Raw genomic sequence first — 288,358 nt, 5'->3', positions numbered from 1 at the left:
GGAATCCCTGTTTTATCCACTACACATGCATTCAGGGCATTGCTAATTCGCGGCCCTATTCTACTGGCATCACAAAAAGTCAAGTCGTTCTCACTATACACCCCAGTTTTTGGTCATATAACGTATGCCTTTTCCATTTCTGTTTAAATATATCATAATTGGGGCTAATTGGAAGAACCCAAATAATCAACGTTGGCAAAATTTCAGAGGGTGCAGAATCTAATCATTTTTAAACTGAGTTGCGCTCATTAAGTTGCGTTCCAACATAAATCCTAGTTCACCCTAAGAAGTTCTTCTGGGCAAGCACCCACGTGGGCAATAAGTCACTGGGGTCGCCATAATCTTCATGTTCTAACATATATTTATTGATTAATTGCTCGTCCAATATTCCAAGTAGTGTTAAGCACACAGTCCAAAGTTGATTTTTCTGAGCGTACGGCGTTTTCAATTTTTCAAGTTAACTGTTTCTGCATGCGATCCGTGCTGCTTGAAGTCATTTCGAAGTCCTGACTAAACATCTCGTTAAAACACACAAGTGGACGTTACAAAATGTCAAACGTCGGCAGTGCCACAGGTCCAAAAGTTGGTGTATATATATGGCCGGAAGTCAATTTTCATTAACTTTCAGCATTCTAAAGTATACAAGTTGCGTATTTTAAACATAACCGACTAAACGTCGGAAGAATTGCTCTTGAACGACTAGTGGGAGCTCTAATCAATTGCAGCCTGCTTCAGTCGGGGGGGGGGGGGGAGGGGTAGCCTAAATGGGACTAAGAAGTTCTATAGTGGGCTTCAAATAACCATATTAGAGGTTAACATATACCACTATTAAGATTTAAAGTAAAAAAATGACTTCGGCGCACTTTTTATTTGACTTTTAGTATTAAATTGCCGCCAATTGAGTTCAGCTGCTTCAAATTGTGATTGAGAGAGAATTTTAGATCACGCGAAATGCAAAAAGTCAAGGGCGTAAAAGTCACTCGAAAAGTCAAAACCGTCAAGCGAAAATTTTGCATAAAAAAAAGACACACACGTTTACAATAATTGCTATGAACTGCGTTCAAGAGCAATTAAACAGGGTTACGTGACTCTACATAAGTCAATGCGAAATTCCGGCTAAAGATCCCGAACCGCTACGTGGTCCTCGGGAAACGGTATACAAGTCTCCGTGACTTCAAGCATTTTGACCTACATCCTAAAAACAGTTTGCGGCAACAAGCAACTGCTTTCTGACCATTTTTGTTCCTATTTCAGCAAAAGTCTGAAATCTTCACCGGTTAATCTTCAAACTAATAAAATGCACACTCGTGCAAGCATCTTATTCGCTTTCGCTTCGATCTCGCAATGGATATTGGTGCATCCCCTAAACAATGGATAAGACTTAAGTTCATAAATGCCGAAATATACCCAAATGCACAAAGTATGATTACTTTTAGTACCTTTTTTTGTCTAGTGGGAACGCAGAGACAAAACATGCAATCAAATATTTTAATTAGAACTGATGGTTGACAATAAGCACAAAATTCAGCACCTATTTATAAACCTTAAGAACCGCACCTTTACATTCATAGTGATCACCTTTTAAAACTTCTTTGAGTTCTCGTGACAATTGTGATAATTTACATCACTCAGAGATCAAGGATAAACTTTTCATACACACCTAAAATGAAAAGTTGGGGATAAAAACTGATATAAAAAGCAAGTTTAGTTCCTTGTTACATTCACTCAATTCATTAACAGCAAAGACGTTGATCAGCACGTGGATCGATGTACGTATGACTTTTTGAATCTTTTCCAGCTGTGCCCCCAGTACTAGAGTAAATCCTTATGTAAAAATATGTATCGGGGGGTGCGAATATTATGCAACCACTAAGTTGGGGGGGCTACAAACGGAAAAGATTCCAAATTCTTTAAATACAAACAATTAACACTTTATTTTGGATCTTTTTGGTTTGTGCACCTCCCCGTTTCATATTATTTGCAACTCCAAGACGTTGTAACGGGGGGGGGCATAACGAACTGCTGCATCTATTCTGCCCAACAGCCTAGTGGGTTTGCAACATTAACGCCAGTAGTAGGGCTCATGCTTTGTCACGGGAAGACGTCCGCGGGTTACGATGCGTGAGGTATATTTTTCGTGTATAAATTTTTCATCCTCATTTTGCTGGAGGGACAAAAAGTTTCTAAAATTTACCGGAGAGAAAAAATCTTGAGAAAATGGTAGGGGAGAAAATTTTAAATTTCTCAAAATTGTAAGTATGGGTCAAAATTTTTAATTTTTTCTCAATTTTTGCAGATGACAGATATTTCTGTTATTTGGAATAATATTGTGCGGGGTGTATGAAACTTGTGAATTTCTTCGGACGAACAACTTGCAAAGATATATGCGACGGAAATAATTTTCAAGTTTCGTAAAAATCATTTAGAGAAATGGGATCTAATATTCTCCATTCGCAACCTAATATTAAAGATATCAAATCTTTTCCATAAAGGAATTTAGTTTGGCTCTTTAAGTTTAAAAAGGGCTTGCAGTTTAAAAAGTGAGCCAATGAAGGCAAATCAGCAGTGATCCTCAACAAAGTAGTTTTAATTTGTTTCGCTTTCTTTCATAGTTTCTAATAATGTTCTGAAATTTAAACGAGTGCTTTGCGCGTGTTTCAGCAAAATTCGGTCTACTTTTTGCTAATGCTTTTTCTCTGTGCGCGTTTTCAATAACATGCAAATTCAACAAGAATTCTTTCAAGATCTTAACGTGCTATATTGCTACAATCTTTTTCTGTGAAATGACAATCTAATAAATGGGGAGTAGTTCGGGAGTGAAACCGCTAAATATCCAGACTTTAATTTCTAAGTTGTTTATAGTTTATTGAATACAAAATCATAGTCGCTATTATAATATGTGTTGATATCAATTGCTGCATCTATTCTGCTCAACAGCCTATTGGGCTTGTAACATTAACGCCAGTAGTAGGGCTCACGATTTGTCACAGGACGTCGTCCCCCTGTTGCGATCCGTAAGATACAATTTTCTGTTGTAGAAAAGTTAAGCTCCACTCTGCTGGAGAGACAGAAAGTTCTCCAAAAATATTGGGGGGTAAGAATATTGTAGGGGAAAATCTTAATAAATTTTTCAAAATTGTAGGAGTGGATCAAAACTTGTAATTATCTCTCAATTTTTGCAGATGACAGATATTTCTATTTTTTGTTAAAATTTTCGTGAATAATATAGTGTGGGGTATAAGAACTTTGTCAATTTCTTTGAAAGAACAACTTCCAAAAACATATGCAATGGAAAGAGGTTTCGAAAGTTTTGAAATTTTAAGATAGAATTAATAAATTTTTCTTAGTTTAAGGGACACTATAACATTATGAGAGTATGTTTAACCAGTATGTTTGCCCGCCCAGTTTCTAAGGTTACATGTTTTCGTATTGGATATTGATTGGCACAGAGAAGTTGGACTAAAAAGCACAAAAGAAAACGTGAATCCAAGTAAGAGATTTTAATACATCAATTGAAATTCTCAACTGTCTTGTCGGTCCAAATTAGTAAATAACCTATACGGATTGAAGTAGCAGAAACAATCAAAAAGAAACAATCTTTGATTGTTCAAAAACCAAGCAAGGATGAAAAAGACATTTTTTGAGCGGTTTTCTATGCAACAAACCTATTAGTTTTAATTTAGCTTCATGGACCGCCTGCTAACATAAAAAAAATTTGAAAAATGTTACGGACAAAAAAGTTTTCTGAGATTTGAGATTTAATACACTGTTGCGATTATTACGCTAAGCACCCAAGGTACACAGACAATTCAGTACGTACCAAATCATAGTAGAGTCATTATGCGTGTGAGAATAAGAAGTAAATCATAAGAAGTCCAAAATCTGCATAAAAGTCAACCTTTCCAAAAATATCACTTAGAAGTTGTGCATGAAAAATGTATGCATGTTAAGAAACATGTCTAAGAAGTTGTGAATTCGGACCAGAGATTGTGTGCAGTTTTGACTGTGATCTGAGGGTGTACGACACTTTGGTTTTGATTTATGTAAAACTCTGCGTAGAATTTTTAAAAATATTAATTTATTGTAGAAAATAGGCAGTTAGCGACGGATTTGTAAGGTGTGGATCAATACGAGAGTTTTTTTAAAAAAACCGTCTTTTTTTATATATTTCTTTGCCCATGGAAGAGCTGTTGCTCTGTGTGAGCGTAAATTCAATGTGATAGTTATGATTTTTGTGCACAGGTATTGTTGTTTCTGAATTTTGTTGCAGAATTTTAAAAAAGATTAATCTAACGCTTTCTTTTTTTCACCACTTGAGACAAATCTTCGGTAATTGGCTGCCGCATTTGAGAAAGAAAGGTTTTGTCTGGTAAATTTTCCATCGAAATTTTTTTGTCTTTTTGTTTCTAGCTAGGACACAATTAAGATCTTAAATTTGATCCTATTTCTAAAGAGAAATTTTGGAGAGATTATACAAGAACCTATAAAACGCATAAACTATTCAAAAAAGGGAACGGTGACAACAAATTTCGTTTCTACCAAAAAATTTACTATCCATGCAAAACTTGGAGCACGTGGTGGGACACTTTGATGCAATCACCAAAAACTCGAGAGGTGAGGAGCAAAATATCTCCAGCAAATGGAAGCACCTACCAGGATTCAGCCCGGATAAAAAGTCCTCAAAATTGAATTAGCAGGTTCAAGCAATCGAAAAAAAATCAAGTAGTGATAGCGACAGCTAAACAAGAGAAAAAAGAGACGAAGAATGTCCAAAGCAATGTTTGAACGTACACATGGATAAGTTTGCAACTCCTCTATTTTTTTTGTTACTATTTTTGCAATATTCAGGCTCAGTACTTACTTCATTGTAAAACATTGAAAGACGGCTGTATACAAAGCACTGCAAGTCCGTTTTTAGAAGATCAGCAAGTTAAATGTTTTTCTGGTTATTGCATATGAGTAACCAGATTAATCCAGAGAATGCTGAAGCTGTTGGCAGTTCTAAACGATTAGGTTCAATTTTTGAAAAAAGTATTCGCGGCAATAACTCCGTAAAAATTATACATGCGAAATTAATTAATCAATATTTAAAAGTTTTCCCAGTTATCTATTGACTGGGTAAGTAATATTGCTTTTGATAAACTGTGTAACCCTGCACAAACAAAATGATTGGTGTTAACAGAATTTCACTCACAGCTACTCCCTCGTTGCCTCCATATTTTTTTGGATTAGAGGTGTTCATTAGTTTTCAGAAGAAACTCTGAAGCATTGAGAATGTTATGGTGGAAGCGTCGATTAGTACTTGTAGACATGGGTTTTCTGTCATTTAGCGAGTCGTTTTTATTTGCAATAATTTCAATCAAAATGATAATTCGCAATTGGAAAGGACTACATCGTTTTGTTCCCAAGTGTTTCTGGTTCCATGCCGTTTCCGCAATTATTCTTGGAACAAGTTCTTTAGCTTAGTGAAAACTTTTTTCTAAATCCAGCTTTTTATTTCAGTTATTGTCAGAAAAAAACACTTTCACGTATCTGAAAACTGCAAGGGATTTGAGATGCAATTTTTCGATTGCGGATAGCGCATAATCTGCCATCGTCTTTTTCTCATATATTAAGTGCTTCAACAAAGTTTTACGTTGTAAGGCTTGTTCAATTCTAATGGAACAGGGAAAAAGGAACAAAATAGGAAGAGTGACAGCACTGAGTTTTTGTCACAAATAGGTATTCAACAGGCCCGTTGTCCAAGAAAATAACTCTCTTGATTGTTCTACAGAGGTTATCCTGCCAGCCAAATCCATTGACCTGTTTTCTGTGCCATCAATTTGTGCCAGCTCCTCGGCCAGTCATTATGCGTGTGAGAATTAGAAGTAAATCATAAGAAGTCCAAAATCTGCATAAAAGTCAACCTTTCCAAAAATATCACTTAGAAGTTGTGCATGAAAAAAGTATGCATGTTATGAAACATGTCTAAGAAGTTGTGAATTCGGACCAGAGATTGTGTGCAGTTTTGATTGTGATCTGAGGGTGTACGACGCTTTGATTTTGATGTATGTAAAACTCTACGTAGAATTTTTAATAAAAATATTAATTTATTGTAGAAAATAGGCAGTTAGCGACGGATATGTAAGGTGTGGATCAATAAGAGAGTTTTTTTAAAAAAAAACCGTCTTTTTTAGTTATTTCTTTGCCCATGGAAGAGCTGTTGCTCTGTGTGAGCGTAAATTCAATGTGATAGTTAAGATTTTTGTGCACAGGTATTGTCGTTTCTGAATTTTGTTGCAGAATTTTAAAAAAGATTAATCTAACGCTTTCTTTTTTTCACCACTTGAGACAAATCTTCGATAATTGGCTGCCGCATTTCAGAAAAAAAGATTTTGTCTGGTAAGTTAAAGAGAAATTTTGGAGAGATTATACATGAACCTATAAAACGCATAAACTATTCAAAAAAGGGAACGGTGACAACAAATTTCGTTTCTACCAAAAAAATCACTATCCATGCAAAACTTGGAGCACGTGGTGGGACACTTTGATGCAAACACCAAGAACTCGAGAGGTGAGGAGCAAAATATCTCCAGCAAATGGAAGCACCTACCAGGATTCAGCCCGGATAAAAAGTCCTCAAAATTAAATTAGCAGGTACAAGCAATCGAAAAAAACATCAAGTAGTGATAGTGACAACTAAACAAGAGAAAAAAGAGACGAAGAATGTCCAAAGCAATGTTTGAACGTACACATGGATAAGTTTGCAACTCCTCTATTTTTTGTTACTATTTTTGCAATATTCAGGCTCAGTAGGTACTTCATTGTAAAACATTGAAAGACGGCTGTATACAAAGCACTGCAAGTCCGTTTTTAGAAGAGCAGCAAGTTAAATGTTTTTCTGGTTATTGCATGTGAGTAACCAGATTAATCCAGAGAATGCTGAAGCTGTTGGCAGTTCTAAACGATTAGGTTCAATTTTTGAAAAAAGTATTAGCGGCAATAACTCCGTAAAAATTGTACATGCGAAATTAATTAATCAATATTTAAAGGTTTTCCCAGCTATCTATTGACTGGATAAGTAATATTGCTTTTGATAAACTGTGTAACCCTGCATAAACAAAATGATTGGTGTTAACAAAATTTCACTCACAGCTACTCCCTCGTTGCCTCCATATTTTTTTTTCGATTAGAGGTGTTCCTTAATTTTCAGAAGAAACTCTGAAGCATTGAGAATGTTATGGTGGAAGCGTCGATTCGGGTTTTGTATCATTTAGCGAGTCGTTTCTATATGTAATAATTTCAATCAAAATGATAATTCGCAATTGGAAAGGACTACATCGTTTTGCTCCCAAGTGTTTCTGGTTCCATGCCGTTTCCGCAATTATTCTTGTGAAAACTTTTTTTATAAATCCAGCTTTTTCTTCCAGTTGTTGTCAGAAAAAACACTTTCACGTATCTGAAAACTGCAAGGGATTTGAGATGCAATTTCTCGATTGCAGATAGCGCATAATCTGCCACCGTCTTTTTCTCATATATTAAGTGCTTCAACAAAGTTTTACGTTGTAAGGCTTGTTCAATTCTAATGGAACAGGGAAAAAGGAACAAAATAGGAAGTGACAGCACTGAGTTTTTGTCACAAATAGGTATTCAACAGGCCCGTTGTCCAAGAAAATCACTAATAACTCTTGATTTTTCTACAGAGGTTATCCTGCCAGCAAAATCCATTGACCTGTTTTCTGTGCCATCAATGTGTGCCAGTTCCTCGGCATTATTTTATCTCTATGATACTAACCACGTTATCGTGGCTTATTTTCCATATGAGACCTCTATCCCCAGTAATGCGCAAAGTTACTGTTCGGGTTCAAAATCCCCCGATTGAATCCACAGAAGTGTGTTGTTGCTGAAATTTGGCAAACCCGTTTAGTTATAAAATCCTTCATGATTTTACAGATCAGCATTGTTATTCAATGTAGTTTTTCATTTCATAGTGAGTAAAAAAATGGAGATCAACGATTTTATTTCTGTTTTTAATCGATTTAATCTCTAGTTTTGATCATCTGGTGAGTTTGCGTACCCAATTTTTTGCGTACCCAAAGTTTGGTACTCCAGATTGCTGCGAGTTTCTTCCGCTAGTGCAAAATAGCCAATCAGTACTTTTGAAAAAAGAGCTTGAGTAACTTCCTTTCACTGAACTTTTCTTTTGAAAGACTTGTCGAAATCGTAGGAAACCGTTTTTTTTTTCGGAAAACAGCAGTTGTACCGTCAATTTTTTCCAGACATTTTTTAAGTGTCTAAGATTTGTTTCTAGATTTGAGTGCCTTTTTGACAACTTTTTCATTGGGCTCACTTCAGCTACCTCGGGAGCTACTTGAAAATTTAAGTTTTTCATTTTGTTTCAACTGGTTCAAAAAATTTTCGGCTCTGCATAATTTCTTCCGCTTCTGTTCTGTCCGGTTAAGCCAGTAACTGCGCCACAAACGGCAAAAATGCCTGAATCAAGATGCAAGCACCTCAAATCCCGTGTTGAGAAAGGCCGACAAAAGCGACAAAAACGAAGTACGATCAAGCTTCGTTTTTTGTCAATTTTTCTCGGTTTCATTTTACTTGTAAGAAGTGTTCGTTTTTGACGGTGTCTGTTGGTTCTCGTACTTGTCGGTTTTGCTGGTAAGAAGCGTCGGCTTTTGTCGGTTTCTTATCAATCGTCAGTATCGCTATAATACGTAATTTTATTGCAGTGAACTCAAAAACAACGAAAAATTTTTCTGACACTGTTTCGGCCTTTGCAGCTTAGTGGGTATGTATCGCTTGTCAAAGACGCAGGTGTAAATGCTTTATACTCTATTGTTAAATGACAACTCATAAACTTTAACTTGCGACATAAGGAACACTGGAGAAGGAGAAGAGATCTTTAATCTAAAAAATTAATTCTTTTTGACCTGTGTTTCACAGCTTAAAATATCTTAACAGAGTTCTTACATTGTTCAGAATAATAATTCAGATTGCTGAACTAGGTGCTGTTTTTAGAGAAGGCTTACAACCCCTGATCTTTTGCTCCTCAATCGCCAGGTAAAAAAAACAGTGACTAGCTGCTGCGCCAACAAAAAACAAGTTTCCGAAACGCTTCAAACTTTTATATTGGTTGATCTGAGTTGGTGTGATGAGCTCACTTTGAGCGTCTGCTTCTTGCTTTATAGTGCGTTTCCAGTTCAATAACCTCCAAAAATCTCCGGGTACGCCAGTAACTGCGCCAGGACCAGCAAGCGTCATGAATCTATTAGTTGAAGTCTAATAATTTCTGCTTTTTGTGAAAGCTAACAGTAGCGTCGAAAGGGCCAAAATGGGCTTTTCCCGTGATATATTCCATTCAAAAATCTGCTTCTTGTCTTATTCTCAGGGATGAACACCTCAACCATCGTCAATGCATTTTGTTTAACTCCCTGTATTTTATCCGCATTTGCTTGGAATTGCTCCATCTCGATCAGCACTCAGACAAATCCAGCGAAACCAAAAATGACATCTGCTTCTTAACTTGATGACCCGTCACGGGGGAGCTCCATAAAAAAGAGTGAATTTTCTGCAATTACTGGCAATAGTCTTATAAAGCCACTAGGCTGGATGCAGAAGAGACACAGGAATTTAAAACAACAAATAAATTTTAACTGGTGGCGTAAGAAACACGAGGTGACGAATAGATCCAAAAAACTTTAAAATCAACCGTTAGGAATCAACAAGTTACTGAACTAGGTTTGGTGCCAGGAAAAGATTTTATTACCGCTGATTGTCACTCCTCGATTATGAGAGCAAAAACACGGCGATAACTGGTGTACTAACAAAAAACTCCGATACGCCCAATCACGTTTAGGTTGGTTGATTTGATTATAGGTGTTATATTCATTCCATTTGTTTTATTGTGCTCATGCCTTTACCACAACCCAAACAGAAAGCGTGTCCGGGTACGACTGTGACTACGTTTAGGAAAGCAATCGTGATACGTCTACTAAATTTAATCTGAAGAAATTGTTTTTCGTGGAAGCTAATAGTGAGTAGTCCCGAAGATAGACAAAAACAGGTCTTTTCCAGTTACAAACTTATTTCAGAGGACTGTTGCCTGTATTATTATTATCAGGAATGAACACTTCAGTCACCATTATTGTATTCTCCTCAGCCTCTTTTAGTTTACCCGCAGATGCTCCGAATAGCTCGCTCACCACCATCACCCAGACAAATCCAGCAAACGCAAAATTGATGTCTTCCTTTTTTGATTTAATGACCACCTTCAGCTAGACCACACAATATATAAAGCTAATATTAGCACCACAAATAAAAAATGGATTGTATGTTTCCAAGAGATTGATCAACAATAGATTAACAGATTGCCGCAAGCACGATGAAGGAGTAAAATAATGCGATTGGTGTAAAATAAATTTGATTAAACTTTAGTTTAAGCATTTTTATTTTTGGAGCACGTGTGAAAATACATCATGTGAATATTTTTTGGATCGGTGACAATTAAACAGGTTTTAGTTTCGGACAATTTTCATCTCTTTTTTCAATCAAAAATTTCAATAAAAATGAGTATTTTCAAAATGGCCGAGAATTTCCACCAAAATTGGGTTTTTCCCCATATATATTCAATTTACAAGTACAGTGACCAAAGATAATCACTTCAGTCACCGTCAATAGATCTTCTTCAGCCCCCTATTTGTTATCCGCATATGACTTGTATAGCTCGGTCTCAAGCAGCACCTAGGCAATTCCAGCAAACGCAAAAGTGATATCTTCTTCTTTTAACTTGATGACCACCTTCAGCTAGTCCGCACAAAAAATAAAGCTAACACTAGCGCAAAAATTAACCAAACGGAATTCTCTGGTCCCAAGAGATTGATCAAAACAATAGGGCAATCACGATGAATGTGTAAGAATGTATGGTTGGCGTAAAACTATTTCGATTAAACTTTATTTTATGCAACTTTATTTTTATAGCTTGTGTGGAAATACATTATGTGAAAACCCTTTCGAAACGGAACTATAAAAAACGTTTTAATTAATGAAATTCCCTATCTTTCTTTTCCAACTATATTTTTGATAAAAATTCAAAAGTCAATCTCCCTACATTTTTCCAACCTAAATGTTACAAAAATAATTATTGTTCTACAACTCTGAATCTCTTTTTTATTGAGAAAAACATACCTGTACAAGTTCTTGTCCTGATAAAGATTGAGTTTTCAAAAAGTTTTTTCCTCCAGCAAAATGCGGGAAAATTTTTACTCAACAAACTACCTCACTATCGGTCACGGGGAGCGTCCCCCGTCACAAAGATGAATTTTGAGCTACTATTGACATTATTGTCATAAACCAACAAGGCTGTCTGCAGAAGAGACAGAGGAATTTAAAACAACAAATAAATTTTAATTATATTTTCGGCATAAAATATATGAGGTGAAGAACCGATCCAAAATCTTTGTTAAAAAATGAAACTTTCGGATTAAAAAAATTATTGAACTACGTATTGCGCCTTGAAAAAAATTATAATTCCTGATCCTCACTCTTAAATCGTGAGAGCAACATCACAGCAATAACTGGTGTGCCAACAAAGAACTTGAAGAAATTTTCGTTACGCCTAAACATTTTAAGTTGGTTGATTTGAATGTGAGCGATAAATTCATTTCATTTGTTTTTTTGTCCTATTGGTTTTTCCTCCTCCTAAACTGAGGTTAGTTATGTCCGGGTACAACTGTGTTTTCAGTAAAACAAGCGAACGCAATAAATCTAATAATTTCAATCTAAAAAATTTTTGCTTTAAATGGAAGCTAACAGTAGTGCCAAAAAAAGAAACAGGTATTTTAAGTAACAATATTATTTTTAAGGTTTTCTTCCTGAATTATCATCAGGAATAACAGTTCAGTCACCACCTATGCATACTCTCCAGCCCCGTCAATTACCGCATATGTTTCGAATAGCTCCTCCACCACCAGCACCCCGTCAAATCTACCAAAACCACATTTGACTACTTCTGCTAACCTGATGACCAACGTCAGCAAGCCCGCTATTATGATCCAGCAGACAATAGCACCAAAAATGGACCAAAACGGGTTCTATGTCTCAAAGCGACAGATAAGAATTAAGGGAAAGGAATGCAGCAAGCACGATAAAATTTATTGGCCGTATTTTTTGGTCAAATATTTTTTATTATGTATTTTTCATTCAATTTTAGGTTTTCCCCTATATTTTTTTGGAAACTAAATTTTACCAAAATAATTATTATCTAACAACAATGACGCTGTTTTTATGGAGAAAAACATACTTCTACAATTTTTTGTCCTGCTAAAGGTTGAGAGTTTTTTTTCCTCCAGCAAAAAGTGGGAAAGCTTTTACTCAACAAACTACCTCACTACCGGTCACGGGGAGCGTCACCCGTTACAAAGATGAATTTTGAGATAATACTGACATGGTTGTCATAAACCAACGAGGCTGGCTGCAGAAGAGACAGAGGAATATAAAACAACAAATAAAAATTAACTGGAGGCATAAAAAAAATGATGTAAAAAACCGATCCAAAATATTTTTTTTTCAAATACGAGGACGTTCGGATTAAAAAAATTACTGAACTACGTATTGCGCCTGGAAAAAATTTGTAACTCCTGATCCTCACTCTTCAATCGTGAGAGCAATATCACAGCAATAACTGGTGTGCCAACAAAGAACTCTGAAGAAATTTCCGTTATGCCTAAACACTTTTAATTTGTTTGATTTGAATGCGAGTATTAAATTCATTTCATTTTTTTGTTCTAATGGTTTTTCATCCCCCTAAACTGAGGGCATCTGCGGGTACAACTGTGTCTACGTTAAAACAAGCCAACGTAGTAAATCTAATAAATTCAATCTAAAGAAATTTTGTTTTAAATGGAAGCTAACAATAGTTCCAATTTTAGACAAAACAAGTGTTTTCCAGTAAAAAAATTATTTTGAAAGTCTGCTTCCTGTATTATCTCCAGGAATAAAATTTCAGTCACCACATATATATACTCTCCAGCCCACCCGAATATGTTTCGAATAGCTCCTCCAACAACAGCACCCCGTCAAATCCACCAAACCCACACTTGACGTCTTCTGCTATCTTGATGTCCAACGTCAGTAAAGGTGACGAAAAGTTTTCACTCTTTCGAATGTTAATTCATCATAATATCGATAAGGCAACTGTATTCAACTACGCATTAAGTCAAAAGGGGGCCTTTAAATGGCCCGGCAAATCTAGCTATATTTGCTGGCAGGTATTTTGTCTGAGCTCAGATTGGTCACCGATACTACGTTTTCAAAACATAAAAATATTAAGCCTAAAAAGAGCGCAATCGATTTAGTATATTAGTAGGCTTAGCGATAATTATGTTACACGGACTTTTTCTGAGCTTTCTATGCATATTAGATGTTAAATGGTTAAGAAATTACGTAATCTTTTGTTCATTTCTCGCTCTATTTAAATAGCGCTTTAAATAGATTGTTAATTTCCCGCTTTAAATAGCTTGCTCATTTACGCGGTAACATCCTCCGGCCCGGAAGAAAATGTTGGGAGAATCGGTACAAGCTTAACGAGTGGGCGGACAAGCGATCCGGATGGCGTGCGTAAGACGGCGGAGCGGGCGACGCTGTCGGAGCCGTACCGAAGTTCTTCAATCCGAGCAGTTGGATAGTAGCCTCTAGGGTTGCTTTCTTCAACGATCCAAACCAAATCACCAACCTTGAGATGGTGCTCGGCAGGCGTCTGCCACTTAGATCTACGGTTCAGCGCTGGTACATACTCCTTAATCCAACGTGACCAGATTGCATTGGCGTGAACAGACTGTGCGCGGGCGTACCGCTGACGGTGATCGAACTCGTCCACGCCAACGATAGACGGAATTCCGGTTGCTTGGTTACCGAGTAGAAATTGGTTAGGTGTTATTGGCTAGGTCGGACGGGTCGGCGCTTACGGGTGTTAAGGGACGTGAGTTTAATGCGTGTTCGACCAGACAAGAAGTAGTGTTCAAAACATCATCTGTGAGGCGACGCGTACCGAGGATAGTGTACAGTACTCTTTTAAAACTTCGAACTAACCACTGCCAGATGCCACCTTGGTGTGGCGCACTGGGTGGATTGAACCTCCACTTAATGCCCTTATGTGCAAGTTCGGCAGCAATGTTGAGCGTATTCCATTTTTCCACACATTCACGGAGCTCTTTTTCCGCTCCAATGAAGTTCGTACCATTATCCGACCAAATCATAGCAGGAGTACCCCGACGGGAGACGAACCGCTCCACTCCCATTACACAGGAACTAGTGTCCATGGACGCGACAACTTCAACATGGACAGCACGAGTAGTGAGACAAGTGAAGAGAAATCCCTACCTCTTCTCAGTAGTGCGACGAACTGTGACGTAGAATGGGCCGAAGTAATCAACCCCGGTGTTGGTAAAGTGAGGAGACTGGTATGCGAGTCTCTCCTTTGGGAGGTCTGCCATGATAGGTTGAATGGTTGCTGCACGGAACTTTCTACATAAGACGCAGTTTGATTTGACGGAACGCAGTGTGGAACGTAGTTTTAGGATGGCATAACGTTCTTGTACCTTTGACCTTAAGTAATCGATGCCCTGATGATGGTTCTTCAAATGAGTATGCCGCGGAAACAGTTTAACAAAAGTATGACGCGCATCCAGAACGATAGGATGCTTAGTGTCAAAGTCAATTTGCACTAGCCGTTGGAGTCGACAAGAAGAACGGATGAGACCATGAGGCCCAATAAACGGAGTAAACTGAGCAGTGCGGCTGCTCTTCTTAACGGATTTGTTGTCAAGAAGATCCTTTCTTTCAGTATTAAAGGACTCTCTTTGAACCAAGTACTGGAGATGACGTTCGGCTTCGTCAAGCTCAACAGGGTCGGCTATGCTGCCGTCTACGGTACGGTAACTTTCATGAGATGGTAAAAGACGGATAACATATGCGGTGACACGAAGTAATTTTTGATAAGAGCTGAACTTATCAAACGGGATTAGATTAATGCTTTGTTTCTTAGGGGGCTTGGTTACAGATGCGACTAGAGATGAGATGGAGTCATCATCTTGTTCTTTAGTTACAACGCCGAGCTTGATGTTATCAACGACGTCAGTATTTGGCAGAAAAGGGAATTGCTTAGTTCTCAAGAAGTCATGACCCCTCACCCAGCTACTTGATTGCAAAACTTCAGCGGACATACCACGCGTGCCAGCATCTGCCGGATTATCACAAGTGGCGACGTGGTTCCATTTGTCAACGCTGGTGTTCTCCAGGATTTCACTAACACGATTTGCAATGAAGATGGGGTGTTTGTTTGTTGAGTTTATCCACTGCAAGACGACGGTACTATCTGTCCACATAGAGACTTTGTCCACAGTAACCGTTAGTGCTCGACAGATTTCCCTTTTTAAACGGGCAGCGAGGAGAGCGGCTTGTAATTCCAACTTAGGAACTGTCATTACCTTCATAGGTGCAACACGGGCCTTGCCCAAGACAAACGCCAGCTCTGTTATAATCTCCCCGGAGGTGCAAGTTACTTGAGCCCTAAGAAAACCTACTGCACTGAATACGTCTTGCGAGCTATCACCAAACATGTGGAGTTCAAGATGTTGGAATGGTCCTGAAAAGTAACTTCTCGGTATAGTGATCTCAGCTAACCGCGGCAGTTCAATACACCAGGCAAGGAATCTGTCAACTGTGTCCTTAGGTAACTCGTCATCCCAACTTTGTCCATTGACACGCCAAATGTCTTTCAAGATTAACCGAGCACCAACAGTGAAAGGTGCGACAAGACCAATTGGGTCGTAGACCTTTGACACAAGACTTAAGACCAAGCGCTGTATTAAACTTTTCGTGATGGTGCTGTTAGTACCCCTACTCACAACCAGAGTATCGTTGTTGTGATCCCACTTAAGCCCAAGCACGTGCATTGATTCCTCCTTTGATGAAACGATGACCTTCGGTTCAGTGGATTGAGCAGACTCATCAATTCGGTCAGCCAGATCTGGTACATTGCTTACAAACTTAGTGAGCTTGAACCCACCTAGATGGAGAAGATGTACCAATTCCTTCGACCTAATGAGGGCCCTCTCGGGGGATTCCACTGAGTCCAAGTAATCGTCCATGTAGAAGTTCTCAAGGACGGCTTTCGCAGCTTCTGGGTACTCCTTAGCTTTATCGCGTGCCGTGCGCTGAAGTGCGTAATTGGCGCAGGTGGGCGAATCTTTTGCCCCAAAGATGTGGCGCGTATACTGGTGTACCACAACATTTGATGTGGGGTCCTCCCGCCACAAAAAGCGCAATGATGGTTGATCACATGGTAACACTCCAACTTGGAGGAACATTCCCTCGATGTCGGCGGATACGGCAAATGGATGTTGTCTGAACCGTAGGAGTACATAGATTAGGTTTTGCAGTAGGTCAGGTCCGGTGAGTAATGACTTATTAAGAGATGCGCCATGGAATTTAACTGCTCCGTTTAGTACCCTACGGACCTTGCCCGGCTTGTTCGGGTTAACAACCGGATGGTGTGGTAGGTACCCCTCTCGTTGAGAGCGACTTTCCACCTTATGAGCATCTTTGACCCTTACTACGTAGCTTTTGTCTAAGTCCTCTTTGATGGTATTCGAGTACTTTTCCCTTAAAGTCTGGTCCTTCGCAAGCCACTTTTCCAAAGATTTTAGTTGAACAAGCGCTGAGAAATAATTGTTGGGCAGTTCGATGTTATCTTCAGCCCATAGCATTCCGACATCGTACCTTTTTCCATTATGCACGGTGGTGTTTTCAAGAATTTCATGCGCACGTGCATCCGAGGCGGATCGTGGGTCTCTTTGCTTAAGTGCGCCGTACGACTCCATGTCGTACCAAGATTTTACCTGACTAACGAGTTCAAAATCCTGCTCCATATTAGCTTTGAAACAAGTCGAGACTAAACCTGAAGACGACGGTAGAGGGCCGCTTAGAACCTAACCTATGGGTAAGCGAACAGCGAAGGGCGAGCACTTCTCGTCGGCAGCGATGTACTCTAACGGGCGGATGGCATGATACACATCCTGTCCAAGTATCATCTCAATGCTTCCGTAGCAATATGTAACTGGGTCTAGAACTGCTAGGTGCGGGTATGTTTCCTGAAGTGCTTTAACGTTGATGACATCGGCGCCTACATTCAAATCTTCATTTACGTAAGGGCTGACTTTAAAGGGTTCAAATGCTTGGTTGTCGCGTGGTGTTACAATTAGTTCAACTAACTTAGTGTCTACAACCTCCTCGGTATTTATACCCTTGACTGTTAATTTCAATGCTGTACCGTGCAAACCAAGTCTCTTTGCAAGATCATTGGACACCCAAGAGTTACTGCAAGCCGTATCACACAAAACTAAAGCCGTGGTATCTTTACCGGAGGAGCTCATCAACTGTAATTCAGTCACCTGAAGGAGGCCTTTCACATTACTCACAGATGACAAAGTAGTGGTCTTACTCGATGATTGGACACTAGGAAGTTTACTTTGATTTGCGCCAGCATTAGAATTACTGTTGTTGTTGTTTGAAGGGGATTTTGATGGATAAACCCTCTCAGCTCCATGGAGAAGTGTATTATGGGAGCTGTTACATCCGTCTTTCCTGCATTTCCTGGGATTTGGGCATTGCCTAACCATATGTTTTTCTCTCAAACATGAGAAACAGTTTTGCTTCCGCCACTACCCTTGCTCGCTGAGTGGGAGACTTTTTTTTAAATACTCTACACTCCCAGGTGCGATGGTTATCTTTACACACAATGCAGCGAGGGGTTGCAGGCGTTGCCGATGTTGAGGCTGGTCTCTGAGTGCCCTTAGTCTGTGTATTAGCAGCAAAAGTTCTTGAGGCAACTTTGGTCTTTACTACTGAGTTGGTGTTATCCTCAGTTCTTGTCTTCGATGAAGTTTGTTTCATTAAATCATGTGTCTCGGCCTTCTCCTTCAACCAATCTTTGAAGTCAAGGAGTGTTAGCTTTACCCAATGTTTCTTCACTGTGAAGAGTGACCAAGACTCTTTCAGATTGGGCGGCAATTTTTGCACAGCCGTGTTGAGAAGTGAGGCGCTCTTAAGGTCTGAGTCATATGAAAGTGATTTAAAGACCCCAACAAGACTTGAAATTGTTGCAGAATAGTTTATGATGTTATCACTATTGTGCATCTTTCATGGAGGAAAAGAGCTGAGTTTGTCTTAATGTGCACTGACTACTGCCTGTGGTTGGCCAAATTTACGTTCGAGTGTCTTAAGTGCGTCCTTATACATTAAACCACAGTATGCGAACTCAGCGATGGCGGTTTTAGCTTTTCCAGTTACAAGCGTTTTTAAGTTTGTTAACTTGACATCATCAGTCAAGGACTGTGCGTCTATGGCGCTTTTAAATTGTCCGAACCATTCGTGCCACTGCAGTGGATCACCATTGTATTCTGACAATTTCCACTCGCGCAGTGGATCGTTCTTTTTACAAGTAATTGCCTCCGCCAACTGCTTTATCAAATCCGCAGAGTCAAAGAAGGAGCCGAAGGTGTGGTATAGGGCGGGCCACCCCAACACAACGGGTTCGGAACGGTAGCTCCATACGTTGGCGGAATGATCGGAGTGACAAAGGTGGGGGCGATACCTGTGGAAGAACTAAATGGATTCGCTTGCATGAAGTCTGATGTTACGTAATTTTGAGCGCCTGCTGCTGCTTGTACATGAGAGGAGCGGAGCGATGTAGTGATATGAGGGTTGATTAATGGGGCAGGTTGTGCGGTGTATAAGTTTGCAGATGTACGTACAAGTGGTACTGCATTAGATGGAACTGCTGCCGGAAAACGCCAGACATTTGGATCCGGAGGAGCAGGAGGTGCGTGGGTTATAGGGACAAAATTTTGGGGCTGAAAACTCTTTTGTGGGGGTGGTGGATGAATTAATTGAGGTACAAAAACGTTTGCGGAGGAAATGATTGGTGCAGGCGGAGAATGGGGTAACCGATTGACATTATTCGCCACGGGGTTAGTGGCGTGTAGTGGGAGTGCTTGTGGCGGCGAAGGAGGAAAACGGAATGCTGGTGGGATTAACGGGAAATGCGGTGGTGCGGGGTTTAGAACGGGGGATGGGGGGGCTGGTACATTTATGTGTGCTTGTTGCGGATTAAGTGCTAGCGGAGCATTAACGAGTGTATTTAAAGGTGGTGAACGCGGAGGACTGACTGAATTCAACTGTCCCGGCATACTCGATCTACGAGGGAATTGATGATCTAACTGTAAACCATCGAAGTGCATTGTTGCTTGAGACAGTTGTCGGGCTGTGTTTGGGGCGTTTAGTTGAGTTGGCATACCAAAGTTTATTGGTGATGGAGGCGTATATTGAGGCTGTTTCTGTTCTTGCATGATGTTGTTTGCATTATGTGCTTCATTGGTTACATTGTTTCTACTACTTGGTTCTTGCGGCTCATGGACAGAGAGGTTCATGTTGGCCTCAACTTGACCATGTGTATTGAAATTGGAGTGTGTGTTTGAAAGTTGAGTTGAAGAAGGTCGTTGGACATTTGCTTGGTTGGATTGGGCGATGGAAACAGAAAAGTGCAAACTCGGTTTGTTTGCAACATCTGCCATGTTCCCGGCCGGTGACGAATTAACCCAATCTTGAACAAGTTTCTTGCTCTTGAATGAACTTCTTTCCGTAAAGAGCCCACTCATTTTGCCTGTACCAGACCCGTCTGCTGATGACTTTGTCATCAACTCAATCTCCTCTAGGGCTGCAGCAGCTACTTCCTTGCGATGATCCTCCTCAAACTGCTCAATTTCCAATTCCCGCAATTTTGTTTGTTTTTCAATTTCAAGACGCTGTCTAGCAATGCGAAGCTTTGCCTCATGTTGTTTCTCAAGTTCCTCCATTTTGAGTCTTGATAGTTCTAAGTCTCGTTGACGCTGACTTGATCTTTTTGATGACCCTGATGTGAACCTGATCTTGATTGGTGAGAGGTATACAGCTCTGTTGTCTCTTTGTCATGGACCGAATTGATATACCCTCGAGCAACAGCAATGAACTCATCAGTTTTCTTTGTTACAGTCTCTAACCATTTTTCAAGGTTCTTACAGGCAGCATCTGGATCTTCAGTCCTTTGTGCCAGATCAAAGAGCTCTTCATTCTTATCAACTACTCTAGTAAAAGCTTCTTTGCACTTCACAATCAGACGTTCGATCTTAACTTTCCTGTCTTGCTTATCCACAGCAATGTTAATTTCACCATAAATGTTATGTAGTTCAGCCTCTAATTTTGCCCTCGCACTAAAAAGTTTGTTAAATTTGTCCTGCAAAGTTGTCATGATCTTAAGAAAAACAAGAACCACAAGTTTCAATTGGTACTAATATAAAGTACACACACATGCAACAACACAACACAAATGGGTTAAACCGAACCCTAGTGTGACGGTTTGCCCAGCAAACCCCCAAAGAGCAAAGATGTTCGTCGAGTACAATAGTACCCGGCGAGAGAAAGAAAGAACGGTGCGCAGGAAGCGCGAAAAGGGGCAGAACGGGAGACGGGACGGACGGGAAGAAACGCCGAACGAGTAACGCACGACGCAACGGGAAACCGGACAGACAAACGGGAGCGTCGGGCGAAAAGCGCGCGACGAAGCAATGGCACGGGCGGGGCGGAAACGTCGGGCGGATGGCGCGCGACGAAACGGGAAAACGGCACGGGCGGGGCGGAAACGTCGGGCGGATGGCGCGCGACGAAACGGGAAAACGGCACGGGCGGGGCGGAAACGTCTGGCGGATGGCGCGCGACGAAACGGGAAAACGGTACGGAGGAGAAGGGAGCGTCGAGCGGGCAGCGCGCTACGGGACGGGAAGCCGGGATAGCACGGGAGGGAGACGGTAAACCACAAGCGAGGAGGCGGGAAGATCGATGCTAGCAGACCACAGCAACAAACTCAACCAAACAAGCTAGCTGTAACTCCAGAATAAACTTAAGTCACACCCTAGAAATAAGGAGAGGAGCTACTGCCAGGTAAACTAGCATAAACATTATGGGGCTTTATCAACGGCATCAAAACATCAAACATGAAACAATCTACGGCAACGATGTAGTATAACCAAAAGTCGAAAAGGTCAGAAAACTTACTAGCCGTAACTCCAGAACAAACTTAAGTCACACCCTAGCAAACCACCATACCCAGACAACAAAAGTGCATACTACAAAAATTAATAAAGCTACAACAAATTGCTAGTAAACAAGTGTGGTGAATGTCACGAAACAAACCAGCCGTAACTCCAGAATGAACTTAAGTCACACCCTAGCAAGGAACGAGACTAAAAAACAAACCAGCATACTAGCAGAAAGAAATTATACTACAGCAAAACTCAACAAACTACATCATACAACAAATAAACGGATAAACGGGGGATAGAAAGAAACAAAGTGACACGGAAACAAAAGGACGGAAGCGGAAATTGAAACCAGATAACCTGCGGAAAACGGACGGTAGTGAAAAACTCGAAGAATGGGGAGAGCGAAACGTTTAGTAAAACGCTATCGGAGAGAGCCACCCACAAACTAACCCGTAACTCGTGAGTTAACTAAGTCACACCGCCAGTCAGCGGGTAGACTCCCACAACAGCGCAAGACTAAGTGACATTCAGGTTATCAAAGGCTTGTGTGAGTTCCGCCTCCTCGAACGCATGACGGGTGCGAAGCGTTTTACGACGGCGCTTTGAAAGTTTCTTCGGTCGGGAGCGTGTTATCAAGGACCGGAGGTTGTTCTTATGAGCTTAGACTATAGTGAGTGTTTTCAGCTCAAGCGCAGGCCTTTGGTGTAATGCTCTGTACTCTTTAAACAAACTAAGATCTTTCTGTTTACGTTTAGACACAATGTCTTTCACTAAATGGATGGTAACTCGAGTACTACGCTTGAGCTGATTGTAAATATCAGGAGTTCCCTCTCTGGGGCAAAACACTATAGCTTCTATGCGCTCCTGATACTTTTCAAGCACTTCAATAAGCTGCGAAGGTGTTAAAGGCTTATTGTTGTTACTGCGATGACGGGACAATGAATTTTTCACCACATCATGCCATATAACTAGCCTCTTTTTATCACGGAAGAAGTGACTCAATTGAAATTGCGTGGTTTTTCGGACTTTCAAAGCGTTAGGATTAAAACTCAGACCCGGTAATGCGTAAATACCTTTTTTATAATGGTCTTGTAACGCTTGAGGCAAGGTTTTTATGGCATGATGCAGTGAACTTGCAGCTAATATAAAAACCATATAATGTTTTTTACAACATAATTGACTTGAGCTTTGCTCAAACTCCGAACCTTGATGTTAAAGGCACGATTTTCACGAGTTACCAAGAATAAGCGCTTATTTGTAAAAAAAACCTGAGTTTTTTTTCAAATTTGAAAAACTTGACCAAAATGTTCTTCTTTTTCTTTCAAATTGACAACTTTATGCAATTATTGCATCCCGGATTAACAACCTTTTCTATAAAACTCTAAGGAATTTTTTCACAATTGGTCAAATTTTTTCAAACTTTTTTTTGCTTCGCTTTTATGCCAAGAACTGTAAAAAACACCGCAATTTGATTATTTTGGATTTTGACAACAAATTCGTCAAAATTATTGTTTTTCAAAAAAAGTGTAAGGTAGGTTAGGTAATCGGTGACCGAGGAATTTTGAAAAAATTTGTTATATAGGATAGAAAATGGGATTTGGGGCCTAGATTTGCCGGATACAAATATGGAGCAACAACACGTGAAGTACTAAAGTTTTAGTTTGGATAGTTCTTACAGTTTTCTGTAACTTCTTTTTGTGGAGATTGTCTGCTTGGTTGACACCCGTGCGCATCAGCTGCAAAAGACTGTGAAGTAGGTCCGTGAGCAGATGATCTGGATCTCTGTTTGAGTCGGGACAGTCCGTAGAACAGAGTGTGGATACACTTCAAATTGCCATCTAGGGTATCTTGTGGTTGTACCCCATGCACGTTGACTCCTTTGGAAGCTGAATAGGGGAGACAGGCAGCGTTGTTTTCCAACGCTTCTCCTGCGTGTGCTGTGCTGGTTGTTACTCCACGGATAGTCTCTCCAGAGACACTCTGAATGACTTCAGCTAGAAGGAGTCCACTTCTGACATCTCTCTGCCGATCTACCAAAGCGTGTCCATTGCCTGCCTTGGATAGATAGTGTCTGGCCCAGTCTGTGTAGATCTTTTCTATCTTCGAGTTGGGTTCCAGAATTTGTCTGTGGCAGACGTCCGCACTTGTAGTGTCTCTGTTAGAAAGCTAACTAACAACGCGGCACCAGAAATAAAGGTGACGAAAAGTATTCACTCTTTCGAATGTTAATTCATCATAATATCAATAAGGCAACTGTATTCAACTACGCATTAAGGCAAAAGGGGGCCTTTAAATGGCCCGGCAAATCTAGCTATATTTGCTGGCAGGTATTTTGTCTGAGCTCAGATTGGTCACCGATACTACGTTTTCAAAACATAAAAATATTAAGCCTAAAAAGAGCGTAATCGATTTAGTATATTAGTAGGCTTAGCGAAAATTATGTTACACGGACTTTTTCTTGAGCTTTCTATGCATATTAGCTGTTAAATGGTTAAGAACTTACGTAATCTTTTGTTCATTTCTCGCTCTAAATAGCGCTTTAAATAGATTGTTCATTTCCCGCTTTAAATAGCTTGCTCATTTACGCGGTAACAGTTAGCAATCCCACTATTATGGCCAAGTTAACAATAGCAGCAAAAAAAGAACCAAAATGAGTTCTATGTCCCCAAGCGACAGATCAAAGTTAGGGGAAGGGAATGCAGCAAGCAAGATTAAATGGCTGTATTTTTAATGGCTGCATAATTTTTTGGCTGTATTTTTAGGTCAAACACTTTTAATATGAATTTTTCATTCAATTTAGGTTTGAAGCACGCATGGAAAAACTTTGTGAAAACGATTGCAAAATGGGACAGCAAAACAACGTTGTAAATGCTGAAAAATTCCATCTATTTTTCCCCTTATTTTGTTGAAAAATTTTTTCAACCACGTTTCTGAGAACACTTTGTGTCCGAGTGTAATTTTTTGAAAAATCTTAATATTTAAGTTTTTGTTCCTCTATGTTATTGAGCAAACATTCTTGCAAGGCCTTGTTCTGCTATAAATTTTAAAAGGACACGGAAGTCTCACAACCTATCACGGTGAAACGTCTTCCCGTGACAAAACTGTAATTTTGCGCTACTAGTGACAATAATATTATATACCCATTAGATTGGTAGCGGAAGGGACACAGGAATTTAAAAAAAAGCAAATAAATTATTATTGGTGGCATAAAAACAAACGAGGTGAAGATACGATGCAAAATTTTTAAAATGATGCAACGTTCAGAATTAAAAAAATATTGAATTATGTATTATGCCTGGATATGATCTATTACCCCTGAACCTAACTCCCCACATAAGAAAAACAAACACAGTGATAAAGGATGTGCCAACAAAGAACTCTGAGGGTGTTATATTGGCTGTGGGTGTTAAATTGGCTTCGTTTGTTTTACTGTCCTCGTGGCTTTCCCACAGTCTAAACTGAAACCGTGTCCGGGTACGATTGTTACTACTTTAAAGCAAGCAAACGCAATAATTCTACTAAAATTAATGTAAAGAAAATTGTTTTTCATGGCAGATAACCAGATCGTTTCCTGTTCGAAATTTATTTCGAAATACTTCTATCTGCGTTATGCTTTGATATAAACACCTGAGTAACCATCAATGATCCTGTTTAGCCCCCTCTTGCTCATCCACACATGCGCCGAAAAGCTTCTTCTCAACCACCACCCAGACAAATCAAGCAAATCCAATTTCGATGAACGTTGTCAGCTGGCACGCTGTAATTACCCAGCTAACAATAACAACAAAATTGACCAGTATGGATTGTATGTGCCTAACCGTCTGATAGAATAGCAAAGGAATGCCAAAAGCACGTAGAGGTATTAAAGGCAGTATTTGGATTAAACCACTTTCAATTATTTGTTATTTTATTCAATTTCAGTATCAGAATACATATGTAAAAATTTTATAGTTGCAAAATAGGACAGCAAAAGCAACGTTGTTTGCCCAAAAATTGCTTCTATATTCTCTTTTTTTATTGGACAATTTTTTTAGAGTTTCCCAGTCACTTTTCTGAGAAGTCTCGAATTTTACAAATTTGCGTCCGACAACAATTTTCGTTAAATTATAATTTTCCCTTTATTTTAGTGTAAAAGTCTATCGGTTTTTGTCCTTCTATGTCATGTTTTGCAGGGCATGTAAACGAACAATTAATTTTTAACTGATGAAATAGGAAACACGAGTTGAGGAATGGATGCAACATTTTTTAAAAAAATGAGACGTTCAGTATCAAAAAATACTGACCAAGGCATTGTACCTGGAAATATTTAAATTCCCTTGATCCTCACTTCTCCATTGTGAGAGCGAAACCACAGCGATAAATGGTGGGCCAATGAAGATCTCTGGTGACATTTATGAAACGCTTAGACTTTCTTGTATTGGTGGCTTTGAAAGTGGTGGGTATATACGCTTTATTTGTTTTATTATTGTCCTCATGGCTTTCGCACAACCTTAAATTACCAAGCCAACAAAAGCAACAAAATTGACCAAAAAAATACCGCAAGCACAATAAATGTTTAAGGGCAGTAGTTCGCTAAAACAATTTCAATTAATTGTTACTTTATACAATTTTTGTTTCAGAATTCGTAATTTAAAACATCATGTGAAAAGGGTTGCAGAATAGGACAGCAAAAACAAGGTTGTGTTTGCTCAAAAAGTGCTTCTATATTTCCCCTTTCTTATTGGACAAATTTTTCTAGAATTTTCGCAATCCCTTTTCTGAAGACTCAAATTTTACAAATTTGTGTCTGACTACAATTTTTGTTAATTTTTAATTTTAATTTTGTAAGTTTATTGGTTTTTGTCCCTCTATTTCATGTTTTGCAGGGCAGGTAAGAAAACAAATAATTTTTACTGATGCCATAAGAAACAAGAGGTGAAGAATGGAGCCAAGGTTTTTAAAAGAATGAAACGTTCAGCATCAAAAATACTGAACTAGGTATTGTGCCTGGAAATATTTCAATACCCCTGATCTTCACTTCTCCATTGTAAGAGAAAAACCACAGCGATAAATTGTGTGCCAAGGATGATCTCTGACGACATTTCTGAAACGTTTAGCCACTTATATTGTCCTCATGGCCTTCGCACAACATTAAATTACCAAATCAACAAAAGCACCAAAATTGACCACAATGGGATCTACTTGCCTAAACGAGAGAGAGAAGAGAAAGGAATGCCGCAAGCACAATAAATGTTTACGGGCAGTAGTTGGCTAAATCACTTTCAATTTATTGTTATTTTATACAACTTTTGTTTCCGAGTTCGTATTTAAAAACATTATGTGAAAGGGGTTGCAAAATGGGACTTAAAAAAAGTTTTATATGCTCAAAAACAAAATTTTACAATCAATTTTCTGAGAAGAGTCCAAGGTTAAAAAATTGTGTCCCGCAATATTTTGAAATTATAGATTTTAATAGCTTTTTTCTTTCTATGTTATTGAGAAAAAACATGTTTTTGCGATGCCGTGTCCTGCTATAGACTTAAGAAAATAATCTCACAAAACCCATCAACAAAACGTCACCTCTTTACAAAGGGTAAACTTCGAGCTACTACTGACGACAAGGTTATGAAACCACTCCACTGGTTGCGAAAGAGACACAGGAATTAAAAACATCAAAAAATTTTTAGCTGGTGGCATAAAAAGGACGAGCTGAAGAATAGTCAAAAATTTTTTAAAAAATGAAACGTTCAAAGCCTAAAAAAATACTGAAGTATGTTTTATGTCTGGAAGCGATGTTTTACTCCTGATACTCAATCCTCAATTGTCATAGCAAAAACACCAGGATAAATGGTGCGCCAACAAAAGAAATCTAATGAAATTTCCGATACGCGTAAACAATTTTTTATTGGTTGGTTTTAATGTGGGAGATATATTTGTTTCTATTGTTTTTTTTCCTCATGGCTTTTCCAATACCTCAACTGAACGTGTGTCCGGGTATAACTGTGACTACTTTAAGGCAGGCAAACGTAATTTCTCTACTAATTTCAATCTAAGGAAGAACTATTTTTCATGGCAGCTAACAGTCGTGCCAGGATTAGACGAAAACAGGTCTTTTCCCGTTAGAAACTTATTTCGAAATTCTGTTTTCTGTATTATGCTTAGGGACGAACACTTCAGTCATCATCAGTGATTCTATTCAGCCCCTCTAGTTCATCTACATATGCTCTGTAAAACTCCTTCTCAAGCACCACCCAGACAAATCAAGCAAATACAAAAATTTCATCTGCTCCTAAGAACATGATAACCATCGTCAGCTAGCCCGCTATAATAACCAAGCTAACAAAAGCACCAAACATTGACAATAATGGATTCTAGGCGCTTAACCATCTGATAGATTGCCGCCGGGCAAAGGGATGCAGGAAGCACTATGCATGTTTAACGGCAGTATTTGACCTAAAACTATTTCAAATAATTGTAATTTTGTTCAACTTTATTATCATAATTCTTATGTAAAAACATTATGTGGAAAGGGATGCCAATTGGGACAGTAAAATAACGTTGTATAAGTTGAAAAACTCATTCTATTTTCCCCTATTCACCACCCTTTACAAATTTATTTCCAATCAAATTTTTTCAAAATTTATAATTTTAAAGTTATTGTCTCTCTATGTTACTGAGAAAACATGTTTTTGCATGATTTTGTCCTGCTATAAATTTAAGAAGGACAAGAAATTTCAAAACCCATCACAGAGAAACGTCTCCCCGTGACAAATCGTAAATTTTGCGCTACTAACGATGATAATTCTGCGCTACTACCCACCTGACTAGTTGCGGAAGAGACACAGGAAATTAAAACAACCATAGAATTTTAATTGGTGCCAGCTGAAGGAAGACGAGCTGAAGAATGGATCCAAAATTTTTAATGTAATGCAAAGCTCAGTATTAAAAAATACGGAACTAAGTATTATGACTGGAAACGATTTATTACCTCTGATACTCATTCCTCAAATGTGAAGGAAAAACACCGATAAATGGTGTGCCAGCAATGAAAACTGATGAATTTTTTGATAAGGTTTATCAATTTTTTAATGGTTGAAATTAATGTTGAATGTATTTCCGTTTCATTTGTTTTTTTGTCTTTATGGCTGTCACACAACTTGAACTGAAGGCGTGTCTGCGTACGACTGTGACTACTTTCAACCAAGCAAACGTAATACCTCTACTTTGTTTCAATCTAAAGAAAAATTGTTTTTCGTGGCAGCTGACGGTATTTCCAAGAATAGACAAAAACCGGTGTTTTCCCGTTAGAAACTTTTTTGAGATTCTGCTTCTGTTTTATGCTCAGGGATGAACACTTAAGTCAACATCAATGATTTTCTTCAGCGCCCTCTATTTCATTGGCAAATGCTCCGAAAAACTCCTTTTCAACCACTACCCAGACAAAAAAGGCAATTCTACATACTGACGATAATGTTATAAACTTACTAGGCTATTTGAAAAAGAGACACAGGAATTTCTAACAACAATTAAAATTTAGTTGGTGGCATAAGAAAAACGAAAAAAAAGAATGGATCAAACATAATGAAAAAATTAGAATAAAAAATTACTGAACTAGGTATTGTGTCTTGAAACGATTTATTACCCCTGATCCTCAGCATTTAATTGTAAGAGCAAAAATTCAGCGATAAGCGATCTGCCAACGAAGAACTCTAAGTAGAATTTTCCAATATGCGTAATCAATTCTGTATTGGTTGGTTGAATGTGGGTGGTATGTTCGTTTAATTTGTTTTATTGTCCTCATATTCTACCCGCACACTGATCTGACTGCTTTAAAGGAAGTGAACAAAAATATTCTATTAAATTCAATGCAGAAAAACTGTTTTTCATGGCAGCCAACAGTAATGTCAAAAACAGAGAAACTGGTCTTTTCCCGTAAGAAATTTATTCCGAAATTCTGCTTACTGTATTATGGTCAGGGATGAACACTTCACACACCATCAATTCCTTCTTTTCAGTACCGACTAGTTCATCAGCAAATGCTCCGAAAAACTCCTTTTCAACCAGCACCCGGAAAAATCAACCAAATCAAAATTTTAAGTCTCCTAAGAACGTGATGAACACCGTCAGCTAGTCTGCAATAAAAACCAAGCTAACAAAAGCAACAAAATTAACCAAAATGGGTTCTAGGTGTCTAATCAGCTGATAGAATACCGGGAAAAAGAATGCTCTAAGCACCTTCAAGGTTAAAGGGCAGTATTTGGCCTAATATACTTTCAATTAGGTGTTAATTTATTCTTCTTTGGGAACAGAAATTGTATGCGAAAACATTATGTGAAAAAGTTTGAAAAATGGGACAGCGTTACATAAAAACATTGTACTTGCTTAAAAATTCCTTCTATCTTTCTTCGCTTTTCTTTGACAAACTTTTACAGAATTTTCGAATCACTCTTCTGAGATGACTAATTTTACATATTTGAGTCCAATTACAATTTTTTGAAATTATAATTTCTAAAGTATTTGTCCGTCTGTGTTATTGAGAACAACAGGTTTTTGCAAGGCCTTGTCCTGCCATAAAATTGAAGGGGGCAAGGAAACCTCACAAACCATCAAGAAGAAATTTCACTCTGCGACCGAGCTCAAACTTTGCGCTAATACTATCGATAATGTTATAAACCCACTAAACTGGTTGCCGAAGAGACACAGGAGTTTAAAACAACAATTAAATTTTAGTTGGTGGCATAAAAAACGCGAGGTGAAGAAGGAATCCAAAAAGTTTTAAAAGGAAACGTTGAGAATCGAGGAATTACTGAACTAGGTTTTCTGCCTGGAAACGATTTATTACCCTTGATCCTCACTCCTTAATTATGAGAGGAAAAACACAGCGATAAATGATGTACCAACATGGAATTCTAATGAAATTTGCAAAATGCGTAATCAATTTTGTATTGGTTGGTTTGAAGGCGGGTGCTCTGTTCATTTCAATTGTTTTATTGTCCTCATATTTTGCCCGCAGACTGAACTGAACTGTATAAGCGAACGTAATAATTGGCTAACTTCAATGAAAAGAAAAATTGTTTTTTATGGCAGCCAACATTAATGCCAAAAATAGACAAAGCTGGTCTTTTCCCGTAGGGAACATATTTCGAAACTCTTTCTGTATTATGCTAAGGGACAACAATTCAGTCTACATCGATTCATTTTTTCAGCCCCCTGTAGTTCACACGCATATGCTCCGAAAGCTCATTTTCAACCAGCACCTAAACGGTTCAAGCAAAACCAAACTTCAGTCTTCTTCTAAGAACGTGATGACCACCGTCAGCAAGCCAGCAATAAATACTAAGCACCAAAAGTGACCAAAATGAGCTCTAGGTGTCTAACGGGAACACAGGGCAAAGGAATACCGAAAGCATGTAAAAGTTTTAAAGGCAGTATTTGGCCTATAAAATTTTTAATTGTTGTTTTCAATTTTAGAATCAGAATTCGTATGTAAAAATTTTATGTGAAACGGTTGCAAAACAGGATAGCAAAAAGAACGTTGTGGTTGCCCAAAAACTCCTTTTTTCCCCGTTTTACTTGACAAAATTTTCCAATCACTCTGAGAAAACTGTTTTTACATATTAGAATGTTTTTACATATATAAAATCAATTATAAATTTTACATAGAGGGAAAAGTTTTTTTCCCTCTATTTTATTGAGAAAAACATGTTTTTGCAAGGCCTCGTCCTGCTATAAAACTTGGGAAGAACAAAAAAAATCACAACTTTAACCCGTGACAAAGGGTAACTTTTGCGCCACTACTAACGATAAGGTTATAAACCTACTTGGTTGGTTGCGGATGAGACAAGAATTTAAAGTAACAAATAAACCGGTGGCATAAAAAACACGAGCTGAGGAATACCCCATTTAACGTTTAAAATTAAAAAATGACTGGACTAGATATTATGCGTGGAAACGATTGTTTTCCCCTGGTACTCTCTCTCTCTAACTGTGAGAGCAAAACACAGCGATAAATGGTGTGTCAAAAATTAACTCTGATGAAATTACCGATATGCTTGATCAATTTTTTTTGGTTGGTTTTAACGTTGAAATCAACGCTGAATCTCCTCATGGCATTCTCACAACATAATTTAAAATTTTGTCCAGGCACGACTACGACTACTTTAAAGAAAGCAAAAGTAATAAAAATTATAGTTTCAATGTAAAGAAAAACAAATTCTTCATGATAGCTAAGAGTAGTACCAAGAATACACAAAAATAGGTCTTTTCTTGTTTGAAATTTTCAATATTCTGCATCATGTATTATACTCTGGCATGAAAACTTCATCCAACATTAATGCGTTCTCTTCAGCCCCTCTATTTCATCCATATATGCTCCGAAAAGCTCCTTTTCAACTAGCAACCAGACAAATCAAGCAAATCCAAAATTTACATCTCCTAATAAGAACATGACGGACACAATCAGCTAAACCGCAATAATTACTTAGCTAACAAAAGCACCAAAGTTGTTTCTTTGTGCCTAACCGTCTGACTAAATAAAGGGCCAAGGGCTGTAGAAATCACTATGAAGGTTCAAGGGCAATATTTGACCTAAAAACTTTCAATTAATTGTTATTTTCAGCTTTATTATCAGAGTTCGTATGTAAAAACATTATGTGGAAAAGGTTGCAAAATGGAAAAGTTAAACTAAGTTGTGTTTTTACAAAACGTCTCATATCTATCCCCGTTTTAAGTTGACAAGTTTTTATATAATTTTCCAATCACTCTTCTGAGAAGGCTCCAACTTAACAATTCTGTGTCCGACTACAATTTTTTGAAATTTTTGTTTTTGTCCTCTATGTTATTGGTGCGAAAAACAAGTTTCTGCAAAGCCTTTTACTGCTAGGAGTTTAAGAAAGACAAGGAAATATCACAACCCATCACAAAGGAACGTCACCACGTGTCAAAGCATAAATTTTGCGCTTCTACTTAAGATAATGATATCAAATCACTAGGCTGATGGCAGAATGGACACAGGATTTTAAAACAAAAAACAAATTTTAGTTGGTAGCATAAGAAACATCAGGTGAAGATTGAATCCAAAAATTTTTAAAAGGAAACGTTCAGAATCGAAAAATTACTGAACTAGGCTTTGTGCATGGAAAGGACTTAATACACCTGATCCTCACTCCTTAACTGTAAGAACAAAAACACAGCAATATATGGTGTGCCAGCAATGAAATCTGATGAGTTTTCTGATATGCTTAATCAATTTTTTATTGGTTGGTTTTAACGTGGAATGTAATTTTTTTTCTTTTGTTTTTTCTCCCCATGGTTTTCCCACAACTGAAGGCGTGTCCTTGTACCACTGTGACTACTTTAAAGCAATCAAACGCAATAATTCTACTAATTTCAATTTAATGAAAAACTGTTTTTCATGGCAGCTAACAGTAGTGTCAAGAAGAGGCGAAAGAGGTCTTTTCCCGTTTTAAGCTTATTTCGAAATTCTGCTTTCTGTATTATGCTCAGGGATAAACACTTCAGTCACCATCAATGATTCTCTTCAGCCCCTCTAGTTTATTCGCATATGCTCCAAAAAGCTCCTTCTCATCCACCACACCGACAAATCAAGCGAATCTAAATACTGAAGATAATGTTATCAACCCATTAGGCTGGTTGCGGCAGAAACACAGGAATTTAAAACAATTAAATTTTAGTTGGTGGCATAAGAAAAACCGAGAAAAAGAATAGATTCATTTTTTTAATATGATGGAGCGTTAAGAATAAAAATTACTGAACTAGGTGTTGTACCCGGAAACGATTTATTTCCCATTATGCTTATACCTTAATTGTGAGAACAAAAACACAGCAATGAATGATGTGTCAACATGGAACTCGATGAAATTTCTGACATGCTTATTCATTTTTATATTGATTGGTTCGAAGGTGGGTGTTGTGTTTGCGTCGTTTGTCCTCATGGCTTTCCCACAACTTGATCTGAAGGCGTGTCCGAGTACGAATCTGACTAATTCAAAAAAAGAAACGTAACAATTCCACTAATTTCAATATGAAGAAAAAGTTTTTTCATGGCAGCCTATTGTTTCACCAAGAATAAACGGAAACTGGTCTTTTCCTCTTTGATACTTATTTCAAAATTCTGCATCCTGTATTATGCTCAGGCATGAACACTTCAGTCACCATCAATGCATTCTCCTAAGCCCCCTCTAATTCATCCGCATATGCTCCAAAAAGCTCCTTCCCAAACAGCGACCACCCAGACAATCAAGCCGATCCGAATTTAACATCTACTACTATGAACCGTAAGCTAGCCCGCAATAATCATCAAGCTAGAAAAAGAACCAAAATGATTTCTACGTGCCTAACTGTCTGATAGAAAACCGATTATACGCGCAAAGGAATGCCAAAAGCATGTTAAAATTTTAAGCGCAGTATTTGGCCGAAAACACTTTCAATTGATTATCTATTTAATTGAAAACCTGTTCTCTTTTCAAAATTGAGAAGGGTTGCAAAACGTGACACTAAAAACGTTGTCTATGCTCAGATAATCCTTCTATCTTTCCCCTTTTCTCTTTAACAATATTTTAAAGAATTTTCCATTCACTCTTCTGAGAGTACTCAAATATTATATATTTGTTTGGACAAAAAATTTTTTGAAATTATAATTTTTAAAATTTTGTCCCTCTATGTTAATGAAAAAAACATGTTTTAAGGTGGCCTGTTCCTGCTAAAAATTTGAGAAGTACAAGGAAACTTCATAACCCATCAGAGGGAAACGTCACCCCGTGAGAAAGCCAAAATTGTGCTCCACTACTGACGATAATATTATAAACCCAATTGGCTGGTTTCCAAAGAGAACGATGAATTTTAAAAAGCAAACAAAATTTAGTTGGTGACATAAGATACACGAGGTGAAGAATGGATCCAAAATTTTTCAAAATGAAACGTTCACAATCAAAAAATTACTGAACTAAGAATTCTGACTGGAAATTATTTGTAATCCCTGATCCTCACTGTGAGAGGAAAAACCCGGCGATAGATGATGTGACAACATGGATTTCTAAGGATTTCTGCAATATGTGTAATCAATTGTGTATCGGTCGGCTTGAATGTTGGTTGTTTGTTCATTTCATTTGCTTTACTGTCCTCATATTCTGCCCGCAAACTGAACTGAACCCGTGTCCGGGTACGACTGTGTCTACATTTAAGCAAGCAAACGTAATAATTCTAATAAATTCATTGTAAAGAAAAACAGTTTCTCGTGGCAGCTACCAGTAGTGCCAAGAACAAACAGAAACAAGACTTTTCCTATTATAAACGTATTTTGAAAATCTCCTTCCCGTATTATGCTCAGGGATGAAGACTCCAGTCGTCATCAATGCTTTTTCCTAGCCCACTCTAATTCATCCGCGTATGCTCCCAAAAGCTCCTTCTCAACCAGCACCCAGTTACATCAAGAAAATTCAAATTTTACATCTTCTTGTAAGAACGTTTTCACTACCGCCAGCTAGCTCGCATTAACTAACCAGCTAACAAAAGCACCAAAATTGATCAAATTGGATTCTACGTGCCTATCCGTTTGACAGAAAACAGAGCAAAAAATGAGGAAAGAAAGTTAAATTTTTGAGTCAGTTTTTGGCCTAAACACGTTCAATTAGTTGTTATTTCATTCAGTTTTAGTATAAGATGTGTTATGTCAAACCAATATGTGAAACAACGTTGTGTATGCTCAAGAAATCCTTCTCTTTTTCTCTATTTTTGTCTGACAAAATTTTGTCCGAACACTCTTCTGAGAAGACTCAAAATTTACAAATTTGAGTCCGACTACAATTTTTTTAATTCATAATTTTTAAATTTAGTTCCTGAAAAACCCATTTTTGGAAGGCCTTGCTATATCTTTGAGAAGGATTGGGAAATCTCACAGCCCATAACTGGAGAACGTCACTCCGTGACAAAGCAAAATTTTTGCTTCATTACTGAAGATAATGTTATGAACCCACTAGGAGGCTTGCGGAGGAGTCATGAGAATTCAAAACAACAAATTAATTTTAGTTAGTGGCATAAGAAACACGTGGTGAAGAATGGATCCAAAATTTTTCAAAATGAAACGTTCACAATCAAAAAATTACTGAACTAAGTATTCTGACTGGAAAATATTTTTAATCCCTGATTCTCACTCCTTAATTGTGAGAGGAAAAACTCGGCGATAGATGATGTGCCAACATGGATTTCTAAGGAATTTTGCATTATGTGTAATCAATTGTGTATTGGTTGGCTTGAATGTTGGTTGTTTTTTCATTTTGTTTGTTTTACTGCCCTCATGTTCTGCCCGCAAACTGAACTGAACCCGTGTCCGGGTACGACTGTGACTACATTTAAGCAAGCAAAGGTAATAATTCTAGTAAATTCATTGTAAAGAAAAAAGTTTCTCCTGGCAGCTAACAGTAGTGCCAAGAACAAACAGAAACGAGTGTTTTCCCATTATAAACGTATTTCGAAAATCTCCTTCCCGTATTATGCTTGGGGATGAAGACTCCAGTCGTCATCAATGCTTTTTGTTAGCCCACTCTAATTCATCCGCGCATGCTCCCAAAAGCTTCTTCTCAACCAGCACCCAGTAACATCAAGAAAATTCAAATTTTACATCTTCGTGTAAGAACGTTTTCACTACCGCCAGCTGGCTCGCATTAATTAACCAGCTAACAAAAGCACCAAAATTGATCAAAATGAATTCTACGTGCCTAACCATTTGACAGAATACAGAGCAAAAAAATGCCAAAAGAAAGTTAAAGGTTTAGGTCAGTTTTTGGCCTAAACACGTTAAATTCGTTTTTTTTTCATTCAGTTTTAGTACAAGATGTGGTATGTCAAACCAATATGTGAAACAACGTTGTGTATGTTCAAGAAATCCTTCTTTTTCTCTATTTTTATCTGACAAAATTTTGTCCGAACACTCTTCTGAGAAGCCTCCAAATTTACAAATTTGAGTCCGACTAAATTTTTTTTAATTCTTAATTTTTGAGTTTTAGTTCCTGGAAAATTCATTTTTGCAAGGCCTTGTCTTGCTATATCTTTGAGAAGGATTGGGAAATCTCACAGCCTTTAAATGGAGAGCGTCACTCCGTGACAAAGCATAATTTTTGCTTCATTACTGAAGATAAGATTATGAGCCCACTAGGATGCTTGCGGAGGAGACATGAGAATTCAAAATAACAAAAAAAATTTAGTTTGTGGCATAAGAAACACGAGGTGAAGAATGAATCAAAAATTTATAAACTAATGGAACGTTGAGAATAAAAACTACCGAACCATATATTGAGCCTGGAATTGGTTTATTACACCTGATCATTACTCCTTATGTGTGAGAGCAAAAAACACAGCGATAAATGATGTGCCAACAAATTACTCTGAAGAAATTTCTTATATGCTAAATCAGGTTTTTGTTGGCTGGTTTGATTGTGGATGGTATGTTTATTTCATTTGTTTTATTGTCTTCATGTTTTTCCTACAACCTGAACTGATAATGTGTCCAGGTATGACTGTGATTACTTCTGAGCAAGCAAACGTAATATTTCTACAAATTTCAAGTTAGGAAGCACTGTTTTTGATGGCTGCTAACAGTAGCGCCAAAAATAGACAAAAACAGGTATGTTCCCGTTGGAAACCTATTTCGAAAATCTGCTTCCTGTATTAAGGGATGAACAATTCAGTCACTATCAATGAACTCTCTTCGGCCCCCTCTATTTCATCTGCATAGGCTCTCAAAAACTACTTCTCAAGCAGCACCCAGACACATCAAGCAAACGCTAATTTTAACTCTCCTTCTAAAAACGTGTTTACCATTGTCAGCTAGCCTGCATTATTTACCAAAATAATAAAAAGCACAACAATTGACCAAAATGTATTCTACGTGCCTATCCTTCTGATAGAATACCGGGCCAGGGAAATCCGAAAGCACGTGTTTGCGTCGTTTGTCCTCATGGCTTTCCCACAACTTGAACTGAAGGCGTGTCCGAATACGAATCTGACTAATTCAAAGCAAGCAACGTAACAATCTACTAATTTTAATCTAAATGATGTTTTTCATGGCAGCTAATTGTTTTTACCAAGAATAGACAGAAACTGGTCTTTTCCGGTTTGAAACTTAATTTTAAATTCTGCATCCTGTATTTTGCTCAGGCCTGAACACTTCAGTCACCATCAATGAATCTCTTCAGGCTCTTATAGTCCATCCCCATATGTTCCGAAAAGCTCTTTCTTCTAAAAATTTGATGACCATCATAAGCTAGCCCGCAAAAATTACCGAGCTAACAACAGCACCAAAGTTGTCCAAAATGTATTCTACTTGCCTAAACGTCTGATAAAATACAAAGAAACGGAATATCGAAAGCGCAATAAAGGTTTAGGGACAGTATTTGGCCTGAAATACTTCCAATTATTTGCTTTATTCAACTTTAGTATCAAAATTCGTGTATAAAAAGATAACGTTGACAGTTTTGCAAAATGGGACAGAAAAAACACGTTGTGTATATTCAAAAGTTTCTGCTATCTTCTCTTCTATCATACTCTTTTTTTCTTTGAAAAAATTTTATAGAATTTTCCAATCGCTCTTCTTGAGTCCGACTACAATTTTTCTTAGTTCATAATTTTTGTTCTGCTATAAATTTGAAAATAGCTAGGCAATTCTTCACGAGGGAAGGTCACACCTCGACAAAGCATAAAACTTGAACTACTACTAACGATAATGTAATCAAACCAATAAGCTGGTTGCGCAGGAGACACAGGAATTTAAAACAACAAAGGGTTTTTAGTTACTAGAATTAGAATTAGGGGTGAAGAATGCATCCAAAAAACTTAAAGTGAAGCAACGTTCAGAATTGAAAAAAAGACTGAAATAAGTATTGTGCCTGGAAATGATTTATTACCGCGGATCATCACTGCTTAATTGTGAGAGCAAAATGCAGCCCGAAGTTGCGTGCCAACCTCTGACAAAATTACCGATATACCTAGTTAGTTTTTATTGTTTGCTTTTAATTACTGTTACTACTTTAATGGAAGCAAACGTAATCATGAATTATGCTCGGGCGTCAATTTTTTAGTCATCATCACTGCATTCTCCTCAGTTCCTCTAGTTAATCAAAATATGGTCCGCAAAAAACTCCTTCTCAACCAGCACCCAGAAAAATCGAGCATATTCAAAATTTACATATTCCTAAAAAGAACGTGACGGACACCGTCAGCTAGCCCGCAATGATTACATAGCTATCAAAACCACCAAAAATGATCAAAATGGATTCTACGTGCCTATCCGTTTGACAGAATACAGAGCAAAAAAATGAGGAAAGAAAGTTAAAGGTTTAGGTCAGTTTTTGGCCTAAACACGTTCAATTAGTTGTTGTTTCATTCAGGTTTAGTATAGGATGTGGTATGTCAAACCAATATGTGAAACAACGTTGTGTATGCTCAAGAAATCCTTCTCTTTTTCTCTGTTTTTATCTGACAAAATTTTGTCCGAACACTCTTCTGAGAAGACTCCAAATTTACAAATTTGAGTCCAACTACAAAGCATAATTTTTGCTTCATTACTAAAGATAATGTTATGAACCCTCTAGGAGGCTTGCGGAGGAGTCATGAGAATTCAAAACAACAAATTAATTTTAGTTAGTGGCATAAGAAACACGAGGTGGAGAATGGATCCAAAATTTTTCCAAATGAAACATTCACAATCAAAAAATTACTGAACTAAGTATTCTGACTGGAAATTATTTGTAATCCCTGATCCTCACTCCTTAATTGTGAGAGGAAAAACCCGGCGATAGATGATGTGACAACATGGATTTCTAAGGAATTTTGCATTATGTGTAATCAATTGTGTATTGGTTGGCTTGAATGTTGGTTGTTTTTTCATTTTGTTTGTTTTACTGCCCTCATGTTCTGCCCGCAAACTGAACTGAACACGTGTCCGGGTACGACTGTGACTACATTTAAGCAAGCAAACGTAATAATTCTATTAATTTCATTGTAAAGAAAAACAGTTTCTCGTGTCAGCTAACAGTAGTGCCAAGAACAAACAGAAACAAGTCTTTTCCTTTTATAAACGTATTTCGAAAATCTCCTTCCCGTATTATGCTCAGGGATGAAGACTCCAGTCGTCATCAATGCTTTTTCCTAGCCCACTCTAATTCATCCGCGTATGCTCCCAAAAGCTCCTTCTCAACCAGCACCCAGTAACATCAAGAAAATTCAAATTTTACATCTTCTTGCAAGAACGTTTTCACTACCGCCAGCTAGCTCGCATTAATTAACCAGCTAACAAAAGCACCAAAATTGATCAAAATGGATTCTAAGTGCGTAACCGTTTGACAGAATACAGAGCAAAAAAATGACAAAAGAAAGTTAAAGCTTTAGGTCAGTTTTTGGCCTAAACACGTTCAATTAGTTGTTATTTCATTCAGTTTTAGTATAAGATGTGGTATGTCAAATCAGTATGTGAAACAACGTTGTGTATGCTCAAGAAATCTTTCTCACTTTCTCTATTTTTATCTGACAAAATTTTGTCCGAACACTCTTCTGAGAAGACTCCAAATTTACAAATTTGAGTTCGACTACATTTTTTTTAATTCATACTTTTTGAGTTTTAGTTCCTGAAAAACCCATTTCTGGAAGGCCTTGTATTGCTATATCTTTGAGAAGGATTGGGAAATCTCACAGTCTATAAGTGGAGAACATCACTCCGTGACAAAACATAATTTTTGCGTCATTACTGAAGATAAGGTTATGAACCCACTAGGATGCTTGCGAAGCAGACATGAGAATTCAAAACAACAAAAAAATTTTAGTTAGTGGCATAAGAAACACGAGGTGAAAAATGGATCCAAAATTTTTCAAAATAAACGTTCACAATCAAAAAATTACTGAACTAAGTATGCTGACTGGAAAATAATTGTAATCCCTGATCCTCACTCCTTAATTGTCAGAGGAAAAACCCGGCAATAGATGATGTGCCAACATGGATTTCTAAGGAATTTTGCAATATGTGTAATCAATTGTGTATTAGTTGGCTTGAATGTTGGTTGTTTGTTCATTTCATTTATTTTACTGCCCTCATGTTCTGCCCGCAAATTGAACTGAACCCGTGTCCGGGTACGACTGTGACTACATTTAAGCAAGCAAACGTAATAATTCTAGTAAATTCATTGTAAAGAAAAAAAGTTTCTCGTGGCAGCTAACAGTAGTGCCAAGAACAAACAGAAAGAAGTCTTTTCCCATTATAAACTTATTTCGAAAATCTCCTTCCCGTATTATGCTCAGGGATGAAGACTCCAGTCGTCATTAATGCTTTTTCTTAGCCCACTCTAATTCATCCACGTATGCTCCCAAAAGCTCCTTCTCAACCAGCACCCAGTAACATCAAGAAATATCAATTTTTACATCTTCTTGTAAGAACGTTTTCACTACCGCCAGCTAGTTCGCATTAATTAACCAGCTAACAAAAGCACCAAAATTGATCAAAATGGATTCTAATTGCGTAACCGTTTGACAGAATACAGAGCAAAAAAAAATGACAAAAGAAAGTTAAAAGTTTGTCAGTTTTTGGCCTAAACACGTTCAATTAGTTGTTTTTTCATTCAGCTTCAGGCTTCAGTATAAGATGCGGTATGTCAAACTAATATGTGAAACAACGTTGTGTATGCTCAAGAAATCCTTCTCCTTTTCTCTATTTTTATCTGTCAAAATTTTGTCCGAACACTCTTCTGAGAAGACTCCAAATTTACAAATTTGAGTCCGACTAAAATTTTTTTTAATTCAAAATTTTTGAGTTTTAGTTCCTGAAAAACCCATTTTTGGAAGGGCTTATCTTACTGTATCTTTGAGAAGGATTGCGAAATCTCACAGCCTTTAAATGGAGAACGTCACTCCGTGACAAAGCATAATTTTTGCTTCATTACTGAAGATAAGGTTATGAGCCCACTAGGATGTATGTGGAGGAGACATGAGAATTCAAAACATTAAAAAAATTTTAGTTAGTGGCATAAGAAACACGAGGTGAAGAATGAATCCAAAATTTTTAAACTAATGAAACGTTGAGAATAAAAACTACCGAACCATGTATTGAGCCTAGAAATGATTTATTTTACCTGATCATTACTCCTTAAGTGTGAGAGCGAAAACACAGCGATAAATGATGTGCCAACAAATTACTCTGAAGAAATTTTTTTATGCTGTTTTTTATGCTATCATTTTTTTGTTGGCTGGTTTGATTATGGATGGTATGTTTGTTTCATTTGTTTTTTTGTCCTCATGGTTTTTCTACAACCTGAACTGATAATGTGTCCGGGCATGACTGTGGTTAATTATGAGCAAGCAAACGTTATATTTCTACGAACTTCAATTTAGGAAGCACTGTTTTTGATGGCCGCTATCAGTAGTGCCAAAAATAGACAAAAACAGGTATGTTCCCGTTGGAAACTTTTTTCGAAAATCTGCTTCCTGTATTAAGGGATGAACACTTCAGTCACTATCAATGAACTCTCTTCGGCACCCTCTATTTCATCTGCATATGCTCACAAAAACTGCTTTTCAAACAGCACCCAGACACATCAAGCAAACCCTAATTTTAAATCTCCTTCTAAAAAAGTGTTTACCATTGTCAGCTAGCCTGCAATATTTACCAAAATAATAAAAAGCACATCAATTGACCAAAATGTATTCTACGTGCCTATCCGTCTGATAGAATACCGGGCCAGGGAAATCCGAAAGCATGTGTTTGCGTCGTTTGTCCTCATGGCTTTCCCACAACTTGAACTGAAGGCGTGTCCAAGTACTAATCTGACTAATTCAAATTAAGCAACGTAACAATTCCACTAATTTCAATATAAAGAAAAAGTGTTTTTCATGGCAGCTAATTGTTTTTTCAAGAATAGACAGAAACTGGTCTTTTCTGGTTTGAAAATTCATTCTAAATTCTGCATCCTGTATTATGCTCAGGCATGAACACTTCAGTCACCATCAATGCATCTCTTCAGGCTCTTATAGTCCATCCCCAAATGTTCCGAAAAGCTCCTTCTTCTAAAAATTTGATGACCATCATAAGCTAGCCCGCAAAAAATACCAAGCTAACAACAGCACCAATTTTGTCCAAAATGTATTCTACTTGACTAAACGTCTGATAGAATACAAAGCAACGGAATATCGAAAGCGCAATAAAGGTTTAGGGACATTATTTGGCTTGAAATACGACCAATTAATTGTTGTTTTATTCAACTTTAGTATCTGAATTCGTGTATAAAAACATAACGCTGACAGTTTTGCAAAATGGGACAGTAAAAACACGTTGTGTATATTCAAAAGTTTCTGCTATCTTCTCTTCTATCATACTCCTTTTTTCTTTGAAAAAATTTTATAGAATTTTCCAATCGCTCTTCTTGAGTCCGACTACAATTTTTCTTAGTTCATAATTTTTGTTCTGCTATAAATTTGAAAATAGCTAGGCAATTCTTCACGAGGGAAGGTCACACCTCGACAAAGCATAAAACTTGAACTACTACTAACGATAATGTAATCAAACCAATAAGCTGGTTTCGCAGGAGACACAGAAATTTAAAAGAACAAAAAATTTTTAGTTAGTGGAATTAGAATTAGAGGTGAAGAATGCATCCAAAAAACCTAAAGTGAAGCACGTTAAGAATTGAAAAATAGAAGACTGAAATAGTTATTATGCCTGGAAATGATTTATTACCGCTGGTCATCACTGCTTAATTGTGAGAGCAAAATGCAGCCCGAAGTTGCGTGCCAACCTCTGACAAAATTACCGATATACCTAGTTAGTTTTTATTGTTTGCTTTTAATTACTGTTACTACTTTAATGGAAGCAAACGTAATCATGAATTATGCTCGGGCTCAATTTTTTAGTCATCATCACTGCATTCTCCTCAGTTCCTCTAGTTAATCAAAATATGCTCCGAAAAACTCCTTCTCAACCAGCACCCAAAAAAATCGAGCATATTCAAAATTACCATCTCCTAATAAGAACGTAACGGACACCGTCAGCTGGCCCGCAATGATTACCCAGCTAAGAAAAGCACAAAAATTGTTTCTGCGTGCCTAACCGTCTTATTAAATACAGAGCAAAAGGTTGTCGAAATAACTAAAAATGTTTAAGGACAATATTTGACCTAAAGCACTTTCAATTAATTGATGCTTTGTTTAAATTTATTATCAGGATTCGTATGTATAAACATTATGTGGAACGTGTTGCAAATTGACAGTAAAACGACGTTGTGTTTTCTCAAAAAATCCTTCTATCTTTCCCTCTTTTAATTGAACAAACTTTTATAGATTTTTCCGATCATTCTTTTGAGAAGACTCCAATTTAACAATTTTGTGTCCAACTACATTTTTCACTACTTTATGTTATTGAGAAAAACGTGTTTTTGCAAGGCCTTCTACTGCTATGAAGGTAAGAAGGACAAGGAAATCTTACAAACCAGTGCGGGGGAACATCACCACGTGACAAAGCATAAATTTTGCGCTACAACTGACGATAATGATATAAACTCACAACGCTGGTGGCGGAAGGGACACGGGGGTTTAAAACAACAAATAAATTTTAGTTGGCAGCATAAAAACGGGAGCTGAGGAATGAATGCAAAAAGTTTTAAGAGGAAACGTTCTTAATCAAGAAATTACAGAACTAGGTTTTGTGCCTGGAAACGGTTTATTACCCCTGATCCTCACTCTTTAAATGGAGAGCCGCAAAACACAGCGATAAATGGTGGGCCAACAATGAACTCTGATGAAATTACCCATATGCTTAATTAGTTTTTATTGGTTGGTTTTAACGTGTGGGGTATGTTTGTTTCCATTGTTCATTCACTACATGGAATTCCCACATCCTAACCCAAAGGCTTGTCTGGGTACGACTAAGACTACTTTAAAGGAGCAAACGTAATAAAAATTCTACTTTCAATGTAAAGAAAAACTGTTCTTCAAGATAGCTAAGAGTAGTACCAAGAATACACAAAAACAGATCTTTCCCTGTTAATAACTTATTTTGAAATTCTGCATACTGTATTTTGCTCAGGCATGAACGCTTCAGTCACCATCAATGCATTCTCCTCAGTCCCTCTAGTTCATCCAATTATTCTCCGAGAAGCTACTTCTCAACCAGCACCCAGACAAATCAAGCAAATCAAAAATTTACCCCTCCTAATAAAAACGTGACGGACACCGTCAGCTAGCCCTCAATGATTACCTAGATAACAGAAGCACCAAAATTGTTTCTGCGTGCCGAACCGTCTGATTAAATACAGAGCGAAGGGCTGTCGAAATCACTAATAAATTTTAAGGGCAGTATTTTATCTAAACCACTTTCAGTTAATTAATATTTTGTTCAATTTTATTATCAGAATTCGTATGTAAAAACATTATGTGGAAAGTGTTGCCAATTGACAAAAAAAACGACGTTGTGTTTACTCAAAAAATCTTTTTATCTTTCCAACTCTTAATTTGGCAATTTTTTATAAATCTTTCCGATCACTCTTCTGAGAAGACTCCAATTTAACAATTTTGTGTCCAACTACATTTTTCACTATTCTATGTTATTGAGAAAAACATGCTTTCGCAAGGCCTTCTACTGCCATGAAAGTAAGAAGAACAAGGAAATCTCACAACACAATGCGGGGGAACATCACCACGTGACACAGCATAAATTTTGCGCTACAACTGACGATAATGAAATGAACTCACAACGCTGGTGGCGGAAGGGACACAGGGGTTTAAAACAACAAATAAATTTTAGTTGGTAGCATAAAACACGCGAGGTGAAGAAGGAATCCAAAAAGCTTTAAAAGGAAACGTTCTTAATCGAGAAATTACTGAACTAGGTTTTGTGCCTGAAAACGGTTTATTACCCCTGATCCTCAATCCTTATATGGAGAGCAAAAACACACCGATAAATGGTGTGCCAACAATGAATTCTGATGAAATTACCGATATGCTTAATAAATTTTTAATTGGTTCTAACGTCGGTGGTATGTTCGTTTCTTTTGTTCATTCCCACAACCTAAACTAAGGCTTGTCCGGGTACGACTATGACTACTTTAAAGAAAGCAAACGTAATAAAAATTCTAATTTCAAAGTATTTCAATGTAAAGAAGAACTGTTTTCATGATAGCTAAGAGTAGTACCAAGAATACACAAAAACAGATCTTTTCCTGTTGGAAACTTGTTTCGAAATTTTTGAATTCTGTATTATTCTCAGGAATGAACACTTCAGTCACCATCAATGCATTTTCCTCAGCCCCTCTAGTTCATCCACATGTGCTCCGAGAAGCTCCTTCTCAACCAGCACCCAGACAAATAAAGCAAATCAAAAATTTACACCTAATAAGAACGTGACGGACACCGTCCGCTAGCGCGCAATGATTACCTAGATAACAAAAGCACCAAAATTACTTCTGCGTGCCTAGCCGTCTGATTAAATATAGAGCAAAGGGCTGTCGAAATCACTAAACAAATTTATGGGCCGTATTTTATCTAAAACACTTTCAATTAATTGTTATTTTGTTCAATTTTATTATCAGAATTCGTATGTATAAACATTATGTGGAAAATGCTAAGACGTGTTCTGAGCTTAACTTTTTATAGGTTACTTCTGAAACTGTCTTATGGTTGTCTCAAGAATATAAAATACTCTTAAGGCTTACCTGATCAACTAAAGTTCTAGATCTCTAGTGGATTTTACAACCCAATGCGGGGGAACATCACCACGTGACAAAACATATATTTTGCGCTACAACTGACGATACTGATATGAAGTCACAACGCTGGCGGCGGAAGGGACACGGGGGTTTAAAACAACAAATAAATTTTAGTTGGTAGCATAAAAAACGCGAGGTGAAGAAGGAATCCAAAAAGTTTTAAAAGGAAACGTTCTTAATCGAGAAACTACTGAACTAGGTTTTGTGCCTGAAAACGGTTTTTTACCCCTGATCCTCACTCCTTAATTGGAGAGCAAAAACACACCGATAAATGGTGTGCCAACAATGAACTCTGATGAAGTTACCGATATGCTCAATAAATTTTTATTTGGTTCTAACATCGGTGGTATGTTTGTTTCATTTGTTCATTCCCACCACCTAACCTAAAGGCTTGTCCGGGTACGACTATGTCTACTTTAAAGAAAGCAAACGTAATAAAAAATCTGACTTCAAAGTATTTCAATGTAAAGAAAAACATTGAAATATATTGAAATGTAATTTCAATGTATTTCAATGTAGCTAAGAGTAGTACCAAGAATACACAAAAACAGATCTTTTCCTGTTGGAAACTTGTTTCGAAATTTTTGCATTCTGTATTATGCTCAGGAATGAACACTTCAGTCACCATCAATGCATTGTCCTCAGCCCCTCTAGTTCATCCACATGTGCTCCGAGAAGCTCCTTCTCAACCAGCACCCAGAAAAATCAAGCAAATCAAAAAATTACACCTCCTAAAAAGAACGTGACGGACACCGTCAGCTAGCCCTCAATGATTACCTAGATAACAAAAGCACCAAAATTACTTCTGCGTGCCTAGCCGTCTGATTAAATATAGAGCAAAGGGCTGTCGAAATCACTAAACAAATTTATGGGCCGTATTTTATCTAAAACACTTTCAATTAATTGTTATTTTGTTCAATTTTATTATCAGAATTCGTATGTATAAACATTATGTGGAAAATGCTAAGACGTGTTCTGAGCTTAACTTTTTATAGGTTACTTCTGAAACTGTCTTATGGTTGTCTCAAGAATATAAAATACTCTTAAGGCTTACCTGATCAACTAAGGTTCTAGATCTCTAGTGGATTTTACAACCCAATGCGGGGGAACATCACCACGTGACAAAACATATATTTTGCGCTACAACTGACGATACTGATATGAACTCACAACGCTGGCGGCGGAAGGGACACGGGGGTTTAAAACAACAAATAAATTTTAGTTGGTAGCATAAAAAACGCGAGGTGAAGAAGGAATCCAAAAAGTTTTAAAAGGAAACGTTCTTAATCGAGAAACTACTGAACTAGGTTTTGTGCCTGAAAACGGTTTTTTACCCCTGATCCTCACTCCTTAATTGGAGAGCAAAAACACACCGATAAATGGTGTGCCAACAATGAACTCTGATGAAGTTACCGATATGCTCAATAAATTTTTATTTGGTTCTAACATCGGTGGTATGTTTGTTTCATTTGTTCATTCCCACCACCTAACCTAAAGGCTTGTCCGGGTACGACTATGTCTACTTTAAAGAAAGCAAACGTAATAAAAAATCTGACTTCAAAGTATTTCAATGTAAAGAAAAACATTGAAATATATTGAAATGTAATTTCAATGTATTTCAATGTAGCTAAGAGTAGTACCAAGAATACACAAAAACAGATCTTTTCCTGTTGGAAACTTGTTTCGAAATTTTTGCATTCTGTATTATGCTCAGGAATGAACACTTCAGTCACCATCAATGCATTGTCCTCAGCCCCTCTAGTTCATCCACATGAGCTCCGAGAAGCTCCTTCTCAACCAGCACCCAGAAAAATCAAGCAAATCAAAAAATTACACCTCCTAAAAAGAACGTGACGGACACCGTCAGCTAGCCCTCAATGATTACCTAGATAACAAAAGCACCAAAATTACTTCTGCGTGCCTAGCCGTCTGATTAAATATAGAGCAAAGGGCTGTCGAAATCACTAAACAAATTTATGGGCCGTATTTTATCTAAAACACTTTCAATTAATTGTTATTTTGTTCAATTTTATTATCAGAATTCGTATGTATAAACATTATGTGGAAAATGCTAAGACGTGTTCTGAGCTTAACTTTTTATAGGTTACTTCTGAAACTGTCTTATGGTTGTCTCAAGAATATAAAATACTCTTAAGGCTTACCTGATCAACTAAGGTTCTAGATCTCTAGTGGATTTTACAACCCAATGCGGGGGAACATCACCACGTGACAAAACATATATTTTGCGCTACAACTGACGATACTGATATGAACTCACAACGCTGGCGGCGGAAGGGACACGGGGGTTTAAAACAACAAATAAATTTTAGTTGGTAGCATAAAAAACGCGAGGTGAAGAAGGAATCCAAAAAGTTTTAAAAGGAAACGTTCTTAATCGAGAAACTACTGAACTAGGTTTTGTGCCTGAAAACGGTTTTTTACCCCTGATCCTCACTCCTTAATTGGAGAGCAAAAACACACCGATAAATGGTGTGCCAACAATGAACTCTGATGAAGTTACCGATATGCTCAATAAATTTTTATTTGGTTCTAACATCGGTGGTATGTTTGTTTCATTTGTTCATTCCCACCACCTAACCTAAAGGCTTGTCCGGGTACGACTATGTCTACTTTAAAGAAAGCAAACGTAATAAAAAATCTGACTTCAAAGTATTTCAATGTAAAGAAAAACATTGAAATATATTGAAATGTAATTTCAATGTATTTCAATGTAGCTAAGAGTAGTACCAAGAATACACAAAAACAGATCTTTTCCTGTTGGAAACTTGTTTCGAAATTTTTGCATTCTGTATTATGCTCAGGAATGAACACTTCAGTCACCATCAATGCATTGTCCTCAGCCCCTCTAGTTCATCCACATGAGCTCCGAGAAGCTCCTTCTCAACCAGCACCCAGAAAAATCAAGCAAATCAAAAAATTACACCTCCTAAAAAGAACGTGACGGACACCGTCAGCTAGCCCTCAATGATTACCTAGATAACAAAAGCACCAAAATTGTTTCTGCGTGCCGAACCGTCTGATTAAATACAGAGCAAAAGGCTTTCGAAATCACTAATAATTTTTAAGGGCAGTATTTTATCTAAAACACTTTCAATTAATTAATATTTTGTTCAATTTTATTATCAGAAATCGTATATATAAACATTATGTGGAAAGTGTTGCAAATTTACAGTAAAACGACGTTGTGTTTACTCAAAAAATCCTTCCATTTTTCCCTCTTTTAATTTGACAAATTTTTTATAAATTTTTGCGATCACTCTTCTGAGAAGACTCCAATTTAACAATTTTGTGTCCAACTACAATTTTCACTATTCGTAAAGGCCTTCTACTGCTATGAAAGTAAGAAGGACAAGGAAATATTACAACCCAATGCGGGGGAACATCACCACGTGACAAAGCATAAATTTTGCACTACAACTGACGAAAACGATATAAACTCACAAGGCTTGTAGCGGAAGGGACACGGTGGTTTAAAACAACAAAGAAATTTTAGTTGGTAGCATAAAAAACGCGAGGTGAAGAAGGAATCCAAAATGTTTTAAAAGGAAACTTTCAGAATCAAGAAATTACTGAACTAGATTTTTTGCCTGGAAACGGTTTATTACCCATGATCCTCACTCCTTAAATGGAGAGAAAAAACAGCGATAAATGGTGGGCCAACAATGAACTCTGATGAAATTACCCATATGCTTAATCAATTTTTATTGGTTGGTTTTAACGTGTGTGGTATGTTTGTTTCTTTTGTTCATTTTCTACATGGCATTCCACATCCTAAACTAAAGGCTTGTCTGGGTACGACTATGAATACTTTAAAGAAAGAAAACGTAACAAAAATTCTACTTTCAATGTAAAGAAAATTTGTTCTTCAAGATAGCTAAGAGTAGTACCAAGAAGACACATAAACCGGTCTTTCCCTGTTAATTATTTTGAAATTCTGCATACTGTATTGTGCTCAGGCGTGAACGCTTCAGTCATCAACAATGCATTCTCCTCAGCCCCTCCAGTTCATCCGCATATGCTTCGAGAAGCTCCTTCTCAACCAGCACCCAGACAAATCAAGCAAATCAAAAAAATACACCTAATAAGAACGTGACGGACACCGTCAGCTAGCCCGCAATGATTACCTAGATAACAAAAGCACCAAAATTGTTTCTGAGTGCCCAACCGTCTGATTAAATACAGAGCAAAGGGCTGTCGAAATCACTAATAATTTTTAAGGGCAGTATTTTATCTAAAACACTTTCAATTAATTAATATTTTGTTCAATTTTATTATCAGAAATCGTATATATAAACATTATGTGGAAAGTGTTGCAAATTGACAGTAAAACGACGTTGTGTTTACTCAAAAAATCCTTCTAATTTTCCCTCTTTTAATTTGACAAATTTTTATAAATTTTTGCGATCACTCTTCTGAGAAGACTCCAATTTAACAATTTTGTGTCCAACTACATTTTTCACTATTCTTAAAGGCTTTCTACTGCTATGAAAGTAAGAAGGACAAGGAAATCTTACAACCCAATGCGGGGTAACATCACCACGGGACAAAGCATAAAATTTGCACTACAACTGACGAAAACGATATAAACTCACAAGGCTTGCAGCGGAAGGGACACGGCAGCTTAAAACAACAAAGAAATTTTAGTTGAAAGCATAAAAAACGCGAGGTGAAGAAGGAATCCAAAAAGCTCAAAAAAGAAAGTGTTCAGAATCGAGAAATTAATGAGCTAGGTTTTGTGCCTGGAAACAGTTTGATACCCCTGATCCTCGCTCCTTAATTGGAGAGCAAAAACACAGCGATAGATAGTGTGCCGACAAATAACTGTGGAGAAATTTCTTCTATGCTTAATCATTTTTTTGTTGGCTGGTTTGATTGTGGATGGTATGTTTGTTTCATTTGTTTTATTGTCTTCGTGGTTTTCCCACAACCTGAACTGATGACGTGTCCGGGTATGACTGCGATTACTTCTGAGCAAGCAAACGTAATACTTCTACCATTTTAAATTTAGCAAGCACTGTTTTTAATGGCCGCTAACAGTAGTGCCAAAACAGACAAAAACAAGTCTGCTCCTTGTCCCGTTGGAAACTTTTTTTCGAATATCTGCTTCCTGTATTAAGGAATGAACACTTCAGTCATCATCAATGAACTCTTTGGCCCCCTCTAATTCATCTGTATATGCTCCCAAAAACTACTTCTCAAACAGCACCCAGACACATCAGTATTATGCTCAGGCATGAACACTTCAGTCACCATCAATGCATTCTCCTCAGCGCCTTTAGTTCATCCACATATGCTCCGGAAAGCTCCTTCTCAACCAGCACCCAGACAAATCAAGCAGATCAATAAATTACACCTTATAAGAAACTGACGGACAACGTCAGCTAGTTTGCAATGATTACCTAGCTAACAAAAGCACCAAAATTATTTCTGCTTGCCTAACCATCTTATTGAACACAGAGCAAGCGCCTGCAGAAAGCACTATAAAAGTTTAAGCGCATTACTTGACCTAAAACTTTTCAATTAATTGATATTTTGTTTAATTTTATTATCAGAATTTGTATGCATAAACATTATATGGAAAGTGTTGCAAAATGACAGTAAAACGACGTTGTGTTTACTCAAAAAATCTTTCTATTTTTCCCTCTTTTAATTTGAAAAGTTTTTATAAATTTTTCCAATCACTCTTCTGAGAAGACTCCAATATAACAATTTTGTGTCCAATTACATTTTTCACTGTTCGTAAAGGTCTTCCACTGCTATGAAAGTAGGAAGGACAAGGAAATCTTACAACCCAATGCGGGGGAACATCACCACGTGACAAAGCATAAATTTTGCGCTACAACTGACGATAATGATATAAACTCACAAGGCTGGTAGCGGAAGGGACACGGGGATTTAAAACAACAAATAAATTTTAGTTGGTAGCATAAAAAACGCGAGGTGAAGAAGGAATCAAAAAAAGTTTTCAAAGAAAACGTTCAGAATCGAGAAATTACTGAACTAGAATTTCTGCCTGGAAACAATTCATTACCCCGGACCCTCACTCCTTAAATGGAGAGCAAAAACACAGCGATAAATGGTGGGCCAACATTGAACTCTGATGAAATTACCCATATGCTTAATCAATTTTTATTGGTTGGTTTTAACGTGTGTGGTATGTTTGTTTCTTTTGTTCATTTTCTACATGGCATTCCACATCCTAAACTAAAGGCTTGTCTGGGTTCGACTATGACTACTTTAAAGGAAGCAAACTTAAAAAAATTCTACTTTCAATGTAAAGAAAAACGGTTCATGATAGCTAAGAGTAGTACCAAGAATACAAAAAAAACGGGTCTTTTCCAGTTAATAACTTATGTCGAAATTCTGCAACCTGTATTATGCTCAGGCATGAACACTTCAGTCTCCAGCAATGCATTCTCCTCAGTCCCTCTAGTTCATCCAATTATGCTCCGAGAAGCTAAATGCTCCAACCAGCACCCAGACAAATCAAGCCCCCAATGATTACCTAGCTAACAAAAGCACCAAAATTGTTTCTGCATGCCTAACCGTCTTATTAAATACAGAGCAAAAGGCTGTTGAAATCACTAAAAAGGTTTAAGGACAATATTTGACCTAAAACACTTCAATTGTTGTTTTGTTCATTTTTATTATCAGAATTCCAATGTATAAACATTATGTGGAAAGGCTTGCAAATTGACAGTAAAATGACGTTGAGTTTCCTCAAAAAATCTTTCTATCTTTTCCTTTTTAGTTTGACAAATTTTTATAAATTTTTCGCATCAATCTTCTGAGAAGACTCCAATTTAACAATTTTTTGTCCGACTACATTTTCACTATTTAAGTTTTTCCCTTCAATGTTAATGAGAAAAACATTTTTTCGCAAGGCCTTCTACTGCTCTGAAAGTAAGAAGGACAGGAAATCTCACAACACATTGCGGTTGGACATCACCACGTGACAAAGCATAAATTTTGCGCTACAACTGACGATAATGATAAAAACTCACTAGGCTAGTGGCAGAAGTGACACAAGAGTCTAAAACAACAAATAATTTTTAGTTGGTAGCATAAAAAACGAGAGGTGAAGAAGGAATCCAAAAAGTTTTAAAAGGAAACGTTGAGAATCGAGAAATTACTGAACTATGTTTTGTGCATGGAAGCGATTTTTACCCCTGATCCTCACTCTATAAATGGAGAGCAAAAACACAGCGATAAATTGTGTGCCAACAATGAACTCTGATGAAATTACCGATATGCTTAATCAATTTCATTGGTTGTCTTTAACGTGGGTGGTATGTTCGTTTCATTTGTTCATTCTCCACATGGCATTCCCACAACCTAACCTAACGGCTTGTCCGGGTACGACTATGACTACTTTAAAGAAAGCAAACGTAATTTAAGTTCTAACTTCAAAGTATTTCAATGTAAAGAAAAATTTTTTTCATGATAGCTAAGAGTAGTACCAAGAATACACAAAAACAGTTCCTTTCCTGTTGGAAACTTGTTTCGAAATTTTTGCATCCTGTATTATGCTCAGGCATGAACACTTCAGTCACCATCAATGCATTATCCTCAGCCCCTCTATTTCATCCACATGTGCTCCGAGAAGCTCCCAGACAAATCAAGCAAATGAAAAATTTACACCTCCTATTAAGAACGTGACGGACACCGTCAGCTAGCCCCCAATGATTACCTAGCTAACAAAAGCACCAAAATTGTTTCTGCATGCCTAACCGTCTTATTAAATACAGAGCAAAAGGCTGTTGAAATCACTAAAAAGGTTTAAGGACAATATTTGACCTAAAACACTTCAATTGTTGTTTTGTTCATTTTTATTATCAGAATTCCAATGTATAAACATTATGTGGAAAGGCTTGCAAATTGACAGTAAAATGACGTTGTGTTTCCTCAAAAAATCCTTCTATCTTTTCCTCTTTTAAAAAAAATTGATAAAAATTTTTGATCACTTCTGAGAAGACTCCAATTTAACAATTTTGTGTCCGACTGCATTCTTCCTTATTCTATGTTATTGATAAAAACATGTTTTCGCAAGGCCCTCTACTGCTATGGAAGTAAGAAGGACAAGGATATCTCACAACCCATCGCGGTGGAACATCGCCACGTGACAAATCATAAATTTTGCGCTACAAGTGACGATAATGAAATAAACTTACTAGGCTGGTGGCGGAAGGGACACAGGGGTTTAAAACAACAAATAAATTTTAGTTGGTAGCATAAAAAACGCGAGGTGAAGAAGGAATCCAAAAAAAGGAAACGTTCAGAATCGAGAAATTAGTGAGCTAGGTTTTGTACCTGGTTTCGCTCCTTAATTGGAGAGCAAAAACCCAGCGATAGATAGTGTGCCAACAAATAACTGTGAAGAAATTTCTTCTATGCTTAATCATTTTTTTGTTGGCTGGTTTGATTGTGGATGGTATGTTTCTTTCATTTGTTTTATTGTCTTCGTGGTTTTCCACAACCTGAACTGATGACGTGTCCGGGTATGACTGCGATAACTTCTGAGCAAGGAAAGGTAATATTTCTACCTTTTTCAATTTAGCAAGCACTGTTTTTAATGGCCGCTAACAGTAGTGCCAAAACCGACAAAAACAAATCTGTTCCCGTTTGAAACTTTTTTCAAATATCTGCTTCCTGTATTAAGGGATGAACACTTCAGTCACCATCAATGAACTCTTTGGCCCCCTCTAATTCATCTGTATATGCTCCCAAAAGCTAATTCTCAAACAGCACCCAGACACATCAAGCAAAGCCTAATTTTAACTCTCCTTCTAAAAACGTGTTTACCATTGTCAGCTAGCCCGCAATATTCAACAAAATAATAAAAAGCACCAAAATTGACCAAAATGTACTTTACCTGCCTATCCGTCTGATAGAATACCGGGCCAGGGAAAGCCGAAAGCACGTGTACGCGTCTTTTGTCCTCATGGCTTTCCCACAACCTGAACTGAAGGCGTGTCCCAGTACAAATCTGACTAATTCAAAGCAAGCAACGTAATAATTCCACTAATTTCGATGCAAACAGAAAGTGTTTTTCATGGCAGCTATTTGCTTCACCAAAAATAGACAGAAACTGGTCTTTTCCTGTTTGGAAGTTATTTCGAAATTCTGCATCCTGTATTATGCTCAGGCATGAACACTTCAGTCACCATCAATGCATCTCTTCAGCCCCTTATAGTCCATCCCCATATGTTCCGAAAAGCTCCTTCTTCTGAGAACGTGATGACCATCATCAGCTAGCGCACAAAAATTATCAAGCTAACAACAGCACCAAAATTGCCAAAAATGTATTCTACGTGCATAACCGTCTGATAGAATACAAAGCAACGGAATATCGAAAGCGCAATAAAGGTATAATGACAGTATTTGGCCTGAAACACTTCCAATTAATGTTGTTTTATTCAACTTCAGTATCAGCATTCGTGTAAAAAACATAACGTTGAAAGTTTTGCAAAATGGGACAAAAAAACACGTTGTGTATGCTTAAAAATTTCTGCTATCTTCTCTTCCATCATACTGCTTTTTTCTTTGAAAAAATTTTATAGAAATTTCCAATTGCTCTTCTGGAGTCCGACTACGATTTTTCTTAGTTTATAATTTTTATGTTTTTGTCCCTCTATGATATTGAAAAAACATGTTTTTGCAAGGCCTTATTCTCCTATAAATTTGAGAATAGCTAGGCAATTCATCACGAGGGAAAATCATTCCTTAACAAAGCAACAATTTTGAGCTACTACTGACGATAATGTTATCAAAGCAATCAGCTGGTTACGCAGGAGACACAGAAATTTAAAAGAACAAAAAATTTTTAGTTAGTGGAATTAGAATTAGAGGTGAAGAATGCATCCAAAAAAATTAAAACGAAGCAAAGTTCAGAATTGAAAAAAAAACACTGAAATAGGTATTATGCCTGGAAATGATTTATTACCCCTGATCATCACTACTTAATTGTGAGAGCAGAAAGGCAGTTAGAAGTGGTTTGCCAACAATGACTTCTGATGAAATTACCGATATACCTAGTCAATTTTTTTTGGTTGGTTTTGATTACAATTACTACATTAAAGGAAGCAAAGGTAATAATACTACTAAATTCAATGTAAAGGAAAACTGTTCTTCATCTTAGCTAAGAGTAGTACCAAGAGTACACAAAAACAGATCTTTCCCTGTTAATAACTTATTTTGAAATTCTGCATACTGTATTTTGCTCAGGCATGAACGCTTCAGTCACCATCAATGCATTCTCCTCAGTCCCTCTAGTTCATCCAATTATTCTCCGAGATGCTACTTCTCAACCAGCACCCAGACAAATCAAGCAAATCAAAAATTTACTCCTCCTAATAAAAACGTGACGGACACCGTCAGCTAGCCCTCAATGATTACCTAGATAACAAAAGCACCAAAATTGTTTCTGCGTGCCGAACCGTCTGATTAAATACAGAGCGAAGGGCTGTTGAAATCACTAATAAATTTTAAGGGCAGTATTTTATCTAAACCACTTTCAGTTAATTAATATTTTGTTCAATTTTATTATCAGAATTCGTATGTAAAAACATTATGTGGAAAGTGTTGCCAATTGACAAAAAAAACGACGTTGTGTTTACTCAAAAAATCTTTTTATCTTTCCAACTCTTAATTTGGCAATTTTTTATAAATTTTTCCGATCACTCTTCTGAGAAGACTCCAATTTAACAATTTTGTGTCCAACTACATTTTTCACTATTCTACGTTATTGAGAAAAACATGCTTTCGCAAGGCCTTCTACTGCCATGAAAGTAAGAAGAACAAGGAAATCTCACAACACAATGCGGGGGAACATCACCACGTGACACAGCATAAATTTTGCGCTACAACTGACGATAATGAAATGAACTCACAACGCTGGTGGCGGAAGGGACACAGGGGTTTAAAACAGCAAATAAATTTTAGTTGGTAGCATAAAACACGCGAGGTTCTTTTCCTGTTAGAAACTTATTTCTAAATTCTGCATCTTTTATTACGCTCAGGCATGAACTCTTGAGTCACCATCAATCCATTCTCCTAAGCCACTCTAGGTCATCCACATATGCTCCGAAAAACTCCTTCTCAACCAGCACCCAGAAAAATCAAGCAAATCCAAAATTTACATCTCCTACAAAGAACGTGACGGACACCGTCAGTTGGCCCGCAATGATTACCTAGCTAACAAAAGCACCAAAACTGCTTCCGCGTGCCTAACCGTCCTATTAAATACAGAGCAAAGGGCTGCAGAAAGCACTATAAAATTTTAAGGGCATTACTTGACCTAAAACTCTTTCAGTTAATTGTTACTTTGTTTAACTTTATTATCAGAATTCGTATGCATAAACATTATGTGGAAAGGGTTGCAAATTGACAGTAAAACGACGTTGCGTTTCCGCAAAAACCCCTCCTATCTTTCCCGCTTTTAATTAAAAAAAATCGTAAATATTTCCCATCACTCTTTTGAGAAGACACCAATTTAACAATTTTGTGTCCGACTAAAATTTTTTTTGTGTTTTTTACAGTTTTTCCCCTCTATGTTATTGAGAAAAACAAGTTTTCGCAAGGCCTTCAACGGCTATGAAAGCAAGAAAGGCAAGGAAATCTGACAACCCATCACGAGGAAACGTCATCGGGTGACAGAGCATAAATTTTGCGCTACTACTGACAATAATGATATAAACTCACTCAGCTGGTGGCGGAAGGGACACAGGAAATTAAAAAAGAACAATTTTATTTGGCAGCGTAATAAACAAGAGGTGAAGAATGAATCCAAAAATTTTAAAAGAATAAGGAAACGATCGGAATCGAAAAATTACTGAACTAGGTTTTGTGCCTTGAAACGAGTTAAAACCCCTAAAACTCACTTTTTAACTGTTAGAGCAAAAACAAAGCAATAAATGGTGTGCCAAAAAAGAAATCTGATGAAATTACCGATATTCTTAATCAATTTTATTGGTTGGTTTTAACGTGGTTGGTATGTTCGTTTAATTTGTTCATTCTCCACATAACATTCCCAGAACCTAATCTAAAGGCTTTTCCGGGTACGACTATGACTACTTTAAAGCAATCAAACGTAATAATTTTACTAATTTCAATCTACTGAAAAACTGTTTTTCATGGCAGCTAACAGTAGTGTCAAGAAGAGGCGAAAGAGGTCTTTTCCCGTTTAAATCTTATTTCGAATTTCTGCTTTCTGTATTATGCTCAGGGGTAAACACTTCAGTCACCATCAATGATTCTCTTCAGCCCCTCTAGTTCATTCGCATATGCTCCGAAAAGCTCCTTCTCAACCAGCACCCAGGCAAATCAAGCAAATCTAAAAACTGAAGATAATGTTATAAAGCCATTAGGCTGGTTGCGGCAGAGACACAGGAAATTAAAACAACAATTAAATTTTAGTTGGTGGCATTTTAGTTGGTGGCATAAGAAAAACCGAGATAAAGAATGGATTCAACTTTTTTAATATGATGGAGCGTTTAGAATAATAAAATTACTGAACTAGGTGTTGTACCCGGAAACGATTTTTTTCCCATCATGCTGATATCTTATTTGTGAGAGCAAAAACACAGCAATGAATGATGTGTCAACAAGGAACTCGATGAAATTTCTGATATGCCTAATCACTTTTATATTGCTTGGTTAGAAGGTGGGTGTTGTTTTCGCGTCATTTGTCCTCATGGCTTTCCCAAAACTTGAACTGAAGGCGTGTCCGAGTACGAATCTGACTAATTCAAAACAAGAAACGTAACAATTCCACTAATTTCAATATAAAGAAAAAGTGTTTTTCATGGCAGCTAATTCTTTCACCAAGAATAGAAGGAAACTGGTCTTTTCCTGTTAGAAACTTATTTGGAAATTCTGCATCCTGTATTATCCTCAGGCATGAACACTTCAGTCACCATCAATGCATCTCTTCAGCCCCTTATAGTCCATCCCCATATGTTCCGAAAAGCCCCTTCTTCTAAGAACGTGATGACCATCATCAGCTAGCCCGCAAAAATTACCGAGCTAACAAAATCACCAAAATTGTCCAAAATGTATTCCACGTGCATAACCGTGTGATAGAACACAAAGCAACGAAATATCGAAAGCGGAATAAATGTTTAAGGACAGTAGTTGGCCTGAAATACTACCAATTAATTGTTGTTTTATTCAACTTTAGTATCAGAATTCGTGTATAAAAACCTAACTTTGAAAGTTTTGCAAAATTGGACAGAAAAAACACGTTTTGTATGCTTAAAAATTTCTGCTATCTTCTCTTCTATCATACTCTTTTTTCTGTGAAAAAATATTTTAGAATTTTCCAATCGCTCTTCTTGACTCCGACTACAATTTTTCTAAATTTATAATTTTAAGGTCTTTGTTCCTCTATGATATTGAGAAAACATATTTTTGCAAAGCCTTGTTCTGCTATAAATTTGAGAATGGCTAAGCAATTCATCACGAGGGAAGGTCACACCTCGCCAAAGCATAAATTTTGAGCTACTTTTGACGACAATGTTATCAAACCACTATGCTGGTTGAGCAAGAGACACACGAAATTGAAACAACAAAGGATTTTTAGTTAGTGAATTTAGAAACACAAGATGAAGAATGCATCCAAAGAAAAGCAACGTTCAGAATTGAATAAAAACACTGAAATAGGTATTATGCCTGGAAATGATTTATTACCCCTGATCATCACTACTCAATTGTGAGAGCAAAATTATGCGAAGTACTAGCGCATCCTGATGAGAGAAAAAACTACAAAAACCAATGCTTAAATTCGTTTCTCCAAATCGACAAAGAGACAAAACTAGACCCATTAAACATATCAAAAATGAAAGACAAAATTTAATGTTTTTAACACGCATGCCAGAAAGGCCGGTCCAGATCGTCTAGTGATTAGGACATTGCGTTGTGGCCGCAATATCCCAAGTTCGAATCCTGGTCTAGACAAATCATTGAATAAAAACACTGAAATAGGTATTATGCCTGGAAATGATTTATTACCCCTGATCATCAGTACTCAATTGTGAGAGCAAAAAGGCAGCCAGAATTGGTGTGCCAACAATGACCTTTTTTGAAATTACCGATATACATAGTCAGTTTTTATTGGTTGGTTTTAATTACTATTACTACTTTAAAGGAAGCAAACGTAATAATACTACTAAATTCAATGTAAAGAAAAACTGTTCTTCATGATAGCTAAGAGTAGTACCAAGAATACACAAAATATGTCTTTTCCTGTTCAATACTTTTTTAGAAATTCTGCATCCTGTATTATTCTGGGGCATGAACATTTCGGTCACCATCAATGCATTCTCCTCAGCCCCTCTTGTTCATCCACATAGGCTCCGAAAAACTCCTTCTCAACCAGCACCCAGACAAATCAAGCAAATCCAAAATTTACATCTACTAAGAACCTGACGGACACCGTCAGCTAGCCCTCAATGATTATCTAGCTAACAAAAGCACCAAAATAGTTTCTTCGTGCCTAGCCATCTTATTAAATACAGAAAAACTGTCGAAATCACTAAAAGATTTAGGGCAATATTTGACCTAAAACACTTTCAATTAATTGTTATTTTGTTCAATTTTATTATCAGAATTTGTATGTATAACCATTATGTTGAAAGGGTTGCAAAATGGGACAGTGAAACAACGTTGCCTTTCCTCAAAAGCTCCTCCTATCTTTACCGCTCTTAATTCAAAAAATTTTTCATAATTTTTTTTTCGATCACTCCAATTTAACAAATTTGTGTCCGACTACAATTTTTTACTTATGTTTTTTGAAGTTTTTCCCCTCTATGTTATTGAGAAAAACATGTTTTTGCAAGGCCATGTACTGCTATGAAATTAAGAAGGACAAGGAAATCTCACAACCAATCACGGGGGAACGTCACCACGTGAAAAAGCATAAATTTGCGCTGGTACTGACGATAATGATATAAACTCTCTTAGCTGGTGGCGGAATGGACACAAGAACTTAAAATAACAAATGAATTTTAGTTGGTAGCATAAAAAACACGAGGTGAAGAGTGAATCCAAAAATTTTAAAAACGTTCGGAATCGAAAGAATACTGAACTAGGTTTCGAGCCTGGAAACGATTTAATACTCCTGATACCCAGTCTTTAATTGTGAGAGCTATCAAAAACACAGCGATAAACGGTGTGCCAACAAGGAACTCTGATGAAATTACCGATATGCTTAATCAATTTTTTTTGATTGGTTTTAACGTGTGTGGTATGTTCGTTTCTTTTGTTCATTCTCCATATGGCATTCCCGCATTCTAACCTAAGGGCTTGTCTGGGTAAGACTATGACTACTTTAAAGAAAGCAAACAAATTAAAAATTCTAATTTCAATGTAAAGAAGAAACTGTTCTTCATGATAGCTAAGAGTAGTACCAAGAATACACAAAAACATGTCTTTCCTGTTAGAAACTTACTTCGAAATTTTGCATCCTGTATTGTGCTCAGGCATGAAGAGTTCAGTCACCATCAATGCAGTCTACTCAGACCCTCCAGTTCCTCTACATATGCTCCGAGAAGCTCCTTCTCAACCAGCAACCAGGCAAATCAAGCAGATTCAAAGTTCACATCTTCTACTAAGAACGTGACGGACACCGTCAGCTGGCCCACAATGATGACCTAGCTAACAAAAGCACCAAAATTGTTTCTGCGTGCCTAACCGACTTATTAAAAACAGAGCAAAGGGCTGTCGAAATCACTAATAAAGTTTAAGGGCAATATTTGAACTAAAACACTTTCAATTAATTGTTATTTTATTCATTTTTATTATCAGAATTTGTATGTATGACCATTATGTCGAAAGACTTGCAAAATGGGACAGTGAAACAACGTTGCCTTTCCTCAAAAACTCCTCCTATCCTTAACGCTTTTAATTAACATATTTTTTCATGAATTGTTTTCGATCACTCCAACAAATTTGTGTCCGACTACAATTTTTTACTTATGTTTTTTCAAATTTTTCCCCTCTATGTTATTGAGAAAAACATGTTTTTGCAAGGCCATGTACTGCTATGAAATTCAGAAGGACAAGCAAATCTCTCAACCAATCACGGAGGAACGTCACCACGTGAAAAAGCATAAATTATGCGCTGATACTGACGATAATGATATAAACTCTCTTAGCTGGTGGCGGAAAGGACACAGGAATTTAAAATAACAAATGAATTTTAGTTGGTAGCATAAAAAAAACGAGGTGAAGAATGAATCCAAAAATTTTAAAACGTTAAGAATCGAAAAAATACTGAACTAGGTTTCGAGCCTGGAAACGATTTAATACTCCTGATATCCAGTCTTTAATTGTGAGAGCAATCAAAAACAGAACGATAAATGGTGTGCCAACAAGGAACTCTGATGAAATTACCGATATGCTTAATCAATTTTTTTGGTTGGTTTTAACGTGTGTGGTATGTTCGTTTCTTTTGTTCATTCTCCATATGGCATTCCCGCATTCTAACCTAAGGGCTTGTCTGGGTAAGACTATGACTACTTTAAAGAAAGCAAACGTAATAAAAATTCTAATTTCAATGTAAAGGAGAAACTGTTCTTCATTATAGCTAAGAGTAGTACCAAGAATACACAAAAACATGTCTTTCCTGTTAGAAACTTACTTCGAAATTTTGCATCCTGTAATATGCTCAGGCATGAAGAATTCAGTCACCATCAATGCATTCTCCTCAGACCCTCTAGTTCATCTACATATGCTCCGAGAAGCTCCTTCTCAACCAGCAACCAGGCAAATAAAGCAGATTCAAAGTATTCATCTCCTACTAAGAACGTGACGGACACCGTCAGCTGGCCCGCAATGATGACCTAGCTAACAAAAGCACCAAAACTGTTTCTGCGTGCTTAACCGTCTTATTAAATACAGAGCAAAGGGCTGTCGAAATCCCTAATAGGGTTTAAGGGCAATATTTGACTTAAAACACTTTCATTTAATTGTTGTTTTGCTCAAGTTTTTTATCAGAATTTGTATGTCTAAACATTATAAGGAAAGGGATGCAAAATGGGATAATAAAACGACGTTGTGTTTCCTCAAAAACTCCTTCTATCTTTCCCTTTTTAACTTGAGTAATTTTTATAAATTTTTCCGATCAGTCTACTGAGAAGACTCCAGTTTAACATTTTTGTGTCCGACTACATTTTTCTTTAGTTATGTTTTTTCCTTCTATGTTATTGAGGAAAACATGTTTTCGCAAGACCTTCTAATGCTATGAAAGTAAGAAGGACAAGGAAATCTCACAACTCATTACGTGGGAAATTCACCACGTGACAAAACATAAATTTTGCCCTACTACTGTCGATAATGGTTTAATATTAATAAGCTGGTGTCGGAGGGTACACAGGAGTTTAAAACAACAAATCAATTTCAGTTGTTAGAATAAAAAACACGAGTGAAGAATGAATCCAAAAAGCTCGAAAAGGAAACGTTCAGAATCGAGAAATTAATGAGCTAGGTTTTGTGCCTGGAAACAATTTAATACCCCTGATCCTCGCTCCTTAATTGGAGAGCAAAAACACAGCGATAAATAGTGTGCCAACAAATAACTCTGAAGAAATTTCTTATATGCTAAATCATAGTTTTGTTGGCCGGTTTGATTGTGGATGGTATGTTTGTTAATTTGTTTTATTGTCTTCGTGGTTTTCCCACAACCTGAACTGATGACGTGTCCGGGTATGACTGCGATTACTTCTGAGCAAGCAAACGTAATACTTCTACCATTTTCTATTTAGCAAGCACTGTTTTTAATGGCCGCTAACAGTAGTGCCAAAACAGACAAAAACAATTCTGTTCCCGTTGGAAACTTTTTTCGAATATCTGCTTCCTGTATTAAGGCATGAACACTTCAGTCACCATCAACGCATTCTCCTCAGCGCCTTCAGTTCATCCACATATGCTCCGGAAAGCTCCTTCTCAACCAGCACCCAGACAAATCAAGGAAATCCAAACTTTACGTTTCCTACTAAGAACGTGACGGACACCGTCAGCTAGTCCGCAATGATTACCTAGCTAACAAAAGCACCAAAATTGTCCAAAATGTATTCTACGTTTATAACCGTCTGATAGAACACAAAGCAGCGGAATATCGAAAGCGCAATAAATGTTTAAGGACAATATTTGGCCTGAAATATTTCCAATTAATTGTAGTTTTATTCAAATTTAGTATCAGAATTAGTGTTTAAAAACATAACGTTGAAAATTTTGCAAAATGTGACAGAAAAAAAAATTGTGCATGCTTAAAAATTTCTGCTACCTTCTCTTCTATCAAACTCCTTTCTTCGAAAAAACTTTATAGAAATTTCCAATCGCTCTTCTTGACTCCAACTACAATTTTTCTTAGTTTATAATTTTTAATGTTTTTGTCCCTCTATTATATTTAGAAAACATGTTTTTGCAAGGCCTTATTCTCCTATAAATTTGAGAATAGCTAGGCAATTCATCACGAGGGAAGGTCGTTCCTCGACAAAGCATAAATTTTGAGCTACTACTGACGATAATGTTATCAAACCAGTAGGCTGGTTGCGCAAGAGACACAGGAATTTGAAACAACAATGGATTTTTAGTTAGTGGAATTAGAAACACAAGGTGAAGAATGCATGCAAAGTAAAGCAACGTTCAGAGTTGAAAAAAAAACACTTCTAAGAACGTGATGACCACCGTCAGCTAGCTCACTATAAATACCAAGCTAATATAAGCACTAAAATTGATCAAAATGGTTTCTGCGTGCCTAACCATCTGATTAAATACAGGACAAAGGGCTGCAGAAGGCACTATAAAGGTTTAAAGGCAATACTTGACCTAAAACTCTTTTCAATTAATTGTTACTTTGTTTAATTTTATTATCAGAATTCGTATGTATAAACAATATGTGGAATGGGTTGCAAAATGTGACAGTAAAACAACGTTGTCTTTCCTCAAAAACTCCTCCTATCTTTCCCGCTTCTTAATTAAAAAGTTTATAAAATTTTTTGTTCTTTTCTGAGAAGAGTCCAATTTATCAAAATTGTGTCCGACTACGGTTTTTTTACTTATGTTTTTTGAAGTTTTTCCCTCTATGTTATTGAAAAAAAATGTTTTTGCAAGGCCTCCTGCTGCTATAAAGTAAGAAGGTCAAGGAAATCTTACAACCCACCAGGGTGGAACGTCACAACGTGACAAAGCATAACTTTTGGTGCGCTACTACTGACGATAATGATATAAACTCACTAGGCTGGTGGCGGAAGGGACACAGGAAGTTTAAACAACAAATAATTTTCAGTTGGTAGCATAAGAAACACGAGGTGAAGAATGAATCCCAAAAATTCTAAAAAGGAAACGTTCAAAATATAAAAATTACTGAACTGAGTTCTGTGCCTGGAATCAATTTAATACACCTGATCTTCACTCCTTGATTGTGAGCGCAAGCAAAAACACAGCGATAAATGGTGTGCCAACAATGAACTCTGATGAAAGTACCGATATCCTTAATCAATTTTTGTTTGTTCGTTTTAACGTGTGTGGTATGTTCGTTTCATTTGTTCATTCTCCACATGGCATTCCGACAACCTAACCTAATGTCTTTTCGGGGTACGATTATGACTACTTTAAAGGAAGCAAACGTAATAATAATTCTAAATTAAATGTAAAGGAAAACTGTTCTTCATGATAGCTCAGAGTAGTACGAAGAAAACAAAAAAAGAGGTCTTTTCTTGTTTGAAATTTTGCAAATTCTGCATCCTGTATTATGCTCAGGCATGAACACTTCAGTCGCCATCAATGCCTTCCCCACAGCCCATCTAGATGATCCACTTATACTCCGAAAAATGTCTTCTCAACCATCACCCAGACAAATCAAGCAAATCCAAAATTTACATCTCCTACCAAGAACGTGACGGACACCGTCATGTAGCCCGCAATGATTACCTAGGTAACAAAAGCACCAAAGTTGTTTCTGCGTGCCCAACCGTCTGATTAAATACACGATAAAGGACTGCAGAAAGCAATATAAAAGATTAAGAGCAATACTTGATCTAAAACTCTTTCAATTATTTGTTACTTTGTTTAATTTTATTATCAGAATTCGAATGTCTAAACAATATGTGGAAAGGATTGCAAGTTGACAGTAAAACGACGTTGCGTTTCCGCAAAAACTCCTCCTATCTTTCCCGCTTTTAATAAAAAAAATTTATAAATATTTCCCATCACTCTTCTGAGAAGACTCCAATTTAACAATTTTTTGTCCGACTACAATTTTCTCTTTTTATGTTTTTTGAAGTTCTTCCCCTCTATGTTTTTGAGAAAAACATGTTTTCGCGAGGCCTCCTTCTGCTATGAAAGTAAGAAGGGCAAGGAAATCTCACAACCCCTCACGAGGTAACGTCACCACGTGACAAAGCATAAATTTTGCGCTACTACTGATGATAATAATATACACTCACTCAGCTGGTGGCAGAAGGGACACAGGAATTTATAAAAAAAAACAAACAAATTTTATTTGGCAGCATAAGAAACAAGAGGTGAAAAATGAATTCAAAAATTTTAAAAGAACAATGAAACCTTCGGAATCGAAAAATTACTGAACTAGGTTTTGTGCCTGGAAACGAGTTAATACCCCTGAAACTCACTTCTTAACTGTGAGAGCAAAAACACAGCGATAAGTTGTGTGCCAACAATGAACTCTGATGAAATTACCGATATGATTAATCAATTTTTATTGGTTGTTTTTAACGTGGGTGGTATGTTTAATTCATGTTCATTCTCCACATCACATTCCCACAACCTATTCTAAAGTCTTATCCGGGTATGATTATGACTATCTTAAAGGAAGCAAACGTAATAAAAATTCTAATTTAAATGTAAAGAAAAACTGTTCTTCATGATAGCTAAGAGTAGTACCAAGAATACACAAAAATAGGTCTTTTCTTGTTAGAAATTTCGAAAATTCTTCATCCTGTATTATACTCAGGCATGAACACTTCAGTCACCACCAATGCATTTTCCGCAGCCCCTCTATATCATCCACATATGTTCCGAAAAACCCCTTCTCAAGCAGCACCCAGACAAATCAAGCAAATCCAAAATTTACATCTACTAAGAACGTGACGGACACCGTCATGTAGTCCGCAATGATTACCTAGCTAGCAAAGCATCAAAGCTGTTTCTGCGTACCTAACCGTCTGATCAAATACAGGACAAAGGGTTGCAGAAAGCACTTTAAAAGTTTATGGGCAATACTTGAACTAAAATTTTTTCAATTAATTGTTATTTTGTATAACTTTATTATCAGAATTCGTATGTATAAACATTATGTGGAAAGGGTTGCAAATTGACAGTAAAACGACGTTGCGTTTCCGCAAAAACTCCTCCTATCTTTCCCGCTTTCAATTAAAAAAAAATTTATGAAAATTTCCCATCACTCTTCTGAGAAGACTCCAATTTAACAATTTTGTGTCCGACTACAATTTTCTCTTTTCATGTTTTTTAAAGTTTTTCCCCTCTATGTTATAGAGAAAAACCTGTTTTCGCAAGGTCTTCTAATGCTATGAAAGTAAGAAGGGCAAGGAATTCTTATAACCCATCACGAGGGAACGTCACTACGTGACAAAGCATAAATTTTGCGCTACTACTGACGATAATGATATAAACTCACTCAGCTGGTGGCGGAAGGGACACAAGAATTTAAAAAAACTTTTTTGGCAGCGTAAGAACCAAGAGTTGAAGATTGAATCGAAATTTTTTAAAAGAATGAGGAAACGTCCGGAATCGAAAAATTACTGAACTAGATTTTGTGCCTGGAAACGAGTTAATACCCCTGAAACTCACCTCTTAACTGTGAGAGCAAAAACACAGCGATAAATGGTGTGCCAACAATGAACTCTCTTGAAATTACCGATATGCTTAATCAATTTTATTGGTTGTCTTTAACGTGGGTGGTATGTTCGTTTCATTTGTTCATTCTCCACATGACATTCCCACAACCTAATCTAAAGGCTTGTCCGGGTACGACTATGACTCTTTTAAAGGAAGCAAACGTAATAATAATTCTAATTTCAATGTAAATTAAAACTGTTCTTCATGAGTAGTACCAAGAATACACAAAAACAGCGCTTTTCCTGTTAGAAACTTATTTCGTAATTCTGCATATTTTATTACGCTCAGGCATGAACACTTCAGTCACCATCAATTCATTCTCCTCAGCCGCTCTAGATCATCCACGTATGCTCCAAAAACTCCTTCTCAACCAGCAACCAAAAAAATCAAGCAAATCCAAAAATTACATCTCCTACTAAGAACGTGACGGACACCGTCAGCTGGCCCGCAATGATTACCTAGCTAACAAAAGCATGAAAATTGTTCCTGCATGCCTAACCGTCTTATTAAATACAGAGCGAAGGGCTGCAGAAAGCACTATCAGAGGTTAAGCGCAATACTTGACCTAAAACTCTTTCAATTAATTTTTACTTTGATTAACTTTATTATCAGAAATCGTATGTATAAACATTAGGTGGAAAGGGTTGCAAATTGACAGTGAAACGACGTTGCGTTTCCGCAAAAACTCCTCCTATCTTTCCCGCTTTTAATTAAAAAAATTTTTATGAATATTTCCCATCACTCTTCTGAGAAGACTCCAATTTAACAATTTTGTGTCCGACTACAATTTTCTCTTTTTATGTTTTTTAAAGGTTTTCCTCTCTATGTTATAGAGAAAAACCTGTTTTTGCAAGGTATTCTAATGCTATGAAAGTAAGAAGGGCAAGGAATTCTTACAACTCATCACGAGGGAACGTCACTACGTGACAAAGCATAAATTTTGCGCTACTACTGACGATAATGATATAAACTCACTCAGCTGGTGGCGGAAGGGACACAAGAATTTAAAAACTTTTTTGGCAGCGTAAGAACCAAGAGGTGAAGAATGAATCCAAATATTTTAAAAGAATAAGGAAACGTCCGGAATCGAAAAGTTACTGAACTAGGTTTTGTGCCTGGAAACGAGTTAAAACCCCTGAAACGCACTTCTTAACTGTGAGAGCAAAAACACAGCGATAAATGGTGTGCCAACAATGAACTCTCTTGAAATTACCGATATGCTTAATAATTTTATTGGTTGTCTTTAACGTGGGTGGTATGTTCGTTTCATTTGTTCATTCTCCACATGACATTCCCACAACCTAATCTAAAGGCTTGTCCGGGTACGACTATGACTCTTTTGAAGGAAGCAAACGTAATAATAATTCTAATTTCAATGTAAAGGAAAACTGTTCTCCATGAGTAGTACCAAGAATACACAAAAACAGGGCTTTTCCTGTTAGAAACTTATTTCGAAATTCTGCATGTTTTATTACGCTCAGGCATGAACACTTCAGTCACCATCAATTCATTCTCCTCAGCCGCTCTAGATCATCCACGAATGCTCCGAAAAACTCCTTCTCAACCAGCAACCAAAAAAATCAAGCAAATCCAAAAATTACATCTCCTACTAAGAACGTGACGGACACCGTCAGCTGGCCCGCAATGATTACCTAGCTAACAAAAGCATCAAAATTGTTCCTGCGTGCCTAACCGTCTTATCAAATACAGAGCGCAGGGTTGCAGAAAGCACTATGAAAGGTTAAGCGCAATACTTGACCTAAAACTCTTTCACTTAATTGTTACTTTGATTAACTTTATTATCAGAAGTCGTATGTATAAACATTATGTGGAAAGATGCAAATTGACAGTAAAACGACGTTCCGTTTCCGCAAAAATTCCTCCTATCTTTCCCGCTTTTAATTAAAAAAAAGTTATAATTATTTCCCATCACTCTTTTGAGAAGACTCCAATTTAACAATTTTGTGTCAGACTAAAAATTTATTTTTTTTATGTTTTTTGAAGTTTTTCCCCTCTATGTTATTGAGAAAAACATGTTTTCGCATAGCCTTCTACTGCTATGAAAGCAAGAAGGGCAAGGGACTCTGACAACCCATCACGAGGGAACGTCATCGCGTGACAAAGCATAAATTTTGCGCTGCTACTGACGATAATGATATAAACTCACTCAGCTGGTGGCGGAAGGGACACAGGAATTTTTTTAAAAAAAAACAATTTTTTTGGCAGCGTAAGAACCAAGAGGTGAAGAATGAATCCAAATATTTTAAAAGAATAAGGAAACGTCCGGAATCGAAAAATTACTGAACTAAGTTTTGTGCCTCGAAACGAGTTAATACCCCTGAAACTCACTTCCTAACTGTGAGAGCAAAAACACAGCGATAAATGGTGTGCCAACAATGAACTCTCTTGAAATTACCGATATGCTTAATCAATTTTATTTGTTGGCTTTAACGTGGGTGGTATGTTCGTTTCATTTGTTCATTCTCCACATGACATTCCCACAACCTAATCTAAAGGCTTGTCTGGTACGACTATTACTATTTTAAAGGAAGCAAACGTAATAGTAATTCTATTTTCAATGTAAAGGAAAACTGTTCTTCATGAGTAGTACCCAGAATACACAACCACAGGTCTTTTCCTGATAGAAACTTATTTCGAAATTCTGCATCTTTTATTACGCTCAGGCTTGAACACTTCAGTCACCATCAATCCATTCTCCTCAGCCGCTCTAGATCATCCACGTATGCTCCTGAAAACTCCTTCTCAACCAGCAACCAAAAAAATCAAGCAAATCCAAAAATTACATCTCCTACTAAGAACGTGACGGACACCGTCAGCTGGCCCGCAATGATCAAATACAGAGCGAAGGGTTGCAGAAAGCACTATCAAAGGTTAAGCGCAATACTTGACCTAAAACTCTTTCAATTAATTGTTACTTTGATTATCTTTATTATCAGAAGTCGTATGTATAAACATTATGTGGAAAAGGTTGCAAATTGACAGTAAAACGACGTTGCGTTTCCGCAAAAACTCCTCCTATCTTTCCCGCTTTTAATTAAAAAAAAGTTATAATTATTTCTCATCACTCTTTTGAGAAGACTCCAATTTAACAATTTTGTGTCAGACTAAAATTTTATTTTTTTTATGTTTTTTGAAGTTTTTCCCCTCTATGTTATTGAGAAAAACATGTTTTCGCATAGCCTTCTACTGCTATGAAAGCAAGAAGGGCAAGGGACTCTGACAACCCATCACGAGGGAACGTCATCGCGTGACAAAGCATAAATTTTGCGCTGCTACTGACGATAATGATATAAACTCACTCAGCTGGTGGCGGAAGGGACACAGGAATTTTAAAAAAAAACAATTTTTTTGGCAGCGTAAGAACCAAGAGGTGAAGAATTAATCCAAATATTTTAAAAGAAGAAGGAAACGTCCGGAATCGAAAAATTACTGAACTAGGTTTTGTGCCTGGAAACGAGTTAATACCCCTGAAACTCACTTCCTAACTGTGAGACCAAAAACACAGCGATAAGTGGTGTGCCAACAAGGAACTCTCTTGAAATTACCGATATGCTTAATCAATTTTATTGGTTGGTTTTAACGTGAGTGGTCTGTTCGTTTCATTTGTTCATTCTCCACATGACATTCCCACAACCTAATCCCAAGGCTTGTCTGGTACGACTATGACTATTTTAAAGGAAGCAAACGTAATAGTAATTCTAATTTCAATGTAAAGAAAACTGTTCTTCATGAGTAGTACCAAGAATACACAAACACAGGTCTTTTCCTGTTAGAAACTTATTTCGAAATTCTGCATCCTTTATTACGCTCAGGCTTGAACACTTCAGTCACCATCAATCCATTCTCCTCAGCCGCTCTAGATCATCCACGTATGCTCCTAAAAACTCCTTCTCAACCAGCAACCAAAAAAATCAAGCAAATCCAAAAATTACATCTCCTACTAAGAACGTGACGGACACCGTCAGCTGGCCCGCAATGATTACCTAGCTAACAAAAGCATCAAAATTGTTCCTGCGTGCCTAACCGTCTTATCAAATACAGAGCGAAGGGTTGCAGAAAGCACTATCAAAGGTTAAGCGCAATACTTGACCTAAAACTCTTTCAATTAATTGTTATTTTGATTAACTTTATTATCAGAAGTCGTATGTATAAACATTATGTGGAAAAGGTTGCAAATTGACAGTAAAACGACGTTGCGTTTCCGCAAAAACTCCTCCTATCTTTCCCGCTTTTAATTAAAAAAAAAGTTATAATTATTTCCCATCACTCTTTTGAGAAGACTCCAATTTAACAATTTTGTGTCAGACTAAAATTTTATTTTTTTTATGTTTTTTGAAGTTTTTCCCCTCTATGTTATTGAGAAAAACATGTTTTCGCATAGCCTTCTACTGCTATGAAAGCAAGAAGGGCAAGGGACTCTGACAACCCATCACGAGGGAACGTCATCGCGTGACAAAGCATAAATTTTGCGCTGCTACTGACGATAATGATATAAACTCACTCAGCTGGTGGCGGAAGGGACACAGGAATTTAAAAAAAAAACAATTTTTTTGGCAGCGTAAGAACCAAGAGGTGAAGAATGAATCCAAATATTTTAAAAGAATAAGGAAACGTCCGGAATCGAAAAATTACTGAACTAGGTTTTGTGCCTGGAAACGAGTTAATACCCCTGAAACTCACTTCCTAACTGTGAGACCAAAAACACAGCGATAAGTGGTGTGCCAACAATGAACTCTCTTGAAATTACCGATATGCTTAATCAATTTTATTGGTTGGTTTTAAAGTGAGTGGTCTGTCCGTTTCATTTGTTCATTCTCCACGACATTCCCACAACCTAATCTAAAGGCTTGTCTGGTACGACTATGACTATTTTAAAGGAAGCAAACGTAATAGTAATTCTAATTTCAATGTAAAGGAAAACTGTTCTTCATGAGTAGTACCCAGAATACACAAACACAGGTCTTTTCCTGTTAGAAACTTATTTCGAAATTCTGCAGCTTTTATTACGCTCAGGCTTGAACACTTCAGTCACCATCAATCCATTCTCCTCAGCCGCTCTAGATCATCCACGTATGCTCCTAAAAACTCCTTCTCAACCAGCAACCAAAAAAATCAAGCAAATCCAAAAATTACATCTCCTACTAAGAATGTGACGGACACCGTCAGCTGGCCCGCAATGATTACCTAGCTAACAAAAGCATCAAAATTGTTCCTGCGTGCCTAACCGTCTTATCAAATACAGAGCGAAGGGTTGCAGAAAGCACTATCAAAGGTTAAGCGCAATACTTGACCTAAAACTCTTTCAATTAATTGTTATTTTGATTAACTTTATTATCAGAAGTCGTATGTATAAACATTATGTGGAAAAGGTTGCAAATTGACAGTAAAACGACGTTGCGTTTCCGCAAAAACTCCTCCTATCTTTCCCGCTTTTAATTAAAAAAAAGTTATAATTATTTCCCATCACTCTTTTGAGAAGACTCCAATTTAAACATTTTGTGTCAGACTAAAATTTTATTTTTTTTGTTTTTTGAAGTTTTTCTCCTCTATGTTATTGAGAAAAACATGTTTTCGCATAGCCTTCTACTGCTATGAAAGCAAGAAGGGCAAGGGACTCTGACAACCCATCACGAGGGAACGTCATCGCGTGACAAAGCATAAATTTTGCGCTGCTACTGACGATAATGATATAAACTCACTCAGCTGGTGGCGGAAGGGACACAGGAATTAAAAAAAAAACAATTTTTTTGGCAGCGTAAGAACCAAGAGGTGAAGAATGAATCCAAATATTTTAAAAGAATAAGGAAACGTCCGGAATCGAAAAATTACTGAACTAGGTTTTGTGCCTGGAAACGAGTTAATACCCCTGAAACTCACTTCCTAACTGTGAGACCAAAAACACAGCGATAAGTGGTGTGCCAACAATGAAATCTCTTGAAATTACCGATTTGCTTAATCAATTTTATTGGTTGGTTTTAACGTGAGTGGTCTGTTCGTTTCATTTGTTCATTCTCCACATGACATTCCCACAACCTAATCTAAAGGCTTGTCTGGTACGACTATGACTATTTTAAAGGAAGCAAACGTAATAGTAATTCTAATTTCAATGTAAATGAAAGCTGTTCTTCAAGAGTAGTACCCAGAATACACAAACACAGGTCTTTTCCTGTTAGAAACTTATTTCGAAATTCTGCATCTTTCATTACGCTCAGTCTTGAACACTTCAGTCACCATCAATCCATTCTCCTCAGCCGCTCTAGATTATCCACGTATGCTCCTAAAAACTCCTTCTCAACCAGCACCCAGAAAATTCAAGCAAGTCCAAAAATTACATCTCCTAGTAAGAACGTGACGGACACCGTCATTCGGCCGGCAATGATTACCTAGCTAACAAAAGCATCAAAATTGTTCCTGCATGCCTAACCGTCTTATTAAATACAGAGCGAAGGGCTGCAGAAAGCACTATAAAAGGTTAAGCGCAATACTTTACCTAAAACTATTTCAATTAATTGTTACTTTGTTTAACTTTATTATCAGAATTCGTTTGTATAAACATTATGTGGAAAGGGTTGCAAATTGACAGTAATACGACGTTGCGTTTCCGCAAAAACTCTTCTTATCTTTCCCGCTTTTAATTTAAAAAAAATTTATAAATATTTCTCATCACTCTTTCGAGAAGACTCCAATTTAACAATTTTGTGTCCGAATACAATTTTTTTTTATCTTTTTTGAAGTTTTTTCCCTCTATGTTATTGAGAAAAACATGTTTTCGCAAGGCCTTCTACTGCTATGAAAGCAAGAAGGGCAAGGGAATCTGGCAACCCATCACCAGGGAACGTCATCGCGTGACAAAGCATAAATTTTGCGCTACTACTGACGATAATGATATTAACTCACTCAGCTGGTGGTGGAAGGGACACAAGAATTTAAAAAAAACTTTTTTGGCAGCGTAAGAACCAAGAGGTGAAGAATGAATCCAAATATTTTAAAAGAATAAGGAAACGTCCGGAATCGAAAAATTACTGAACTCAGTTTTGTGCCTCGAAACGAGTTAATACCCCTGAAACTCACTTCCTAACTGTGAGAGCAAAAACACAGCGATAAATGGTGTGCCAACAATGAACTCTCTTGAAATTACCGATATGCTTAATCAATTTTATTTGTTGGCTTTAACGTGGGTGGTATGTTCGTTTCATTTGTTCATTCTCCACATGACATTCCCACAACCTAATCTAAAGACTTGTCCGGGTACGACTATGACTATTTTAAAGGAAGCAAACGTAATAATAATTCTAATTTCAATGTAAAGGAAAACTGTTCTTCATGAGTAGTACCCAGAATACACAAACACAGGTCTTTTCCTGTTAGAAACTTATTTCGAAATTCTGCATCTTTTATTACGCTCAGGCTTGAACACTTCAGTCACCATCAATCCATTCTCCTCAGCCCCTCTAGATCATCCACGTATGCTCCAAAAAAATCCTTCTCAACCAGCACCCAGAAAAAACAAGCAAATCCAAAAATTACATCTCCTACTAAGAACGTGATGGACACCGTCAGCTGGCCCGCAATGATTACCTAGCTAACAAAAGCATCAAAATTGTTCCTGCATGCCTAACCGTCGTATTAAATACAGAGCGAAGGGCTGCAGAAAGCACTATGAAAGGTTAAGCGCAATACTTGACCTAAAACTCTTTCAATTAATTGTTACTTTGTTTAACTTTATTATCAGAATTCGTATGTATAAACATTATGTGGAAAAGGTTGCAAATTGACAGTAAAACGACGTTGCGTTTCCGCAAAATCTCCTCCTATCTTTCCCGCTTTTAATTAAAAAAAATTTTATAAAAATTTCCCATCATTCTTTTGAGAAGACTCCAATTTAACAATTTTGTGTCCGACTACAATTTTCTTTTTTTTATATTTTTTGAAGTTTTTCCCCTCTATGTTTTTGAGAAAAACATGTTTTCGCAAGGCCTTCTACTGCTATGAAAGCAAGAAGGGCAAGAAAATCTGATAACCCATCACGAGGGAACGTCATCGCGTGACAAAGCATAAATTTTGCGCTGCTACTGACGATAATGATATAAACTCACTCAGCTGGTGGCGGAAGTGACACAGGAATTTAAAAAAAAACAATTTTTTTTGGCAGCGTAAGAACCAAGAGGTGAAGAATGAATCCAAATATTTTAAAAGAATAAGGAAACGTCCGGAATCGAAAAATTACTGAACTAGGTTTTGTGCCTGGAAACGAGTTAATACCCCTGAAACTCACTTCCTAACTGTGAGACCAAAAACACAGCGATAAATATTGTGCCAACAATGAACTCTCTTGAAATTACCGATATGCTTAATCAATTTTATTGGTTGGTTTTAACGTGGGTGGTCTGTTGTTCATTCTCCACATGACATTCCCACAACCTAATCTAAAGGCTTGTCTGGGTACCACTATTACTATTTTAAAGGAAGCAAACGTAATAGTAATTCTAATTTCAATGTAAAGGAAAACTGTTCTTCATGAGTAGTACCCAGAATACACAAACACAGGTCTTTTCCTGTTAGAAACTTATTTCGAAATTCTGCAGCTTTTATTACGCTCAGGCTTGAACACTTCAGTCACCATCAATCCATTCTCCTCAGCCGCTCTAGATCATCCACGTATGCTCCTAAAAACCCCTTCTCAACCAGCAACCAAAAAAATAAAGCAAAACCAAAACATACATCTCCTACTAAGATCGTGACGGACACCGTAAGCTGGCCCACAACGATTACCTAGCTAACAAAATCACCAAAATTGTTTCTGCGTGCCTAACCGTCTTATTAAATACAGAGCAAAGGGCTACAGAAAGCACTATAAAAGTTTAAGGGCAATACTTGAAGTAAAACTCTTTCAATTAATTGTTACTTTGTTTAATTTTATTATCAGAAATCGTATGTATCAACCTTATGTGGAAAGGGTTGCAAATTGACAGTAAGACGACGTTGGGTTTCCGCAAAAACTCCTCCTATCTTTCCCGATTTTAACCAAAAATAAAAATTTATAAAAATATTTCCCATCACTCTTTTGAGAAGACTCCAATTTAACAATTTTGTGTCCGACTATGATTTTCTTTTTTAATGTTCTTTGAAGTTTTTCCCCTCTAAGTTATTGAGAAAAACATGTTTTCGCAAGGCCTTCTACTGCTATGAAAGCAAGAAGGGCAAGGAAATCTGACAACTCATCACGAGGGAACGTCATCGATTGACAGAGCAAAAATTTTGCGCTACTACTGACGATAATGATATAAACTCACTCAGCTGGTAGCGGAAGCGACACAGAAATTTAAAAAAAACAAATAGTTTTTTTTTGGCAGCGTAAGAACCAAGAGGTGAAGAATGAATCCAAATATTTTAAAAGAACAAGGAAACGTCCGGAATCGAAAAAATACTGAACTAGGTTTTGTGCCTGGAAACGAATTAATACCCCTGAAACTCACTTCCTAACTGTGAGACCAAAAACACAGCGATAAATGGTGTGCCAACAATGAACTCTCTTGAAATTACCGATATGCTTAATCAATTTTATTGGTTGGTTTTAACGTGGGTGGTCTGTTCGTTTCATTTGTTCATTCTCCACATGACATTCCCACAACCTAATCTAAAGGCTTGTCTGGGTACAACTATGACTATTTTAAAGGAAGCAAACGTAATAATAATTCTTATTTCAATGTAAAGGAAAACTGTTCTACATGATAGCTAAGAGTAGTACCAAGAATACACAAAAACAGGTCTTTTCCCGTCAGAAACTTATTTTTAAATTCTGCATCTTTTATTACGCTCAGGCATGAACACTTCAGTCACCATCAATACATCCTCCTCAGCCGTTCTAATTCACCCACATATGCTCCGAAAAGCTCCTTGTCAACCAGCACCCCGACAAATCAAGCAAATCCAAAATTTACATCTCCTACTAAGAACGTGACGGACACCGTGAGCTAGCCGGCAATGATTACCTAGCTAACAAAAGCACCAAAATTGTTTCTGCGTGCCTAACCGTCTGATTAAATAAAGGGCAAAGGGCTGCAGAAAGCACTATAAACGTTTAAGGGCATTACTTGACCTAAAGCTCTTTCAATTGATTGTTATCTTGTTTTAATTTATAAGCAAAATTTGTATGTATAAACATTACGTGGAATGGGTTGAAAAATGGGACAATAAAACAACGTTGTGTGTCGTCAAAAACTCCTCCTATCTTTCCCGATTTAAATTTTAAAAATTTTATAAATATTTCCCATCACTCTTCTGAGAAGACTCCAATTTAACAATTTTGTGTCCGACTACAACTTACTTTTTTTTGTTTTTTGAAGTTTTTCCCCTCTACGTTATTGAGAAAAACATGTTTTTGGAAGGCCTTGTGCTGCTATGAAATTAAGAAGGACAAGGAAACCTCAAAACTCATCACGAGGGAACGTCACCACATGACAAAACATAAATTTTGCGCTACTACTGGCAATAATGATATAAACTCACTCAGCTGGTGGCGGAAGGGACACAGGGATTTGACAAAAAAAACAAATAAATTTTAGTAGGCAGCATATGAAACACGAAGTGAAGAATGAAATCAAAAATTTTGAGAAAAGAAACTTTCAGAATTGAAAAATTACTGAGCTAGGTTTTGTGCCTGGAGAGCAGTTAATACCCCTGTGATCCTCACTTTTTAACCGTGAAAGCAAAAACACAGCGATAAATGGTGTGTCAACAATGAACTCCGATGAAATTACCGATATGCTTAATAAATTTTTATTGGTTGGTTTTAAGGTGGGTGGTATCTTCGTTTCATTTGTTCATTCTCCACATGACATTCTCAGAACCTAATTTAAAGCTTTGTCCAGGTACGACTACGACTACTTTAAAGGAAGCAAAAGTAATAAAAATTATAACTTTAATGTAAAGAAAAACTGTTCTTCATGATAGCTAAGAGTAGTACCAAGAATACATCAAAATAGGTCTTTTCTTGTTAGAAATTTTCAAAATTCTGCATCATGTATTATGCTCTGGCTTGAACACTTCAGTCACCATTAATGCATTCTCCTCAGCCCCTCTATTTCATCCACATATGCTCCGAAAAGCTCCTTCTCAACCAGCACTCAGACAAACATAGCAAATTTAAGATTTGCATCTCATACTAAGAACGTGACGGACACCGTCAGACGGCCCACAATGATCACCTAGCTAACAAAAGCACCAAAGTTGCTTCTGCGCGCCTAACCGTCTGATTAAATACAGGGCAAAGGGCTGTAGAAATCACTAAAAAGTTTTAAGGGCAACATTTGACCCAAAACACTTTCAATTAATTGTTATTTTGTTCAACTCTATTATCAAAAATCGTATGTATAAAGTTATGTGGAAATAAAGTTAAAAATTCTTATAAATTTTCCCCATTACTCTTCCGAGAAGACTCCAATTTAACAATTTTGTGTCCGACTACAATTTTCTTTATTTATGTTTTTTGAAGTTTTTCCCCTCTGTGTTATTGAGAAAAACATTTTGCAAGGCCTTGTACTGCTATGAAAGAAATCTTACAACCCATCATGAGGGAACGTCACCACGTGACAACGCATAAATTTTGCGCTACTACTGACGATAATGACATAAACTCACTAGGCTGGTAGCGGAAGGGACACAGGTGTTTAAAACAACAAATAAATTTTAGTTGGTATCATAAGAAACGCGAGGTGAAAAATGAATTCAAAAATTTTACAAAGGAAATGTTCAGAATCGAAAAATTACTGAACTAATTATTGTGCCAGGAAGGGATTTAATAACCCTGATTTTCACTCCTTAACAGTGAGAGCAAAAACACAGCGATAAATCGTGTTCCAGCAATGAACTCCGATGAAATTACCGACATGCTTAATCACTTTTTATTGGTTGGTTTTAACGTGGGTGGTATGTTTGTTTCAATTTTTCATTCTCCACATGGCATTCACATAACCTAACCTAAAGGCTTGTCCGGGTACGACTATGACTACTTTAAAGGAAGCAAGCGTAATAATAATTCTAATTTCAATGTAAAGATAAAGTGTTCTTCAAGATAGCTGAGAGTAGTACCAGGAATACACAAAAACAGGTCTTTTGTTCTTGGAAACTTATTTCGAAATTCTGCATCTTTTATTACGCTCAGGCATGAACACTTCAGTCACCATCAATACATCCTCCTCAGCCGTTCTAGTCGATCCACATATGCTCCGAAAAGCTCCTTGTCAAACAGAACCCAGACAAATAAAAAAAATCCAAAATTTACATCTCTTACTAAGAACGTGACGGACACCGTCATGTAGCCCGCAAGGATTTTCTAGCTAACAAAAGCACCAAAATTGTTTCTGCGTGCCTAACCGTCTGATAAAGGGCAAAGGGCTGCAGAAAGCACTATGAAGGTTTAAGGGCATTAATTGACCTAAAGCTCTTTCAATTAATTGTTATCTTGTTTAAATTTATAAGCAATATTTGTGTGTAAAAACATTACGTGGAATGGGTTGAAAAATGGGACAGTAAAACAACGTTGTGTGTCGTCAAAAACTCCTCCTATCTTTTCCGATTTAAATTGTAAAAATTTTATAAATATTTCCCATCACTCTTCTGAGAAGACTCCAATTTAACAATTTTGTGTCCGACTACAACTTACTTTTTTTTGTTTTTTGAAGTTTTTCCCCTCTACGTTATTGAGAAAAACATGTTTTTGGATAGCCTTGTGCTGCTATGAAATTAAGAAGGACAAGGAAATCTCACAACTCATCACAAGGGAACGTCACCACGTGACAAAACATAAATTTTGCGCTACTACTGGCAATAATGATATAAACTCACTCAGCTGGTGGCGGAAGGGACACAGGGATTTGAAAAAAAAAACAAATTTTAGTAGGCAGCATAAGAAACAGGAAGTTAAGAATGAATTCAAAAATTTTGAGAAAGGAAACGTTCAGAATTGAAAAATTACTGAGCTAGGTTTTGTGCCTGGAGAGCAGTTAATACCCCTGTGATCCTCACTTTTTAACCGTGAAAGCAAAAACACAGCGATAAATGGTGTGCCAACAATGAACTCCGATGAAATTACCGATATGCTTAATAAATTTTTATTGGTTGACTTTAACGTGGGTGCGTGGGTGGTATCTTCGTTTCATTTGTTCATTCTCCACATGACATCCTCACAACCTAATTTAAAGCTTTGTCCAGGTACGACTATGACTACTTTAATGGAAGCAAAAGTAATAAAAATTATAACTTCAATGTAAACAAAAACTGTTCTTCATGATAGCTAAGAGTAGTACCAAGAATACACCAAAATAGGTCTTTTCTTGTTAGAAATTTTCAGAATTCTGCATCATGTATTATGCTATGGCTTAAACACTTCAGTCACCATTATTGCATTCTCCTCAGCCCCTCTATTTCATCCACATATGCTCCGAAAAGCTCCTTCTCAACCAGCGCTAAATATAGCAAATTCAAGATTTGCATCTCCTACTAAGAACGTGACGGACACCGTCAGCTAGCCGGCAATGATTACCTAGCTAACAAAAGCACCAAAGTTGCTTCTGCGCTCCTAACCGTCTGATTAAATACAGGGCAAAGGGCTGTATAAATCACTAAAAAGTTTTAAGGGCAATATTTGACCCAAAACACTTTCAATTAATTGTTATTTTGTTGAACTCTATTATCATAAATCGTATGTATAAAATTATGTGGAAAGGGTTGCAAAATGGGACAGTAAAACCACGTTGTGTTTCCTCAAAAACGCCTCCTATCTTTGACGCTTTTAATTTAAAAATTATTATAAATTTTCCCCATTACTCTTCCGAGAAGACTCCAATTTAACAATTTTGTGTCCGACTACAATTTTCTTTATTTATGTTTTTTGAAGTTTTTCCCCTCTATGTTATTGAGAAAAACATGTTTTTGCAAGGCCTTGTACTGCTATGAAAGAAATCTTACAACCCATCATGAGGGAACGTCACCACGTGACAAAGCATAAATTTTGCACTACTACTGACGATAATGATATAAACTCACTAGGCTGGTAGCGGAAGGGACACAGGAAATTAAAACAACAAATAAATTTTAGTTGGTATCATAAGAAACGCGAGGTGAAAAATGAATTCAAAAGTTTTACAAAGGAAATGTTCAGAATCGAAAAATTACTGAACCAATATTGTGCCAGGAAGGGATTTATTAACCCTGATTTTCACTCCTTAACAGCGAGAGCAAAAACACATCGATAAATGGTGTGCCACCAATGACCATCGATGAAATTACAGACATGCTTAATCAATTTTTATTGGTTGGGTTTAACATGGGTGGTATGTTCGTTTCATTTTTTCATTCTCCACATGGCATTCACATAACCTAACCTAAAGTCTTGTCTGGGTACGACTATGACTACTTTAAATGAAGCAAACGTAATAATAAATCTAATTTCAATGTAAAGATGAAGTGTTCTTCAGGATAGCTGAGAGTAGTACCAGGAATACACAAAACAGGTCTTTCCTTCTTAGAAACTTATTTCAAATTCTGCATCCTGTATTATGCTCAGGCATGAACATTTCAATCACCATCAATGCATTCTCCTCAGCACCTCTAGTTCATCCACATATGCTCCGAAAAAATCCTTCTCAACCAGCACCCAGACAAATCAAGCAACTCCAAAATTTACATCTCCTACTAAGAACGTTACGGACACTATTAGCTAGCCCGCAATGATTACCTAGCTAACAAAAGCACTTAAATGTTTCTTTGTGCCTAACCGTCTGATTAAATAAAGGGCAAAGGGCTGTAGAAATCACTATGAAGAATTAACGGCAATATTCGACATAAAACACTTTTAATTAATTGGTATTTTGTTCAATTTTAATATCAGAATTCGTATGTATAAAATTTTGGAAAGGGTTGCAAAATGGGACAGTAAAACGACGTTGTGTGTCCTCAAAAAGTCCTCCTATCTTTCCCCTTTTTAATTTGACAAATTCTTAAAAAACTTTCGGATCGCTTTTCTGAGAAGACTCCAATTTAACAGAGTTTTTTTTGTCCGACTACATTTTTCGTTATTTTTTTTTGAAGTTTTTCCCCTCTATGTTATTGAGAAAAAAATTTTTTTGCAAGGCCTTCTACTGCTATGAAAATAAGAAGGACAAGGAAATCTCACAACCCATCACGGGGAAACGTCACCACGGGACAAACCATAAATTTTGCGGTACTTCTGATGGTAATGTTATAAACTCACTAGGCTGCTCATGGAAGTGACGCAGGAATTTAAAACAACAAAATAGTTTTAGTTGGTGGCATAAGAAACACGAGGTGAAGAATGAATCCCCAAATTCTTAAAAAAAAACTTTCAGAATAGAACAAATACTGAACTAGGTGTTGTGCCTGGAAAAGATTTCTTTCCCCTGGTCCTCAATCTTATAACTGTGAGAGCAAAAACACAGCGATAAATCGTGAGCCAACAATGAACTCTGATGCAATTTCCGATATGCTTAATCAATTTCATATTGGTTGGTTTTAAGGTGGTTGGTATGCTCTTTCCATTTGTCTTCATGGCTTTTCCACAACTTGAACTGAAGGCGTTTCCGAGTACAAATGTGACTGCTTCAAAGCAAGCAACGTAACAATTCCACGAATTTTAATATATAAAAAGTGTTCTTCATGACAGCTAATTGTTTCACCAAGAATAGATAAAAACGGGACTTTTCCTGTAAGAAACTTTTCATTCGAAAATCTTTATCCTGTATTATGCTCAGGCATGAACATTTCAGTCATCAAAGATACATTCATTTAAGCCCTATCTTATTCATTCGCACATGCTCCGAAAAGCTCCTTCTCAACGAGATACCAGACCAATCAAGCAAATCCAAATTTTACATCTCCTACTAAGAACGTGACGACCACCTTCAGCTATCCCGCAACGATTACTTAGCTAACAAAACCACCAAAGTTGACCAAAACTGTTTCTTCTTGCGTAACCGGCTGATTAAATACAGGGCAAAGGGATGCAGAAAGCACTATAAAGGTTTAAGGGCAGTATTTGACCTAAAGCACTTTCAATTGTAATTTTATTCAACTTTATTATCAGAATTCGTATGTATAAATTTTATGCAGAGAGGGTTGCTAAATGGGACAGTAGAACAATGCTGTGTTTCCTCAACAATTTCTGCTACTTCTAATCTTCCTACTTTTAATTTGAAGAATTAAAAAAAATTACCAATCACTCTTCTGAGAAGACTCCAATTTAACCAATATTCTTGAATTTTTGTTTTCTATGATATTGAAAAAACCATGTTTTAGCAAGTCCTTGTGCTGCTAAAAATTTAAGAGGATCAAGTAAATCTCACGATCAATGTGGGAACGTCACCCCGATAAACCAAAAATGGATCCAAAATTTTTAAAAAAGAAATGTTCAGAATCGAAAAACTGCTGAACTAGGTATTGTGCCTGGAAGTGATTCATTTTTTGCCCTGGTCCTCACTCCTTAGCTGTGAGAGCAAGTAAAAATACAGAGATAAATCCTGAGCCAACAACGAACTCCGATGAAATTTTCGATATGCTTAATCAATTTTATATTGGTTGGTTTTATTGTGGGTGGTATGATCGTTTCACTTGTCCTCAAGACTTTCCAACAAATTGAACTGCAGGCGTCTCCGAGTACGAATCTGAATACTTCAAATCAAGCAATGTAACAATTGCACTAATTTCAATATTAAAAAAATTTTCATGGCAGCTAATTGTTTCACCAAGAATAGACAAAAACTGGTCTGTTAAAAAATTATTTCGAAATTCTGCATCCCGTATTATGCTCAGGCATAAACACTTCAGTCATTATCAAAGCATTCTCCTCAGCCCCCTCTAACTAATCCGCATATGCTCCGAGAAACTCAACGTTTCAACCAGCACCCTGACATGTCAAGCAAATCCATACTTTCAGTCTTCTTCTTCTAAGAACTTGATGACCACCGTCAGCTATCCCGCAAAATTACCAAGCTAACAAAAGCAAAAAAAAACTTACCAAAACGGTTTCCACGTGCCTCGTCGTTTGCTAGAATACAGTGCAAAGGAATACCGAAGTCACGTTAAAGGTTCAAGGGCAGTTTTTAGCCCAAAACACTTTCAACAAATTGTTATTTTATTCAATTTTAGTAACAGACTACGTATGTAAAAAGATTATGTCAAAAGTGTTGCAAAATGTCCCTGGAAATGATTTACTATCCCTGATTCTCACTCCTTAACTGTGAGAGCAAAATCACGTCGATAAATGGACTTCCAACAATGAACTCTGATGAAATTTCCGATAAGCTTAATCAGTTTTACATTGGTTGGTTTTTATATGGGTTGTATGTTGCTTTCATTTGTCTAATTGCTATCCCACAACTTGAACTAAAGGCGTGCCCGAATACAAATTCACCACTTTAAAGCAAGCAAACGTAATAATTTTACGAATTTTAATCAAAAGAAAAACTGTTTTTCATGGCAGCTAACAGTAGTACCAAGAATAGACAAAAACTGTTCTTTTCCTGTTAGGAATCTATTCCTTTGCTGGAACACAGTGCAAAGGAATAAAGGAGGTACGTTAAAGGTTTGAAGGCAGTGTTAGGCCTAAAACACTTTCAATTAATTGTTAATTTACTCAACTTTGGTAACAGGCTTCGTATGTAAAACCATTGTGGAAAGGGTTGCAAAATGGACAGGAAAAAACTCTGCGTTCGCTCGAAAACTCTTTCTATCTTTCACTCTTTATTTTTTACAAATTTCAAAAAAAATTTTCCAATCACTATTTTGAGAAGAGTGACAAGCTTACATTTTACGCTACTAATGACGATAATGTTATAAAACCATTCGGCGGGTTGTGGAAGATACACAAAAGTTTAAAACCACAAACTTTTTAGATGGTAGCATACGAAACAAGAGGTGAAGATTGCAATCAAAATTTTTATAATGAAACGTTCAGAATCAAAAAAATTACTGAACTAGATATAGTGCATAGAAATGGTTGATTAACTCTGATACTAACTCCCTAATTGTGAGAGCAAAAACAGAGCCAAAACGGAGGTGTCAAAAATGAACTCTGAGGAAACTGGCGATGTGTTGAATCTCTTTTATATTGGTTGGTATGAAGGTGGGTAGTATGTTCGTTTCATTTGTTGTATTGTCCTCATGACTTTTCCACAATCAAAACTGAAGGCTTGTGCGAGTACGAATGTTAACACTTTAAAGCAAGCAAACGTATAAGTCTACTAATTTCAAAGTAAAGAAAAAAGCTCTTTTTTGTTAAAATCTCCTTTCAAAATTTTGCTTCCTGTATAATGCTCAGTCATGAACACTTCAGTCACCATCAATGCATCTCTTCAGCCCCCTCTAGTTCATCCTCAAATGCTCTGAAAAACTCCTCCTCAACGAGCACCCAGACAAATCAAGCAAATCCTAGCTATACATCTTCTACTAAGCACGTGATGACTATCGCCAGCTAGCCCTCAATGATTACCAAGCTATGAAACGCACCGAAGTTGCCCAAAATGATTTCTACGTGCTTGACGGTCTGATAGAAATAAAGGATAATTTTAAGGGCAGTACTTAGCATAAAACTTTTTCATTTAGTTTTTGTTTTTTTTTTCATTTTTAGTTTCAAAATTCTTAGGTGATAATATTGTGCGAAAAGAGTTGCATAATGTTATCACAACGTTATCACAACGCATAATGTTATCACAACGTTATGTATGCTCAAAACCACCCTCTATCTTTCCTCCTATTTATTTGACAAAGATTTATAAAACTTTTCAAAAAATTTTCCGAGAAGACTCTAGTTTTACAAATTTCTGTCTGACTAAATTTTTTTTAAATTAAAATATTTAAAAATTCTGTCCCTCTATTTTATTGAGAAACAAAAAGTTTTTACAACGTCTTGCTATAAGTTTGAGAAATTTTGCAGGTTTTACCTCCACAAAAAATGAATACATTTGTACCCAAACAATACCTCTGAACCCATCACGGGGAAACTTTACCCCTTGACACAACGTAAATTTTACTCTAATATTAGAGGAAAAATCATTAAGCCACTAATTAAGTACTAATTCCAATTTAAAGAAAAACTGTTCTTCGTGATAGCTAACAGTAGTTCCAAGAATAAAGAAAAACAGGTCTTTTCCTGTAAGAAACTTAATTCAAAGTTCTGCAAACTGTATTATGCCCAGGCATGAAGACTTCAGTCAACATCAATTCATTCTCCTCAACCCCGCCTAGTTCATGCGCATGTGCTCTGAAAAGCTCCTTCGAAACCAGCACACAGACAAATCAAGCAAATCCAAACTTTGTATCTTCTTTATGAACGTGATGACCACCGTCAGCTAGCCCACAATAATTATTAAATTAACAAAAAGCGCAAAAATTAATCAAAATGCTTTCTACGTGCCTAAACGATTGCTAGAATACAGTGCAAAGGAACGCCGAAGGCACGTTGAAGGTTTGAGGGCAGTATTTGGCCTAAAACATTTTCAATTTTTTTTTATTTTATTCATTTTTAGTAACAGTTTACGTATGTTGAAACATTATGTCGAAAGTGTTGCAAAATGGGACAGTAAAGCAACGTTGTGTTTGCGCAAAAACTCCTTCTATCTTTCCCAGTCTTTATTTGACAAATCTTTTTCAAATTTTTCAATCACTCTTCCGAAAAGATTCCAATTGAACAATTTTGTGTACGGCAAAAATTTTTTTTAAAATTTATGTTTAAATACGCATGAATCAAAAAGTTTTTAGAAAAGGAAACGTTCAGAATCAAAAAATTACCGATCTAAATATTGTACCTAGAAATGATTTTTTCACCTGATCCTCATTCCTTTACTGTGAGAGCGAAAACACAGCGATGAAGGATGAGCCAACAAAGAAATCTGATGGAATTTCCGATATGCTTTATCTCGTTTATATTGGTTGATTTGAATGTGGGTGGTTTTTTCGTTCCATTTGTTTTATTGTCTTCATGGCTTTCTCAAAATCAAAACCGAGGGCTTGTTCGGACACGACTGTGGCTACTTTAATGCAAGCAAACGCAATATTTCCAATAATTTCATTCTAAAGAAAATCTTTTCATGGCAGCTAACAGTGGTGCCAAGAATAGAAGAAAACAGGTCTTTTCCCCGTTAAACAATTATTCCAAAATTCTGTTTCTTGTATTATGCTCAGGGACGAACACTTAAGTTATCATCAAGGCATTCTTTTCAGCACTCTAATTCATCCGCATAAGCTCGGGAAAGCTCATTCTCAAACAGCACATAGACAAATCAAGCAAATCCAAATTTTACATTGCCTTCTAAAAACGTGATGACCACCGCAATCTAGACCGCAATAATTACCAAGCGAACAAAAGCACCAAAATAAAACAAAATGTAGTCTACATGCCTAATTGTCTGATAGAATACCGGGCAAGGGAATGCCGAAAGCACTTTAAAGGTTTAAGGCCAGTATTTGGCCCAAAACACTTTCAATTAATTGTTATTTTATTCAAATTTATTATCAGAATTCGTATGTAAAAAAACATTATGTGGATCGGACTGCAAAATGGGAGAGTAAACACCATTGTGTTTGTTCAAAGGCTCTTTCTATTTTTCCTCATTTATAATTCCCAATATTTTAAAAAATTTTCAGAAGTTTTTCTGAAAAAATCCATTTCAACAAATTTTTGTAAGATTAAAATTTCTTAAACATATTACTTTTAAAATTTTTGTCCCTCTATGTTATTGAGAAAAACGTGTTTTTGCAAGGCCTTGTTTTGCTATGAATTTGAGAAGGACAAAGAATTCTCACAACCAATCAAGGAGGTGACAAAAAATAAATTTTGCGCTATTACTGACAATAATGTTATAGAACAAGTAAGCTTGTTGCGGAAGACACACAGAAATTTAAAACAAATAAATTTTAGTTGGTGGCATAAAAACCACGATTTGAGGAAAGGATACAAAAATGAAACGCTCATTCAGAATGGAAAAACTACTGAGCTAAGTATTGTCCCTGGAAATGATATACTACCCCAGTAGTAATAGGGTGAGCAAGGCTCCCGGGGGGGTGTAGACCCCATGTATTAAGATAGGGTATAGGAGTAATTTTTGAGAGAGGGTCTACACTAATGTATTAAGATAGGGTATAGGCGGCGTACATGTATTAAGATAGCGGCGCCACGTATTAAGATTAGCGGGCGCCACGTATTAAGATTAGCGGGCGCCACGTAGTAAGATTAGTTATAGCGGCCACCACGTATTAAGATTAGTTATGGCGGCCGCCACGTATTAAGATTAGGAATATCCTCCGCAATTTATTAAGATTGGGGATAAATCTAGGGGTGTTCCAGGGGGTGAGTAGTAAGGCAGGAGCAGACCAGGGTGATTTTCCGGAGCCACTTGTCACGTGATTTTAGAGGTCATGTAGGGATTAGCAGGGAATTATACATGCAGCGCGGAGGAAATTGTACAGTCAGCGCGTACGTACAGGCGGGGAATTGTACAGGCAGCGCGCATTAACGGATAATTTCCCTCGCAGTAAATTTCAACATTTTTTGGTTTAACCACAGCAATGTATTAAGATTAAGTATAGCCTTCGCAATGTATTAAGATTAGGTATAGCCTTCGCAATGTATTAAGATTAGGTATAGCCGCCGCAATGTATTGAGATTAGGTATAGCCGCCGCAATGTATTAAGATTAGGTATAGCCGCCGCAATGTATTAAGATTAGGTATAGCCGCCGCAATGTATTAAGATTAGGTATAGCCGCCGCAATGTATTAAGATTAGGTATAGCCGCCGCAATGTATTAAGATTAGGTATAGCCGCTGCAATGTATTAAGGTCAGTTATATCCACTAAAATTGAGAAAATTGAAAATTTTTAAAAGAATGAATTATGAAGGTACAAAAAGACAGACACAGTATTAATCAAGTACATTATAAGTGATTTTAAACACAACAGAGAGCGCTCACAATACGAAAATTGATTCAATAAATTACAAGTTCAGGGGTACAGTATGAATTCCATCAGATAACACTTTTCGTTTAGGATAAAAATATGAGAGTCCTTTCTTTGTTTGTTCATAGGTAGCGACGCAGTGGTTGATTGTCCGAAATCCTCTATTTGTAGATATTAAATTGATGATTTCTTCCATCACTCGCCGATATTTTTCCAATGGTCCATCTCCGGTCTCTTCCAATGTTCCTTTGTTCAGTCCTTTGCTGCTGAATTTGTACTTATCCGATTTGGCATCGTATCAACAATATGTTTTGCTACAGAGACAAATCATTTCAGTACATCTAAATTCTTCCTTGAACAGACCTGGTTCACGCTTATCGTGCTTTTTATGTTTATCACAACAAGTTTTAGGGAAGAAATTTTGTACAGCATCAGCTTTGAAAGAAATATCACAATCGTGTTCCCTCAGAGTTTCCCAATCTGCTTTTTTAGATGGACGAATGCAATCGTACAAATTATCGTGCGCTAGAGCTAAGTATAAGGAGTCAGTGTCCATTTCTAACTCTTCGAACGTGTCGACATCGCAAAATTTATAAAAAAAATTGTAATAAAGCTCCAACATACGTAATTTTGCGTACTGAAGTATAAAAAAGCCGACTATTATCGGTTCACGGTGCTCAATTTTTGATTTTACAAGTTCAACTTCGTATAGTTCTTTTGACACACTGTTAAGTCTCTTAAACAATTTCCCGTTGATAGCTTTGTGTGTCTTTTCATCGTTCAAGTATTTTGTCTCTGTATATCTGCTTCTGTCCATGATTTGGTAACCATAGGAACTATTCCCTAACAATTTCATTGTTTCTGCTACAATGCTTGATTCAGGGTTTTCATCTCCAACTCTTCTAGCATCAACAACCGATTGGACAAAATTGTTGAAGCATTTTTTGGGTGTGTACTGAACGAAGCGATAAGTTTTGGTGCATTTTAGCCCAAGACTAAGGTAAAAATTGAGTAATGGTGTTATGACTGTTCCATTCTCCAAATTGAAGCTTGAAATTAACATGCGTTGCGGTTGCTTGAGTAAATCGTTATCAATTGCATAATCCCTCATATAATCACCAATATCCGCTCGACTAACATTAAAGTTTTTAAAGATTGGTGGAAAGTTCGAGAACTTGTATTTCAACCCATCTGGAACTTCGAGATCACACTGAACGTAACCAAACAGTTTATCTTCTCTTATCTTTGGAAGTAGAGATTCTTGAGTCAGAGGTAGCTTGAATGGGAAATTGTTTCTCACGTGAATTTTTACAGATTCATCACCTTTGACAGTTTCCCACCAGTTACATTCCCATATCTCAACAACTTTATATCCTTTGTTTCGCAAATAGTCTCGTCTTAGTTCATCGTATTCCCGTTTCTTTAATCCTTTCTGAGTCTCTTCTTCTGACATGCTTGCTCTTGCTTCCTGACATGCACAAAAGTGAAAGTAACAACCCATTGCTTCAAAAATAGTTTTACAGTGAGCACAAAATCCGTCTACATTAAAACAATCAATCTTTTTCTGAGTTTCAGTTGTGTAGTAGCTTTCAATAGTGCAGTTAGGACGTTGAGATTGTAGGTACGACATAACCATGTTCTCAAATTTCCTCGATTTATTTTGTCTAGCTTTAAACTTCTGAGAGTCTGAATCAAACTCCCATCTAGTGTAAAGCCCATTGGGCATTTCTTGACACATTGAGAAGGGGTAAAGTTGACTGGCGTCTATACCCACAATTGATTTGCAAATGTTTTCTCTGTTTCGAATGTAAGTTTGATCCACAATTGCTTTTCTAGTAAACACAATAGAGGGACCACTGGTCATATCTTCGCGTATTTTATCATGTATACCTTTGTCTGCTTCAACGAAAGGATAGAATTTGCTATAAGTTGATTTGTGTAGACAAATATTTGCTAAATTAGGTAGTGTGCAACCCAGTTTTAACATATCAATCCCTTTGTTATGATAGAATTCCATCATTTTCTGCATCGCTTCTAGTGTCGGGACAACATCTTTGTTATTATACCACCTGACAAAGTCTTGAAAAGTTGTCATTTGTTCGTGCTCCCACACACTTTCCAGGTAATTGTAGTTGTCGAATCCCGAGGGGGGCACTACCTTCAACCTAAGTTTTTTCAGAGCCTCCTGTTGGGAAAGTCCACTATTCAAAAATTTTGTGAAATCCGTAAATTCTTTTTCCAAGGGATTGTGATCTCTCAACTTACTAAAGAAACATTCGTAAGGGGGTAGGAAAGTTACATCCAATTTGTTTGGTGAGTCGAACCATTCATAAGGGAAAAATCCTTTGGTCTCATTTGTCTTGTAAGCTTTGAGGAACGAATCTAGTGATGTTGCTCCACCAAGAAAGTTTAGAATGTCGAGAAACTGAACATCGCCAAATTTAAAGGATACAAAATGATTAGCCTTTTTAATAACCGTTGGTTGAATATCGCGCTCGTGAATGAGGTAGGGTAGTAAATAAGACTTGATAAGATTCAGATCATATTTCCCGCTGTTGAATCCAAATACAGGTAAAATGCTGACATAACGTTCAAAATGTTGTTGTTATTCGAGAAGTTGATTTTTCTGAATTTGGAGGAATTGAGTCGACATATCAATTTCTTCTTATTCGATATATTAAAATTCAAACATTGGAGTACTCTCATCTTTCCTTCCATTTAGCTTCTCGAAAATAGAACTTACTCTGTTTTTAATTGCATTTTCAATTGAAGAAAATTTTTGCAATATTTCTGCTTTACTTCTGCTAGCTAGTTCTTCTAATGCTTCAACAAAAGATACAATCAGTGTCTTGGGGTCTCTGTTGCAAAGGAAAATAGGTTCTTGTAATAAATTAGAGGAAATTGACACAGATATTGGTTCATGTTTTCCTATCCAAGTTGTTGTATTGGTATCTTTTAGTTCATTAGATGGAACGCAGATTGATTCGAAGTCAAATACAGCCAAGTTTTTGAACTGTTTTTGTTCTTCCTCATATCCAATTCCAAAACCGTCAAGTTTATCAAACAAAGTTTCTCTCAAACTGTAAACACTCTTCGGATAAATGTGCTGTATCCTATCTTTACCAGATTTCACGTGACGGTGGAAATTACCAGCACGCTTAATAAAGGTATCACAATTAGGACAGCGGAATCGTTTGAAAAACGTGTTGATGTCATCAACATAGCAAATGTGGTTGTTGTAGCGCAGTAGATTAATGTTGTTCTCGTACATCTCAATACTTCTTCTGGCAAGTTCACCTACAGAATCCCCGTCCTCAATGTCAATGTCATAAATGAAAATGTTGTGTTTTATAGCGTTTTCAACAAACACAAAGTGATCCATTGACACTCCTCTAAAATTAATTGCGTCAGACTTGTAGAGAAAGTCACTGAACAACTTAGCTGCGTTTGTTTCCAGCTCAGCTGATCCATACAAGTGAACAGCCACAGCTCTAAACAAGCAAAGGTAGTCCTTGTAGGTTTCTCCGTATCCATTCGTAACAAGACAATTTACATCGCTTCTCCTCAACAACTGTTCAGGTATAACAGCATCTAAACATCCCATTGGGATATTGTTGAGAAGAGCACAGAAAACTGTTACATTCGTAGTTAGTGCATACCGGCATTTTGTGTTTGCCCTTTCTTGAGCACAAGTCTCAATCAAATCCAATTTCTCTACTCTATCCTGAAGTGAGACTAAGTCTCCCTTAGAACAAAGTAAATTAGACTTCTCAAAGAAGGTGTTGTTCTCATGAGCATAAAAGTATCGGTATTCGTCTGTGTCAACATTTCGTAAAAATAAATCCCAGGGATAAATTTATTTTGCAGCACAATTATGCTTTTCAAACACTTCCTTCAATTTTTCATTAATTTCGCTGGGATCAAGTCTCGACAATTTAAAATTGAATACTCTATGTCTCCCATTCTCCATCTCAGTATTGTCAAAGAAGTGTTGACAGGCACTAAGTTCCTGCTGTAACTGTTCGTTGTTCCTATCCAATTCTTCCGATTCTAGTACTTCTTTCAAGCTTTCGCTGGATTTGGTTCCAACTTTGGTCGATGTTCCGTGTTTCCGTCTCTTATGTTGTTGAAGAGAATAAAAACTTGGAAATTCCTCCAAGCATATAGTGCACACTGTACAAAGCTTCTTTTTTTGAGGAGCGTGATGCTTAGCAAGGTGGTAGTTCAAGTCCTCTTTCCTCTGTGTAGAAATGTGAACACTTGGGACATTTTAAAGTCCCACTATCACACGATTTTTTGTGTCGAGCCATTTGCTGCTTGACAACCATTTTCTCGCACTTTGAGCTTTTGACAGGTAGATTTCTATCAAGAAAAGGCATTGTATTGTTGTGATCAAAAATAAATTGAATAAATTTTAAGTAAATTGCCGAGCAACTGTATCTGATAACAAAGTGAGAGTGAATACAATTTTTGGTTTTTTTGTGACTAATTATTTCCATATAAGGAAATGACGTAATTTCTATTTTTAGTAACATTACGCAATACGAAAGTTCAAGAACTTCCTACGAAGCAGTCACAGTGTTACATTATACATTGTATTCAAATCCAGAAAACATCAAAAATGTGTAACCTTATTCCTTGGAGGAAAATCGGAAATCTTAAGTTATTTTTATTTGTCATATTGCTGATTTGTGTTACTTTTTTACAAAACAATACTATTCATCCCAAAACAGACTTCTTAACAAAATCTATCTGTCAGATGTTTGCTCACTTAGAGAATACAAATATTATTGTAAACAAACTAATTTTGTAATTTCATCGATAAAACACTAAATGTGTTTTTACAATAATATTAAAACATTGGAGAAGAAAACTCCTACTTTAATTGAAGATAACTTATATAAAATTGACGTTAACGTGATTATATTACAAACTACAGACCAATCAAATTTTAGTATTAAGAAACTTGTTGTAAAAGTTAATGATATCGTTTTGCTTATCTCATTCTCTCTTTTAACATTTTTTTATTTTAATAGATTAATACGTGAAATTTTACTCATTTGTGAAACATGTTGATCAAAAACCACTTACAAATATTGGAGAAGATTTGCAAGAGAAAAGAAGGTATACTTGATTCATACAAAATTGACGAAATTGATGTAGATTCATACTTTTTTTACAATTTTTTGGACATTTTCACAAAATCCAACAGAATAATCAGATTTAGTAAAGGACTTGAGTATGCAACGTTTTCTATTAAAAAATTTGAATATGAGGAGTTTATTGCGAAACAGTCTTTCGATTTATCCTCAGAATTGCATGTAAGCAAATACGAATTGTTGTTCATTTTGAACTCCGTCCCCGATATATTGGAACAGTACAGAAATATTTCACAAACAAACTTTGTTACTCTCCCAGAACCAATAACAATAACTTCTTCACTACAGAGTGCTTTGTACTTCCATTATTACAACGACTACAATGCAGTGGGAGTACTGATCAGGTTAAGAATTCGTTTACCTAACGCATATATACAGAAATTTGATTCCAAAAATGGAACATTTTCCGAGACTGATCTGAAATTTGACGAATTGGAAAAAATTTATCAAAGCTTGACTTTTTTGGTAAATTATGTCACTTCATTTCAAATTAAATAGACCATTTTAGGTAAAAGCATAGTCGGAAACCTGTATGTATCCTTCACTTCCTACCTTGTTAGAAAATTTTACCCAAATTTGGATTTGAATTTCAGTTCGTCCAGAAATTTCAAGCTAAACGTCACTTTTTCTCATAAAATCTTCCATCTTTGGTTACTGTTTTCTGATTGGACAGAGCACACTATATATAGAGGTTCTTGATTTTGACATTATCATTTGATCCAACTTCTCTGAAAACATCATCACTACTTTCTCACATTATACTAACTACTCCTCAACATTTTATCCTGCTATCGAGCTCCAACATGCACTTTCTTTTTGTTTATAAATACTTACTTTAGTTCTAACTTTTGTTTAAATCTAATTTATATATCCTGTTCCCTTCCTAAAAAGGAAATTTGCTGCTTTATAACTTTCTCTCCACTGATTGCTTTTATCACGTTCTCGACAAGAATCTTTTCATCCATTCTCATCACTTTCTAACAAAAACCTCTTCTATCATTTATTCCAAAATGGAGTTCACCGTTCAAAATAATAACCTTCTGTACTCATTTTCTTTTACTGAGGATATTGCTCGGATAGGAGTTCGAGATTTATCAAACGGACTGTATGAGTCTCTGATCACTTTACCCATTACTGTGTGGCTTATTATTGAGCACCAGCGACAACAGTTTGATACATATCATCAGGGACAGGTCCCAATCACAGAAAATCAACTCGGAACTCACGCGATGGGACACGAAATTGCTGTTGTCAGTGGACACTACTATCCTCACGTTAATGGATCTGATTTTCCTGCCAACTACGTAGCTGGAAATGTTCAGTACACATTTCTTTGGGAGGAAGGGCAATTTCCAAACAGTTGGTTCACTACACCAGATGTAGGTGAAGTATCAGGCCCGGAGGTCGAAAATAATCTTCTCCAAATAGCTTCAAGAGCTCATAGTAGAGAACATAGCGAGTTGAGTATCGATACTAGTACCACCACGTCATTTAACGATCTAGAAAACTTTGATCCAGCGCAGTACTATGGATCTACTGACATGTCAACTACACCCCCGATGACAACCCAATCGATTGAGGAAGGAACAGCTCACAACCCTATCTTTTTGAGTGATGTACCTAATACCCCAGTCACTGTTCAACCAACTCAACTACCTGGTAGAATTGAGCGACAAAGAGGTTTCGGTAATGAAATTCAGAACTTACCAGAATACGTTATTGAAACTCTTTTTGAATGATTTCTATGTTCAATTTTGTAAACTATTTTGTATTTGTTCGTAAAAATAATAAAGTTTCTGAATACCTTTTGGGTGTTTCGTATTAAATTTACATTTTCAGTTTTATAATTTTTTTTATAGTTTTCCAGAATAAAAGATTAACACGAAAGGTTACTTGATAATTTAGGTACTTGGTTATTATTGAAAATTTGTTTTTCAACAATTAAGAAAAATACCGAATTTAATTTTGATATTTAAGAAAATTGTCGAATTTATTTTCGATATTTAACAAAAAATGTTGAGAAAAAATTCGATTTTTAAGAAAAAATTACTGTTACAAATCCGGTTTTTAAGCTGCAAGAACAGATTCAAAACTTGTCATTTTAAAAATTGTTAAGATTTATGTTTTTTGCTTAAAATCATACCGTAAAACTAAGAAAAATGAGAAAAAATTGCACATTTTGCACGCACAGTTTGGTAACATTTTTGATTTTTAATGAAAAATCTGAGGTTCTATTTTTGACTTTTAACAAAAAATGTTGTGTGAAAATTCGACATTTAACAAACAAATCTCGACTTCAAATTTCGACTTTTAGAATATACACTAATAATAAAACATTTTAGTACAAACACGTTATTACTTTCTAACTTCAAAGTACAACATGGGGTTATCAATTATTCCATGACCATCTAGTAAACAATCAACAATTTTTATTAATTCACTCTCATACTTTTGAGTTCTTAAGTGACTGAATTCGGTCGAAGAAGGATGATCTCAATGTTTGTGTGCTTGCATTTCTTTGCTCAGCTCTCAGTAGATGTCTCTTGAACTTTTTTCTACTCAATCTCTTCTTTGACACGCTGGGTAGTTTTTCAACAAATTTGTTTTCCGAATTATGTTGTACCGCTCTCTTCAATTGGGTGAAAACAAGTCCTGCTTCTTCGTTTGTGTGACCAAAAAACTGATGTTTATATAAGGTGTATAAGCAGTCCACTGTCTGATATTGAAAAGATAAATCATCCAATTTTTGGAGTAATTCATTAATGGAAGATGAAATGAGAATGTGATAAGAACAATTTTTCAGAGGACAAAAAGTGTAATTGTGAGACGCAACAGAGTATTCACTAGTAAGCAAGTAAGGTTTATTATCCTTAACTCATACGCAAATGAACAAGGCTTTCTCACAAAATTTTTTATAAAAGTCAGGTAAAACTTGACACATAACTGCTGCCATTCTGTAACCAAAGTGATTTTGGAGTGATTCTTTTAAACTACCGTATAAGGAAATAACGCAATTCAGATCAAACGCAGCGAAAATTTCATTTGAAAAATGACACAGTTCAAGAGACAGCAACTCAGAAAAATCCGTTGTTTTACTTGTTCTAAATATTTCAAACACTATTACTCGCTAATGCAACACAGACGTGCTAAACATCAAGATAATTATACTGCTCTAGTTCAAATGTTTGCTCAACTTAAAATTTCTGACTAAGTTTCCTTATAAGGAATTTTTGCAAAATGACCTAATTGAACTTTCCATATTTGGAAATGAAAGAAGGATAATGACATCATTACCAAATAAAGGTGATCGGAAAGAATAGAGGAAGTAAAATTACAAGTCAAACCATTCAATTAATTTTTCTCTGTCACATTAAGTTGATGAAATGTCTCTCTCTAAAGTCTCTCCGTTTTACTCGAGTGCTCCGTCTATGTTTACCGATTCTCAACCTAAAAGTGGAACTGATTTGGTTCCATTTTATATAGACTTTGGTTCTAACCCAAAAAGATTTGGGAGATTTACTGTGTCCCAGATTTTTAAAAACGGACAAAATTATTCCGAACCAACTTTCCAAGTCTTCAAAAAAGATAATTCTGGAACAATTGAGAAGTACCAACAACTTCGAATAGGAGATTACGAATTCAAGAAATTCTGTTTCCTCAAGAACAATATCCTGGATGGGGAGTTGGAACTGAGTGAGCACCCGACTCAATTTGATAAGAACCCATGTATGCAGGATGTGCTGCAACGATGTCACAAAGTCAGAGAGGTCAGCATAGGACGAAATCGACGAATATATGTGAATTTCATTCAATACGTTCAGGAGAATCCAGCCTCCATTTATGTGCAGATTCGGCTCTTTTGTCGTAAGGAAAACAATGAGTTCAAGCAGGTTACCTATGTCAGCTACACTTTGGACGAGTTCAAGGAACTGATTCAAAATTTGAATGACTTTTCTAACATTGAACAATGTACATTTCAATAATAATTGTTGTGTGACTTTGTAATATGTCTTTGTCTTCTCTACAATAAATTTTTCATTTTAAAAATCTTTGATCTGAGAATGAGTTGGGATATTGGTTGCTCAAGAAACATTTTTTTGAGTCTCAGAGACAAGTCAAAGGTTTTTCGCGTTAGACTTCATTACGAACTTAAAAGATATTCCTATACTGTTCTTGAAGCTCAAAATTTTCCCAAATTAAAAATTTGGACATAGAGTCCCAAATTTCAGAATTTAAGTGGGTTATTCACAACGGATTACGCAGAACAAGTCTTATATATCGTTCAGATAAACAACAAGTTACCATTTCACAACATCGTTGGAACAGATATCAGTGGAGTTTTCTGACAAATATTGAATTAAAAAAAAAAGAGTACGAGAACTTACTAGAGCATCTCCCTACACTTTTATCTTATATTGAAAAGTTTAAGAAAACTTGCATTGACATGGATGAAGGAACGCAAAGTTGATGGATATTGTCATTCTTGTCAACATATTCAATTGCTACTGAAGCATCCTTTCAATGTTTCCCGAAAATGAAAAACGCCAAAACTGTTTTTTAGCGGCCTGTAAAATTTGGGACGAGAAAATAAATTTGGAGGAAATTAACCAAAAATCTCCTCATGGAGGACTTATTGGTTATGGAAATTCCTTTTTAGATTTTTTTTTTGCTAGATTGAAAGTTTTTCGATTACATGCTATACTACACGATTCTGCTGGAGCGGTTAAAGCAACTTCAAACAAGGGACCAGGATACTGTTACATGTTACCAAATTTTCCAAGCTCATGTTTCTTGGGACATTTAACTGGGTTAATCTTTTGTGTCTTTATTTAATTTTATCATCCTCAAATTTTCAAAATGCTAGACTGCTAATCATTTTTGTAATAATTCAACCTAGAAAAAAGTATGTCTCTCGTTGTGTTTGATATTCAGTGCTTGGAAGGGAAAATTGTCAAGGAGTTGGGTGTTTTCAAGGATGGAATTTTATTGGGATACAGTTTCCTCCCACCCAAAGACTATAAACCTACTTTTCAAGCAAAATGGAACACTAAAAATTTACATGGGATTAATTGGAACAATGGAAAACTGGAATACACTGAGTTGGCATCAATCATTCACCAACATTGTTCACCTACAACAGAATACTTTGCAAAAGGGTTAGAGAAGTGTAATCTTCTCTCAAATTACTTGTGTAAAGATGTGGAGAATCTAGATGATCTTGGTTGTCCAAAAGTTTCCAAACTTCTCAATAACTCGGATACTCACTGGGATTGTAGCAATTATCCGTATCGACACAAAAAGACATTTCACTGTGCAGAGAAGAAAGCTTATGCTTACGGAACTTGGATTTTTTTGATAACGTATAATATTTGTAATTTCTATTTGTAATTTCCATTTGTATTTGTGATCGTTTTGTAATTTATTATTTTTAATTTACTACTTTTGAAATCAGAGAGAAGTTGCATTCCCAGTTCAAAAAATTGATTTTCCCTTAAAAATAAGGTATAAATGACCGAGCATACAGATAACGGTTTAAATTTAGGTAATTTTGTCTTTGATGATAATAACCAGGAACGACAATCGTGGAAATGTTTTGGACAGACTTGTAATAGATCTCTGGTGGTTTTTTGTCCCAATTTTTTGTTATTTTGTTAATATTAGCGTGCTGTATAGTAAGAATAACTCTTGCCGAAACCTGTGAAGAAAAAACAGTTTGGATTGCTATCTTATCTAGTACAGTCGGTTATATTTCACCTTCTCCTAAACTATGAACAAAATAATCTCTACTAAGGAACGCATTTTTATTTCATTGGCGGGACCAAGCGGGTCTGGAAAATCTCGTCTTATCCATGATTGGCTAATTATTGGAACTTTTCAACCCGATTTTGATAAAATTTACTATTTTAATCAATATTATCAATCACTTTACGGTCTAATGTCCAAAAACATTAAGAACATTCAATTTATTCAAGGAGTTGACTTTGAGTTCATTCAGAGTCTACCCAATAATGGAACAAAGTATTTGCTGATTTTTGATGATTCTTGTGAAGAAATCTCAAGCTCTAAAGAATTTGTCAAATTCGCGACAGCTGGAAGACACAAAGGTCTTAGTACAATATATATAAAGCATAATCTTTTTCATCAGAATAGGTTGGGAAGAGATATTGAGTTACAAAATACTCATATAGTTTTATTCAAGTCTCCTAGAGATGTTCTCCAGATTAACACTCTTAGTCAACAGTTCGGGTTAGGATCACAGTTAAAAGATTGGTATACAAAAGCTACTTCAATCCCGTATGGTCACTTACTCATTGATCTAACTCCGAAAACAAACGACTCTCTTAGATTTTGCAGAAACAGTGGTTCTATTCCCACTATTTTTTTCTCCCTAAAACGAAACAAGAGATTACTTTTTTGAACGATGAACACACAACATCTCTCTACGCTGATAACGTTCCAAACGTTTTCCCAGAACTTCAAGAAAACGTTCCTAAGAAATTGTCCAAAAGATTTCATTCAGTTTCTAAACGAATGCATAGTAAACCTTCTCGGGGGACAACTACAGGAAATACAAAAACAAGACGTAATAAAGTACAGAGACGAAATTCATCAACTCCTGCTAAAAAGAACCGGAATAAATAAAAGAAGAGCAATTTTAAGTTCACGAAAAGGAATAGAGCTCATATCAATTTTGACACCATCTATCATTAATCGATTGTCTTGAAATCGAACAGTTTGTTTTGATTCCTCAACACCTTTACGAACAAAAATTCAAATTAGAAGTTAAAAAGTTGGACACTTTTGAGCAGAAACCAGTTTCTGTCCCAACACATTTGAACCCTAATTACCAGGAAATCAGCAACAAAACCAGATCTTTAAAGAACGAATCAATTGTAGATCAAATTTTGAATTCAGCGCGAGTCAAGCTATCTCTCAACGACACAATTTTATTAGATGGAAGAGATACAGAAGTAGCTTTTGCAGATTTTATTTTTGCATTAAAAAGAAAGATTGTTGATTTTCCCGACATATATTACACAATACTTGATGCTACCGGAATAAATCCGCAAAAAGTAATAAACAAAGATGCCAAAAGCAAAGACAGAGGGAGCTGGATTCCTTTCAAAATCTGAAAAAGCCAAGCTACAAAGGCTGTATAGAGATGGAAAAGCCGCATATGGATCAATTTAAAATCTACAAAAGGCAAGTGGGTTATCCAAAAAGAAAGTTGCCTATTTTCTACACAGTAAAGATTCCTACACAAAGTATCGTCATGCAACACGACATTTCAAAAGATTACCAGCATTTGCTAAGCGAATCAATGAGATCTGGTGTCTCGATCTAGCTTTTATGGATAAATCATCGGATACTAATAATGGAGTGAAGTATTTATTAGTATGTGTTGACGTCTTTTCTCGCTTTGTTCGTGCGCAACCAATGAAGTCAAAGTACTCTGCCGATGCAGTTTTAGCTTTCAAAAAAATGTTGCGAAAAAAGAAAATTAAAATGTACTCTACTAGAAGTGAAACGAAAGCTGCTGTAGCAGAACGAGCCATTAAATCTCTGAAAAACATTATTTATCGCTATATGGAAGAAAATGGTGACAAATACATGAGAAAAATGCATTCCTTTGTCAAAACTATGAACACAAGAGTTAATCGCTCAACAAGTAAAGCTCCAAAAAATGTAACAAACAAAGACTTTTTGTCAATTTTTTACAGAAACCCAATTAACCAATATAAACGACCACGTTTTAAAGTGGGTGAAAATGTTCGTATATCAAAAAAAGATATTCCATTCAGAAAAGGTTATAAATCACAGTTCACAAGTGAAATATTCAAAATTGTTAAAGTTGCTACTTTTAAACCGCCAACCTATAACCTTTGTGGAGAACAAGGTGATGAAATTCTAGGTAAATTTTATGAACAAGAGCTTTCAAAGTGTATCATTTAAAGATGAGTTCTTTCACTGTTGAGTTGGTTTCCAATGCGTCGTTTGATTGTTACCCAAACAATACACTAAGTTCTTTCACGAATTTTCTACCTGAACAAATTAATCTTGATGGAGAATGGGAGGTAGCGATAACAGAACTGTCGTATCCTTCCTTGTACCAAAACATAACAGAGGGTAAATTCTTCTATCTAGATGAAGCAACAACAGATAGAAAACCATCGGATTATTACACACTTGATCCAGGTCTATACCCCTCGCTCTCTGATATTGTCAATGAAATGAATAGAAAAATTCAGGAACGTGAAAAATATAAAACGCCCATCAAGTTACACGTTAACAAAATTACACAGTGAATTTCTTTGAGTCTTCCAAATCAGAACTCTTTACTTGTCATTTTTAGTGCCGATCTTTGTCATGTCTTTGGATGCGAAGAAGCTGTTTATGGTATGGGTGTTTTCATGAGTGGTGGTGGTCCACATTTTCCCAAGTTTCCTTATGACAATGTACGAATACACACCTTAATGATATATAGTGATATTGTTGAATACAATATTGTGGGTGATACAAAAGCTGCTCTTTTACGATGCATTCCGTTTATATCAAAAGTTAAGAATGGAGATATCATCTCAACGGGACAATACATGAATTATCAAAATTTTCCAAACTTACAATTTAAAAAAATTCTAAAAAACTCATTCCACAGCATAAAACTCGAGCTCCGGGACTCTTATGGTGAAAAAGTTCCTTTCAACTCTGTTGGTGTGACAAGAGCGGTACTAATGTTTAGAAAAACTTCTGACAATCATTTTTAGATTTAAAGTTGTAGAAAATGGTTGCTGATAGTGATTTACCGTATTTTCGTGGTTATTCAAGACAGAGGGGAAGAGGATTCGGAGCGTTAGCACAAACAATTGGGAGGACAGCTATTCCATTCTGCACCAGAAATTGGAAATCTTCTAACTGGAAAGAAAAAATTCAAATCTGTGGCTGCAGATGTTGGAAAGAAAACATTACGTAAACAGCTAGGTGGTAGAAAAATTAGGAAACGCCGCATAATTCGAAGAATTACCCCAAAAACCAGTCGACGTCGTCGAACTAGAAGAGATATTTTTTCTAAGCTAAAATGAATACTAGATCAACAAACGATAGCAACTTTCGTTATGGTCACTTTACGAACTCTTGCTTGGAGATTTTTGACAAAATTCCTGTTTTGGAACCAATTGAATCTTCTCACGTTCAAGAAGTTTATCCCAGTACTTCATTGGATGAAAGCAGCATTGAGTTCGAGTTTGAAACAGAGAGAAGCATATATCTTGATATGAGAGATATCCACCTTCAAATCAAAGTTGGATTACAAAAGGGAAGATTGTTTGATGACTTTATGAAAAAAGACGAGCATGGAAAAGCAGATATGGGAATGTCTTTCACAGATGATGATTTACATTATCTAACTCACGTCAACAATTTATTGCACTCGCTCTTCTCCAACTGTGAGGTGTATCTGAACAATCAACAGGTTTACAACCCAAAAGGTCTCTATGGACACAAGGCTTTAATTTCCAATGAATTTAACGCTTCCACAAGAAATAATGAAGGTATTTTGGCTTGTCATGGATATGATTTTGAAAAAAAAACCCAGCGATTTTGAGAAAAGCCCGTTTATAGATCGGGAGGAAGAACTTTTGCTGAAAAATGGAACTACTTATTACGGTGAATTAGCAATTGATTTGTTCCAATGTGAAAAGTTACTGCTTCCAAACACAAAAGTTAGACTGAAATTGATTCGTGCAAGACCCAATTTTTACATGATCTCCTACAATCCTCACGTCTCCCTTAAAGTTCTTGACTGTTCCCTGTTTACAAGACGTGTTGTTGTTAACGAAGTGTATCACCAGACTATCAAATATCAATTAACTCATCAACCTGCTTGTTACAACTTTATGGAAACAATTGCACGCACATTTATTATTCCTTCAGGACAGAACCAGTTGATTCAAGAAAATGTTTTTAACAATGCTCCAATCAGAAGAGTAGCTATTGCGATGAACACAAATTCAGCATTCACAGGACATTTTCAAGAAAATCCTTTCCATTATCAGAAATTTGGTTTACGAGAACTAAGAATTGTTCGAGGAGGTAGAGCTATAGTATCAGTTGATACAACCAATGACTGTAGGGCATATGTAACAACAATGAAAGTAATGAATTTTAACGAAGAGATTCCCGCGTTACCACATAATCTATTTCAGAACCTTTACGTGCTTGTGTTTGATCTCACTTCACTTCAAGATGCTGGAGAAAGTATTCATTATCCTGAGCTCAGCGGTGAAAGTATCCGATTAGAAATGTTTTTCGACCGCCCGCTAAGAAGCGTGACAGAATTAATTGTTCTAGGAGAAAGGATGTCCACTGTTAAAATTGGTCAGTTCGGAACGGTTGCTAAAAATGTCTTAAGATTTTTGCGTTAACAAAAATTTTTTCATATTTTTTTCAGTTTTTTATGGGTTTTACATCCTTGCTTTCTGCATTGGAACATTTTTGGGTTATATATTATTGTCACCCAGTTGCCATTCTCTTCACCAAATAATTTCTTAAAATGGACGTTAACTGGGGGCGAACTAATTCAAACTTTTGTTTACGTTCATCTCCTAATTTTTCTGGTACTTCTTTTTATAATTATTTTATTCTACCCCAAATCCCATAACAATTTTGTTGACAAAATTAAAAAGTCAAGCAACCTTTTATTAGAGCAAGGTAAAAAGTCCAATGATTGTTGCTTTTATGAAGAGAATGAGTCTTTTCAGCTTGACTGTACAGTTAGAAATCCGTATGTTAATGGTACTTGCGAAATAAAGCAGAGAAAAATTGTTTGTCATGGATAACACTTCCCTGAGACAGATTATTGAACGAATCCCAGAACTCAAATACCGCTATATTGGATCGTTTCCAGCAGATTGTGTTCCAAGGCTACCCACATTCAGTTTTGCTATCATCAACAGTTCTCCGAGCAGTGAAGCTGGAGAGCATTGGATAATGATTGCTCGACTCAATCGAACTTATTACTATGCTGATTCTTTGGCTCGTCCAATCACAAAATACAAATTTTTGTATAAAAAGTATCAGAAAATGATACAACAACCAGTTCAGAAAACTGATAATTTGTGTGGATTTTACACAATATTTGCAGCATTTCAACTATTTAAATTTTTTCAAACAAAACTGAACAAGGTTCATGACGTTCAAGTTTTAAACTTTATAAGTAATTATATGTGAATTAGATAAATTTAATGTAAAATAAGCGGAAGTATAATAAAGTCGACAGTAATTTTTTTCTAAATTCCTTAATTCTTTGTTAGTTACTCAAATTTTTGATGTCGACTTTATTAACTACTCGACTAAATGTACTTTAATACTCTTTTCTTTTGTACTATCATCATGTAAACGTTTGATTAAATTTGTATTTGCATGTGCTTAATTTGTACTGTGTCTGTTATTTTTTACTTATTAATTCAATTTTTTTCTTTTATTTAACTTTTTTCCATGTTATGAGCGCGTAAAAGTCCACTAGTACTGTGACAATGCCAGATCAGCAAGAGGTAGTTTCGATCTACCGACCTCTGGGTTATGAGCCCAGCACGCTTCCGCTGCGCCATCTTGCTATCTAGGGTCGGCTATACCTAATCTTAATACATTGCGGCAGCTATACCTAATCTTAATACATTGCGGCGGCTATACTTAATCTTAATACATTGCGGCGGCTATACCTAATCTTAATACACTGCGGCGGCTATACCTAATCTTAATACATTGCGGCGGCTATACCTAATCTTAATACATTGCGGCGGCTATACCTAATCTTAATACATTGCGAAGGCTATACCTAATCTTAATACATTGCGGCGGCTATACCTAATCTTAATACATTGCGGCGGCTATACCTAATTTTAATACATTGCGGCGGCTATACCTAATCTTAATACATTGCGGCGGCTATACCTAATCTTAAAACATTGCGGCGGCTATACCTAATCTTAATACATTGCGGCGGCTATACCTAATCTTAATACATTGCGGCGGCTATACCTAATCTTAATACATTGCAAAGGCTATACCTAATCTTAATACATTGCGAAGGCAATACCTAATCTTAATACATTGCTGTGGTTAAACCAAAAAATGTTGAAAATTACTGCGAGGGAAATTATCCGTTAATACGCGCTGCCTGTACAATTCCCCGCCTGTACGTACGCGCTGACTGTACAATTCCCTGCGCGCTGCATGTATAATTCCCCGCCTGTACGTACGCGCTGACTGTGCAATTCCCTGCGCGCTGCATGTATAATTCCCTGCTAATCCCTAAATGACCTCTAAAATCACGTGACAAGTGGCTCCGGAAAATCATCCTGGTCTGCTCCTGCCTTACTACTCACCCCCTGGAACACCCCTAGATTTATTCCCAATCTTAATACATTGACTGAACAAACGAACATTGGAAGAGACCGGAGATGAACCATTGGAAAAATATCGGCGAGTGATGGAAGAAATCATCAATTTAACATCTACAAATAGAGGATTTCGGACAATCAACCACTGCGTCGCCACCTATGAACAAACAAAGAAAGGACTCTCATATTTTTATCCTAAACGAAAAGTGTTATCTGATGGAATTCATACTGTACCCCTGAACTTGTAATTTATTGAATCAATTTTCGTATTGTGAGCGCGTATTGTTCTCTGTTGTGTTTAAAATTACTTATAATGTACTTGATTAATACTGTGTCTGTCTTTTTGTACCTTCATAATTCATTCTTTTAAAAATTTTCAATTTTCTCAATTTTAGTGGATATAACTGACCTTAATACATTGCGGCGGCTATACCTAATCTTAATACATTGCGGCGGCTATACCTAATCTTAATACATTGCGGCCGCTATAACTAATCTTAATACGTGGCGGCCGCTATAACTAATCTTAAAACGTGGCGCCCGCTAATCTTAATACGTGGCGCCGCTATGTAAATACATGTACGCCGCCTATACCCTATCTTAATACATTAGTGTAGACCCTCTCTCAAAAATTACTCCAATACCCTATCTTAACACATGGGGTCTACACCCCCCCCCCCCGGGAGCCTTGCTCACCCTATTACTACTTACCCCTGATTCCCCCTCCTCCTTAACTGCGAGAGCAAAAGAACGGCTATAAATGGTTTGGCAACAATGAACTCTGATGAAATGTCCTAAATGTTTTATTCATTTTTTATTGATTGGTTTGAGTGTGGGTGGTATGCTCGTTTCATTTGTTTTATTATCCTCATGGCTTTCCCACAATCTAAACTGAAAGCTTGTCCGGGTACGAATGCGACTACTTTAAAGCAATCAAAGGTAATAATTTTACTAATTTCAATCTAAAGAAAAACTGTTTTTCATGGCGGCAAACAGAAGTACCAAGGAGAGACAAAAAGATGTCTTTTTCTTTCGAAAACCTGTTTTGAAGGCCTGCCTCCTTTTTATGCTCAGACATGAACACTTCAGTCACCAGCAATGCATTCTATTCAAACCCCTCTAATTCATCCGCATATGGAAACCAGCTCCCCGGAAACCAGCACCCAGAATAATCAAGAAAATCCAATTGTTACATCCCCTTCTAAGAACGTGAGGATCTTTTCCGTTTGTGCCCTCCCCCAGTACGTTATGCTCCCCCAGTGACAGAGCACGTGTCATTACATAGTAAATCATTATGTAAAAATATTGCACGTGCGTCTGGGGGTTGCAAATAATATGCACCCACTAAGCTGGGGGGGGGCACAAACGGAAAAGATCCGAACGTGATGACCATCGTAAACTATCTCGCATTAATTACCAAGCTAACCAAAGCAGCAAAACTGATCAGAATGCATTTTACCAGCCTAACCGACTGCTGGAATACAGTGCAAAGGAATAAAGGAGGTACGTTAAAAGTTTGAAGGCAGTGTTAGTCCTAAAACACTTTCAATTATTTGTTAATTTACTCAACTTTGGTAACAGGCCTTGTATGTAGAAACATTAAGGAAAGGGATGCAAAATGGACAGGAAAAACTCTGCGTTCGCTCAAAAATTCTTTCGGTCTTTCACTCTTTAATTTTTACAAATTTCAAAAAAAAATTAAAATTTTCCAATCACTATTTTGAGAAGAGTGACAAGCTTACATTTTGCGCTACTAATGACGATAATGTTATAAAACCATTCGGCGGGTTGTGGAAGATACACAAAAGTTTAAAACCAAAATTTTTAGTTGATAGCATACGAAACAAGAGGTAAAGATTGCAATCAAAATTTTAAAGAAACGTTCAGAATCAAAAAAATTACTGAACTAGATATAGTGCATAGAAATGGTTGATTACCTCTGATACTAACTCCCTAATTGTGAGAGCAAAAACAGAGCCAAAACGGAGGTGTCAAAAATGAACTCTGATGAAACTGGCGATGTGTTTAATCTCTTTTATTTTGGTTGGTTTGAATGTGGGTAGTATGTTCGTTTCATTTTTGTATTGTCTTCATGACTTTTCCACAATCAAAACTGAAGGCTTGTGCGAGTACGAATGTTAACACTTTAAAGCAAGGAAACGTATAAGTCTATTAATTTCTAAGCAAAGAAAAAAAGCTCTTTTTTATTAAAATCTCCTTTCAAAATTTTGCTTCCTGTATAATGCTCAGTCATGAACAATTCAGTCACCATCAATGCATCTCTTCAGCCCCTTAAAGTCCATCCCCATATGTTCCGAAAAGCTCCTTTTTCTAAGAACGTGATGACAATCATCAGCTAGCATGCAAAAACTACCAAACTAACAACAGCACCACAATTGTCCAAAATGTATTCTACGTGCCTAACCATCTGATAGAATACAACGCAATGGAATATCGGAAGCGCAATAAAGGCTTAAGGACAGTATTTGGCCTAAAACACTTTCAATTATGAGCCAAAACGGAGGTGTCAAAAATGAACTCTGATGAAACTGGCGATGTGTTTAATCTCTTTTATTTTGGTTGGTTTGAATGTGGGTAGTATGTTCGTTTCATTTGTTGTATTGTCTTCATGACTTTTCCACAATCAAAACTGAAGGCTTGTGCGAGTACGAATGTTAACACTTTAAAGCAAGGAAACGTATAAGTCTATTAATTTCTAAGCAAAGAAAAAAAGCTCTTTTTTATTAAAATCTCCTTTCAAAATTTTGCTTCCTGTATAATGCTCAGTCATGAACACTTCAGTCACCATCAATGCATCTCTTCAGCCCCTTAAAGTCCATCCCCATATGTTCCGAAAAGCTCCTTTTTCTAAGAACGTGATGACAATCATCAGCTAGCATGCAAAAACTACCAAACTAACAACAGCACCACAATTGTCCAAAATGTATTCTACGTGCCTAACCATCTGATAGAATACAACGCAACGGAATATCGGAAGCGCAATAAAGGTTTAAGGACAGTATTTGGCCTAAAACACTTTCAATTAATTGTTTTTTGTTCAACTTTATTATCAGAATACTTATGTAAAAAGATTATGTGGAAAAAATTGCAAAATGGGAGAGTATACACCGTTGTGTATGCTCAAAAACTACTTCTACCTTTCATCATTTCTATCTGAAATTTTTTTTAAAAAATTCTTGCATCTCTTTTCCGAGGAGACTCCAATTCAACAAATCGTTGTCCGATTACAATTTTCAAAAAATATAACTTTTAAAATTTTTGACCTCTTTGTTATTGGGAAAAACATGTTTTTGCAAGACATTTTTCGGCTATGAATTTGAAAAGGACAAGGAATTCTCCCAGCCCACCACGGAGGAGCGTCACCCCGTGACAAAACAAAAAAATTTGTGCGCCATTACTGACGATAATGTTATGAACTCTCTAGGCTGTTTGCGGAAGAGACACACGAGTTTGAAACAAATAAATTTTAGTTGTTGGCATTAGAAACACGACGTACAGAATGGATCCAAAAATTTTAAAATAGTGAACCATTTAAAACCAAAAAATTACTGAACTAGAAATTGTGCCTAGATATAACTTATTTTAACTGATCGTTACTCCTTAAAGGCAAGAGCAAAAACATAGCAGAAATATGTGCCAACAAGGATCCCTGATAAAATTTCCGATTTGCGTAACCTCTTTTATGGTTGGTTTGAAAGTGGGTCTTCATGACGTTTCCACAACCTATACTGAAGGCTTGCTCGGGTCTGAATATGACTATTTCAAAGCAAGCGAACCTAATAATTCTTCTAGTTTCAATGTAGTGAAAAGCTGTTCTTCATGGCAGCTAACATTAGTACCAAGATCGGAAAAAAACAGGTCTTTTTTCAGTTGAAAACTTTTTTCGAAATCCTGCTTCCTGTATTATGCTCAGGCATGAACACTTCAGTCACCATCACTGCATTTTTTCAGACCCTTCGAGTTCATACGCATATGCTCCAAAAATCTCCTTCTCAACCAGCACCCAGAGAAATCAAGAAAATCCAAATTCTTCATCTCCTTCTATGAAAGTGATGACCACTGTCAGCTAGCCCGAAATAATTACCAAGCTAGCAAAAGCACCAAAAATGACCAGAATTGTTTCTGCAAGCCTAATCGTCTAATAAAATACAGGGTAAAGGAACGCAGAGAGCACCTTAAAAGTTTAAGGGCAGTGTTTGGCCTCAGACAATTTCAATTAATTGTTTTTCTATTCAACTTCAGAATCAAATTTGTATGTATAATCAATTTGTGGAAACGGTTGCCAGAAGGGACAGTAAAGCAGCATTGTGTTTGCCCAAAAACTCCATCAATCTTTCTCCTTTTTATTTGAGAAATTTTTATAAAATCTTCCAATCACTATACTAAGAAAACTCCAAATTACCAAATTTTTGTCCGACTCCAAGTTTTTTAAAGTTATGATTTTTGAAGTTTTTATCCTTCTATGTTTTTGAGAAAAACATGTTTTTGCAAGGCGTTGTCTTTCTATAAATTTAAAAAGAACAAAGAATTCTCATAACTTGTCACGGGGCAGTGTCATCCCGTGACAAAAAAATAATTTTGCGCTACCACGAACTATAATGTTATCAACCTGCTAGGCTGGTTGCGGATGAGCTATAGAAATTTCAAACAACAATTGAATTTTAAATGTGGCATAAACACGAGAAGTGAAGAATGGATGCAAAATTTTTGAAACAATGAAGCGTTCAGAATCAAAAAATTACCAAACTAGATATTGTGCCTAGAAAAATCAATCTAATGAAAAACTGTTTTTCATGGCAGCTAACAGTAGTACCAACAACGAAAACAAAAACAGGTCTTTTCCTGTTCGAAATTTGTTTTGAAATACTGCTTCCTATATTATGCTGAGGCATGAAAACCTCAGTCACGGTTAATGCAGTCTCTTCAGCCCCCTCTATTGCATCCGCATATGCTCTGAAAAGCTCCTTCTAAACCAGCACACAGAATAATCTTGCAAATCCAAATGTTACAACCCTTTCTTAGAACGTGATGACAACCGTCGGCTAGCCCGCAATAACTACCAAGCTAACAAAAGCACCAAAAATTGCCCAAAACGGATACTGCGTGCCGAACCGTCTGGTCGAATACCGGAAACAGGAATGCCGAAAGCTAGTTAATGTTTAAGGGCACTATTTTGCCTCAAACACTTTCCATTGATTGCTATTTTATTCAACGTAAATCCTTTTCTCAATTCGTAATTTTATTTCAAAATATGAGAAGGGTTTTCAAAATGGGACAGTAAAACAGCATTGTGTATGCTAAACACTCTTTCTATTTTTCCCGTTTTCAATTGACAAATTTTTGTAATGTTTTCAAGCACGCTTATGAGTTTTTGTACCTCTATAATTTTGAGAAAAACATGTTTTTGCAAGGCCTTGCCCTAAAATAAAATTAAGAAGGATAAAAAAATCTTACAATCCATCACGAGGGAACGTCACCCCGTGACAAATCATAAATTTTCAGCTAATACTAACAATAATGTTATAAACCCATTAGCCTGCTTGCGGAAGATAAACAGGAATTTAAAACATTAAACAAGTGTTAGTTGGTGGCATAAGAACCTCGTGCTGAAGAATGGATCCAATTTTTTTTTAATAATGAAACGTTCAAAATCAAAAAATTACTGAACCAAATATTGTGCCTAGCAATGATTTATTACCCCTTTTGTCACTCCTTAATTGTGAGAGCAAAAACAAAGCGATAAATGATGTGCCAACAAATAACTCTGATGAAATTTCTGATATGCTAAACAACTTTTTATTGGCTGGTTTGATTGTGGGTTGTATGTTGGTTTCATTTGTTTTTTTATTGTCCTCAAGGTTTTTCTACAGCCTGAACTGATGGCGTTTCCGGGTATGACTGTGATTACGTTAAAGCAACTAAAAGTAATAAATCTACTAATTTCAATCTAAACAAAAATGGTTTTTCATGGCAGCTAACAATAATACCAACAACAAAAACAAAACAGGTCTTTTCCTGTTTGAAATTTTTTTTTAGAAATACTGCTTCCTATCTTATGCTGAGGCATGAAAACCTCAGTCACGGTTAATGCATTCTCTTCAGCCCCCTCTAGTGCATCCGCATATGCTCTGAAAAGCTCCTTCTAAACCAGCATACAGAAAAATCTTGCAAATCCAAATGTTACAACCCTTTCTAAGAACGTGATGCCAACCGTCAGCTAGCCCGTAATAACTACCAAGCTAACAAAAGCACCAAAAATTGCCCAAAACGGATTCTGCGTGCCAGACCGTCTGATCGAATACCGGAAACAGGAATACCGAAAGCAAGTTAATGTTTAAGGGCACTATTTTGCCTCAAACACTTTCCACTGATTGTTATTTTATTCAACGTAAATCTTTTTCACAATTCGTAATTTTATTTCAAAAATTTGAGAAGGGTTTTCAAAATGGGACAGTAAAACAGCATTGTGTATGCTAAACACTCTTTCTATTTTTCCCGTTTTCAATTGACAAAGTTTTGTAATGATTTCAAGCACGCTTATGAGTTTCTGTCCCTCTATATTTTTGAGAAAAACATGTTTTTGCAAGGCCTTGCCCTAATATAAAATTAAGAAGGATCAGAAAATCTTACAATCCATCACGAGGGAACGTCACTCCGTGACAAATCATAAAGTTTCAGCTAATACTGACAATAATGTTATAAACCCATTAGCCTGCTTGCGGAAGATAAACAGGAATTTAAAACATTAAACAAATGTTAGTTGATGGCATAAGAACCTCGAGCTGAAGAATGGATCCAATTTTTTTAAATAATGAAACGTTCAAAATCAAAAATTACTTAACCAAATATTGTGCCTAGCAATGATTTATTACCCATTTTGTGACTCCTTAATTGTGAGAGCACAAACAAAGCGATAAATAATGTGCCAACAAAAAACTCTGATGAAATTTCTGATATGCTAAACCACTTTTCATTGGCTGGTTTGATTGTGGGTTGTATGTTCGTTTCATTTGTTTTTTGATTGTCCTCAAGGTTTTTCTACAGCCTGAACTGATGGCGTTTCCGGGTATGACTGTGATTACGTTAAAGCAACTGAAAGTAATAAATCTACTAATTTCAATCTAAAGAAAAACGGTTTTTCTTGGCAGCTAACAGTAATACCAACAACAAAAACAAAAACAGGTCTTTTCCTGTTTGAAATTTATTTTGAAATACTGCTTCCTATCTTATGCTGAGGCATGAAAACCTCAGTCACGGTTAATGCATTCTCTTCAGCCCCCTCTAGTGCATCCGCATATGCTCTGATAATCTTCTTCTAAACCAGCACACAGAAGAATCTTGCAAATCCAAATGTTACAACCCTTTCTAAGAACGTGATGACAACCGTCAGCTAGCCGCAATAACTACCAAGCTAACAAAAGCACCAAAAATTGCCCAAAACGGATTCTGCGTGCCCAACCGTCTGATCGAATACCGAAACAGGAATGCCGAAAGCAAGTTAATGTTTAAGGGCACTATTTTGCCTCAAACACTTTCCATTGATTGTTATTTTATTCAACGTAACTCTTTTTCACAGTTCTTAATTTCAAAGGTTTTTCTACAACCTGAATTGATGGCGTTTCCGGGTATGATTGTGATTACGTTAAAGCAACCAAAAGTAATAAATCTGCTAATTTCAATCTAAAGAAAAATTGTTTTTTTCATGGCATTTAACAGTAGTATCAACAATAGGCAAAAACAGGTCTTTTCCTGTTAGAAATCTAATTTGAAATACTGCTTCCTCTTTTATGCTGAGGCATGAAAACTTCAGTCAACATTAATGCATTCTGTTCAGCCCCTCTAGTTCATCCCCATATCCTCTGAAAAGCTCCTTCGAAATGAGCACGCAGCATAATCAAGCAAATCCAATTTTACATCCCCTTCTAAGAACGTGATGACCAACGTCAGCTAGCTCGCAATAATTACCAAGCTAACAAAAGCACCGAAAATTGACCAAAATGGATTCTGGGTGCCTAACCGTCTTATGGAGTACCGGGCAAAGGAATGCCGAAAGCACGTTGATTTTTAAGGGCACTATTTAGCCTACAATACTTTCAATTGATTGTTATTTTATTTAATGCAAATCCTTTTCCCAATTCAAAATTTTGTTTCAAAAATTTGAGAGGGGTTGCAAAATGGGACAGTTAAACAACGTTGTTTATGCTAAATAGTCTTTCTATCTTTCCCCGCTTTCATTTGACAAAGTTTTGTAATGTTTTTCAAGCAGGCTTCTGAGTTTTGGCTCCTCCACATTTTTGAGAAAAACATGTTTGTGCAAGGCCTTGTCCTTCTATAAAACTAAGAGGGACAAGGAAATCTCACAATCCATCACGAGGGAACGTCACCCAGTTACAAAGCATAAAATTTGAGCTACCACTGACAATATTCTTATAAACTCATATTGTGCCTAGCAATGATTTATTACCCCTTTTGTCACTCCTTAATTGTGAGAGCAAAAACAGAGCGATAAATGATGTGCCAACAAATAACTCTGATGAAATTTTTGATATGCTAAACCACTTTTTATTGACTGGTTTGATTGAGGGTTGTATGTTCGTTTCATTTGTTTTTTGATTGTCCTCAAGGTTTTTCTACAGCCTGAACTGATGGCGCTTCCGGGTATGACTGTGATTACGTTAAAGCAACTAAAAGTAATAAATCTACTAATTTCAATCTAAAGAAAAACGGTTTTTCATGGCAGCTAACAGTAATACCAACAACAAAAACAAAAACAGGTCTTTTTCTGTTTAAAATTTATTTTGAAATACTGCTTCCTATCTTTTGCTGAGGCATGAAAACCTCAGTCACGGTTAATGCCTTCTCTTCAGCCCCCTCTCTTGCATCTGCATATGCTCTGAAAAGCTCCTTCTAAACTAGCACACAGAATAATCTTGCAAATCCAAATGTTACAACCCTTTCTAAGAACGTGATGACAACCGTCAGCTAGCCCGCAATAATTACCAAGCTAACAAAAGCACCAAAAAGCACCAAAACGGATTCTGCGTGCCCAACTGTCTGATCAAATACCGGAAACAGGAATGCCGAAAGCAATTTAATGTTTAAGGGCACTATTTTGCCTCAAACACTTTCCATTGATTGTTATTTTATTCAACGTAACTCTTTTTCACAGTTCGTAATTTTAAAGGTTTTTCTACAACCTGAATTGATGGCGTTTCCGGGTATGACTGTGATTACGTTAAAGCAACCAAAAGTAAAAAATCTGCATTTCAATCTAAAGAAAAATGGTTTTTTTTCATGGCATTTAACAGTAGTATCAACAAGAGACAAAAACAGGTCTTTTCCCGTTAGAAATCTAATTTGAAATACTGCTTCCTGTTTTATGCTGAGGCATGAAAACTTCAGTCACCATTAATGCATTCTGTTCCGCCCCTCTAGTTCATCCCCATATCCTCTGAAAAGCTCCTTCGAAATGAGCACGCAGCATAATCAAGCAAATCCAATTTTACACCCCCTTCTTAGAACGTGATGACCAACGTCAGCTAGCTCGCAATAATTACCAAGCTAACAAAAGTACCGAAAATTGACCAAAATGGATTCTGGGTGATTAACCGTCTGATGGAATACCGGGCAAAGGAATGCCGAAAGCACGTTAATTTTTAAGGGAATTATTTTGCCTACAATACTTTCAATTGATTGTTATTTTATTTAATGCAAATCCTTTTCCCAATTCAAAATTTTGTTTCAAAAATTTGAGAAGGGTTGCAAAATGGGACAGTAAAACAACGTTGTGTATGCTAAATACTCTTTCTATCTTCCCCCGTTTTCATTTGACAAAGTTTTGTAATGTTTTTCAAGCAGGCTTCTGAGTTTTGGCTCCTCCACATTTTTGAGAAAAACATGTTTGTGCAAGGCCTTGTCCTTCTATAAAACTAAGAGGGACAAGGAAATCTCACAATCCATCACGAGGGAACGTCACCCAGTTACAAAGCATAATATTTGAGCTACCACTGACAATAATCTTATAAACCCATATTGTGCCTAGCAATGATTTATTACCCCTTTTGTCACTCCTTAATTGTGAGAGCAAAAACAAAGCGATAAATGATGTGCCAACAAATAACTCTGATGAAATTTCTGATATGCTAAACCACTTTTTATTGGCTGGTTTGATTGTGTGTTGTATGTTCGTTTCATTTGTTTTTTGATTGTCCTCAAGGTTTTTCTACAGCCTGAACTGATGGCTTTTCCGGGTATGACTGTGATTACGTTAAAGCAACTAAAAGTAATAAATCTACTAATTTCAATCTAAAGAAAAACGCTTTTTCTTGGCAGCTAACAGTAATACCAACAACAAACAAAAACAGGTCTTTTCCTGTTTGAAATTTATTTTGAAATACTGCTTCCTATCTTATGGTGAGGCATGAAAACCTCAGTCACGGCTAATGCATTCTCTTCAGCCCCCTCTAGTGCATCCGCATTTGCTCTGAAAAGCTCCTTCTAAACCAGCACACAGAATAATCTTGCAAACCCAAATGTTACAACCCTTTCTAAGAACGTGATGACAACCGTCAGCTAGCCCGCAATAACTACCAAGCTAACAAAAGCACCAAAAATTGCCCAAAACGGATTCTGCCTGCCCAACCGTCTGATCGGATACCGGAAACAGGAATGCCGAAAGCAAGTTAATGTTTAAGGGCACTATTTTGCCTCAAACACTTTCCATTGATTGTTATTTTATTCAACGTAAATCTTTTTCACGATTCGTAATTTTAAAGCTTTTTCTGCGGCCTGAACTGATGGCGCTCCCGGGTATGGCTGTGATTACGTTAAAGCAACCAAAAGTATTAAATCTGCTAATTTCAATCTAAAGAAAAATGTTTTTTTTTCATGGCATTTAACAGTAGTATCAACAATAGACAAAAACAGGTCTTTTCCTGTTAGAAATCTCATTTGAAATACTGCTTCCTGTTTTATGCTGAGGCATGAAAACTTCAGTCATCATTAATGCATTCTGTTCAGCCCCTCTAGTTCATCCCCATATCCTCTGAAAAGCTCTTTCGAAATGAGCACGCAGCATAATCAAGCAAATCCAATTTTACAACCCCTTCTAAGAACGTGATGACCAACGTCAGCTAGCTCGCAATAATTACCAAGCTAACAAAAGCACCGAAAATTGACAAAAATGGATTCTGGGCGCCTAACCGTCTGATGGAATACCGGGCAAAGGAATGCCGGAAGCACGTTAATTTTTAAGGGCATTATGTTGCCTACAATACTTTCAATTGATTGTTATTTTATTTAATGCAAATCGTTTTCCCAATTCAAAATTTCGTTTCAAAAATTTGAGAAGGGTTGCAAAATGGGACAGTAAAACAACGTTGTGTATGCTAAATACTCTTTCTATCTTTCCCCGTTTTCATTTGACAAAGTTTTGTAATGTTTTTCAAGCAGGCTTCTGAGTTTTGGCTCCTCCACATTTTTGAGAAAAACATGTTTGTGCAAGGCTTTGTCCTTCTATAAAACTAAGAGGGACAAGGAAATCTCACAATCCATCACGAGGGAACGTCACCCAGTTACAAAGCATAAAATTTGAGCTACCACTGACAATAATGTTATAAACCCCATAAGGCTGGTTGCGGAAGATAAAAAACTTATAGTTGGTGACATAAAAATCTCGAGAAGAAGAATGGATCCAACATTTTCAAATTAATGAAACGTTAAACGGACAAATCAAGCAACTCCCAATTTTGCATCTTCTAAGAACGTGATGACCACCGCAACCTAGCCCGAATATTTACCAAGCTATCAATAGCACCAAAATTGACCATATCGGAATCTACGTGCATAATCGTCAGATTGAATACCGGGCAAAGGAATGCCGAAAGCACCCTAAAAGTTTAAGGGCAGTATTTGGCCTAAAACACTTTCAATTGACTGTTATTTTTTTTAACGTAAATCCTTTTCACAGTTCGAAATTTGGTTTTACAATTTGAGAAGGGTTGCAAACTGGGACAATAAAACAACGTTGTCTTTGCTAATTATTCTTTCAAATTTCCCCCGTTTTCAATTGACAGACTTTTTTAATGTTTTTCAAGCACGCTTCTTAAATTTGTCCCCCCATATTATTCAGAAAAACATCCCTTGTCCCGCTATAAAATTAAGAACGATAAGGAAATCTCACTATCCATCACGAGAGAACGTCACCCCGTGACAAATCATAAAATTTGAGCTACCACTGACAATAATGTTATAAAATTTGTAGCTTGGTTGCGGAAGATACACAGGAATTTAAAACATTAAACAGATATTAGTTGGTGGCATAAGAACCTCGAGGTGAAGAATGGATCCAAAATATTTAAAATAATGGAACGTTCAAAATCAAAAGATTAGTACAACAGATATTGTGCCTAGCAATGATTTATTACCCCTTTTGTCACTCTTTAATTGGGAGAGCAAAAACACAGCGACAAATGATGTGCCAAAAAAAATCTGATAAAATTTCCGTTATGCTTAATCTTTTATAATAGTTGATTTGAATGTGGGTGGTATGTTTGTTTCATTCGTTTTATTGTCCTCGAGGCTTTACCACAACCTAATCTGAGGGCTTGTCCGGTACGAATGTGACTACTTTAAAGCAACCAAAGGTAATAATTTTACTAATTTCAATCTAAAGAAAAACTGTTTTTTCATGGCGGCTAACAGTAGTTCCATCAATAAACAAAAACAGGTCCTTTCCTGTTAGAAATTTATTTTGAAATTATGCTTCCTGTTTTATGCTTATGCATGAAAACTTCCGTCAACAACAATGCATTCTCTTCTGCCCCATCTAGTTCATCCGCATATGCTCTGAAAAGCTCCTTCGAAACCAGCACGCAGAATAATCAAGCAAATCCGAAAGTTACATCCCCTTCTAAGAACGTGATGACCACCATCAGCTAGCCCGAAAGAATTATAAAGCAAACAAAAGAACCAAATTTAACCAAAATGATTTCTGCGTGCCAAACCATCTGATAGAAAACCGATAATATGCGCAAAAAAATGCCGAAAGCATGTCAAAATTTTAAGGGCATTATTTGGCCTTAAACACTTTTAACTGATTATCTATTTAATTGGATCCCTTTTCACATGGAATTTTTTTTTTCGAATGTGAGAAGGATCGCAAAATGGGACAGTAAAACAACGTTGTGTATGCTCAAAACTCTTTAGCTTTCTCCCATTTCAATAGTCAAACTTTTCTAAAACTTTCCAATGACTCTGCTGAGAAGACTCACATATAAACGATTCGTGTCCAACTACATTTTTTTTTATTTGAAATTTTTTAAAAATTTTTGTCTTTCCATGTTATTGAGAAAAACAAGTTTTTGCAAGATCTTTTCCTGCTACAAATTTGATTTTGAGAAGGACAAGGAAACCTCAAAATCAATCGCGGGGACACAACACTCCGTGAAAAACCGTGAACTTTGCGCTACTACTGAACAATAGTGTTCTAAATCCATTAGGCTGGTTGCGGAATAGACACAGAAGTTTAAAATTTTAGTTGCTGGCTTTAGAAACACGGTGAAGAATGTATCGAAAAATTTTCAAAATAATGAAAAGTTTGAAAATAAAGAATTACTGAACTCGATGCTGTGCCTGGAAATTATTTATTACCACTGATACTCACTCCTTAATCGTGAGAGCAAAAACATAGTGATAAATGATGTGCCAACAAAGAAGTCTGATGAAATTTGCAATATGCGATATCACTCATGTATTAGTTGGTTTGAATGTAGGTGTTATGTTTGTTTCGTTTGTTTTTTGTCCTCAAGGTTTTCCCTCAAATTGAACCAAAGCCGTGTCCGGGTACGATTGTGACTACTTTAAAGCAAGTACACATAAAAAATCTACTACTTTCAATGTAACAAAAAACTATTTTTCATGGCCATTAACAGTAGCGCCAAAGATAGACAAAAACAGGTCTTTTCCCGTTGATATTTTTTTTCGAAATTCTGCTTCCTGCATTATGTTTAGGGATGAATAGTTCATTCACAATTAATGCATTCTTTTCAGCCCCTCTAGTTATTTCGCATCTGCTCCGAAAAACACCTTCTCAACCAGCACCCAGACAAATCAAGCAAATCGAAGATTTACATCTCCTAAGAACGTGATGACCACCGTCACCTAACCCGCTATAAATACCAAGCTAATATAAGCAAGAAAATTGACCAAAATGATTTCTAGGTGCCTACCAGTCTGATAGAATACAGGGCAAAGGGGAGCAGAAAGCACTAAAGTTTTTAAAGGCAGCGTTTGGCCTAAAATATTTCCAATTGTTAAATTGTAATTAAATTCTTTTTTCAAGAACGGAAATTGTATTCAAAAGCATTATGTGAAAAGGGTTGCAAAATGAGACAGTAAAAAATGTTGTGTATGCTCAAAAACTCCTTCTATTTTTCACCGTTTTTGTTTCAAAAAAAATGATAAAGTTTTCCGATCAATCTTCTGAAAATTTTTGTCCGACTAAATTCTTTTTGAAATTTGAAGTTTTAAAGTTTTTGTCGCTCTATGTTATTGAAAAAAGCATGTTTTTGCGATGACGTGTCCTGCTACAAATTTAAGAAGGACCTGGAAATCTCACATCCCATAACGGGGGAACGTCACCCGGTGACAAAGCATGAACGTTAAGCTACAACTGACGATAAGGTTATAAGCCCACTAAGTCGGTTGCGGAAGAGACACAAGAATTAAGAACAACGATTCAATTTTAATTGGTGGCATAAGAGACATGAGGAAGAATTTATTCAAAATTTTTAAAATGAAACGTTTAGATAAAACAAATCAATGATCAAGCTATTGTGCCTGGAAATGATTTATTAGCCCCTGATCCTCACTTCTTAATTGTGAAAGTAAAAATACAGCGATAAACGATGTGCCAAAAAAGAATTTTGATGAATTTTCCGAGATGCTTTATTTCTTGTATATTGGTTGATTTGAATGTGAGTGGTTTGTTTGTTCCATATGTTTTACTGTACTCATGGCTTTCCCACAACTAAAACTGAAGGCTTGTCCGGGTAAGACTGTGACTACACTAAAGCAACCAAAAATTATAATTCTATAAATTTCAATCCAGAGAAAAAATGTTTTTCATGGCAGCTAACAGTAGTGCCACCAATAGACAAAAACACGTTTTTTCCCGTTGGAAACTTATTTCCAAATACTGCTTCCAGTATTATGCTCACGGATAAAGATTTCAGTCACCATCAAAGCATTCTATTCAATCGCCTCCAATTAATTCGCATATGCTCCAAAAAACTCCTTCTCGAGCAGCACCCAGAAAAATCAAGCAAATCGAAATTTTTACATCTCCTAAAAACGTGATGACCACCGTCAGCTAGCTCGCTATAAATACCAAGCTAATATAAGCGCTAAAATTGATCAAATGAGTTTCTACGTGCCTATCCTTCTGGTAGTTATTTCAGACAAAGGGGTGCAGAAAGCACTAGAGTTTGTAAGGGCAGTACTTGAACTAAAACACTTTCAAATAATTATTTTATTCAACCTTAATATCAGAGTGTTTATGTAAAAACAATAAGTGGAAAGTGTTGCATAATGGGACAGTAAAACAACGTTCTGTTGGCTCAAAAATTCTTTCGATCTTTCTCTTTTCGTTGACAAATTTTTCCAATCACCCTACTAAGACTCCAGTTTAAAAAATTTGTGTCCAACTACAATTTTTTTTAAAATTATGATTATTAAAGTTTTTGTCCCTCTATGTTTTTGATAAAAACATGTTTTTGCAAAGCCTTGTCCTTCTATAATCTCGAGAAGGCCTCGAATTCTCACGACTGATAACGGCTGAACGTCACTTCGTGACAAAGCATAAATTTTTCACTTATACTTACGATAATGTAATAAACCCACTAGGCTGATTGCGGAAGAAAAACAGCAATAAAAAATGACAAAAAGGTTTTTAATTAATGGAAGAAGAAACCCGAGGTAAAGAATGAAACCTTAATTGTTTGAAAAATGAAACGTTCAGAATCCAAAAATTACTAAACTATGCGGAGAATTGATTATTTACCCGTAATCTTCACTCTTCAATTGTGAGAGCAAATACAAAGCGATAAATGATGTGCCAACAAAAGACTCTGATGATTTTCTAGTATGCTTAATGACTTTTATATTGATTGGATCGAATTTGGGTGGTTTATTCGTTTCTATTTTATTGTTTTCTTGGCTTCCCCAAAACCTAAACTGAAGGCGTGTCCGAGTACGTCTTGACCATTTTAAACCGAGCAAACTTAATATTTCTTCTGTTTTAAATCTAAGAAAAAACTGTAATTCATGGCAGCTAACAAAAGAACCAATAATAGACAAACGTGTTTTCCTGTTAGAAAATTATTTCAAAACTTTGCTTCCGGGATCAACCTCAGGCACGAAAACTTCAGTCAACATCAATGCATTTGCTTCAACCACCTCTAGTTCATAGACATATGATCCGAAAACTCCTTCTCAACGAGCATCCAGATTTATCAGGGTCAGAAACCTCCAAATTTTACGTCTCCTACTAAGAGCTTGATGACCACCGTCAGCTAGCCCCCAATGATTACCAAGCTAATAAAAGCACCAAAAATGACCATAATGGTTTCTACTTGCCTCATTGTCTGATAGAATACAGGGCAAAGGGATGCCGAAAGCACCATGAAGGATAAATTTTAGGGAAGTATTTAGCTAAAACAGCTTTTATTGTTTTTATTCATTTTTCAAAATTCGTATGTTAAAATATTATGCGAAAAAGCTTGCAAAATGGGACATTGAAACAACAACGTTGTGTATGCTCAAAAACTCCTTCCATATTTCATACTATTTATTTAACAAAGTTTTATAATATTTTTCATTAATTTTTTTGAAAAGATTCTGTTTTTACACTTTGTGTCCGACTACAATTTTCTTAAAATTATTTTGTCCCTCTATTTTGTTGGGATAAAAAATATTTTTACAAGGTCTTCCTATAAGTTTGAGAAATTTTGCAGATTTTACATCCACAAAAAGTGAATACATTTGTACCCTGAAAAACACTCTGAACCCATCACGGGACACAACGTAAATTTTAATCTAGATATTCCTCATCATTTTTAGTTTGTTCGAAATGAATGTGGTTAATATATGTATATGTAGACTTTCAATATATGTTCATTACAAACATCTGCTTCTTGTTGTTCTGTCCTCACGGCTTTCCCACAAATTAAGCTAAATAGCTGTCCCGTTACGACTGTGATTGCGTTAAAGCAATCAAACCTAAGATTTCTTACAAAGTCAGTCTCAAGAAGATGTTCTTTTTCAAAGAAGTTGACAGTAGCGCATAAAATAGACAAACACAGGCTTCTTTCTCGTAATATTTTCATGCCGAAAATCTGCCTCAAACATTATCTTCCCGGGGGGGAAACTTCAGTCACCATCAATGCATCCATTTTATTCGCCTCTGGTTCATCCGCATATGCTTCGAAAAGCTCCTTCCCAACCATCACCCATACAAATCAAGTAAATGCAAATTCTACATCTCCTACTAAGAACTTGACGACCACCATCAGCTAGCCCGCAATGATTACCTAGCCAAAACAAGCGCAAAAGTTGACTAAAACTGTTTCTACGTGCCTAACCGTCTGAATAAAAACAGGGCAAACGGATGCAGACAGCATTATAAAGGTTTAAGGGCAGTATATGACAAAACATTTTGCAACTAATTTTATTTTATTCAACTATTTTATCAGAAGTCGTATGTATAAACACTATGTGGAGAGGGTTGCAAAATGGGACAGTAAACCAACGTTGAGTTTCCTCAAAAACTCCTTCGATCTTTCCCTTTTATTTGACAAATTTTTATAGAACTTTCCAATCACCCTACTAAGAAGACCCCAATTTAAAAAATTTGTGTCCGACTGCCTTTTTTTTGAAAATTATGATTTTAAAATTTTTTGCCCTTTATGTTTCTGATGAAAAACATGTTTTTGCAAGGCCTTGTTCTTCTATAAACTCGAGAAGACCTGGAAATCTCACCGCCGATAACCGGGGAACGTCACCCCGTGACAAAACATACATTTTGGGCTTATACTTACGATATTGTATTAAACCCACTATCCTGGTTGCGGAAAAGAAACAGCAAAAAAACGGAAAAAAAGGTTTTTATTTAAAGGAATAAGAAACTCGAGGTGATGAATGAAACCATAATTTTTTAAAAAACAAAACGTTCAGAATCAAAAAATTACTGAACTATGCGGGGAATTGATTATTTACCCGTATTCTTCACTCTTCAATTGTGAGAGCAAATACGAAGCAATAAATGATGTGCCAACAAAAGACTGTGATGATGTTTCCAGTATGCTTTATGACTGTTATATTGATTGGATCGATTTTGGGTGGTATATTCGTTTCTTTTGTTTTATTGTTCTCTTGGCTTTCCCAAAACATAAACTGAAGGCGTGTCCGAGTTCGTCCTGGCCGTTTTAAACCAAGCAAACATAATAACTCTGCTTTTTTAAGTCTAAGGAAAAACTGTATTTCATGGCAACTAAAAATAGTACCAAGAATAGACAAAGGTCTTTTCCTGTTAGAAATTTATTTCAAAATTTTGCTTCCGGTATCAACCTCAGGCATGAACACTTCAGTCAACATCAACGCATTTGCAACAGCCCCCTCTAGTTCATAGACATATGCTCCAAAAACATCCTTCTCAACGAGCAACCAGATTTATCAGGGTCAGAAACATCCAAATTTTACGTCTCCTACTAAGAGCTTGATGACCACCGTCAGCTAGCCCCCAATGATTACCAAGCTAATAAAAGCACCAAAAATGACCAAAATGGTTTCTACGTGCCTCATCGTCTGATAGAATACAGGGCAAAGGGATGCCGAAAGCACCATGAAAGACAAATTTTAGGGAAGTATTTAGCCAAAACATTTTTATTTGTTTTTTATTCATTTTTCAAAATTCGTATGCGAAAAAGGGGAACCTCAGGGGGGAACTTAATAATACAAAAAATTTTTACCTTGTACTATAAAGACGACGAAAAATATTAATCCAAAATCTTCAAAAAAAATGAAAGAGCAACTAAAAACTATGTGATTTCCTCGGGGTTTCTCAGCTATAATTATCTTAACTTTAACTGACTTTCTACAACGTTAAGAACTGTAGTTCATTTAATGAAAGATTTTTTTTTGGAAATGAATTGTTACCCCTGATTCTCACTCTTCAATTGTGAGAGCAAAGACACAGCCAGCGATAACTGGTGTGCCAACAAAGAAAACTGATTAAAATCTAGATATGCCTCATCATTTTTAATTTGTTCGAAATGATTCCCGACAAATTAAGCTAAATAGGTGTCCGGTTACGACTGTGATTCCGTTAAAGCAATCAAACGTAAGATTTCTTACAAAGTCAGTCTGAAGAAGATGTTCTTTTTCAAAAAAATGACAGAAGCGCATAAAATAAACAAACACAGGCTTCTTTCTCGAAATATATTCATGCCGAAAATCTGCCTCATGCATTATCTTCAGCGGGAACACTTCAGTCACCATCAATGCATCCATTTTAGCCGCCTCTGGTTCATCCGCATATGCTTCGAAAAGCTCCTTCCCAACCATCACCCATACAAATCAAGTAAATCCAAATTCTACATCTCCTACTAAGAACTTGACGACCACCATCAGCTAGCCCGCAATGATTACCTAGCCAAAACAAGCGCAAAAGTTGACCAAAACTGTTTCTAGGTGCCTAACCGTCTGAATAAAAATAGGGCAAACGGATGCAGACAGCATTATAAAGGTCTAAGGGCAGTATATGACTTAAAACATTTTGCAACTAATTTTATTTTATTCAACTATTTTATCAGAAGTCGTATGTATAAACACTATGTGGAGAGGGTTGCAAAATGGGACAGTAAACCAACGTTGAGTTTCCTCAAAAACTCCTTCGATCTTTCCCTTTTCTTTGACAAATTTTTATAAAACTTTCCAATCACCCTACTAAGAAGACCCCAATTTAAAAAATTTGTGTCCGACTGCTTTTTTTTTGAAATTAAGATTTTAAAATTTTTTGCCCTCTATGTTTCTGATAAAAAACATGTTTTTGCAAGGCCTTGTTCTTCTATAAACTCGAGAAGACCTGGAAATCTCACCGCCGATAACGGGGGATCGTCACCCCGTGACAAAGCATACATTTTGGGCTTATACTTACGATATTGTATTAAACCCACTATCCTGGTTGCGGAAAAGAAACAGCAAAAAAACGGAAAAAAATGTTTTTATTTAAATGAATAAGAAACTCGAGGTGATGAATGAAACCATAATTTTTTAAAAAATGAAACGTTCAGAATCAAAAAATTACTGAACTATGCGGGGAATTGATTATTTACCCGTATTCTTCACTCTTCAATTGTGAGAGCAAATACAAAGCGATAAATGATGTGCCAACAAAAGACTGTGATGATGTTTCCAGTATGCTTTATGACTGTTATATTGATTGGATCGATTTTGGGTGGTATATTCGTTTCTTTTGTTTTATTGTTTTCTTAGCTTTCCCAAAACCTAAACTGAAAGCGTGTCCGAGTTCGTCCTGGCCACTTTAAACCAAGCAAACATAATAACTCTGCTTTTTTAAGTCTAAGGAAAAACTGTATTTCATGGCAACTAAAAATAGTACCAAGAATAGACAAAGGTCTTTTCCTGTTAGAAATTTATTTCAAAGTTTTGCTTCCGGTATCAACCTCAGGCATGAACACTTCAGTCAACATCAACGCATTTGCAACAGCCCCCTCTAGTTCATAGACATATGCTCCAAAAAAAATCCTTCTCAACGAGCAACCAGATTTATCAGGGTCAGAAACATCCAAACTTTACGTCTCCTACTAAGAGCTTGATGACCACCGTCAGCTAGCCCCCAATGATTACCAAGCTAATAAAAGCACCAAAAATGACCAAAATGGTTTCTACGTGTCTCATCGTCTGATAGAATACAGGGCAAAGGGGTGCCGAAAGCACCATGAAGGACAAATTTTAGGGAAGTATTTAGCCAAAACATTTTTATTTGTTTTTTATTCATTTTTCAAAATTCGTATGCGAAAAAGGGGAACCTCAGGTGGGAACTTAATAATACACAAAATTTTTACCTTGTACTATAAAGACGACGAAAAATATTAATCCAAAATCTTCAAAAAAAATGAAAGAGCAACTAAAAACTATGTGATTTCCTCGGGGTTTCTCAGCTATAATTATCTTAACTTTAACTGACTTTCTACAACGTTAAGAACTGTAGTTCATTTAATGAAAATTTTTTTTTCTGGAAATGAATTGTTACCCCTGATTCTCACTCTTCAATTGTGAGAGCAAAGACACAGCCAGCGATAACTGGTGTGCCAACAAAGAAAACTGATTAAAATCTAGATATGCCTCATCATTTTTAATTTGTTCGAAATGAATGTGGTTAATATATGTATATATATATATATTTATATATGTATATATATATATATATATATATATATATATATATATATATCTATATATATATATATATTTATATATATATATATTTATATATATATATATATATATATATATATATATATGTTAATTACAAACAACTGCTTCTTGTTGTTCTGTCCTCACGGCTTCCCCACAAATTAAGCTAAATAGGTCTCCGGTTACGACTGTGATTCCGTTAAAGCAATCAATAGTAAGATTTCTTACAAAGTCAGTCTGAAAAAGATGTTCTTTTTCAAAAAAAATGACAGTAGCGCATAAAATAAACAAACACAGGCTTCTTTCTCGAAAAATATTCATGCCCAAAATCTGCCTCATGCATTATCTTCAGCGGGAACACTTCAGTTCAGTCACCATCAATGCATCCATTTTAGCCGCCTCTGGTTCATCCGCATATGCTTCCAAAAGCTCCTTCTCAAACATCTCCCAGACAAATTAAGCAAATCCAAATTCTACATCTTCTAGAAAGAACGTGACGACGACCATCAGCTAGCCAACAATGATTACCCAGCTAAAACAATAAAAAAGTTGAACAAAAATGTTTCTACGTGCCTAACCGTCTGATTAAAAACAGTGCAGACGGATGCAGAGAGCACTAAAGTTTAGTGGCAGTATTTGACTAAAAACATTTTCAATTAATTTTTATATTATTGAATTTATTGTCAGAATTCGTATGTATAAACATTATGTGGAGAGGGATGCAAAATGGGACAGTAAACCAACGTTGAGTTTCCACAAAAACTTCTCCTATCTTTCCACTTTTTAAATTGACATATTTTTATTAAAATTTTTAATCATTCTTCTGAGAAGACTCCAATTTAACAAATTTGTGTCCGACTACATTTTTTCTGAATTTATGTTTTTTGAAGTCTTTCCCCTCTATGTTAGTGCAAAAAACTTTGTATTATGAATTTAAGAAGGACAGAAATCTCACAACCCATCACGCGGGAACGTCACCCCGTGACGAAACATAAATTTTGCGCTACTACTGACGGCAGAAGAGACACAGGAATTTAAAACAACAAAAAAATTTTTTTGGTGGCATAGGAAACACGAGGCGAAGAATGAATCCAAAAGTTTAAAAATTAAACGTTCAAAATAGAAAAACTACTGAACTAGGTATTGTGCCTGGAAATGATTTAATAACCTGATCCTCACACCTTAACTGTGAGAGCAAAAACAGCGATAAAAGTAAGCCAACAATGTACTCTGATGAAATTAACGATATGCTTAATCAATTTTTATTGGTTGGTTTATTGGGTGGTATGTTCGTTTCATTTGTTTATTGTCCTCATGGAATTCCCACAACCTAAATTAAAGGCTTGTCCGAGTACGACTATGACTACTTTAAAGGAAGCACACTTAATAAAACTGCTAATTTCAGCCTAAAGAAAAACTGTTCATGATAGCTAAGAATAGACAAAAACAGGTATTTTTCCTACGAAAAAGTTATTTCGAAATTCTGCAACCTGTAGTATGCTGAGACATATGCACTTAAGTCATCAACAATGCATTATCATAAGCGCCTTCCAATTAATCCGTATAAGCTCCGAAAAGCTCCTCCTCAACCAGCACCCAGAAAAATCAATCAAATCCAACTTTTACATCTTCTCAGATCCTGATGGCCACCATCAGCTAGCCCGCAAAAAATACCAATGTGACAAAAGGACCAAATGTGACCAAAAAGGTGTCCACGTGCCTAACCGTCAGAGCGAATACCAGGCAAAGAACTGCCAAAAGCACGTTAAAGGTTTATGGCATTATTTGACTTAAAAAATTTTCAATTGATTGTTACTTTATTCAACTTTATTATCAGAATTCGTATGTATAAACATTATGTGGAGAGGGTTGCAAAATGGGACAGTAAACAACGTTGAGTTTCCTCAGAAACTTCTATCTTTCCACTTTTTAATTTGACATATATTTTTATAATAGTTTTCAATCATTCTTCTGAGAAGACTCCAATTTATCAAATTTGTGTCCGACTACAATTTTTCTGAATTTATGTTTTTTGAAGTATTTCTCCTCTATTTTAGTACGAAAAACATTGTATCGAGAATTTAAGAAGGACAGAATTCTCACAACCCATCACGGGGGAACGTCACCCCATGACGAAGCATAAATTTTGCTCTAATACTGACTGCAATGATATAAACTCACTAAGCTGGCGGCAGAAGAGACATAGGAATTTAAAACAACAAAAAAATTTTTTTGGTGGCATAGGAAACACGAGGCGAAGAATGAATCCAAAAGTTTAAAAAATAAACTTTCAAAATAGAGAAACTACTGAACTAGGTATTGTGCCTGGAAATGATTTAATAACCTGATCCTCACACCTTAACTGTGAGAGCAAAAACAGCGATAAAAGGTGAGCCAACAATGAACTCTGATGAAATTATCGATATGCCTAATATATTTTTATTGGTTGGTTTTAACGTTGCTGGTATGTTCGTTTCATTTGTTTATTGTCCTCATCGAATTGCCACAACCTAAATTAAAGGCTTGTCCGAGTACGACTGTGATTACTTTAAAGGAAGCAAACGTAATAAAACTTCTAGTTTCAGCCTAAATAAAAACTGTTCATGATAGCTAACAGTAGTACCAAGAATAGACAAAAACAGGTCTTTTCCTATCAAAAAGTAATTTCGAAATTCTGCAACCTGTAGTATGATCAGGCGTAAGCACTTCAGTCATCATCAATGCATTCTCATAAGCCCCTTCTAATTCATCCGTATATGCCCCGAAAAGCTCCCTCTCAACCAGCACCCAGAAAAATCAATCAAATCCAACTCTTACATCTTCTCAGAAGCTGATGGCCACCGCCAGCTAGCCCGCAATAAATACCAATGTGACAAAAGGACCAAAAGTGACCAAAAAGGTGTCCACGTGCCTAACCGTCAGAGCGAATACCAGGCAAAGAACTGCCAAAAGCTTGTTAAAGGTTTATGGCAGTATTTGATTTAAAACATTTTCAATTAATTGTTATTTTATTCAACTTTATTATCAGAATCCGTACGTATAAACATTATGTGGAGAGGGTTGCAAAATTAGACATTAAACCAACGTTGAGTTTCCTCAAAAACTTCTTCTTTCTTTCCCTTTTTTAATTTGGCATATTTTTATAAAAATTTTCAATCATTCTTCTAAGCAGACTCCAATTTAACAAATTTGTGTCCGACCACAATTGTTCTGAATTTATGTTTTTTGAAGTATTTCCCCTCTATGTTAGTGCGAAAAACTTTGTATTATGAATTTAAGAAGGACAGAAATTGCACAACCCATCACGGAGGAACGTCACCCCGTGACGAAGCATAAACTTTGCGCTACTACTGACGGCAATGATATAAACTCACTAGGCTGGTGGCGGAAAAGACACAGGAATTAAAAACAACAAAAAAACTTGTTTGGTGGCACAAAAAACACGAGGTGAAGAATGAATCCAAAAGTTTTAAAAAGTTAAACGTTCAAATTAGAAAAACTACTGAACTAGGTATTGTGCCTGGAAATGATTTCATAACCTGATCCTCCCAACTTAACTGTGAGAACAAAAACAGCAATAAAAGGTGAGCCGAGAATGAACTCTGATGAAATTTCCGATATGCTTAATCATTTTTATTGGTTGGTTTTAACGTTGCTGGTATGTTCGTTTCATTTGTTTATTGTCCTCATCGAATTGCCACAACCTAAATTAAAGGCTTGTCCGAGTACGACTGTGATTACTTTAAAGGAAGCAAACGTAATAAAACTTCCAGTTTCGGCCTAAATAAAAACTGTTCATGATAGCTAACAGTAGTACCAAGAATAGACAAAAACAGGTCTTTTCCTATCAAAAAGTAATTTCGAAATTCTGCATCCTGTAGTATGATCAGGCGTAAGCACTTCAGTCATCATCAATGCATTCTCATAAACCCCTTCTAATTCATCCGTATATGCTCCGAAAAGCTCCCTCTCAACCAGCACCCAGAAAAATCAATCAAATCCAACTCTTACATCTTCTCAGAAGCTGATGGCCACCGCCAGCTAGCCCGCAATAAATACCAATGTGACAAAAGGACCAAAAGTGACCAAAAAGGTGTCCACGTGCCTAACCGTCAGAGCGAATACCAGGCAAAGAACTGCCAAAAGCTTGTTAAAGGTTTATGCCAGTATTTGATTTAAAACATTTTCAATTAATTGTTATTTTATTCAACTTTATTATCAGAATCCGTACGTATAAACATTATGTGGAGAGGGTTGCAAAATTGGACATCAAACCAACGTTGAGTTTCCTCAAAATTTCTTCTTTCTTTCCCTTTTTTAATTTGGCATATTTTTATAAAAATTTTCAATCATTCTTCTAAGCAGACTCCAATTTAACAAATTTGTGTCCGACCACAATTGTTCTGAATTTATGTTTTTTGAAGTATTTCCCCTCTATGTTAGTGCGAAAAACTTTGTATTATGAATTTAAGAAGGAAAGAAATCTCACAACCCATCACGCGGGAACGTCACCCCGTGACGAAACATAAATTTTGCGCTACTACTGACGGCAGAACAGACACAGGAATTTAAAACAACAAAAAATTTTTATTTGGTGGCATAAGAAACACGAGGTGAAGAATGGATCCAAAAGTTTTAAAAAATTAAACGTTCAAAATAGAAAAACTACTGAACTAGGTATTGTGCCTTGAAATGATTTCATAACCTGATCCTCCCAACTTAACTGTGAGAACAAAAACAGCAATAAAAGGTGAGCCGAGAATGAACTCTGATGAAATTTCCGATATGCTTAATCATTTTTATTGGTTGGTTTTAACGTGGGTGGTGTGTTCGTTTCATTTGTTTATTGTCCTCAGGGAAATCCCACAACCTAAATTAAAGGCTTGTCCGAGAACGACTGTGTTTATTTTAAAGGAAGCAAACGTAAAAAAACTTTTATTTCAGCCTAAAGAACAACTGTTCATGATAGTTAACAGCAGTACCAAGAATAGACCAAAACAGGTCTTTTACTATTAAAAAGTTATTTCAAAATTCTGCAACCTGTAGTATGCTCAGGCATAAGCACTTAAGTCATCATCAATGCATTCTCATAAGCCCCTTCTAATTAATCCGTATATGCTCCGAAAAGCTCCCAGACAAAATCAATCAAATACAACTTTTACATCTTATCAGACCCTGATGGCTACCGTCAGCTAGCCCGCAATCATTACCAATCTGACAAAAGGACCAAAAGGGGCCAAAAAGGTTTCCACGTGCCTAACCGTCAGAGCGAATACCGGGCAAAGAACTGCCAAAAGCACGTTAAAGGTTTACGGCAGTATTTGGCCAGTAGTAGGGCAGTGTTTGGCACGTTAAAGGTTTAGGTCAGCATTTGACCTTTTCAAAAGTATGTGAAAAGGTCTGCAAAATGGGAAAGTGGGTGTGCTCAATAACTTCCTCTATCATTCCCTTTTTTTCGACAAAATTTTGTAGAATTTTTCAAACACTCTTCTGAGAAATCTCAAAATTTACATACTTGTGTCCGACAACAATTTTTCAAAATATAATTTTTAAATTTTTGTTCCTCTTTATCATTGAGAAAAGGAAAAAGTTGTCCTGCTATATGTTTGAGATGGACAGGGAAATCTCACAGCCCATAATGGGGGAATGTCACTAAGTGACAAAGCATAAATTTTGAGCTCTTACTGACGATAATGTTATGAACCTACTAGTCTGCTATAACGGCCATAATTTTTATTAAAATTATATTTTGAAAATTTCTGTCCTGGTGTTTTATTTAAAAAAATATCTTTTTAAGGTCTTGACTTGCTATCAATTTGAGAATTTTTGCAACTTTTGTTCTTCCAGAAAAAAATATTGTACCCAATTCTTTTAAACTGGTGCCATAAACACAACGCGAACAGTTGATCCAAAATCTGTGAAAGAACCGACACAGCGCAACGATAGCTGGTGTACCAACAATGAACTCTGATGAAAATTTGGAGAAGCCTCATCATTTTTATTGTTGAATGTGGTTGATATATATTCTTCACAAGTATGTCCCTCTTGTTGTTTTGTCCTTATCGCTTCTCCATGAACAAATCTAAATAGGTGTCCGGGTTTGCCTGCGACTTCGTTTTAACAATCAAACGTGACAATTCTAAAAAGTCAGTCTAAAGAAATTCTTATTTTTATAAGAAGCTAACAGTAGCGCCTAAAATAGACAAAAAACATGCTTTTTTCTCGTGACACAGTCATTTCGAAAATCTGCCTCATGTATTGAAATCCTTTTGTGCTAACGCGATGAAGTCAGCCCGCTATTATTATCCAGCTAATAATAATAAAAATAGACCAAAACGGGTTCAATGTGCCCAAGCGCGAGATAAAAAATAGAGCAAAGGAATTCCGCAAGCACAATAAAAGTGTAAGGGCAGTACAATCAGCGTAAAGTAATTTCAATTACATTTTTTCAAATTTCAGTTTCAGAGCCTTTATGGAAAAACAATGAACAGGATTTCAAAATGGAACTGTAAAAGGACATTTCCCCCTACTTATTTGACAAAATTTTCCACTCATTTTTCTGAAAAGACTTGTCCTGCTAAAGTTTTTATAAGTGAATTTATAATTTTTGAATACTTTGTGCCTCTATGTTTTTGAGGAAAGAATACTTTCACAAGATGTTGTCCTGACATAAATTTTAGAATTATTACCCTCCAGAAAAAAATAAGAAAAAATGTACCCAGAGAACTGCCAACTCGTCACGAAGGGAACACGACTCCGTGACAAAGCGTGATTTTTGCTCTACTGCTGTTGATAAAGTCATAAACCCAGAAGGCTGGGTGCGGAAGAGACACAGGAATTTCAAACAACCAATTGTTTTCAAATGGTGGCATAAGAAACACGACATGAAAAAATATTCAAAAGCCTCAAAAAAAAGATAATGGAACAGCTTAAAACTTGAAACTTAACAACTTAAAATTTTGTAACTGCCTCGAGGTTTCACAGCTAAATTGATCCTAACTGATCTCCTACAACGTTCAGAACTACAACACAATTTATTGAAGTAGTTATTATTTTTGGAAAAGACTTATTACATATGATTCTAACTCCTCAAATGTACGAGCAGCCTGGCGACGCCGTATCTGCCGTGCCAACAAAATCTCTGATGAAATTTTGGATATGCTTCATCATTTTTGATATGTTGATTTCAATGAGGACGATTTATTTTCATTTCAAACACCTGCTTCTCGTTGTATTTGTCCCCATGGCTTTCACACAACATACTCTCAATACGTCTTCGGGTACGCCTGCGACTACAATAAAGCAAGCACACGTAATAACTCTATTAAAGTCAGTCTGAAGGAATTTTTTTATGGAAACTAGCAGTAGCGCCGAAAACAGACAAAAACAGGCTTTATCTGTGAAATTTTCAATTTGAAAATCTGCATCTTGTTTTCTCTTCAAGGTTGAGCACTTCAGTCACCATGAATTCATCTATTTTAGCCACCTCTAGTTCATCAGTATATGCTCCGATTAGTTCCGTCTCAAGCAGCGCAAAGACAAATCCAGCGAATCAAAATTTGGCAACTGATTCTGCTGATTGTGATGACCACCGTCAGCCAGGGCTCTATCAATACCAAGCTAACAATAGCACCAAAATTGACCGAAATGGATTCTATGTGCCTAACGGAGAAATCAAAAAAGGGCGAAAGAATGCCGGAAGCATGATAAAGGTGTACGGGATGTATAATAGGCGTAAAGCACCTTCGCTTAATTATTTTTTTATTTTTTTTAGTTTAGGAGCGCGTATGGAACTGCATCATGTCAAAAGGATCACAAAAAAGGACAAAAAACCCTGAATTTGCTGAAAAATTCCACTTACCTTTTCCACTCTTCATTTGACAAAAATTCATAAAATTTGCCTCCTATTTTTTAGTCCGGCTAAAATTTTCATAAGGAAAACCATAATTTTATAAGTCTTCGATGCTCTATATCATTGAGGAAATCATACTAGTTCTTGTCCTGTCATAAGATTGCGGAACTGCTTTAGGTTTTTGTCCCTCCAGAAAAATATGATACAATTTTACCCAAAAAACTAATGCCGTTAATTTTATAAACCCACTAGGCTGCTTGCAGAAGAGACACAGGAGTTTCAAACAACAAGTAGTTTTTAACTGAAGGCATAAGAAGAACGACGAGAGGAATAGATCCAAAATCTTGAAAAAAACAATTGGCAAACTATTTATTGCGTTAATGAGTTGTTGCTCTCACAATTCAGGAGTTCGGAGACATTTGCATATTTTTCGGCGATCATGTCTCCGAACTCCTGAATTGTGAGAGCAACAACACAGTAACGCAATAAATTCACTTTAAATTCAGTTGATTGGAATATGAGTGATATATATTCTTTTCAAACGCCGGAAAATTTACGAAAAGAGCAAAGAACTTAGAAGTTCAATTAGGCCCAGACGAAATCAACCATTCCAAAGAAAAGCAGAAAATACTGAGATAGAAAAGCGCAACTGTCTACGGCACAAAAGCGCAATTGTCATCCAAATATCAGACTTTTGTCTGAAATCTCAGTCAGAAGATTAAGGTTCTTCAGTAGTGGATGTCGTGTAAAGTACATTCCAATCAATTTGTTTCAGGTCATCTAAGTATGAACTTAATACAATTTTTTTTTACTATGTAATAATTTTGTTTCCTGACCGTGGGTGCTTTTAAAGATCACTGCTTTTAAGTTCTGGAAAAAAGTGGTCAGCAAAAACTTGATTGATAATTTAAATGAATTGTACTCTTACAACTTTCAGAAATTTAATTCCAGAAACCTTGTTGGTCCTCGACAAAACCTATTAACCTTTGAGTGCCCAAAAAGCATTTCGAAAACCATAGGAATCTTTGCCGTTGCTTGGATAGACAAAAGATATGTTACCGTACTGTCTATTTTAAGAAGATTTTTTTGATGATATTTGCGCAAAATAGTTAGAGAAGCGATAGATTTTCTTTGATTTTTGAAATCATGCCTTCGGATGGATCCAATGGACTCTGCATAAGATTTGAAATTCTTCAAAAAAGAAATGCCAATCCAACTTATTAGAGGAATGTCATTGTAATAGACTTTTCTGTAACGAGCTTTCGTTTAATTCGTTTGTTTTCACAATCAACTTTATCCGTTTTAATTCGTTCGCTTGAATCAATTTAGTGAAATTCAAAATTTATATCGGATTCGTTTTTGGTAGTATCCTTTGGTTAAATTATTGAACCCAACATTCAGCCTTTTTTCGCAAAAATTTAATATTCAAATACATCTTGCAGTGTTACTGTTTTCATTTTCTTATGTAGGTATTTTTCTGTAATTCCAATTTCATCTAGTGTTGTCGGGCCCAATTACGCATGAAAAGTAAAGTGAATTAGATTTCTTTTGTTGCATATTTTTCCAACGTTGCTACTCCAAAAAGAAGTTTTTATATTAATGATAACGTTCTTATCATTTTTCCTCTATTGATACCTGAGTGGTGCTACTAGTCTTTGCCTCCCTACTCCACTAGCTGGATTTTTAAGTGAGAAGCAATTTAAAATTTTTGTGTTCTATTTCTTCGAAAACTTGTTTTTCTAAATTATACAATTGCGCATACATTGAGCTTCTTGATCGCTTCCTGAAAAAGTTTTTTATTGGAATTGATTTTGATTATAACTTAAATGCGATGATCGTGACGAAACTGAGATTAACATATAGAGAGCTAAGGCAAAATAACGAAAAAAAAAACAAAGCACTTAGAAGGCCAATTAAAGTCAGATGAAATCAACTATTCCAAAGAAAAAACTGAACATACTGAGATGGAAAAGTGCAACTGTCTGTTAAAGCGCGACTTTTATCCAAATATCCGACTTTTGAAAAGAGGACAGAGAAATAGGTGAACTATTTACGGTAGGCAACAGTCAGAATAATACGATTCGTCAGTATTGGATACCGTATAAAGTGCAATACAATCAATTTGTTTAAGGTATTCCAAATTTGAACTTTTTTACAATATTTTTTTGATTTTTTAATGTTTTTATCTCGACTGATTTATTGAGGTCATCGCTTTTTAAGATTTGGAAACAACCGTTCAGCAACAAATTTGTTGATTAATTAAGAAAACGCTTTTGATACCTTGACGGGATGTGACAGAGCTGACGGCTTGTTTGAAATATTACTTTAAGTCAGATGTTAACAGTCTTTTGTAGTTGCAAATCCAAAAGTTGTTGAAAAAACTGGATGATCATGTAGCAATGAAATAATCAAAACCGCTTTTGCGTCAAAAAATACATTAAGAGATTTTGTAGGTTTTCTTCTGGCATTTTAAATACTCATTTTTTCCTACTCTGCTTAATTAAAAAATGCCCTTTACAAAGTCGTTGCTTTCTAGTATAGTTTTGCCTTTTATTCTCTAACTCCAACGCTTTTCTTTCTTGAACATGATTTTTTATCTAAAACTTTGATTGTTATCATTGCCATAGCTTTGTGATACTACGTAATGGGCGATACAAAGTAAAGATTTTGCAATGAGGCATCTCGTCATCTTTGATCCAAATTTAAACAAGATTTTTACAAATAGTAGGCGTTGGTCATTAACAGATTTTACGGTAAAATTATTGTGTCTGATTTGTTTTTTTTTCATCAAGGTAAAGACTTTAGTACTTGGCGATTGAAAAATAAACTCACCAATACTAATAACTCGAATAACTGTTGCTCTTTTCTTACTTCAAAATCTTTAAGATTACGTCTTCGATCAATGTGTGAGATTTAATTTTTCAGGTTTTTATTAGTCTACCTAGGAGTGGAGAAAAGTTTTTGTGTAGAGTAGAGTGAGCTCAGTTCAAAAAATGTTGAAGTCTGCGCCCAGTTTTGAGTCTTTGCGGTTTCTTTTGTACTGAAATGTCTGGATATTAGTAGCATCAGGCCACCCCTTAGTTATTCGGGCACTTCTGAAGAAGTTTTAATGACTGCTATCAATACAGCGTAGATTGATATCTTCCTCAATGGTTAACCATTGTTCGGTAAAGAAAATATTTTAATCAACTCAGGATTTTCTTAAGCTGACATGGCAGTTTTTTCTGTTGATTCCTTTTCTTCACAATTTTCTGGAAATTTTGATACAAAAAGCATAATGAAATTTGGAAGTTTTTGGTTTCAGTTAGGATGTATTCGGTGGGCCATGATAACGTTCAACATCGCCGCGTCTTTACTTTTCAAAATATTTGCAAACATAAAGGAAACGCTAGCCTACGGCTAAGCTTTTGGTTTTTAAGGAGTAGAAACATTTTTCATACAATTAAAAAATACCCGTAATGGTTAGCCGCTGCCAGATACAGGGGACGAAGAATTGTTTCAAACAACAGCTGCGAAACAAACTGTGTAACAATTTTTTTGTATGTTGATGTTAAGGTGGCTCTCAATTTTTTCTATCCATTACTTACAACAACATAGCTCATATTAGGAAAGTGAGTGTCTACAGTAAGCATTCGGATAGTCTTAGGAGGCGTTCGTCTAGTGTCATTTACATGATGGTTTCTCGATTGCACTTGATCAAAGCCTGAAGGATTCGAGATTGAGTGTTTATAGTTTTAGCACATCTAGCTTGTCTCAAGTTTTTGAGGCGCGAACATCTGGAGTGTGTCCGGTAGAATTAACATAAGTTTTTTTCATAAATGGAATGTCACATCAATAGTTTTTCTCGTGATCATTTTTTGTACTACATATTACAGTAATACCCTAATTTAATTTGAGAGCCAACGCCATCCGTTTTTTCTACGGCCTCTTTCACCAGTATTTTGAACTCAAAAATATGAACATCAGCTGGTAAGCTCCTTTAAATCTTTTAAATGATTATATCACTACTATTTTTCATCGGGATTACTGTCATCAGGTCAAATTTGGCTCCATTAATTTTTGCCTGACTTACTTTAACAGTTTATTTTGTTCAAACACATTATTGCGCTTGCGTTTGAATTTGACCAAGGAGTAACAAAAGTAATAAACAATTATCTCAGTGTTTCAAAGCTAAAACTTTGTCAACTGTATTACGGAGTTCAGAATTTTTGGTACAAATAAAAGAATAAAATTTTGTTACTGGACAAAAGCTATTGAACCTTTATTACGCAAAAAGTAAAGTGAACACCTCTAGAAGGCATTGCTTTTGTCTGGAGTGACATAAAATCTTGTTTTTGTACAGTCCATTTACAGGAGATTTTTTGTCTTGATTTGCTCAAAGATAGAAACGGGTTTTTAAAATCAGACATTTGGATTTTTCCAACAAACTTTGCATAAAATAGTGAAAAAATGGAAGACCAGTTCATTGTAATATCAATGAATATCATGAATATCAATGATTATCATTGTAATTCAATTTATTGTAATCGGTATTCTCGAACAAAATTCAAATCACAAAAAAATGTTTGTCATGGGTTTCTTGATCAAGTGAAATCTATTGTCAACTCTTGGGTTGAGCAAAATTCTTTGGGCTGTGTATTTTGTCTGTATTTTGGCTCAAATATTTTACGTGCGTTTTACAGCTCATTAATTTTTATCAGGTAACCAGCATTTGCCGATGTAGCGCAGATTTGATGCTGGTAGATTTAATTTTTCGAAAATAAGTGTGTCATCTTCTGATTAAAAATTGAAATTAAAATAGTTAAATAGTACTTTGTACCAAGAAAAACTTTATGGGAGAAATGTTTTTCCAACGTAACGATTTCTCATTTTTTTAAGCTGGTTAAACATAGGCCTCAGAAATGTAAATGACTTATCACTGGGGCGTTCAAAAGTAGTAGAACTAGCTGCTCAACAAAAGATACAATTAAAGGTTTTTAAAGCCACTGCCCATTCCCTTAATATGTGTTTCAGTTCATATTGAAAACTAAAACAGGGAGCAAGATAGTCATTACAGTATTTTACGCAAAATACATTTGGAATTTCATAATTGCCAATGAGCAGTTTGTTTTTTTTATATTTTCCAGTTTTGTTTTTTTTGCACAAATAGACCAATTCAGTCATTTAGTGGTTGAGATTTAGACGATGCGTTTCATAGTTTTCAGTTATCTTTTTCATGGATTGCTCAAGATTATGTGTTGCTATTTTCAGTTCTTTATGAATACAAGGAAGATAATATCATCGCCGCTTTTAATTATTTCGCATTAGAAAGTATTCGTTGATTCAAATCCTTAAGAAAACACAACAAAACAAAATGGACACAAAGAAATGCCGTCCACATGAAAAACCCTGACATGGTTTTAAAAACATCGATTTTGATATGATACATTGTTCTATTAGTAGACTTTACAATAGACAACTACTGATTAGATTTATTGCCTTTTGAGATATTAAAACAAGCACGTTACGGAAAAACAAGTGATATGATGAATCGAAAGTTTCAGAAAAATCTATTGAAACAAACGTCAGTGACCAAGTTTCTTCTAATATGAAGTTTTACTTTCAAATTTCAGTGAAAAAAGCAAGTCCGTCATTCATTGAAACCTCGTTACTGCAACCAAACCGTTAATGCAAAAATAATGGAAAAGATCATGAAATGAAAATCAGAGTTTTGCTCACGAAGCAAAACTCAAAAACTTTGGCGAGTAAACTTGTGATCGAGATTAGTTTGTAATTCTCAAGTAAATAATTTTCTCTTTTTCTGAAATTTGAAGGAACAATTGCGTCACTCGATAGGGAAACGATAAAAAATATCCCGATAGCAAAAAGCGGATTAAATGGTAATCTCCGTAGCTAAGCTAAAAAACAAAAACAGTCTTTGAGAGTTTGAGAGCCCATGATGTGATAACTTAAGGACCCTGCAGTTTGGTTGAGTTTTAATTGTTGGAGTCAGTATGTCAGTGCAGTTTTAGTGGTCGAGATATTATAATCAGAGTGGTTTGGGACGTTCTACGAACAGTGCGAAAAGTTGCAAGAATAACCAGTAAAATCTTCTAACTAAGCAACTTTTTGGGAAAATAGGCCATTTTGAGGTTGTCAAAAAATGTACCAGAAATTAGGTGATTGTTGGGTTGTCAAAAATTACCGCGTCAAAACAGATTTTCGCGCAGAAAAAAAATGGTGACACTTTTTTGAATTTTGTAAGTTATCGACAAAACTTTTTTGTTTTCTCTGACTACGTTTTATTAAAGATGAAGCTTACAAAGACGTTTCTTGTCTACTTTAGTTTTCGATTTTTGCCTCATCACGAAAACTGTAACTTGAGGGTTATGGTAGCAGATAACATTAAAAAAATTTTAGTAAAAATGCAATACATCAGTCTTCAGTATTGGATGGCATATAAAGTACAATCCAATCAATTTGTTTCAGGTCTTCTAACTGCAAAATTTTCACATTTTTTGCAATTAATTTTTTTCCTGGAGGCCGTTTTTTAAAGACGGGTCAGCGAAAAAAGGTTGAATGTTGTTTTATTTGTTTCAGCTAAAACGAAACCTAAAAAACCTTTGAGAGCAAATGATATTTGGCATATTTGAAGGACCAGAATGTTTGTTAGACTTGATTTTTTAAGTCTAATCTAGTCTATGGGTTCTGCTCTGGTTGCAAATCAAAAACCAAAAATGTTTTGAGAGATGATCTACGAACAGTGAGAAAAATTGCAAACACTTCCATAAGTCTACTAATTTAGAAAATTTAGAAACCAAAAATTGGGCCATCTTGTAGCAATGAGATCGTCAGAATTCTTTTTGCTGCAGGAGATATTTTGAGTTTTGTAGATTTTCGTCAGTCGATTATATTCTTTCTGGTTCTTACTACAAGTCCTAGCTTTCTAGTATAGTGTTGTTGGTCCCTATGATAACCGTTTTAAAAGGGTATGATAGCTGATACCATGAGCCAACATTTTGCATTAATATGTCCTGAGTATCAGAAGCCGTGTACAATTTAGTCCTATTCGTTTCAGTCCTTCTATGAATAAATTGTTAGTAATATTTTGATTTTTCTTTTTGGAGATGGTTTTTATCTTAAAATATGATGGTTTTCAATGCCAAAAGCATTGTGACTGCTTTAGTAGACGATTCAAAACAGACCTTGCAAAGAGGCATCTCGTCATCTTTTATCCCAAAATCAATAAGATTTTTACCTGTTGAAAGCGTTTTTTTGAACATCTGATAGACCTTAGGTTACAAGTCTAGGGTCTGATTTGTTTCCTTCATCAGGGTTAACAACTTTTATACTGAAACTGCCAATTAATAAATTTTGCTCTTTTTTTCGTAATCTTTTTGCAATGCTAGCTCTTCAAAAAAAAGTGTTTTGATTTTTCAGGGATATTTTTGACTCTAACAAGCAGTGGAACTAATCATTTTAGAGTGAACCGAATCCAAAGATTCTTAATTGTCCGCTCAGGTTTGTGAGTCATTATCGTTTTTTCATAGTGAAAAGTTTGGATAACAATAGCCTTATGGCACTCTTTAGATATTTCGGAAATTTACTCTCATCTTGAGAAAGTTTAATAAATAAAATCTATACATCGTAGGTTGTCATCGTCTTTATTGGTTAGACATGTGTCGCAAAAGAAAATAAAAAATCGGTTGAGCTTCTCTGAACAGTTTTTCCGATTGCTCCTCTTTCTTGACTACTCTCCGGCAATTTGGGTAGAAGAACGAAGAACCATAATGGATAGAAAAACCATAAGTTTTGTTTTTGGTGAGGATGTGTTCAAAAATTAGCAGTGGCCCAGGATTCCGTTAAAGATCACTGCATTTTGAAAAACCAAAATACGATCCAAAAAAATCTGCTTTTGCGAAAATAAAAATTGCTTTTAATTTTTAATGAGTAGAAACCCTTGTAATTCAAACATTTCTGTAAAGATCGCCCTACTTCTGTCAGATAAGGAACAAGAAAATTCTTCTACGAACAGCCGTAACACATAAGTGAACACATTATTTTTTATCATAACGCGGGTCTCTAGTGTTTCTATTCAACACTGACCTCAAAATAGTTCACAGTTTTCAGGTGAATATTTCTAGAAAGCATTCAGATAGTCATAGAAGCTGTGTGTTATGACATTTACAAGTGACTTCCTCGTCTACATTTGCTCAAAACTTTAAATTATTAGAGACGGGAGTTTATCGTTTTGGCATATCGAGGTTGTGTGTCTCAAGTTTTTGAGATGATACAATCTAAAGTGTCCAGAAATATGCGCATAATTTGATCTTTCGTAAATGGAATGTCACATCAAAATTTGTGTTGGGTTTTTTGTTATAGTTTTCTGTACCAGGTACTCTCGTAAAACGTTAAATCAAATTGGCAACCAATGCTATCTATTTTTGCTCCAATTAATTTGTTGAATTCCACAATAAAAAAGCTAGTAAACTTTGTTTATGTCTTTGAAATCGTAAAATCAAGTTCGTTTTATCCATCGAGTTCAACTGTCATCAAGTTTTTGTCTGGATTAATTTTTGCTTTTGACTGTCTATAAGCTAACTATATTGTTCAAATATATCGTTGGATTTTGCGCTTGTAATTGACAAAACTGTTTGTCTCATCTCACAATATTATATTTTTTCGTCTCTCGCTTTCTTTTCAAAAGTTTCCAATTTTTCTGGTGTCGAGCCCTTATATGAATGAACTATAATATTGGTTGTAATAGCTTTGCCGGTTACCATTTTTCCTATTATGCTTATCTAAAAATCACCTTTTTGCCTAGGGAGAGTTTCAATTAAAGAGTTTCAATTACTCATCTATAAATTTTTCTTTACAAAAATCAGCATTTGCTCTCGATTAAGCTCCTTGAAGGCTTTGTGAAAGTCTTGTTTTTTATTCGTGTTAAAATTTATAGATAGTAAAATATGATACAAACTGAGAATAAATCAAAGAAACTAGAATTTAGTCAGAATATGAATGAGTTTTATGTCAATTTAGCTGAGAGATCAACTTTTCAATGGAAAAGCGCAACTGTCTGTGGTGGAAAAGTGCAACAGTCACCAAAATCATTGGTTTTTCTGGAAACTTGGATATAAAATGAATTTAAAAAGAATGAAAAGAAGAAGGGACGGAGAAACAGGTATTTTTTACGGTAGGTAATTGTCAAAATAATTACTTTTTTTAACAAAAACTATCCCCTTGACAATTTTGAGCAAACTTTGCAGGTTTTTGTCCCCGTATTCTGAGAAATCTGACAAAAGTGTGAGAAAAAATGCCCCCTATAAATGCAGCTCACGGATCGTCACGGGTGGCGGACGTCTCTTAGCGATAAAGCGTGACTTTTGCTTTACTACTGGCGATAAAATTATATGCCCCCTTATAAAGTTATAGCTCCAGAATAGATCCAGCATTTTATAACTTTATCGGCTAGTTTCAGTTAGAAAACACACGCATCAATTTGTTCACACGTGATTAAGTGTTGTTCACTTGGAGCCAGAAACAGTTCCCATTTCCAAGTTGAGGTCCAATCCAAGCAGCTCTGACTGTAATGCACCTCTCATTTATATATTTATATAAGGCATGAGAACTTCATGCAACATTGTCGTTAGATAGCTAAAGTAACAAAATTTGGATCAATCCCCCCTAGCTTAGTGGGCATATATCTGTTATGCCCCCCCCCCCCCGGCTCACTTGCATTTTTTTTTACGTTTAGTGACATAACAACACAAACTTATAACCGCTCATGTTTAGTTGTGTGACCCAAGACCACTCTGATCAGACCATTTGGGCCGCGCACTTGTGGCGTGGTGCGACCCAAGTTACAGGGTCTGGAAACGCTTGAGTCGCACGATGGTCTGGACAATGGTCGCACTACGGTCTGATCAGAGGGCAAAGTCTGAGAATTGCACGAAGGTCGCACAACAACGCTTGGTCGCACGAAAGTCGCACAATTTTGTGGGTCGCACGATAGTCTGGTTTGATTTGGGTCGCATGATTTTCTTATCAGAGGTCTTTTGAGTCGCACATCTTTGGTCGCACTACGGTCTGATCAGATGAGGGCTTTGGGTCGCACGATGATGTGATCAGAGAGCCAAGTCTGGGAAATGGTGTGATCAGACCCACAGTTTGTTTGATAAACAACCGATCAATTGTTATTGTTGTCAACTTTAGTTTCGTAGCATGTTCTGAAAAATATTATTGGAAGAAAATGGCTGCAAAATGGGACAGAAAAACAACGTTTTTTATATGCTACTAAATTTTCTCCAGCACAGTCACCAAAGTCATTGACGGTGGCGTGATAGCCGAGAGGTAAGGTGTGTGATTAACACACCATTGATCGATAGTTCGATCCCCTACCTCCGCCAAGCTGTTTGTGTAAGGATGAGTTCTTACTTAACCATAGCTTCAGGTTGACCATAGCCTGACCAATGTTGGCTGCAATAATGGTACCACGTGAAAGTCGCAGACGCAAAAAAAATGGACATAACCACCAAAAAAAAGAGCATGTATGCTCACTAAGAGAACAGTCTGAGATGTGGGGAATAATAGAAAAAAAGGACAGCTGAGAGCAGGCTACTGAAGCCTAATGCTGCTCCGCTGCGATTACGCAGAAACAAATTATTATTTTGTCGGGAGACATGGAAATGAAAACTATTATGAAGAATTTGATCAAAAAAAGTACGGAGAAGCAGTGGTATTGTTTACGCTAGGTAAAAATCAGAATAAATAAGTTTTTCACAAAGTTTGTGCGCCTATAAATTGAGAAAATTTTGATCTTACAAATTTTGTTCGCTATATTTTTTTAGAGATTTCATAATAACTCACCCAGTTTTTTCCGACAATAAGCTTGAGAAATTTTACAAGTTTCTGTCCCTCCAGCAAAATCGAGGATAAAAAATTGTACCCAAAAAAAACTATCTCACAGCCCGTCACTGGGGGAACGTCCCACCGTGACAAAGCGTGAGTTTTGCCTTACTACTGGCGTTAATGTCATAAGCCCAATAAACTGTTGGGCAGAATAAATGCAGCAATTTATAACACAATTTTTAACAGCAGGCATATGAAGTACTGGGGGAGAGGGGGTTCATTTTCAGAATAGATCCAAAAGTTAACGAAATAGCACCTAAAATTGTTGAAAATTTCCCCAATGTGCCTCCCCCAGCTTACCCCAGCGTACTGGTTCCAGGACGCACGCATCATTTTTTTACATAATGATTACTGGGGAACGGTACAAACGGAAAATATCCAAATTATTTAATAACCTCAATGCTTCAAAGCGAAAAATATCTTGACTGAACTCGTACAACGTTCCGAATAATAATAATTCAGATTACTGAAGTAGGTATTGGTTATGAAAAAAGGTGTATTAACCCTGATCTTCACCCCTCAATTGTCAGAACAACAAAACAGTGACAGCTGGTGCAAAGAACTCGGAACAAAGTTTCGGAAATGTTTCATCACTGTTAAATTGGTTGAATTGAATGTGTGCGATATATTCATTCGGAAAATCTGCTTGTTGTCGCATTGTCTTTACGGCTTTCCCGCTGTTGTATTCTCTTCAAGACTTCTCAGCCTCAATCTGAACTCAATGCATGTCCGAGTACACCTGTGACTATTACGTTTAAGAGAGGCGACGTTAGAAAGCGCCGAAACATGTCTTAAAAAGCCGAATGCAAAAAGTTGCCTGTAACTACCTTAAATTTCTAGTTGATTACCATGAAAAATGCTTAATAAGGTTATTTAATCTCATGTTTGGTATTGATTTTCATACCGACGTAATACTATGCCACGTTAAAGAGTGCGACACTGAAACTGGGAAAGAGCCGAAACGGCCAATGCCAATTAATTATCAGTTTAAATATTAGCGGAATTTATTTTCAAAGATAACAAGGCACGCTGATCAGTAGTTGGGTTGTGATAGATTAATATCAAGTCCCACAGACCGTTAAGGCTCGCCATGGTCCGCGATTATCATTGTTTGCTTGAAATTTATCTCGCTCGAATTATTTAGTCCTAATAATAACATTTAAAATTTCACCGCTTCATTGTGATTTGTTCGGCATTTTTGCGCTCATTTCGATTTAAGTGATCTGATTTGTTTAGACATTTATCGTGTGGCATACTTTTATAGTCGGCATAGTATTATTTCGACACATTTGAACGCCACCTTGCAAAATTTTAAAGATAAATTATTATTAATTCGCTTTCGGTGATGTGCTAGGAAATACAAAAAATTTCATTTCTCGAGAACTCAGTTCTGATTGCTTTAGAATTCAGTACTATTATTTCAGAAGTAATGGTTAAGTGACTCCGCTTGAAGTCACTGAAAACTTCTGGCGTTTATTGAGAACCGCGAAGCGATTCGAGATATTGAGTCAGAATTTCGAAGTGACTTCTGCAGAGTCAATTAACCATGCTTAAAACTCAATTAACCATGCTTAAAACACGAAACGCGCACGTTTTAAAATGAAGAAAGTCAACAAATTCAACTTCTGGCTAAGTAGCAACTTCTGGCATTTTGAATTCTGGCACCGCAGACTTTTGGCATTTTAAAATGTGCACGTGAGTGTTTTATGGCACTTTGATTGGCTGCAAAGTTGGTCTAGACCTCGACCTATGAAAAAACCATGCTCAAAAAAGGGGTTTGAATAAATCATGCCGGACCCAGATCTACGTAAAGAGTTTCGCTCGTTTAATTCGTTAAACTTTTTTAATCGCTCGTTTTTTTCGACCTAATGAAGTACTCTAGACTTTAACTTGAACCACATTTTATCACTTTGACGTCTTGAAAATTGTTCGACCCGAAAATTAAAGCTCGAGTTTAGGTCAACCAAAATTAGGCTCTGCACCTTTCCTCGATCAAAATCGAAAAAAGTCAAATCATATGTCAAGAAAATGCATTTTTCATGGGTTTTTTTGACAAGGTCAAATCTATTCTCAAATCATGGGTCGAGAAAAAGTCTTTCATGAGTCTGCATTTTTGGCTTGAAAATTTTACGCGCATTTTTATTGCTAACTATTACTTAAAAGGTGTCAGCATGTATGCTTCATCTTTTACAATTCTAAATAATAGCAGAATGCAAGTAGCAGCAAACATGTTTCTCAAAAGTTACAAAAAACAGACATATGAAAAGACTTCTACTTAATCCAAAAAGCCTTTGAAAAGACCGGACTTGACCCAAAAATTCCTATGAAAAGGCTTCTACTGGATCTTGACTAAGAAGCTCGACTGTGTAATTTTGGGCAATATTGCCCCGCGCACTAGATTATTTGCGTTTTTTCATAAGTCCAGTTTTGTACTAAGGTCTCTATAAATCGGCTGTTTTCAACGTCGGTTCTCTTACACGTCACCGCTGAAGAGGATGCGTTGATGTGACTGAAGATTTGGTCCCTCTTGGGAGTACTTTGAGCGATAGTAGGGTTTAGTAGATGCTCTAAAACAGCAGTACCAATTGCATAAAAATCAAAATCTCCTTAGATTGATCTTTCGTCAATTTTATATTATTCTCATCATTGAGAGTTCCCACCCAATTCTAGCTATTCAAAAAAACGTGTCTATTGCTGTTATGTCTGGTAACTAATTTTTTGTTCGACAAAAAGCGTTTCATAGAAATTTTGTGAGTGGTAAATATTTGTGTATCTTTTTCTCTTCTTTTAGCACAATGGCGTAATAACAGATCTCAATGAGGCCCAAGTGAGATTATTTAATCTTTCGATATAATTTTAGTTCAGTTTGTAAATATATATTACATTAGATGTAATTATGAATATATTAGATGTAATTAGAGTTATTAGATGTATACTGGCTGTGGCATAGTCACAAGAGAGTCTATTGGGGCCGATTGTAAGAGCACCAAAATTTTTCGAAATTATTGGGCAATAAGATAAAATTTGCAGCCAATTAAACTGGCGAAAATGAGATTAATTAACCCAATTGGGTACTTTTCATGATCAATTAAAAATTTAGGTTAATTAAAGGCTCTTTAAAAAACCAGCCTACAGCCCTGTATAACTCGGTCGGGTCTTTCCCATTATAGCCCCCCATGAAATTTTAGCTCCCCCATTATGATTTAATTACCATGATCGGGGGAGGGGCGGCTAGAGGTTATCTGATCACTAAGCTGGGGGGGGGGCTATAATGGGAAAGACCTGTCGGCTCTTAACAGGTAATCTTTTCACCCACCTGTAGTTCATCCGCCTCTGCTTCGAATAGCTCCGTCTCAAACAACACCCACACTACTCCATCGAACCCAAATCTGACATCCGCTTCTGCTAACATCACGACCATCATCAGCCAGCCAGCTCAAATTACGAAGCTAAAATTAGCGCCCAAAATAGACAAATACGGATTTATCCAACTAGGAAATTGAACAAATAGCGGGCAAAGGTTGCCGCAATTACGATGAGGACGCATATTGCAGTATGAATGAGTAAAATGATGTGATGGCAAAACAACGTTTCATATGCCGAAAATTCCCGCTGAAACAGTCACCAAAGTCACTGACTTTTGACTGGGAACTTGGAAACGGCAGAAATTAAGAAGAATGCAATATCGAAAAAAGGGATAGGGGAAACAGAGTATTACTTACGGTAGCAACAGTCAGAATAATTAAGGTTTTCACAAGATCTCTGGTAGTTTATACAGTGAAAGAGGTTACCTATTTCTATTTTAAGTAAAGCCAAGCGATGCTATAACTATTTATTACAAAATTGAGCGCTGAACAGTGCAAATAGTTTGCTTACAAAACTTTGGAAACTGTTTTTTAGCAAAATTAAGAAGCGGCAGAAAAAGACAGTAAAAAGGGGCCCAAAACATAAACTTGAACTGTTATAATTAGTTCCCAGCTGCTAACTAAGTGGCATATTGCTAACTGATAAATCCCCAAAAAGCTGGGAACAACATTTCATCCGAAAAAAGTGAACTATTTTACCAGCCAATATGTCGAAAGCTGACAATTTTATATGAACTGCGTTTCATATGAACATGTTTTATCAAAATATTTATCACCTTAATTTCTACCTGATGAAATGTGCTGCGACCCTTTTAATTGCTTTCGGGCAAAATACAAGGCAATTTGAGTCATTTTATCTCTTCATGCATGTATAGAATCCGAGGATCTTTTCCTTTTGTGCCCCCCCCCCTCCCAGCTTAGTGGGTGCATATTATGTGCACACCTGAGACGCACGTGCCATATTTTTACATAACGATTTAAAATGTGATGGCATGTGCTCTTTAACGGGGGGATGCAAAACGTACTGGGGGGGGGGGGGGGCACAAATGGGAAAAATCCAATTTGTCTCTCTACACCAACTAAAAATTTATCGGATCTTTTCCGTTTGTGCCTCCCTCCCTCCCCCCCCCCCCCCCCAGCTTAGTGGGTGCATATTATTTGCACCCCCAGACGCACGTGGGGGGGGGGGGGGGGAGGGAGGGGGCACAAACGCAAAAGATCCGATAAATCTTTAGTTGGTGTCAGTGTCATTTGTTAACTACTAAGCACAAAAATATCACAGCATCTAATGCAGTTTCATCTGATAAAAAACCCATGTAATGTAAACAAGACTCCAGTTCAAGGTCAATTCACCGCAAAAATTGCCACAAAATTGTGAAGAGGGAAACATGATGAGACTGTAAAAGATCCGTTAATCTTGTTCAGTAGCTTTCCATGCGAAACAGCGCAACACCATCATAGAAGTTGAATTTTACAGAAGTATTTGCCGATTGAACCAAGCCATCATTTATATAACAAATTCTCCCAGTCCGGTACATGGCCACGTTGAATTTGACGTCTCTTGCTATAAGATCAACTTAAAATCAAGTCCTTCATTAGTAGTAGTTTTACTCACAAGAGCACTTAGCCCAATGAAAATGCTTCGGAAATCGATAAAACTTTAATTGACAATAAGTATAAACCTCTGAAAAAGTTATAGACAAGCAGAAAATTAAGTACAGCACTCATGGCCTGCAGATAGGTTAAAAATGGAACAAGCACGTATTGGAAAAAAAACGGAGCTTTTCCCCTTTTTCTCCCGACCCTCGTTAATTGATACTCAAATCTTTACAATATAGAAAAAATGCTTATTGGGCTATATAAGTCATCATAGTGCAAGAACGCACATTAGTTTGTTCACGGGAGGGAAATGAAAAAAGTTCCGAAAAAAACTATCAAGAAGAGAATAGCACCCCTTAATCAAGAGAATTGTCGGTTGTGTTAGGTTGCTGAGTAGTTATAGCATTATTATCATCAGTATTATCTGGATTAGCAATTCCAGTTATCTGGTAATTGAAGACATAGTCACTAGTGCCTCCCATGTGTAAGGGAACATTGCTCAGATCGATGAATCTGTCGATACTATTGCGGTCACAGAACTGGATCTTCTCTCTAGACTCTGGTCGCAACCATGACTGGATAACTTTCCAGGCAGCCTAAAAAACAAAGAATTCTCCATAAGTGTTAAACAAACAGCCATTAAAAGAACATGAGGCAAGAGCAATTATAATTCCGCATACGTTAAACTTCATTGAGCAGTTAGCATCATTTATACACTAGACACTCTGTAAGAAGTACAGATATCATTGCTAGCTCTTGTAAAGACATGCAATACGGAAAAAATGTTTACTGTTCAGAATAAACAATTAGAAAACCATTATTAGTTTCCTCTCAATTATTGTTCAACCTCGCAAATTTATTTGCAGGTCAAGAACTTTAAGATCGCCCGCGTTTTCTGTCAGTTTATTTCATCCGATCGATATCTTTGTGGAGATATAAAAAGTGGTGTAATTGAAAACCTCAAAAAACCTGAATCAATCATTCACGAGACTGTCTCAAATTTTTTTCATATGAAAAAAAGATGGCTGAAAAATTGTCGATCTCTTCGGATACTATGGGATTGAGCTTCAGAGCCAGGAAAAAATGTGACAGAACTTGAGAAAAAACACTTGCAGAAATATTATACTTATAAATAGATTTAAAACCAAATTGATGCAATTCATAGATTGCTTCCGTTTCATTCAATTTACATAAAAACTGACAGACAGCAGCAGTTTTCATAAAATTCAACTTCTTTGTAGCTTGCGACTGTCATAATATTATACAGTTGTTTATAACAATTTTTGTCAACCATTTGAGCTAAATTTGTAGCAATTTATTAAAAACCAATCAATTGTAACACAGACAATTTATGACTCGTCTTTAGTTCAAGATAAGCTGCATCAAAATTGTTTGATCAATTAGTTTTTACTTTTGGTTTTTTCTCGGCTCTGCAGCTACCAAGCTACACAAAATTAAACATCGTAGATAAAAATAATAAACTCCCATGGACTTAGCATGAGAAATATCAGCATAGATTTTTGCAAACAACAGCACATGCTATTTCAAACTTTAAAAACATCACAAAAACTGGTAGTTCTTTGTGAAAAAAAAAATGTTAATAAGTTAACTGTGCAGGTCATAAGCTAGTGCTTTCAAACTTTCGTCTACGATAAACTGCCAAATAAGAGGTAGGCCGTGACATCATTCTCTCAGTTCTCTACAGTGTTACTCTTTCACTTAAAAATCAACAAATCAGTTACGCCACAACAATTAGCAGTTGTAAATAATATTTAGGAGTTAAGAAAAACTTTTGTGAGCAAGTATTTCAAAAAAAAATTTATTCAAATAATTTTATTTTTACGACAACCATTCGGCACATTTTAAAATATTGGTCTATAATTTGCAGCATAATTTTATCGGCTTCAAATTGTTTTTTCACTCTATAATAAACACGCACTACAGATTTTTGTCTTTTTCTGTTTTTCTGCCAGCTAAAAATTTATGCCCTGTCCGATGGTTCTATTTTCTCTAATTACAATTCGAATGCATTGATCAGATTCCTAAAAAAATTGTTTCATATTTTCTTTAGCTCGTAGAACGAAGACACATTTTTTTTAATTTTGAAATTTTGAAGCATAGTTAGTAACTCTGGGGCCCATATTAAAAACAAAATTTCCGTTCACTCTCCGTTACTTATTTTAAAAAAATATATGTAAACAAGCTTTTTGTACATAAGTTCCACCAAGTCCTCAAATAACTCATCAGTGATCGATGTTGTAGACTATAAAAAGTGAAAAACACAAATTAACTTAACAAAAAAATTAAAGTGGAATCTTTTGTCATTTTTCGTTTCATTTTCCGGTGAATAATGAAACCATTTCTCTGTGTTTTGACAATCAATCTTTTCATCAAGCAGGGGCTGCAACAAAAATACTGGTGGCAAGCATCTGGTATAAAAAAAGCTTTAACTGTTCCACTTTTCAACTTTTGAGAGGCTGGAACATTATCTGCGAACACATTACCGCCCCCTCTTTTCTACATTATAAGCAATCCTATAGCCAAACAGATGTTTATTGAACCACCCTGATTGGCTGCTGTTTGTATCCAGTTGATACCAATTAACAGCTGTTTGCTAGAAAAATTAAGAACAACAAGTTAATGCCAAATAAGACAAATATGACGCCAAATGAAAAGGTGAAATGCTAATCATCACGTTTTAACTAGAGGTAGCTCGATTTGACAATAGTTGGAGACCCGCCAGGAGGGGGACTAAAAAGTTTACCATGGTGCTGGCAAATGAAGTCACTAGAGGTTATTACATACCACGAAAAAATGTTAATTGCACAACAAACAATTTGAAAATCCTCATAAGTTTCCTCTCAATTATTGTTCAACCTCCTAAATTTATTTCAAATTTATTTGCACTCAAGAAATTTAAGATCGTCCGCGTTTTTTGTTCAGTCTATTTCGTTCGATCGACATTTTGCGGAGATACGAAAAATTGGTATCATTGAAAACTCAAAATAACTGAATCAACCATTCAAGGGATTTTCCAATTTTGATCCTGTAAAAAAATTGTAGAAATGAAACAAAAATTTATAAAGAGAAAAAACATAAAAGTTTTGATGCGCATTTGGTTTTGAAGTTAGTAGAAAACTACCGCCAATTGTGTTTAGGCGCTTAAAAAATGTGAAAGAGAAATTTAGATCACCCAAGAAGTAAATAGCGTCGAAGTAAAAACCAAAACGGTCAAGAAGTCAAAAAATAAAAACGGAAATTCAAAAAAAATCAAAAGAGCGGAATTTTGCGTTCGAGAGCAATTAAATATTCATTCCCGTCTTCGAAAAGTAACTCTTCAGTTGCGACAAAATTTTGTCCTAAAACTGAATGGATATAATATTATTTGAAATAAACCTGAATATTTTGTGGAAAGACAAATCACTCGGGACAAAACTATATCGCGACAAAAAAATACGAAGGCGTACATTGATGATGACACCACACCTATCACCTGTTCCAAATTATGAATGATGCGCCAATCTATTTAAACTCGGTAAGAGTTTCCCAGGGCAATAGTTATATTTCGCCAAAACTTATCAGTGTCTATGATACTTTTCTTCGGTTTAAGCGGTTGTTTCTTATCGCAGAACAGTACATGTATTGAAAAATTGAATGTGTCGCAAAATCAAGCTCCCAAAAGACACCATTATTTTCCCACCAAAATGCATAGCGAATATGAGAAACAATTTTTGAATTAACACAAGGTTGTTATTGACGTCAGGATAACTCCGAGAAGGCCATAACAACCGTGCGGCAATGTTTTTTTATTTAACCCTCGTGGCAATTACAACAGTTACATAACTCAAGCCAAACTGCAGTTGATTAGACTGTATATCAACCAGTGGGAAAAGTGGCGGAAAAAGATAGGCTAACACCAGAGTAGAGTTCTGCCACTGGTGCAGGTTTTGGCAATATCAATTTCGTGTACATAAGATATTTCACCGGTAAGTTATGCCACTGTTGTTATCACAACCGTAGTTGCTTAAACTGTCTATTAAAAACAAACAGGGATTCCATTATCTGAATTTTGAAGATACACTGACTCAGGGCTGGATTAGCGCCAAACGAACCACTCTGCTCCAAACCCTCGTCCATTTTGTTGCGGTCCCTAATTGCCGTCGATGAGTTCCAGTTACCTATTGTGTTTTTAAGCAAAACTAGACTGTTCGCCTGTCATTGTAAAAAATTTCACCAATGGTAGATTTTGACTCTAAATACTTGATATCACTACATTTTTACGATGGTACACTAAATTTAGATCATCCGAAAACTCAATAGTGTAGAAGTCATTCGGTCAAGCAGAAATTTGCGTAAAAGAGAAACAAGTTATCAATAATCTCTTCATATTTTGTTCGAGAGCAATTGAAAATTCATCCCTGTCTTCAAGAAATAAAACTCCAGCTGCCACAAGCTTTTGTCCTATAATTGAGTTGCCTATAATATTGTATTCAAAATTCATCTACAAAATGCTAAGGAAAGACAGATCACTCAGCACAAACCTTTATTGCGAGAAAATTAAATACGAAAGCGTACTTTGCTGATGACACCACACCTATCCCTTTTTCCAAATCATGAACACCGCGCTAATCTATCTAAACCGGGTAATAGTTTCCCCGAGTTGAGCTTTGTAATCTTTTAGCATGCAAATTCTTAGGTTTTATTTCAGCGAAACCGATCAAAATCTATATGAATCTTTTCTTCAGTTTAAGCGGTTGTGGTCGAAAAGAGGTGTCACGTCCAATTGGAGAGCAATACACGTAATGGAAAGTGGAATGTGCAGCACAGCAAAATCAAGCGACCAAAAGACACTGTCATTATTGACATCAAGGTAACTTCGAGACGGCAATAACAGTCGTGTGGCGAAGATACACTGATTCAAGGGCTTGATGGGCGCAAAACAAACCATTCTGTTCCAAACTCTCATCTATTCTGTCGTTGCCCCTCACTGACGTCTATGACATCCAAATAACAATTATGTCTTTTTATGCACAGACCAGAACATGCGCCTGTCAGTAAAGTTTTCTGCCCACTACGCTGTAGGTCCAAAAAAGGGAAGAGCCCAAAATCCCGTTTCGATAACCTACTATTTTGACCTAATTTTACCTAGTGTTTCCTTTCTCTTATGATACCCTTCCTTTCTCCTTGACCCTAAATAATTGATATTAATAAAATTTTTATGATAGTACAGTAAATGTGAATGAGAGAAATTTAGATCACCCAAAACTTAATGCCGTAGTCATTCGAAAAATAAAATGGTCAAGCTGAGTTCTGCGTAATGAGAGTAACGTGTTATGAATCAGCCCCTCAAATTTCTTTCAAAAGCAATGAATAATTCATTCCTATCTTCAAAAAATAACACTCCGTTTGAGACCAGCTTTTGTCCTAAAACTGATTTGCCTATATTTTTTTCGAAATAAATCAAATCACTCAGGACAAACCCAGATTTAACAGGACAAATCGAGAAATTAAACTAAGATGGAGTACCTTGCTGATAACACCACACCTATCACTTGTTCCAAATCATGAATATTGCGCCAATCTATCTAAACTGGGTAATAGTCTCCCGAGTTGAGATTTTGTCAAATTTAAGCATAAGAATTTGCACGTTTTATTTCGCCAAAACCGATCAAAGCCTATATGAGTCCCTTTTTTGGTTTAAGCGCTTTTCGACGAAAAGAAGCTTCCCTCTCCAGTTGAAGAACTGTACACATAATGCAAAGTGGAATGGTGCCGCACAGCAAAATCAAGCTCCCAAAAGACACAATTATTTTTCCACCAAAAGGCATCCCAAATATAAGAAAAACAGCTCACGGTTGTTGTTGACATCAGGGTAACTTCGAGAGGGCAATAACAAGTGTATGGTACTGTTTTAAACCAAATCTTGTTTCGATTACAACATTTGCTTAACTTACAGTTGCTTAGACTGTATATCAATCAACAATGGCGAGAAAAAGATAGTCTAACACCAGAGCAGAGTTTCACCACTGCGTCAGATTTTGGCAATTTTGATAGCCCACTCACAAGATATTTCACATATTAAGCAACTGTTATTATCGCAAGAGAAGTTGCTTAAACTGTCAGCTTAATAACTTTAGCACACATTCCATTATCTGAATTTTGGAGATACTCTGATTAAAGGTCTCGATGAGCGCCAAAACAAACCACTCTGTTCCAAACTCGCATCTATTCTGTGGCGGACCCTCAGTGTCTTCTATGACTCCCAGTTACCAATGATGTGTAGTTAGGTGGAAAATAGAACGTGCTAGAGTACTAACCTTGAATATGAATGGCATCTGGAATGGAATGATCACTTGAGCTATCTGTGGATACATGTTCTGGATAGAGTTCACTGCGAACCTCATGATCTCCATGTCCAGATTTGAGAAGCCAGCACCAACCATATCAAGCACCAGGCACAACTAACAACACAAGTTGGATTTTTTTTTGTAATTGGCTGTCCACGAGATCATGCAAGGAACTTTTTGTATGGCTTTTATGTAACCATATATGGTTCTTGGATATGGTTGCCAAGAAACGTCAACCAGGGCGTTATGTGTACGTGGAGGGGCGGGGGGGAGGGGTTCCATACACAGTCGTAGGTATAAGGTTTTCACCAATCACTACGCATAAAAGTTTCGTTCCATGCCAGGCGTTAAACCCAAAATCATCTGTCATGTTATGGCAAGGCAGAGCAAAATTCCATTGAGCCACAGAAGCACTCATAATTCAACAAAAAATTATTCTACAGATCTCGCGCCAGATGAGCTCTAATGCATTCATCTAGCTGGCTGCGAACTTTCAACAGTAGTGCAATTTTTTCAAAGCCTTTCGGGATCTATTCTGTCCCCCCCCCCCAGTGTTTTTTATGACTCCCAATTACAAATTATATGTTGTTATATAGCACGTTACTATGTAAGAAAATAGCACGTGCGCCTGGGGTCAAAATATTTATTCTCACTAAGCTGGGGGGGGGGGGGGGGGGGCGAAACAGAATAGATCAACCTTTCGAAATGGGATTGTGAAACTTTGCTAACTTCATCGTCATAAATTCATAAGTTATCTATTTCAGTAATCTGTCAAAAATATTCCCGCCCAAGAACAGATAAAAGGAAGAAAGACTCCATTTGTCTTCTAATGGAGTGATCATTAATTTGGCGACAATTCAACAATAAGGCGGCTTGGAGGACTGCTTAACTCTTGATGCGGCAGACAAAAAGTTCAGTCTCTGTACAGGCATTTTAAAAAATACCCTTGCTGTCATATCAAATTGCTCGGCGGTTGTTCACCAATTAATTTTTTTTTTGAAAAATGGTGGATGTCACTTATAGATGTTTATTTCTAGGTCAATCGATTTCTGTTAACAAGGTAGAGCAGTCGGCTTCCTTCGTTATGCTCCAAGGAACGGGCTGAAGAGTAGGAAAATTTATATTTAACTTAACCGTAACTTTGGGAGACTTTAAAAACGGCTGGACATTGCTTGATAAATGTGTTAATATAGTTTTGTTTTAGTTTAGTTTTATTTGATGAAAAATTTTTGTTACATTACTATATGCAGTGAAAAAAATTTCAGGTAACTACACCTGAACTCGTTCAGGTAGGAATTTACCTGAACTACAGTCCAAGTGCCTTTGCACCTGAAATTCACCTGAACTTCTGATTATCTGAACCCGGTTCAGGTAAAATTACCAGAACTTGATTTAGAGTGTAACGATTGTCTTAGCTGGAGTCTATTGACATCCTGCTTTCGTTGAAGAAAACTGTCCGCTTATAGGTGTTTTAACCCGAACTTTCAATTAAGCAAAAATTAATAATTTATATCATAAGAATAAAGCATTTTCATTTTGAAACAAGACTGTACCTAAAATTTGACGCTTATCTTAATTATAGCGCTCTGAATTATAACTATTGTTCCCATAATCTAACAATAATTGGTTAAAATATTAAAAAATGGCAATAATCTTTTATAAACAAAATTAATAATTGCTATAAACTTCGTTCAAGAGCATTTAATCACCGAATGCGTTAACGTTTCATCACATCGATTTTTCAGAAAATTAAATAAATAAATAGAAAATGAATAGATTTCAAAGAGAAAAATATTGATTTTTCCATTTGTTTTTCAATGTCTTCCTTCTGACAAAATTTGCAGCTCCTTAAAAAAGATTGTCGGTTTTTTAGGTGAATAAACATTTTCCAATATTGCTTTTGATCAGACAGCTCAATGCAAACCAATTTATTCAGTATCAAAATAATTAAGTTTCAATAAATTCCAACTTACCTCAATGATTCTGAATAACGCCTTCACTTAAGCATTTTTTTTGTCATTATCAATTTAATGCAATTTTTCAATTAACCAATTTATTTCTTATATCCATGAAAATTTAGCATGGATATTTTAAAATTTAATTTTCAAATTAATAATTGCTATAAACTTCGTTCAAGAGCATTTAATCACCGAATGCGTTAACGTTTCATCACATCGATTTTTCAGAAAATTAAATAAATAAATAGAAAATGAATAGATTTCAAAGAGAAAAATATTGATTTTTCCATTTGTTTTTCAATGTCTTCCTTCTGACAAAATTTGCAGCTCCTTAAAAAAGATTGTCGGTTTTTTAGGTGAATAAACATTTTCCAATATTGCTTTTGATCAGACAGCTCAATGCAAACCAATTTATTCAGTATCAAAATAATTAAGTTTCAATAAATTCCAACTTACCTCAATGATTCTGAATAACGCCTTCACTTAAGCATTTTTTTTGTCATTATCAATTTAATGCAATTTTTCAATTAACCAATTTATTTCTTATATCCATGAAAATTTAGCAAAATGACAAAATTTGCAGCTCCTTAAAAAAGATTGTCGGTTTTTTAGGTGAATAAACATTTTCCAATATTGCTTTTGATCAGACAGCTCAATGCAAACCAATTTATTCAGTATCAAAATAATTAAGTTTCAATAAATTCCAACTTACCTCAATGATTCTGAATAACGCCTTCACTTAAGCATTTTTTTTGTCATTATCAATTTAATGCAATTTTTCAATTAACCAATTTATTTCTTATATCCATGAAAATTTAGCAATGGTTACAGGAAGGGTTCCAACGACTTTTACTGCTGCTTTAAAAGATGGCCTTTTGTTTTGCAAATAAGTAATCTCTTATAATCAAATTTTGGGAGTTTCACAAGCAATAGCAATTTTAAGTATATTTGACGGAACAAATCGGTTATTAACGCGTCATTGTCAGTCGTTCTTTTTACCTTCTATGCTTTTACCAATATAAATAAATGGTTCTCTATTATCACGCCGAGCCATTGCAAAAAACGAGGGCAGATCTGCCTTGGTGTACGTGGATTAGTAAGCATATGATTACGTAAAAACCGATCTTTACATTGTCATACGGAATCCTATAAAACCACTTTACCTGCCTTAGAGGCATTTTACCCGTCTTTTCTGATGGCGTTTTGCAATTTTAGGGAAACCATATGACGTCATTGAGATTCTCTACCAAAAAATAATTTGAAGAACCATAAGACTGTCTTAGAATTCATTGTTACAAATTAAATTTCTGATTGGAGTTCTGGGGCAACTAATCTAGATTTTCTAGGCGATTGATAGACCAAGATCAGATTCTTGATTTGGAGAGACTAATACATTTTAGACCCTTGAACAATTATAGACAAAACTTTTATGGATGAAACATTTCTGTTGATCATTTGCAGTTTTGTCTGCCCATAACTTTGATTGGGTCTCTTTTGAAGTATTTCTATTAAATAGCAATGATGATATTTTAATTCTGAACTGTTTTGATGATTCAGAAAATTAGAAAGCTAGAAACAGATAAAACCAAAAGAATAAAGATATTTAGATATTCAGACGAATTTTTCAGAACCAGATTCCTAAGGATGGAAGCCAAATATTCAAATGGAAAATCACGATTTTTACTCCTTCCCGGTAGCTTTCGGCATTTTCGTAGTAGCCGATGACGCTTTTCAAATAGATTTTGCTGAACAGAAACTTATATGCATTGTAAAAGTGAATAACAGCTTTCCTATAAACAGGGTAGTACTACTCCGATTTTGGAGGGTATTATTTTTCTGTTTTTGAATTGTATTTTTAATTTTCTGATTTTTTGTATGAATTTTTTCAAATGGTGCGATTAGTTTCAACTGTTAATACTAAATGAACTATTATACAATATGAAACATTTTTTTTCAAGAAAATTCTTTAAAACATATGTTACTTACAAATTGAATACCAAAATCGTATTCCCCTTAGTAGCGAATGCTGTGTAATAAGGAGCGGCAGTTGAAAGAGATTAGGAGAACTTAGAACGCAATTATGTTTTCCTCATTTCGTCCCATTTTTAGCTCTTTCGCTTGACTTTACTAAATGTACTTGGCAACCATATAACAAAAAACTTGCCAGACTTTTATATTACGCTTGAGCTGCAAACGAAATGGCGTGATGAATCTAAAACTTGCATGACAAATACTATGTTCAGTAGCGTCAAAAAATAGAAGACTGATTTCTGGGGGTGGAGGATTTTAACATTTTTCCACAAAACCTATAATTTGCGGATTGAAAAATGGAAAATTCTCTGGTTTTTGAAATTTTTAATCTTAAGGTATAATTGTTACTTCCCCTCATTTCTAAATCCTATTGTTCTGAGAAACCTAGAAAACTGTTGCTGAACAATAATTTGTTCTGGAGGACATCCGGACGATGAATTCTAATTTCTACTGAAGCTTATGTCAACTTAACCTGTTTGTGAACCGTTCCTGAAGTTGTGAATGACAGAAGTCGGACTAATTTGTGCGCACTTACATTACCGAGACTGTTTGCTAGCTTTCAAAATAACAGTGCTAGGAGCTGTACCAGATTGTATATGCCCTACACTATCGCTTTTTAATTGCCTCATTTTAAAAGCAAACTTTAGTAACTTACCTGAGCAGCGTGTGGTCTCCGCTTATCCCAAAGAATCTTTTCAAACACCATAGCCATCAATTTAGACCCATCTCCAATATCTTTTCCCCTCCGCCACTTACTCCCATGGATCCACAAAATCTCATTGCCCTCTTTCGTGTACCCTTTCATGTAAATTGACCCACGCTCCAAAAACTCGGCCGCTATATCCGATTCCGACAACGTATCAATGCCGAAACTTTTCCTCCACTTTAAAAAGCGTTCCATCATTTTGACAGTTTCAGTCAAGTCTCCTTTTTGGTGTCGGTGAAAACGCAGTAACAATTCATCGCTAGCCAGAAATTTCTCAACGTCTCCAGGAATGAATTCGGAGGCCTCTGCGGTTACTGTTGTAACATACGCATTTCTAATTTGCTCAGGTGAGGAGCCATTTTCTACATGCAGTAAAGCCATTTCTAATTGAATTAAGAAATTATAACAAGTAAAGCTAAAAAAAATTTCGTATATAACCAAATTGTCAATTTACAATTGCTCCCTTTGTAAATTAGGAGTTTAAGGTAACATCAGTTTTCAAAAGATTAGTTCTATTTTTTTTTATTAAAGAAAAAGGAAAAGTGAACTTTATGGTTTGAGTGTTTCAAACCGTTGTACCAAGGCTTAATACAACTGCTAGCTTGTAAGAGAGCACAGCATATTACGAACTGTTAAATATTGGTTATATTCGCCTACTATATGGCAAATATATCTCTAGCTCTTATTGTACGTTTATTGGTGTGTATCAACGTAGTTTCAGCTGATTTGCCGCGTGCTACTTTTAAGTTAGAAGGCTTATTCAATGTAAAAACGTTGATATTATTCAATGCAAGCAGCGCCGTTATGAAGGATAAATCAAAAAATAACAACCAGAGCGCTGTTGCCGACTATTGCGACCGTGAACGGTACAGGAAGCAATTATGGAAGGAAAACAATAAAAATGTTGCTTTTTATGGTGTTGCGACATGTAAATTCTAACCGATGAAGACACCCAACCTTTCTTTATGGTAATAATTGTGTTGAACGAAAAAAATAGCAATCTCAGTTTTAAAAATAGGCTATATACCACCACCCCTTTGCGTTTATTGAAGTCTGACTTAAATTAAAGTAGTTTCATATACTACCATTATTTGGCTTAATTACAAAATGACTTCACTTTTCTTATCAAAACTTGTTTAATATAAACTACATCACTGATATCATGATTAAATAATCCTCATAAGACTGAGGAACTATGAATGAATTAGAACTACGAGACATGTAATATATAAAATATGCTGATAAGATACGCAGGTATATTGTTGAATAGAATTCAATACTAACTAATAGATCGCCCAAGCGTGCGCATGTATTGTTCAGTGACCACATGTGGTGAAACGCCCTCCTTTATGAAAACACCTGGGTAAATGTTAGGTTGAGAAAAAACTGCCTAATGTAAATTGTGCACAGGACAAGCTTGACAAGAAGCTCTACTTGTTCAACGTATAATTGGATAGATGAAGCCTTGAGGAACAAGAAAGAACGAGATAACGGGTTATAGAAATGTCCGCTTTGAGAACTTGAGACCAGATGGTGTAATGGTTAACATACAAAGCTTGCAAGTAAGAGATGCTAGTTCGAATCCTAACAGTCCATTTTCATAGTAGTACCCACTTAGAATCTTTATGTCAGGCCTGCCTTGTTATTCAAACATAACATTCAAACATGCAATTTTTTTAAACCCACATTCCGCCTAAAATGAGGCCTCACAAACAACTGAGATCCTGGTTGTTTTCCGGTGTAAATTAGATGGTGTAGAATAAGGTTTTTGGAAACAATTATTAACTGCGCTTATATTTAGACCATTTTTCTCCACCTGGCGTGTCAATTAGGAAATTGTAAAATTCAGTTGTACAGTCAGTTGTAGAGCTATTGTCTATCAGCTGGTGCATCATTGCTCATTCTCTTGTTCTCACTTTTTTTTAAAAAAAGTGGGAACTATATGCCAGCCCCACTTTTTTCAGTCAATTTTCGACTTTGAAGGCCACCCAGATCAAAATACGTGGTTTAATTTTAAAACTCTCAGCGTGTAGAATTTCAGTACAATTAGTATTTTTTAAGAACTCTTCGCTTTTTAGCAACGGAAACAAGCAGAAACTTAAAGGCTTGTCGACCATTATTTTTGCCTTCTCTCACGCCCATTGAGCATATTCAGATAAAAAGATTTGCACAAAATTTCGATGAAAAACTGATGTTTTTAGGCATTGCCTAAGATAAACTCGTTGAGCACCAACAAAAAATTACCTGTTCATCATCAAGCACCTATACACTAACCCTTGAGGTTCTCAAAAAAGATACACAGAAGTAACTTTTTCTTTTAAAAACTGATTATACTCAACGCAGGACTAGGGTCTCATATTGTTGCCGAAACTTGAAAACGCGCCTATTCTTTTTATATTTTGCCTTACTTCCAACAAATGTAAATAAGCACACGTAAGCCTTCATTCTTATATCTGAGTATATCATGGTCGCTCATTTTGAAAGAAGGATATGAGCCAATTAACATTCTTGCATTGTTGTCAAGTTACCCTTATTTCAGAAAAGATATTTTTTATTAATTTGAGAAAAAAAATACCGTTGATGAAGTTGCGTTCAGTCCGAGAAGCTGAATTCAAGAGCTCGATATACTTATTGAAACGCTGTCAGTATCAAAACACAGAGCGCGTTATCAGGGAACTTTTAAGTTTTCCATGAATCAGCTCCACTTTGCGAATTCCTTGTCTCTTTGATGTTGTGCACGCCTAGTTTGAATCTCCTAACCTGACCATTTTTCTTTTGGAAATTTTTGATACTGAGCTGTACAGTACAACTAGAAAACGATTTTAATAATGCTTTCATCACATGACCTGCAGATGCCGAAAAATATCATTGAAAAAGAATTAGAGATCGTTCTATGTTAACCAAAAATCAAAGCCTTTGTTCCAGACTATATTGCAAACATCTGTAACATCCTTTGCTTCGCGACAAAAAATTGTTCGAATCTGTTCGAACTATATCAGTAATATTCATTTTTCATTGGTACTTGGAAGGTCCAAGGAATCATTTGTTAACGTTAGTGTTCCAACTACATTTGGGCGGGAAAAGAATGATTTAGTTTTGTTCTCTTGCTGCCCAGAAATTCAAGACCTTTATCATCGCTCCCTATCTGAACACTCTTGCTGCCCAGAAATTCAAGACCTTTATCATCGCTCCCTATCTGAACACTCTTGCTGCCCAGAAATTCAAGACCTTTATCATCGCTCCCTATCTGAACAATCTAATGAAGCTGCTTTTCACAGCAGTACAGTAGCCCACCTAAATTACTTTTGTCATACAACAGAAACCATGAATTACCTCTGGCTAATAAAAATCATGCGGAGATCAATAGTAGTCAAACGAGATAGATGCAAGTAAACACCAAAGTTTTGAAAAAAGCACATCATAATCTCCGAGAGTTGTTAGTCATCTTTAAACCGTAAGTGTCACGTTAGCAAATTACATGCACAGTAAACTTCAGAGAAGAGCAATGCTCATAAAATACTCTTCGACATGACAATATCGTTGGGACAAACCAATTTTTCGAGTTTATTTTCACAGGTTAATAGGTCCGAAAAAACCATCAAGACCCAAAACAAACACTACCAACTTTGCTGGAGAGCTCTTAACAACCTCAATAAATTCAACTCTCTAAACTAACAAAAAATCTTTTTGATGCCAAATAAGGTCAATTAGGACCAAAAATTTTTAGAGAAAAATTTCAACAGTTTACCAAATGTTCATTCCAAGTCATTTATGGCAAATGGTTAGTTTTTTAGTTGCATCAATAGTTCAATTCATGTCTTCAAATCTTCTGTGTGAAGCCCCCCGTCGTCATCTCCTTTCATAACAGCCACGGGGACAGGAAACTCCCCATAAGCGGACTCAGTATTTCACAAACCAAATATCCACTTGCACTCCAGTGACATTGTTTATTTCAACCTCTTTGCTGAAGAGCTTTTATGCATTGCAGTTTTTGTTTTGAGGGACTGAACTAAAGCTGACAACTTCTGCTTTGGCTGCGAATTGTTAACATGGTCTATTACTCCAGTAATGCTTGAATTGGGAGTTTTCTTTGTCTCCAAACTTTCAACTGCCATAATTGGTTGCTTAGCACGAAATTGGGCTCTTTTTGAAACAATTTCTCTCATCGCGTTTGTAGATTTAAATTTAGGATCGGATGGATCAATAGCGAATTCAGGGTTTTCAAAGAGAGCCTTAAAACGGGCATCATTTGTATCAATGTGAAAAGAATCAATTGGCTTGACGTTTTTACGTTTTCTGCTCTTTTCGGACATCTTTTCAACTTTCACAATTTTGTTGTAGTCAAAATGCTTCCGATCTTCATCTTCGACATCTGCCAGTAGTAAAGATAGATCATTCGACTTTCCTTCTTCCTGTTCCTTCGTATTCTGTTCACGCACTTCGCAAGAGTTGCTTTCTGATCCACTCTCGACATCAGAGGAGGTATCTTCACTATCTGACAATCCATGTCCGTCTTTTAGTTCTTCCACCTCCTCTTTGCTTAGTTGAATTGTGATTGATTTCTCGTTGCTCTCAGCCTGATACCGTCTTCTTTTCTTTTGGTTCATGTTATCTTGTTCATTTCTAACAGTCGGAGCGTCGCCCAATAATAAAGCCTTCTTTTGGGCTAAATTTTGCTCAGCAGTTATGTTTTCGTTCTCATCTTCACTGCTACTAGAGGCTAAAAATGCATTGTAATCATCAAGTTCTATATCTTTGATTACCTTTTTCTTCAACACTTCTTTTCGCCTTCGGTCCTCTCCCTCCCAAGTAAGATCTGCTTTTTGATGAGACAGAGCTTTATTTTGATATGTATTAGGTGCGTACTTCTTTGCAGTTGCACCAGAATTGTATTCCTCTTTAAGAACAGAGTCATCAAAAGTTTCTTCTTCGGGAACAAACCTTAAGTCAACAAAAGTAGCTGATGATTCAAACTCCAAACCATCGCATACTTCGTATAAATGAGCAGCCGTCTCCTGGTCACTGCATACAATAATTGCATAAAAATACTTCAACCTTTGCGCTTGATACATGCGTACTTTTTCCGAAGCATCTTTTTCATTCAGTTCCAAATCTTTCTGGCCATTATTTTCAACTTTCAGAGCTATAGGTCCCTCCGATGCTTCTTCAGCAATTTTTTCTTTTCCATAATTAGAGATAAAAACCTTTACACTTTTCAGGGAACCGTTCAGTGGCAAAAATGATTGTAATAACATATAGATATCTTCTGCACTGATTTCATCGGCATCAAAATTGCATAAAGCCAAAACCGAAGAGGATGCATTAACGTCCTTGGCCACATTGTCATCATTGAAATTCCAATCGTGAAGAATCGAATCGACGTTATTTTCTTCATCACTCTCTTCTGATTCTGATTCGCTGCTCGATTCAACTCCGATACCACGGGCTGGATCATAAACGCCCGGAATAATTTCTCTCTGAAAAAAATGTGCTTCTGCAGTTTCATCGCCATTGTCAGATTCGGAACCTTTTAGTTTATAAACACGTCTGCTTTTGAAGTCATCATTGTGCAAAACTTCTGCGAACCTAGGATCTATTTTGGTTTGGGAGTTGGCATGCGACGAGTCTTCCTTTCTCCCCCGGAAGCGTGGGTCTCTTTTAATTGATGAAAATCTTCCCTCAGCCATATTTCTGAAATTAGAACATATATATTGGTTAAAGTTGGAAGTTGAATAAATCCAAGAAACTAAAACGAAGGGAGAACGGGTCTTCATATTGGTTATGCTCTAAACAATGACACGACAGTCGAACCCTTGCAAGTGCAGTGTAGGCAAACGGAACATCAAAGACAATCATAAATCGGCAATATCATGCGAGAAATGTGAGCTTTGGTTCCATGTCCATGTGTATCTCTATCAGTTGACGATGTGGACTGGCTTGGAGCAAGGAAAAACTGCAAATGGATTTGTGATACATGAGATAGTGAGCAGCTTTTCCCATCCGAAGCTAAGTTGACAAACACTTTAGATGAGAATAAAATTGCTGAAAAAAAGTTGCTGTTGCTTTGTCTGCTAAAATCGGTACTGAAATACCAAAAATTATTGAGCTAGCATTGCCTAACCATATCAAGGAAAATTTCGAATAAGTTTTCAACGAGACTTTGCCATCTTTTCGTGATGCTGTTGTAACGAAAAAGAAAAAAAACGTCTAATGAGCCAATGCAGTTTCTGATTAACGGTCTGCCTGAAAATGCAATTTCTTATAACAAACTTAGAGTCTGACATGAAGCTTCTTGAAGAGGTTATCAGTTTTATTGGTCTAAAATTAGACGGAAATATTGTGCAAGCAAGACGCCTTGGAAAGTTCATAAAACCTGCTAACAATAAAAGACGCCTTTATAGACCAATTCTGATTACAACAAACAGTCAACATTTCATGGAAAATTGTTTTTGCACGCAGACATTATCTAAAATTTTTTCGCATTCCAGTGTACATAAAACTGTTTTTGACGCAATCCGATCGAGAATTAGAAAAGAAGATTCTGTCAAAAAGATGTCAGATGATAACCTTGTGAACTTGAATGAATCGGTAAATTGACTAACAACGAATGCTAATTGTCTACTTGTAAATTGCCAATCTATCAATTGTCATGAAAAACATTTAATATTGCTCAAAGTAGCGCAGGTGGAAAAAAATAGCTTACTATTTCTTACAGAATCTTGGCTCGAAAACCAGATCATAGATTCTGAAAGATTTCCTGGTGGGTAACACACCGTTATTTACGGGACAGAAAAAAAGGAGGACATGGCGGAATGTTAATAGCAGCATCATCTGCTATGTCGCATTTAGTATTTAATTCATCAGAAGACAGTTACCCCTTTTCGACTGCTTGTGCAGTTGACCAAATAGAAAAAGCTGTGTTCTTTATTGTTGCGTACAGACCGCCAACGTCTTCAAAATTCTTCTTTGGCAATCACATTTTGATGGAGTCAATATTATTTTTATCAACAATTTGAATACATTCCGCCTTAACCGTGGTTTGAATTCTAATTTCGAGCTCTATGTTGTAGGTGATTTGAACATGCCCAAGGTAGCTTGGGCATGTCTCTCCTCGTCTAGTTCTTCAGATAATGTTTTATTGGATTTTTTCACGGATTAAGACCTAAACCAAATAAATAATGAGGCTACGCACATCCGTGGGAACTGCCTAGATCTCATTTTTATTTCCCTAGAGTCAATTCCATTCCATCTCCCAGGAGAGCCTTTCTCAGATCACCTTCCAATAATTTTCCAAGTTCCACTCATTAATAATTACAAAAGTATAGGAAGTTCTAGTTACTCGAAATCATCTTTCAGTATTCAAGCGTTTAATGAAGAGCTGTTTTCGCTGTACGAACTTCTAACTTTCCAAATTAAAGCCTCTGATTTCTTTTCATTATGGTACTAGGAGCTGAAAAAAGCGTTCTCCGTTTCCATAGCTAAGAAACGCCAAAGGCGTATTTTAGCCCCATTTTTTACTCTTCGCAAACCAAGCGTTTGCTTAATAAGAGCGAGACAATCAAGAGAAGGCTGGAAAAAGATTGGACACTATCGAACTCATTAAAAATGAGGGAAAATCAGAAAGAGCTTTCAGAGTCAATTGCATTTGACACGAGTCTTCTTATTGAGAAATGTAATTTGACGAGCAGAAATTACTGTTTCAAGCAGCTCAAGACTCTCAAAGAGACTAGCGTTTTTCCAACTGTGATGAATTACGACGGTGTCACTTTTTCAACTGACGATAAAAAGGCAAATGCATTCAATGATTTTTTTTAGCTCTGTCTATAGTTGTAAAATTCACAAAAATGTTCAAACAACTTTGGATTCGAGTATTAAATAACATATTGTTACGTTCGGAGTTTTGGTTATTGAAAACATATTGAGCAAATGTGATGACAGTTCCTCCATGGGCTCAGATCAATTACCATCTTTCTTACTTCGTGATGGCTGTCAAATTTTAGCCCCAGCAGTTATGGCATTCTCTCAAGTTACTCAAAAGTCCTCGCATTGGCCTAAAGAATGCAAAGCGTCATATATCACATCACTACACAAAAATAGTTCAACAAGTGACGTTCAAAACTATCGTCTGATCAGCTTGCTTCCAAAGTTTTCTAATATTTTTGAAAAAATGTTTATCAATTTTTTGTATCCACTAGTTAGGCCACTAATCACAAACGCTCAGCACGGTTTTATGAAGAGATGCAGCACAACTACTCAAGTTATTTCCTATTGTGATGTTCTTTACAACAATCTTGACAAAAATTTCCCTTGCGCTAGCGTCTATTTTGATATCAGAAAGGCTTTTGATTCCGTTCCGCATCATAGATTACTAACAAAACTGGCAGCATTTGGGTTTGACGAAGCTTTTCTTCATTTTTGTCCGATTATCTCCAACATCGATACCAAACTGTCCGTATAGGATCTTGTTTTTCTAGGCCCTCCGTTGTAACATCTGGTGTCACACAAGGAAGGTTCCTTGGAACACTTCTGTTTATCTTGTACATGAACAATCTTGTTGACTATATGCAAAACTCCCATGTTTACTTCTATGCCGACAACCTAAAGCTGCTATGCGTTGATTATTTCGACGGTCTGCAATGTGACATCAATGGTATTTATGAATGGTCAATCAAAAATCAACTAGATTTTCATCCAGAAAAGTTTAAAGCGATGAACTTCAAATACAGCCAGTCTCCCTTATTTCTAGGAGAAGCGGAAATTCTTTTCACTAGAGAGATTATGGCTTAGGGAATTCTACTTACTGAAGATCTCTGTTGGACAACACATGTTAAGATGAAACTTGCGAAATGTAATAAAATTTTTAATTTTTTGAAAAGAAGCATACCGTTTCAATTTGTATTCTCCGCAAGAAAATGTTTTAGCAAGCGATAATGTTATCTTTTTTGCTGTACTGTTTCCAAGCTTGGTGTGTTACAACTGGTGTTTTGGAAGTGTTAGAAAAGTTTTAGCGCAAAGTGTTGCGCTGGGTTATTAGGTCTGAGGATAACAACGAGAAACTTTCAAAACTAAATTTGTATCCAATTTGCTATCAAATCGAGCGAGCTGACCTTATTCTACTGTGAAAAACTTGGCATAGAACAATGGAGAGTAACATCAAACTTCATGTCAATAGAACGACACTCAGCTCCCGAGGATCGGTCAAAACATTTTTGAACAACCGTTGAACAAAAAGTTCAGAACTGACAACTGTTTCCTTAGTCGAACTATCCATTCCGCCAATTACTTAATTTCTATCATACTGTACGTCATGTTTCAACATTTTTTGTTAGAATTTAGATAATTTTCTCATAGCCAAAACACTTTCTTTTAACTACTATCGGCCATGTACATATTTTCTTAAATGGCGCTGTGTGGACTGCAGATCTTAATTTGCTACTTTGCTTTGTTACTTTGTACCGTCATGTCTTTCCTACTATGTATTCTTCGTGTAGGTATTTATATCTTTTACTATAGCTACTACTGTTTACTCCACTTAGTTTCTGTTTTCTTTTTTTATAATAATTTGATTTCTTCTCTTGTTCTGTCTAGCGTTATGGCGACTAGTAAACATTTTAAAATTTTCGGATGTTTCCCAGTGTCTTATATCTGTTTGTAGCTTCATTAGGCTAACTTTTGAGATAAACAATTGGGCTGACAGGATACGATTCTTAATGAGAAGGTCAATGGAGTGGTCAATTTTTTGTCGAAAACAACAAACTTTTCTTCCCCTGTTAATTTGCCTGTTTATGCAGCTTATGTTTTTTGCTGTAAGAGTTTGAAGGAATACTCCACTGAAAGAAAGATAAGCGAGTACAACTGACCTGAAAACATCAATTCTTACTTTCAAAAGATTTTGAGTTCTTACAAGATGCAAAGTACGAATGGCATTAGCCAATTTGCTTAATACTGTGTTCAGGTGATTTTTAAAGGTTAGGTCTGAATCAATTTGTACTCCCGGACAACGACAAGCATTTGTTAACTTCGCCTTTAAAAGAAAACTCTGGATCCGAATTAGTATGATTTATAAAGAATAACATCTCTGTTGTATCGGCATTTAAAGTAAGTTTATTCTCTGACAGATATTTGTCTGTTTGTTCTAATTTTTTTCAATTTTTTTGGAATGTTTTCATTAAGTTTGTGGAATCATGTGGGGAGAGTTTGACACTACATTAAGTCTCCAAGAAAATCTCTCTGAAGCCATCCGACAAAACACAAGAGGCGAATTCAAAATTCCGAAAAGACATTTACAAAAAACCGACAACTTTTTCCGTAGAAGTAAGCCTCTTTCTACAACCTAGTTACTAGAGTACTTAAGGACTACGGGCAGTACCTAAAAAAGCAAACATCGCAGAGTATTTATTTCACCGAAAACAATAAAAGCACATCGAGAATATTCTGCAGATGGGGACATTGCAATCCCCGGAACAAAATTAAACTGAACCCTATAAAATGACTTCGAAACACGGGTGAAAACCTTTAAGCAAATGCTAAAGCCTTATCTACTACAAGACTTAAAAAAGACTGTCAATTTAAAACATTTTTACGAACGTTTTCGAACTCGAGTTCATAGTCAGGTTATAAACAATGCAAAATGCTAAAATATAAAGCCAGAAAAAATGCAAATCACTAAAATCAATTATTCAAGGAAATTTAAATCGAATTTTTACATATCTACAGTCGTATCTACAAAATTTTACATCTGATTAAATATACAATTTTGATTTGATGTAGCAGATGCATATCGACATTCTCGTGTTCGGTATTCGTCGCGCGTGTTGATGGCTGGTTTCAGTGTTCTTATATGGAGCACTTCTAGTGTCATTGGTTGCCGCACTGGTCTAAAATCTTCCACTGGAAAGCTCTTTTATCGCCGTTAAAATCAATTGCACGTATTCCCATTGGTTAGTCCGCCTTGGCATGCTCTGCAACACTTGTGGTAATATGTCGGCATGTCTGCTCTACATAGATGGGTTTGCATCCATAACAAGTAAGTTCATAAACCACGTGGGAATTGAGGGTTTTATTAAAGCTAGATAAGGCTAAGTAAACAGCCCTTAAGTTTCCGGGTGGTGAAAATTGTCTGTACAGGATGAATTTTGTTCAGCTTCTTTACAAATTCATTAGAGATGTTGCCTCTGTATTGTAATACAAATTGTTGTTTCTCAGTATTTTTCTGCTGTTTTACGGCTACACCCGCTTCATATCTTTTTCTTTGTTTTTTCATTCGCAGCTAATTTTATCCTTGACAAAATTTCCTACCCAATGCCTAGGATATTGATTACGTTCCTAAATTTCTTCATTTTTTGTCAATGCTTCATGGAACGGTTCCAAATTGCTACTACTACTTATCTAATATTACTGCTATTACTACTACTAAATACAGGCACCTCCATCAATTTTAAACTTAAAAAAATAATAATTAAAATGTTCCAGATTTACTTCATTTTCAATGACATTATTTGCAAATTTTATAGGCCTCATGTTTTAATGACCACGGAAATCTAGTTGTTATATTTAACTGTTTTGCATTATTGTCACGCAAAAAAATCGTGATAATTACAGAATGAACTGTAAATATCAATTATGGGTTGTCAGATTCCTTAAGAGGGAATGTCAAAAAGAATAGTAGTATCTTAAGACATTAATAGTTTTCTTGGGATAGACCCTACAGTTTCAATTCACATTTTCTATGTTTTAATGGGTTGCAAAACCCACGCTTGCATAAAACTTTCCAAGTGCATCCATTATTGTGTTCAAAGTTATCCATAAAGCGATTTCCCAACAAATCGGACGAAATTAAAATTGAATAATCGTGTCATAGCAAGTGTACCGGCTGTTCTCTAAATCGTTTGTGACGAGAAAAGCTTCAAATCACTTTTTCCGCATAATTTCATTTTTTGCAGTTCGCTTTTGTAACTGTATATCCACCTTTATTCTGGCCGTTGTCTTACAGTTTCAGTTTTTGACTATTTGCTAACCATTTTTTCAATATCAAATTGCGTTGCGTTTTGCTGCGGATCAAACAAAACAAAGATTTCTTTATGTATCCCAATTCAATCCGAAATTGAAGGCTAAGATATGTCTAAGTTTTGTTGACCTGTTCAAGCAAAAAATCTAAACCTAAATCCAGGTTGATTTTGCCCTTATAATCACAAGTTGCAAGACCAGAAGCTCCGGTTGTAGGACTTGAATTGCAGCTCATGCAATTCGAGATACAGGAAACAATTTTCCATAAATTACAGTTGAAGAATAATCTTTAAATTAAGACACAGCAACGAATTACTGCTCCAGATAATTTCATAACTACAAGGCAATTAGGCTCAAGAGAATTACAAGACACAGTAATACTCTATTTACTGCTGAAGTAGGTTTATTTTTGCAATAGTTTTGCTAAGCTATAGGAAAAGCCGTTTACTGCAACGGTAGCTGTTGTGCTTTTTGTGTTGGTGTTTCATTCCTCTTTTTTCATCTTAAAACGTGATTATAACTGTAAAAAACTATAACAACTACTATGATGTAAATAGTTGCTGAGTTAACAAAAAGTGAACAGAAAAAACAACGAAATCTAAAAACTCTCCCCCTTTGAGTTTTCATGCTTATAATTTTTTACCTCCTATTCAGGCTCATCTACAACAATTAGACTTGGTAGGCTTTGTGGTGTGATATCAACGTAATTAAATTTTACAAGTGTCATGTCCTATTGAACAATCAATATGGAATTATGGTGTACGGACACATAAGCTGTACTTCCGTAGCTCCAACTCATCAGCTACACCAGAAAGTTCTCAAATTATTGTACCATAGGAAACGTTTTGGTGAGATCGAAAATTCATCAAGCCCAAATCAAATTCCATTAAATTTTGAATAAAATGTTGCAAAAGTTCGGTTGGTAATCCGCAAACAGTTTCCCACAGAAGAATATCTCAACAATATTCTTCAGTTTGAAAAACAAAATGTGTTGACAAGACGAGCAAACTCATGTTGACAAAAGTACATTAATTCAAATCTAAAATGGAATAAAATTCATTAGATTGTCGCACGTTATTGTTTCTAAAGGCCAGGGACACCTACCAGACTCCATCGCGACTTCCGTCGTTAGCCAAAATTCAATGGTCTTTAAAAATATAAGAGACTTTCATATCCTCAGAAATAAGGAATTTAATCGAAAACTTGTTTTCGGCGACATTTTGCAAATTAACAAAAATCTCAGCAAAAATTAATGCGGTGTTTTTGTAGAAGTCACCGAATAGAATATTTACTGTCAACATTTAGTTTCCGAATTTCTAGCGATTTTTAATCTTTTCTCCAAAAAAACTTTTCATTTTTTGCGATTCTTATTTTCTTTGTAGTTAGCTGTCTGTCTTATTAGAAGTCTGTATGTATGCTTAAGAACGCTTTAATATGCCGTATAAGCTGAAAAACAGTACCTAATTGTTATTTGGCATTTAAGTCTAGCGTAATGCTTTGATTGATAATTTTTGAGTCTTTTAAGTCTCAAAAATTAAAAATTTAATTGAGTTATCACCATTGTTGTGTACTTTTGGGCAGGCGATGAAGTAGGTTGAACGACGACCTCGTTGCGTGTCGTTTATTAGCTTGAAATTTAATATATTTTGCTGATTGAGCTGTTGTTTGTTTGCATGAGGATTTCCAGTTTTCAGTGAGGGGACCATTTTCCTAGAATCGCAAATTAAAATTTTTGCCAGTTCTCTCTACACGTTCTGCAGTCTCAATGAAGCTGCCATGTGCAGATATTTTGATCGCAAAAACTTTCATTCACGAACTTCCACATTTCTTTAAACACGTTTTTTTCAATCCCTTGGGTTTGAAAACAATTCGCTTCTCGCCTTTTCAACTCTGGTTTTTGATAAATTAAATAGTTCTTTGCTTCTTCCCGGAAGCTCGTTTATTTCTCGGAAGACGATGTGTTTGCTTTTGTCGTTCTAAAGTTTAGCAATTGTTAGGATATAATTCAACTGGATAAACATAGGAAGTGGTATGAATTTCAGTATCCTGAGGTGATTAATATATCATTCATGGCGTGAACCCAACATCCAAATTACGGCTTTTTGAAAATTTGCCAGTTGTACATACCTGTTCTTCTGATAAGATTTGTTCGCTCTTATCGGCCTGTTTTAAATATGACATGACTAGTTCAAGTTTCCAGATACCATTCCACCCAAGTCTTTCACTGCTGTTTGTTGTTTCAATTTTTTGTGACGTATATGGCATGTTTGATCCTTTCTTCTGAAGGTTAGGTTCGTACATTTGTCTAGAACCAAGGCCATTTCATTTTCTGCTACCAATGTTTCGATAGAATTCAAAATTTCCTGTACTTCTTCACGCTTTTTGCCTACACAAAGGATTTTTAGATCGTTGGCAAAGATGTAGGGCTAGCTGAACTTCAGTACATCTGGTAAGTCGTTTATGAAAAAGCAAAAGAGTAGTGGTCCCAGCACAGATCCTTCTGGTACACCACTCGTTACCTCTAGTTGGTCCGATTTGAATTTTTCCACTTTTACGTATTGATTCGAAGTGCACTTCCAAGATACACCCTCCAACTCCAATGTTGCTTACTTTTTTCAACAGCTCATAACGAGGTACTCTGTCGAATGCCTTCGAAAAGTCAGTTGAATAAAGCAAGATCCTCATTATCCACACTCCACACTATATTATATCGCTTCAAAAATTTGTTTTAAAAAGAACAACATATTTGACTGTACTCATATTTTCCTCACAAAACCGTGTTGGTTTGCGCACAAGTATTTCATGAAGTGTCGATAGAGAGCATTCTTTTAAATTTCGTAGTTTTGCTTTAATTTTTGTTATTCTGTAATTATACATTGCAAGTGAGGTTTAGTTCACCCTAACTAATGTGGTTTTGTAGAGTTTCTAGCTATCGGACGCAGTGACTATCATAAACCTTGATGTTCATGTGCAGTAATTTTTCTGTTTTCATCCAATTTAGAATTTTTCTTCACGAAGTACCATGCTCTATTCTTTGGAACTGTTTTTTCGTATAGCATTGGGAGATGTCATACAGAGAGTTTAACATAAGAACAAAACAGGTCATGAATCTTAATTTATTATCTACAGAGAGGTAGCAACATTGGTTGACTAAACTTCCTGCATATTTCAAGCACGTCATCGCCAAGGAGGATTATCTACCCCTCAATCGAAGAGACTTCTATTTCTTTGCATTTAGAAGCAGTTTTTTTGTTATCAGACCAATGCTCAAATCTGATGCCGAAAACTTTTGTTGAATTGATCTTGACTTCGAAAATGACATTTAAGTCATCGGCAAAACCAAAATTCTCCCCTCTTCCGCTGCATCTGGTAGGTCGGTCGTTCATAAAGAAAAGAAACATGGAGGCCCTTGAATTGATCCTTGGGGAACCCCGCGGTTATTAGTGCACAAATTGTTTTCGACGACACAAGTATAGATTGCTAATAATCTCAGGGGGGTTTCAGCCTATCCCAATATCTGCTAGCTTGCGCGGATGTAGATGATGCTTTGTCGAAAGCCTTTGCAAAGTCAAGGTACGAGTTATATAGATTTTCAACTGCTTTACCGTCATATCTAGTGTACAGAAGAGCAGTAGCTGGACGAACGCCTGGGGTTTATTTTTTTCAACATTCGTGGATTTTATTGTTTTTCAAAATATTGGAGTACGCAAGACAAGAGGCTGATAGGTCGGTGCCAAGTATGGCTTAGCTTCCGTCTTTTTGGATGGTTTCACTTTAATCACCCTCCACAAATCCGGATATTTCTTTTTTTTTATAAAAGATGGTTTGATAGCACAGTTTTCAAGGACTATGTGGCGAATGCCTTCTGTCACCGTTGACTTGTTCAGCTGAAGACTACTTGAAATATCAATTTCAGACTTCATTACTCTGATGTGGTTGAACTCTCATTTCTCGGAACTGATCTCTTGTTTTATCTTAATATTGTCGACGCTTTTGAAATAAGAAATAAACAAGTCGGCTTTGTCTTCCCAGTTGTTGCCAATTGTATGCCAATTTCATAGTTGACGGTAGTCCTGTGGTTTTCCCTAAACTTTATTTTGTTTTCCCTAAACAAAGTATTTTGAAAACTACAAGCAAACAGACTAATCGCAAAAGAATTGCTCTCGAAAGATGAACGTGGGAGCAGCTTAGAAGTTTTCTATGGTCTGAAAACAGCTGACCAAAGAGAGATTTTAACCCACAACCTCCAGAATAACAATCTGGCATTTTAATAACTACGCTCCAACTTTTTTCTTTGCTGACGCTCACCATCGCCTTTATATTAGCAACCATTATTATTCCAGAATGAGAGCTCCTTAAATCACTCAAAAAAAAATCCAAGCGTGAAAAAGTTCACTTGGAACCGATTTTACCATAGAAGCAAATCATTTACAAAGTAAATAAATTTTTCATTGACACTAGCTATTAAATTCTTCGAAATGAATTAAAAAAACAACGAATTTTTGAAATTATTTACAGTTGAAATCACATTTACAACATTTAATATAATTTTGATAAACCAAAAAAAATTCGACCTTCAAAGCTGAATTTTGAAATTTGCGATTATTTTGTTTTTCAATTCTTGAAAAGGAGTTTTTTTCATTCCTATCTGTGGTTATCATTTACTTGTTCTGGTTGACAAAATTTCGAATTAACATGTACCAGATAATTTTTTTAAGTTTCAGAAATTATCTGGTACATGTTAATTCGAAATTTTGTCAACCAGAACAAGTAAAAGATAGGAATGAACAACAGATAGGAATGAAAAAACTCCTTCTCAAGAATTGAAAAACAAAATAATCGCAAATTTCAAAATTCAGCAATGAAGTTTGAATTTTTTTTGGTTTATTAAATTTTTTGCTTTTGAACTAATATTTTAATGTCATTTCCCTCCTTTGGTACTCGTCGCGCGTAATTGGTTGCGGTTTCAACTTTTTGATGTAGATCGTTTTTTTTTGTCATCAGTTTTTCAACCCCGCAAAATGCATCGAGATAGTCCAATTCAAAATTATAAGTTGTACAGCAACATTCAACGAAGTGTCGTCTCACAGGAGAAATTTTTTTGATGCTCCAAATTTCTAGTGATAACATGTCAGCTCGTTTGGCCAACATAGACAGAATTCCATCCGTTACCTTTAACTTCATATACCACATGCGATTTCATTTTTTATCGGAAGTTAGTTTTAGGGTTGGCAAGGGAACCCTTAATATTCTGGTTGTGAAAATGACTCGAATACCACACAATTTCTTCAGTCTATTCCCCCAAATTGAATAATGTTTCCTTTTTTATTTTACAAAAATCATCGGCTCAAGCTCATTTCTGTTGAGACTGTTCAATAATTTGAGTTATTGTTCATTTTTGGGGGTTTTGCTTCCACTTTTACTTTGTGACTAAGTTATGCAAAGTCACATTAACAATTCTGGCAAACCAGTCACTTGGATACTGATTTTCTGTCGTGATCTCCTGTAGTTTCCTATGAGCCACATCAAAAGATTGCCAATCACTCTTTGCCTCGAAAAACCTATGTACAGAGCCTTGAATCATTGAATCACTTTTTCTAAAATTATGGAGCGGTGCACAACAACAGAAGTATAAGATTATGCCAGTATAAGTAAGTTTCTGATACCAATCAACGCTAATTTTCCTTTCATCGTTTACGTTTATGTTCAGATCTAGGAACGCCAGGTTTCCATTAGCTTTGGGTGTCTCACGATTGAATTGCAAGCTTTTGTCAAAACAATTCGTAGTCTAGAGGGTTTTCCTTAATAGTGCACACTACGTCATCCACGTACCTGTTAAATATTTTCAATTACTGTCTGTCCTCCGTTATACAGTTTTCTGCACAATAGGAACAGCTCCATACAATCCCCTGCATGCTTTTATATGCCGTGTCATTAATACCTTGGCATTTTTGATTGAAACCAGTTTTTACATGATTGAAATCCGACTCCTCTCCCTAAAAAATCAACGCGTCGGTTATCATCAATTCACATTCCCTTCATGCCAAGAGTTTTATTCCCTTCCAACATTTAGTTTCTGCAAGGAATTTTCAATAGCTTTCATCCACAAACTTGCCAAAATAACCGCCAGTGATGCACCCATGGCTAAACCGTTCGATTGAGTGTACAATTTTTTTTCGTTTAAAGTCAGCAATCGTTACGGATAGTCTCAAAAGGCTCTTCTTAGCAGATATATTAATCTCAGGGGCGTTTCAGTGGTGTCCCTGGTAACCTCTGGAAAAACGGAGAGAGAAATTTATTGAGGTTCTCGTTACTGCTATTGACAGAGCAGGTCGAAACTTTTTAATTCAATCTCTTTGTAGTTTCACAAAGTACTACGCTCAATTATTTACAGATATAATAAATTTGCGCACGAGCCGCTTCGGGTACAGTTTATATGTCCCTTGGCAAGTCCATAAAACCTGGCCCGTTGCAATACAATTCTCTTGAGCCTGAGAGATATCTCTTAATTTATCTTTCCCTGTTTTCTTTCCCTAAACAGCACGAGGCAAGCAGGGTTTCCTGCCTCGTGGAGAATAGCAGCCGCCCGTGCGCAATATATTATATATGTAAAAAAATAATTGAGCGTGGTAGTTTGTAAAACTACAAAGAAAATTTGAATAAAAAAGAGGCTATGCAGAAGCTATATAAAATAGGATTTGCTGGAATGGTTAGCTGGGATGAAGGAATGATATTCAATGAAGGAAAAAAATTCCTACTTTGGTCAGTATGAATCATTGGTTTTTATACCGTGGTAAATTAGTCTAATCAACAATGGTATGTCAGATTCCTTGATGTTGCTCGAAGCCCAAAATTTGTCTAATCAAGTGTCTATTTTGTTTTTTTGACACCTATCAACTTTTTTTCAGCCATAAACTGTAAAATAACTGAATTTTTAAACTATTTTTTTGACCTTGAAAGTTTTTTAAATACACTCGCACTGCCCCACTCTTAATAAAATTAGAGTGTAGCATTCACTCAAACAAAAAAATTCATATACAAATATTGTTACATGAACGTCTGAATATATAAAAAGTATATAATTTTTATAGGAACTGTTCTATATCAGTTTTCACCGTTCATAATTTTTTCTGCTTCTTCAAGCCTCAAATATATTGTACTCTTCTCGCCTGCTATCATTGGTCAGAGTTTGCTATGTCAATTTGATAGTCTTGAAGAAGCTTTTATCTCCACCAGCATCAGGGTGCCTCAAAAGGCTCATTTTGTGGAAATGTTTCGTGTATTGTTCTTTAGAAGCTGAACTTAAAACCAGATCTCTTAAAACGTGGTACACAAAATCATTAATATAAGGTTTTGAGTCTGGAAAATATATTTCTCACTGGCCTTTGTCTTAGCGTTCTGGTTTTACAGTGAATCCTTTTCTCTATTAATGAAAATATTTTTTCTCTGACAGATAATTGTTACAATGTTCGAGTTGTCAATGCTTTGACCGCAATTGGGCGCTTTACTTCTCCAGTTTTTCGGTGGATTTGCTCTTTTCAGCTGTCTTGAATTTAAAATCTTCCAAATCTTGCTGCAAAAAGTCAATTCATTGCCGGGAGCTTGAATGTAGACACATTTGGAGCCTGGGATAGGCAGGAAACTACGCTATATTTTTTCAGGGAGATCTCGGATATAACATTCCAAGAATCACTCTGGCGCAAAATTTACTTTTGCTTTTAATCAATAGTAAAAGATTTTGGTTTCTCAACGTTTAAAAGTTGATTTTCCATTTGCTAGATAAATTTACTGTTGAAACTGGTTGTTGATTTCACTTGTTCGATCAATTTGATTTTTCTTCAAATCTGACGTTCAGAGAAAGCTACGATGTAGGTAGCATTTAAATTATTGTTCATTTACCGTTAAAATATTTTATTATTGAATTTCTCCAGTGCCCTATTGGTAAAAACTTCCAATTTGTTGACTTTTTTCCCACAGCGGGTTGCATGCAGTTACCGTATGTTTATGATATATAGCTCTAGTAAGGGAGTTGAAATAACTGAAAAAAAGATCTGGCCCTCTTTTAACACAGGAACTTCTTCTGTTCAAAAAAAATCTCAGTTAATGTTGCTAACATCTTGAAACTTTTATGAACATATAGGACGAATCCTGCTTCTTCAATGTTATTTCTTCACTCAAAGAGCGTTACTGAAACCCCCACAACGTTTTCGAATATTTCGATTATGGCTAGATCTTGAACCGTTGAGTCACACATTGAAGTGTTTTAATTTTTACAAAAATCCCCTCTCTTTGAGCAGTTCGATGTTGAAGCTGTCAATGAAGCGCAAAAGGAACCTTTCCATGAAACATTATTTTGAAAGAAATCTGATTATATTAGGATTACCATTTGTTAGTAAGATAACCATACAAAAACCTCATTTTTTCAATGCTGATAAGGGTATTTTGTTGTTACCAAAAATTTTTGCAGAGTCATCCTTAAAAGAAGTTTTATAGTCTGACAATTTTTCTTTGCTTTGATTTTCAAAGAAATCTATATGTTGTCCTCAACATAGTTGGTTTTGTTGAAAACAGTTCTTTGAGAAACCTAAGGGATCTTTGAAACTTTCACTAAGATCACTAAAATTTGAAACTTTGAAACTTTCACTAAGATTTCAGCTCCACAGTTTTCACTAAAACCTTTCCAATCAATGTAAATTTTTACACCCTAATTCGGAATACTTATGTTTTCTTTGTAGCAGTTTTCACCAAAGTCTTTCCAATGTAAAATTTTACACTGATTGCCCTATTTCTAATACTTTCTTCTCCTGGAGATGAAACCCACTCAAAGCACTCAGCATACATAGCATCTTTGCGCTTATAGTTTTTCATGAAGATTTGTCTCTGGTCCTCATCGTAAGTGGTTTCGCTCACCCGTCAAAAAACTTTTTCCGTTACGCAGCTTTTGACTTTAAAGGTATTACCTCTACGGTAAATCATCTCTATCTAAAACCTGCTATGGTAAAATGTTTGTAATGCCAAACGTTTCTACAAGTTCCTTGTCCAAATGTTATACCGATTTTAGTAGTCTTGATTTTTTGTGTTAAAACGGACAACGTCATGTACGTTGCTCAGTTAAAGAGTATTTGCCGCTTCATACATGGTAAATGCCGCCTCACAGGACAAACTCTTTGAACTCGAGTTCAGATGCTTCTCAAAACCAAATGCATCACTTGATATTGTTTTTACTTCAGGTTTGTTTTAATGTATTTTTGAAACATTTTAATTGCTTTTATCAACAATGATGCTTTCAATGAAATATACGCACCCATGAGACAGTTCATGAACTTCTGCTGTACTTAAAATGATTTTTTTGTGATTCGCTGTAAAGCAAATAACTTTAAAATGATCCCAATTTGCCCACAAAAGTGCTCATTTTTTCACGGGTTCAAAATAAAATGAGAATTGCCAAAAATTTTCATGCGTAATGAAAAGACTTTATTGCAACTTTGGTATTGCAACTTTGGTCACTGGAGAATAATTTGCAATTTCAAAGGTAAATTTTTAAAGTTCGATTGGATAGCTCTTCAGCTTTTTAAATAACCTCAAATCGTTGAAACTGTCTGAACTGTCAACATCAGGACTAAAATTGAATGGATCTTTATTTTTCAATAGTGAATTTAGTGAGTTTGGTTCTCATCTCGGGGAACTGGATTTTTTGCGTCTCTGCGGTTTTGAAAATACAGAAATGGGTAGTTCTAAACAGAATTATCAGTTTAACATGATAAGAAAAAACAATTGCATCTGGCAACTCTTGCGGTTGGCATAACTGCAGAAATAGGACATTTTTATTTTCGACAAGTTGAACGTATCACTTGGACTCCCAGATTTTTGGGAGTTGAAGGGCAAATCAAAAATGCCCTTCTAGCCAAATCACAATTTCCAGAGACATTGTGTAGACAGGAGCAAGGTCTAGCATTTATTTAAGTCATTGTTCATTGGCCATTGATATATTTCATGATTCAATCTCTTCAAGATCTCTCCATGTTGTTTAAACATCCAATTGGACTACGTTTTTCGCATAGTGAGTTGCATGCAGTTATCGTATGTTTATGATAAAAAGTTTTAGTGAAAGAGTTGAAAACCTAAAAAAGAACATTTTAACCCTCTTTTAACACAGGAACTTCTTCTGTTCAAAAAGAAGGCTCAGTTAATCAGAGTCATCTTTAAAAGAAGTTTTATAATCTGACAAATTTTCTTTGCCTTTGATTTTCAAAGAAATCAATATACTGTCCTCAAAATAGCTGGTTTTGATGAAAACAGTTCTTTGAAAAACTTAAGTGATCTTTGAAACTTAGGTTTTCTTTGTAGCAGTTTTCACTAAAATCTTTCCAATGTAAATTTTAACACCCTATTTCGGAATACTTAGGTTTTCTTTGTACCAGCTTTCACTAAAATCTTTCCAATGTAAATTTTTACACTGATTGCCCCATTTCTAATATTTTTTCTCTTGTAGATGAAACCCACCCAAATCACTCAGCATACATAGCATCTCTGTGCTTATAGTTTTTCTTGAAGATTTGTCTCGGGTCCTCATGGTAAGTGGTTTCACTCACCTGTCGTAGAAACTTTTTCCGTGACGCAGTTGTTGACCTTAAAGGTATTACCTCTAAAACCTGCTATGGTAAAATGTTTGTAATGCCAAACGTTTCTACAAGTTCCCTTGTCCAAAGGTTATACCAATTTTAGTAGTATTGATTTTTTTGTATTAAAAAGGACAACATCATGTACGTTGCTCACTTTAAGAGTATATGCCGCTTCATACATGGTAAATGCCGCCTCACAGGACAAACTCTTTGAACTCGAGTTTAGATGCTTCTAAAAACCAAATACATCACTTGATATTGTTTTTACTTCAGTTTTTTTTACTGTATTTTGGAAATATTTTAATTGTTTTTATCAACAATGATGCTTTCAGTGAAATACACGCAGCCATGAGATAATTCATGAATTTCTGTTGTACTCAAAAAGATTTTTTTGTGATTCGCTGTAAAGCAAATAACTTAAAATGATCCCAATTTGCCCGCAAAAGTGCTCATTTTTTCCCGGTTATAAAATAAAATGAGAATTGCAAAAGATTTTCATGCGTAATGAAAAGGCTTTTTTGCAACTTTGGTATTTCAACTTTGGTCACTCGAGAATCAATTGCAATTTTAAATGTAAATTTCTAAAGTTCGATTGGATAGCTCTTCAGCCTTTTAAATAACCTCAAATCGTTGAAACTATCTGAACTGTCAACATAAGGACTAAAATTGAAAGGATCTTTATTTTTCAATAGTAAATTTAATGAGTTTGGTTCTCATCTCAGGGAAATGGATTTTTTTTCGTCTCTGCGGTTTTGAAAATACAGAAATGGGTAGTTCTAAACAGAATTAATAGTTTAACATGGTAAGAAAAAACAATTGCATCTGTCAACTCTTTCGGTTGGCAAAACTACAGAAATAGGACATTTTAAATTTCGACAAGTTGCACGTATCACTTGGACTCCCAGGTTTTTGGGAGTTGAAGGGTAAACCAAAAATGCCCTTCTAGCCAACTCACAATCTCCATAGACATTGTGTAGACAAAAGCATGGTCTAGCATTTATTTAAGTCATTGTTCATTGGCCATTGATATATTTCATGATTCAATCTCTTCAAGGTCTCTCCATATTGTATAAACTTCCAACTTGACTACGTTTTTCGCATAAAGAGTTGCATGCAGTTATCGTATGTTTATGATATAAAGTTTTAGTAACAAAGTTGAAAACCTAAAAAAGAACACTTTGACCCTCTTTTAACACAGGAACTTCTTCTTTTCAAAAAAGAAAGCTCAGTTAATGTTGCTACCAACTTGGAACTTTTATGAACATATAGAACGGATCCTGCTCCTTCAATGTTATTTCTTCACTCAAAGAGCGTTACTAAAGAACTCACAACGTTTTCGAATAATTCGATCATGGCTAGAATTTGAATCGTTGAATCAAACAATGAATTGTTTTAAACTTTACAAAAATCCCCTCTCTTTGAGCGGTTCCAAGTTGAAGCTGTCAATAAAGCGCAAAAGAAACCTTTCCATGAAACATGATTATGAAAGAAACCTGATTATATTAAGATTACCATTTGTTAGTAAGATAACCATTAAGATAACCATACAAAACCTTCATTTCTTCATTGCTGATAAATGTATTTTGCTGTTACCAAAAGTTTTCGCAGAGTCATCCTTAGAAGAAGTTTTATAGTCTGACAATTTTTCTTTGCCTTGATTTTTTTGAAGAACAGATTATTTTGAAGAACAGACTGCTGTACAACTACACTCCTTGAGTGTACGAAAGCTTTTGGAACTACCAATTTGAAATCAACAAAGCAACTGTTCAAAAGATTCACTGGGATTTCTTCCTCAAACATTTCCTCGAAGAAAACAAAATTATCTGGAGAGCGGTACGTAGATTTGGAATCGAAACCCCAAAAAAGATGAAATTGAGTTGAAGAACTGAAAAATAGGCGATTAAAATAGGCCAGAAGCCATAAAGATTAAATGCAAAACGGAAGCTCTCTCGCTCAGTATATGCCAATCTATAACAACGCCAATCTAATGGATCCCAAGGTCAAGTCGACTTGCCAATTCCGCGCCTCGAGAAGATTGTCTCGACTGCCCGATTGGCTCGAAACAAAAGATCAAAACTCTTCGAAACATATTCAGCAGTGAAATTGACAACCAATACCTTCTTCAAACATAAAAGGGACAGTGAGTTTAAGTTTGGTTGCACTGGAGATTAGAGCCGATGGTTCCGGTATCGGATCCAAAGATAAACTTGGTTATTTTCTTTGGTTATTTTCTTTTTTTTCTGGCTTGAAACATCCGGTCCCAGGGTTGGCTACCTAAGTTTTACACAACCTCTCTAAAACAGTGACCCTGGTACAAGTATCATTCAAAAGGTTTCCCATAACACATTAAAAAATAAATGCCGGTACTAGTATTATTTCAACAGTATTAAATAGCAATTTCAATAGCAACCCCAATAATGATTCCAAAAAACAATAAATTGATTGCTCCCAATGAAAACTGAAATGAATAAAACCCGGGCCGAGGAATTTGGCCAAAATTATATAAGATCAGCGGCAACTAGCGTTGACAAGTCGGAAAATTCACCGCAATTTTCTTACATAATTTTGCGTTGAATGCGTTGAATTTAAAGACAAAAATTCAACGCATTCAGCGCAAAATTATGTAAGAAATGGCGGTGAATTTTCCAACTTGTCAACGCTAGTTGCCGCTGATCTTACATATTTAGCGTTGAATTTAGCGTAGATCTTACATAATTAGCGTTGAATTTAGCGTAGATCTTACATATTTTTGCGTTGAATTTAGCGTTGATCTTACAAAAAATCAACGCGTAGAACTCTGGGTATGGGACTCGAACCACTGACCTCCTGTTTACTTGTCGCCTCTTCTACCTTTGCGCCACCGTACCTTGGTTTACTTAAGAGCCGCAATCCTTATAAAGCGTAGATCTTACATATTTTGCGTTGAATTTAGCGTAGATCTTACATATTTTGCGTTGACTTTAGCGTAGACCTTACATATTTTGCATTGAATTTAGCGTAGAACTTGCATATATTTCGTTGAATTTAGCCTAGATCTTACATATTTTTCGTTGAATTTAGCCGAGATCTTACATAACTTCAACGTATTCAACGCATTTATCATGAGAGAAGTACTGGGAAAAATTTAATTTTTTTTAAGTTTTGAAAAAAATTTGAATTCCCAAAATGGTCTGAAATGGTTTTTGCACCGTAGGAGAGCAAATGGTTATTTTTTGCTGACTTCATTTTTCTCAATTGTGCAGAATAGGGTCGAAACAGTTAAAAAATTAACTTTTTGAAATATTAACTTTTTGGAACTCTCAATTGGATTTTGCACTAAAAAAGAGCACTAAAAAATGATTTTTCTCTGTTTTCACGTTTCTCACCTTTGCAGCATAGGGGTCGAAACAGTGAAAATGATTTTTCGAAAAAAAACCTGGAAAAGTTCTGAAGTCGTAAAATGGTCTCAAATGGATTTTGAACTATAAAAGAGCACTAAAAAGTGGTTTTTTTGCTGACTTCGCGTCTCTCACCTGTGAAGTATTGGGGTCGAAACAGTGAAAAAATTGACTTTTTGAAAAAAAAAACTTGAAAAACTTTTGAAATCATAAAGTGGTCTGATATGGAATTCAAAAAATTCAACCTTAAATTTGTAAGATCTCAGCCAAAATTCTACGCAAAATATGCAAGATTGGTGTTGAAAGCGTTGAATTTATGGGAGATCTACGCTAGATACAACGCTAAAAATGTAAGATCTACGCTAAAATTCAACGCTAAGTATGTAAGATCTACGCCAAAATTCAACGCAAAATTATGTAAGATTGGCGTTGAATGCGTTGAATTTATGTAAGATCTACGCTAAATTCAACGATAAATATGTAAGATCTCCGCTAAAATTCAACGCTAAATATGTAAGATCTACGCCAAAATTCAACGCAAAATTATGTAAGATTGGCGTTGAATGCGTTGAATTCATGTAAGATCTACGCTAAATTCAACGCTAAATATGTAAGATCTACGCTAAAATTCAACGCTAAAAATGTAAGATCTACGACAAATTTCAACGCAAAATATGTAAGATTGCCGTTGAATGCGTTGAATTTATGTAAGATCTACGCTAAATTCAACGCTAAATATGTAAGATCTACGCTAAATTTCAACGCTAAATGTGTAACATCTACTCCGAAATTCAACGCAAAATTATGTAAGATTGGCGTTGAATGCGTTGAATTTATGTAAGATCTACGCTAAATTCAACGCTAAATATGTAAAATCTACGCTAAAATTCAACGCAAAATATGTAAGATCTACGCCAAAATTCAACGCAAAATTATGTAAGATTGGCGTTGAATGCGTTGAATTTATGTAAGATCTACGCTAAATTCAACGCTAAATATGTAAGATCTACGCTAAAATTCAACGCTAAATATGTAAGATCTACGCCAAAATTCAACGCAAAATTATGTAAGATTGGCGTTGAATGCGTTGAATTTATGTAAGATCTACGCTAAATTCAACGCTAAATATGTAAGATCTACGCTAAAATTCAACGCTAAATATGTAAGATCTACGCCAAAATTCAACGCCAATCTTACATAATTTTGCGTTTTTTAGCGTTGACACCTCGGCCCGGGAACCAAAATAATTGTAAACAATAATCAGCCTCAAGAATATATTAGCATCAACTGCGCAAATATCAACAAGCCAGTCTCAAAAAACAAGCTATTTTTCGATGAGTCTGTTGCGAAACATTTATGCATATGACCACTCCCCTGTTTATAAATTTTCGCTTCGAGGTAATAAACGCCTTACAACAAGTCTGAAATAATTGCGTACAACAAAACAAGCTTGGCTCCCACCTTGGTTATCAAATTCCACTTCTCATATTTTTAAATGACTGAAAAATTTTCGCTCAAAAGCGAGCAAATCCAAAGCACCGTCGAGAAGCGCGCTAGATAAAATATTTGCTCTTGAACATCAAATCCACCAAAGTACTCGAGATTATCAGGAATAATTTGAATCGGTTATTTTTTGGCTCTCGACAGCTTAGCAAAATTTAAAAATATCTCACAACAATTCAAAAATGTCCATCGTTTTCAAGCAAAATGCATCTCTAATGAAAATTTTTCAGTTAATTTTTTCGATCTGTTTTTAATCCAAAGTCCGAAAAAGCTCTCGCCTCCTCAACTTTTGCCAAAAAAAAAATACATTTCGGAGAAAAAGTAGAATCTTTATATGCAGAAAAAGCAGAATTTTATAGTCCATTCTTTTAATATGTATTTAATCGAAAGTTCGAACAAGCTCTCGCCCAGTCAGACGTTGCAAAAAAACTAAACAAGTATCAGTTTTCCATTACTGGTATCATTAACATCATGGAAAAATTACATGTCAATAAATGAAAAAAGACCGGATGGCATAGAGAACCTGTTAGAGAACTTGTTATGCCGTAGCAGATAAAGCTATAGACCAATTGCGCAAGAGTTTTCATCCATGTTTCAAAGTCAGTTTGTGGGTTTCAGTTTAGTTTTGTCAGGTGATTGCAATATTCACATCTGCAGAGTATACTCCATTTATTGTTTTCGGTGAAGAACTTTTCGAAGAATTTGTAATAAATCCTCAGCAACGTTTGTTTATTTGGGTACTTTATGTAGACTTTGAATACCCTTATACCCTAATACCTAGATTGTAAACAGACTTAGTTCTACGCAAAAAGTTTTTTGTCGGTTTTTTGTAAAAAGGCTTCTTGGAAATTTGAATTCTCCCCTTGTATCTTCTCAGGGAGCTGTTTTCGGAGATCTAATTTAGTTTCATACAACCCCACTTGATTGCCAGGATATAAAGTAGGTTGTGTAGTTCAACATAAAGACGCAGGTGTAGAAGTTTAAAGTTGATCAATCCAACTCTCTAGCTTTCATTTGAGCAGAGAATGCTTTTTTGCCCGTTTCTGAACTTTTCCAGTATGTAACATGTTTGTCTGGGAGGGCATTCATACCTGTGATGCGAGGGTGACAGTTGAAACTACGTAACCATGTACGCGTCCAATTCATTTGTCTAGTTACAAATGTTTGAGAGGTCGCGTTTGATTTGAGAGAAGGCCCTAACGACATTGGTTGATCTTTATTCGCAGTTTGAGTTCCACTTTATGTTTTTTGCTACAATCAGACCTAGATCACGTTGCGAAGTGCAGTTGTTAATTTCAAAGTAAAAGAGTTTTGCTTTGAAATCTCCTTTGAAGCGATGTAAATGATTCTTTTTGAGATTCGGTTCCATTTGATTTTCGGAAAGCCATTTATCTATGTTTAGAAGGATCTATTCTGTTTGCCCCCCAGCTTAATAAGCATAATTGATCATGACCCCCAGGCGCACGCGCTTTTTTTTACATAATAACGTACTATATAACAAAAAATAATTTGTAATGGGGGTCATAAAAAAACACGGGGGGGGGGGCGAAAAAGAGTAGATCCGTTTCGAGTTGTCTCGTTTAATTAATTCTGACTGGAGACGCTTGCGTTAACATCATCGGCATTTCCAAAGCTGGTCTCTTTTTCGAGAGCAGTAGGTAAGTCGTTTATGAACAGAATGAAACAGAGGAGGTCAAGTTTTGATCCTTGGGGAACCCCGCTGCTAACTGGTTCTGTTCTGGAGAGGCTGTTATTCAGTTTCACGGCCTGTTTTCTACAGATTAAATACGATTTCATTATATTTAGCAGTTATCCGTCTATTCCAAAGAAACTTTTTTCCTGACAAATTTGTCTCGCGACACGCCATCAAACGCTTTTTCAAAATCAAGTTAAAGGGTAGCAAGTTCTTTAATGTCTGGCAAATCAATTAGTTCGTAAATGGCTTCAAGGAAAAGTAAGAGCTTTAAGGTAGTGGATCAATGCTTCCGAAAACCAAATTGGTTTTTGTGCAGGTAAGATTTTACGATTTCATAATTGGAGTCAAAGATGAACTTTTCGAATACCTAGGAGCAGTAACACCTTAGACTTATGGGTCTGTAACAATTTGCCTCGGCTTTGTTTCCCTCTTTGAAAATTGTGGTTACTTGGGAGTATAACCATTAGTGAGGTGTGACCATTTGTTTAGGAGATAAACGAAACAGGTTTACTGACTGACTCTCTACATGCCTTAAGTATATTGTTAACAAGTTTGTCCGGTCTGGTGCATATATTAACTTGAAGGGATTACAGAATTTCTTGGATGTTTCGGGCTTACACTTTTTTGTTTCCAGTGGTTTGATTTTTGGATTTATTAATTCGTTTGTTTAACCCAGGTTCAATTCTGTTTCATCTTCATTGAAGACGCTATAGAAGTAAGTGTTGAAAAAGTTAGCTTTTCAAACTAGTTGTGTTCCTGTGTTATTGAGTTCTACTGTTGGTGGTATCGAGGGATTTTTCCTAATGTGTTTTAGGTATTTTGTTCTTCACTGAATTGACGACTTTTGAAAACGTTTTTTTTTTCGAAGACTGCTGAGTCTTGTACTTCTGGTTTCAATCTCCTTTTCCATACGTTTTAATTAAGTAGTTAAAAAGACGTTTCAGATTTTCGGGTTTTTTCTGGAGAGATTTCAGTTTTTTCGTCAAGAAGGAGGTTGAGCTGGATATCCAGCGAGGCAAAGAAGCTCTGTGACTCGTAACCCTAAGGATGTATTTGTCATTTTTTTCCGACAACCAATCGTACCAGTGATTCACGAGTTCGTCCACGTAACTAAAACAGTAGGGGTTGAAGGGGTCTGAATTTGATGCGTTGTTTAACCCTTCCCAGTTTGTAAGTTTAAAAGCGCACTGATGCAGAATTTCAGGTGTAGGCTGTGGTCGTGAAAAGTTGAGTTCAGTCAACACTGGTTTAATACTCTTCGTTGTCGATGCGCAATTTTTCGCAAAGGTTTTCATTAATGTTTGAGCAGATTATTCGATTGGGAGCGTTGCAGAGAAATTCTTCAAGTCCATTTGGTTCAAAAATGATTAGATTTAGATTCACAAGTTTTTCAATGGCTGTCGCCTCATAATCGTTTTTTCAAGACATGTTACTTCAGTCGCTACACCTATTTATTACCTTTATCAATGAAGAGAAGTATTAGGAAAATCAGCAAGGTTACACCAATCTATAAAGATGGCAATAGAGCATCAATCTCGAATTACAGACCCATAAGTTTATTAAGCTCTCTGGAAAGTATTTGTAAAACTAATTATCGATAATACCTATAAAGCGGTAAATCATGTTTCATTATTCACAAAGAGGCCAAATATGATAATCAACTGCAACTCCTGAGTTTGCTGCCTCTTCCCATATTTCTCCAACTCAATGATGTTTTGCATCTTTTGAAGTTTACCAACGAGAACAGCATTGAAAAATGCCCGAACTCCTAAAAAACGAGGGAGAAGGTATATAGCTGTTGATCATCAATGGAGACAAAAATTTCTTCCACATGAAGTGGAGTCAAATGTGCTCAACCTGTCAAATGAGTCAAATGTGTTCCTCTGATTATCTAGCACTCAAAATTGAATTTGAAATACCACAATCAGTTCCTACGACTGAAGTTGAAACACCCAGCTGTAAACTCTTCTAAAAAAAGCTGACTGGGATGGAATTAACAAAGCAATTGCAGCTGAGCCTTTCATTCCCTATTGCTATAGCAATGTAGATGAACTTGTAAATCAATGGTATAATTGGTTCTGGAAACTTATTGAACGACACATTCCGATAGTTACTCAGCACCACAATGCACTGCCGCCATTGTACTCTAGCTACACTTCAAACCTTGTCAAACGTCTTAACACGATGAAGCGAGCAAAGGAACCTAAGTCATTGGAAAACACAAAAAAACTCAAAAAAATGGAGCAATTGATAAAATGTAGCGCAAAGCATGACCTTAAAGACTATGAAACAACAGTTTTTGAAAGGCGCTAATTCAGGAAAATCCAAAAATACCTTAGGTCGATAAAAAAATCTGCAATTTTTCCTCAACTTGTAAAACTCGAACCTAGCGCAGCGATTTGCGCACCAATAAAGCAGAACTTGTCAACAAATACTTTGTCATTGTTTTTATTGATCAAGACGAAATTCGGATTCCAAGCAAAAATTCCTCACTGAACACAGTAAATTGTCTAGAAATAAAATATGCCTTGCTTTGAAAATCTAAAATAAGGCAAATCAACTGCGCCAGACAGAATCGGAAAAATTGTTCTGCAAAAGTGACACCCAACAGTCGGAAAGTCCTAGCCCTAATCTTTCAAACTTGTGTCAACAAGAGAAAATATCCCACAAAGTGCAAACTCTGTTAAGTGACCCCCATCTTTAAAGAGGAAAATAGAGCAGACGTATGTTGCTGCCGGCCGATCAACCTACTCTGCTATATCTCAAAAGTCTTTGAAAACATAATATTTGACGAGATCTATGAATTTGAAAAGGGAACTCTTAACCCTAATAAGTTCGGCTTCCGAAGAAAGTGATCCGCGACTCGACAACTTTTAATGTTCCTTGTGCTCCTTGTTCTTAATTTCGCCTAATGTGTTTTAGGTATTTTTGTTTTTCACTGAATTGACGAGTTTTGAACACGTTTTCTTCGAAGACTGCCGAGTCTTCTACTTCTGATTTCAATCTCTATTTCCAAACGTTTTAATTTAAGTAGTCGAGTAGGCGCTTTAGATTTTCGGGTCTTTTACGCAGAGATTTCAATTTATTCATCAAGAAGGATGTCAAGTTGGAAATCCAGGGAGGTAAAGAAGTCCTGTGACTCGAAACCTAGAGATGTATTTGTCATTTTTTTCCTGACGACCACTCGCACCAATGCTTCACGAGTTCGTCCACGTTACTAAAACAGTAGGAGTTGACGGGGTCTGAATTTGTTGTGTTGCTTAGTCCTTCCCAGTTTTTACGTCTAAAAGCGTTCTGATGCGGAAGTTCAAGTGTAGGCTGTGGTTGTGAAAAGTTGAGTTCAGTCAACACTGGTTTAGTACTCTTTGTTGTCGATGCGCATTTTTTCCCAGAAGTTTTCTTTAATTTTCGAGCAGATTTTTTGATTGGGAGCGTTGCAGAGAAATTCGTCATGTTCACTTCGTGCACAGTTGGTTAGATTTGATTGACACTTTTTTCAATGGGTGTCGCCTCACAATCGATTCTTGAAGACGTGTTAATATAGTCGCTACACCTATTTATTGACTTTATCAATTAGGAAAAATATCAAGAAAACCAGCGAGGTTACACCAATCTATAAAGATGGCAATAAAGTGTCAATCTTGAATTCAGAACCATAAATTTACTAAGCTCTCTGGAAACTATTTGTAAAATTAATTACCGATAATACCTATAAAGCGGTGAATCATGTTTCATTATTCACAAAGAGCTCAATAATGATAATCAACTGCGACTCCCGAGTCTGCTGCCTCTTCCCATATTTCTCCAACTCAATGATGTTTTGCATCTTTTGAAGTTTACCAACGAGAACAGCATTGAAAAATGCCCGAACTCCTAAAAAACGGGGGAGAAGGTATATAGCTGTTGATCATCAATGGAAACAAAAAATTCTTCCACACAAACTGGAGTCAAATGTGCTCAACAAAGGACTACGAAACAGAAGTGCTTGAATGTTTGATTAACTGTAGCATTACCAACTGCAGCTGTGATAAGCTGGATGGAGTACTAGTTCATGAAAACGAAAAACATCAATCAATGCACTTATCAACACCAACTATCTCGAGAATACAATATCGTTGCAAAGTTTGCTCTGATCATCTAGCAATCAAAATTAAATTTGAAACACCACAATCTGTTCCTACGATTGAATTTGAAACACCCGGCTATAAACTTGCCTAAAAAAAGCTGACTGGGATGGACTTAACAAATCAATCGCAGCTGAGCCTTTCATTCCCTATTGCTATAGCAATGTAGATGAACTTGTAAATCAATGATATAAATGGTTCTGAAAACTATTTCAACGATTCATTCCGATAGTTACTCAGCACCGCGCTGCACTGCCGCCATGGTACTCTAGCTACACTTCAAACCTCGTCAAATGTCTTAAAGCGGTGAAGCGGGCAAAGAAACATTAATCGTTGGAAAATCCATTAAATCTCAAAAATCTGGAGCAACTGATAAAATCTAGCGCAAAGGGTGACCTTAAGGACTTTGAAACAACAGTTTTTGAAGGGCGCACATTCAGCAAAGTCCAAAAAAAACCTTAAGTTGATCAAAAAATTTGCAAAAATTCCTCAACTTGTAAAAGTCGAATCTAGCGCAGCGATTTGCGACAAAGATAAAGCGGAATTTTGTCAGTGTCTCTATTGATCAAGACAAAATTCGGATTACAAGCAAAAATGCCTCACTAAACACAGTGAATTGTCTAGAATTTAAAAAATACCTTGCTCTGAAAAGTTGAAAAAAATGGCAAATCAACTGGGCCAGACAGAATTGGAAACCTTGTTCTTGTTCTGCAAAAAAGTCACCCAACAATCGGAAAAACCCTAGCCCTAATCTTTTAAACTTGATTCAACAACAGAAAATATCCCACACAGTGAAAACTCTGTCAAGTGACCACCGTCTTTGAAGAGGGAAATAGAGCAGACGTATCTACCGGCCGATCAACTTACTCTGCTGTATCTCAAAAGTCTTTGAAAACATACTATTTGACGAGATCTACGAATTTGTAAAGGGAACTCTTAACACCAATAAGATCGGCTTCCGAAGAAAGTGATCCGCGACTCGACAACTTTTAATGTTCCTTGTGTTCCTTGTTTTTAATTTCTCCTAATGTGTTTTAGGTATTTTCGTTTTTCACTGAATTGACGAGTTTTGAACACGTTCTCTTCGAAGACTGCTGAGTCTTCTACTTCTGATTTCAAGCTCTATTTCCAAACGTTTTAATTTAAATAGTCAAGTAGACGCTTTAGATTTTCGGGTTTTTTACGCAGAGATTTCAATTTAATCATCAATAAGGATGTCGACCTGGATATCCAGGGAGGTAAAGAAGTTCTGTCACTCGAAACCTAGAGATGTATTTGTCATTTTTTTCCTGACGACCACTTGCACCAATGCTTCACGAGTTCGTCCACGTTACTAAAACTGTAGGAGTTGACGGGGTCTGAATTTGTTGCGTTGTTTAGTCCTTCCCAGTTTTTACGTCTAAAAGCGTTCTGATGCGGAATTTCAAGTGTAGGCTGTGGTTGTGAAAAGTTGAGTTCAGTCAACACTGTTTTAGTACTCTTTGTTGTCGATGCGCATTTTTTCCCACAAGTTTTCTTTAATTTTTGAGCAGATTTTTCGATTGGGAGCGTTGCAGAGAAATTCGTCATGTTCACTTCGTGCACAGTTGGTTAGATTTGATTTACAATTTTTTCAAGGGCTGTTGCCTCATAATCGTTTCCTGAAGACATGTTACTCCAGTCGCTACACCTATTGATTACCTTTATCAATGAGGGAAAATCTCAGGAAAACCAGCGAGGTTACACCAATGTATAAAGATGGCAATAAAGCATCAATCCGGAATTACGGACCCATAAATTTACTAAGCTTTCTGGAAAATATTTCTGAAACTAATTATTGATAACACCTAAAAAGCGTTGAATAATGTTTCATTATTCACAAAGAGGTCAAATATTATAGTCAATTGCGACTCCTGAGTTTGCTGCCTCTTCCCATATTTCTCCAACTCAATGATGTTTTGCATCTTTTGAAGTTTACCAACGAGAACAGCATTGAAAAATGCCCGAACTCCTAAAAAACGAGGGAGAGTGTATATAACAGTTGATCATCACTGGGGACAAAAATTTCTCCCACACAAACTGGAGTCAAATGTGCTCAACCTACGACTACGAAAGAGAAGTGCTTGATCGTCTAATTAACTATAACATAACCAACTGCAGCTGTGATAAGGTGATTGTAGTATTAGTTACAGAAACGAAAAGCATCAATCAATGCACTTATCGACAAAAATTATCTCGATAATAAAAAAATGCAGGCAAAATTTGATCTCATTATCTAGCACTCAAAACTGAATTTGAAATACCACAGTCTGTTCCTACGATTGAATTTGAAACACCCAGCTATAAACTTGCCTAGAAAAACGCTGACTGGGATGGACTTAACAAATCAATCGCAGCTGAGCCTTTCATTCCCTATTGCTATAGCAATGCAGATTAACTTGTTAATCAATGATGTAAATGGTTCGGAAAACTATTTGAACGATTCATTCCGATAGTTACTCTGCACAGCGCTGCACTGCCGCCATGATACTCTAGCTACACTTCAACCCTCGTCAAATGTCTTAACGCGATGAAGCGAGCAAAGAAACCTTAATCGTTGGAAAATCCAAAAAATCTCAAAAATCTGGAAAAACTGAGATCTACGAATTTTTAAAGGGAACTCATAACCCTAATCAGTTCGGCTTCCGAAGAAAGAGATCCGCGACTCTACAACTTTTAATGTTCCCTGATAAAGTATACAACTATATCCGTGACAACACAATCACACAGTTAGCGGTTCTGTACATTGATTTCTCAAAAACCGTTGATATCGTCCCACATAGTAAATTCTTGGGAAAGCTACAAAACGTTGGCGTAGGCGGAAAATTGCTTAATCTGATCTGCTTATACTTAAGCAAACAAAAACAAATGATGAAAATTAATAAAGAACTATCGAGCCACAGAAAAGTCGCAAGTGGTGTGCCTCAAGGTTCACTACTAGGGCCCTTGCTGTTTCTGATCTTCATCAATGATCTACCGGACAAGCTACCAAAAACAACTGATAATTTTGGCTACGCCGATGACTTTAAAGTTTTTACACAAAACTAGTCTAACATGAACTCTTGAACCAAAGGAATAGAATCCTGGCTCTCTGAAAATGAAATGCTCCCAAACTTAACAAGTCACATGTCCTGAACATCAAGGGAATTACTCGTGCAGCCATCCATGACAGCCCCCTGACTCCTACCAGCTCGCAAAAGGACCTGGGTATCATAGTTCAAGACAATCTAACCTGGAATGAAAACTCATTTTAGAGCCACTAATGCAATCGGCGCGTTATTCCAAATAATATGTAACATCAGTGATCTTATCTCCAGAATAACCAAATTAAACGCCTATTTGGGTTACGTTGTGCCTATTGCGACATACGCTTCTCAGGCATGGATGCCAAATAAAACGAACATGCAAGAACTGGAGAGGGTCCAAAAATTGAAACTAAATGGATTCTGGGTAGCACTGAACCATACAACCAGATTGACAAAATTGAAACTACTGCCCCTATGCATGTACATTGAGTTGCATGATTTACTGTACCTTTTAGCATTGCAATAAGGAGACTACGACGTAGACATAAGCCTAGAGAGTGACAACTCAAATGCTGAACAAACTAGACAAGTACTTAGGGGAAAGTTCAAAACCGACAAAAACAGCTTGACAAACTGACGAACTTTTTTCACCGGACCAAAGCACTCTACAATCAATTGATTAGAAAATACTAAAGCTATGGCCAATACCTCACCAAAGACAGGCTACTGAAAATTTACTGGAATTTCTTTAACAGTTTATTCACACCAGACAAATGCACGTGGATTTGACTGCATCAACAGGGTGAAAACCCGTGGACTAACCCTAAACCCTACTCTACTACTACTTTCAATTCGGCAAAAACCCGCACTGAAGCCGACATTAATTTGTCCTAAGAAACTCCAGGCTAGCAAATTTGAAGACAGACATCAATCGGCTGGGCAATGACCAGACTCAAGCAAGAAAAGTGGTTTAAAGAATCGCATTTTGTACGTAATGTGGAAATTCGTCAATGAAAAGTTTTCTGAATATAATAGCTGCACGTAGCTAATCGGTTGTGATTACAGTACCTGCAGGCGTAACTGGACTTGGTTCTAACCACAACGACAGGGACAATGCCAGTAGTTCTTAGTCTGTTGTATATCCTCTCACTGGTCTGATCCTCTTTTTTAGCAATTCGGATCTTTTCTGTTTGTGCCCCCGCTTAGTGGGTGCATATTTTTGCAACCCCCAGACGCACTTGCCATAGTTTTACATAATGATTTACCATGTAAAGGCACGTGCTCTGTAACTGGGGGGCGCAAGACGTACTGGGGGATTAAACGGAAAAATCAGCAATTCAATGAAAGGATTGGAAGCCCTTTCATTGATAAGTTCTGCTATTGTTATCGCAGAATTTTGATAAGCAATTTTATGAAACAGTTTATTACGCTGAAAAAGTAACGTATGTTGATCAAATGCTGCTGATGATTTTTAGGTTTTGATGTAAATAAGAATGCCAACAGACATTTACTCTGAAGACGACGAAAATCCGAGGGAGGAAGCAGAATCTGTAAACAGTGAGCACGAGTTGAAGGCGAACGCTCAGTTCCTCTTTAAAGTCAGCAAATCAACAGACAAATTAGCATCTGTGGATAAAGATAATGTTTTGCCCTTGAAAGCAGGAGATATTGTTGTTCTCTTGTCTGCTAGAGGCGAAGATGGGTGGTGGTATGGCGAGAAGGTTGGTATAGAATTTCATATGTCCCATGTGATTGAACTATCCCTTGAAGCGTTTATAAAATTTTTTAAATCTGATGCAGAATTTACAGATTCAGAATTTTAAAGAAGCTGGTTTCATTTAGAGCAGCAACTTGATCAATTTTTTCAGAAAGGATTTTGACGTTTTTTCAGAATTTTTTCTTTTAAAATATTGTTACAAAAGTATTTTTTTTAGTCTAAGTTAGTTGTATTTCATGCAGTAATTGTCTTGTTTTTCTAGCTTCCGATATTTGTAATTTTCAGTAATTTCCGATTTTTTCAAATTTAGCTTTTATCAAGTTTTAATTTTTCTTTTTCCAGTTTCGACACATGATGTTGGTTGATCGTACATAATGGAAAAGTTCTTTCAGAAATTTGTCAATCCACTTTTTTTTATTCTAGCTTTTCTTGATTTAAACTCTTGAAAGCTTTTAGGGTTCTTAGTTATGGAACTTTGTTTTACAGTTCAAATCTACTGTAGTTCTTTCCACATGAGAATCGTTGATGAAGTAAAGAAATTGCGATGTGTGTTGGGAATTAAAGTTCGAGTTGCTCTTGATGTTGAGCCTCGTTTCTGGAGTCCTGTTTTTAATAGCCGCGAAGCGATAGCTGAGGATATTATCGATTTTTACGACTCGAAGAGGAGTATTGGTTTTCTTAGGTTTTTTTTTTACCGTACGTACTATTCGTTCAGACGGCATTTTGACCTAAAAGCGAAAGTGAGTAAAATTTGCATGAGAACTAATTTTTTTCTGAGCGAGAGAAGTTGTTTGATTATGCGCTGCGATCAGTGAATGACTTTTCGACTTTGAAAAGTGTTTATAGCAGAATAGCACATATAGATAACGATTTTTAGCCGTTTTTCTCTAATTGGTCCAGTTTTTTGCTTGTAATTTGTTTTTTGTAGAAATAATTTTTCTGCGACGTCATATTGAAATATAGCCCTCTGAATTTGATACCATAGTGCTTTGAAGAGCCTGATAATGCGTTTCAAATTACAAATACGCACATTTCTTGATTTTTAAGTTAATTTGTGGTTTTTTTTCCAATAATTTTTTCATTTTTGGATCTTTCATTTGTCTTTCTATCAAAAATCAGTTTATATGACAACTTCCCGTTGATAATACATATGATGAATGCCTCTTTCTACCACGAGGTAATTTTTTATTAAATTTTGCACATGCTAATCCGATTTTGAAGGATTTTTTCTTCCATTTTTCTGTTTTCTTTTATTTTGTTTCAATTTACTAGAAACAGTATTTTTTGCAACATCAGGGATTTTAATTTCCTTTTTTTCTTAATAAGTAAATTATTTTTTGGCGTGACTTTTTGAAATACAGTGAAATTTGTTTCTTAAATTAGTTTTGAAAACTTTCGATCTCTTTTGTAAAATATTTAAAAAACGTTTCCAATCTTTGTAATTTTCTTTGTTTTATCTGTACAGTAGGATGGCTCTTGGCTCATTTCAATTCTAGAATGCTATATTTTGAAATGTATTTGTTGTTCTTAGTTTTTTTAAATTTTGACTTAACTTTCAAGAGTCAAGGAGTTTCACTTTTATTTCCTTCATTCGTGTATATATTTTGTACATTCTAGCATCTATCACTCTAGTTTCCTCTAGCACTTATTTTTTATTCGATTTGCTCATGTCAGTTAAGAGTTTTACCGATTTTAAGATTTGCCACTTACCATTTTGTTACATCACTGGTTTGCAATTGATTTCAATTAACAAAATGCAGCAGCGAGAATTTGCTGAAAATCATTTTCACAAAATTGTAATTGATTACTAGTTTCTGTAACTTTGAGGCCTCTGTATTGATATTTTATTTTTTTTGTCTTTGAATATTTTCCTTTTGTTTTTCAATGATCGATTTAACTTTGAAATTGTTTTGTCTATCATATCTCCAAAAAGGAAGAAAAATATAGTACTTTTGCTCTAATTACAGTGATTTCAAAACTAATTGTAATGTTTTTTTTGAGTCTTTGTCTTTAGTATTTTTTTTCTTTTGAAAACTTTAGTTTATTTTCTAAGATGTTTATCTGCCGTATGTTTCCAAGATGTTTTTGGGTATTTCAGCTGATTAAGGAGTTCTAATTTTTCAATACCAGCATCAGGAGTTCTCTCATGCCAACTTATAGCGCTGCCAGTTTTTCGTGCATATCAGTATTTTAACCATCCTAAGAATATTGGACATTTTTTAACGTTTCGAAATATTCTTAATATAACAAAGTTTTGCTGCATCTTTCTCGTGGTGACTTTGGTATAAATTTCAGCTTTCTGTTTAAATCAATCCAGGCGAGGTAAAGAGTTACTGGCTACGTACAAAAAGATATGGTATCGACTACGGTTTTTGTGAGTCTTTGACGCTGCGAGTCGCTTCCGGAATTTCTCCGGCCATGTGTTTTGTTTCTTCGTCAAATTTTTGTTACAACCATATGAGGTCACGATCACTTCAAATATGCTTTGTGTTCATTCGTTCGTGCAATTTCAACAGAGTTTCGTCATTTTTCGCTCTTAGTCGATCGAATTTTTTGTTCATTCGCGTGATTTAATTGTGGTCACACGTGACTTACCTAACTCTCAAAAATGAGTTTTCACTCTGAAATTGACTTTTCCTTTTTGATTCAGAGAGAAGTTCAAATGAATGCTTGTCACTCTAACTGAAGGTTATTTAAGAGCAGCTAATAGAAACAGCAGTAAGTTGTACCTACTCTTAATCAAAAGTTAACATCTAAGCCCTTAATGAAAAGAATAAGTGTTTTGGTCTTCTTTTTTACTTTCTTTTTGAGACTGCATATCTATCGCACTTTTGCGGCTTTCTTCTGGCAATCTGTCTGCTCAGTTTTTATGTTCTTTTCAAGATGTGTTCCAGTTTCAAGAACTGAGTTTCAAGAACTGCAGTCCAATGTCCAAACTCATCAAATTTTTGTTGGTGAGAGTTTATTAAGCTAAAATTTCTCTGCGTTTACATTTCTGAGGTGTATGTAATGATAATGCAAACTGAAACGGAAAAATGGCAGTACTTTGCAATTGTTCGAGGTTTTCGACTTAAAGGAGTCTTTGAACCTTTTTTAATTGTTGTGCGTAGTTCATCGAACAAATGTTAGCAGCCAAAGTTTTAGAGCGCTTAGAATTCAAGAAATTTTTCAAATTCTTTTGCATTTTTGAGTTTTATATGTCTAACTAGAGTGCTGCTCTCCTGGCATTTGATTTCTTTAGATTTTAGCAAGACAGTTTGTTGCGAGGTACAAATTTGAAGAAATCCGACACTTGCAATGTTTTCGTTCTATTTTCCAAACATTTGAGCTAGAGTCGTCAAAATAATTTTGACTTTGTTGCTACGTTCATCAGCTTTTAGCCCTATAGTTTTTGTTGTGAAGACATTCATACCAATTCTTCGGTTTTTTTATTTCTAGTTTTAAAATTTTACCTGCCTCTTAGGTCAAGCCAGTTTTTTTTTCTTAGATGCCAAATTGCGTTTTTTTTTGCTTTCTGATTCAAATCCTTTACATTCAATGTGCCCAAAAGTATCTCCAATTTAAAGCTATTTTTTCTAAATTTGTGAAATTAATTGTCTTTGAGGCTTGAAATGTTCAATTGTGATGCTGTTAAGGTCGAGGAGTACTTAATTTTTCTTTCACTTCTTTGGATTTTTTTTCACGACTTGTCTACTGTGTTGCTTCGCTTACGTGTTATGGACATCGGAAGGACCTACTTAGCTCACTTTTCAATAATATAGCAATAGAGGCCATGATAAGAAGCCAAAATTAAGAGGACCTGATGAAGCACGTTAATTAAACCTAAGTGCATTGGTTAATCAGATTTTGATAGAGCGAATGCTAATTTATTTTAATTTTTAGCTTGTAGGTGTTTAGGCTATAAGCTGAATACTGCAGAGTTATGTAATTTAACTGAGAGGGCAAATTTGAAAATTTTTACCGCTGTGTGATCAAATGAAAGCCAAATGGTTCTGTTGATTTATTTTCATTAACCTAGTGGTTTGTGGTGTTTTTGCAATTTTTACATTTAATCAAAACCGTCCTAGAGTTTGCAGAAATTGGAGTGTTTTTTAACCTGAAAAGTTCCATTGTTTAATTCTTGTGTATTTAGTTGCTCTCGAACGGAGTTTCAAGCAGTTATTGTTTTAAAATTTTACTTTGTTTTAATAATACTTTGTTTTGCCTGCCTCTTATGTCAAGCCAGTTTTTCCTTAGATGCCAAATTGCCTTTCTTGCTTTCTGATTCAAAGCCTTTACTTTCAATGTGCCAAGAAGTATCTGCAATTTATTGCTATTTCTAAATTTGTGAAATGAATTGTCTTCGAGGCTTGAAATGTTGGATTGTTATGCTGTTGAGGTTGAGGAGTATTTATTTTTTCATTCAATTCTTTGGATTATATTTCACGACTTGTCTACTGTGTTGCTTCGCTTACGTGTTATGGACATCGGACGGACCTACTTAACTCACCTTTCCATAATATAGCAATAGGGGCCATGATAAAGAAGCCAAAATTAAGAGGATCTGATAAAGCACGGTGATTAAACCTAAGTGCATTGGTTTATCAGATTTTCATAGAGCGAATGCTTATTTATTTTAACATATAGCCTTTAGGTGTTTAGGTTATAAGCTGAATACTGCAGAGTTATATAATTTAACAGCAAGCGCAAATTTGAAATTTTTTACCGCTTTGTGATCAAATGAAAGCCAAATGGGTCTGTTGATTTATTTTCATCAACCTAATGGTTTTGTTGTGCTCTTGCAATTTTTACTCTTAGTCAAAACCACCTTAGAGTTTTCAGAAAATTGAATGATTTTTAACCTGCAAAGTTCCATTGTTTAATCATATAGCTTTGTGTTTAGTTGCTCTCGAACGAAGTTTCAGGCAGTTATTGTTTTAAAATATTACTTTGTTCTAAAATGGTACTTTGTTTTGCCTGCCTCTTATGTCAAGCCAGTTTTTTCTTAGATGCCAAATTGGGTTTGCTTTCTGATTCAAACCCTTTAATTTCTATGTGCCCAGAAGTATCGCCAATTTAAAGCTATTTTTTTTAAATTTGTGAAATTAATTGTATTTGAAGCTTGAAATGTTCAATTGTGATGCTGTTGAGGCCGAGTATTGTTTTTCATTCAATTTTTTGGATTATATTTCTCGACTTGTCTACTGTGTTTCTTCGCTTACGTGTTATGGACATCGGACGGACCTAACTAATTCACCTTTCCATAATATAGCAATAGGGGCCATGTTAAAGAAGCCAAAATTAAGAGGATCCGATGAAGCACGTTCATTAAACCTAAGTGCATTGGTTTTTCAGATTTTGATAGAGCGAATGCTTATTTTTTTAACATATAGCCTTTAGTTGTTTAGGTTATGAGCTGAATACTGCAGAGTTATGTAATTTATCAGAAAGCTCAAATTTGAAAATTTTTACCGTTTTGTGATCAAATGAGAGCCAATTGGGTCTGTTGATTTATTTTAATCAACCTAATGGTTTTGTTGTGTTCTTGCAATCTTTACTTAGTCAAAACAGTCTTAGAGTTTGACGAATTTTGAATGTTTTTTAACCTGCAAAGTTCCATTGTTCACTCAAATAGATTTGTCTTTAGTTGCTCTCGAACGAAGTTTCAGGCAGTTATTGTTTTAAAATAATACTTTGTTGTAAAATATTACTTTGTTTTGCCTGCCTCTTATGTCAAGCCAGTTTTTTCTTAGATTCCAAATTGGGTTTGCTTTCTGATTCAAACCCTTTACATTCTATGTGCCCAGAAGTATCTCCAATTTAAAGCTATTTTTTCTAAGTTTGTGAAATTAATTGTCTTTGAAGCTTCAAATGTTCAATTGTGATGCTGTTGAAGTCGAGTATTTAGTTTTTCATTCAATTTTTTGGATTATATTTCACGACTTGTCTACTGTGTTGCTTCGCTTACGTGTTATGGACATCGAACGGACCTACTTAACTCACCTTTCCATAATATAGCAATAGGGGCCATGATAAAGAAGCCAAAATTAATTGGATCTGATAAAGCACGTTGATTAAACCTAAGTGCATTGGTTTATCAGATTTTGATAGAGCGAATGCTAATTCATTTTAATATTGAGCTTGTAGGTGTTTAGGCTATAAGCTGAATACTGCAGAGTTATATAATTTAACAAAAAGTGCGAATTTGAAAATTTTTACCGCTGATCAAATGAAAGCAAAATGGGTCTGTTGTTTTTTTTTCATTAACGTAATGGTTTGTTGTGTTCTTGCAATTTTTACAATTAGTCAAAACCGTCCTAGAGTTTGAAGAAATTGGACTGTTTTTTTAACCTGCAAAGAAAGTTCCATTGTTTAATCTTTGTGTAATTAGTTGCTCTCGAACGAAGTTTCAAGCAGTTATTGTTTTTAAATATTACTTTGTTGTAAAATATTACTTTGTTTTGCCTGCCTCTTATGTCAAGCCAGTTTTTTCTTAGATGCCAAATTGCGTTTCTTGCTTTCTGATTCAAAGCCTTTACATTCAATGTGCCCAGAAGTATCTCCAATTTTTTGCTATTCCTAAATTTGTGAATTGAATTTTCTTCGAGGCCTGAAATGTTTGATTATGATGCTGTTGAGGTCGAGTAGTATTTATTTTTTCATTCAATTCTTTGGATTATATTTCACGACTTGTCTGCTGTGTTGCTTCGCTTACGTGTTATGGACATCGGACGGAGCTACTTAACTCACCTTTCCATAATATAGCAATATGGGCCATGTTAAAAAGCCAAAATTAAGAGGATCTGATAAAGGACGGTGATTGAACCTAAGTGCATTGGTTTATCAGATTTTCATAGAGCGAATGCTTATTTATTTTAACATATAGCCTTCTGGTGTTTATGTTATAAGCTGAATACTGCAGAGTTATGTAATTTAACAGAAAGCGGAAATTTGAAAATTTTTACCGCTTTGTGATCAAATGAAAGCCAAATGAGTCTGTTGATTTATCTTCGTCAACCTAATGGTTTGGTTGTGTTCTTGCAATTTTTACTCTTAGTCAAAACAGTCTCAGAATTTGCAGAAATTTGAATGTTTTTTTAACCCGCAAAGTTCCATTGTTTAATCATATAGATTTGTGTTTAGTTGCTCTCGAACGAAGTTTCAGGCAAATGTTGTTTTGAAATATTACTTTAATGTAAAATATTACTTTGTTTTGCCTGCCTCTTATGTCAAGCCAGTTTTTCTTAGATTCCAAATTGGGTTTGCTTTCTGATTCAAACCTTTTACATTCTATGTGCCCAGAAGTATCTCCAATTTAAAGCTATTTTAGTTTGAAATTAATCGTCTTTGAAGCTTGAAATGTTCAATTGTGATGCTGTTGAGGTCGAGTATTTAGTTTTTCATTCAATTTTTTTGGATTACATTTCACGACTTGTCTACTGTGTTGCTTCGCTTACGTCTTATGGACCTTTCCATAATATAGCAATAGGGGCCATGATAAAGAAGCCAAAATTAAGAGGATCTGATAAAGGGCGGTGATTAAACCTAAGTGAATTGGTTCATCAAATTTTGATAGAGCGAATGCATTTAGCCTTTAGGTGTCTAGGTTATAAGCTGAATACTGCAGAGTTATGTAACTTAACAAAAAGCGCAAATTTGAAAATTTTTTATCGCTTTGTGATCAAATGAAAGCCAATTGGGTCTGTTGATTTATTTTGATCAACCTAATGGATTTGTTGTGCTCTTGCAATTTCTACTCTTAGTCAAAACCGCCTTAGAGTTTTCAGAAATTTGAATGTTTTTTTAACCTGCAAAGTTCCATTGTTTAATCATATAGATTTGTGTTTAATTGCTCTCGAACGAAGTTTCAGGCAGTTATCGTTTTAAAATTTTACTTTGTTGTAAAATATTACTTTGTTTTGCCTGCCTCTTATGTCAAGCCAGGTTTTTCTTAGATGCCAAATTGGGTTTGCTTTCTGAATCAAACCCTTTACAAGCCCAAAAGTATCTCCAATTTAAAGCTATTTTTTTTCTAAATTTGTGAAATTAATTGTCGTTGAAGCTTGATATGTTCAATTGTGATGCTGTTGAGGTTGAGTATTTAGTTTTTCGTTCAATTTTTTGGATTACATTTCACGACTTGTCTACTGTGTTGCTTCGCTTACGTGTTATGGGCATCGGACGGACCTACTTAACTCAACTTTCCTTAATATAGCAATAGGTGCCATGATAAAGAAGCCAAAATTAAGAGGATCTGTTAAAGGACGGTGAATAAATCTAAGTGCATTGGTTTATCAGAATTTGATAGAGCGAATGCTAATTTTATATGTTATTTAGCCTTTAGGTGTTTAGGTTATAAGCTGAATACTGAGTTATGTAATTTAACAGAAAGCGCAAGTTTGAAAATTTTTACCGCTTTGTAATCAAATGAAAGCCAAATGGGTCTGTTGATTTATTTTGATCAACCTAATGGATTTGTTGTGCTCTTGCAATTTCTACTCTTAGTCAAAACCGCCTTAGAGTTTTCAGAAATTTGAATGTTTTTTTAACCTGCAAAGTTCCATTGTTTAATCATATAGATTTGTGTTTAATTGCTCTCGAACGAAGTTTCAGGCAGTGATTGTTTTAAAATTTTACTTTGTTGTAAAATATTACTTTGTTTTGCCTGCCTCTTATGTCAAGCCAGGTTTTTCTTAGATGCCAAATTGGGTTTGCTTTCTGAATCAAACCCTTTACAAGCCCAAAAGTATCTCCAATTTAAAGCTATTTTTTTCTAAATTTGTGAAATTAATTGTCGTTGAAGCTTGATATGTTCAATTGTGATGCTGTTGAGGTTGAGTATTTAGTTTTTCGTTCAATTTTTTGGATTACATTTCACGACTTGTCTACTGTGTTGCTTCGCTTACGTGTTATGGGCATCGGACGGACCTACTTAACTCAACTTTCCTTAATATAGCAATAGGTGCCATGATAAAGAAGCCAAAATTAAGAGGATCTGTTAAAGGACGGTGAATAAATCTAAGTGCATTGGTTTATCAGAATTTGATAGAGCGAATGCTAATTTTATATGTTATTTAGCCTTTAGGTGTTTAGGTTATAAGCTGAATACTGAGTTATGTAATTTAACAGAAAGCGCAAGTTTGAAAATTTTTACCGCTTTGTAATCAAATGAAAGCCAAATGGGTCTGTTGATTTATTTTGATCAACCTAATGGATTTGTTGTGCTCTTGCAATTTCTACTCTTAGTCAAAACCGCCTTAGAGTTTTCAGAAATTTGAATGTTTTTTTAACCTGCAAAGTTCCATTGTTTAATCATATAGATTTGTGTTTAATTGCTCTCGAACGAAGTTTCAGGCAGTGATTGTTTTAAAATTTTACTTTGTTGTAAAATATTACTTTGTTTTGCCTGCCTCTTATGTCAAGCCAGGTTTTTCTTAGATGCCAAATTGGGTTTGCTTTCTGAATCAAACCCTTTACAAGCCCAAAAGTATCTCCAATTTAAAGCTATTTTTTTCTAAATTTGTGAAATTAATTGTCGTTGAAGCTTGAAATGTTCAATTGCGATGCTGTTGAGGTCGAGTATTTAGTTTTTCGTTCAATTTTTTGGATTACATTTCACGACTTGTCTACTGTGTTGCTTCGCTTACGTGTTATGGACATCGGACGGACCTACTTAACTCACCTTTCCTTATTATAGCAATAGGTGCCATGATAAAGAAGCCAAAATTAAGAGGATCTGATAAAGGACGGTGATTAAATCTAAGTGCATTGGTTTATCAGAATTTGATAGAGCGAATGCTAATTTATTATTTTATTTAGCTTTTAGGTGTTTAGGTTATAAGCTGAATACTGAGTTATGTAATTTAACAGAAAGCGCAAGTTTGAAAATTTTTACCGCTTTGTGATCAAATGAAAGCCAAATGTGTCTGTTGATTTATCTTCATCAACCTAATGGTTTGGTTGTGTTCTTGCAATTTGTACTCTTTGTCAAAACAGTCTCAGAATTTGCAGAAATTTGAATGTTTTTTAACCTGCAAAGTTCCATTGTTTAATCATATAGATTTGTCTTTAGTTGCTCTCGGACGAAGTTTCAGGCAGTATAATTGTTTTAAAATATTACTTTGTTTTAAAATATTACTTTGTTTTGCCTGCCTCTTATGTCAAGCCAGGTTTTTCTTAGATGCCAAATTGGGTTTGCTTTCTGAATCAAACCCTTTGCATTCTATGTGCCCAAAAGTATCTCCAATTTAAAGCTATTTTTTTCTAAATTTGTGAAATTAATTGTCGTTGAAGCTTGAAATGTTCAATTGCGATGCTGTTGAAGTCGAGTATTTAGTTTTTCGTTCAATTTTTTGGATTACATTTCACGACTTGTCTACTGTGTTGCTTCGCTTACGTGTTATGGACATCGGACGGACCTACTTAACTCACCTTTCCTTATTATAGCAATAGGTGCCATGATAAGGAAGCCAAAATTAAGAGGATCTGATAAAGGACGGTGATTAAATCTAAGTGCATTGGTTTATCAGAATTTGATAGAGCGAATGCTAATTTATTATGTTATTTAGCTTTTAGGTGTTTAGGTTATAAGCTGAATACTGAGTTATGTAATTTAACAGAAAGCGCAAGTTTGAAAATTTTTACCGCTTTGTGATCAAATGAAAGCCAAATGTGTCTGTTGATTTATCTTCATCAACCTAATGGTTTGGTTGTGTTCTTGCAATTTGTACTCTTTGTCAAAACAGTCTCAGAATTTGCAGAAATTTGAATGTTTTTTAGCCTGCAAAGTTCCATTGTTTAATCATATAGATTTGTCTTTAGTTGCTCTCGGACGAAGTTTCAGGCAGTATAATTGTTTTAAAATATTACTTTGTTTTAAAATATTACTTTGTTTTGCCTGCCTCTTATGTCGAGCCAGGTTTTTCTTAGATGCCAAATTGGGTTTGCTTTCTGAATCAAACCCTTTACATTCTATGTGCCCAAAAGTATCTCCAATTTAAAGCTATTTTTTTCTAAATTTGTGAAATTAATTGTCGTTGAAGCTTGAAATGTTCAATTGCGATGCTGTTGAGGTCGAGTATTTAGTTTTTCGTTCAATTTTTTGGATTACATTTCACGACTTGTCTACTGTGTTGCTTCGCTTACGTGTTATGGACATCGGACGGACCTACTTAACTCACCTTTCCTTATTATAGCAATAGGTGCAATGATAAAGAAGCCAAAATTAAGAGGATCTGATAAAGGACGGTGATTAAATCTAAGTGCATTGGTTTATCAGAATTTGATAGAGCGAATGCTAATTTATTATGTTATTTAGCTTTTAGGTGTTTAGGTTATAAGCTGAATACTGAGTTATGTAATTTAACAGAAAGCGCAAGTTTGAAAATTTTTACCGCTTTGTGATCAAATGAAAGCCAAATGTGTCTGTTGATTTATCTTCATCAACCTAATGGTTTGGTTGTGTTCTTGCAATTTTTACTCTTTGTCAAAACAGTCTCAGAATTTGCAGAAATTTGAATGTTTTTTAACCTGCAAAGTTCCATTGTTTAATCATATAGATTTGTCTGTAGTTGCTCTCGGACGAAGTTTCAGGCAGTATAATTGTTTTAAAATATTACTTTGTTTTAAAATATTACTTTGTTTTGCCTGCCTCTTATGTCAAGCCAGTTTTTTCATCATATCAAATTGGGTTTGCTTTCTCATTCAAACCCTTTACATCTCCAATTTTTCCTAAATTTGTGACATTAATTCTCTTTGAAGTTTGAAATGTTCAATTGTGATGCTGTTGAGGTCGAGTATTGTTTTTCTTTCAATTTTTTGGATTACCTTTTACGACTTGTCTACTGTGTTGCTTCGCTTACGTGTTATGGACATCGGACGGACCTACTTAACTCACCTTTCCTTAATATAGCAATAGGGGCTATGATAAAGAAACCAAAATTAAGAGGATCTGATGAAGGACGGTGATTAAATCTAAGTGCATTGGTTTATCAGAATTTGATAGAGCGAATGCTAATTTATTTTAATATTTAGCCTTCAGGTGTTTAAGATATAAGCTGAATACTGCAGAGCTATACAATTTAACAGAAAGCGCAACAAATTTGAAAATGTTTACCGCTTTGCGCTCAAATAAAAACCAAATGGGTGTGTTGATTTGCTTTCATTGACCTGATGGTTTTGTTTTGCTATTGAAATTTTTACACTTGGTCAGAACCGTCTTAGAGTTTGCAAAAATTTGACTGTTCCTTTACCTGCAAAGTTCCATTGTTTAATCATATAGAATTGCGTGTTTAGTTGCTCTCGAACGGAGTTTGAACCAGTTATTGTAAACGTGTATCTTTTATGCAAAATTTCCACCTGGCGCTTTTGCGCTTTTCTTGAATATTGTTTGACTTTTTGACACTTAAGTTCTCATTTTTGAGTGACCCAGGTCGCTCTCGTTGTGAAATAAATTTCGTTGCTTGAAGCGATTGATAGCGAAAGGAAATCTAAGGCATTGTAGCGCAGTGGTAAAGATGTTAGGCTGCCAACCTGGAGGTCCGCAATGGGGAATTTTTTACACCCATTAAACATTTCTAAGCTACGCCCCTCTAAATCAAATTGCCCCTTCTGTTATTTTGGAGCAATTCATCCGACGCTAGTGGGTTTATGTTTTTCGTTCGATGAATGTGTTTCTCATCACTAAAGGTCTGCGGTTAAAATTGAAAGTCGGTGGCGATGTTTGCTATTAAATATTACGAAGCCCTTTTGTTTTTCATTACCAAAATCTAGGCAGATTAGTTTCATATTTAGAAAACTAGATTCCTGCATTAATCGGATGTATAAAGTAAGCTATACCGTTTGTTTAGATTGGTAAATCTCAACAGAAAGAGAAGGGACATTTTCACCACTCTAACGTGTCGCAGTTGGTCACATCGAACCCGGATGTGTCATCATTTGAGATACCATCTGCCTCCCTAAGTTTTGACAGAGGAAAGAACTTCCTTGGCCGAGGAGGTTTTGGGCAAGTGTACGCGGGGTATTTTCGCGATTTGAAAGTTGCCGTAAAAATTCCAAACTCAAACTTCAGCCAAAGCAACAATGACGAGAGTATTTTGAAAAAGCTGAAGAAAGAGGCGTACATTCAACATCACTTGAACCACGAAAATATTGTCAAGTTACTCAAAATTTCTCTGGACAACCCGATGGAGAGATGTTTAGTGCTGGAATTCTGCGCAGGAGGGTCTTTAACACCCGTTTTGTACCACAGAGAAGTTCCTCCTCGAGTTTTGATTGAGTGGGCGCTGCAGATTACCCGCGGGATGCAATATTTACACTACAGAGCTCCGATTCCCATTCTGCACAAAGACTTGAAGAGTGGAAATATCCTGTTTTCACAGGAAATTACATTAGACGATTCGTTTGAGAATAAAACATTGAAGATAACTGATTTTGGGTTGGCCAAGCCAATCGAGTATCATAGCCAGTCGCAGTCTAATTGTCAAGGGGGAGGTACTGTTGAGTGGATGGCCCCTGAGGTTATAAAAAGGTCTCTCTACTCCCATGCTAGTGACAGCTGGAGTTTTGGAGTGGTGTTGTGGGAACTTCTGATTGGCCAGGCTCCTTACAAGAACCTACAGTACCACACAGTCTTGTACAAGATTGGAGAGCACAATCTCACACTTCCGATTCCGGCAAAAATGGAGCCAGGGTTTGCGAACTTGATGCGAGGGTGCTGGGACATTTCCGTGAGTTCCAGACTGACGTTCAACCAAATTGAACAGGAGTTGATGAAAATTTTGGAAATGTTTCATAATAACTTTCACATGTCAGGTGAAGATTTCGTCAAGTCAAGAGAGCGAGATTGGTATCCGGATATAAAGTATGATTACATGACCGATTACGGTGGAAGTCAGGCAATCACACAGAACCTGGTTGAAGAACTAATCCAGGCACATAAAGAAAAGAGAGACGCTCAACTGCGGCTTGCGGAGAAAGAACTGAAAGAGGCGTTACAGTTCCAGAGCTTTGGTTCTGATGCTAGAAAATCTAACAAAATTAAAAACAAGCAGAAAATTATACCTGGACTTGACATTAGTTTTCCCATGGATGTTCGACATAATATCAGCGTAAAAGACGACCTCGTCTGGTCCAATATTCACCGCGATGCAACCAGTTCGGAGATGACGAGTCAAGCGTCTTTTGCGTCTAATATGCACTATTCTAATAAAGCAGGTGTCCTCAGTTCGCCCATGCCCAACATAAACTACAGTACGTGGAGCGGGCGGGGAGCCAGACAAGCCCTACCTCTCTCACCCGGTCTTTTTGATGAATCAGGGCCAGGATCAGACTTGAGAAGTGAGAGCTCTGACGTAGACAGCACCGCCGACAGAGTACTGGATTCCAGAGGGAGCAAGAGTCAAAGTGAGAGTAACATTCTTGCAATATCAAACGGAAGTGTATCCAGTACGCACAGTAACGAGTCACAGATGTCCAACAGTGACTCGATAGGGCTGCCCAAAAAGAGCCTGGGTCAGCGGATTTTGAGGCGGATATCTCGTCTGGGCTTGCATCGTAAGAAGAGCATCGATCAGAGGCCGGCAGCTAGAAGAACGGATACAGCACCGTTTCTGCTAAAGGGACCCACGGAAAGTTTCACCAAACCAGAAAACGCGCCGAAGAACAAATACCCCGTCATTGTTGACTCAGCGCGTATTTTGGAGCACACTCCTGAGAAAATAATCAAAATTTCAGACCAAGGAAGCTCTGGGCCTAACAGGCCTACCAACCTGGATTTGAGCTACGTCAATAGATCTCCCATATCCAACCAGGGTAAGTCAACATAAAGAAGAAAAGTGAACATTTTAAATGAGCAGTTATTCAGATTAAGAAGTTTGTAGCTGCGTTAAGGTACTGTACAGCACACAAATCTTACACATAACTATGTGTTTTGTGCTCTATGAGCAAAATAGTAGAAACCAGTGCGAATTATGAGTTAATAGTAAAAGGTGTAAACCTTTTCTAATATTTGCATCCAATAATGACTGTTTTCCTTTGAAAATTGTGATAGTTCTTCAATGTTGAATTTGGGCTGGTTCATAATCGACGGCGTGAGTATGTAACACAGTTGCTACGAGATTGCCTTTTGTATATATTGAGAATCTAAAGGATTTCATAGACAAGGAGGTGCATATTTTTGCGTGGTTGTCATAACAACATTGGAAAAGCTGAATTGGGCCATCGAAGCTTGTTTTTTTTAGAAAAAAGTTTGATGCATCCTCCGATCTTAAAATCAATCTCGGAGTACTACCTATTTCGATACTTTTTGAATACAGTGCTGACACATACTCATCGCATCCTGAATAACAATAAGCCTGCTTTTTGGAGCTCAGCTTTGAACTTACCAACAGCAAGATTTTACATGCACGAGTGAAACTGTTTGGGTAAAAATTTCAAAAAGCAATTTGCATGAAAAAAGTATTATAAAGAGGGATTCTCCAGCATAATTCTATACCAAGAAATTGTCTATTAATGTCGCACAATCGTGCAAGGAAAAATTTTGAAGCGTTTTATCTTAATGAATATAAGAAGGACCCGAACAAAGCCCAAAAAAACAAGCCGAACAAAGCGGACAAAAGAGGACCCGAACTTAATTACGTTTTAATCACTTGGAAACATTTTAAGTTCAATTAACTTCATTCTTTATTGTTTTGAATTTTTAGTACTGCCCTCCCTCAACCCCAATAGAAGTATTTTCTCTATTGGTATATATCAAGGCCTTGAATGTTAAATATTACTCTTTTCTTTGTTTATAATTGTTCCTACTTTCTGCCCTGCCTATATCTGTAAACTTTTGCCATAACTAAAATTTTACAGATGTGAGGAGAAATACAGTGTTCTTTTTTGCACTGATGCTCAGTAATAGATAAAAGGCGAACAATATCAACTGGTCACATTTTTTTCACATTGAGAAGTTTGTTTGCAATGGTCTAAAAAGTTTGTTCCATCATTTGTACATTAATCCCATAATTAATTAAACATGTATTCGATTATTAATTTCACTGAATCCTGAGTATAATTAATTATTTTTGGGTGTATTTCGGATGTTTCATTTAAGCGTATTTTCAATCCCTTCAATAACTCCTACTGCTTTCGATACTTGGTGCCGGAGAGATTATGCACCCAAAGAAGAGCTCAACTAAAACAGTTTGTAGCTACATATTATTTGACAATAAATCGATCAATCCTTTATTTTTCATTCTTTTTCTGACGTTCTTTGCTATTAATAATCTGGCAGCATGGCTCATGCAACTTCAAATGCAACTTTCAAAAATTTTGGCTGTGCGCCAAATGATGAACGGATGAAACGACTTTCAAAGTCTTATCAATAGCCGCGAAGCGAGAGCTAAGGCTATTATTGGCCTTTTCTTGGTTTTTTACAATTCAAAGAATTTGAATTGTATTTGGGCGCTGTCTTTTTTTAAGATCTGTTCACACATTTTCATGATTTTTGAAGTCAAATTGGAGTAGTGATTTTGGTCACGCCGAAACAGGAAATGGAGCGAAAAAGCGAGTGGTTTTGCGGCGTGATATTTTTTCGCTCTAATTTTAAAGTAGAGTGAGAAAACGGTGTTTGAACAAAAATTCGCTTTCTCGCTAGTGATTTTTTGTTCACATGCGGCAATTTCACTTCGATTTTTACTGGTTTTTCGATTTTTTGGTCGGATTTATTTCTAAATAGTTTTCCCAATCCATTCATAGTTTATTCTAGTTTTTTTTAGAATCAGATTGACATTTCTCGCTAGTGGTTTTTTGTTCTCGCTTGCTGTATTATGACATTCATTTTTTGTTTTTTTGTTTTTTGATCTGATTTTTTTGGAAATAATTTTCCCAATTCACTCATAGTCCGTTATTGGTCTAATTTGTTGTTTAGTCAACAAAAGTTTTTTTGAATTGTACGTCAGGACTTGTCCTGTTATGTTTTATTTATTTCGTCAAGATTTTTGTTGACCATATGACGTCACAACCACTTCAAATCTGCTTATTGTTCATTCGTTCATGCAATTTAAATTGAATTGCGTGCGTGACGGCATTTTTCACTCTTAGTGGAGCTGGTTTTTTGTTCATTCGCATGATTAAATTTTTGGTCACACGTGACTTGCCTCACTCTTAAAAATGACGTCCTTACTCTGAAATTGACTTTTCTTTGCTTTAATTCAAAGAGATAAGGTCAAATGAGTGCTTGCCACTCATTGAAGGTTATTTAAGAGCAGCTAATAGAAGCAGCAGTAAGTTATACAGATTCTTAATCACCTTAATGAAAAGAATAAGTTTCTTTTTGATCTGTCTTTTTTACCTTCTTTTTGAGACTACAGATCTATGAAGCTATTGCGGCTTTTTTCTGGCAATTTGCCGGCTAAGTTTCAATATTGTAAAAGAAGAAATAACTATATACAGTAGGAGCTCCTTCGTGACATTCGAGCTGTGTTACCTAGATTTCTATCAAGTAGTTATGAGCATTTGAATGCAATTGTTCAACTTGAAGGGACACCCTAACTTATAATCAATGCTTAAGGGCAGTTATTAAGGGTAATTAAAGAAGCTGAAATTTAAATTAATATTATCAATGTTATTCACTGAAATTTTTATGGTCTTAACTGCTATGTTTAGAATTGATACTGTATAAATTTTTTGAATGTCATTGTTTTGGAATTAATCTAAATGAAATATCTCACCTTTCCTTCCATTTTTTAATGTGACAATCAAGGAAATAATAGGGGTTACAGTATCAATTAAACCTGAGGAATATTTTATGAAAGGCGACTTCTCAAAAAAGGCAATGGATTTTCGTTTTTAGGAACGCTTTCTTAAAATAACGATCAATTGCAAATTTATGGGGTGGCTTTGGACCTTGCTAGCCATCTAGTCATCATTCCTGTTCACCGCTAATTTGATAGGTTTCAGCTTATGCGCTTTGATAACCGTCAAGGTGGTGGACAACCTAAGTGGTCACAGCCTGAATTTGATATTCTAACTCCGACTGGTCGCAATCTTGTTTTTTCAGACGCTTAAGTTAAACAATTTGAAGATTTGCTGCTGGATTCCTTTTTTGTATCCAAATTGACATTTGGGTTTTTTAGCTAAGATTAAACGTACTCCTCAATGGTATGCCAATTTTACTTTACCCATTACACCAACACACTTTCCTGTCCGTGATTAATTGTGAGTTGGTTTGACCATGTAGTACGACAGTTTCACAACGTTATCTTATTTGAAGTATGCTAGTCCAATTTTTGCAGAGTGGAAAGCATCGGGCAAACTTCTTTCATTAATTGATAAGACTAATAATTCATCTTTTGAGGCATAACTATATAAACGCCAACGTTTCGATTTCAAATCAGATGCAGAGAATTGTTTGCAAAAAAGAGTTTTTTGCGAAGCCAGAGTGTTCACGAGCGAATCATTGTGTTCCATTGTGTTCCAAATTAGTTGATCCAATATCAATTTCAATGTTTTCAATTTATATAATTTTTGTCTATAATTTGCTTGCAAATGTTCGGCACAAGGATTGACCGAATCAATTACTGGATTTAATTGATTCAATCCGAGTTATTTAGAACCCTTGCTTTTCCTTTATTGTTTCGCTGACTTCATGGATGAAATTTGTCTGAGAGTAAACAATTTGGACGAATTCCCACCCAGTCTCTAAAAATATTTACTCGTATTTGTCGCTCGTGACTAAAATTGTCGACGCAAAATGTTTGGAAAATATGTGTTTAACTGGGAATGTCATATTTGTTGAAAATATTTTCAAGAAACTATCAAACCAGAAAAAACTTTAAATCTAAAGTGGCCTCAGAATCTTCTTATGTTCCAATAAATGTTTTTATTGAAATTGGAGAAACAACGACTGCACGTACTCCAATTTTATCATCAATAGAATAAAAAGCCCTTGAAAAATAATCTTAATCGATAAGCAAGAAGAGGCTTCTAGATTTCCTGTTTTAGAGATCAATAGAATCTCATGATCTTTACTATTTTGTTAGTGTTGAGCCGCAACGCCACACAACTCTTCTCTTCAGCACTTATATCTACCTTAGCTTAAGCCAGACAGATGCACGCCTATCGTTTTTCAACACGTCGTCCGATGGCAGTTGAAAATGATAATTTTTGATTCTACTATTCGACGTTTAAGAAACCTATGCAGTAAGTACATCTCATAACACCTTTTCTCTAGTCAAAAAGTTCATATTTCGAACGGAAACTGACTGTTTCACAAGATAAACACCCTGCTTAAACGGAAGAGTAACAGAAAGCTAATGCTAAGATTTTTGTGCAACGTGAATCCAAATTCGGAATTTTAAAAATGGGAATCAAATTTTCTGATGGTGGGTAAAACAATTGAACAAATCAGTGAACTTGCTACTAGTTTAAATTTTTTGCTTGAAAAAACCACTATTACCATTGCCAAAATTGAAAGCCACTATTATCATTCAATAAGGACAAGGTAACCCTGCGACGTAATTAGCTTACCCCCTGGCTTACCAAAGGATGTCTTGTTTTCACTTTGAAAAGCCATTTAAAACGCTAATATGGCTCCTTTTTGTTTGTTTCTCTTCGGCAACTTAATTTGTTGAGATCCACTAGCTTTATTTCTGAGAGATAGCAACTCAAATGGTTTTCAGGAAGTCACCCATTCTTCGGCCCTCTGAGGTTCAGCAGAATAGAAAGAAGCAAAGCTTAGCGTATCGTGGAAAGCTCTATTATTGTATTCTGATTTTAGCTCGCTTGTCTCGAAGCCTGGATACCCTTCTATATATATATGAGTATGCACCTCTTTTGATTGGTATCACCAAATTAAGTGAAAAGCTGCTGTTAAAAACTTGGCTATGACTGCTTTATTTTGATTCGATGTAGATTGAAGTATTCTTGGTTACTGTGCAACTCTTTATTTACAGTGCCAGCCATAGAGATAAAATTATTCACGTGTTAGGGACAACTGTTGAAAAGTGAGAATGTAACATACAACTTCGAACTGTATCCGGAATAATAACGTTACCTAGTCGATGTTTGCCTCAAGTGGATTTGATTATATGACCCATTTTTATTGGTTCGCCGCTGCTTTCGGAACAAAAATTTATGAATTTTAATTTTGTGTGTAGGTAACTACTCGTCGTACGGCGAGGATTTTGACTGGGAAAGGAACACAGGGGAGGGAAGTATATTTTCACCCTCAAGAAGCGCTGCAGCTTACCAGTTCGGACCCCCAGTCAACAGCCACCCCAACTCTCGCCGAAACCTCTCCCACGCATTCTCACCCGGTATACCTGGAATGTCGGTGGGTGGACCCTGTAGCTATAGTCACAACAGGGCACTCACTCCCAATAATAACAGTTCTTTTCTGTTTCGAAACCAACAAAACTACCATCAAATGAACAGTGCGGCACACCATCAACAAAGTCCATCTGCTTCCCCAATGTTACTACACCATTGCCATCCCTCGCCCCACACACAACATAAACTGCTACAGGAACAACAGTTCTTTGCTCCTGATAATCAACTGTCCAATTATTCGCCCAGTACTAAACTATCTCGCGACGAAGGCTCAAGTCCTCAAGCGAACAGAGATTTCACCAACACTGGAAACAGAGATGGTGCAATGAAGACATGTCTCCAGTTTGCAGCATTCAACCAATCATCATCTTTGGAATCAGCGGACGAAATGGATTTCGATGATGTGTCCAATGACGACCTCAACAGGTCTGAAACGTTAACGACCCCTAAACAGGACGATACTCTCAAACCTTCACCTCAGTCAAGGTCCCCTTCACCGCCCACGCTTCCGCCGAGACAGGAGTTACCCAGCAGGACAGATTTGGGCAATGTTTGTGGTAGTTATGCCGAGGCACCCACTCCCGCACAGTCGACAATGGTTGACAGTTCCACAACTAACTCAAGTAGAAATAATAACTCACCTCAAGTAGTATCTACTGCATAGCATTAAAGAGTGTATGAATGACAGGTAGTAAACGTAGCAGCTGCATCGTTTTTTTACATAGCACATGGCAACTTTCAAATGCCAGTTTGTCTCCAAGACATAATAACTTATTGTCTATTTTTCTATATTCCGTTGCTGAACAGAAATGCTCACCTCTTGGACCACTATTTGATTTTGAAATGACCTTATGGATGCTATAGAGTAACGGATTTTACTGTAACGTGTCATTACTGTAACGTGTTCGTTACTGTAACGTGTCATTTTCGTCTATAATTGCCATACCCGGTTCGGTGGCCATACCATTGAATTATATGAATCGTGGTGATCATGTAAGTATGACACGTGATTTCTCGTCACTCATAAAAATTCCATTGAAATTTAGTGAAAATATACAGTAAAACTTGGAAGTTCCTTGAAACATCAGAAAGGGATCGGTGATGTAAAAGTTCCATCGTATTACTACCTTCAGTCAAAGAATTTAATGGAAGCATGTATGTATGATGCAATGAAGGTTAATTTGGGGATGGTTAGTGGTAAAAAAAATTTCGACAATGAGTCGTTCTCGTAGAATTGCAATGAAACCGAGTTTAAAATCTTTAAGGATAGCCATGCTATCTTATTCGGTGTTAAGTATTGAAGTGTATGACTTCATATATGATTCGTGTTTGGCGAATGTGAAATGTCAATCCGTTTTTGCCGAAGAAGAGCATTTCTGTTATATGCTGCGGAGTTACCATGACTACGACTACTTATGCTGTGCATCAACAAGTGAAAGCGAAACAGTACTACAAATTAACGAAAAAAAAAATGTAATTTCTTGTCTAATTTTGCCTTGTTTCGTACATTGGCCATCATAGTTTCGCTTTCTCTCCGAACTGAAGAATTTTTCTCAATAATTTTTAGTTGCATTTCAGATGTTTTCTTAATGATCATGCTCAATAGTTTAAATTAATTTCTATGGTAGTCCTTCCCCCCAATTTAGTACCAATTTTAACTATTCAGATTTTCTCAAGAAGAACTATCACCCGTATATGATGGCAAGTAAACGTTTGTATGGGAAATTTTGTCTATACGTAACTTAGCAAGGACATCGTGTATATGAGAAGTGTTTTCTGAACTTAGATTTGCTGAAAATAAAATGGGTGATAGTTATAACAATATTTCATAAATTATCATTCTACCAATCTGTTATTATTTATGACTGAGTTAATTAACTTCATCGTGGTTGATTATAATATCAGCTGTAACAGACAGATTGGCCTAATAAGGAATTTATTTATTTTAGTTCCCCTCCGCAATTTTTTTTTGTGCTCTAGCTATCTCTTCCCAATATCTATTTCTCGCTCTATTTCTGTTCGTCTGTCTATCCGCCCCATCTTCCTTTCAGTGTTTTGTTTCCTGTCAAATTCATTTCCCATTTTATAGTAGATATATTTTTATTACATAGAGAAATGTTAAATTAAATTTAATGCATCAAATACATACATTTACACATTATACATACACGTACGTCGTACATATACATGCTATCTTGTATTTGTTAATGTCCCAATCAAATTAATAGCCCATTCTTACTATCCAAATTTTATTATTGTTGTACATTTTTCCTTTTCGTCAGATTTGATTTTAAATGTCTTCACCCTCCATGTGTAGCCGCTCTCTCTGCGCTATTTTTGTCAAATGATGTACTTATTAGTTTTTGGGTAAATTTTATTCAGTAGAAAAAAATCTTGTATAATAAACATCTTTTTAATTCGAAGTCGTACAAAAAATGTTGAGGTCAGATCCTTCAATAATTGTTCCGACCGGGCGCCCCATTTTGAGAAATATGCGATCAAATATATACTCAAGAAGATATATATATATATATATATATATATATATATATATTGGTGTGTGCGTGTGTGTGTGTGTGTGTGTGTGTGTGCATGCGCGTGCGTGCGTGTGTGTGTGTGTGCGTGCGTGTGTGTGTGTGTGCGTGTGTGTGTGTGTATTTATATATATATATATATATATATATATAATATTATATATATATATATATATATATATATATCTTACTGACAAGTTCAATATCATATAATAAGCGTTGTTTGACGTACATTGGATTATGTTACCGTCGTTGCATTTTTAAATAAAGGGCAAAAGTTTTAGCGTGCTTTGTGAGCTATTTTCGGACAATGCGCTAATATTGTTTTACTATTTGCTCTAAATTTTGCCGAAGAATTGTTTCTCTGTACGCCAAGAATTTCTCTGCAAACAGAAATTTCAAGAATTTAGGTTTTGAAAAATTCTAAGCCAATTTTGGCCTTATTTTAGGTCAATTTAACCTACATTTTATGAATTTTCTTTCCAATTAGTTCATATTTCGATTATTTCGGTAATCTTGGGATTTTTTCGTGGTTATCTCAGCAAATTATCTCTTCACAGGTCCGAATTTGCAAGTTTGTCCAAAATAATATTCAGTTTGCAAAAATTTGGAAACGATCAGCGGAGTTCATTCCGGTCGAGCTCTTATCAATTTGAGTTATTGTCCTAACCTTTTCTCGGAGATTGCTAAAGTCAATTTGAAAACATAAAAAGTACACGGTGTACGAGATGTGTGACGAAAATCACCCACCATACAGGGCCAACTTCTAACGAATAGCGATTAGATTTTAAATACTTGTTTGCAAATATTTGTAGAGTTAAGTCTTTTACAAAATTTGCAAATTTTTTGTAACTAATCAAAAATTTCACATTAACTTTCAACTGGGCTAATACTTTGTTAGTAGCGGCCGTCAGCCTCTCAGACGGCTATTATTTAGGCGCTCTTCTTTTTACAGTTCAAAGAATTTGAATTGTATTGGGGCGCTGTCTTTTTTTAAGATCTGTTCACACATTTTCATGATTTCTGAAGTCAATGGAGTAGTGATTTTGGTCACGCCGAAACAGGAAATGGAGCGAAAAATCGAGTGGTTTAGCGGCGTGAATTTTTTTCGCTCTAATTTTAAAGTAGAGTGAGAAAACGGTGTTTGAACAAAAATTCGGTATCTCGGTAGTGGTGTTTTGTTCACATGCGTCAATTTCACTCTGATTTTTACTGGTTTTTTTCGATTTTCTAGATCGGATTTTTCCAAATCCATTCACTGCTCATTCTAGGCCTAGTTTTTTGTTTGAATTAAATTTTCATTTCTCGCTAGCGGTTTTTTGCCGCTTTTCCGACATTTTGCGTGAAATCTTTTTGACTTCTCTAGGCTAGTTTCTCTCTTCTCTCATTCTGTTAAAAGTGAATTTGAACATCAGTTGCTCAGCAAAGCAATTCAAAATGAAAAGAGTCAGAATAAAAAACTGAAGTCAGAAATAGAAACGGGCTAAACCATAAAAGCCCAATTTTAGATGCCCGCTATTTGAACGTCGTTCCTATAAGTTTTAGTTATATCTCTAATGCTTATTGTAGCCCCTCTAGACTCTCTATAAGAAACAGAAGTATGTTCAACGATGAAATGCCATCAAAATAAATCGGACTTAAAAAACGTTTTTGCACAAAAATCTTTTTTTTTCAATATCTATTCTTTCAATCCCAATCATGCTTATTGGAATCAACGGCGGCTATTTTCCGGCAATCTGCCGGGTATCTTTTTTTAATTTGTTGATCTGATTTTGTTGGAAATTATTTTACCAATTCACTCATAGTCCATTCTAGGTCTAGTCTTTCTGTTTAGTCAATGAAAATTCTTTGAATTGTACGTCAGGACTTGTCCTGCTATGTTTTTTAATTCGCTTTACCTTTTAATCACGTTTTTTGTTTTACATAAGTCACAACTTGCTCGTTTTGCTCGTTTGACTTCTAACTTACCTCACTCACTGTTTCAACTTAATGGTTTTTAAAATCCATTCACTCAATGAATTAAGCAAACAGTCAAGGTTCAAATAGCAAAATCAAAAGAGACGGGATAAACCGGTAAAGCCGGGTCATTAAGTCATCGAGAATTAGGTTATCAAAGTTCATTGGAGTGTTTGCTAGTTGACATTGGTATTAAGCTTATTAGCTTTGAGTTTAGAAACTGAGTTAAGTATAGTTTTAGAATCCAACCGAAGCTGCATGCCGAATTAGAACACTTTTTCACACTGAAAAAAATAGAAAAAAATTTGGTCAATTTATCTCTTTTTCTTTCTCATTTTCAATCCCGATGTTCATCAAGCCGTCAACGGCGGCTATTTTGCGGCAATCTGCCGGCTATGTTTTTGAAAGGTTAGCTCTGTCAATGAGTGAATCGAAGTTTTCGTAAGTACTATGTCGAATTTTGGACATTTTCTCCTGGTCCTAATTTTCACTCCGATTATTTTAATCCCGCATATTTTAACGCCATATCCTTTAGCCCCTCTATCAGTTAATCCCTCTATAATTTCATCCCATCAATCTGCAATCGACATTAAAGGCATGTTTTCTCATATTTCAGCGAATAACTTAATTCCGTGTTCGGTTTTGATAGTTTCATATCAAGTCCCACGGGCCGCTGAGAGATGGCCATGGACCGCGAGGCATGACCAAGTGATTGTTTTTACTAATTTAATGGTCCTAATTTTTTAAAAGATTGAAGTCGGGGTGAAATGCTACAGGGGTTAAATGCAAGTGGGGTTTAATGAAATAGGTTTAATGAATAAATCGGGGTAAGAATGATAGGGGGTTGAATAAATAGGGCTTAAAAAGTGTGACACGCTTTTCTATCCCCTCCCCCGTGTTTTTATACCTCCCAATTACATTTTGTTTATTACATACATATAAAAGCATACATATAAAAGCACGTTTCTATGTAAAATATAGCACGTGCGTTTGTGGGGGGGGGGGGAGTTATATGCCCAATAAGCGGGAGGAAGACCGAAATAGAACAGATCCCCAAGTTTTAGAATTTGGACCAATTTTTATTGTAATTCTGAGCCAGGGCATTTGCATATCTATGGAAAAGCAATTTTACATAAACAAAGCTTGTACGTCAGTCAATTGATTAAAATTGCCTGTTGAAAATGCCTGTCGTGCCATCTTTAAAAAGAAGGGCGTTGCCTTGAATAGACAAAAGGGGGGGACATTACATTGTATCCGTCAGTGGTAAGATCCTTTTTATAAACGGAAACTTAGTTGAACAAATTTGTTTCAAATTGTGAAATAGACTGAATTACACTGGTGTGTAATTTTATGTTTGAATTGCATTGCCAGCAGTTGGCTTAATCATAATAAGAACTTTATTTTATTTTTAACACCCAATTGAGCACTTTCAGAAGCGATCATGCTAAGTGACAGATGTAGTGACAGTGAAGGGGAAGATGGCGGGTATCTGAGACGAGCTCTTCCTGAGAAAAAGCCCATGGTTTGTTTTGTCTAACTTACTACTATCCCCTCCTATTATTCCGACGCCCCACCAACCCCTACTCCCCGTTCAATTAGCAGGAGGTAAAAAATATGGACAGACAAGTGGATATATAGGCACGTTAGCCGGTTTCCAGCCCTGCTAAGTTTTTGATTGAGAGTTGTGAATTGTTGTGGCGTGTTGGAATTCGTGTCTGCTTTAAGTCTACGCATTGTATTTGAGCCTTCTATCAATAAATAATTACTTTTGAAGACTTGACGTCACAAATAGTAGAGTTTTCTTGAGATTGTTTTTACCAAAAGTACTATTTGTTCAAACAGTGTTTTGACCTAAAAACGAAAGTGAGTAAAATTGCCGTGTGGGCTATTTTTTCTGAACGAGAGAAATTTTTTGATCATGCGCAGCGTTAAGTGAATGACTTTTCGACTTGGATTGAGTGAATGGCTCATATAGATAACCGTTCTTAGCCGTTTTTTTGTCTATTGGGCTCAATTTTCTTGCTTTTAATTTCTTTTTTGTCGATACAATTTTTGATCGATTATTGACAATTGTAGCTATTTTTTGGCTAATTTTTTGCAAAGTATTTCAGTTTTTCGAATCTTTGAACCCGTTTGTGACTTTTGTAAACGGGAGGATAGCTATGTAATTGTTTAAGACATTTGAACTGCACTTGTTTGTTCTGTTTCAATTTTTTCAATTTGATTTTAATTTTTCAAAAATACGAACCAGTCTATTTTTTTGGTTTTTTGCAATGTTTTCGTATTCTCCACATTGTAGCATGAATCTTTCTAGCATTTTCCGGAAACCTTTAGGTTTATTTGTTTTTTTTTTGTTAAAAATAAACGCTTTTAGCCGTTTTCTTTGATTTTTTCAATCTTTTTGGTTTGCAATTGATTTCATTTCATATACTGAAGCACTGAGAATTTGGAATTACTTTTCAAAATTCTGACTGATGTTTTTTCCGGTGATTTTTCTTGGATTTAGGTTTGAGTAATAGGCGATTTTTTTGCGTTTGAGTATTAATCTGTTTCCTTTAACTTTTACATTAGTTTAATTTCGTTTTATCTGTTATTTTTCTTACAAAAAAGAAATTTCTCTCATTTGTGGTCCAATTGCTGTTAAGCTAGAAAAAAATATTAGTATTCTCTTGAGTACTAGATTTCAGTTTCCTATTTTTTAAATAATTCAGTTCGGTTGCTCTGCTTCGTGCTTTCCCAATATGTCTTTTGAGTCGCAAAGTTAATTGCGGATTTCTATTTACTAAGGCTATTATCATGAGTATTTCATCAATTTTCAGCCCGGTCAGTTTTTTAACTTAGTTTTGTCTACCTAAAATTTTGATCTTTTTCATCGTTACCGGATGTTTCTAGGATTAAAAAGATTTGGGGTTTCAAGATTTTGCCAGTTTCTGTCGAAATTTGTCTTTTCTGTTCATCCGGGTTATTAGTTTTTTGGTCACACGTGATTTACCGCACTCAAAAAATGATTTCCTCACTCTCAAACTGAAATTTATTTACTTAACTTCAAGGAGATAAGGACAAGTGAATGGTTGTCATTCTAATTGAAGGCTATTTGGGAGCTACTAATAGCAACCCTAATTTATACCAGTTCCTAATGAAAATATAACATCTCAGCAATTAATAAGAAGAAAATTCGTTTTTTGTCTGTTTTTTTTAACTTTTTTTGAGACTGCAGACCTACGAGTCTATCTGTTTAATTATATTGACCCTAGTCTTGCTATATTCAAAAATTCATAAAATGTAAAATACGATTTTGCAATCATCACGTTTGCATTGATAACAGCTAAAATGTGTCTTTTTAACTTCAGTCCTTTCGATCATCGAGCAGGATTTGTTTTTGATTTTTTTTAAATAATAGTGCTCATGAGGACAGAACTATTATTTCTAAAATTGGTCGTGCTGTTTATGGAACTTTCTTCCTAGTAGTTTATCGCCTTCACGAATTTGAGAATGTAATGTTATGTTTAATAGCCGCGTCAGTAGTTCCAGGCGGCTATTATTGCGCTCCTATTTTTGTACAATTCAAAGAATTTGAACTATATTGGGGCGCTGTCTTAATTTTAAAGACCTGTTCACACATTTGATTTTGGTCACGCCGAAAGAGGAAGTGGAGCGAAAAAGCGAGTGGTTTTGCGGCGTGAAATTTTTTCGCTCTAATTAATAGCCGCCCTCATCTTCTCAGCCGGCTATTATAGCGCTCCTATTTTTTTTTAAAAAAATGTTTCGCTTTACCTCATTTTGCCGCTTTTTCAACATTTTGCGTGATATCTTTTTGACTTCTTCAGGCTAGTTTTTCTCTTCTCTCATTCTGCTAAAAGTGATTATGAACATCAGTTGCTCAGCAAAGCAATTCAAAATGAACAAAACCAGTATAAAAAATTGAAGTCAGAAGTAGAAACGGGATAAAACCCATAAAGCCCAATTTTAGATGCCCGCTATTTGAACGTCGTTCCTATAAGTATTAGTTACCTTTCTGTAATGCTTATTGGTATTGATAGTAGCCCCTGTAGCCTCTTTCTAAGAAACAGAATTACGTTATGTTCAACTACGAAATGCCATCAAAATAAATCGGACTTAAAAAATGTTTTTGTACAAATTTTTTTTTTTCAATATCTTCTATTCTTTCAATCCCAATCATGCTTATTGGAATCAACGGGGGCTGTTTTCCGGCAATCTGCCGGTTATGTTTTTTAAGTAGAGTGATAAAACGGTGTTTGAACAAAAATTCGCTTTCTCGCTAGTGGCTTTTTTGTTCACATGTGTCAATTTCACTTTGATGTTTACTCGTTTCGATTTTTGGATAGAATTTTTTTCTTAATGGTTTTCCCAATCCATTCATAGTTCATTCTACGCCTAGTTTCTTTTTCTCGCTAGTGATTTTTTGTGCACATGTGGCATTTTGGCATTGATTTTCTGTTTTTTTTTTAAATTTTTGATCTGATATTTTTAGAAATGGTTTTCCTAATTCACTCATAGTCCGTCCTAGGTCTAGTTTTTTGTTTAGTCAATGAAAATTCTTTGAATTGTACGTCAGGACTTGTCCTGCTATGTTTTTTTACGATTCAAAAAATTTGAATTGTATGGGGGCGCTGTCTGTTTTTGTTAAGAGCTGTTCACACATTTTATGATTTTGAAGTCAAATTGGAGTAGTTATTTTGGTCACGCCGAAACAGGAAATGGAGGGAAAAATCGAGTGGTTTTGCGGCGTGATATCTTTTTGCTGTAATTTTGATGTAGAGTGAGGAAACGGTGTTTGAACAAAAATTCGCTTTCTCTCGCTGGTGGTTTTTGTTCACGTGCGCAATGTTTTTTCGATTTTTTTGATCGGATTTTTTTTCTAAACGGTTTTCCTCAGTCCATTCATTGTTCTTTCTAGTTTTAGTTTTTTTGTTAGAATCAGATTGACATTACTCGCTAGTGGTTTTTTGTTCTTGCTAGCGGTATTTTGACATTGATTTTCTGGTTTTTCTGTTTTTTTATGTTTTTAGAAATTGTTTTCCCAATTCACTCATAGTCCGTTCTAGGTCTAGTTTTTCGTTTAGTCAATGAAAATTATTTGAATTGTACGCCAGGAGATGTCCTGCTATGTTTTTTACTTCGTCTAATAGATTTTCGTTTCGTCTTACCCTGCGTCCCGCGTTTTTGTTTCTTTAGGTCAATTGCGTGACTTACCACACTCAATAAAATGACTTCTGAACTCAATAGTGTGCATTTAAGTAGTGCCAAACATATATGCCCGATTTTTTTATTATTAGAGTCTTGAATTTTTGATTTCGAATAATAATTTCGAAAAGCTCTATTAGGGCTTTCTCAAAAACCCAAAAAGTCTAGTGGTCTATTAAAGGACTGTGGAAATAGCCGCGATAGGTGCCACAAGCATCTATGGCGGCTATTTCTCTGCAATATGCCGGCTATGTTTACTGATTTCCATTTATTTATTGTTTTTGAGACATGGACAACAAGAAATTCATAGAATTTCTCATTTTTTTAGATTAATTGCCATTTGAAGTTTTGAACTTTATTTTGACTTTGAACTTGAATTTTATCGTTGAACAGGTAGGACTCAAATCGCCAATCGTGATTGGAGATCTGCAGTCGAATGGAGTGGACTTTGAGATAGAGGACGTATTGAATGAACAGAGTCGTGAACTACACAAAGATGAGCTTAATGAACTGCACGACAACGACGAGTACATATCCGTACGTAAAAATTCTACTCTCTAAATTCCATTGAATAGTTCATGACTGTAAAAGTCAAAATCTATTTATATCATTTGAAATGAACTGATTCTATGTTCAGTTGTTTCTATGTCCTTGAGAAATGTTCTATGTTCTTTCCTTTGTTGGCAACTCGATGCCTTCATTGGCTTCAAATGCTTTTTTTCATTTTCTGTCCTAAGTCTTATATGTTTCCAATATGTAGCTAAGTAAGAGTTTGTATGGTAAAGTACCATATCTGAGTTTTAAACCTAAGGATGAAGTATATTTAGTCCTGTGGAAGCTAAGTTGTTTTCTAAGTAGAAATCTTCCAGAAGATTTGCCCGATTGTAGAAATTGAAGATTTTTGAAGTAGAAGAAGAAGCAACGGAGACAAACCCAAAACTATGAAGTATACGAAGAAATAGATGGATTTCGTAAAATGGATTTCGCGAACGGGTTTTGCGAAAATGGATTTCGTAAACCTTCTGAGGTCGAATAATTGGACAAGTTTGCATGGACAAACGAAGTATCAATATTTTACAATTTGATGAAAATCTTTTTGACTGTAAAAATATTTTAGGCCTCATTATGGAGTAAAGTATTGATGTTCTAAGTGGTTTATAAATGCTTTTCTAAGACCTTCCAGCGCTATCTGAGATTTTAAGGTTTTCACTATTGAACCTGTAGCTATTCTCTGGGTTAGTTATAGATCATCGATATCTGTTCTCCAGATTTTAAATTACTTTTTATAGAGCCTTGATTCTCCGACTGATGTCTTAATATGCCAACCTGGCTAAGCGACTATGACGCTCCGAAATAGTAAGATGCCACTAGTGCACCCTTTTTTAAAACAGATTCTTCGTTGTACACGGTAGAGAAGAACAGAACTTAATTCCAATTACTGACTTTGCATAGTTACCGTCTCCCTCAAAAATTTTGAATAATTTTGCGCACAGAGACAGTTCTCATAATCCAATTACATCAGTGTTTTCAACAGTCAGCCAGCCCACTCAGGCCAAACTGAGTTCTCAGCAGCTGCACTCAACAGCCTCTCGTGTTCTGCCAGCTGAATCAGCTTGCAGTACAGCCCCACAACTGCCCTCCAACAGCCAGCCAGCCCACTCAGGCCAACCTGAGTCATCAGTAGCTGCACCCAACAGCCTCCAGTGTTCTGCCAGCAGAACCAGCTCGCAGTGCAGCTGTCGTCCAGTGACACCCCCAAGTGACCTCCAAAAGTCACCCTTTGTCCCCCAGGGACTCGCCAAGTGACCTAAAAAAGGTCACCCATTGTCCCCCAGGGACCCCCAAAGTGACCTACAAAAGTCACCCTCAGTCCTCCAGGGACCCCCCAAGTGACCTAAAAAAGTCACCCGTTGTCCCCCAGGGACCCCTAAAGTGCCCTACAAAAGTCACCCATTGTCCCCCAGGGACCACCAAAGTGACCTAAAAAAGTCACCCATTGTCCCCCAGGGACCCCCCAAGTGACCTACAAAAGTCACCCATTGTCCCCCAGGGACCCCCAAAGTGACCTACAAAAGTCACCCTCTGTCCTCCAGGGACTCGCCAATTGACGTATTTTTGTTTCTTTGGTGCATTGGAATACATTATTCACTATAATACTACGCGCAGTATTGATTGTAACGGCTGACAATGTTTTATTTCTGATAGATTACATAACTATTACATAACTTTCGGCTTGCTTTTCTGTCGGCTTGCTTGCCTATCGGCTTCCTTTGCATTCGCCGGACATTATTCAAATTACTTTGGAATTTCGTATCCAGGCTCTAAACCTTCTGAAGGGGAAGAATTGAATCTAATTTGCTTGATCAATTGAGGAATCAATGTTTTGCCATTTCAAAATTAGTTGAACGACCATTAATTGGTTGGGTGGCCTCAATCTGAATTAAAATATTGCTGTTTTGAGTTGTTTCTAAATGCTTTTCTATGATCTAAATCGTTATTTGAGATGTTAATGCTTTCGTCATTCAGCCCGCAACCATTCTGTGTTTATTTTAGATTAGGGCGATCTTTTGTGAGAATTGTTGGCACTTAGATCACATATCTTTTTTCCAGATTTATAATTACTTTTATAGAGCTTCGAATCTCCGACTGATGTCTTTTTATGCCGAACGCGGAACTGGCTATGTGATTATGGTGATCAGAAATATTACACTGGCACTGGTGACATCAACGCAATTAGTTTTACAACCAGATTCTTCGTTGCACGAAAAACATATTTGAGTTGCAAGTACTGGCTTTTTATACCCCTCGTCCCTCGAAAAGAGTGAAATGTTTACGTCGACAGCAATAATTAGCTCATAGAAACAGTTCTTTTAATCAAATTACATCAATTGTTTGGGTGATTTTGATATCAACCTAAACGTCAGCAATATCTTGATCAAGAACTGTATCAACGATTTAACTCAGATTGTTTTGAACTTTCTTATCTAGAGTCTGAATTAAAGAGTCTAATAATTGGATTGTGTTTGCAGCATAGACATTTGGGGAATCATTATTTTAAACCCTCAAAATGATGAGGCTTTCAACAGTCACGTTCTGAAGTGGAGTATCATTCTCGTTCTGAAGTGTAGTATTGATGTTATAAGTTGTTTCCAGATGCTTTTCTTTGACCCTCAAGCGCTATCTGGGATGTTACTTCCACCACTGAACTTGTTTACAATCTTTGTCAATATTAGATCACTGCAATCTTTCTCAAGATATAGAAGCACTTACTTACTCACCAGGCTAAGTGATAATGACAATTCAAGCATTTAAACTGACACTGAGTACACCAATGTAATACTTGAGAATCGTAAGAAGGATGCACGCCACAGTTCATTTGTAGTTGAAAACATTATCGTTTTCTACCCCAGTCTTTGTTGTGCACTTTAAAGGTGAACAGATTGATTAGGTCAATGCGCAGGCGTTATAGTCCTCCTTCCTGGATTAAAATATATTTTGTTGACAGCCTTGATTTGCTCCTAGGAAACTTTCTCATAAGCAAATGCCATCAATTCTGCGGGTGATTTCATTATCAACCCGAAGAATAGCATTATATTGATCAAGAACTATATCAAAAACGTTATTCAAATCACGGATCAACTCACGTAACCACAGATTCCGCCATTTGCTTGGATCACTTCTGTATTTCAAATAAAAACCCTACAATCCGATATATTGGAGCAGCAGAATTTAGCCTATCGCTGTCAACATATTTTCATTTTTTTCAGTTTGGCAACAGATAAGAAATGCCTTATTGGGATACATCGTGTTGTAATAAGGGAAAGTTGAGAAATATTTTTTTGCACGAATTAGAAACATTTATAGTTCAAAATGACAATTTGACAAAATCGGTGACCTCAGATTGGTTTAGCAACAAATGGAGGAACTCAAGAGACCGGGACATTGTAGTAATGGAAGGATTACCTAGATAATTGCAATTCGAGGTTAAGCGGACAGAAATGAAAATTTGGAGCATGGCAAAAATATAAGATAAATGATTGCAGCGGTAAAACTATACGAAATCCCAGTTTATGAAGTCTTATGTTGCAAAAAAGTCTAGAATTCTTTGAAGTAAGCCAATGTATGTATTTAAAAAAAATGTAAAAATTGGAGGGTACGTCTGTTTCTCATTCATCAGACAATAAATATTCAACAGATTATGACGATTTATGTAATGGGATTTCAAAAGTTTCTTTTTTATGTAGGCAGTATAGCTTAGTGATTTGATAATTTAATCTTGTTTCTGAGTGGTCGTTAGCAAGCGACCTGAAAAAGTATAAATTCTTAAAGACAACGATCGGCCAGTTTTTCTGTTCATAATCTGGAGCGAAGTTTTCGAATAAGTAACTTGAGAATTTTGAACTGCTCTAGGGAAAACAGTTTGGTTTTCGACAATAGCATATTACTATTGATGACTTGGTTGAATTTACAGAAAATGAATCAAAATATTGCCACCTTTTTCTTAGACTATACTATTAATATAAGCGTATACTCTTGCGACTATTAATTTTTCAATACTATTAGTATAAGCGTATTGTTTAGGATATCTGCTCTCGTTTCAATCCTCTCAGCATGTCAAGTGGTCTTAACGATGAAGATGAAGAAGACTTTGTTGCTCTCAAAAAGTGTATGCAAGATGTAACGCACAAATTTTCGTCTCAGCACCGCAATATGATTTTCAAGCGGGTTCTGGAAGAGTCTCATTTGAAAGGGTCCTCTGCAGATGCGGATGTTGCTTCAAACGGATTAGTTTCTATAGAGTACTCGGCGTATTTGGAAGGACAAGATGAGCCATTTGACTCAACCAGAAAGAGGCGCCATGCGCACACATTCAGAATCGGAGACAAATCCACCATCGAAGGTTCTCACTCAAATCTAATGGATACTGGAGGAGGGGGGGGGGGGCTCAAAGTCAAACAGTTTTACGTATAGTTCAATTAGCTGCATTGGTAGTCCATGAAAGACAAAGGTTTTAAGATTGCAAATAATTCAAATCTCAGAAACTTTGTTAATGGACTACAATGCAGCTAAGTTTCTGCTTTAAGATGATAACTCTATTTTCAAATCGAGATATTTTCAAGAGACGTCAGACAAGGTTGGACTTTTTGTGAGAACATTTTTTTACACCTAACAGATCGTGACAACCAAAAAAGTTTGAAAGTTGGGCCATCTTTGAGTCTCGAAACCGATCGCTAAAAGCATTTGTTCATAGGCATTGAGTTGGGTGTGATGACGATGAAGGTGGGCGAGAGATCTCAGTTCCTGGTGTCTCCAGAACTGGCCTATGGCAAGTTTGGACTGCCGAGTGTGGTACCAGCTAATAGTGAGGTGCTGTTTGACATTCTTCTGCAGGACTGTGTGCGTGGGGATGCCAGTGAACAGCTGGAGAGGGAGAGCAGACATAATGAGAGTGGTGAACAAGAGGGTGATGAAAGACCTGCTCTCCAGTTGAGGCTGAAGGCATCGAAAGAAGAATTCAAAATGGGCAACCGTCGCTATGCAGTCAAGTAGGCCTCATTAACAACTCAACTTCTTCGTGATCATCAGTGTAATACTCACTCACTTTGGCGTTTGTAGGATAGCTGCAAGACCTTAAGATGTGAAACCCATTTTTGCCTTTTGTCAAAATTATTGTTTCAACCCTACGAATTGGTTTGGGGGCGGAAAATCAATTAAAGATTTATACTATAATGAAAACGTTTCTCGGATTTCTTGTGATTCTGACGGTAAATTGGACGATAGATTTGGTAAACCAAAAGCAGTTTTGGAACGCTTTGAGGTAATTATTAATAGCCGCCCTCATCTTCTCAGCCGGCTATTATAGCGCTCCTATTTTTTTTACTTCGTCGAAAAAAAAAATATTTCGCTTTACCTCATTTTGCCGCTTTTTCAACATTTTGCGTGATATCTTTTTGACTTCTCTAGGCTAGTTTCTCTCTTCTCTCATTCTGCTAAAAGTGATTTTGAACAGCAGTTGCTCAGCAAAGCAATTCAAAATGAACAGAGTCAGTATAAAAAATTGAAGTCAGTAGTAGAAACGGGATAAACCCATAAAGCCCAATTTTAGATGCCCGCTATTTGAACGTCGTTCCTATAAGTCTTAGTCACCATCTCTAATGCTTATTGGTTTTGATAGTAGCCCCTGTAGCCTCTCTCTAAGAAACAGAAGTACGTTATGTTCAACTACGAAATGCCATCAAAATAAATCGGACTTAAAAAATGTTTTTGTTCAAAAATCTTTTTTTTTTTCAATATCTTCTATTCTTTCAATCCCAATCATGCTTATTCGAATCAACGGCGGCTATTTTCCGGCAATCTGCCGGGTATGTTTAATAGCCGCCCTCATCTTCTCAGCCGGCTATTATAGCGCTCCTATTTTTTTTACTTCGTCGAATAAAAAAAATATTTCGCTTTACCTCATTTTGCCGCTTTTTCAACATTTTGCGTGATGTCTTTTTGACTTCTCTAGGCTAGTTTCTCTCTTCTCTCATTCTGCTAAAAGTGATTTTGAACAGCAGTTGCTCAGCAAAGCAATTCAAAATGAACAGAGTCAGTATAAAAAATTGAAGTCAGTAGTAGAAACGGGATAAACCCATAAAGCCCAATTTTAGATGCCCGCTATTTGAACGTCTTTCCTATAAATCTTAGTCACCATCTCTAATGCTTATTGGTTTTGATAGTAGCCCCTGTAGCCTCTCTCTGAGAAACAGAAGTACGTTATGTTCAACTACGAAATGCCATCAAAATAAATCGGACTTAAAAAATGTTTTTGTACAAAAATTTTTTTTTTCAATATCTTCTATTCTTTCAATCCCAATCATGCTTATTGGAATCAACGGCGGCTATTTTCCGGCAATCTGCCGGGTATGTTTTTGACTGAACAAAAGATTTAGCTCAAATGTGCATCCGACTAGAATAGTATTTTTAATTTCAAAAATTTTGCAAAAACTGCCACCTAAAACTTGCAATGCTAGGACATCCCTAAATGGATAAATGGATCCCAATAGGAGAAATGGATAAGCATTTATAATTCTTTCTTCTTAGGGGAAAATTGAGACTAAGATTTTTTGTGCACAAAAATTAGGTTCTTAGTACTTTCTAGCCATTGCAAATGTCTAACAAGCAATCATTCTGGATAATTTTGGTCTAATTTTTTTTACCCAATTAGGAGTGAAGAAAATGTTCATTGAGTGGAACTAAAATGTCTTCGAAGCCGTTGATTTTAATTGCTCTTGAACGAAGTTCATAGCAAGTATGGTAAACGGGTTGGTCTTTTTAAGTAACTTTTTTCACGCTTTCGTTCTTCATTTTTGAGTGATCTCTATTGCTCTCACTCCGAAGTAAAGCTAATATAAAATCGGTTGCAGCATAGCAAGAAGAAGGGCCGGATAGCCGAGTGGGCAGTGCATTTGGTTAGGGATCGGGAGGGCAATGGTTCGAATCCCGGCGTGGTCAAACAATTTTCCACTGGCCTGTCGTTCCAGAGCAATTCCGATGACATTAGTCGGTTTATGTTTGTTTGATATGAACTGAAAATTTTTTGACTATTTTGAAATTTTTAATCCTTGTTGGATATTGAATGGTTGAAATAACAACCACAGTAAATGACACCTTTCGTTGTGGCTCGCTGATCTTGCAAAAATGATTTTCAGTGTGAACAATTGAAAAGCTTCAATTTTTTATTCTACTTGATTTGAAAATTTGAGAAGTTACAATTCAATATTACTCGTTAATGCTTTTTTGGCATTTTTGTTAATTAAGTGCTTAGAGAATGTAAGCCTCTCTCCTTTCTCCGCTCAATTTGTTGTTCCGACCCACCTTGGTAGGGGAGGAACTATATGCTCAATTGGTTTTTTTGTTCAATTTTGGGCCGATCGAAATTTTTATCGTAGAGTTGAGTGATATCATTAAAAAGCCCTTCCAGCGTAGAATATAGAATTACTTTTTTTTCAGGTTTAAAGTTTTGTGAACATTTGACTGATTTCAGTTGATTTTGTTCACATTTGCCGTATTTTTGCCCATTTTGTCAACAATGCTTAAAAATGTTTATTTTGTTAACAATAGTGTTATTGGTTTCACTATCGAAGACAAAGAAAGGAGTGCTGCTGAGCTGTTTCATCCAAATTTTTGGCTAGTTTTTTTGTCAAAATTTTTCAAAAATTTGGTCGTTTTTCATCAAAAATTCACCAATTTCAGCTCGGTACTTTGTTTAGATTTTCCGGAAGTACGAATCTAAATTCTGTTGGCCCAGTCTTTAGCACCAGAGGGGTCTAATTTTACTTCATTTTCTGTGACGTCTTCCGGTTTTCTAATTTAACCCTTGTAATTATCCAAATTTCATTTATTTTTGATATATTGACTTTTTGTCAAACTATATTTCATCAGCAAATGGAATAACTGCCTTTTCAAAAAGATAAGCAGCATTATCAAGATAGTTTTAGTCTAATTGTGGGTTTTTACTATAAAAATTATTCGAACTCTATAGCACGCTTTTTTAATTGCTCTTGAACGAAGTTCATAGCAATTATTGTAAACGTGTTGGTTTTTTTATAAATTTTTTTTTGCGTGACGATTTTGCGCTTTTCTTCTAGAACGTTCTTTGACTTCTCAAGTGACTTTTTCACGCTTTAGTTTTTCACTTTTGAGTGATCTCATATTGCTCTCTTTCCGAAGTAGAGCTTGTTGCTAACATAAAGTCGGTTGCAGCATAGCAACATCAAGGGTCTGATAGCCGAGTGGCCAGTGCAGCTGGTTATTGATCGGAAGGTCTGTGGTTCGAATCCCGGCGGGGTCAAATGTTTTTCTTCCCTCCTGTCGTTGGAGAGCAATTCTTCCGCCATTAGTCAGTGTATGTTTTATTTTTCCGGCTTTGTTTCTTTTATGTTAACTACAGGCATGTTGTTAGACTGGAATGATTTAAACATATTGGTCAATTAATGACAGAGCCCATTTAAGAGCAAATTAGACCTCATATATTAATCTATAAATATTTTCATTTGAATGATTGAACATCTCTATTTTTTAATGAACAGATTATGGATTTTGACGGGTTCTACACGGTTTCTCGCAAACTTTAATTGATTTTTTTGTTTGACTATGTTTGCCGCTCTTCATGTAGTCGTATGATGTAGCAGTATAATAACAGTTTTTATGGCTCCATATGGAGTTGTTACTGATCCCTTTTTCAGAATATCGGTCCATGAATAATGGCTCTTAGATCTTCGAATACTTATCTATCTGAGTAACTTTTCGAATTTTGCCGACTTCTTAATTTTATTTTGCTCAACTTTTGCCTTAGTCTAATCATAGACAGATCACATCTTTGTTATGTTAAAATGATTTTAAAAGTTAAATCTAAATTGTGGTTCCATGCTTAAATGAATGGTTTTCTGGCTTTGGTTATACTAGTTTCCTAAAGTTTTGTAATTTTTGGAATAGTTTCCCATATTTGAGTCTAATTTTTGGTGTCTTCTAACATTAACACACTGAAGACGGCACCCAAATATACAAAAGTATATTTAATTGGACACTGATTTTAAGCAATGTTTTGGAATTTCTATTGTTGACTGAATTTGTCGTCTTTTTATTAGTCGTGAGACATATTCTGGATAAACTAGATAACGAAAGAGCTCAATGGTTAAATGTGGACCTATTTGATGATTTCAGTTGCTAGGGTATGGTTTTCGTGTCTTCGAGATTATTTGTTTTAAAATTTTTAACGTTTTTTTAAATTGCCGTTTTTTTTATTTGCTAGACGAACACGCCCCATATCTTTTTAGTGAAGTTCACGTTAATTTAATCAATTTGAGTTCTATGTGTTTCTATTTTGACTTTGTTAATTGTTTTTTTATAAAGTGGACATCGAGTTTTTTTTCGTTATTAATGTTTGTTTTGGTTATTTGGTTTTGCTATTTTTCTTGTCTTGTAAATGGCATATCTCATCGGCCCTCTAAAGCGGCATTGTTTACTGCATTAAATGTTTGAGTTAACAGCGATTTTTTATACACCATTTCAAAAAATGTCGATTGGAAGACAGTTAGGTTAAAAATGAGGATGAGTGGATCGGAAGATTGTGCAAACGCACATTACTGAGCATCCTTGTCAAATTAGTACTCTTGTTTTTGTCTCTCCCTCATACGTTGTTCTCACCTCCATGAAAACAGTTATAGGTCGGAAGACTTCTGTGGGAAGCACGGCCAATGGCATTCCAGCCCTGTTTGCAATTGAAATAGATTTGAGGCACGGGCTTTTATTTTGCTTCTTTTTATAGCTGCAATCCGAGCGTAACTATTTTGCGGTGATCTGTTTTCGTTTTTGTTTCGTCGTCTGACGCTCTTTTTCGTTTTACATTTTTTCACTCCTCAAACTTGAAAACAGCTATTTGATGATCTTTTCATGTCGCTATTTCACCGATTTTTTGCTACTTTTATGTGCGTGACGTCATGTCTTAAACTAATTGGCGATGTGTTTTATCCTGAACTGTTCAAAATTTTCTTATCATATCTGACTTTCATCGCTCTCTAAATGACTTCTAACTTTATTAAGGTCACTCGAGATCACTCTAGCCCCTTTAAAGGTCAATATAGGACTCATACACAATGATCAATGTTAATAATAAAGCATGTTGCTATCTATATTCTACGTCACGTGAGTCTGTTTCGCAGCGGCAAACTGCCAGCTATGTTATGAAATGCTTGCCTTTTTACTTTTAACTAGAAATGTGTGCCTGTTTTCTAATCAGGCTGGTAGAGAACAATCCGTTTTTCTGCATTTATCGATGCGTGGCTTTTGGTTTTAAAAAATATTAATTCCATAAATGTTGAATGATATTTGCAACCTTTCTTATTTTTCAGTTCCTGATAACGAGAAATTTTCTAATAGATTAATGAAGTTTGAAAACAGCTGAAAACCATTTACAAAAACGTTTGATACCTATTTTTCGGGTTGTACTTGATCATTAGTTTTTGTTTTTAAGGATATTACCAATTTTGGTAGTAATTTATTTCTTTGTTTCACGTCTGCATTTTAAGTTTCCTTTCTTGTCTTTTATGTTAACATCGCATTTTTGTCGAAGCAGAGAAATCTGTAGCTGTCATGATAGCCAAGTATATGGATATGGAATTTGGATTGTATGACAAGGAATTGCCCGGCTATGTTTTCAACTCGTACAAGTGTACTGTTGCCGCGATTCGAGGGATTTTTAATTGCTCTTGAACGAAGTTCATAGCAATTATTGTAAACGTGTCTTTTATGAAAATCTTCACTGGACGGTTTTGACTTTTCGAGTGACTTTTACGCCCTTGACTTTTTGCGTTTCGCGTGATCTAAAATTCTCTCTCAATCACAATTTCAAGCAGCTGAACTCAACTGGCGGCAATTTAATACTAAAAGTCAAATGAAAAGTGCGTCGAAACTGGTGTCATTTTTTACTTTAAATCTTAATAGTGGTATATGTTAACCTCTAATGTGGTTATTTGAAGCACATTTTGAACTTCTTAGTCCCACTTAGGCTCCCCCTCCCTCCCTCCCCCCCCCCCCCCCCCCCCGACTGAAGCAGGTTGCAATTGATTAGAGCTCCCACTAGTCGTTCGAGAGTAATTCTTCCGACGTTTAGTCGGTTATGTTTTTATTATTGTTAAGTGGATAGATTTTTTGAAATTGCAAATGATCATTTTGTGAATGGTTTTGTTTGATTTAATCGGATGGGGTACATTCTATTGAGGACTTCACTCTCTAATTAAGGATTCGTGGACTGAAATGGTTAATGCCTAAGACAACTTTTATAACAATCATCTTGTTATCAAACATCTTTATCATTCTTTTAGTTTCAAGCGAATTCACAGATCTTTGAAGTGTTCACGTTCAGTGTTATTTCAGAAACTACCGCGAGGCTCTTAGACACTACAGAAAGGCATCTGACATGGTCAGTTGGGAGAGTGTGAGAGACGACGAAGAAGACAGGGAACGAATGGCTCTCTGGGCTAAAATTGAGAGAGGTACTTCTTTTTCTGACTTATTTGATCATTATGATCAATACTGCTGCACGGGACGGGCTTAGGTTGTATATGTTGGGGCTTAGTGGAACATTAACATTAGTAGACCAAAGGGGGTTACGACTCATGCTCTAACTTGTTTAGGGAACCAAAGGTTAAAAATACCAAGTTCTACCCCTGTGTTTCAAAACCCAAGTATATGAAATTTTGATAGCTGTTCGTCTTATCACCGCATATAGATATCACTTATATAACACCAAAGACGGTCTCTGATGTTGACTTTTATCCAGACAATTCAGTCCTAATCACTTCAACATCTGTGTTCATTTGCTGCTCTCGAAAGTTTAAAGAGCAATGATTGCAAATCTATCGAGGGCCGCTGAGTTAGGGCTGGAAACTTAGTAAACTTTTCATTCAGTATGTGCTGCTTCACTTTCCGTTTATCAATTAACTCAAAGACAATTATACTAAAATGGCACGCATTCCGCTTTTGATGTCTAGTTTTTCCTGGCCCGTAGTTCTTGGCATTAATTATGATATGTGGTTTGTCACTATCTGAGCTCTCCCCCTCCCCCCACCCCCCAATAGTTTTTGATCACCAATATTTATTAATTTACGCCATTATAATGCTTCATCATAGTTTTATTGGTTAATATCACCCTGTATTATAATCAAGAAAGCATTATTAGTCTGTGGACACATTGGTTTCCACATACTCAAATCAAAGGAGAACTTTGTTCACAAGGACTCACACAATTACTCACAATGCTATGTGCTGAGATGAATCTCTATGGTCTGAGATGAGTATGAATCTCTATTAAATTTTCTATCTTTGCGCATGTTCCCATTTTTGTAAACTGTCACCACCGCCACCCCCTCCCCCGTTTGTTCCCTGCTTACCCATTTTCGCTTGCTGTTCAGGTGTGTGTAGATGCCTGTTTCAATTGGCTAAATATGGCCCCTGTCTTTCTCAGTGCAAGCCAGTGCTGGACTTCTACCCAGATGACCCTGTGATCAACCTGCTAAAGGGCAAGTGCCTGCTGGTGTTGAGCGAGCGGAGGAGTGTGGATGGTGCTATCAGGGCATTCCAGAAAGGTCTCAGGGGCAGTCCAGGCAGTTCTGCTCTCAGCCAGGCTCTCAACGATGCCATCAAAGAGAAAAACGGTAAAAGTGGAAAAGAACATAGGTTGATAAATGTTCGAATGAAAAGAGATCTATTGAATATCAAAAAGTTCGTCTTCTTTATTATTAGCCGCCGTCAGCCTCTCAACGGCTATTATTTGGGCGCTCTCCTTTCTGCGACTCGAAGAGGAGTAGTGGTGGAGCGTCTACGGTGTATTGTTTAGCGAAACTTGTAATGCTGCATTGAAAGCTTTTTTGACCATCTGAATAAAAAAAATGATGTTTTAGATTGAATTTGGAGATATTTTACCATTTTGACATGTACGCTTTTTTTCAGCACTTTTTGCATTTCAATTTTATATAGCATTTGGGGAGTGTGGTTCAAATTAGCTATTTTAGTAGTTATGGTAGGCTCTGCGATATAATTGTTATCAATTTCGAGGTTTTTTTGAAGATTATTGAGTAAATTTAAGCAAATTTTGGACCATTTTGCCTGTTTTTTGTGTTTTAATATTTTTGCTCATTTAAGCTTCTGGCTATTAATTGCTTTCAAACAAAGTTTATGGCAATTATTATAGTCCTATTGGTCTTTTTTATGTGGTTTTTCGCTTGGCCATTTTTTCGTCTGACCCATTTGACTTTTCGTTTTCAAAAACTGGATAAACAGGTAACGCCCAGCGGGCATTAAGTTCTCTTAGAGCCTTTCAGGTTAATAGTGTCCAAGTATGCGATTAACAGAAACTGTTTTGGAGACTTATGCTTATGGTGTGAAGGGCGGTTCTTGGAGGTTGACCCCCCCCCCCTCCCGCAGCGCTCACATCACGCCCCTTCAATTAAGCTAAATCTAGCCTCACTAAACCGTGGCTAGCTACTGAGGAAGCCGACTGCTCGCCGGTCGTTTGAGAGCAATTTGCTCGACGTTAGTCGGTTTTGTTTAATAGCCGCACAGCGATAGCTGGGGCTATTGTTGCCTTCTCGTGTTTTTTTTTATTTCGTCAAGATTGGTACGACCATATGACGTCACAACCACTTCGAATCTGCTTTTTGTTCATTTTTCATGCATATCCGTGCGTGACGTCATTCTTTCTTTCTAATGGAGCGAGATTTTTTTCATTCTCGTGTTTACATTTTTGATCACACGTGACTTACCTCACTCAAAATTGACTTCCTCACTCTGAAATTGACTTATCTTTTATTTAATTCAAAGAGGTAAGCTTAACTGAGTGTATTTTACTCTAATTGAAGGTTATTTAAGAGCAGCTAATAGAAGTAGCAATAAATTATACTTATTCATAATCAAAATATAACATCTCAGCATTTAATGAAAAGTTTCCTTCGTCTTTCATTTACTATCTTTTTGAGATTGCAGATCTGCGAAGCTATTGCGGCTTTTCTTCTAGTAATCTGTCAGCTATGTTAGTTTTTCTTGTTCAATCTTTAGTTTGGATCTGTTTTTATAGGTTATGCTTCTAAATGATGCCATTGAAGTTCAGAGAGGGCTCAAATCACACAAATAATAAAGATTTATTTTTTTTCGTTTTGCAATTTTTTAGCATTTCAACATTTTGTGGATAATTTTGTTCAAATGTTTTTGTCGAATTTTTTTTCGACTCTGTCCTATTCTTTATTCCTTTTTTCCGGTTTTTTTTCTCTGTAATGAACTATTTTGTGCCCTCCTATCAATTGGCATTTGTTTATTGAATGAGAAGTTACTGTGCTGGGAGGGTTTTCGACAGTAGTTCTGCTGGTGCCGCAATTCGTAATGAATTTTTTATCAGATTCTTTATAATAGCTGCGAAGTTGTAAGCTGAGCGTAGCTATATTGCGGTGCTCTTGGTTTTTTTTTGTTTTGTCGTCTGACTCTCTTTTTTCGTTTTACATTTCACACAGCAAAACTGAAAAAGTCAAATTTTCTGAATGACTTCTTCCTCTCACTAACGGCATTTGCGCTTGTGGCGTCATTTCTCACTCGGTTTAGCGAAAGTTTTTAGGTTATTTGCGTGATTAGGTTTTGATCACTCAATAAAATGCCTTTTGCACTTTAAAACTTAGATTTAATTTGAATTTGTTTAAGGTCAAAGGAACTCATATGTGCAGTAAAGGTCCCTAATAAGAGGCTTCTGTGGAATGAATTTTAACAAGCTTTATTGATTTATCGCTGAATGTTTTTTAGCCTAGTTTTTTGAGCGGCGTCGATTTTTTTTTTCAATTTAGATCTGTATCTGTTTCTATCTCTATTTTATGGCTTGCAGGTCTATTCTTTCACAGCTATTCCGGCAATCTGCCGGCTCTGTTCAGTTTATGTTGTCAGGTACTTTTCAAATTGTTTTCGCTTGGTTTCTTTCAAATTGATTGGCAGTATCAATTAGGGGGTTCTTATGTTAATTAGGGAGCCATTTTTGTACTCCGAGTCGTTTCCGGAGGTCTTCGGCTATGTTTTTTTGTATACTTAAGTCACAATTTTCACGCTTGACGTCTGACTTACCTCACTCACTTTTTCAACTGGAGGGATTTTAAATTCTTTCACGCATTGAATGACGCAATGTGGTGAATACGGTCAAAGTCAAAAGAGCAAAATCAAAGGAAACGGGATAAACATATAAAGCCCTTTCATTAAATCATAATGCAGTAGGTTATCAAAGTTCATAAACGCGATTGTTAGCTGGTATTAGTATTGCGCTTAATGGCTTTCAGTTTAGAAGCTGAATTACGTGTGGATATAGAATCTTACATAATATGCATAATTTGCACATCAAATATGTATACTTTGACACTCAGAAAAATTCTGTCAATTTCTATCGCTTAATTCTTTCTTCAGTTTCAATTCCAATGTGCGTCAAGTGCGTCAACGACGGCTGTTTTCCGGCAATCTGCCGGCTATGTTTCTTTCTTACTGTATAATTTTTTCAATGACTCTCGAGCAATATTTGAAACATTTATCACAGCCGCGTATCTTTTTTATGCAAATTTTGTTATTTTTATTGTAGAAGATTTGTTCGCTCTCTTGAGCGATTTTCATTGCCTTCCTGATTTTCGCGGTTTAAAAATTGCTCTCCTTGGGAATTTATGCCATTAACTTAATTGCGTCTGTTTACTGCTGAAATTACAATAAAAATTGCGCCAGAAATTGTTGCGTTTTCCACACTTAAATCTTAGTAATTGTCTGAAGGAAGCCCTGATAACATTTGAACTATCTGACTTCTCGAGTGACGACGACTTCAATCGCGCTTGGCTCCTTGGTTCTGGTGTGATCGAAATCACTCTGACTGAAATTTAAGCAGGTGAAAGCAATTGACAGCAGTTTACTATTAAAAGTCAAATGAAAAGCGCGGCGAAATTGCTTCCATTTTTAATAGCCGCTCAGCTAATATTTAGGCGCTCTCCTTTTATACTTTAAAACTCAAATAATATGAATTGCATTGAAGTGGTTTCTTTAAGATCGGTTTACATGGTTTGATGATTTTTCAAGTCAAATTGATTGGAGCAGTGATTTTGATTACGCCGAAGCAATCAGTTGAGCGGAAAAATAAGTGGCCTTGAGTTGTGAAAGTTTATCGCTCTAATTTTGAATAGTCGCTACGTCGTAGTCCTGTGGTCTAAGAATTTGAGTTACCAAAACTGTTTTGAGATAATTTCAGTGTGTGAAGGGCGGTTCTTAGTCTTAAAAGTTTGACCCCCGTTAGTCACACCCTCCCCTCGGTCACCCCCGTCCACCCACTTCCAACCTGGTGATTTAGATCCGCCTCTACTCCAGCTCTCTATCCTACCCCCTCCACACACACACACACACACACACACACACACACACACACACACACACATCGCTTGACCCCCCTCCAAGCCCCCCTCCCCCCAACTCCGCTCACCCCCAATGCTCGCATCTGTAAGCCTCGACTGGCTTCTACCGGTCGTTTGAGAGCAATTCTTCCTACGTTTAGTCAGTTATGTTTTGGAATTTTTGATACTGCCCTCCCTCAACCCCAATAGAAGTATTTTCTCCAGTGGTATATATCAAGGCCTTAAATTTTACTGTTTTCTTTGTTTATAATTGTTCCTACTTTCTACACTGCTTATCTCTGTAAACTTTTGCCCTAACTAAAATTTTACAGATATGAGGAGAAAGTGTTCTTTTTTGCACTGAGGCTTAGTAATAGATAAAAGGTACAATTGTAATTGGTCACAGCTTTTTTTTCACATTGAGAAGCTTGTTTGCAATGATCTAAAAGTTTTTTCCATCATTTATACATTAATCTCATAATTAATTAAACATGTATTCGATTAATTTTACTGAATCCTGAGTAAGATTTATTTCTTTGGGCGTATTTCGGATGTTTCGTATAAGCGTGTTTTCAATCCTTTTAACAACTCCTCGACGGCTTTTGATTCTTGGCGCCGAAGAGATTATGCACCCAAAGAAGAGCTCAACTAAAGCTGTTTGTTGCTACATAGTTGACAATAACTTGATCAGGCCATTCTTTTTCATTCTTTCTCTGACACTCTTTGCTATTATTAATTTGACAGCATGGCTAATGCAAATTCAACTTTCAAAAAGTTTGTCTGTGCCCCAAATGATGAATGGAAGAAAAGAAACAACTTTCAAAGTCTGATTCAATATTGTAAAAGAAATAACTATATGCAGCAGGAGCTCCTTCGTGACATTTGAGCTGTATTACCGACATATCTATCAGGTGTTTATGAGCTTTTGATCGCAATTGTTCAACTCGAAGTTTGTTAGTCGGTTATGTTTTTTTACAGGAAGTACTATTTGTTCAAACGGCGTTTTGACCTGAAGGCGAAAGTGAGTACAATTGCAGTGTGAACTATATTCTTCTGAGCAAGAGAAGTTTTTTATTCATGTGCTGCGTTGAGGGAATGATCTTTCGACTTTGAAAAATGTTTTTTTGAAGTGTTTTTTAGAGTGGCGCATATAGATGACATTTTAACCGTGTTTTCGTCTATATGGCCCAATTTTTTGTAAATTGTTTATTTTGTAGAAATAGGTTTTCATCGATGCTTCATGAGTTTGTAACCTTCTGAAGTTCATACTAAAGTGGTTTTGCTCGCCTAATTATGCGTTTCAAGCGCAAAGTTAGCAAATATTTCTGGTTTTAATCATTTTTTGGCTTTTTCCATCTATTTCTTTTTTTTATCTCTAAGTGGAATTTTTTCTACCAGCTCAGCTAATATGGCCACATTTTTTTTGATATTTTATCAATTGAATGCTTCTTTTTGTCGTGAGATTTTCTTGTGTACACAAATTAATTAAAAGTGTACACAAAATAATCCGGTTTTGGCTGTTTTTGTCTCAGTTTCCCCGTTTTTTGTATTTTGTAGTTATTTACTAAAATCTGTTATAAAACGTTCTTCATCTGCACCGTCAAGGATTTGTTTCATTTTATTGTTAATTGAAGTAGTTTTTGGTAAAGTCTTCAAAATTAAGTAGAAAATATGACCATTTTTCGACCATTTTTTTCAAATTGTTTAATAGCCGCACAGCGATAGCTGAGGCTATTATTGGCCTTCTCTTGGTTTTTTTTTATTTCGTCGGCATGATTTTTGTTACGACCATATGACGTCACAGCCACTTTTTGTTCATTCGTTCATGCAATTTCAACTGAATTGCATGTGTGACGTCATTTTTCGCTCTTAGTGGAGCGAGTTTTTTGTTCATGCGCGTGATTAAATTTTTGGTCACACTTGACTTACCTCACTCTCAAAAATGACGTCCTCAATTTGAAATTGACTTTTATTTACTTTAATTCAAAGAGATAAGGTCAAATGGGTATGTGTCACTCTAAATGAAGGTTATTTGAGATCAGCTAATAGAAGCAGCCAGAACTTATACAGATTTTTAATCAAAGTATAACAGATCAGCCTTCAATGAAAAGACAAATTTTTTTTGGTCTGTCTTTTTTTCTGTTTTTAGACTGCCGATCTACGAATCTACTGCGGCTATTTTCTGGCAATCTGCCAGCTATGTTTTTTATTTTTGAGCTTGAACAGTTTTTTCCTACTGAAACAGGAAGATGAGTATGCAAATTTTTTGAGCCTCGATTGCTTAATAATGACAAATCTATGTTTTTTTTGCTTGATGATTTTAAATTTGGTTTTTAATTAGGGTTTTCTGTTTATTTTAATTTTATTTTTCAAAAATTGCGAATTAATTTTCCCATCTTTTTTGCAATGTCTGTTTTCTCCACACTGTACTCTGTATCTTTCCAACAATCTCCTAAGGTTTATAGTTTTAATGGTCCTGCTTATATTAGTTTTGAAACTATTGATTTGAACTAATAGTTTTTGTCTTGATTTAATTTTTCTTTTGCAGCTGGTTTCTCAATACAATATAGCAGTGAGTTTTTGCTTGATTCACTGTTGAAAATTTTGGCTGACCGTTTTCTTTTTAGATTATTCATTTGGTTTTGTTAATAAGACCTTTTGCTTTTGAATAGTGATCTTTCTTATAAGTCGTTTTCATGAAAATTTTCTGTCTTGATAGGTTTATTGGCCGTTGTTTTTTTATCATCTCGTTGATCGGATTTAAAAGGACAACTCCATGTTAGGATTTATTTAGTTATTAAATGATTACAGTTTTTATGGTATAAATAAGTGTTTTTAATGAGAAAAATTACGGAAATTGTTCAATTTTGTAACAATTTTTTCTTGCAGGTTTTAGTTTTTTCAAAAATATAAAATTTTTGACAGCCTAACGTAGCTTGCACTTCGCCGCTTGAGCAGTTTGATGTTTCCAATTCCGTAAAAAAATTTCCGTGGTAATTTTTGCTTGTATTAAATATAGGAGTAATGGACTTTTTTTGATTTTTTTTGTTCAGTTGGTTTTAATGGCCATTGTTTTCATATTTTGAGCTGATTTTTTAGTTTGAGTAGTCACTTTAGTAAGTACCACTTAATTTTCAAGTTTTTTTCAGAGAGAGGACTCATCGAGTCGTTTCGAGAATTTTTCCGGCTATGTTTTTGTTTCGTCGTCTGATGCTCTTTTTCGTTTTACATTTGTTCACACAGCAAAGCTGAGAAAGTCAAGTTTTCTGAATTACTTCTTCCTCTCACTAACGGCTTCTGAGCGCGTGACGTCATTTCTCACTCTCTCTAGCAAAATTTTTTTGCGCGCTTAGATTTTGATCACAAATGACTTACATCACTGTATAAAATGACTTTTGCACTTTAAAACTTAAGTTTATTTTGAATTAGTTTAAGGTCAAAGGAACTCATATGTTTAATAAAGGTGCCTAAGGAATAGGTTTCTGAGCAATGAATTTTAACAAGCTTTTTAAATTTATCGCCGTCTTTTAAAATAGTTTTACATACTTTTTTACATAGTTTTTTTTGAGTGGTGTCGATAACTTTTCAACTTATATCTGTATCTGTTCTATCTCTATTATACGGTACGCAAGTCTATTCGTTCGCAGCTATTCCGGCAATCTGTAGACTATGTTTTTCATGTGCATTTTTAGACCACAATTTGTGAAGCTTTCCAGCAATTTTCTGGCAATCTGCGACCTATGTTTTGTTTCAATCTCAATTACCGCCAAGTAGTCGGTCGTGTTAGTATATTTGCTTTAATCGGGGAGCTGGTCTGCTCTACGCTCTAGTCCTACCAGTCGGGGGGGGGGGTGAGACTAAAATGGAAATTAAACAACAAAATAGTACTAGTCAAATACTACCAAGTTTTAATAGAGTACAGTGTTGCCTTCAGCTATCGGGAGCAGCTTAGTTGCTTTATTCTTTCACGTGTTTCTGTTGCAGATGAACTCGAAAAGGCCAACTCCAATTATAGCGCTGAAATTAAGCAGGGACTTCAAAAGTTCTGCGGAGTACATCCAGCAACCTCTGAGCAAACAACGCAGTCACAAACAAAGTCTCGAAAATGCAATGCTTCCAAATTTGCAAGTAGACCAAAACCAGAATTTAAAGCCAGAATTCACAAACATATTGCGGAAATCTTAGAAGGGAAGAAAGCCAGTCACAGTTTTCATACAATGAATTTGACTAGTTTGGAGTTCGAGTATATTCAGTGCGCAGCCGAAGATGAGAATTTAACCTCTGAAGAAAGAGGAGTTGGTTGTGATGGGGTACTAACAGTGTTTAAATGAACGGAGAACCGCAAAAGCGTTCCAATATTATCAAACTGAATTTGTCAATTATTTAAACTCGTTGATTTCTATTATCTTGTTTTTTCATATCCTTGTCTACAATTTTTGCGCTTCAAATTACTTTAAACGTTTATTTCGTCTTCATTTTGAAGCGCGTTCTATTTATCTTGATTGCTTTTAGCAGATTCTACAACTTCTAAGAAAACGCTAATTATTTTGAAATAAAATTTGGATCAGAGTTTTCTAATTGGATCAGAGATCAGAATTTTACAACCTGATTTTCTAAGCTAAAACCACTGGAAAAAACATGAAATAGTTGGAAGATTATCTCCAGAGCAAGTTTTCTAGGCAAATTAGGAAATGTGAAAATGTCAAAAAGGATTTTATTTTTTGATTTGCCGTCTGTCCTAACAAAATTTATTGAGAATTAGGCTATAACATCTGTCAGAAATGATTGTTAGTCAACATCACTTTTTTTGAGAAAAAGCACCAAATCGGTAAAAACTACAATCGTTTATGGATCGAGAAATACTGCAATTTTGACTTGAAATGTTTTTGTGATCACAGCCAGAACATCGGTAAAAAACAATCGTTTAGGGAACGAAAAATACATTTCGAAAATTTTGCAACTTAGGAATTTGCTTTAAAACGTCTTCTGGAGCCAATTAGATAACATGAAGATAAAATTCATCGTTTTTTAATTGTAAGTTAAGCGTTTAATTCTAATTAAAGACAAACTTCTGAAAAAATAGCTTTCAATATGCTAGGGAAAGTTTCAGCGATCATTTACCTGTGAACATTCTGAAAATCACAAATGAAGAAACGCCAAGTCTTCAGACGGTCTCCAATTGAATCTCTATCGCTCTTAATTCTTCTTTTGAATTGTAGCAGCATCAGTGCTTTAGCAAAACTGATTAAAATGACAATGAACGCGAGGCGATAATCAAAACTCACTTAATTGTTTTAGCACAAGAAGTTTCAATGTCAGTAAAACCGGTACCTAAAGCTAATAGATTGTGTTCTGGTTTTTAATAGCCGCCCTCATCTTCTCAGCTGGCTATTATAGCGCTCCTATTACAATTCAAAGAATTTGAATTGTATTGGGGCGCTGTCTTTTTTACGACTCGAAGAGGAGTATTGGAGAAGTCCTTTTTTTAAATCAATTTTATTGGATTGATTTTTGAAGCGGGAAATGAACCGCGTGAAAAAATTTGGAGTGATTTGGCGCTGAACAAAAGTGAAGAGCGAAACGAAAAGAGAGTGGTTTTTGTTCATACCGCTGTTTTTGAGAGAGCGAGAGATAGATGTGTGAAAAAATTTTTGAGCGAAATTTTTTTGTTCACGTGCGGCATTTTAGAGCAGTTTTTTTTTTCATTTATTTTTGTCAAGAGGTTTGGTTATGATTTTGTTTTAATTTTAGGCTGGTTTTGGTAGTGGTTTGAAGTTTTCTGGAAATTCATATGAAATTTATGATAATTCGGAGGTTTTTAATGTATTTTGCTGATTTTCGGGCTAATTTTTGCGTTTTTTTGACGATTATTTTGTTTTACTGGCTCAAATGGGTATTGAAGAAACCCCTTCTATTTGAGCATTTTTATGATAACAATGGGTTACAGTTTTGTGGATAAGAATCATTTTTTGTTGAGAAATATGAGAAAAAAATGGCGAAAATTGAACTTTTTTTCTTAATTTTTTGCTTCTAAGCGTCTTTAGCTAAGTTTCTTTGCCTTTTATGACTTGCCTATTGTTTTGCGAGCATCTGGATACCCAATTGGCCAAAAGGAATTTTTCTTTGGATTTATATGTTTTTGAAATATTAAAAAATTTAGTAACTTTTTCCACTTTTTCAGTGAAAGTTGTTTTTAAGAGCTATTTTTTTCCATAATTTTGGCCTAAAGTGTTTTTCAAAATTCACGTAAGTGGTTTTTGTAAGTACTAGTTGTTTTGATGAAGTTAATTTGGCAGAGATAGTTTTTTCGAGATCTCAATTTATAACAAAATTGGATCAGATTTTTTATCATAATTTAACAGATTTGATTTTATTGTTTTTACATTTTGTTTCATGACTTTGTTTCAAGATAATCATAATTTAGTGAAGGCCCAATTTGTTTGATGAGTAGTTGGATGGCGTGTAAATGGATTTTCACTTCGAGTCGTTTCCGGAATTCTTCCGGCTATGTTTTTTTTAAGATCTGTTCACACATTTTCATGATTTTTGAAGTCAAATTGGAGTAGTGATTTCGGTCACGCCGAAACAGGAAGTGGAGCGAAAAAGCGAGTGGTTTTGCGGCGTGAAATTTTTTCGCTCTAAATTTTAAATAGAGTTAGAAAACGGTGTTTGAACAAAAATTCGCTTTCTCGCTAGTGGTTTTTTTGTTCACAAGCGGCAATTTCACTCTGATTTTTACTGTTTTTTCGAAATGTATTTGCCAATCCATTCAAAGCTCATTCTAGGCCTAGTTTTTTGTTTGAATTTAAATTTTCATTTTTCGCTAGTGGTTTTTTTGTTCACAAGCGGCAATTTCACTCTGATTTTTACTGTTTTTTCGAAATGTATTTGGCAATCCATTCAAAGCTCATTCTAGGCCTAGTTTTTTGTTTGAATTTAAATTTTCATTTTTCGCTAGTGGTTTTTTTGTTCACATGCGGCATTTTGACATTGATTTTCTGTTTTCTTTTTTTTGTATCTGATTGATTTTAAAATGGTTTTCTCAATCCTATCATAGTCCATTCTAGGTCTAGTTTTTCTGTTTAGTCAATGAAAATTCTTTGAATTGTACGTCAGGACTTGGCCTGATAAGTTTTTTTTTACTTTTTCGACATTTTGCGTGAAATCTTTTTGACTTCTCTAGGCTAGTTTCACTCTTCTTCCGTTCTGCTCAAAGTCCTTTTAAACGGCAGCTGCTCAGCAAAGCAATTCAAAATGAAGAGAGTCAGTATAAAAAATCAAAGTCGGAAATAAAGACGGGATAAACCCATAAAGCCCATTTTTAGATGCCGGTACTTGAACTTTGTTCTCATAAGTTTTATTTACTATCTATAATGCTTCTTGGTATTGATACTAGACCCTGTAGCCTCTCACTGAGAGACAGGAGTATGTTCAATTACGAAATGATCAAAATAAATCGCCTTTAAAAATGTTTTTATTTAAAAATCAATTTTTGTTGATATTTTCTTTTCTTTCAATCCCAATAGAGTTATGCGAATCAGCGGCGGCTATTTTCCGGCAATCTGCCGGGTATGTTTACACTATCAATCAGATTTTTGATAACTAAAAAGGAATTGTTAGTATCGGATTGTCAACAGGTTATAAAATATATTAATAATTGATAGAAATGAATAAACTGCTTTTTTCGCCTCTTTGTTGTTTCTCCTTTCTATTTGTCGCAAGCTTAATTTTAAATAGTTCTGTCAAGGGGCGGTAATATCAATTGAACTGAAAAGGCGTAGATAATAAGGTAATAGGAAGTCGGAAAATTTTTCTCAGTCTGTGCAAAACTGAAACCCAATATTAGAGCCAATTGGAATAGCTCTGTTTGGGATTCGAGTTAACGATATGAAACTTTGCGGAACAGGATAGAATATTGAGATATTTTCCCCTTGTGAGCCCCAGCTTAGTGTAAGCATAACATTTGCACCCTCTAGACGCACGTGCCATATTCTTACATAATGACTCATATGTAAAAACATGTGTTCTGTAACTGGGGGAGCGTAACGTACTGGGGGGCACAAACAGAAAAGATCAGAATATTGATTGAATCCCCAAAAAGTTTCACGTGTCATAGAAAAACTTTTATGAAGAGCGTCCCTTTAAATCAAAAAGAATAACTGAAATCATATCAAAGTACTAATTATTCATTCGGGGATGGTTTCAAGGATTTATCGCTTTAGCTTGGAGAGCTTCTTTCAATAGTTTATAACGCTGTTTTATCGATTAAAAAAGTTGGATAAAATTAGCTGAAATATCTGAAATGATGCTTTTGTTTATGAACAAAAAACAACTTTATCCAAACGTTGGCAACGATCTTGACTCAAAAAGTCAAATTAAACCTTCAGCTAGCCCTTGTCATCTGGAAAGTCAAATCTGAAACTTTCTGCTAAAATTTTTCCATTTTTTGGCAAAATGGTAAAGAAAACAATTCATTGGAAACGTACTGAACACAAATGGTGCAAATTGTCCAATATTTACTTTTTACAATTTCAATAACTGCAATGAGAGGCAGGCGGCCTTCAGAAGGAACTAAATTTGAAATAAATTTTGTGTAAAACGTTTAAACAAATTTTAACAAAATGGTAGAGAAAACAATTCATTGGAAACGTACTGAACACAAATGGTGCAAATTGTCCAATATTTACTTTTTACAATTTCAATAACTGCAATGAGAGGCAGGCGGCCTTCAGAAGGAACTAAATTTGAAATAAATTTTGTGTAAAACATTTTAACAAATTTTAACAAAATGGTAGAGAAAACAATTCATTGGAAACGTACTGAACACAAATGGTGCAAATTGTCCAATATTTACTTTTTACAATTTCAATAACTGCAATGAGAGGCAGGCGGCCTTCAGAAGGAACTAAATTCGAAATAAATTTTGTGTAAAACGTTTTAACAAATTTTAACAAAAAATAAGTTTTGGCAAAAAAATAAACCGAAGTTTGACAAATTGCATTTAAAATCACGAAACATAGAACAACGATCACTCTTCAAATGAGAGGGAGCTCAAAAATCCTATAAATACAACAATTGGCGGAACACTGAATTTTGTTACAAAAAATATGCTGTTGTTGTACATTAGTGAAAGGGTCGAAAATTTTGCTCCATTAATTATACAAATTTTCTTGCAAAGAACTGTTTAACAAAACTGAACGGCAATCATCAGAAGTTAATCTTTCAAATTTCTGTTTAAATGCAAATGACGTAATTGGGAACATTTTCAAACAGCAGTTTTGCTCACGATACTGATTTGTTTACCGAAATAGCGTTTTTTGAAGTCAGGTGCACAATAATTTTTCAAAATTCATTTTTTCAGTTTATTAAAATTTTACCAGACACATAACAAAACAATTGCCTAACAAGATACTCCCTAACTAAATTTCTATAACAATATAATTCTCGAAAAATTTTCTTTTAATAAAGACATTAATTGGTTTAAAAAATTCTTTATGTTACCTGAAGTGAGGTAAGAATTCAACTTTTGCATTTCTTGATAATCTAAGTAATGGATATGCGTTGCAAATCCACAAGGAAATTTTATGGCCTGAATCCCATGGTGGATCTTTTATATTATTTTAAGAATAAGAAAATAGAGTTAAAAGACTGAACTGCAAGAATTTTATCAAAAACTCCAAATGAAGAGAATAATTCATGATATTGAAAAAAAATAACTTTTGTTTATGAAAAAACGGTCTATGAACAAAAGTTAACATGGTCAACAAGTATACTTCGAACTAATTCTTTGCAACTGTGAGGAAATTGAAAATACTAAGATTTGGGGCTTTTTCCGAACCGCAATTCTCATCCCCTTAAGCACAAATCAATTATTACAGATTCATATTAACAGAAATTTTAAGCAATAAGCATTTTTGTTAAGTAAAATTTTTTTTTGGTTATAACAACTAAAACTGTTTATTTAGTGGCCATCGCAGCTCGTGATAGTATTAACCAAATTGTTCTTCCTAAGCAACTCAGTTTTCAGCTTTATTGCTTTCATTTGATCTGCAGTATCTATGTTTAGTTTTTAGCATCACAAACTAGTTGCTCTTGTTCGTTTTTGTAGTCCAACAAGAGGCTGAGTAATGTGCGACCATAAAGTCACGACCTCGTTCATCCACATTTTTGTCATAATTGTTGACCAAATGAACATACAAAAATGTTGTATGAACAAAAAGATCGCCTGCAAACCAAATAACCAGTGAAGTAAAAAATGCAGCTTTAGATTGCTGGGACCTGCCATTATTTAGAAATTGAGTCAAGAGGAACATCAAAATCAAACAACAACAACAAACATTAATTACATCCAAAACTCTATGTTCATTAAAAAAAAACTTAGTAACAACGTCAAAATAGCGTCAGATAAAAATGAAAATAAACAAAATAACTTGTACTTCATTAAAAGAATTAAGGGACCGGTCCAAAATAAGGCTCGGTAACAATTAGAATAAAAAATAACAATAACGGCAGGTTAAAAAATTTGCTTATATTTTTGAAAACAATTAAATTCAAAGTACAGCAAATCATTAGAAATCAACTGAAAACGTCCAACAGGTTTCTGATCACCTATGCCTCTATAGGCGGGCATTATGAGCGATCATGGTTCAGTTTTTTATGCGGTTACAAAAGATTAAACAAAAAGAGAAAACAAACAAACGTTCACTTAAAACTCGCTAGAAAACGCTGTCGAGGCCATGAAGCCATACTTTGCGCCTCAAAATACGTTCGATTGCGCCTTCTTCGAAAGCAGATAATATGATATTTGATCTTTCATTAATGGGACTATGTGAAAAGTTAGACAAAAAAGAGAAAAAAGACGAATTTAAAAAAATAATTTAGTACTCTCCGCAAAAAAAGTCATGAAAGCAGTTAGCTATAAAATGAAATAATTAAATAGTTTCTTTTATTCAACGAGAGGATGCGCCTAAGATCTGTCGTAATTATAAACATGTCTTACGTCTACAAAAGAGCTCCAAATATAGACAAAAAGAAAAATTTAATAAAGTTTTCAAAAAATAAATTACAAAAGTAATTTAATTTACTGGTTTCGACGCTAAAAACTCGTGTCGAGCCCGTAAAGATATAACGAATTCTTGAAAAACATTGAATTTTGTACATTTGCACCTTCCCTCGACGCCATTTATGTCATATGAGAACTGTAATTAACGATACTGGTAAACAAGTAGACAATAAAACGGACAGAAATGCGAAGTCGAAAAGTGTTTTTTTTTTTAATTTCAATGTGTTTTCAAAGCCATAAAAAGCATCCGCTATCAGATCAAATCGTTATATCGGCTCACCTATTCCTCCATAAAAAAAGCCAATGAGAGCTGTCATTATACAGGAAAAACGACTAAAAAACCAATATAAAGACGACAGTCAAAGACAACACAAAATCATTTAAATTCTTCGAGAATGTGGTGTCGAAGCTGTTATAATCCTAATCTATACCTTTAAAGATTTTCATATGTTAATTGTTCCTTGTGTTTAACGCCAATAATGTGATATATTAACTGTCAAAAATGTGATGATGTGAAAAAAAGGAGAAAAACATGGAAAATGGAATAAATCTTAGAAATAAAAAAAAATGTGAAATCTAGTAATATAAAATCCAGAAAACCATAACTTAACCCGTAAAACTGCAAAAAAGATTTAACTTCAGTTTAGTAGAAAAAAGTAACATTCTTTCTTTACTGACTAAGCTACAAGTTGCCAAAATAACAGAAAAATACCGGCGAAGATCAATAAGCCATTGTTTATTTAAAAATCGGTTATTTTGAAAGTCAAAGCTTTCAAGTAAAAACTAGATACAATAATTAGGAAAGGCTTAGGAAGGCACCAGTGAGGTACGATTTAAATAGTTTTGTTCTTTAGTTAATAGAAAAAAGATCGAATTCTTTTTTAAAAGACTGACTGACTACAATCCGATTTATTTTTGGTTTACAACATGATTTAACCAAAACTAGTCTTGCAAATGTTCTTTGTCCATTAAAAACACTTTATTGTTTCGAATGTTATGGATATAGATAATTTGTTAGCTAAAAAATCGGAAATAGATGCTGCGATAATCAACGAGTAAAGTTGAAAGTAGAGTGGAAGTAGAACTAGCCGCCTTTAGAGTTTTCAAAGATTATTTTAGTGGTTTTTGGGTGCGTAAATCCGTTAAATTTAATCAAAGTGAGCAGAATATTAAAATTTTTAGCCAAAACGTTGGTCAAAAAAATTTAGTCAAAATAGTCAATAACGCTTTTTCGGCTTTAAAAATAAAGTGAACAACACTATTATTTACAATTGTACATATTTTAGCAAAATTGACGAAATTTTTGGCAAGAATTCTGGAAAATGTGAATAAAAATAACGCAACTCGGACTATAATTCAAAAAAAAAATTGAACCTTGATAACTCTAGCTCTAAAAAACAAAATTCAAAAAAATCTTTGTTTCATATTCTACGCTGGACGAGCTTTCTAATTATACCAGTCTCAACTCTCTACGATGAATGTATCGATAGGGCAAAATTGACTGAACAAAAAAAAACACATTGGAGTAGTTAGTTCCTCCCCCCTCAGGAGGGGACGGAACAATTAGTAAAATCTACTTTATTTCCGTAGCGACCAGGTGACCAGTTGAGATGCTGAAACTGTAACTGATGCTTGTTTGAGGTTGACTAATTGTTGTTCATGATCGACCTCAACCATTAAATTTGTATTTGACTATTTGACTATTATTTAGCAGCAGCTGAGCTAGATGGAATTTCGAAACTCTTGGTCCGCCAATTTTAGTCGGTTGACTACATTATCTTTTTGTAGGCTGGTGATTGATTTTCTCCTAGTTTTCAAATCCGTATGAATTTGGTGCATTCCCGTGTTTTTTATGAGGAAGTGGCGGTTGAGGGATATGGTAGAACAGGTGCATTGTCTTTGTTAGGTTACTTTTTTTTTTACCTCTTGCGCAAAATTAGTAGTTTTTTTGGCTTCCTTTTTTAAACTGCCTTGGACAATTGATTATTCGATGAGGAAATTGTTTGCGTATCGCTACTTTTACGATGATTTTTTTAAAATTTCTACGCCATTTCAATTTCGTGTCTTGTTAGTGTTTTTGTAATAAATTTTTTGTTGTTTTTCGTGCTGTAAAGTGGCATATAACCTCGAGCACTTTTCATGCGTCCTCTAGCATATGTCCATATCGGGTGTTCTGAAATAGAACCAAAGAACCAAACATGTTTAAATTGCTTTTGCACAAACGTACATATGCTGCATAAAATTTACCAAAGCACTCTGTTGAAGCCATAAATACAAATGAGTTTTTCTCTGAAACTATAATTTATGTTCATTGAACTTCATTTGAACAGAAACTACAACCGTTTTTAAGTGAACCTTATTGATAAACAATCTTGTTCGTATTTATCTGACAAAAAAAGTAAAAAGGATTTTAGAAAGACGACTCCACGAAAAATCCAAATCCCTTTATCTGACAGTATATACACCCAAAAAAGCTTTTTTAAACTGTTTAAACATTTTCCAATAAATCTGATAAAATTTGAGCTAAAGTTACGGATAATGTAAATATAAACAACAGAAACCAACTGTATGTTCTCTGAAAAACGTAAAACTCTGTTAATATTCGGAAAAAACTAATATCCAGAAATACTATCAAGTTTATGTTCTTCGCTTGACGGGCTTTCCAATTATATCACTCAGAATTAACGAAAACTTCTAAAACAGATCCAAAATGACGCTGAATATGAAAATTATTGCATTGTTACCTGAAATCGAGTTAAATTAGCGGAAAATTTTCAAAACTGTTTCAGGTAGTTTTGCTAGGGTGTCAGGACAGTTTACCCAATTCTATTTTACCCAATGCCATTTTACACAATCTGCCATTTTACTCAATGCCAATTTACCCATTTTACCCTATTGTTAAAGTTACCAGCACTACAATTTAGCCGACTATATAATTAAATGGCCCGTGGCACTTGATATGAAAATATCGCAATCGAAAATGCGATTATATTGTCCACATAAATATTTGAAATCAACCTTGTAATAGGGATGCTAATTTGTAATCGGATTATTGAACGAAAAGATCAAAGAGCATTGGGTAAGTTGGTATCGGGTAAAATGGCATTGGGTAAATCGCAGGTTGGGTAGAGGTACAAATAGCCTTCCATCGTAAAATAGCCGTTCATCGTAAAAAAGAAAGCATTGTTGTCAATTGGCACATTCTAATTAATCTTACCAAAATAAATCCAAGTTTAAACAAAAAATTTCTAGAACTGAACAACAATAGTAAATATCAGCCAATTTTCTCTAAATCATTGAAACCCGATAACTCCTTGAAAAATATGAAGCTCTACAAAAACTCTTTTTTAAAATATATTTTACTGTTGACGGGCTATGTAACGATAGCACTCACAAATCTCTACAACAAATATATAGATTGGCTGAAATCGACTGTCCAAAAAGAAACCAGTTGAAACCAGTGTAGTCCCTCCCACCACTTTGGTGGGTTCAGAGTAAAAAAATAACGAAACAATCGGTGAACCTACCCATGCAGCCTGAGGGCCAATACACCAGAGAGTCCATAAGGCCAGACCCAAACAAACGCACCAGGTCTGGGTATTGTTAGAGAATTAGTTCCCGGTGGCCCCTGAAATTTTAACCCATTGAATTTTTTCTCGTTTTCAAGTCACTTCGGGTAAAGGTCCTTGTTTTCTGAAAGCTTTCTTCAACTGAAATGAATGAATAGTTCATAGGTAAAGAAACTTTCAGTAAAAATGTATAGCTTCTCAGGTGCTGGTGCTAAATAATCTGTGAAAGCCTCAAAGTCGTACGTCTGTTTTCATACTTGAGTCATACTTTAATGTTTTGTCTATGTTGCACATATACTAGTTTCATTTGATTGCTTTAGCTCAATTGGAGAAAGAAACGTAGACATTCGTATTGCAACTTAGATAGTTTCATAGAGCCTAGTTAGCTAACGCGCATAGCTGAGCACATTGAACTCAACTCGATCATACACATTGCGTGCATGTTAGCTAGACAAGTCGAACACAGAAAGACACAGGTTAGAAATCATCTTTCTCAGACGTTTTGTTCAAGTCAACATAAAAAGACTGCGCTAATGGTTTTGACTATCGTGCTAGCGCCCTGATTATTATCTAGTTTAAAGCTGTATAATAAATAATAATAATAATTGTGTTTTTTGCGTAATCTCAGAGGCCTACCCGGGTCGAGGTGTCAACGCTAAAAACCGCTAAAAATGTAAGATTTGCGGTGAATGCGGTGAGAAGAGGTAAGAATTGCGATTTTTAGCGTTGAATGCGGTGAAAATTTTTTTTAAAACATGTAAATTACTCAGACTATGACCCTAAGGTTAAATATCTACATGCTGTAAAATGTTAAATAAATTAATCAGGATTGTTATTAATATAATAATTTTCAAATTGTGGCTGTTCGTTTTCATAGGTAAAAATAGGATTTGAAGGCTCCTATTTGTCTATTAACGGGTACTTTCTTGTGTTGATCGAGCAAAAACTCGGTTAAAACATTTTAAAGCAGGTTTTACTGTTAAAAGTTCTTATCGAAGAGGGCAATTTGTTCCATTTTTGAACGCTTTTCAAGATTAAAGATTTGTTACTCCACTTCGTTTTCATTTTCTTTTTTATAATAATTTGATTTGTTCTCTTGTTTTGTCTAGCGTTATGGCGACTAGAAAACATTTTAATATTTTCGGATGTTTCCCATTGTCTTATGTCTGTTTGTAGCTTCATTAGGCTAACTTTTGAGATAAACAATTCGGCTGGCAGGATACGATCCTTAATGAGAAGATCAATGGAGTGGTCAATTTTTTGACGAAAATAAACTTTTATTACCCAGTTAATTTGCCTGTTTATGCGGTTTATGTTTTTCACTGTAAGAGTTTGAAGGAATACTCCACTGAAAGAAATATGAGAGAGTACAACTGACTTGAAAACATCAATTCTTACTTTAAAAGGTATTTGATTGATTACAAGAAACAAAGAACGAATTGCATTAGCCATTTTGCTTAAAACTGAGTTCAGATGATTTTTAAAGATTAGGTTTGAATCAACTTGTACTCCCAGATAACGACATGCATGAGCTGGTTTGATAACTTCACCTTTAAAAGAAAACTCTGGATCCGAATTATTATGATTTGTAAAGAATAACATCTCTGTTTTATCGGCATTTAAAGTGAGTTGAATCTCTGTCAGGTATTTGTCTGTTTGTTCTAATTTTTTTTTCAATTTTTTGTGGAATATTTTCATTACATTCAAATTTGCATATAATACTAGTGTCATCCGCAAATCTTACAAAAATTCACCGCTAGACATTATGGTAATTTTTTTTGGTGAATTTTTGTAAGATTTGCGGTTTTTAGTGGTGAAATTTTAATTTTCACAGCTTCCCGTCGGTAGCTGTGAATTATTTTGTTTTCACCGCTTAAGCGGTGAAAATAAAAAATTCACCCCTAAGAACCGCAAGTCTTACAAAAATTCACCGCTAAAATCCGCAAATCTTACAAAACTTCAACGCCTTTGTATTCACTAACGTTTATTGAATTTGTTTTAAATTCAAAGGAATAGCATAGAAGTAAGTGATGGATGCGCAGTGGTAAGAAGTTGTTAACATGCGGGAGGTGAGAAGTTCGAACCTGTGTAAGTGAGTTTTTTCGTAAGAAATCCGGTGAATGCGGTGAAAAAAAATTTCACCGCTAAAAACCGCAAATCTTACGAAGATTCACCGCATTCATCGCAAAAAGATGCGGGCGCTTTGCGGTGAAAATTTTTTTTTCCCCGCTATTTACCGCAATTCTTAAATTTTTTTCGACAAAACCTCGACCCGGTTATGTACCAGCTGCCCTTTCCCTTCTTATTTCCTACTTTTAAGATTTTTGTCATGAGCAGCATTTCCTTTTTTAGTGAATATGGCCATTTTTTGCGTCTTAAACTATCATGTAGTACCATCTGAGAAAACACTTAGTTGGGGGTGTTTTATCAGGTGGTTAAGGAATCTTTAAAACGAATTTGTTTTGATGAAAAGTTTTCGATCGACTGAAGAAGACTTCAAAATTAGTTTCTCCTATCAACGCCATAAAACGTCCTTGAACTGTAGAACGGGCGGAAAAATGAAACTCAATTATTGGCGGTATGAGAAACTGTTTTGTTTGACTAGTAATTTCAAATCGCGGCAAACGCTGAAGGAAACAGTTACCTATGATTTTTCGTTACTTTCTCCAGCTTTCCACTATTTCGCAAAAAATCTCATAAAATTATTCGGACTGCAAGTTTGAAAAAAAAAATTAAATGCGACTCTAATTGAAGGTTACCCGGACTCATATCTCAAATATCTCATATATCATAGGAATTCAGCACAATTCAATAGCAAAAGTCAAACTGAAAGTTTGTATCTCAATAGTTTATCGAGGTAAAAAAAACCGCCCAAACTCAACCTGCGATAAAAATTAATTCAAAAATTTGGCTCCACGTGAAGATTTGAATTGTGTGAAGATTTTAATTTGGAAGTAAACTGAGTATAATAACTTTTGTTGAAGCCGATTGAACTAAAGAGCACAAATTGCGGTGTGATTTGGGAACAATCCTCAAAAATTATTTAAAATCATTTGTCGAAACTTTATGTCTTCCACGAGGTCCCTTGAGTACTCGTACAGACTAGTTCATTTGCTCTGACAACACAATTTGAATAGCATAAATACAATTTATCAGATATTAGGCTCTCATGAAAAAGACTATTTTGCAGTTTTTAATCACAATAATATAGGGATTTTTGACAGCCTAACCTGAGTTCTGCTTGTCAATTTGCTGAGCAAAACTCAACGTTGAAAAAGCTGAGTAAAGCTGAAAACCTCATGATATCAAATATTTGCACTGAGTTTCATTTCATACCTGGACTTAGATTATCATATTCTTTACAGTTTCACCAGTTGTGTTACAACCTTAAATACTGCGATTTTAAGAGTAAAATTAAAATTAGTCTTGCTTCTCTTGTTATAGCCTGAGATATCAATTCATCATCTCGGGCCACCCGATCTGTTATAAAAATAATCTGATAAAAACTAGTCGTTTTAACGATTTTACACTTATGCAGACACAGCAAAAATAAACTTGACCTTTTTCATTCAAAAATACAGAAATTGCAATGTCTATGACAAACTCTAATAACATTCAACTGGAAAGCCAGGAGCATTTCAATCTAAATGAACAAACTGATCCTTCATTACTATCCCTAACTGAATGGGTTCAACTAAAAAGGAAACTTCCTACAAATTATATCTTGACTTACATCAAAGATTACAAAAAAAGGAAAAATTTATTGAAAATGTGCTCGTTACTTATCAGCGACAACTTCAGGACAAATCATTGGAATAGTCAACTACTGAAGGGGAGGGCACAACCAACCCTGAATCAAAATCTCGAAAAAACCAGGTTTTTTCAGAGAAGGTCAGAGATTTTGATTCAATCCCCCTCAAACAAGAACAATCAAATTTGGTTCTGGGTAGCAGCATCATTGGTAAACTAGAAAGTGATGCAACAATTCCACTGGATACAGCAATCCATGCCTACCGTGGGTCAACCACCAAAGAGAAAATAAAAGTTGTGGAAAAATATGAATGTAAAAAACTTAAAACTCTAATTCTTCAAGACGGAACAAATACTGTTTCAAAATTTCATAAAAGCTGCGATGAGATTTTAGATGACATGTTCAGCCTTATTGAAGCCTGTAAAAATAAGTTCCAGCCTGATGTGTTTGTAGTCATGGAGGTAATACCGTTCAAACAAACTGACTACAATAGATCTAAAAACAAATTAATTGATGAAGTTAATGCGGCACTTAAAGAAAGATTGGCATCTCTTGGTGAAAATTTTGTTTTGCTCAAGATGAATGATTTAATACGCTCAATTCCCTCCTTCAATCCAAAAATCAACCATTATAAATTCCTGTATCATGACAATGTACATTTGAAATACAATCATGGCATTCCTTTCCTTAAAAATCATCTTCTAATGTTTTTACTTCAAACATCTACTGCCATATGTGATACTGATAAATTCACCAACCAGAGCTATAAAATGAATAATAGATTTCAAAAATTTCAAGAGCAGTACTGGCCGAATACAAGTGCAAACCCTAATTTTAACTTGAATAATCATTACCGTTATCAATCATATTAGTAATAATAAATTCATAAAATGCCGAATAAATTGTAATTTTCTGTTGTACTGAATGAATTGGGTCTCAATTGTTTGTTAAGATTAATGTTTTCTAACAAGATATGTTTAATAATCTTAGGATTAATGTTGTTGAGTTCTCAAGTGACTTCCTCTTTTCCCACGTCACTTAACTCAATAGCAGTTCCTACTCGAATTTGGTCGGAGACCAAATCCAGGAGCAAGAAGCAAGCTTTAATATCACTAAAATGTTCTTTTGTCTTAATTAACTTATATTTTTGGCTTTACATTAATAGTATCTGGCTGCTACTTTTGAGGTCTGGAGATATTGAAACCAACCCTGGGCCAATTAAATCGATAAAAGACATATTCCTTGATTGCGAAACTTATTCAGACAACTTGAAATTTCTTCATTTAAATGTACGGAGCATAACAAGAAAACAACTTCAGTTAAAAAACCTAATGAAGGATGTTGGCGCTAACTGCATCTATGGTCTGTCTGAAACATGGCTAGATACAAAGATTGACACTGATTTGTTAAACCCGGACAAAAAAAACTGTCTGGTTTTTCGAAACGATCGGGTGAGTTCAAAAGGGGGAGGTGTATTGTTCCTAGGAAACTTAACCCAAAATTACGCCTTGATCTAGCTTTCAAAAGTACTCTGTTTGATACTCTGTGGGTTGGAATAACTTGCCCAAAGATCAAAAAAGTTTACTTAATAAACATTTCTTATAATCCAGAAAAACATCTTTACGAAGAATTTCTCGAGCAGTCTGCTAGATCAATTGATAGAGCAATTACTGAGAACAAAACAATAATTATGATGGGAGACTATAATGTAAATTATTTGGAAAACAAAGAAGAACAGAATTTAGAAACAATCATTCAGCCGTATGATCTAAATGTGACTAATAAGCATCAAGCAACTAGAATTAAGGACGAATCGAACTCACTTATAGATTACATTTTTATTGATGGAAACGAACCCCTTCTTTATAATGAAATTTTTGACTCACCAATACAAACAGATCATTTTGCTCAATTGATCATTCTTGCCACAAAACTTAGCAAGAACAAAGTAATTAAAAAACAAATTTATGATAAAACGAATTACAGCCCAAAAGATTTTAAACATTCTATCAAGCAACTAAATTGGGAAAATTTTTACTGCTCTACAGTTCCAAGTGAAATGCTACGTACATTTGAGCAAAATCTTGAACAGCAAATACTCCTTCATGCGCCAATCAAAACAATTTTTATAAGAAACAACAAATCACAGTTTTCCCTTGCCAAACGGTTCATTTCAAAAAACACACGTAACAAAAATCTGCTTAGAGAGCAATACCTCAATTCAGAATCTTTCCACGAGTTTTTCAAATTGAAAGCCGAAGTGTGCGCTGGCTATGAAAAAGATTTTGAAAAATTTCATAATCAATTAATTAAAAGCTGAACTTCAGAGCGCAAGAAATGGAATTTGATCAACGAAGTAAGAAACTCCGTGAAAAAGACAACTACGGTATACTCTTTAAAAAACTCTTTCAATGAAATTATTACAGAAAAAACTAAAATAGCCAGCTGACTTAATTTAAAATTCAGCAAATTAGGAGAATTTTTTGAAAGTAGGAGGAACTACTTTAGATCTGCCTATGGTTAGGCAAAAAAACACCTTTTCTTTTAGATTTGTTACTAAGTTTGAATGTCTTAAAACGCTTCTTTCTCTTGGAAAATTCAAACCATTGGGTCCTTCTACCATTCCCTCACGGGCATTGCGAGACGCAGCTAGTGAACTAGCTGAGCCTATTTGTTTTCTTTTGAATGAATTTATAAAAACAGAAACATTCCCTGCTGAACTCAAAAGAGCCGACATCACTCCACTTTTTAAAAAAGGAGACCTTGATGATCCTCTAAACTATCGACCAATTTCGTTAACACCAGCATTAGCAAAAGTTTTTGAATCTCTTATTAAACAACAAATCGATGAATATGTTCATAAGAATGCCCTGCTTTCTAAAACACAGTTTGGTTTCAGAAAAAAATTGTCTACAACAGATGCTCTCGTTTATTTAACTGAAAAAATAGGATGCACTAAAAACGAGAAAAAAATTACTGCAGCAGCGTTTTTAGATCTATCAAAAACTTTTGACTCCATTAATCACAAGCTCATGATTCAAAAGCTTTCCATTCTTGGATTTTCGATACCAGCTCAAAATCTAATTACGAGCTATCTTTCAAACAGAACACAAAGAGTCATAATCAATTATGTTAAATCAAGTTGGATTGAAGTGGCTCAAGGAGTTCCGCAGGGAACAGTCTTAGGTCCACTCTTGTTCAATCTATATGTTAACGATCTTAGCAAATTTTTGTCATGTGAAACAATACAATACGCAGATGACACAGTACTATTGAGCTCTCATGATGAAGTTCTCAAATGCAAAGACGAGCTTGAGAAGGCCATAGAAAAATGCATACAATTTTTTAAACTACATCACCTCAAGATCAATCCGGATAAAACAGAGTTTATTATTTTTGGTAGCTCTAATCCTCATGACGAAACGACATTAAAAGTGGGAGACAAATTAATAAGTTCGAAAGCGGAAATCAAATATCTGGGTGTTAATATTGACAAAGACCTCAAATATCAAAAACAAGTAAAAATTCTTTTGTCAAAAATGGCCCAAGGCATTAAATGCATATATGCCCTCAGGAACATAATACCCACTGGTTACAAAAAAATTATTTTGAACGCTTTTGTTCTCAGTCATGTTCAATATTCTTCTGTTTTACTTGCAACCATCAATCAAAATCTTATAACGACATTAGAAAAGCAGTTAAATTGGGCCATCAAAGCTTGTTTTCACAGACAGAAATTTGACTCATCCTCAGATCTTAAAATGAACCTTGGTATACTACCTATTTCTTTGCTTTTTGATTACAGGGCTGCCTCTTACTGCCATAGTATCATGAATAAAAAGAAGCCTGCCTTCTCAAGCTCAGCTTTGAAATTACCAACCGCAAGTTTTTATATAAACGAACGAACTCAAAAAATTTTTACCCAGACAATTTCAAAATGCAATTTGCATGAAAAAAAGTATTATTAAAAGAGGTATTCTACAGCACAATTCTTTCCCAAGAAATTATTTGTCAATGTCATACAGTCTTGCAAAGAAGAAATATAAGCTGTTTTTTCTTAATGAAAACCAGAAGGACCCTAATAAAACCCAACATAGATCAATTACTTGGAAACATTTTAAATTCAATTAAATTTCTTTCTGTTTTACATTAAATTTATGTTATTTTCGTCCCTCCCCTCCAATACAAGTGACTTCTCTATTGGATCGATATTTTAGTTATTATAAATTATTAGTTTCTCTTTTGTAATTATCAATATTTTACACTGCCTATCTCTGTAAATTTTACTACGACTGAAACATTTACAGATATTAGGAGAAATACAGTGTTCCTTTTTTTTTACTGTAAACAGTTGTAATCATCGTTATTTTTGCTTTAATGCGCTAAAAAGACGAAAAATGGTAACGTTTACGTAACATATCTAACTATTTTTGCGGTTGTAACTCATCTACTGAGTAGCAAAAAGTTTACTTTTCTGATAGTTTACCAAAGAGTTTTGTTATCAAATTATACTAAAACTTAAGTGTAAGACAATTGATTTAGAATAATATGTCATCTTAACTTAATTTTAACTAGGTTAAAGAAAATAAATATTTTGCTGACAACGCTCTATCTGGTGGCGTTTTCACAAAAAAATATTTTAAAAAAGATAGGAAATCCCTAGAACAATTGAAAGAAAAAACTTCGGTTGAACAGACTGCCAATATTCCCAGCAGTTTCCATTCCCAGCTGTTTTGAGGTTCCATTACGCGTCTTGGAAAATTGACCGACAGGGCGTTTAAAGCAGAAAATCTCATGATATCAAATTTTTGCAATGAATTTTATTTCAAACCTGGACTTAGATTATCATATTCCTTACCGTTTCAGCAGTTGTGTTACAACCATAAATACTGCGATTTTAAGAAAAAAACTAAAACTATTCTTGCTTCTCTTGTTACAGCCTGGGAGATAGATTCATCATCTCAGGCCAGCAGATCTGAAAATTTGACAGAAACTGATCATTTTAACTGACTGTAAATAGTTGTCATCATCGTTATTTTTGCTTTAATGCACTAAAAAGACGAAAAATGGTAACACTTACGTAACATATCTAACTATTTTTGCGGTTGTAACTTTGACCAACAGGGTGTTTAAAGCTGAAAATCTCATGATATCAAAGTTTTGCATTTATTTTTGTTTCATACCTGGACTTAGATTATCATATTCTTAACCGTTTCAGCAGTTGTATTACAACCTTAAATACTGCGATTTTAAGAGTAAAATTAAAATTAGTCTTGCTTCTCTTGTTATAGCCTGAGATATAAATTCATCATCTCGGGCCACCTGATCTGTTATAAAAATAATCTGATAAAAACTGGTCATTTTAACTGACTGTAAATAGTTGTCATCATCGTTATTTTTGCTTTAGTGCGCTAAAAAGACGAAAAATGGTAACACTTACGTAACATATCTAACTATTTTTGCGGTTGTAACTTTGACCAACAGTGTGTTTAAAGCTGAAAATCTCATGATATCAATATTTTGCATTGAATTTTGTTTCATACCTGGACTTAGATTATCATATTCTTTACCGTTTCAGCAGTTGTGTTACAACCTTAAATACTGCGATTTTAAGAAAAAAACTAAAATTACTCTGGCTACTCTTGTTACAGCCTGGGAGATGAATTCATCATCTCAGGCCACCAGATCTGAAAAATTTGATAGAAACTGGTCATTTTAACTGACTGTAATTAATTGTCATCAGCGGTTTTTTTTGCTTTAATGCGCTTAAAAGACGAAAAATAGTAACACTTACGTAACAAATCTAATTATTTTTGCGCTTGTAACACATCTACTGAATAGCAAAAAGTTTACCTTTCTGATAGTTTATCGAAGAGTTTTGTTATCAAATTATAATAAAACTTAAGTTTAAGACAATTGGTTTAGAATAATATGTCATCTTAACTTAGTTTTAACTGGGTTAAAGAAAAGATTATTTTGCTGAGAACGCTCTATCTTGTGGTGTTAATTTCACAAAAAATTTTTTTTAGAAAAAGAAGGGAATTCCCTAGAATAATTAAAAGAAAAAACTTAGGTTGAACAGACTGTGCCAATATTCCCAGCAGTTTGCATGCACAGCAGTTTTGAGGTTACATAACGGTGCTAGGAAAATTGGCCGACAGGACGATTAGCTGAAACGGAATGAATGAGAAATTTAGCCGACAGTTTTGTCATAATTGTCCAAAAGAGCTCATTGTCGATAAATCAGTAGTTTCGTGGACCATTATCTTTGGTGTGCGGTGGCGTGACGCTCCACTCCGCCTCTCGGTTGCCGCAACCCCTGTTTGGTGGAGGTTGCAATCACGGATAGACCTTGGTTGTGCTAGTTAATCAAAATCGTGCCGTATATCTTCCCGTTCACGAAATACAGTTTTAATTTTGATAATCACGGCTTCAGAATTAATATGCTAGCCCATAATACGATAACTGTCGGCAAATATTCTCATTTGGGTTATCGGCTAAACGCGCAGTCGCCAATACGGCATTCACTCTTCATTACTGTCTACTTGACAACATTCGAGGGAAGCGAATTCGTGGACATTTGAACTCGGCGGTAAGTAAAGATCAGAATATACGGTGGACGCCGTATTGGCCGACTGGGCGTTTGGCCGACAACCAAAAAATGAGAAATTTAGCCGACAGTTTAAGTAAAATGAGCGATAAAACTTATTCTGAAGCTGTGATTGGCCAATTTAAAAGACTATTTCGAAAGCGGACAAATATACCACAGTTTTTATCAATTAGCGTAACGAAGGTCTATCCGTGGTCGCAACCTCCCCAAACCCCCCTCCCCCGTCAGGGGGGTTGCAGCCACGGAGAGGCCGAGTGGAGCGCCCCCCGACCGCACACCAAAGATAATGGTCCACCGAACTACTAATTTATGGACCAATGAGACGTTTTTGGCCAAATAAGATAAAAACTGTCGGCTAAATTTCTCACTTTTTCTTTGTCGGCTAAACACCCTGTCGGCCAATTTTCCTAGCACCGAATATACATATGTTCTTATTTACAATTGTTAACTAACTTACGTTAATGATTTTGATCGGATTAAGAGCATTAACAGCGAGAAAACGTACATGGATGCGACACGAATATAATGTCAAATCTGATTACTTATGTTTACATAACTACGAGAGAACTCTATTGTGAGAAATGCTTACGAATAATTGCAAGTATAATTAACTTATTGGTAAGTGTTGTTCTCAGCCCCCACACCCCTCAAAGTCCTTATTGAGACTGGAAATGACCTAAAAATGAAATTGGACCGACAAAATACCTTCAACAGTTTCTCTCAATGTGACCCACAAAAGTCGTTTAGACTGTGTTTGTTATAATAATAAACAAGCAATTTACTGTTTCAAGTGAGAAAAACAGTTGTCGCAATTAAGCTATATCCATATTTCATCAACTTAAAATCAGGTACAATTCAGTGTGTGTTTGTATTATTGTGTGTATGTATGTATGTGTGCGTGAGCGTGTGTTTGTGGGCGCTAGTGAAAATGGCAGACGTACCAAAATATAGAAATTTTATTGCTGGCCAATCACAATCGAGATAATGGGAATAATGTTTTCTGATTGGCTGATTGCTCAACAAATTCTCCATGTTTTAAAATAGGATATGCGCGTTAACGTAAAATAGTTCAGAAATTGCGATAAGCCGAAAAGGCAAAATTATAATTTTTTGGGGAAACTGGTCTCAAGTTCGGTTGTGATAGATTCATATCAAGTCCCACGGACCGCTGAGCCATGGCCATGGCCCGCGAGGCATGGCCAGATGCGGTAAAAATTATAATCTAGCATTAGGCTATGACCAATTTAGGCTAATTGAACGCATAAAGGTACAGTGTTATAAATTTCTCAACCAATCACATTCGTTGAAATTTCTACATTTTGGTGCGTCTATTTGTTAAGACGTCACCGTGTGTGTGCTTGTGCATGTGTGTTTGTGTGTGTTCATGATTGTGTGTTTATGCATGTGTGTGTGCTTATGTATGTGTGCTTGTGAGAGAGGGTATGAAGGGATGACCAAAAAGCAATCTCGAGAATTCGTTTTAGATTCGAAATTTAAGTTTTGTAAGTTTTAAGCGGTTATAGTCTTAAATTTGTTCAGTGCTTTGAATTTTGGTTGAAAAAAATTGAAGCTTATATATTCCCCCCTCTTCGTTAGAAATTTTGCGACAATAATATAAATTAGCTTGCTCGGACTGTATAGTTTTCTACTAAAGTTTCATTCAAGTAAAAAATTGTTTCACAGGGAGAAGTTTTTACTGCATTGACATAGAAAAATGCAGCGCAACATGATCCAAGTTGGTCTGTCAGAAATTATGCCTCCCACAACAGCCCTTTTACAATTCCGGAGAAGCCTTGTTTTATCGAAGTCTATTTTGGATCGACATAAACCGAAAATGCCACCCGGACCAGCGCCAAAGTCTTTCACAAACACTCCCAGAATAAATTATGATCAGTTATTACAAATGAAAAAAGATAGTTTGAACAGATCATTGCAGCCTTATTACAAACGACCTCTAATTGTGTCATCAGCTAGCATGCAGTGGATATTCGACCAGGATGATAGACGATATCTGGATTTCTTCGGAGGAATCGTAACAGTATCTGTAGGACACTGTCACCCAAGATTGGTCAAAGTTCTCAAAGACCAAGCCCAAACATTATGGCACACAACTGCCATATATACACATCCTCAAATCATTTCATACTCTCAAAAACTGGCAGCCAAATTCCCGGATCCATTGAACGTTGTTTACTTCGTAAACTCCGGTTCCGAAGCCAACGACATGGCGATTCTTTTGGCACGTTTAGCTTCTGGAAATTCGGATCTAATCGCTCTGAGGAATTGTTACCATGGAATGAGTTTGGGGACTATGGGATTGACGGCAGTTCCCAAATGGAATTACAACATTCCCAATAGACACAATATAGTTCATACCGGTTTGAAAGTTGACCCATATCAAGGTCACTATGGCGGGAAAATGTGTCGTGATAGCGTATCGCAAGTTACTGGACGTCATTGTGAATGTGAATCTGGACAATGTCAGAGCTCGCAGAAATATGTCGAAGATTTTGAAGAGACAATCAAATACATGACTAGCGAAAAAATTGCTGGGTTTATCGCCGAATCTATACAAGGCGTTGGGGGGACTGTACAGCTTCCTAAAGGATATATCAAGGAAGCCTTCAAACTAACCAGGCATTATGGAGGTGTTTGTATTTCAGATGAAGTGCAAACTGGATTCGGACGTTTGGGATCCCATTATTGGGGATTCGAGTCGCATGATGTTGTTCCTGACATTGTTGTAATGGCAAAAGGCATCGGGAACGGGATTCCACTTGCGGCAGTTGTGACAACCCCTCAAATTGCAAGTTGTCTAACTAGGGCGCTTTTTTTCAACACTTACGGAGGGAATCCGTTATCATGCGCTGTAGGGGAGGAAGTTCTGAGCGTTATAGAGGACGAAAAGATGCAATCGAAAGCTGACTTGTTAGGAACTAAATTACTTTTAGGTTTGTCAGATTTGAGAGACGAGTTTGAAATAATCGGCGATGTACGAGGTAAGGGACTGATGATTGGGGTCGAAATGGTTGAAAATAAAGAGTCCAGGAAGCCTCTAGGACCAGAGAAGTTCCTTAAGATATTCGAGGATATGAAAGACTTGGGACTTTTAATCGGGAAAGGTGGTCCGCACGGTTCGGTGTTTAGATTGAAACCTCCAATGTGTATAGAGGAAGCTGATGTTGATTTTGTGTTAGATGTATTCAGATATGTTATGAATCAAAATAGTTAGATATATTTACAAACAGTTACAGTTATATATCTTATTGATATTATCAATATTTTTACAAAATTTATCATAGATATCTATAATTTATCTTATGTTGACTCTACGTTCATTAAGCTTAGACTTAGAAAAAACGTCTTTTGTGCATAAATAGCGGTCATGATATTAAATATTATACGTCTCAAAATGGATTACAATAAAAATATAACGGAGGGACGTCTGAGAACTTAGAAGCTATTTTTCAACGCAGAGAAGTCCAATTCTTCCGATGACACAAATATGAAGTGTCACCATTTGGGTTAATCAATACTAAAAAAAATATAATATGCCTACAACAGTTAAAAGAACTGCAAATTTTTGCATATTGGTTTTTCAATATATAAAAAAGGAATTGAGTAGTGAACAAAAAATGCACATGTTTGCATTCTTGTCAACTAAGCTTTTGAAACCTAACAGCTTACGTACATTTATCCAACAGGGTCGCCACCAGCCCTCACTTATTTAGGACAAAACATATCTCATTGAAATTTCAAATATTGTACTTACCCAGCATAACGATGCAAATAGTACATTTTATTAAGTAATTTTACTCGAAAATGTCTATCATTCCCTCTAAGATTAGAGTTGTAAGCGTATGCGAACAACAAAGATAGTGAGCAAAATAAGTTCAGGTTTGTTTCAAAATCGGAAACAACCGTCAAATTTGTCAACGATACCCGTTTTGAGCAAGCCAGGACCAAAGACAAGATCTTGTTGTTGTTGTGTAAGTACACCCTCAATATTGTGCACGCTTTTACTTTGCCTACAATAACAGTTCTTAATTTCCACCACTGTTATGTAAGTGTCCATTAGACCGCAATAAAAGAAAGCCTAATTGAGAATTTTTTGGACCTGCCCGCTCACAAAAACAAGAAAACAAGAAAACACGCTCTCAAAAAAACATCTAAGAAATGGTTCTCAAGTAATTACTAATTTATTAATTTACCCAAAAAAAGTTGCAGGATGTTTGAATAGTTTTGCGCAGAGTTAAACGTTGACAATTTTGAGCAATGGATACGTTACCAGTAAACTCGATTGACAAAATTCATGTCATTTGTAACGTATTGTATTTTAACCGCGGACAGCACTGACGTAAAAGTGAAAATATGTAACAAAGGTGAAAAACACTCTTTTGGAAACAATTCAATTCATTTTAGCATATAAAGCAAGCAACGTATTATCGGCCACGTATAAGCATTGATACGATCATAGCCACAGGTGTTTTTAGACGGCAAAGTCTTTTTGCTCATTTATCTGGTATCATTCTATTTTTGACACTTGAGATCAAAGCCGGTCACCATTATATCAGAAACCGTGCAAAAACCAAAAATTATTAATTTCAAACGAGCCTTACTTGATAGGTTTATTTATTAGGTTTAAATTTTGTTATTTGCACTTTTTCCGAGCTTTATACGTAAATTGGTACGATTTCTAAGGGTATTTAAATACTCGATTCTGATTGGCTAAGAAAAATGACGCATTTTGGTATATATATCTCGCATACATCTATTTACTCTGTAACATCCTCCGGCGCAGAAAAAGATGTCGGGAGAATGGGTACTAATTTTACAAGTGGGCGGACGAGCGATCCAGTAGACTTGGTCTCTTCAACTACCCAGACCAAGTCACCGGTCTTAAGGTACTGCTCGGCAGGCGTCTGCCACTTGGAACGTCGGTTCAGCGCCGTTACTTATTCTTTGATCCAACGTGCCCAAATAGTGTTAGCATACGACTGTGCGCAGTCGTACCGTTTACGATGATCGAACTCGTCGACGCCAACGATTGACGGAATTGCTGTTGCTTTTTTACCGAGTAGGAAATGATTGGGTGTTATAGCGCCTACGTCGGACGGGTCGGCGCTTAGGGGCGTTAACGGGCCTTAGTTAAGTGCGTGTTCGACGAGACAAAAAGTAGCGTTCCAAACGTCGTCAGTGAGGCGACGAATACTAAGGATGGTGTAAAGATTCGAATAAAATTACGGACCAACATCTCCCAGATGCCACCATAGTGTGGCACACTGGGCGGGTTGAATCTCCACTTAATGCCTTTATGGGAAAGTTCCGCTGCAATATTGCTAGTATTCCACTATTCGATATTCTCGCGTAGTTCTTTTACGGCGCCAACAAAGTTAGTGTCATTGTCTGACCAAATAATGGCAGGTGTACCCCGACGGGAGACAAACCGCTCCTCTCCCATTACACACGAACTGGCGTTCATGGATGGATGGAACAATTTCAACATGAACAGCAGGAGTAGTTAAGCATGTGAAGGGGAAACCTCATCTCTTCTAGGTAGTTCTACGCACAGTAGCGTAAAAGGGCGCGAAGTAGTCGACCCGGGTGTTCGTGAAGGTAGGAGACTGGTATGCGCGTCTTTCTACTGGGAGGTTAACCATGATGGGTTGAATAGTGGCTGCGCAGAAAATTCTGCACGTGATGTAGTTGGATTTAATTGAAAGGAGTGAGGATCGTAATTCGAGGATGGTATAACGTTGCACAAGGTACTGGAGATAACGGTCGGTTTCTTCATGATCCGTGGGCTACCATCGGCTTTACCGTAACATTCGTGAGAAGGTAACATGCGGAATGCGTATGCCCTTATCCGTAGCAACTTTTGATAAGAACTTTACTTATCGCAGGGAATTAGTTGCGGGGGCGGCTCTTTAGTTGACTTGGTTACAGATGCTGCCAATGATGTACTGGTTGTCATCAATTTCTTTAGTTATTATACCATGTTTGATTTTTTTAACTACTTCGGTGTTTGGACCAAACGAGAATTCCTTTGCTCTTAAGAAATCAGGACCCCTCACCCAGTTACATGATTACAAAACCTCAGCGGACATACAACGAGTACCGGCATCGCTTGAGACAACGTGGGTCCAATCGTCAACTCTAGTGTGTTCTAAAATCTCGCATAAACGGTTTGCAATAAATATTGCTGCTTGTAAGCCACTGCAAGACAAAAGTGCTATAGGTCCACAAAAAAACTTTGTTAACATGCACAGTAAGGGCTCGACAGATGTCTTGTTTCAACCGAACGAACAGTAGGGCAGCTTGCAGCTCTAGTTTTGGAATTGTGATCACCTTCATAAGTGCTACGCGAGCTTACACAGGACAAATGCAAACTCTGTTTTTGGCCCACGAGAAGTGTTTACTTGAGCTCGGAGAAACGCAACATCGCTGAAGACCCCTTAAGAAATATTGCCAAACATGTGTAGTTCCAGGTGTTCAAAGTTTCCCGAAAAGTAGCTCCTTGGTATAGCAATTTCGCCAAGCTTAGGTAGTTCTATACTCCATTCGAGAAAAGTTTCAACAGTGTCTTTTGGTAATTCTTCGTCCCAGTGCTGCCCACTGACACGCGAGATGTCCTTTAGTAACAATCGGGCACCAACAGTAAATGGTGCAACTAGGCTGATTGGATCAAATACCTTAGACACTAGGCTCAATACCAAGCGTTGTGTTGAAGATTTAGTTACTTTAATGGAGGTACCCCGACTCACATCTAGAGTATCATTGTTGTGATCCCACTTCAACCCAAGCACGTGCGAAGATTCTTACTTGGAGGAGGCGATTATTGGTTTGGTCGACTGAGGTGGAGCATCAATTTGATCTGCCAGATTTGGTAAATTGCTTACAAACTTAGTCAGCTTGAACCCACCTAAATGGAGAAGAAGCACCAATGCCTTCGATCTATTGAGAGCCCTCTCCGGAGATTCCATCGAATCCCAGAAATCATCCATGTAGAAGTTTTCTAGGACGGCTTTGGCTATTTCCGCGTACTGACTAACATTGTCTCGGGCCGTCTGTTGCAATGCATAGTTAGCGCATGCGGGCAAGTCTTCAGCCCCGAATATATGGCGCGTGTATTGATACACTACAACATTTGTTGTGGGGTCCTCACGCCATAAAAAACGCAGTGATGGCTGGTCGCAGTCAGCACCACCCACTTGGCAGAACATACGCTCAATATCTGGGGACACGGCAAATTGATGTTGACGGAACCTAAGAAATACTTAGATTAGGTTTTTGAGCAGGTCGCGGCCAGTGAGCAACGTTTTATTCAAACAATTACCGTGGAACTTTACTGCACCATTTAATACCCTATGCAATTTCCCCTGTTTGTTCGGGTGGATTACGGGATGATGTGGTAGGTACAACTCTTTATCCGACCGTTGCTTGACCTTGTCAGCATCAGGGACTGTAATTAAATAACCTTTTTCAGGTCTTCACGGATAGTATTAGCGTAAATTTTGTTCAACGTTGTGTCTCTCGAGAGCCGCTTTTTGAGAGAACTAAGCTGCAAAAGAGACAAAGAGTAGTTATTTGGGAGGATGATGATGTCATCAGCGCACAACATACCAACATCATATCTTTGGCCATTATGAAAATTTGTTGCTTCAAGTATTTCAAGCGCGAGAATCCACTGCGGATCGTGGGTCAACCTGCTTGTACGATTCCCTGTCAAACCAAGACTTAACTTGACAAGCCAGTTCATAACCTTGTTCGACATTGGCTTTGAAACACGTTGAGACTAATTCTGAACTTGACGGAAGAGGGCCGCTTAAAACCCAAACTATGGGCAAGCGAACAGCGAAGGGTGAGCACTTTTCGTCTGCTGAAAAGGACTTTAACGGGCGGATGGCATGATAGACATCCTGTCCAAGTATCATCTCAATGTTCCCATAGTTATACATTACTGGTTCTAGGACGGCCAGATGTGGGTAAATTTCTTGCATGGACTTAACGTCAATGATGTCGGCACCTACGTTTAATGTTTCCCTCACATAGGGACGTACAGTGAATGCTTCGAAGTCTTGATCTTTATGAGGTGTCACAGTCAATTGAACCACCTTTGTATCGATGAGTTCTTCTGTGTTTATACCCTTAACGGTCAGTTTTAATGCGGTGCCCTGCAAACCGAGCCTATCTGCGAGACTATCGGTAACCCAAGAGTTACTACCAGCGGTATCGCCTAAAACCAACGCCGTAGTATTAGTACCAGGAGAATTAGTCAGCTTCAATTCCGTGACCTGAAGCAGGCCTTTGACATCCGTCACAGAAGACAAAGTGGTTGTATTGCTTGGTTGCTGATGACCGGTAGTTGGCCCACTACTAACTCCATTCGACTTCGAATTATTGATATTATTTTTCGTTGAGGATTTAGCTGGAAAAATCTTTTCAGCTCCGTGAAGTAAGGTGTTATGGGAGCTGTTGCAACCATCTTTTCTACATTTACGAGGACTTGTGCACTGCCTGAACATATGTTTATCACGCAAACAAGAAAAACAGAGCTTTGCCTCGGGCACGAGCTTGGCTCTCTCCGTTGTAGTCTTTTCTTTTGAAACACGGCATTCCCACAGTCGGTGGCTGTCTTTGCATACAATGCAACTAGAGACTTATGTTGACGGAGACTTCGGTTGCGGCTTATTACTACTTTTCTGTCGCGTATTTGCAGCAAATGCCTTCGGGGCAACTTTTGTCTTTGTTACTCAGTTTTTGGTATCTTCAGTCCTCGTTTTAGATGCGGTATTCTTCATTAAATTGTGCGCTTCGGTTATCTCCTTTAACCAGTCATTAAAGTCCAGAACAATGGGTTTCGCCCAATGCGTTTTGACAGTAAAGAATGACCATGACTCCTTCATATTGGGTGGTAGCTTCTGTATGTCAGTGTTGAGAAGCGCAGCAATCTTTAAATTCGAAACATATGAGAGCGATTGGAACACTCCGCGCAGATTTAAAATGCAGCCCGAAAAAGTAATGATTTTATCGCTATTGTGCATGTTCAATGATGGAAATCTGTTGAGTTTTTCCAAATGTACACTTACAACCACCTGTGGTTGGCCAAATTTACGTTCTAAGGTTCTCAGTGCATCTTTGTACATTGCGACGCAGTAAGCGAACTCTGCTATCGCTGTTTTAGCTTTACCAGTTACGAGGGTCTTAAGGTATGTCAATTTTACATCATTGGTTAAGGAGTGAGAGTCAATTGCGCTTTTAAATTGACCATACCATTCGTGCCACTGTAGGGGATCAAAACTGTATTGGGACAAATTCCATTCAGGTAGCGGATCATTCCTCTTGCGCGTTATGGCATCAGCTGACGCCTTGAGGAAGTTTCCGTTTTCGGCTGCTGGCCCCGGAGGAGTGGGATGCAGTGTGTCATCCCAACACAACGGTGCATGTGCTGTATGACCGTACATGGGAGGAATAATTAGCGTGGCAAAAGGTAGATCGATGTTAGTTGCCGTACTGAATGGATTTACTTGGTTGCTACAGATTGGTGTCTAGTTGCTATTAACGTTTTGTGGTGCAATCGTGTGTGATATTGCATGGCTGATGACGGAGTCAGCAGTGCTTGGGCGTAGTGTCGGTTGAAAGTTGTTGTAAACGGCTGCATTGTCTGTCACTTGATTTACTTTTGTGGGGCTATTCTGAGGGAAACGACACAAGTTTAGGTTAGGGTTACGGTTAAAGGGGAGTTTCGGTGCGGTGGGACTTGGTAACGGGCGGGGTGGAGATGAACGAAAAGGGGTTTTGCTGTTGGTTGATTAGGGTACGTACTTGCGGTGTTAAACTTGGTGGGATTGCTGGTGGAGTCACGGGAAGTTGGGAATTAACTGATTGATGTGGCGGGATTACGTGTGGCGGTACAACGTGTGGGTTTAGAGATGGAAAGAAATTACGGGAGAGGTGGGTGTTAGGGACTTGTGTTGAGTTTGGAGTGTTTTTTGAGGCGGATTCTGTTGTTGTTCAACATAAGGGTTAGAGAAATTTAATTGACCAGGCATAATGGAGTTTTGCGGATCCAAGAGTGCAGCCAATTGGTCCTGGAACTGATTTTCCTGTCGGTTTATTGACAGATCAGGTACAAAAGTGTTGGAGTTTAATGGTGCCATCACAGGAGTCGGTGGCCGGCGTCTTTGCATAGGTAGCAGAAGTGGAGGTGCGACATTTTGCACGGCAGTCTGACCTTGGTTCCATGGATTCTCAACACCACAACCTGATTGACTATTCGCCTAGTCCACCCCCTGATAATTGCTATATTGCTGCATTTGAGCATGGAGGTATTCTCGATACAACGCCCCTGCTTAACAACTCCTGGCACCGTGTACTGAGATAGCATTTCAAGATGGTTAGAATTGCCTGCAACAATACCTAAGTTTTTGCTCTGTAGAACATCTTCAATACTCTGACCGTTAACATTGACAGCATTTGAGTCTGAATGCATCTGTGCAGCTTCATTCATTATTTGAACTGTGGTTTGTTGCTGTTCTAGAGGATTTTAATTGGCCGTTTCATGAACGGGAGGGTGGTTGGTTGCTGAACAAGGACGTGATGAGTTCGGTTCACTTGAGGCAGTCCTTGTATTACCGGCAGGAAACGAATTTACCCAATCCTCAACAGGTTTCTTGCTTCTAATTGATCCCCTATCTGTAAATAAGTTCAGTTTATTTGAGCGATGGCTATGAACGAACCATTATCCATTCATTCCGCCTCGTTTAATTTAGCTGCGGCAACGCGCTGGCAATTATCCTACTCTAATTCCTGAATTGCAATCTGATCTAATTGCATCTGTAGTTCATAACCTTCTTTACGCATTGCAACATCGTGCTTCTGTTTAGCGAAGTGCTTTTGTTTAGCGAGGCACGTTTTTCAGCGCGAACTTCGATTGGAAGGACCCTGAGGATTAATGCCTACGCATTTGATGTCAGGGACTGAGTCAATATAGCTTCTGGCCGCTTGCAAAAATTCATCATTCTTCTTGTTTACATCATCCAACAATTGCTCGAGGATGTAATAAATTGAATCCAGGTTCTCGGTTTTACCTGCCAAGTGAATTTGTTCCTAGTTTTTCTATACCAGCTTACAGAAATCATTCTTCAACTTAGAAATCAATCGTTCAACTTTAGCCCTCCTATGTTGCCGATCTATGGCGTCAGTGATATTTATGTGGATGTTACGTAACTCAGACTCGAGATTGGATCTTGCACTAAAAAGCTTCTTCAATTTCTCTTGTGATTCGGTCATGATCTTAAAATGGCTGATTTCTCAATTTAAAGTAAATTCCAAATAATCACACGGGATGACGTTTATATCGAACCCAAATGTCAACCACCTAATAATCAAGCCTCCGAAGAGCAGTAAAGAAGTTTTCGAGCAGCACAGTACCTGGCGAAAATGAGTAACAAGCAGGAGAGTGTCCGACGTGCGTGTAAGCAACGCGAGACCGAATGGGGAAACGGTTGAGTAGGATTGCCGTGCAAACTACGCAACACTGAAAAGAACCGGGCGAATGCCGCACGACTAAGCGGACGGGATGGAAGCACCGGCGATTGACGCACGATGAAACGGGAAAAAACAGACGGGAAGGGAACACTGGGCGAGTGACGCACGGTGAAACGGGAAAAGAAGTGGACGGCAAACATAAGTCGGGCAGACGGAGCGCGACGAAGCCCGAAGCTGGGATAGAACGGCCGGGGAACGAGCACACAAAAAGTCAGGAGGTAGAAAGACCTATGCTAGCAGACCACAGCCACAAACTCAGCCCAACAAACTAGACGTAACTCTAGAACTATCGTAAGTCACACCATAGCAATGAGGCGAGAAGCTACTGCAAGACAAACTAGCACAAGTCATTGTTGAGCTTGATAAACCAATTACAAAGAAAAATTACGGCAACGAGGTGGTATACTGAAATGTGGAAAAAGTCAACAAATTTACTAGCCGTAACTCCACAACAAACCTAAGTCACATCCCTGTAACATCCAAACCCAAACAAACAATTAGCAAACTCACAATATTGAACAAGCTGCAGCAGAAATTAAATAAAGTACAACATTATGTTTGTAGAAAATGACAGTTGGAAAAGTCAGGAAACAGTCTGGCCGTAACACTAGAACAAACTTAAGTCACAACCTAGATGGTAACAAAACCATGCCAACCAATAATCATACAAACACTCAACAATATACAGCACCAAATATTATTATACTACAATAGGGGAACCAGTAAACGAGTAAGTTGAAAAAGTCTACGGACCAAATAGTCGTAACTCCAGAACAAACCTAAGTCACAACCTAGAAAGCAACAAGACTAAAACAACCAACCAGCATACTAGCATAATCAACGTATTGCAACGTAAATGCAACTACTTCATCTTATATAACAACATACTAAATCGAAGTCCAAAAAAATAGGTAGGCGGAGAAAGCGAAAAACGATGAATTGGGAGAACTACGATAATCTAAGAAATCGGAAACCGTGAATTGCGAGGTTATAGAACAAAAAAGAAGTGGACGGTACGGTACGAAAGCGAGATACGAAAAGAATCAGATGAAACAATTTTTTATGGGCAGAAGGTTGTGAAATTTTTACACTTTTTCTCTGTATTGAGTTTCACTCAATTAAGGAACCCTCGATTGAAAAAATCCAAATTTTGATGAAATTGTCAAACTTTTTTTTGCTTTTGTTCAATTTTTTTTCTTCAAATTTTGGTCAATTTTTTTTTGCAAATTATTGATTACGGAAGGATAACCTAGTAAACTGGAAGGTTTCATTCATGAAAATACCGTTTATCAATATTCGGTATTGATTTTCTAATGTTTTTTGAATTGCATTAAAATTGACCAAAAATTTTCAAAAATTGAAGGATTTGGCATTGTCTGCTTTCAGTTTTCTCTATATCAGAGGTTTTTTTATACAACCCAACTATAATAGTTTTTTTCATTTTTTCGACAACTCTAACAAAAGTGTCCAAAATCGGTGATCTTTTTTCTCAGAATTAGAAAATGGGGTGATTAATGGTGATCGGTAGCTATATTAAAGACTCTTTGACTTTGGGAAACTTAGTAAAAACCCTCTATATTCATTTGAATTTTTTTTGGGGGGAGGCGGTTTTTGAGAATGGAGTTTTTTGCCGTCCGAATCAAATAAAAATTTACTGAAGAGAATTTTAATGCGGTTCAAAAATTTAGTTTTGTATTACAGTTTTCTTCGAAGTTGAGATCAGCATCGCACGTTTCCTATCTCTAACTGCCTGAAAAAATGACCGTACTGATTATACTTTAGCCCTCCTATGTTGCCGATCTATGGCGTCAGTGATATTTATGTGGATGTTACGTAACTCTAATAATCAAAAATTTAGTTTTGTATTACAGTTTTCTTCGAAGTTGAGATCAGCATCGCACGTTTCCTATCTCTAACTGCCTGAAAAAATGACCGTACTGATTACACTTTAGCCCTCCTATGTTGCCGATCTATGGCGTCAGTGATATTTATGTGGATGTTACGTAACTCAGACTCGAGATTGGATCTTGCACTAAAAAGCTTCTTCAATTTCTCTTGTGATTCGGTCATGATCTTAAAATGGCTGATTTCTCAATTTAAAGTAAATTCCAAATAATCACACGGGATGACGTTTATATCGAACCCAAATGTCAACCACCTAATAATCAAGCCTCCGAAGAGCAGTAAAGAAGTTTTCGAGCAGCACAGTACCTGGCGAAAATGAGTAACAAGCAGGAGAGTGTCCGACGTGCGTGTAAGCAACGCGAGACCGAATGGGGAAACGGTTGAGTAGGATTGCCGTGCAAACTACGCAACACTGAAAAAAATGGACGAAAGGAAAGAACCGGGCGAATGCCGCACGACTAAGCGGACGGGATGGAAGCACCGGCGATTGACGCACGATGAAACGGGAAAAAACAGACGGGAAGGAAACACTGGGCGAGTGACGCACGGTGAAACGGGAAAAGAAGTGGACGGCAAACATAAGTCGGGCAGACGGAGCGCGACGAAGCCCAAAGCTGGGATAGAACGGCCGGGGAGCGAGCACACAAAAAGTCAGGAGGTAGAAAGACCTATGCTAGCAGACCACAGCCACAAACTCAGCCCAACAAACTAGACGTAACTCTAGAACTATCGTAAGTCACACCATAGCAATGAGGCGAGAAGCTACTGCAAGACAAACTAGCACAAGTCATTGTTGAGCTTGATAAACCAATTACAAAGAAAAATTACGGCAACGAGGTGGTATACTGAAATGTGGAAAAAGTCAACAAATTTACTAGCCGTAACTCCACAACAAACCTAAGTCACATCCCTGTAACATCCAAACCCAAACAAACAATTAGCAAACTCACAATATTGAACAAGCTGCAGCAGAAATTAAATAAAGTACAACATTATGTTTGTAGAAAATGACAGAATGGAAAAGTCAGGAAACAGTCTGGCCGTAACACTAGAACAAACTTAAGTCACAACCTAGATGGTAACAAAACCATGCCAACCAATAATCATACAAACACTCAACAATATACAGCACCAAATATTATTATACTACAATAGGGGAACCAGTAAACGAGTAAGTTGAAAAAGTCTACGGACCAAATAGTCGTAACTCCAGAACAAACCTAAGTCACAACCTAGAAAGCAACAAGACTAAAACAACCAACCAGCATACTAGCATAATCAACGTATTGCAACGTAAATGCAACTACTTCATCTTATATAACAACATACTAAATCGAAGTCCAAAAAA

General features: G+C 36.1%; 5 protein-coding genes across 6 annotated transcripts; 3 read left to right on the top strand and 2 right to left on the bottom strand.

Annotated features, from left to right (window-relative positions):
- Positions 1-76,587: 76,587 nt before the first annotated feature.
- Positions 76,588-253,132, top strand: LOC142341164 (uncharacterized). The gene is made up of 8 exons (XM_075392065.1): positions 76,588-76,598; positions 227,860-227,949; positions 232,026-232,169; positions 236,214-236,532; positions 236,884-237,178; positions 243,549-243,667; positions 244,586-244,828; positions 252,548-253,132. Exons 2-8 carry the CDS (start codon positions 227,869-227,871, stop codon positions 252,892-252,894), a joined length of 1,548 nt encoding a protein of 515 aa, XP_075248180.1. The 5' UTR covers positions 76,588-76,598; positions 227,860-227,868; the 3' UTR covers positions 252,895-253,132.
- LOC142341163 (motile sperm domain-containing protein 2-like) lies at positions 152,787-164,707 on the bottom strand. The gene is made up of 3 exons (XM_075392063.1): positions 163,506-164,707; positions 158,832-158,975; positions 152,787-153,110 (listed from the first exon to the last, which is right to left on the bottom strand). The coding sequence occupies exons 1-3, from the start codon at positions 163,935-163,937 to the stop codon at positions 152,871-152,873; spliced, it is 816 nt and encodes a 271-aa protein (XP_075248178.1). The 5' UTR covers positions 163,938-164,707; the 3' UTR covers positions 152,787-152,870.
- LOC142341162 (ESF1 homolog) lies at positions 167,241-169,271 on the bottom strand. Its single transcript, XM_075392062.1, has one exon. It carries the CDS (start codon positions 169,241-169,243, stop codon positions 167,504-167,506), a length of 1,740 nt encoding a protein of 579 aa, XP_075248177.1. The 5' UTR covers positions 169,244-169,271; the 3' UTR covers positions 167,241-167,503.
- On the top strand, positions 201,381-222,760 carry LOC142340565 (uncharacterized). The gene is made up of 3 exons (XM_075391223.1): positions 201,381-201,649; positions 214,473-216,435; positions 221,766-222,760. The coding sequence occupies exons 1-3, from the start codon at positions 201,422-201,424 to the stop codon at positions 222,599-222,601; spliced, it is 3,027 nt and encodes a 1,008-aa protein (XP_075247338.1). The 5' UTR covers positions 201,381-201,421; the 3' UTR covers positions 222,602-222,760.
- Positions 253,133-263,520: 10,388 nt separating the features above from the next.
- Positions 263,521-276,882, top strand: LOC142341161 (alanine--glyoxylate aminotransferase 2, mitochondrial-like). 2 transcript variants are annotated; one of them, XM_075392060.1, is made up of 2 exons: positions 263,521-263,670; positions 275,239-276,882. In XM_075392060.1, exon 2 carries the CDS (start codon positions 275,270-275,272, stop codon positions 276,785-276,787), a length of 1,518 nt encoding a protein of 505 aa, XP_075248175.1. In that variant the 5' UTR covers positions 263,521-263,670; positions 275,239-275,269; the 3' UTR covers positions 276,788-276,882. The 2 variants fall into 2 exon arrangements, with proteins under 2 accessions (XP_075248175.1, XP_075248176.1); XM_075392061.1 differs by lacking the exon at positions 263,521-263,670 and adding an exon at positions 274,051-274,173.
- Positions 276,883-288,358: the final 11,476 nt, after the last annotated feature.

This window comes from Convolutriloba macropyga, chromosome 6 (genome assembly GCF_964194025.1).
Source record: "Convolutriloba macropyga chromosome 6, txConMacr16.3, whole genome shotgun sequence".
NCBI lineage: Eukaryota > Metazoa > Xenacoelomorpha > Acoela > Convolutidae > Convolutriloba > Convolutriloba macropyga.
The sequence above is the reverse complement of the archived record's forward strand: the minus strand, read 5'-3'. Positions and strand labels throughout refer to the sequence as shown.

Bases quoted from the DNA above. Each gene is read 5' to 3' on its own strand.
- LOC142341164 (XM_075392065.1), top strand. From the start codon at position 227,869: ATGCTAAGTGACAGATGTAGTGACAGTGAAGGGGAAGATGGCGGGTAT. The intron at 232,170-236,213 runs GTACGTAAAAAT...CGTATTGTTTAG, and splicing joins ACAACGACGAGTACATATCC to GATATCTGCTCTCGTTTCAA. The intron at 243,668-244,585 runs GTACTTCTTTTT...CTTGCTGTTCAG, and splicing joins CTGGGCTAAAATTGAGAGAG to GTGTGTGTAGATGCCTGTTT.
- LOC142340565 (XM_075391223.1), top strand. From the start codon at position 201,422: ATGCCAACAGACATTTACTCTGAAGACGACGAAAATCCGAGGGAGGAA. The intron at 201,650-214,472 runs GTTGGTATAGAA...CCGTTTGTTTAG, and splicing joins GGTGGTGGTATGGCGAGAAG to ATTGGTAAATCTCAACAGAA. The intron at 216,436-221,765 runs GTAAGTCAACAT...TTTTGTGTGTAG, and splicing joins ATCTCCCATATCCAACCAGG to GTAACTACTCGTCGTACGGC.
- LOC142341163 (XM_075392063.1), bottom strand. From the start codon at position 163,937: ATGGCTTTACTGCATGTAGAAAATGGCTCCTCACCTGAGCAAATTAGA. The intron at 158,976-163,505 runs GTAAGTTACTAA...TTGTGTTGTTAG, and splicing joins GGAGACCACACGCTGCTCAG to TTGTGCCTGGTGCTTGATAT. The intron at 153,111-158,831 runs GTTAGTACTCTA...TTTGTTTTTTAG, and splicing joins AGATGCCATTCATATTCAAG to GCTGCCTGGAAAGTTATCCA.
- LOC142341162 (XM_075392062.1), bottom strand. From the start codon at position 169,243: ATGGCTGAGGGAAGATTTTCATCAATTAAAAGAGACCCACGCTTCCGG.
- LOC142341161 (XM_075392060.1), top strand. From the start codon at position 275,270: ATGCAGCGCAACATGATCCAAGTTGGTCTGTCAGAAATTATGCCTCCC.